Source organism: Grampus griseus (assembly GCF_964374135.1).
Source record: "Grampus griseus genome assembly, chromosome: 8".
Lineage (NCBI taxonomy): Eukaryota > Metazoa > Chordata > Mammalia > Artiodactyla > Delphinidae > Grampus > Grampus griseus.
The window spans coordinates 62,313,717-62,591,129 of record NC_139002.1 but is presented as its reverse complement, the minus strand read 5'-3'; the positions used below and the strand labels follow the sequence as shown (position 1 = coordinate 62,591,129).

General features: G+C 49.2%; 13 protein-coding genes and 1 long non-coding RNA gene across 24 annotated transcripts; 9 read left to right on the top strand and 5 right to left on the bottom strand.

The window, feature by feature from the left end:
- Positions 1–15,039: 15,039 nt before the first annotated feature.
- On the top strand, positions 15,040–16,449 carry MRPL17 (mitochondrial ribosomal protein L17). The gene is made up of 3 exons (XM_082660480.1): positions 15,040–15,248; positions 15,564–15,632; positions 15,990–16,449. Exons 1-3 carry the CDS (start codon positions 15,075–15,077, stop codon positions 16,263–16,265), a joined length of 519 nt encoding a protein of 172 aa, XP_082516606.1. The 5' UTR covers positions 15,040–15,074; the 3' UTR covers positions 16,266–16,449.
- A 34,969-nt stretch (positions 16,450–51,418) lies between these two features.
- On the top strand, positions 51,419–72,146 carry DCHS1 (dachsous cadherin-related 1). Its single transcript, XM_082661199.1, has 20 exons — positions 51,419–53,218; positions 59,002–59,190; positions 59,281–59,512; positions 59,642–59,878; positions 60,210–61,235; positions 61,457–61,650; positions 61,861–61,957; positions 62,060–62,217; positions 62,388–63,252; positions 63,348–63,587; positions 63,682–63,807; positions 64,592–64,801; positions 65,821–66,699; positions 66,824–66,937; positions 67,109–67,320; positions 67,410–67,564; positions 67,760–67,890; positions 68,006–68,289; positions 68,619–68,757; positions 69,090–72,146. Exons 1-20 carry the CDS (start codon positions 51,434–51,436, stop codon positions 71,699–71,701), a joined length of 9,885 nt encoding a protein of 3,294 aa, XP_082517325.1. The 5' UTR covers positions 51,419–51,433; the 3' UTR covers positions 71,702–72,146.
- An 821-nt stretch (positions 72,147–72,967) lies between these two features.
- Positions 72,968–79,502, top strand: TPP1 (tripeptidyl peptidase 1). The gene is made up of 13 exons (XM_082660932.1): positions 72,968–73,026; positions 73,142–73,213; positions 73,477–73,616; positions 74,446–74,596; positions 74,803–74,930; positions 75,030–75,241; positions 75,423–75,621; positions 75,751–75,939; positions 76,179–76,248; positions 76,677–76,797; positions 76,882–77,040; positions 77,209–77,334; positions 77,508–79,502. The coding sequence occupies exons 1-13, from the start codon at positions 72,983–72,985 to the stop codon at positions 77,646–77,648; spliced, it is 1,752 nt and encodes a 583-aa protein (XP_082517058.1). The 5' UTR covers positions 72,968–72,982; the 3' UTR covers positions 77,649–79,502.
- Positions 79,503–80,378: 876 nt separating this feature from the next.
- Positions 80,379–81,781, top strand: TAF10 (TATA-box binding protein associated factor 10). Its single transcript, XM_082659480.1, has 5 exons — positions 80,379–80,648; positions 80,788–80,942; positions 81,183–81,247; positions 81,336–81,450; positions 81,634–81,781. The coding sequence occupies exons 1-5, from the start codon at positions 80,417–80,419 to the stop codon at positions 81,721–81,723; spliced, it is 657 nt and encodes a 218-aa protein (XP_082515606.1). The 5' UTR covers positions 80,379–80,416; the 3' UTR covers positions 81,724–81,781.
- Positions 81,775–88,414, bottom strand: ILK (integrin linked kinase). Of its 2 annotated transcripts, none has more exons than XM_082659478.1 (13): positions 88,295–88,414; positions 87,723–87,904; positions 84,441–84,606; positions 84,163–84,258; positions 83,879–83,975; positions 83,697–83,780; positions 83,500–83,585; positions 83,257–83,366; positions 83,019–83,146; positions 82,806–82,927; positions 82,607–82,706; positions 82,368–82,498; positions 81,775–82,184 (listed from the first exon to the last, which is right to left on the bottom strand). In XM_082659478.1, exons 2-13 carry the CDS (start codon positions 87,809–87,811, stop codon positions 82,035–82,037), a joined length of 1,359 nt encoding a protein of 452 aa, XP_082515604.1. In that variant the 5' UTR covers positions 87,812–87,904; positions 88,295–88,414; the 3' UTR covers positions 81,775–82,034. The 2 variants fall into 2 exon arrangements, with proteins under 2 accessions (XP_082515604.1, XP_082515605.1); XM_082659479.1 differs by having other exon boundaries at positions 87,723–87,857; positions 88,295–88,358.
- Positions 88,415–88,528: 114 nt separating this feature from the next.
- Positions 88,529–103,817, top strand: RRP8 (ribosomal RNA processing 8). 4 transcript variants are annotated; one of them, XM_082659469.1, is made up of 8 exons: positions 88,529–88,707; positions 89,910–90,279; positions 90,483–90,936; positions 91,027–91,156; positions 91,309–91,415; positions 91,500–91,596; positions 91,825–91,940; positions 100,969–103,817. In XM_082659469.1, the coding sequence occupies exons 1-8, from the start codon at positions 88,609–88,611 to the stop codon at positions 100,997–100,999; spliced, it is 1,404 nt and encodes a 467-aa protein (XP_082515595.1). In that variant the 5' UTR covers positions 88,529–88,608; the 3' UTR covers positions 101,000–103,817. The 4 variants fall into 4 exon arrangements, 3 of the variants coding, with proteins under 3 accessions (XP_082515595.1, XP_082515596.1, XP_082515594.1); XR_014297062.1 differs by having other exon boundaries at positions 88,541–88,707; positions 91,825–95,856; XM_082659468.1 differs by lacking the exon at positions 100,969–103,817 and having other exon boundaries at positions 88,541–88,707; positions 91,825–98,056.
- A 10,937-nt stretch (positions 103,818–114,754) lies between these two features.
- On the bottom strand, positions 114,755–181,484 carry DNHD1 (dynein heavy chain domain 1; the record flags this gene model as incomplete). Its single annotated transcript, XM_082660087.1, is given in 43 exon segments — positions 114,755–115,105; positions 115,289–116,076; positions 116,300–116,449; positions 116,611–116,702; positions 117,504–117,705; positions 117,791–117,913; positions 118,108–118,294; positions 118,494–119,456; positions 119,589–119,767; positions 119,943–120,095; positions 120,340–120,621; positions 123,947–124,418; positions 124,635–125,066; positions 125,192–125,374; positions 125,624–125,773; positions 129,507–129,609; positions 129,685–129,889; positions 130,089–130,297; positions 130,491–132,090; positions 133,251–133,539; positions 133,770–133,962; positions 134,133–134,310; positions 134,511–137,400; positions 137,505–137,602; positions 137,910–138,035; positions 139,421–139,628; positions 140,165–140,259; positions 140,624–140,822; positions 140,924–141,051; positions 146,326–146,639; positions 146,641–146,810; positions 147,307–147,464; positions 151,892–152,135; positions 152,226–152,491; positions 163,318–163,369; positions 163,503–163,640; positions 163,750–164,004; positions 169,887–170,043; positions 172,042–172,152; positions 172,232–172,435; positions 176,895–177,068; positions 180,337–181,003; positions 181,421–181,484. Coding segments are annotated over 43 exon segments (14,202 nt in total).
- A 998-nt stretch (positions 181,485–182,482) lies between these two features.
- LOC309825779 lies at positions 182,483–184,944 on the bottom strand. Its single transcript, XR_014297063.1, has 3 exons — positions 184,776–184,944; positions 183,821–184,062; positions 182,483–183,564 (listed from the first exon to the last, which is right to left on the bottom strand). It is a non-coding gene; the product is annotated as an uncharacterized lncRNA (long non-coding RNA).
- A 2,758-nt stretch (positions 184,945–187,702) lies between these two features.
- TIMM10B (translocase of inner mitochondrial membrane 10B) lies at positions 187,703–190,316 on the bottom strand. 3 transcript variants are annotated; one of them, XM_082660658.1, is made up of 4 exons: positions 190,247–190,316; positions 189,960–190,055; positions 189,630–189,762; positions 187,703–188,983 (listed from the first exon to the last, which is right to left on the bottom strand). In XM_082660658.1, the coding sequence occupies exons 1-4, from the start codon at positions 190,286–190,288 to the stop codon at positions 188,979–188,981; spliced, it is 276 nt and encodes a 91-aa protein (XP_082516784.1). In that variant the 5' UTR covers positions 190,289–190,316; the 3' UTR covers positions 187,703–188,978. The 3 variants fall into 3 exon arrangements, with proteins under 3 accessions (XP_082516784.1, XP_082516783.1, XP_082516782.1); XM_082660657.1 differs by lacking the exon at positions 187,703–188,983 and adding an exon at positions 188,990–189,356; XM_082660656.1 differs by lacking the exon at positions 187,703–188,983 and having other exon boundaries at positions 188,990–189,762.
- Positions 190,317–190,501: 185 nt separating this feature from the next.
- Positions 190,502–195,289, top strand: ARFIP2 (ARF interacting protein 2). The gene is made up of 8 exons (XM_082660573.1): positions 190,502–190,586; positions 191,390–191,530; positions 191,788–191,884; positions 192,615–192,733; positions 192,910–193,131; positions 193,650–193,807; positions 193,957–194,131; positions 194,576–195,289. Exons 2-8 carry the CDS (start codon positions 191,432–191,434, stop codon positions 194,729–194,731), a joined length of 1,026 nt encoding a protein of 341 aa, XP_082516699.1. The 5' UTR covers positions 190,502–190,586; positions 191,390–191,431; the 3' UTR covers positions 194,732–195,289.
- A 2,265-nt stretch (positions 195,290–197,554) lies between these two features.
- On the top strand, positions 197,555–221,980 carry TRIM3 (tripartite motif containing 3). Its single transcript, XM_082660234.1, has 12 exons — positions 197,555–197,678; positions 205,705–205,870; positions 211,331–211,562; positions 211,787–211,938; positions 212,166–212,346; positions 212,628–213,360; positions 213,466–213,569; positions 219,282–219,449; positions 219,639–219,807; positions 220,062–220,132; positions 221,154–221,294; positions 221,417–221,980. The coding sequence occupies exons 2-12, from the start codon at positions 205,740–205,742 to the stop codon at positions 221,567–221,569; spliced, it is 2,235 nt and encodes a 744-aa protein (XP_082516360.1). The 5' UTR covers positions 197,555–197,678; positions 205,705–205,739; the 3' UTR covers positions 221,570–221,980.
- Positions 221,981–230,380: 8,400 nt separating this feature from the next.
- HPX (hemopexin) lies at positions 230,381–239,481 on the top strand. The gene is made up of 10 exons (XM_082660763.1): positions 230,381–230,540; positions 230,923–230,987; positions 231,086–231,157; positions 231,336–231,457; positions 233,065–233,212; positions 233,906–234,121; positions 234,385–234,492; positions 238,627–238,757; positions 238,838–239,000; positions 239,137–239,481. Exons 1-10 carry the CDS (start codon positions 230,458–230,460, stop codon positions 239,394–239,396), a joined length of 1,368 nt encoding a protein of 455 aa, XP_082516889.1. The 5' UTR covers positions 230,381–230,457; the 3' UTR covers positions 239,397–239,481.
- A 4,671-nt stretch (positions 239,482–244,152) lies between these two features.
- APBB1 (amyloid beta precursor protein binding family B member 1) lies at positions 244,153–267,602 on the top strand. 4 transcript variants are annotated; one of them, XM_082659208.1, is made up of 14 exons: positions 244,153–244,276; positions 251,847–252,575; positions 258,360–258,538; positions 258,633–258,689; positions 258,773–258,858; positions 258,973–259,036; positions 259,474–259,623; positions 259,987–260,114; positions 260,516–260,630; positions 260,779–260,863; positions 261,138–261,221; positions 266,503–266,618; positions 266,762–266,938; positions 267,031–267,602. In XM_082659208.1, the coding sequence occupies exons 2-14, from the start codon at positions 251,861–251,863 to the stop codon at positions 267,196–267,198; spliced, it is 2,124 nt and encodes a 707-aa protein (XP_082515334.1). In that variant the 5' UTR covers positions 244,153–244,276; positions 251,847–251,860; the 3' UTR covers positions 267,199–267,602. The 4 variants fall into 4 exon arrangements, with proteins under 4 accessions (XP_082515334.1, XP_082515333.1, XP_082515335.1 ...); XM_082659207.1 differs by having other exon boundaries at positions 244,187–244,326; XM_082659206.1 differs by lacking the exon at positions 244,153–244,276 and adding an exon at positions 244,613–244,731 and having other exon boundaries at positions 258,363–258,538.
- A 130-nt stretch (positions 267,603–267,732) lies between these two features.
- On the bottom strand, positions 267,733–272,242 carry SMPD1 (sphingomyelin phosphodiesterase 1). Of its 2 annotated transcripts, none has more exons than XM_082661196.1 (6): positions 271,826–272,242; positions 270,129–270,901; positions 269,420–269,591; positions 269,036–269,112; positions 268,687–268,832; positions 267,733–268,498 (listed from the first exon to the last, which is right to left on the bottom strand). In XM_082661196.1, the coding sequence occupies exons 1-6, from the start codon at positions 272,123–272,125 to the stop codon at positions 268,089–268,091; spliced, it is 1,878 nt and encodes a 625-aa protein (XP_082517322.1). In that variant the 5' UTR covers positions 272,126–272,242; the 3' UTR covers positions 267,733–268,088. The 2 variants fall into 2 exon arrangements, with proteins under 2 accessions (XP_082517322.1, XP_082517323.1); XM_082661197.1 differs by having other exon boundaries at positions 268,264–268,514.
- Positions 272,243–277,413: the final 5,171 nt, after the last annotated feature.

The window sequence follows — 277,413 nt, the reverse complement described above, 5'->3', positions numbered from 1 at the left end:
TTGCATGGTTTCTAAGGAGAACTCAGATGCATTTTTTTATCTTTGCTCCTCTATAGGTGAGGTTTTCATTTTTCTGGCAAATTTTTAACTTTTCTGTCTTCAATTTTCAGCAGTATGAATATGATAAGCTTTGGTGAGGTCTGGGGGTGGGGCATTTATCCTTCTCGGTGTTCTGGTTCCTGGATCTATGGTTCAGTGTTTGACAAATTTGGCAAACTTCTTAGTCATTATTGCTTCAAATATTTCTTCTGTTCTTTCTTTTTTCACCTTTATGTATTCTCATTATGCATATATTACACCTTCCATAGTGATCTCACAGTTCTTGGATATTCTGGTGGGGTTTTTTTTGTTTGTTTGTTTGTTTGTTTAATCTTCTTTTCTCTTTGCTTTCAAGTTTTGGAAGTTTCTACTGAAGTACTCCCAAGCCCAGAGAATCTTTCCTTGGCTGTTGCCAGTCTACTAATGAACCTAGCAAGAGCAATCTTCATTTCTCTTGCTGCGTTTCTAACTCTGGCATGTCTACTTTATTCTTTCTTAGAATTTCCAACTCTCTGCTCACAATGTCCATCTTTTCTTGCATGAATTCAACTACATCCATTAGAGGCCTTAGGATAGTAATCATAGTTGTTTTAAGTTCCCAATCTGATAATTCTAACATTCCTGCCATGTCTGAGTCTTGGTCTGATGCTTGCTCTATCTCCTCAAACTGTTTTTTTCTGTTTTGTTTTGTCTTTCTGTATGCCTTATAATTTTTCTTGACAGACATAATGTACTGGGTAAAGGAAACTGCTGTAAATAGGTCATTAATAATGTGGTGATGAGGTATAGGGGAGGGGAAATGTGCTATAATCTGGTGATTGGGTCTCAGTCTTTTAGTGAGCCTGTGTCTCTGTACTGTGAACTTCAGAAATGCTTCTCCTAGCTTTATTATCCCTGTGGGTGGGAGATAATGGCTAGAGTGATCTGGAGTTGGATATTTCCCTTCTCCCTCATGGAAGGCTACAGTAGGCTGTACTTGGGTATTTTGTTTTCCCCATGTGGAATGCTAGAGTAAACAGGAGTTGGGTATTTCACTTTCCCCAGGTCGGTTCAACACTGAAAAAAATTCTAATAGTTTACAGTCTGAAAATATAGTTTCCCTCAGCACAGGCCTTATTAAGAAAAACAAAATGCTCTGAAATATTTCAAAATGGTTACTTTCCCCCTCCCTCTGCACAAGTGGATTTTTTTCCCGTATTCACTGTGAGAACCTGGTCAACCTCCTGGAGATAAAATAAAGGTATGGAGAGCCTCTATTACAGGGTCCTCTTGGAGTTTCTGACACTCAGACTTGTCCACAGAGCCCCCAGCAATTTCTCAATTACAGTTTAGGTTTTCCTACCTCATGGAGGTTTCTCCTCATAAGCTTCACCTCCAGTAAGTCATGATTCTCTACATTTGCCTATCTGTCTCTACAATTTGGGGGGCAGCAGTTTGCCTTGTGACTTCATTTATCTGTCATATCTAAGGAGAGTTGTTGGTTTTTCAGTTTGTACAGCATTTTAGTTGTTGTTAGGATGGAGTGTTGACTTCCAAGCTTCTTACATGCCAGACTGGAAACTGGATGACTTGCTTTTTACTTTGCGGCCATGTTACTAGATGATATTTATGTAAACTGTTACATCTTCTTTGTGAAAAACCTTTATCATTACAACTTAAGAACTTGTGTTACAGGAAGCTTTTCAAGTTAATTTCTACTTCTCTGATATTAATATAACTAGCTTCTCTAGCTTTCTTTTGGTGTCTGAATTTTCCCATCCTTTACTTTCACACATTCTCTATCCTTATGTTTTAGATATGTTAGTTTTGTCAATAGCAACAAAAGTTGGATTTGCTTTATTAATTCATTCCAATAATCTTTGTCTTTTACTGAAACATGCAGTGCACTTATACTTAATATGATTAGTGATATATTTGTGTTTGCAATCTTACTATGTGATTTCTACTTGAACCACAAGGTTTGTGTTCTTTTTTCCTGGCTTGCCAACTTTCATATTAATAAAGTATTTAATAAATAATTAGTAGATTATCTTCTTAGACCTGTTTATATTTACAAAAAATTTAATGGAAAGTACAGAGTTGCATATATTCCCACCCCATACATTTTATTAACATCTTTCTTTAGTGTTGTACATTTGTTACAAATGATGAAATAATACTGATACTCCATCATTAACTAAAGGCTCACTCTTGTTTTGTACAGTCTATGGGTTTTGACAAATGTATAACGATATGATAAAACATTACACATTATTAAAAAAAAGTTTCGCTAACCCTGAAAATGCTGTCTCCATCTATTCTCCCCTGCCTCTCTCCAACCCTTGACAGCCACTGATCTTTTTACAGTCTCCATAATTTTGGCTTGCACAATGTCATATACTTGGTTTATTTATTTTATACATAGTAATTTGTACCTCTTAATTCCTTACCCCTATCTTGCCCCTCCACCTATTGGTAACCACTAGTTTATTCTCTACATCTATGAGTATGTTTCTTTTTCTTATATACATTAGTTTGTTTTATTTTTTGGATTTCAGGTGTAAGTGATAACATACAGCATTTGATTTTCTCTGTCTAACTTATTTCACTAAACACGTTACCCTCCAGGTCCATCTATGTTGTTGCAAATAGCAAATCTGATTATTTTTTACGGCTGAGTAGTATTCCATCGTGTGTGTGAGTGTGTGTGTGTGTGTGTGTATACGTGAAACATCTTTTCCATTCATCTGTTGATGGACACTTAGGTTGCTTCAATATCTTGGCAACTGTAAATAATGCTACTACGAACACCAGGGTGCATGTATTTTTTAAAAAGTGTTTTCATTGTCTTCAGCTATATACTGAGTGGAATTGCTAAATAATGGTAATTCTGTTTTTAGTATTTTGAGAAATCTCCATACTGTTTTCCACAGTGGCTTCACCAAGTTACATTCCCACCAACTGTGTACACGGGATCCCTTTTCTCCACATCCTTGCGAACATTTGTTATTTGTGTTCCTTTCAATGACAGCCAATCTGACAGGTGTGAAGTTTTGATTTGCATTTCCCTGATGATTAACAATGTTGAGCATCTTTTCATGTGCTGGTTGGCCATCTTTATGCCGTCTATGAAAAAATGTCTATTTAGGTCTTCTGCCTATTTTTTCATCCGTTCTTCTGGTTTTTTGATGTTGAGTTTATATGAATTGCTTACATATTTTGAATATGAACCCCTTATTGGTCATATCATTTGCAAATATTTTCTCTCATTCAGTAGGTTGTCTTTCATTTTGTTGATGACTTTCTTTGCTGTGCAAAAGTTTTTGAGTTTAATTAGGTTCCATTGGTTTATTTTTGCTTTGGTTTCCTTAGCCTTAGGAAATATTGCTACAATTTATGTCAAAGACTGTTCCTCCTATGTTTTCCTCTAGGAATTTTATGGTTTCCGGTCTTGCATTTAGGTCTTTAATCCTTTTGAGCTTATTATATATATGGTGTGAGAAAAATCTCTAATTTCATTCTTTTACAAGTAGCTCTCCAGTTTTCCCAGAACCACTTACTGAAGAGACTGTCTTTTCTGCATTGTATATTCTTGCCTCCTTTGTCATAGATTACTTGACCAAAAGTGTGTGGGTTTATTTCTGAGCTCTCTATTCTATTCCACCAATCTATGTGTGTGCTTTAGTGCCCGTATTATACTGTTTTGATTACTGTAGCTTTGTAGTATAGTCTGAAGTCAGGGACTCTGATACCTCCAGCTCTCTTCTTTTTGCCCAAGACTGTTTTAGCTATTCAGGGTCTTTTTTTGTAAATATAAGGTATAAACATGTGTTGATTTGATACATTTACATACCATAACATGATTACCACTGAAGAGTTAACTAAAGCATCTGTCATGTCACATCATCACCGTTTCATTATTGCGGTCAAAACAATTTCGATCTAGAATCTGAGCAACTCTGACGTTTATAATACAGTATTGCTGTTTACAATATGCTAAGCATTAGATATTCAGGGTTTATTTATCTAATGATTGCAGGTTTGAATCCTTAAACAATGTCTCCGCAATTGCCACACTCACCAGCCCCTGGTAACCACCATTCTACTCTAAATTTTTACATGTTTGGCTTTCTTAGAATCTACCTACAAATGATATCCTACAATAGTTGTCTTTCTCTGTCTGATTTATCTCACTTAGGATAATGCCCTCAAGGTCCATCCATGTTGTCACAAATGGAAAGATTTCATTCTTTCTCATGGAAATAGATAGATAGATGGATAGGGATAGATAGATAGATACCTTTATTATCCATTCAGCAGTTGACTGACACTTAGGCTATTTCAACATCTTGGCTACTATGAATAATGCTGTCATAAACATGGAAGTGCATATATCACTTCAAGATCTTGCTTTCACTTGTTAGATATATACCCAGAAGTGGAGTTACTAGATAATATGGTAGTTCTTTTATCCATTTTTGAGGAACCTCCATACTCTTTCCCATAGTGGCTGAACCAATTTACATTCCTATCAACACTGGGATTCCCTTTTCTCCACATCCTCACAAACACATGTTATCTCTGGAGGTTCCTTAAAAAACTACAAATAGAACTATCATATGATCCAGCAATCCCACTACTGGGCATATACCCTGAGAAAACCATAATTCAAAAAGAGTCATGTACCAAAATGTTCATTGCAGCTTTATTTACAATAGCCGGGAGATGGAAACAACCTAAGTGTCCATCATCGGATGAATGGATAAAGAAGATGTGGCACATATACACAATGGAATATTACTCAGCCATAAAAATAAACAAAATTGAGCTATTAGTAATCAGGTGAATAGACCTAGAGTCTGTCATACAGAGTGAAGTAAGTCAGAAAGAGAAAGACAAATACCATATGCTAACACATATATATGGAATTTAAGAAAAAAAATGTCATGAAGAACCTAGGGGTAAGAAAGGAATAAAGACACAGACCTACTAGAGAATGGACTTGAGGATATGGGGAGGAGGAAGGGTAAGCTGTGAAAAAGCAAGAGAGAGGCATGGACATATATACACTACCAAATGTAAGGTAGATAGCTAGTGGGAAGCAGCCGCATAGCACAGGCAGATCAGCTCAGTGCTTTGTGACTGCCTGGAGGGGTGGGATAGGGAGGGTGGGACGGAGGGAGACGCAAGAGGGAAGATATATGGGAACATATGTATATGTATAACTGATTCACTTTATTATAAAGCAGAAACTAACACACCATTGTAAAGCAATTATACTCCAATAAAGATGTAAAAAAAATAAAAATAAAGTAAACCTTAATCATAAAATATATATATATCTTGTCTTCTTGATGAAAGCCATTCTACTGAGAGTGAGGTAATAGCTCATTGTGGTCTTGATTTGCGTTTCTCTGATGACCATTAGTGTTGAGCATCATTTCATATATCTGTTGGCCATGTGACTGTCTTCTTTGGAAAAAAAATGTCTATTTAGCTTCTCTGCTCATTTTTTCAACTGAAATTTTTAGGGGTTTGTTATTCAGTTGTACGAGTTTTTATATATTTTTATTAGCAGGTCCTTATTCAATATTTGAATGGCAAATATTTTCTCCCTTTCTGAAGGTTACCTTGCATTTTTTTAAATTATTTCTTTTACTGTGTAAAACATTTTAGTTTGATATAGTCATACATGTTGATTTCAGCTTTTGTTGCTTAAGTTTTGATGTCATATCCAAAAAAATCATTGCAAAGAACAATGTGAAGGAGATTCTTTACTATGTTTACTTTTTTTAGTTTTACGTTATCAGGTCTTCTCTTTAAGTCTTTAATCCATTTTGAGTTAATTTTTGTGAGTGGTGTAAGATAAGGGCCTAATCTCTATCCAGTTTTTCCAGCATCATTTGTTGGAGAGACAATCCATTCCCCACTGAGTATTCATGGCTCCCTTGTCAAATATAAATTGACCACAAATACAGAGTATTCTTCCTGGGCTCTCTGCTCTGTTTCATTAGTCTATGTGTCTATTTATATGCCAGTACTATACTGTTTTAATTATTATAGATTTATAACATAGTTGGAAGTAAGGAATTGTGATGTCTCTGGCTTTGTTATTCTTTACCAAGATTGCTTTGGGTATTGGGGATCTTTTGTGATTCTGTACATATTTTAGGATTGTTTTTGACTATTTCAGTGAAAAAATGCCATTAGAATTATAATAAGGATTATGTTGAATCTATAGATGGCTTTGTGAGGTATATACATTTTAACAGTGTTAATACTTCCAATTCATGAACATGAGATATCTTTCCATTTATCTGTGTCTTTCAATTTATTTCATCATTGTCTTTCTGAGTTTTCTGTAGCTTACTGAGTTTTCTTAAAACAGCTACTTTGCAGGGCGCGAGCCACTGCTATCAGCGTGGACACCAGAGACGGGCATGAAATGCTAAGGCTGCTGCTGCAGCTACCAAGAACCCTGTGTGCAAGCACGGGTCACTACCCACACCTCCCCTCCCAGGAGCCTGAGCGGCCCGCCAGTGCCAGGATCCGGAGATCAAGGGACAACTTCCCCGGGAAAACACACACACAGCGCACCTCAGGCTGTTGCAATGTCACTCCAGCCTCTGCTGCTGCAGGACCGCCCTGCATTCCATACCCCTCCCTCTCTCAGGCCTGAGTGAGCCAGAGCCCCACAATCAGCTGCTACTTTAACCCGGTCCTGTCTGAGCAAAGAACAGATGCCCTCAGGTGACCTACACGCAGAGGCAGGACCAGATCCAAAGCTGAACCCCAGGAGCTGGGTGAACAACAAAGAGAAAGGTAAATCTCCCCCAGCAGCCTCAGAAGCAGTGGATCAAATTTCCACAATCAACATCTGTGGAATACCTGAATACACAACGAATCATCCCAAATTGAGGCGGTGGACTTCGGGAGCAATGATATATTTTTTTTTTCCTTTTTCGCTTTTTGTGTGTATGTGTATGATTCTTTGTGTGATTTTGTCTGTATAGCTTTGCTTTTACCATTTGTCCTAGGGTTCTGCCTTTCTATTCTTGGGTTTTTGTTTGTTTGTTTGTTTTTTAGTATAGTTTTTAGCGCTTGTTATCATTGGTGGATTTGTTTTTTGGTTCGGTTGCTCTCTTTCTTTCCTATTTTTTCTTTATTACTTTAAATTTTTTTTTAATAATTCTTTCAGTTTTTATTTTAATAACTTTCTTTTCTTTTCCTTCTTTCTCTCTTTTATTCTTTTTTTCTCCCCTTTCTTCTGTGCCGTGTGGCTCACAGGGTCTTGGTGCTCCAGCCATGTGTCAGGCCAGTGCCTCTGAAGTGGGAGAGCCGAGTTCAGGACATTGGTCCACCAGAGACCTCCCAGCTCCACATAATATCAAACGGCAAAAGCTCTCCCAGGGATCTCCATCTCAATACTAAGACCCAGCTCCACTCAACGACCAGCAAGCTAGAGCGCTGCACACACTATGCCAAACAACTAGCAAGACATGAACACAACCCCACCCATTAGCAGAGAGGCTGCCTAAAATCATAATAAGGTCACACACAGCCCAAAACACACCACCAGACATGGACCTGCCCACCAGAAAGACAAGATCCAGCCTCATCCACCAGAACACAGGCACTAGTGCCCTCCACCAGGAACCCTACACAACCCACTGGACCAACCTTAGCCACTGGGGGCAGACACCAAAAACAACAGGAAATATGAACCTGCAGCCTGTGAAAAGGAGACTCCAAACACAGTAAGATAAGCAAAATAAGACAGAGAAACACACAGCAGGTGAAGGAGCAAGGTAAAAACCCACCAGACCAAACAAATGAAGAGGAAATAGGCAGTCTACCTGAAAAAGAATTCAGAGTAAGTACAGTAAAGATGATCCAAAATCTTGGAAATAGAATGGAGAAAATACAATAAACGTTTAACAAGGATCTAGAAGAACTAATGAGCAAACAAACAATGATGAACAACACAATAAATGAAATTAAAAATTCTCTAGAAGGCATCAATAGCAGAATAACTGAGGCAGAAGAATGGATAAGTGACCTGGAAGACAAAACAGTGGAAATAACTCCACAGAACAGAATAAAGAAAAAAGAATGAAAAGAACTGAGGACAGTCTCAGAGACCTCTGGGACAACATTAAACACACCAACATTCGAATTATAGGGGTCCTAGTAGAAGAAGAGAAAAAGAAAGGGACTGAGAAAATATTTGAAGAGATTATAGTTGAAAACTTCACTAATATGGGAAAGGAAATAGTTAATCAAGTCCAGGAAGCACGGAGAGTACCATACAGGATAAAACCAAGGAGAAACATGCCAAGACACATATTAAACAAACTATCAAAAATTAAATACAAAGAAAAAATATTAAAAGCAGCAGGGAAAAACAACAAATAATATACAAGGGAATCCCCATAAGGTTCTGCAAGCCAGAAGGGACTGGCAGGACATATTTAAAGTGATGAAAGGGAAAAACATACAACCAAGATTACTCTACCCATCAAGGATCTCACTCAGATTCGACAGAGAAATTAAAACCTTTACAGACAAGCAAAAAGCAAAGAGAATTCAGCACCACAATACCAGCTTTACAACAACTACAGGCCAATATTACTGATGAACATAGATGCAAAAATCCTCAACAAAATACTAGCAAACAGAATCCAACAGCACATTAAAAGAGTCATAGACCATGATCAAGTGGGGTTTGTCCCAGGAATGCAAGGATTCTTCAATATACACAAACCAATATATGTGATACACCATATTAACAAACTGAAGGATAAAAACCATATGATCATCTCAATAGATGCAGAAGAAGCTTTCAACAAAATTCAACACCCATTTATGATAAAAACCCTCCAGAAAGTAGGCATAGTGGGAACTTGCCTCAACATAATAAAGGCCATATATGACAAGCCCACAGCCAACATCGTTCTCAATGGTGAAAAATTGAAATCATTTCCACTAACATCAGGAATAAGACAAGGATGCCCACTCTCACCACTATCATTCAACATACTTTTGGAAGTTTTAGCCACAACAATCAGAGAAGAAAAAGAAATAAAAGGAATCCAAATAGGAAAAGAAGTAAAACTGTCACTGTTTGCAGATGATATGATATTATACATAGAGAATCCTAAAGACGCTACCAGAAAACTACTAGAGCTAATCAATGAATTTGGTAAAGTAGCAGTATACACAATTAATACACAGAAATCTCTTGCATTCTTATACACTAATGATAAAAAATCTGAAAGAGAAATTAAGGAAACACTCCCATTTACCATTGCAACAAAAAGAATAAAATACCGAGGAATAAACCTACCTGAGGAGACAAAAGACCCTTATGCAGAAAACTATAAGACACTGTTGAAAGAAATTAAATATGATACAAACAGATGGAGAGATATACCATGTTCTTACATTGGAAGAATCAACATTGTGAAAATGATTATACTACCCAAAGCAATCTACAGATTCAATGCAATCCCTATCAAACTACCAATGGCATTTTTCACAGAACTAGAACAAAAAATTGCACAATTTGTGTGGAAACACAAAAGACCCCAAATAGCCAAAGCAATCTTGAGAAAGAAAAATGGACCTGGAAGAATCAGGCTCCCAGACTTCAGACTGTAATACAAAGCCACAGTTATCAAGACAGTATGGTACTGGCACAAAAACAGAAATATGGATCAATGGAACAGGATAGAAAGCCCAGAGATAAACCCATGCACATATGGTCACCTTAGTTTTGATAAAGGAGGCAAGAATATACAATAGAGAAAAGACAGCCTCTTCAATAAGTTGTGCTGGGAAAACTGACGGCTACATATAAAAGAATGAAATTAGAACATTCCCTAACACCATACACAAAAATAAATGCAAAATGGATTAAAGACCTAAATGTAAGGCCAGACACTATAAAACTCTTACAGGAAAACAGGCAGAACACTCTATGACATAAATCACAGCAAGATCCTTTTTGACCCACCTCCTAGAGAAATGGAAATAAAAACTAAAATAAACAAATGGCACCTAATGAAACTTCAAAGCTTTTGCACAGCAAAGGAAACCATAAACAAGATGAAAAGACAACCCTCAGAATGGGAGAAAATATTTACAAATGAAGCAACTTACAAAGGATTAATCTCCAAAATATACAAGCAGCTCATACAGCTCAATATCAAAAAAACAAACAACCCAATCCAAAAATGCGCAGAAGACCTATATAGACATTTCTCCAAAGAAGATATACAGGTTGCCAACAAACACATGATAAGATGCTCAACATCACTAATCATTAGAGAAATGCAAATCAAAACTACAATGAGGTATCACCTCACACCGGTCAGAGTAGCCATCATCAAAAAATCTACAAACAATAAATGCTGGAGAGGGTGTGGGGAAAAGGGAACCTTCTTGAACCGTTGGTAGGAATGTAAAGTGATACAGCCAATATGGAGAACAGTAGGGAGGTTACTTAAAAACTAAAAATAGAACTACCACATGACCCAGCAATCCCACTACTGGGCGTATACCCTGAGAAAACCATAATTCAAAAAGTATTATGTACCAAAATGTTCACTGCAGCACTATTTACAATAGCCAGGACATGGAAGCAACCTAAATGTTCATCGACAGATGAATGGATAAAGAAGATGTGGGACATATATACAATGGAATATTACTCAGCCATAAAAAGAAACAAAATTGAGTTATTTGTAGTGAGGTGGATGGACCTAGAGTCTGTCATACAGAGTGAAGTCAGAAAGAGAAAAACAAATACCGTATGCTAACACATATATACGGAATCTAAAAAACAAAAATGGTTCTCATGAACATAGTTGCAGGGCAGGAATAAACAGGTAGACATAGAAAATGGACTTGAGGAAATGGGGTGGGAGGGTGAAGCTGGGGCGAAGTGAGAGTAGCATGGACATATATACACTACCGAATGTAAAACAGTCCATTGGTGGGAAGCAGCAGCATAGCACAGGGGGATCGGTTCGGTGCTTTGCGATGACCTAGAGGGGTGGGATAGGGAGGATGGGAGGGAGGAGATATAGGGACATGTGTATGCATGTGGCTGATTCGCTCTGTTGTGCAAGAGAAACTAACATAGTATTGTGAAGCAACTATACTCCAATAAAGATCTTTTAAAAATATATAAATAAATAAATTAATTAATTAAATAAACCTAATTTTTAAAAAAAGTTGGCTTGGGGTCCAATCGACAATTGCTTTTCACTATCATCATTAAATCCCTGATTGAACACTTGCTGAGCTCCCTGTACAGGCTCCCAGGACATTGCTTCATGAAGGCATCAGTAGAAAAGGATGCAGTTATTTCAGAGTAAAGGAGAAAGCTTGTTTTTCTATTTACAATAGTTCTGACACCAAAGCAATTATCCTAGTCCCAAAATCTCTCAAAGCCAGTGGGCACCAAGGGTTGGGAGGTAGATGCAGCCTGGCCCAATGCAAGCATAAGGAGGTGAATTTTCCGTAAAGAATTTTTAAATCGTAATAAAACTAACTAAAAGTCAATCTGATTTTTATCACATTGCATGACTATGCTAAACAGTGTTAGTGATATAATAACCCTTAAAGAAAAATCTTTTGTTGGTCTAAGTTCTAAACAATTGATATGGTTACTGTTGCGTTAAAATAAAATACATGTAAGCTTCAAACTATCACTTTTTAAAACTAATCCACTAAAACATTTTATTCCACACGCAAGTTAATTTGGAAAACTATCAGTTACATAGTCAGATTCGGCCACATGTATTATTTTTCATAGTATTGATAAATTCATAACAATTTGTGATCTTTCAAGCTCACTTGAGGCACATTTTGTACCTCCAAACCTTGTGGTAGAACATAGCCCTGCTTCTAAAACTATAAGTTTAAAATAAACAATCCTCATTGTATGAGATTTTTCTTTCCTGAGTTGTTTTTGTTTTAAGGTGAATTTTCAGATGAGATCAACCAGACACAAAAGTATCTACAAACAGCCAGAATATGCCTTGAACAACATACAGTAAGACACCAAGGTTTGAGATGGTTTCTTGAACATCAATCCTCAAAAATTGTAGAGAAAGCCATTAACTATGCACCAACAAAATGTAAAGAAATTGACATAGACAAAAAGTTTGAATACTGCCCGGAGAACAAACAAGAGATGATGATCTTGAAGCAGGAGACAGATGGGACCCCAGGGGCAAACGGTCAAAGTTCATTCCCTGTGGACCAATACTCCCAGACGGAAATAACAAGACAATTGAGAGAGGAGGCTGGGCCCTGCCCAGATAGAAGGTAAGAGACCACATATTTCTCATTCTCGGAGTCAGGAGACCTCCCCGACTATACATGCGCAGAAAGGCTCCTTGGAGGCCAAAAGGGGAGTGATGCTAGCTGATGCCAACTGATGCTCACTACCCATAGGCCTCTTCGGTAGAATCCATCTTGGCTAAGAGATGCGTGTGCATACATGGGAAGATCCCGAGATACACCCAATATGGACTCTGAACCAGACAAACCAAAATGATTGGCCAAAGGAAACAAAGAAGAAATGCCCCATATAAGTGATTTAAACTGCCACAAGGGCGCGACCCTCTCTCTGAGCCCACCCGTGTGTCTATCCACACGTACTGTACTTCTTTTTTTCCTAATAAATACTTTACTTGTTTCACTACTTTCCATCTTTGTGGGAATTCTTTTTCTGCAAAGCCATAGGGCCAGAGCCTTGTCACTGACCACTGGTCTAGTGGCTAGGATTCGGCGCTCTCACCACCGCGACCCGACCTCAATCACTGGCCAGTAACTGAAACCCTGTTTCAAGCTGCTGCAGGCCGAGGCCCCCCTAGATCAGCCTCACATAACCAAAAAAATAAATATGGACAATGTTCGATGCTGTACATTTTGACCAAGTGGACATTCCTTTTTTAAAGCAATAGGTCAAATAACACCAGTGTCAATGTTCATTTTCTCTGACTTTTGCAAAGAAGAAAATCTTCCCAAGTTTTTACCAGTAGAAATTTATGATGAATTTTCTGATGACGATGTTACAGTGAAATGTGGAGATAACTGAAAGCTGCAAGAATCGATCCCAAAGAAACAAGACACAGACAGTATTGTAATTTCTGGAATTTATTGTGAAGTGTGGTTTGTATAAATTTCTGCCAACATATCCATATGTTTAAGACTTTTCCTATTTGCATGTATGTTGCTTCAGACAAAAGAAACTTTTCAAAATTAAAATTAGCAAGAGGTGTTCTCTGGTCACCTAAGAGGAAGACAGAATGACAAATCTAAATATGCTTTCTAACAAACATGAATATGTGTCTAGGGTTTCTGTAACAAAGTGTCACAAACAGAGCAGAAATTTACTGTCTTGTAGTTCTGAAGGCTAGAAGTCCAAAATCAACCTGTCAGTTAGGCCATGCATTCTCTGAAGGACCTAGGGAAGAATCTGTTCCATATCTTGCTCTTAGCTTCTGATGTTTGCCAGAAATCCTTGGCTTGCAACTAGGCAACTCTGATCTCTGCCTTCCGGGTCACATGGCATTCTGTGTGTCTCTGTCTCTCCACAGGTGTTCTTTTTATAAGGCCATCAGTAACTTTGGATTAGGCGCCCACCCTAATCCAGTATGACCTCATCTTAACTAATTACATCTGCAAGGATCCTATTTCCAAATAAAGTCACATCATGAGGTACGGGGTGAGGGAGATGCAGGCTATATGGGGGTGGGGTAGGTCTTAGCATATCTTTTTTGTTGGGGGGACATATCTGAATCCATAACTAAGAGCAATTTTGACCAGGTCATTGCAAATCGGCAGACACGAAAACTCAAAACCAGAAACGATAATGTTACTGTTCATTACTTTAACACATAAATGCATAGGCATGGTTTTCCCGTTTTAAAATAAAAAACACACTGATGTAATTTAAAAGTATTAGCCCATTATTTTTCCTTGGAGTGCAGTAATTCTTCTTGAACCGGGATGATTATATGTACTTTGTGAACTAAAAATGCCACCTGCCATATCAGTAAACAAAGGATGTTGCAGCCATCAGCCACTACAGCCACCCCGGACAGCACACCCTGAGGAGACTCAGGATGAGAAAACACAGGATACTGGTCCCAAATAGCTGAGGTGCAGATCAAAAGAATGATTTCAGTGAGCCCAGATTCTTGCATCGTCTCGTACATAGAAAAGCGCTAAATTCCTTAACTTGAGATATCTGGTTTTCTTTTATGAACAGTAGTCTTTTGATGCTCCAACTACCTGGTCTTTGCTGCAAAAACTCCTATGTATCCTGGTCCCCACCCCACCCCGACCCCACCCCTTGCCTCTTCAGAGCAGCCTCTCAGAGTTATCTGAGCTGCTGTGTCCCCCGGCTTAAGTCCTCAGTTTTGTCTGACAAATAAAACATAACTCTCAACTTTTATGTTGTGCTTTTTTTCAGTCAACAACTTAACCCAAAGAAAATTTTCAGCATCTGCGTTTCTTTCATATCATTGTTATCCCACTCATTTTCACCATTACTACTGAAAACAATTTTCTTTTAAAAATGACACGCTCAGGGTGTGGGACGCGCCGCGCCTCAGGGAGGGCAGGGCAGCCAGCCTGAGGGACCAGGACCCCGCCAGGCACTATCCCCTCAGGTACTCACTTTTCTAGCCGACACCAGGCGGACCTTGCCAGCGCCCTACCGGCCACAAGACGAATGACGCAGCACCAGTGAAACCCGACAGCCGGGTCACTCCACACCAGGGGGCGCCTGGTTCCCCGGCCGACAGGGAGCGTTCCCAGGGTCCAAACCCCACCAGGCTCGCTTCCTCTGGAAGAAGTCAACGCCCCTTCCCCGCCCTCCCCCAGTCTGCCAACGAGGCAGGCTCTGATACACATGCGCAAACACGTCCACCACGCACCAATGTATGGCGCATGCGTCCTCTAAGCTCCGCCTCTCCGCCGCGTCTCCCCTGGAGTTTCCAGTTCCGGCCTCACAGAGGCTGGAAGAAGTTGGGAGCATGCGGCTGTCGGTCGCCGCTGCCATTTCTCACGGCCGCGTATTCCGCCGCCTGGGCCTTGGTCCCGAATCCCGCATCCACCTGCTGCAGAACTTGCTCACGGGACTGGTGCGACACGAACGCATCGAGGCGTCATGGGCACGCGTGGACGAGCTGAGGGGCTACGCGGAGAAGGTGAGGGGCGGGACCCTCTTGTTCCTCTCGCGGGTCTGGCCTGGGGAGGCGGGATCCGGCTGGAGTTGGGGAAGAATTGGGACCGCCCTGGTAAGCTGTGCCCGAAGGCTGATTCCCCTGATACAGTGAGCGGAACCTACTCCTCCGGCCCCTCTCATTGAAGACTGGTTAGGGCTGCGGAGTTAGAGGTTGCCTGAATTGGCGAGATGCTTTGCTAGTGTATGAAATGAGTAGATTGCAGTCCGGCATTTAAGGAGTAAGATTGATGGCCTCCTTTCTTGCTCGGGTTGGGTCAGTGATGTTATGTCCTCACAGCTCATCGACTATGGGAAGCTGGGAGACACCAACGAACGAGCCATGCGCATGGCTGACTTCTGGCTCACGGTGAGTGCATCCTGTCTGCCTCCCAAATCTCATCCTTTGCTCCCTAAGTGGGAGGGGGTTGTTAGAGGAAAGGGAACTGGGCAGAATGAAGATAAGGCACACGCTTATGGACAAATGTGAACTAAATTAGAGATCTGTGTCCTAAGTTGAATTCAGTGTGAATCTCAATCTGCACAACTGCGTGAAACTGATCCACTCTGTGTAATTTTGACTCTACCACATCAGAGGGTGAGGGAAGGGGTGTGTGTGTGTGTGTGTGTGTGTGTGTTTGGACCCTACCTTTGGGAGTGCTGAAAGTTAAATATCTCTGCGGTGGTGCCTGACTCTGCTGTCTCCTGGATAACTCTCCCCTTCCAGGAGAAAGACTTGATCCCAAAGCTGTTTCACGTACTGGCCCCTCGGTACCAAGGTCAGAATGGGGGCTACACGAGAATGCTGCAGATCCCAAACCGGAATAAGCAGGATCGGGCCAAGATGGCAGTGATCGAGTATAAAGGGAACTGCCTTCCACCCCTGCCCCTTCCTCACAGAGACAGCAACCTCACACTCCTAAACCAGCTGCTTCAGGGGCTGCGGAAGGATCAGGAAGCAAGCACCCACAGCTCCCACACAGTTCAAACACCAGAGATTTAACTGGAGCCAAAGGGTATGTGGCCCTCATCAGTGCCCATGATCCACAGGCCTTGGGAGCGCTTTTAATTTCTTAAGAAGAACTGGATCTTGAGTTGTAAAATGAACTGTCTGATTGGAGCCCAAAACCTTCTGGGAGCCAGATAACCTTCTCTTTGCACAACAGATAAAATTCAGTGTATGACTATATGTAAACTGATTTTCTTTTCCCCTCCCCTTGGGATTTCTGGAGAATGAGAACTACCCACATGCTCAGTCTGTGTGGGATAGTAAATTCATGGTGTATGTCTCTGGTTCTTAAATCTGGGTTGGGTTGGGTTAGCACAGTTTTGTTTTTTTTAATGCTAGATTATATGGGGTATGTATCCTGTAATTGCAAACTTAGCCCCCAGAGGTGATTGAGTTTTGATATCTAGCATAGAGACTGAGCCCCAGGGATTTCTTAGAGAAGGATTACCTCCTGACGGGTGGGAGGGTGAACATCTAGAAGTGAACTTTCTGTAATAATCTGGTACTCTAGGAACCTTCAAGGTTCCATTCCTCTGTTTCTGGACAAGATCACATATCACCCTTAAGTGTTCACCTCAAGCCCCAAATAGGCCTCAGAGGAGAGGACCTGAGAACTCAGATGTACCACCACCCTGGCCAAGGGAGCGGAAGTGTTCAGCAGAGGATGTTGACTCCAGGATAAGCTCCTTCCTCTTGGGGTGGGAGTGGAAGGGTGAAGGAGAGGGTTGAAGTGGGAGGAAGATTAGGAAGTTAAACCTGTGGGAATTTCCTGGAAGTTTTCAATCTGGGCCTCTCTGGGAACTCAGAAAAAGGACATCCGGCTTCAGAATGGTCAGGGCATATGAAAAGTAGGAAGTTCCTTTATGTGCACTAGTTACTGTGAAGCCAGATTTGGCCCAGGCAGGCTGCCCATCCCTCACACTCAGGCTTGACAGGGGTGATAGTCGTGGGAAGACTTGGAGCTGTCATCCCTGCATGAACACGTGATAGCAAGGCCTAGCAAATCCCATCTTTCTAGTAAAGTGGAAAAAACAGATTTTTATCTTAGGCCAGACCTACAGAGGGGGTTTGGCCCACCAAACGCATCCATTGTCTGAGATAAAAAGGCTGTGGGTGGAGGGGTCACTGGTCTAGCAGACAGATATTAGCTTCAGTGACAGAGCTATTCTGGTACTATTTCAGTACAGCTGCCCTAGTCTGAGACTCATCTGCTCCCAACAGGGGTCTCATCTCTTTTACTCTATTCTAGTTGGTCTTTCACACTATTGCCAGAAAGCTCTTTCTGACATTATATTTTGAGTGACGTATAGTAGACACTCAAAACATTTATTTATTTATTTATTTATTTATTTATTATTTTTATTTTTTATTTATTTATTTTTTTGCGGTACGCGGGCCTCTCACTGTTGTGGCCTCTCCCGTTGCGGAGCACAGGCTCCGGACGCGCAGGCTCAGCGGCCATGGCTCACGGGCCCAGCCGCTCCACGGCATGTGGGATCTTCCCAGACCAGGGCACGAACCTGTGTCCCCTGCATCGGCAGGCGGACTCTCAACCACTGCGCCACCAGGCAAGCCCTCAAAACATTTATTGAATAAACCTACAACTCTGAATGCTTCTCTAAAAAAATTTGCCCTCTTTTTATCTTTTTGGTACGAACATTCACCTCAGCCAGATGTCTTAGAGTCATCCTTGACTCCTAGAGAAAGCTCTTTCCTTAAAATTAAAACCACATCTTTAAGTAACGGTAACAGGTGAGTTATGTCTGGACTCTCACAGCTTTTCCTCCTGGCCCCCAGAAATATAACTTCCTAACTTGCCTTCCTCCCCACTGCAGCCATGGTGATAGGAATTTGCTATCTTAATTCTCTGCTTGATCTCCAGTGGCTCTTCTCTTCCTGTAGGGAGAGTCCAGATTCCTTACCATGACTCGCCTCGGTGAGTAGGCACCTGCTTGTTGCTCCAACTTCTTCCCTTGCCTCTAATTTTATGCTCCAGAGGCTTGGAAGGCCTTATTTTGACTGTTTCCCTATGCAGGTCTTTTCCTAACACCTTCTGTTCATCTACCACCCAGAAAACCCTCCCCCTTTTACCTACCTGCCTTGTGCACAAACTTTTGGCATCTCCTGGATGACTGCTCTGACCATCTCCACACCTAAGTTCATTACTTTGTGACCCTAGGTGCCACTATGGTATTCCCATAATGCACTGGATTTACCACATTGCATTACAATTCCCTGCAGTGGGTTAATTCCCAAAGATCCACCCCAGGTTAGTTTAAGGCAGTCCTGCTACTTCCATCCCCTAGCTATTGATGGATTCAGGGATGGACAGGCCTTAAATAATTTGAGGCAATGAGAATCCAGGCTCAACTCTGCTAGATAAGACTAAGATTGCTTGTTATTCTGATAAACACAGGGAACTGGCTCTAGGCTGAAGATGACACTTAGAGTGGCAGGTCAGAACAACTAAAAGATACTATATAGTAAGAATCTTTAGTGACTACTCCCATTTGTGCCTGAGTTTTCTGTTAATTTCTACTGAAAGTAATCTGGTAAATTATTTTGTACTGTTGAATCGTTATTGTTTCCCCAAATTTTTTTTACTATGACCCACAGATCAAAAAACACATCAGAACACGAAATGACATGTATATATATAATTGAAACAAAAGCATCACAAAACATTATTTATTTGTACAAATATCATGTGCATCGATATTGTCTACTCTTCTAGTTTACTTTTTTAAAATGATGGCCCCAATTCACTAAATTGATTTTACAACTCACTAATGTTTTACAACCTTCTCTGAGAAACACTGATCTAAACCAGCATTACAGTGATTCACCATTACCTTTGCTGGATAAAATCCAGACTTCTATCATGGCACAAAGGCCATCTATGGCCTGGTCTCAGTCACCTCTCAGGCTCGTCTCCTACCATTACCTGCTACCACCCTTCATAGGAAATTAACTTGTTATTCTCTGAATATAGCATACCTTTTTGCATGATGGTGCCTTTACTATCGTGCTTGCCCTGTTTCAAGTTACCTCCTACACGTCGTTCAAATCTCAAAGTCACTGCTTTGAGGCCTTCTCCAAATTCCACATCATCCTCCAGATGGGGCTAGGTCCATTCCTGGGTGCAGTAATAGCCCTTGGGTCATATGTCTGTCAAAGCATTCATTACACTCTACTACAGTAGCCTGTCTGCTTGACTGACGCCTTCACTCAACTGAGCTCCCAAAGCCAGGAACTGGGACTCATTCTTCTGGGTAACTCTATACCTACCACTGGACCTGATTCAATATATGTTTATTAAATGAGGAGGAGTAAGCTACATGTTGTCTATGACATAGTCAACTCCCTGGCTTAGCTGTATAAAACCATAAACATGGTACTGTGTGCAGGGACAGTGCTAAGCTACCCTGCTGAGTATACCAAGACTGAAGAAATGGGCTCCTTCCTCTCCAGGGATTTAAGTGTTCATAATGACAGTCATGAATGTAAGCATGTGTCTAATTCATTTCCCACACATTTCATATTTCAATTTCCTGAAATATTTCTAACCTACCTACAGACAGAAAATACCTATACATTTTCCAAGACATAGCCAAAAGCTGATCTGATGCCTCTTCTGAGAAGTATTCACTGAATTCTGCAAGCTAAGTTAGGGACTTTTCCAGTGGTCCAGTTTCACACGTACATCATTGTAGCAATGGCACAATTACATTGTTCAGCACCCATAACTAGCTGATTTATTCCTAGAGGGTAGGGGACATACCTAATCAACTCTTGGGCTACCCAGTAGAGAACATGGAACAAAATAGGCGTCTATAAATGTCTGTTGTACTGAGTTCTTCAGCCTAGCTCTGCATTTTAGGTTTACTAACTCCTCCCTTCCCCAGTTTCCTCTTACTTCATCTGAAAATGAACTTCCTGCAACACTGATTCCCCATTGTTCACTACTGGGTAACGTCTGTACCCTTAAGGTTTTCCTCTCCGTGCCCTTAAATGTGGGGCCATATTGTAGCTCTCTGACTCAGGGACATGAATTTGGTAGTTAAATTTGAGATACCCTAATAATAAAAATGGTCTGTGTGCTTATATTTTGAGGAAAGAAGTTTCACCTTTTCTGATATTTTGCATTCTGTTCCACAGTATATCTGTTTAATATAAAAGTAATGTTTTTAGTTCTTGCAAGTTAAATATTGTACATTGCACACATACATACACACACAATTCTATCAAAATTGATGCTCTAAGCTCTAAGAAGATGAGCCTTGTTTACGCTGTGGCTTCACATATGCCTTGGCACACCACCGTGTAGCCCAGCATGGGAAGCACAGCATTAAAGTTTTACTGCTATTCACTTCAAGGAGATGAAAATGCAAACGCTGTACCTAGAGATGTCACTGAAAACTCAATGCCATTGTTCTGACTTAATTTCTAACTTCTCCTTAAAATGGTCTCAGAAGCTTTCCTACAGTTATCTTTTCCTTTTATCCCAAAAGTAACAAAAGAAAGGAAAAATAGTTCAGTTTTGTATGTGCTGAGTTTGAGATCCCTGGGAGCATGTGGAGATTAGGAAAGAGTTCTTCGCCGGGAAAAGAGATTTGGGAGTTCTTGGCAATTAAAGCTAAGGAAATGGATGGGATGACTCAGAGTGTATATGTAGAGGGAAAGGAGACTGAGGTCAGACATTAGAGGACAGACAGGATGCAGAATCTATGAAGGAGACTGAGAAAGTGCCTTACAGAGAGGAAAGAGAACCTGCAAAATTCATCACAGTACCCAGTACAGTGTCTTCCTTGTACATAAGAGACACTCAAAAAATAATTATCAAATGAATTTAGCAAGCATAGTCCTTTTTCATTCAAAGCACTGTGCTAGTATAGAGAATACAGGGATGACTCCTGGGGCCATCAGGCCAGTTGGAGAGACAGATCATGAATAAGTGTAAGATAGTAAGATAGGTAGCTAAGAAAGTGGTGTGCACAAGGCATACTGGAGTACCAAGAAAGGAGGAGGTCATAAGGAACTTTTCAAAGGAAACAATGCTAGGGCTGCATCTTGAAGAATGAATAAGCATTCATCAAGCTTTGGGTAGAGAGGTCCTCTGGGAGGGCATTCCAGGCAGCAAGCTCTGCAGGTAGAAGTGCACTGAATTATGAAACAGAATGGAGTGGTTGAGAAATTCCAAGTAAGTAATTTGGTACAGCTGGGATTTAGTTTTGAGGAAGAAGTGGAGGAAATGAAGCAGGAAAGCCAGGCAAGATCAGGTTACAAAGGACCCTGTAAGACATGATAAAGTGCTTGGATTTTATCCTGAAGACCAGGGGAAGCCACTGAAGGATTTTTAAATGGAGAGAAAAGGGATCAGATTTACAATTCAGAAATATCATTCTTCCATCAGACCGGAAGATGGGTTAGGGGCCAAGACTAGAAGCAAGGAAACCGAATAGGAGGCTAGTTAAGGAATCCAAGGGGAGTTGAGAGAAGGCTAGACTAGGCCAGAAGCAGGGGGGAAGGAGAGAAGCCAACAGATCAAACAGATATACAGGAGATAGAATAGACTAGACATCGTGTGTGACTACACGAGGTAGAGGAAGAAGTTAAGAGTCAAGCACGATACCAAGTTTCTACTTGGGCAGTTGGGTGAAGTAATTCCATTCACAGAGAATGAGGATAGCAGAGGAGAAGCAGGTCTGAGATTCTGTGATGAGCTTTGTTGTAAACGTATTCATGTTACAGAGTTGTCTTGTGAACAGTTGTTCTGGAGCTCAAAGGATATAGGTAAGCCAGCAATACAGATGTGCTATTCACACATAGGAGGAAATTGAAGCAATTGGACTAGATGAGATTTCCCAGACAAAAAATATAGAGTAAAAGTAAAAGAAAAAGGATAGAGCCAATATTCAAAGGCCAGACAGAAAAAAAGAGAAGCCCTCGGAGGAGGGTGAAAAGAAGGACTACAGCTAGAACACTGGTGTCTCAAAATCCAAGGGAGGTGGGGTCAAAAACATCTCCCTCAGATTCTGAGGTCCTAAGGACAGACACTAGATGATTTTTGTATTCTTAGAACCTAATGTTGGCCAGGCTCCAGAATAGTGGTTTAATGAGTATCTTTGGCCATTGGACTTAAAAGTTAGGATGTTCACTGTTGGCCTCTAATGGAGCAGTCTCTTGAGAGGGGCAAAAGCAGAAACCATAAAGACAACTGGAAAAGTTTGGTGACAATGAAAAGAGAAGATACGGCAGCAACTTGAGAGGAAAGGAGATTTAAAAAGTGAATTTGGGGGCTTCCCTGGTGGCGCAGTGGTTGAGAGTCCGCCTGCCGACGCAGGGGACACGGGTTCGTGCCCCGGTCCGGGAAGATCCCACATGCCGTGGAGCGGCTGGGCCCGTGAGCCATGGCCACTGAGCCTGTGCATCCAGAGCCTGTGCTCCGCAACGGGAGAGGCCACAACAGTGAGAGCCCCGCGTACCGCCAAAAAAAAAGTGAATTTTGAAGATTAATGTATTTATTTTTTGCTATGGTCTGAATGTTTGTGTCACACCCCTACCCAGATTCATATGCTGAAATCCTAATGCCCAATTTGATGGTATTGGGAGGTGGGGCCTTTGGAAGGTGCTTAGGTCATGAGGGTGGAAGCCTCACAAATGGGAATATTGTTCTTATAAAGGAGACCCCACAGAGATCTCTTGCTCCCTGCACCATGAGAGGGCACAGTGAGAAGGTGCTGGCTGTGAACCTGCACGAGGGTCCTCACCAGAACGCAGCCATGCTAGTACCTCGATCTTGGACTTTCCATCCTCCAGAACTATGAGAAATAGATTTCTATTGTTTATAAATTACCCAGTCTGCAGTATTTTGTAATAACAGCCCAAACAGACTAAGACAATTTTATAATGAGTACTTATTATGGCCTTAGTTATGGAGATAAGACAGGCCTTAGTTATGGAGATAAGACACTTAAGGGTTTATATAGGTTTGAGGGAAAAGTCCAAAATCTTGTGTTGAGGGCAAAGGGGATGGAAGAGAGCTTTGTCGTTTGCCACTGTGGCTTCCATGGCTCCTCCACCTTTATGTAAAGCCTCTTTTCTCTGGGGACTCGAGACCTTGGTTGACCACCTCCTCCTGATGTTCTTGGCCTTAGCTGCTACAGGATGCCTAAAGCACCTGCTGGCCCAACGTACAGGAAGTCGGTTGGCAAGCTTGCAGTTTGAACGTGTCTGCCTTTGAGGAGAAAACATACACGTATAGCCCAGAGCTAGTCACAAAATGAATCGTTAAATTCCGTCAGTCTCAGACCTAACAGGATGGGCTACAGCAGACAGACAAAATATCAGGAATTCCGAACATGACTGAGAAGTCAACATGGAGCTAGCAGAGATAAAAGCAAGTACAGGAAAAGTCAAAATTCTGGAGGGGTTTTGTAACACTAAGAACCCTACCCCACATCTGTCTTTTTTATAACAAACTGGGCCATTCATGCCAGGCTGACGGGGGGTGAAGGTGGGGGAAGACAGCTTCTGATCACTCACACATTCATTCAAGTCTTAGGCCCAGAGTCTTACTCACCATCCCAACCTTGGATGCCCCATTCAACACTCTGCCCCTTGGACTTCCCTGCCGGCACAGTGGTTAAGAATCAGCCTGCCAATGCAGGGGACACAGGTTCGATCCCTGGTCTGGGAAGATCCCACATGCCGCAGAGCAACTAAGCCTGTGTGCCACAACCACTGGGCCCACACGCCACAACTACTGAAGCCGGCGCGTTCTAGGGCCTGCATGCTGCAACTACTGAGCCCGTGTGCTGCAACTACTGAAGCCTGTGTGCCTAGAGCCCGTGCTCCACAACAAGAGAAGCCACCACAATAAGAAGCCCATGCACTACAACGAAGACTAGCCCCCACTCGCTGCAACTAGAGAAAACCCGTGCTCAGCAACAAAGACCCAATGCAGCCAATAAATAAATAAATAAATAAAATTTTATTAAAAAAAAAAGACTCTGGCCCCATAGTTCTTTATTGTTCTCTCCTACTGAAGCCCATCAATCCAGCGTGCTCTGTTTACCAGGACTTTGACCCTTTCATGACCAGATCTACTTTAGCCCTGAAGCTTTATCCTCCAGAATCTCACTCTCTAAACCCAGCTTCTTGCCTCTGGATCTCCCTTTGCACACATATCAAATTTTCAAACTCTAGAAACTCTAGTCCTCTGAACTCATTGCTCCCTGTATATACCGGGCCTTTCTTCCTTTTCAACCCAGCCTGGATATCATGATCCAACTTCATCTGTTCTCATGGCAGCCCCTACTCAACCCCATGTCTTTCTCTCCCACCCACTTATTAATTACCAGATTTCTCTACTCCTGTGCCCTCATCACTAAGAGCGCCCAGGAACAAACAATAGCACACAACCACTGGCACTGGGATCAACAGAATCAGGCCCTGAACACAACAAGCCTGGATTGCTCAATCCTACCATCTCTTTGACCCCTGCAAACTTTCTCCACTTTTCTTAAACTCTTTGTATCATCTTCATCTTTTAGTATAAGCACTTAACTTCACCTCCTACTTCCCAGAAAAAAAAAAGGAGTCTGTAGGCATGGTCTTCTCAATTCCCTACCCTCCTGATCTTTATCTATATCTAAGAACTAGGCAATAAGTTGAAAATCTATTCATTGAAGACAGTTCATCCAATGACCATGCTCCCAAAAGCTCAATTCATCAAATTTTCCAAAGTTATCAAGTTTAAAAATTGTTGGTTTTAGGGTTTCCCTGGTGGCGCAGTGGTTGAGAGTCCACCTGCCAATGCAGGGGACACGGGTTCGTGCCCTGGTCTGGGAAGATCCCACATGCCACGGAGCGACTAGGCCCGTGAGCCATGGCCACTGAGCCAGCGCGTCTGGAGCCTGTGCTCCGCAACGGGAGAGGCCACAACAGTGAGAGGCCCGCGTACCGCAAAAAAAAAAAAAAAAAATTGTTAGTTTTGAGCACCAAAACCTATTTGGTAGAGTTATCAACTCACCAAAAATTTGTTTCTATCAATAATGTATAAAATTTATAGAAATTGTGTTGTGTGGAAAGATTTAATAACCTTATGGATTCACTCTTTTTTCTTTTGGTTGTTTTTTTTTTAGTTTTAGTTTTCAATTAATTTCAGCTTGATTTAGTTTAGTTTTAGTTTAACCAGAGTCTTCTCATTCGGTCTGTTGTATAACCAGATTTCAATCAAACTCTGTTGAATGTCACTTTTGTGTGTGATACTCATATCAGAAACTTAGGATTCAGATGCCTAAAATGAATATATAATACTCATTTGATCAAGCTGATAAAAAAAATCTAGGAAGTAAACAAAGTTAAAAACAGCACTAACTCATTCTGTGAAGCCATTATTACCATGATACTAAAACCAGAAAAAGACATTGCAAGAGAAGATCAATATCCCTTATGAATAATTGTTGCAAAATTTGCCAACAGAATACTAGCAAACTGTATCCAACAACATAAAAAAAGAATTATACACTAGGACCAAGTGAGCTTTACACCAGAAATACAAGGTTGGTTACCATTCTGAAATCAATCAGTATACAAAAATCAATTATATTTCTACACACTAGCAAAGAATGATCCAAAAAATAAATTAAGAAAACAATTCCATTTATAATAGCATCAAAAAGAATAAAATGTTTAGGAATAAATTTAACAAAAGAAGTACAAGACTCACACACTGAAAACTACAAAAGATTATTGAGAGAAAATGTAAAATGCCTAAATAATGTAAAGATAACACATGTTCATGGACTTGAAGACTTAATATTTGTTAAGGTGCAGATACTCCCCAAATTGATTTAGAGATTCAACACCATCCCTATCAAAGTCATGCGGCTTTTTTTTTTTTGCAGAAATAATAAAATTCATATGGAAATTCAAGAGACTCAGAATAGCCACACAAAATAATCTTGAAAAAGAACAAAGTGGGAGGACTCATACTTCCTCATTTTAAAACTTCTACAAAGTAATCAAGACTGTGTGGTACTGGCATAAGGACAGACATGTAGATCAAGGAAACAGAATTGAGAGGTCAGAAATAAACCCTTAGATTTATAGTGATTTTTTTCTTAACAAGGATGACAAGAAAATCAAATAAGGAAAGACAAGTCTTTTTAACAAATAATGATAGAACCAGCTATCCACATGTAAAAAATTAAGGTTGGACCGCTACCTCACACCACATACAAAAATTAATTCAAATGGATCATAGACCTAAAAAAGAGCTAAAACTATAAAACTGTTAAAAAAAATAGCAGTAAATCTTGTCCTTGGATTAGATGATGATTTCTTAGATAGAATGCCAAAAACACAAGCAACAAAAGGAAAATGAGAGGGAGAAGGGGCAACGTAGGGGTGGGGAAAAAAGGGTTATTTAATGTGATTATATGAAATCGTGTGTGAAACTTGAAAATTTAAAGCGCTACAGAATTTAAAGAATCATTCAATTTAAAAAAGTTTTTAAAAGAAAATAAGATAATTATTTAAGGAACAGAATATCCAAGAACTGTGGGACAATAACAAGAACTGTGGAACAATAACAAAATGTATGTAATGGGAATACCAGAGGAGAAGAAAGAGAGAGAGAAACAGAAGAAACATTTGAAGTAATAATCACTGAGAATTTTCTGAAATTAATGACAGACACCAAACCACAGATCCAGAAAGCTCAGAAGACATCAAAATAGACACTGAAAAAATCTACACCTAGGTGTACAAAACTGAAGAATATTTAAACTACAGAAAATATTCAAACCACAGAAAATAAAAGACATAGAAAATCTTGAAAGAAGCCAGAGAAGAAGTTACACAATAGCCAATAAGCATACAAAGAGAGGCTGAACATCATTAGTCATTAGAGAAATGCAAATCAAAACCACAATGAGATACCACTTCATACCCGCTAAGATGATTATAATAAAAAAGATAAACAATAACAAGTGTTGGCAAGGATGTAGAGAAATTGGAACCCTCATACACTCCTGGTAGAAAGGTAAAATGGTGAAGTTGCTGTAGGAAAGTTTGGCCACATTTCCTCAAATATTTCCTCAAAATGGTGAACATAGTTTATAATACATAGTTACAATGTGTATCATACCAGCAATTCCACTCCTAGGTATATACCCAAGGATATTGAAAAAGTACGTCTACACAAAAACTTGTATGCAAATATTCACAGCAGCATTATTCATAATAGCCAAAAAGGGCAAAAAATCTAAATGTCCATCAACTGAAGAATGAATAAACAGAATGTGATATATCCATAGAATGGAATATTATTCTGTCATAAAAAAGAATGAAATACTGATGTATTCTACAACATAGATGAACTTCAAAAATAGGATAAGTGAAAGAAGCCAGACACAAAAGGCTACCTATTGTATGATTCCATTTATATGAAATACCCAAAATAAGCAAATCCACAGAAACAGAAAACAGATTATTAGTTGCCAGGGGCTGAAGGGAGAAGGAAATGGGGAGTAACTGCTAATGAGTATGGGGTTTCTTTTGGAACAGTGAAAACATTCTGGAATTTGATTGTGGTTGATGGATATACAACTGTGAATATACTAAAAACCACTGTGAACTATACAGTTTAAAAGGATGAACTTTATGGTATATAAATTGTATCTCAATAAAACTGTTACTTAAACAAATAAATAAAATCAAAGTAAAAACTTTATTTAGAAGTAGTAGCAACTACATAATCAAGGATAAGAATAAGCAGAGATATTCCTACAGTCATCCTATTGTGACATGAATGGGACTGGCAGAAATTCTACAAATGTTTCTTCGATGTCACTATGGCAGGAGGCCCATTCATCAATGGTCATCATGAGATCTTAGAACAATTATTTTGAACTAATGAACTTATATAATTAATTTTATCACTTACTGTAGTAACTATTAATTCCATTTACCAACCAGTATGGAAATACAGTATGGCCATATTTCAGCCCATATCTATATTCCTATTAAAATTATAAGTGCACAAAAAAGTGTTTTTAAAAAGGAAAATTATTAGATTGAAAATGTTTTGAAAGAGAGAACCCCGCCCCCCGCAAGATTGTTTATATTTGACTTTTTTTTTTTTTAACATCTTTATTGGGGTATAATTGCTTTACAATGGTGTGTTAGTTTCTGCTTTATAACAAAGTGAATCAGTTATACATATACATATGTTCCCATATCTCTTCCCTCTTGCGTCTCCCTCCCTCCCACCCTCCCTATCCCACCCCTCCAGGCTGTCACAAAGCACCAAGCCAATATCCCTGTGCCATGCGGCTGCTTCCAACTATCTATATACCTTACTACATTTGTTAGTGTGTATATGTCCATGACTCTCTCTCGCCCTGTCACAGCTCACCCTTCCCCCTCCACATAACCTCAAGTCCGTTCTCTAGGAGGTCTGCGTCTTTATTCCTGCCTTACCCCTAGGTTCTTCATGACATTTTTTTTCCCTTAAATTCCATATATATGTGTTAGCATACGGTATTTGTCTTTTTCTTTCTGACTTACTTCACTCTGTATGACAGACTCTAGGTCTATCCACCTCATTACAAATAGCTCAATTTCGTTTCTTTTTATGGCTGAGTAATATTCCATTGTATATATGTGCCACATCTTCTTTATCCATTCATCCGATGATGGGCACTTAGGTTGTTTCCATGTCCGGGCTATTGTAAATAGAGCTGCAATGAACATTTTGGTACATGACTCTTTTTGAATTTCGGTTTTCTCAGGGTATATGCCCAGTAGTGGGATTGTATATTTGACATTTGAGTCATTGCACAACACTTGTAAAACAAAATACGCAAGAACTTCTCATTCTCAAAAGTTTAGATTCAAAGTAAGGAAAATTTTAGATTACACTGAACTTTGGCCAGCCATGGCAAAATGACTTCAGTGAAACAGCAAATAAATTAAAACTAAAACTGAGCTAAACTACACTTCAAATGAGTCAACTGCTAATTTGTAGAAATGTTCAAAAGTAGTTAAAATCCATACAACCATGCAATTGTTGTAAACTTTACACATAATTAAAAGAAACAAAATTTTGGTAAATTGAGAAAATTGGTGAATTTCAGCAAATTGATCATTCTGTGAACTGAAATTCAGAGAACTGGCTCTCCTTACTTCCTATCCCAGAGGATAGGAGTCCTTCCTCTTCTCCACATTTAATCCCTCCACCTGTGTTCTAGATTCCATCTGGTTCTGCCTTCTCTGGCTCCTGCCCTGTGGGAGAGAATTGAGAGTCTCCTTTTTTCTTTCCTAGAGTCTCTGCAGGGAATTGAAATCCTTCAGAGCCTGGAAAACATACTTGGTCTTGGAAGATCCCAGCTCAAACAGTGCTGGACTCTGGCCATTTTTTTAATACTCCTTCTCACTTTCTCCAGGGCTGGGCTCTACTGAAGAGTGCTAATGACTGTGGTCTCTCATGAGCATTTGTACGGGGGCTCAGTCTCAGAGCAGTCTGCAACCAAGCAATGATGCTGCCCGGTGCCTCCTCACGCACTAAGAAGGAACAATTGGATAACAGAGCCAGTGAGAATTGTTAGCCTCCCATCCTTGTCATTCAGGAGCATCATTTACAAGGCAGGCCTTTTGGGTCATCTTTCCTTTTCCATTCGATCTTCCCCACATTCATCTGTCCTTCCTTGCCCCTGGTTAATTTGTCCTTCCACTGCTTCCCAGAGTTTAGCCCTTTCCATCGTGGACTCTCCTCCCAATCTTTCCTGTTCTGAAACCCCTAAATTCTCAGCCCCATTATACACCCCCGAGTCTCCACTTCCTCTAACAGAGTTGGCTTTGTTTAAGTACATCATTTCTTCACATTCTGCCACAAGTCTAGGGAGGAGAGAGAAGTTGTCTCCACTCTTGGGGCTCCCTAGGGCCCAAACACACATAAGTACTTTTCCACACCTCCCCCTAGTCTTTGAGAATCATACCATCTTGTTATTCAAGCCTCTACCCTCCTCAGTGTTGTCATGAAATGACCTTTCTTTTTCATCAAAGACTTTAGTATAGCTGTGCCTGTACCCTTTGTTCTCTCACCAGCATCCTCAACTCCATGGTCCTTTAAGCCTGTAAGGCCACCAGCCATCATTCCTCTTAACAGTGTCTCCATTCCTTTAACACTTCCCTCAAAATCACTAACATACTGCCTCCCTCAAGCCCCATTTTTCACAAACTCCAACTCCTCTCCAGAGAGAATGGGATCACCAGGTATGATGGCCTCAAATTCCCACCCTGTCCATCCTCCTTCTGCACTGCCATCATACCCTCATGCATGGACTTATCTGCATCCTCACCCACCTTCCCTTTCAGTCTTGAAGGAGGAGGTACCTCTCTAGGTTAAAAACCAATTCCTTCCTGTAGCCATGGTTAATTCCTCAGACCCTCCTCTCTCCTCTGGGACCTTGCTCCATTAGCCATTGCCTGTCCATCAGCTCTTTACCTGCGGTGTTAAACGAGGTCCCACTGCTTACTTCTCAGCAACTGTTCCTCAATCCTTCCCTTCCCCACTCCTCCTCTCAGCCTCCTGTTACCCATCCTTTCTCTCTTTCCTTGCTGCACTCACTGAGTAGTAGTTCTTCATCCTCCTGTCTCACTAGCATCCTTTCTTTATTCTGGAAAGAATATTTATATTCTTTCTTATATTCAGCATAAATGAATATTATTTATTCATCTGTCCATCAACGGACACTTAGGTTGTTTCCATGTCTTGGCTTTTGCGTTAATGCTGCAATGGACATGAGGTGCAGATATCTCTTTGAGATAGTGATTTCATTTCCTTTGGATATACCCAGAAGCAGAATTGCTGGATCATATGGTAGTTCTATTTTAAAATTTCTTGAGGAACCTCCATGATGTTTGCCATAGTGGCTGTACCAGTTTACATCGCCACCAGCGGTGTCCAAGGGTTCACTGTTTCTCCACATCCTTGCCAGCATTTTTTATGTCTTTTTTTTTGATAACAGCGATCCTAACAGGTATAAGGTGATATCTCATTGTGGTTTTGATTTGCGTTTTCGTGATGATTAGTGATGTTGAACAACTTTTCATGTGCCTATTGGACATTTGTATATTTTCTTTGGAAAAAGATCTATTAAGATCCCTTGCCTATTTTTAAATTGGGTTATTTGGTTTTTTGCTCTTGAGTTGTATGAGTTCCTTGTATATTTTGGATATTAACCCCTTAGCTGATACGTAGTTTGCAAATATTTTCTCCCCTTCCATAGGTTGCCTTTTCATTTTGTTGACAGTCTCCTTTGATATGCAGAAGATTCTCAGTTTGATGTGGCTTACTTGTTAATTTTTGCTTTTGTTCCCTTTGCTTTTAGTGTCAAATCCAAAAAAGTAATTGCCAAGACCAATGTCAAGCAGCTTACCCCCTATGTTGAAGTTCTCCTAGGAGTTTTATCGTTCCAGGTCCTAATGTTCAAATCTAATCCACTTTGAGTTGATTTTTGAGTATGGTGTCAGATAAGGGTCTGGTTTCATTCTTTCGCCCATGGATATCCAGTTTTCCCAGCACCATTTATTAAAGACACTATCCTCTCCCCATTGTGTATTCTTGGCACCTTTGTTAAAAATTAATTGACCACAGGGACTTGGTGGTCCAGTGGCTAAGGCTCTGCGCTCCCAATGCAGGGGGCCCGGGTTCTATCCCTGGTCAGGGAACTAGATCCCACATGCCGCAACTAAGAGTTCACATGCCGCAACTAAAAAAAATTTAAAAAAAAAGATCCCACATGCTGCAATGAAGATCCCACAAGATCCCGCACGTGGCAACGAAGATGCCGTGTGCCACAACTAAGACCTGATGCAGCCAAATAAATAAATAAATATATTTTTTTAAATATTAAAAAAACATTGACCACATATGCATGGGTTTATTTCTGGGTTCTCTATTCTGTTCCATTGATCTATGTGTCTGCTTTTATGCAGATATCATACTGTTTTGATTACTATAGCTGTGTAATACAGTTTGAAATCAGGAAGTGTGATGCCTCCAGCTTTTTTCTTCTTCCTCTCCTGTCTTTGAATCATTAAGATCATCAGCCACATCCTAATTTCAAAGTCTAATGGAGACCTATCAGACTTCATATTACTGTGGTATTTTTACTCTGCTGGCGACTCTCATTCTAGTAGCTGTTTCCTTCCTTGGCTTCTATGATAACACATTGGGCACTACTCTCTTGTTCAATTCTTACCTCATTGGCTGCTCTTCCCAATCCCCTTCACGGCTCTTCTTTTGTTATCTACCCTTAATGCTGCCCAGGCCCTCTTTTCACTACATATTCTCTGGAGGTGACAACATCCAGTCTCATGGTTCCACTTAACCACTATAGACTGACAGACTGATGTCTCCAAAATATCTATCCTCAGCTCACCTGAGTTCCAAATTTTATACTCAACCACATCCTAGACATCTTCATTTGGATATCTCACATACATCTTAAAGTCATCATGTACAAAACCAAATTCATTATGGTACAAAACCAAATTCATTGAGAACTCTTAGTTCTCAATCATCATTGAGAGGAGAGGTATGTCTCTCCTCTCAAACCTGCTCATCCTTTTCTTCCCAAACATCATGAGTAACATCACTAATGTACGTCCCAGGAAGATGGAAGTCATCTTGCACTACACTCCTCCTGCACCACCACTCCTCACATCTAGTCAGCCACCAAGAATTGTAGTCTCTGTAACTTCTCTCATATCTTACTCCTCTTTTCTAATCCCACGACCACTAGCTTAGTTTAGATCCTCATTACAAGCTGGGCAATTGAAACTGACTCTTGTCTATTTTCCTTTGATCCTTAGTATTGAAGCCAAAATGATGCTGATGTCACATAATCTGACCATTTCCCTTATTAAATAAACCTTACAATGGCTCCTCAGAGCCTGGACTATATGCATGATAGGTAATATCCTCCATGATTTGGCCCCATTTACCCTTCTTGTTTTCTCCTTTCGCACCAGCCCGTATGCCTTACACTCCAGCCAAGTCAATGTACTCAGGAACCACCAACACTTACCACCTGTACACCAGCCTCCACGGCCAAAGGCTATTTTCTTTCATGCTCTTGTGGTTTTGAACATGGTGCTGTTTACTCTGCCTGAAAGTCCTTTCTCCAACTTCTCCCTCTGCTACGATTCTACTCATCTTTGAAGATCCAGTTCCAGCATCATCTTTGTGACACCATTTGCTGACATCCCACCCCTGGGCTAGATTAAGAATCCTCTCTATGCCCACAAACCCATGCTTTCCTCTATCATTATACTACCCAGTGCCAGTGTGCAGATCTGTCTTCACAGCTTACTGTGAGCTCCTTAGTCATATCCTAGCTATGTATCTTAAGTATAAAGCTGGCCACTTATATGTGTCTTCAGTAAATAGAAGGAAGTAAGAAAATTTAGGTTCTCCTATTTGAAAAACTCTCTGGCCCCCTAAAACACCTGTCCCCTCCCCCTGCTATAGATCTCTCTCCTTTCCTGTAGTCAAGCCTCTTTAAAGAACAGGCTCTACTCCATGTCTCCAGTCCCCCCCTCCACCCTACCCCACTCCTTTACTGAGTGCTGACTAGTTTCCACCCTGACCTCTCCACCCACCCCGTTGTCCCCAAGGTCACCAGTGGTCTCCCTCTGGCCAAATCCAATGGATACATATCAGTCCTTGCCTCCCTGGCCTCCTCTGTGTCAGTCAACCCTGATGAACACTCTCTGTCCCATGGCTTCCCTTGGCTTTCCCTTGGCTTCATTGGCACTGCCTCCTCCCCTTCTTCTCCCTCTCTGGCTACTCCTTCTCACTCTCCTTTGAAGGCTGTGCCTCCTCTCCTCAACCTTTAAGTGCTGGAGCTTCTTAGGGTCTGTCCTAGCCCCCTTCTCTTCCCAGTGTACATGCTCTTCCTGAGAAATCTTATTCACTCCCTTAGCTTCATTTACCATTTATCACATTTCCCATATAAGCCAACCCAAACCCAAGGTGATTCCTCATTTTCCTACTGAGAAAATCCAAAAAGCTTTTTGATCACCCTGAAACTGTATACCTTCAGGGATGAAGATGAAACAACCAAAAGTTTACTTCTATCGGTTAATTCACTTTATTATACATATATTTAAATTCACATATCATCATGAAGTATAAATATTTATAAATAATATATTGATTTATAAATATGGCTTTCTTTCCATTCTCATAATTCCATAAACAATTTAATGCATACTTTTAACATGAGTTCTCCAGAGCAGCATCTTTCTCATTATGAGGGTCACTTTTTCAGCCATCTTACCTATTTTCCAGAACAGATGATCTTCTCTTCAGTCTACGTGGAGAATTTCGGAGAGGACACAGCACAATTTCAATCCATTTGTGATGCAGTCATTGGAAACTGTATCCCAAGTCACAGGTCCCCATTTGCATCACTCTAGGGCAGCTGGTGTTTGGCATGCATCCTGCAATATATTCATGACCTCTAAAAGTCACTTAATGTTTTGCCTTTTAAAAAAAACTTTTTAATTGTTAATTTTTTTTACTGAAGTGTAATATTCATACAGAAAATGGCCCAAGTCATAAGTGTTTGGCTCAATGAATTGTCACAAAGTAAAACATCCATATAACATCACTCAGGTCAAGAAAGAGAATATTTCCAGCAGCCTAGAAGCCCCTCCCAAGTACTACAGTATTACTTTTAAAGGCACTTTTTATAAAGCATATTGAGAAACATTCAACACATGCAGTTGTGAGACTGTTACCAGGAATAGCTATCAAAGCTGTGACTATTGATTCTGTGGGAAATGACCTATACAGGCATCCAAAATAGCATTGTTGAGCACATTTCAGGTTAATGGGTCTTGCCCAAACAGTAAAACTAGTTAGCATTTATGGAGCACTTACTATGTGCCAGGTACGAAGCACTTTATATATATTAAATAATTTAACCCTTAGCCCCACTTTATAGATGAGAAAACTGAGGCAGAGACAGGCTAAGTAACTTTTTAAAAGCCACACAGCTTGTAAATGGCAGGGTCTGGACCCCAAGCCAGGCAGTCTGGCCCCAGAGTCCACAAGCTTAGTCACCATACCATACTGCTTTATCCAGTGGTTTGTTGTTCAAAATAAAGTAAATGAGAGCAAACCCTGTAATATGAGAGACTTTGTAAGGACTCAAATATAAGGTTACTCCCTCTTTCCTTGGGATGATTTTAGAAAAACAAAACAGCAAAAACCTCACCCTATATTCAAGCTTATACGGTATTTGCAGATGACTCCCAAATATTTATGTCCATCCCAGACCACTCTTCTAAGCTGCAGACCTACCTACCCGACAGACACTTCAAAGTTAGCAGCCCAAATTGAAAGTCATCATCTTTCTAAGTCAGCCTCCTGCAAGCAACTCCTGCTCCTTTTGTCCAACACAGTGAATGTCACCACCATCCACCCAGCTGCCCAAGCCAGAAACCTGGATGTTATCAAGGATTCCAGCCTCTTCTTCACTCGTCTTTTTCCAAATCACACTCCCTTCTGCTTTAACTGAAAGTGTGTTCTCTCACCCCAGAAGTTCCTGATTTCTTTGTACCATTTGCACATGTCTCAAGTCAGAATACCTTTGGACTCACAGCCTATATATTCAGTCACAGGAAGGACAGAAGAGGAGGGATCAAAACTCTTCCAGTTCTTTAATACTGTCTGCCTCTGATTTACTTCTTTCCATTTTCTCTGCCAGTTGGCCCCTCAAGCCCCTTCCCACCTCCTTGCCTAGTTTCCATCTCGCTTTCCTTTTCTGAGGAGTATACCCTGCGTGAGACCACCATCCCTAAATCTCCTCGTTCCAAAACCCTCCATCTGGAGCCTCAACTTTGGGATGAAAGAGGAAGTGAGGGAAGGAGAACTAATAAAGAGCATGGGTTAAACAGAAGTGACCAGGAGGAGAGAACGGAAAGATTAATATGGAAGAAGAGGATGAGGAAAGAGGGATGACAGAAGGAAACTGGGAGGGAAAGCCATGTGGGGAAGAGACAGGGAGAAAGGGACAGGGAGAAGGGGTTGGGGGAAAAGAGGTGAAGAGAAGAGGTGGGGAGACAGGGAAAGGAGAAGGGCAGGCAAAGGACATGGGGAGAACCGGTGTGGAGAAGAGGCTGAGGAGAAAGGATCGAGAAGGGATGGGAACAAGGGGCTGGAGAGGAAAGGATGGGAGATGGGGCGAGAAGAAGAGGGTAGGTAGAAGGGAGAGGGGAATGGAGAGAAAAGGGTTGGGAGGGAGATTAGGGCAGTGAGGGAGAAGAGGGGACGGTGGAGGAATGAGGGGTAGGAAAGAAGATGGAAGAGCAGGACGAGAAGGAGAAGGGGACGAGGAGAGAGGATGTAGAGAACGGGATGGAAGAAGGGGACAGGGCGCTTGGACCAGGAGAAGGGAAGAGAACGGGGACGCGGGAACCGCGCAGCGCTGGGGCCGGATCCGGCCGGGGACTGGGGCCGGGAAGTCTAGGGGCGGAGGGAGGACTGGCGGGCGCTGGGGGGGCAGCGGCGCGGAGCGCGGGTGGGGGCGGGGGCGGGGGCTCGCGGGCGGAGGGGCGGGGGCTCGGGTTACCGCGCGGAGGGCGGGGGAGGGGAGGGGGCGCGGGGCCGCGGCGGCGAATCTCGCTTCCTCCTCGGGGCGGCTGTGTAGGAGGCGGCGCCCCGGCGGCGGCGACGGCGGCGGCGGACGGACCGACCGACGGGCGGGTGCTCGCGAACCGACGGCCGGCCGGCCGCCCGAAGCTGCTCGCTGGCCGGGAGACAGCGGTGGCGGACGATGCGCGGCCCCAGGCCCCGCGCGGGCGGGCGCTGCCCAGGGGGCTGACCGCGCCGGACGGCGCCCCAGGACCGGGCAAGGGAGCCCGCGCCGCGCGGAGGTCAGTGCCCGCGGCCGCCTGGCCCGTCCGGCCGCACCCGCCGGGCCGCCGGCCTCTCCTGGGCGGCGGTGGCGGCGACGGAGCCGGGGGCTTTGTTCTGAGCCGGAGACAATGGGGGAGGGGGGGCCTGGGCCTGCGGGACGAGGACGAGCGTGAACGTGAGCGTGGGGGCAGGGCCTGGGGGTCTTTGTGTGCGTGTGTCATCGAGTCGGATGTGTGGCGGCGTGAGTGTGCCGGGGGTGTAGGCAGGGTGTGTGTGTGTGCTCCTCCGAATGTGAATGTGAGCGCGAGTGCATCGCCTAGTGTGAGTCAGTGCGTGTCACTGGGGAGTTGTGTGTGTGTGTGTGTTTGGCCGTGTGTACGTGCGTGTCACTCCGAGGGTGTGTGGGTCAGAGTGAGTATGTGTCTGGTGAGCCAGTCCCTGTGAGGGAGTGTGTGTGTGTGTGTGTGTGCGCGCGCGCGTGCGTGCGTGTGTGTGTGTGTGTGTGTGTTGCCTGCCTCTGTGGGAGCCATGTGTCAGAATGTGGAGGATGGGTGTGTGACAGAGACAAACTGAGACAGAAACAAAGAAACTGAGGGGGGAGAAGTAAAGAGAAACAGAGGAGAGACAGGCGAAGCCCGAACTGGAGGTCTGTCACCCAGACTGGTGTTGAGTTTGTGTCCAGGATGCCTAGATGGGAATCCTGTGCAGGGGACGGAGGGAGGTCACTGCGGGCCTGGTCCCACGTGGAGGGGGTGGGGAAATGGAGGTCTAGAAGTACAATGAGCTCAGTGTGGCGTGGGCCGGGCTCACAGCCATGGGGTCATAGGCCAGAAAAATATTGTTGCTTATGTCAACTCCTCAAATACCCACAGGGGACACAGTTGCAGGCAGCACACATCCACAAGAGATGCCTTCACAGCCATCACACACCCCCCGGAAGCACTGTCAGAGCCAATACACATTTACAGAGGGTGCTCTCAGAACAGCATACACCCACGATAGAAATGGTGCAGCCAACACATTCCCCCGGGATCATTGTCAAGGCCACCACAAACCATGGGAGACACCATTGCTGCCAGCACCTTTCCGGAGACACTGCCACAGCAATATACATCCACTGGTAACCCTGTCACAGCCAACCCATCCTCTAGGTTATACTTCATCAGGACTGCCTGTACATAGCAGGTGTCTCAGAGACCTGACACTAACAGGAGGCTGTGTTGCAGTCACCCTTACCAACACCCGTTTGTATATCCCATAGGAAACACAGTTTTAGGTGTCTTGCACACACCACAGACTGAGCTGTCCCAACTGCTGAATAAACTCCCATTAACTTACGATACTCACACCATGGCTTCTCACTCATAGACTTCCTAGGCTTACCCTCTAGTTCCCTGAAAACTTGGGGACCTAGATCAGTCTTCCCCTCACCCTATACACTGCCATGGTTCCAAGTGTTCCTCCAAGTGTAGCCTCACAGTTTCTTGAGCTCTTTAGCTCCTGTTACCTTCTCCCCTCCCATGACCACTCTGTACAATTGGTCCATCTCTAAAATTCTGAACTCCTACATTCCACTCTGCCCAGAGCTTCCAGTGTCCTTCCAGCTCCCGGATGCCCTTGCTCCCATTCCACTTACTTTTCAACCTCATAATGACTCCTTGCCCTTGACCTCTTTGCTTTGTCCTAATCTGCCCCTTTCTGGCTTTGTGCTCTCCTTCCAGTTTATATGCCCAGGACCATTACTTCATCCACTCCTTGGCCACTCTTTGTTCCGTTTTATTATTGCCCTTGAGACCACCCATCCCACAAAGTCTCAGCCCTAGCTGGAATGATTTCTCAACCACACCAAGTTATGCTTCTATAAATTCACGCTTCTATAAATTGCACCCTCAACTGGGCCCTCCATAAATAAATAGATGAAATTTTTTCTATTTTTTCACATCCCTTTACCTTACATCCCTCATTGTTTTCAGCAGATTAATTAGTCAACTCGCTGGACCATTTATTCTGCAAACACCTATTAAGCACCTACTCTGTGCCAGGCGGTGTGGTAGGTGGTGGCATTACAAGGGTGAACCAAATAGCCATGGTCCTTGCCTGTATGGAGCTTACAGGCTATGGGGTGAGCGCTGTACCATGGCAGCACATAGCAGGGAAACCTGAGCCCTTGTAGGGAGACCAGAAGAGGCTTTTGGAAGGAAGTGACATTTAAGCTTAAGCTTGATAGATACATAGGGAGTCTACCGAGCAAAGGAGAGGTGGAGGTGAGGTGAAGCGGGTGGAAAATATGCCAAGCCTAGGGAGCAGCAATGGAAAGCCCACATGTGAGAAAGTATTGTATGTCTGAGGGAAAAAGCAATCCAGTGAGCCTGGCACTAGTAGCATGATGTGAGGGCAGGTCACAGAGTCTGAGAGAGGTAATGAAGGGTTAGTTAGGTCATGCAGTTCTTGCAGGTCCATATGAAAGCTTATGGAAGCCGAGAATAATTGAAAATCACCGAATCATTTGAAGCTGTGGTGTGATAGGATCAGATCTGTCTTATAAATACCACTCTGACAGCAGTGTGGTGACTGGAGGGAGGAGTCTGGGAAGAAAGGGATGGTTGGCTGTTGCAGGAACCCAGGAGGGGATAATGCTGGTCTGAACTGGAGGAGTGGCAGTAGAGGACGAGGAAGTAGATAGTTTCAAGAATTCTTTAGGCAGTGGGGTCAGAAGGGCTCAGTGACAGAATGGATGTGGAGGCTGAAGGAAAGGGAGGAAGAGTAGACATGACAGACACACCTGGTCTGTCGGCCACTCGGAGAACTGAGGCCATCCCGTTTGAATTCCCTCGGCTGTTGCGGATCCCACCCGCTTCGGCCTCACTTGACAAATTACTCTGAGTCTTATCCATGTGTCCAGTTTCTCCCTCTGTACCCATTCCTCCTGTGAGCACATGAAGAGCCTCCAGGCTCTCCTACCTTCTAGGTTATAATACCTCTCCAGGTATTAACCCTGTAATACCTGACTAAGACGCTCTCTCACTTTGCCTCCCTGCCACATTTTGTGCAAGGGTCTTCCGCACAGAGCTCCTCACTTCCCATTTACTCCTGCCCCATACAATGTAACTGCTCTCCCTAAGAGAACACGACCTCTCACCTGCCAAATTTAGGGGCTCTTTTCAGAAGTCCTCAACTGCTTGACCTCTTGGCAGGGTCCAACATTGTTGACTGTTTTTTTCTCTTTGCCACTATTTTATTCTGTCAGTATTTAATGAGCTCACTGCTAGGTGGTGGGGATACTGTAATAGGAGACACTATTCTATTCCTACCCTTGGCAAGGGATACAGGCAAAAAAGCAGATGATACAGTAGGGTGGGATCTGTGCATCTCTCTTTCAGAGCACCTCCTGGCTGTTCCTTCTCAGTCTGCTTTGGGGGCTCCTTTGGGTGGCCCCTAAATGTTACTGTTTATTAGGGTTCTGGCTTGGACCTTCTTATTGTCTCACTGTATACACCCCTCTTGGTCATCTGTCTCATTCATTTCCAGGGCTTTAATTATCATCTGTTTAAGCTGATGACGCCCAAATATCTATCTCTTCCACACCTCTCTTCTGACCCCCAGACCTGCAGGTCTGCTTCCTACCTGATCTTTACTATAGAGTCCATAAGCCCCTTAACATGTCCAGACCTGATCTCCTCATTCCTTCCTCCCCCAAACCACCATCCCCACTCAGTTATCAAGCTACAAACCCAGAAATTAACCGTAGCCACTCCCTTCTCCACATGTCCCATAACCCAGAAAGTCATTGGGACCTGTTGGTTCTACTTCCTTTCCAGCTGTCTCTGATATCCCATCCCCTTTTATCCATGGCCTCAGCTACTGCCTTCACCATCTTTTCACATGAATTACTTCAAGAGCCTCCTAACTTGTCTCCCTAGACGTCTACTCTTCCCTCTTCCAATCCAGTCTTCTCATTGCGGCAAGAGGGATCTCCCTAAAGTGCAAATCCAGCCACGGCATTCCCTGCTCAGCATTCTTTAGTGTCCTACCACTGTCTTGGGTGAGATCTCTACTTTAAGGAGGCTTAGGAGGTCTGTCATGACCTGACTCCCCCAGCCTCCCCACCCTCTCCCATTTCCATAGCTCCCTCACATTGCAAGTTCCAGCCATACTGAATTCCTTGTAGTTCCCCAAAGACACTGCATTCTTCCATGCTTCTGGCCCTTTGCACGTACTGCCTGAAAAGCCTTTTACTCCCTTTGTCTCCTGGATAACCCCTTCCCATCCTCAGCTCTAGTCTCAAACCCTGTCTCTCCTGACCACCAGGCAAGCTTGGGACCCTCTTGTCTCACTGTTGTCATTACCTCTTCCCTTTCTGTCTCTCTGCCTGGGCTGGGATATCCTTAATGACAAGGCTGTATATTATTCATCTTCATGTCCCCGGACCCCTCTACAGATGCTTGGCAATGAACAATGAATGAGGCATCTCACAGCACCTCCCTCACCCTCATTCACTCTTCAGAAGACTGACCCCTGGTCTCAGCTGCCCACACAGTAGAGACATTTTCACACACGCCCACTTACCCACTAGAGACAGAAAGTCTCTAGTTCATGAACTTAACTTAGTTCATTTTCCACTCCCCTCACGCACAAGTTGTCCTTCCTCACCCTGCTGTCTCTCCTCTTCTCTCTCTTTCACCTGGACTTCTCTTTTCCTGGATCCTCTTCCGCTCCCCTATTGTACTTTATTTCCCTTTCATTCAGCTAGCAAATATTTAACAAACACCAGAAATTTGCAGATCCAAATCTACTGGGCCACATGCCTGTTGGGGTTCTTGGAGGGAGTGGAAGACGAGGAAGCTGTGACATGCCATCAGGCCACAGGACTACAGTGCCTCTCCACCTGCTCTGCTCCACCAGGCCCCCTTCCCTGGAGGTGCCGCGGGCTGCTCCTTCCTCGAACACCCACTCACATACACCACTCTGAGCCCTCCTACTCCTGGCACCCAGGCCCCTGCTCCTCCCTGTATCAGCTTCCCAGATACTTGTGCCCTCTCCTTCCTTTTCCTTTTGCCCACCACTGTAGCTCCCTCACCCTGCCCTGCCCATCCCTGCCCAGGCCTCCCTACCTGTGAACACCATGAAGGCAGGGACGCGATCTGTCCAGGTCACTGGACAAAGCCCCTCCCATGGGTTCATGGTATTGGATCCCATCTTTTTCCTGGTTTCCTGCTGCCTGCCCCTTCCTTCAGCTCCGGTGTCAGTGTTTCCAGGTAATCCTCTGACTTCCGGGCATTTCAACCTCTGCCACTTAGGAGGGGCTTCTCAGTTCCTGTGTCCCCTGGTGAGAGGGCACCTCCTTCCAGCAGTCCACCTAGAACCCCCAGGCCTGAGTCAGGATGCCCCTCTGTGTTCGCTTAGCACAGTGGAGTGCCCCGTTGTTTATGTTTTTCTGTCTAAGCTGCTCCATGGAAGGAGCTGTTTCCTCTCAGAGCCTAGAACACACTGTCATACGCTTGGTGAGGAAGGAGGAAAGGGAGGAAAGGAAGGGGGGCTACACCTCACACCTCCCAGCCTCACCATTTACCACCTGGATGACCTTAGCTTCTCTGAGCTTCCCTTTCCTCAGTTGAATATGGAGGTAACAGTAAGAGAGTTGTTCTGAGGATTGAGAAAGAAAACAACTATTAAGTGCTCAACTCTTAACTTAGTTCATTTCACTTCCAAGATCTCAGTCCCTCTACTACTCTCTCCTTCTCCTCCACCTCTTGCTTCCCCAGACTCGTTCTTCCCTCTACGTCTCCAGCTTCTCTGCTAGCTCCAGCCTCACTGGCCTCCTCTGCAGCCCGGACTGTACTTGTGAGAGTCAGATCTTAAGACCAGGTCCTTGCTGCTCATCCCACCACTGTAGCTCCCTCACCCTGCCCTGCCCATCCCTGCCCAGGCCTCCCGACCCGTGAACACCATGAAGGCAGGGACGCGATCTGTCCAGGTCACTGCTATGTCTCTAGTGCCTAGTATGGTGTTTGGCACATGGTAGGTCTTCAATAGGTACTTATTGAATAAATCTATTAGTGAATCATTTCACACACATGCCCTGGGCCCACCTCCCCTATTTTTCCCTTTGTCTCCTGGAGACCTCCAAGCATCCTCTGGTCACTTCCCCTCTAACCACCTGACCATGCCCACCTGACCCTCAACCTGGATTCATAACTGCCTCGTCACTGATCACCTCCTACTCCGACCCACCTTGCATGTACTGCTGGAGTTACTCTCCTACGCAGCACAGCTCTGCGCAGGCTCCTTCCCTGTTCGGTTGCCTGGCCACTTAATGAACGTTTATCAGACTGTTCCAAGCCCTCCAGCAGAGAAGCAATATTGTGGAAGAGAAAGCACTAGCTTTGGAGTCCATCAGAGCTATGTTCCAGACGTTTCTCTGCTACCTAGTCTGAGCTTCAGTTTCCTCAGCTGTGGAATAACACTTATCCCAGGGTTATTGTGAGTGTCTGGCACGCAATAGCAGCCAACATTTATTGAGCCTTCACTGTGTACCAGCCACTGTGCTAAGTTTTTTTGTCATTCTTTCATTTAACTTTCATATCAACCATATAAAGTAGGCACTTTAATCCCCATTTTACAAAAGAAGAAACTTAGGTCTAGAAAGGTTAAACAGTTTTCCCAGGATTTCTCTATAAGTGGCGGAGTCAGAATTTGAACTCGAGTCTGTCAGACAGCAGAGCCCATCTTCTTAACCACTGTAATAAGAGTTCATGCTTGTGTACTTATACAAGCATCTTTGTGTTCATGCTTATGTGTGCTGACTGTGTGCAACACACTATTCTAACTGCATGTACACTGTAGTATTATTATTGTCCCTAATTTTTTTTATGTGGACCATTTTTTTAAAGTCTTTATTGAATTTGTTACAATACTGCTTCTGTCTTATGTTTTTCTGTTTTTTGGCCATGAGGCGTGTGGGATCCTAGCTCCCTGACCAGGGGTCGAACCCGCCCCCCCTGCACTGGAAGGCGAAGTCCTAACCACTGGACCACCAGGGAAGTCTCTGTCCCTATTTTATAAATGAGGAAATGGAAGCACTGAGCATTTCAGAGGCACACCCAAGATTACACAGCTAGCAAGTGAGAAGCTGGGGAGAAATCCCAGAGTTGGTTTGCCCCCAGAGTCCATGTCTTCAGCACTGTCTGGTCCTACCTCACCATGACACATTGCCTCCATTTTCTAGGAGTGCAGTAAGCATGTGTTGATGAATGAATCTATACTGACATCTGGTCTATGGCTAGTTGTTAGTTGATTCTCTATCAGTTCCCATTGCAGGAGGCTTGCTCCCTTAGGACTCTCCTGAAACGATTCTCCCCAAGATCACTATGACCTCCTGACTGCTAAAACCAGTGGCCACTTCTCAGTCTTCATCTTTCTGGACCTTTCATCAGCATTGGACACTATCGATCTCTCCATCCTTGTTGAAATGCTCCCTCCTTTAACTTCTGAGCTATGGCCTCCTTCTCTTTCTCCTCCAAGAAGAATAATGCTCTCCTCAGTCTGCCCCTTGAATGTGACTGCTCCCCAGGGCTCTGTCCTAAACTCTCTTTTCGCTCTACATGTCCTACCTGATGGATCTCCATATCCATGGCTATGAGTTACTCCTTGGTTGGTCCAAATCCATCTCCAACCCAGACCTCTCTCCTGAGCTCCAGACCTGCAGATCCAGCTGTGTTTGGGACACCTCCATGGGGGGGCCTCAACAGGAAGCCCCCAGATGGCTTCTCTTCTGTGCTGTCCTCATGGCACCACAGTAGTAATCAGGCCAGAACCCTGGAGTCAGTCTAGAGCCCTTCCATTCCCTCACCCTTCCTGAAGGGCCGGCGACCAAATCTGGTCAACTTCACCTCCTCACATCTTTCTTCTCTGTGTCCTCTCTGTCCCGCTACTGCTGACCTGGGTTACAAACACCTTGTCCTTGGTGTCCCTCCTCCCAGAGGTTCTCTTCTCCAGGCCTCCATTGTCTTCCTAGGTCTCTCCCCTGAAATTTCTTCCTCGCTTCATCTTTCCCTTCTCCATGAATCTCAGGCAGTATGGAGTGCACAGTCCTGGGATCAAATCAAGGCTGTGTTAACTCAGGACAGTTGTTTCACTCCGAGCCTCAGTTTCCTCAGTGGAAGGTGGGATGCCTTCTTCACACGGTTGCTAAGATGATTAAATAAGGCACCGTCTATGAGTTGCCAGCACACTAGCAGTCCAGAAAAGAAACCTTCCCTCTGCCTTCTCTGCTCACATCCATCCCCGGCCTCTCCCTGAGGTCCCTAATGAGACCAGTCCTCAGGAGGGACAGAGCCAGGCCCGGGCACTGCCCTGGGCCACCCATCCATGAGGTTGTCCCGGGGACATCCAAGGAAGCCAGCTTGTCGGCCTTCTCCTCCCTCCTCCCTTACTAATGCCTCCTCTCCTCTTTACCCCCTTCCGCCGACTCCCCAGCCCTAGCTCCCACCTTTATTTACTGCCCTCCACCTCTCCAGCCCAGCTGTTCCTGTCTCTGACTTGCCTCCCCTTTCTGTATGAACTCCACTCACTCTTTGCTTTGCCGATACACACTCCCTCTCCCTCAGTCTTGCTCCCCGTGGTCCCCCATGAGAACTCTCGCCTCTCTTCCTCTCCCCTTTACGCCTGGCCCTGTATCTCTACCTCCCTTTGCTCACCAAAGCTACCCTCTTCTTCCTCCACTTCTGAGCCAATCTGCCTTTTGCAGCCCCCTCCTCACCCTGTTGTCTTTCTGGTCTAAGTCCCTCCCTGGCTCTGGGACAGGAAGTTGAGGGAGGAGACCTGTGAGGTGCCAGCTCCCCCAGCCTGCTTCCCCTCTGCACCTTGGGCCATTCCTCTGCTTCCTTCTGGAGCACCCTTTCCCTTATGGTCCCCCTACTGCTCCCCCACAGCCCACCTCTTTCCTCTCCCATGTTCTCCCTGCTCCCAGGTCCTATAGACGCACAGCCTGCTGGGGGGGGGGGGATTGACATCACATTGCAGGCCCCAATGAACAGTCTCGCCCCTCCCCCTCCTAATGAGAACCAGCTGTGGTTCCAGAGGCCCAGATGTGGGGCTAGAGGGGGAGAGCAGGATGGAGCCAGAGGACAGAGTAACAGGACCGGGACAGGGTGAGGGCATGTAGCAAGGCAGAACTGGGTGGGGGAAGAGATGTGACCAATCTGGGGGGAGAAAGAAGATAGATCTGGGTAGGGGGCAGGACAGATTGAGGAAAGAGACAAGATGGATGGCTTAGGCCAGGTCTGGGGGAAGGGATGGGACAAACCTGGAGAGGGAAAGAGACAGGAACAGAGAGGAGGAGCAAGTCTTGGGGAAGAAGCAGTGAGAAACAGTGGACAGATGGGGAGATGGTGCTGAGAAGAGAGTTGGAGAGGGGATGAGACAGTCTCGGGAGAGAGTCTGGAGTTCGAGTTTGGAACTAGAAGCCCTGGAGCAGGAAGTGATGAAGCATAGTCCAGACAGGCCCCAGGGACCTCGAGGTCACAGCTGCAGCCACAGAGCTGACCACGAGTGCCCCAACAGTGTGTGTGAGAGCATGCCGGCATGTGGGTGCGTCTGCAAGTGTGTGCGCGGGCCTGCCAGCGTGAGTCTGTGCAGGGGTGAAAGTGGTTTGTCTGTGTCCGTGAGAGGGAGGGGGTGTGAGTGAGTGTGCCTGTGTGTATGTGTGCGTGTGTGTGTGCGCACGTGCCTGTGTGTGTGAGGCCCACGAGAAAGTGTCTTTCTGTGTGTATGTGTCTGTGTGGGCAAAAGCATGCCTGTGTGTGTTTCCATGTGTGCCTGCACGTGTGTGTGGGGTGGGGGAAGGTTCCAGGCGAATGAACATGCCCATCTGTGTGAGTGATAACATGCTCCTCTGTGAGGTTGGGCGTCTCTGTGTATGTTAGAGTAGCTCCTGTCCATGTGAGTGTGTGTGTTGAGTGTGCCTGTCTGCATGTGAGTCTGTGCATCTGTGTGCCTGGCTGTGTGTGGGTCTGTGACTTCGTGAGTAGGCACCTTTGTGCATCCACTGTGAGGGTGTATGGGGGAGTTTGCATTGAACAGGGACCCGGGAGGGCACCAGGGTCTACACGGGTTGGGAGAAGGGACATCTGCCTGGGCCTGAATCCCTCCTCCTCAAGGCTGATCATTCACCTGAGTTTTACCTCGTACCATTCATACATCCTTTCATTCAGAAAATGCATTGATCATGTGCTACGTGCCGTGCTCTGTGCTACACACAAAGGTGAATAAGGTACAGTCCTGGCCCTCAAACAGCTGACATTCTGGGTTGGGGACAAAGAATCCTAACACAGAATGTAAGAAGTACATTGATCTCACTATCCATTATCCCCACTCTGCTTTCTCTCCACTGACTGATTAAATGAACAGGACCAATTCTTAACCCTTGACTCCTAACCCAGTCTCTAGGCCTAGATCCCTGCCCTGGCCACTGCACCATCTCTCTGCACACAGCCTCTCCCCTCTCTGAGTCAGGCCTGTGTTTACTCTGACCTTCTTGTTCTGAATTCCTCTGACCTGTTATTCCATGGGGAAGCTCCACAGACTTCACAGCCTTGAGCCTTGGGGAGAGGGGTCTTAGTAAATCCTAGAGCTCTGAAGCCAAGGATGGTGTTGGGAACCGAGGAGAGAGCATCTACCAAATGCCCAACTCTGAGCTCCTTGTTTCCATTGCCTGTGATTCTCCTAAAACCCCACAAAGTAGGCATTAACATGGCCATTACATAGATTAGGAAAATAACACTCAGATTGGACTCAAAGCCAGCTCAAACTCCAGAGTCCCAGCTCTTTTCATTGCCTCACACAGATGGGAGACATTGGGGTTGGAAGTGTAAGTAGAGGGTCAGAAACTCTCATCCCGTGGGAGGACAGGAAGTCCTAGAGCAGAGCAAATCTAGAAAGACCAAAGGACACACTTCTGCAGCCATTTCTACGGCCACACTCCTGACCATGGTGCCTCAGGGGCGCGGGCGCACACGTGTCTGTGTGTGCTGTCTGAGTTGGCGTGTCCAGGGGCGCTTCTCCCCGTGGCAGCAGGTGAGGGTGGTGGTGTGCACTTACGAGGTTCTGCACATTTGTTCAGCACTGATCGCCTGCTCTCGTGACACCTCTAGGAACTGCTGGAGAACCAGAAACTAAGACCCTCAAGCTGCTCTCCTCAAGGAGCTTTCAGTTCGGTGTAGGGGGAGGGGTGTGATGGGCAGACGCATGAACAAATCAGGGCTGCTGTGCAATTTATTGTCAGTGTGCATCTAAGGCAGTGAGAGCCCAGTAGGGGATACCGTAGGCACTGCAGGGAGGTCAGAGAGATATCATAGAAGAGTCCACAGAAGACAGGATGTTTGAATGGGATCTTGAAGTTTGAGTAGGGGATGGCCAATTGGACAGGACTTTTAAAGGATATCTCAGGACAAAAGCATGGTACATACAAGGCAAGGAGTTGGGACGGATCAGGTGATGGGTTTAGTGTTGGAATGCAGGGTGCAGTGGGGGAAGGTGAATGTGGGGCACAGTGGAGAGGTTGGCAGGGCTCAGGTCAGTAAGATATATTAAGGAGGTTGGGCTTTGTCTTGCGAAGAGAAGTTCTATACCTAGTATCCATGAACCCGTGAAACTGCAGACAGTTTGGGTAGATGTACATCTGCATTGTTTTGTCCATAATGGGCAGCAGTTTTCTGCCGTCAGTGATGGCAAACCAGTGGAAGCCTTTTGTCGCGACTGGTTTGGTGAGAGTTGTGAGGATAGCTCTGGTCAGGCGGACATGGATCAGAGGGGCCAATCCAGGAGGCATGGGGACCAGTAAAGGGCTGTGGCAGGAATCGAAAAGAGGGATGACAGTGCTTGGACTGGGACAGCAACAGTGTGAAAACATAGGAAAGGGCAGACTTGAAACATGTCTAGTTAAGATGGTCAGGTTTTGAAGACTAATTGGAAATCAGGACTGAAGAAAAGCAGGGAAAGCAAGGAGAGTTTCTGAGCGGTGGTGCTGTTCACAGGAAAGGGAATGGAGGAAGAAAATCAGGTTGAGGTGAAGGTTGGGAATACATTGTAAGGAAGTCCATTGTATGGCTGGACATGTGTCTCCAGTGCTCTCCAGAGCTGGAGATTGCAAAGTCATCAGCAAATAGACGGTACAGAAGATGATTGATACATTTGAATTGAAGGCATGGGAGTGGCTAAGATCACCCAGGCAGTGTGGTAAGTGGGAAAACATGCGGCCCTGGACTGAGTCCTGAGGAGCACCAGTTTTTAAGGGCAGAGGAAGAACTTGCCCAGGGCACTGAAGAGTGGACACAGAAGTACAATGGAAGCGAGAGGTGGGGGGCCACCATGGGAGGCCAGGAGGGCTAGGTTTCAAGAAGCCAGTGATCAGTGTTTCAGTGTTCCAGAATGATCCAGCAAGGAGATAAAAATGTGTCCATCGGATGTAGAGTACAGCGATGACTGGAAGCTTAGTGAAAGCAGTGTCACAGGAGAGGAAGACTCTCTGTGTAGATGGAGGAGGGGGTGAGAGGTGAGAAATTGGAGGAAGTGAACAAACCTTTCCGAGAGGGCAACGTCTCCACGGATTCGGCTCTCACTCAGTCCTTAAAGGCCTTCATGGGGCTTTAGGCCTCCTCCTTCTTGAACGTCAGCAGCATTTGAAGCCCTGGCTCCCTTAGCCACAGAGGCACCGCCCTTCCCTGGATTTCTTTCTGTCTCTCTCTCTGGCCAGTTAAGGCTGCCTTGGTCCAGCTGATGGTTCAGGCCCGAAATCTGCCCATCATCCGTGACTCCTCCCACTCCCTCATCCCCTGCCTCAAGCCATCATCAAGTCCTGCCTGTTCTACCTGCGAAACGTCCCGCAGAGCTATCCGCTTCTCCCCATTTTCCTTGCTAACACTCATCCAATTCACCGTCAATTCACCCTCACCTGGACTCCCCCAAGTGTGTTACAAGGGCTGTCCTAAGATAACCTTCCCATCTGTGTGATCCTTGTTTACAAAGGGGCAGCAGTAGAGATCTTCACAAGACGTGAGCCATATTGCAGCACCCACTCTTAAGATGCTTTCATGGCTTCCATTTGTCCCCGGCATAAAGTCAGAATCATCAGTATGGCCTTCGAGCCCCTGCCCCATTTCATACCTTCTGCCTCAGCACTCTACACCTCACACACGTTGTGCCCTACCTGCCCCGACACCCTCAGCCCCTTCTTGACTGCAGACTCTAAACCTCCCATTCAGTTCCCTCTTCTGAATGTTTCTGTATCCCTCTTCTCCGCCCACCATTGTCTAGCAAATACCTACATTAAGTAGATCCTGACTTGAATGTGGCTTCCTCAGAGAAGCACTCCCTGACTCCCTGACTGTGGTAAGCCCCTCCTCTATCCATGCCTTCACAGCTCCCGGCACTCCTCCCTCACAGCCCTTATCACACTTCTAATTACTTGTCCAATTCCTGGACTGTTTCCTTTATTCTCTGAGGTGTCTCCAGTGCCTCCACATAACAGGTGCTCAATCTCTTGTTAAATAGAGAGGGAAGTAGGGCTAAAGGTATATATATATATATATACATATATATATATATATATATATAGAGAGAGAGAGAGAGAGAGAGAGAGGGAGATTATATATATATTATAGAGAGAGAGAGAGAGAGACTTCAGCATAGTTAAATGTTGGTAGAAGGCTCTGGCAGAGACGACATTGTTGAGATTCGGGTGAGGTTGCCAAGCACATGATTATTGAGGTATTAATCCTGGATGAGAAGAAAAATGAGAAAGAATTGGCCACACGTTTAAGTCTACAGATGGAAGGAAGGGAGTCTGAAGGCATTTAGGTCTGAACAATAGGAAAAAACAATCTGCTGGGGGGTGGAGGGGGGACGGGAATCAGAGTGGGATGGGACCTGCCAGGTAAAGACTGGAGTGGGTCCTGAGGAGCTTCCTGGGCCCCAGACGGTGTGAGGCAGCACAAGGGCCCTGCGGGGGCACTGAGCATGCTTGAGTCCTGGTGTGGCCTAGACCCCAGCCTGGACGGTTGATTCCTCCCCCATCATGACCTTTTTGCTTCCGATTTTCTCCCAGGCCAGGAATCGTGAGCTGGAGCCAGGGTCCAAGTTGGATCTGATCCAAAGCCTGAGATCAAGCTGGGCCCGGAGCCTGGCCTGGAGCTGGAGCCCGAGCCACAACTGGACTGCCCCTGCCATGCAGAAGGAGCGGGGCATTGCACCTTCTTGCCCAGGCATGCAGAGCCCCAGGCCCCTACCCCTGCTATCACTGCTGCTGCTCCTGGGCGCGGGGGTGCCGGGCGCCTGGGGCCAGGCTGGGAGCTTGGACCTGCAGATTGATGAGGAGCAGCCAGCGGGCACACTGATCGGGGACATCAGTGCAGGGCTTCCAGCGGGCACGGCAGCACCTCCCATGTACTTCATCTCTGCCCAGGAGGGCAGCGGTGTGGGCACAGACCTGGCCATTGACGAACACAGCGGGGTGGTCCGTACAGCCCGGGTCTTGGACCGCGAGCGGCGGGATCGCTACCGCTTCACCGCAGTCACTCCTGATGGCGCCACCGTGGAAGTTACCGTGCGAGTGGCTGACATCAATGACCACGCTCCAGCCTTCCCACAGGCTCGAGCTGTCCTGCAGATACCTGAGCATACCGCTCTTGGCACCCGCTACCCACTGGAGCCTGCTCGTGACGCAGATGCTGGCCGCCTAGGAACCCAGGGCTATGCGCTGTCTGGTGATGGGGCTGGAGAGACCTTCCGGCTGGAGACACGTCCCGGTCCAGATGGGGCCCCAGTGCCTGAGCTGGTAGTTACCGGGGAGCTGGACCGAGAGAACCGCTCACACTACATGCTGCAACTGGAGGCCTACGACGGTGGTTCACCACCCCGGAGGGCCCAGGCCCTACTGGACGTGACGTTGCTGGACATCAATGACCATGCCCCAGCTTTCAATCAGAGCCGCTACCACGCTGTGGTGTCCGAGAGCCTGGCCCCCGGCAGTCCTGTCTTGCAGGTGTATGCCTCTGATGCCGATGCCGGTGCCAACGGGGCTGTAACTTATGAGATCAACCGGAGGCAGAGCGAGGGTGACGGACCCTTCTCCATCGACGCACACACGGGGCTGCTGCGGCTGGAGCGGCCACTGGACTTCGAGCAACGGCGGGTCCATGAACTGGTGGTACAGGCACGGGATGGAGGGGCTCACCCTGAGCTGGGCTCGGCCTTTGTGACGGTGCACGTGCGAGATGCCAATGACAATCAGCCCTCAATGACTGTCATCTTCCTGAGTGCGGACGGCTCCCCCCGAGTGTCTGAGGCTGCCCCCCCTGGCCAGCTGGTTGCTCGAATCTCTGTGTCAGACCCAGACGATGGTGACTTTGCCCATGTCAATGTGTCCCTGGAGGGTGGAGAGGGCCACTTTGCACTCAGCACCCAGGACAGCGTCATCTACCTGGTGTGCGTGGCTCGGCAGCTGGATCGAGAGGAAAGGGATGCCTATAACTTGCGAGTTACTGCCACAGACTCAGGCTCACCCCCGCTGCGAGCCGAGGCTGCCTTTGTGCTGCATGTCACTGATGTCAACGACAACGCCCCTGCCTTTGACCGCCAGCTCTACCGACCCGAGCCCCTGCCTGAGGTTGCGCTGCCTGGCAGCTTCGTGGTGCGAGTGATGGCCCGGGACCCTGACCAGGGCACCAACGGTCAGGTCACCTATAGCCTGGCCCCAGGTGCCCACACCCGCTGGTTCTCCATCGACCCCACTTCAGGCATCATCACCACAGCTGCTTCACTGGACTATGAGTTGGAACCACAGCCGCAGCTAATTGTGGTGGCCACGGATGGGGGCTTGCCCCCTCTCATCTCCTCTGCCACAGTGAGTGTGGCCTTGCAGGATGTGAATGATAATGAGCCACAGTTCCAGAGGACTTTCTACAATGCCTCCTTGCCTGAGGGCACCCAGCCCGGAACCTGCTTCCTGCAGGTGGGTAAGCCCCCCCCCCACCCCCGCACACAGCAGGATGATTCTGTGGGCAGCAGTGGATCGATCAGAGGGTCACAGGGGACCTCAGAGCAGGCACCAAGCCTTGCAGGTGCCATCTGTTGATGGTGACATATGCCAGAGGGTTCGGTCCTACTCGATGAGCTCCACAGTCTGTGCGGAGGGTGAGGATTAATGAGAAGACGAGAAAGCAGGGTACAAGAGCTGGGCCAGGTAATCTTGGCAGTTGAGAGAATTAAGATTGGATATAGAGAAAATGTGTCTTGCGGTGGCAGGAAATGAGAGAGGACTCTTTAAAGTTTCAAAGTTGTTCTGCAGGGCAGAGACGGAGATCCTGCACACCCATGTGGCTCCTGTTCCCCAAGGGAGATGCCAGCATTTACAGAGCTCTCCAACCCTAGTCTAGTGCTGAGGTGTCCTGGAATACACCCCCATCCCTGTCCTTGGAACTGAGCCTTGATGGGACACTTGGGCTCAGGCACGAGGACGAGAGACAACAAGAAGTATCCAGTGAGATCCCAATGTCCAGAGCAGGAAGACCTCAGAGGAAAAGGCAGGAGCCCTGGAGAGGCTGTGGGGGCCACAGGCTTCCTGCAAGTCAGGCTTGGAGGAGATGGGTGGAGCATGAAACTGGAGAGGCAGGCTGAGGCCAAACTGCAGAAGTCCTTGGACACCAAGCCATGAAGGGCTAGGGCTTTACTTGGAAGGCAAAAGAGGTCACTGAACTTCTTTGAGGCAGAAAAGGCATAATCAAATTTGGTTTTGTTTTTTTTTTCAAGACTTTATGTTTTGGGGGCAGTTTTAGATTCATAGCAATATTGAGTGGAGGGTACAGATTTCTCATATACCCCATGCCCCCACTCATAGCCTCACGCATTATCAACATCCCACGCCAGGGTGGTACATTTGTTACAACAGATGAACCTACGTTGACACATCACTGCCACCCAAGTCCATAGTTTACATTAGGGTTCACTCTTGGTGGTGTATATTCTATGGGTTTGGACAAAAGTATAAAGTATATGTATAATTGACATATATAATGACATACACTATAGTATTATAGAGAGTAGTTTCACTGCCCTAAAAATCCTCTGTTCTCTACCTATTCATCCCTCCCTCCTCACTACAGATTGTTTTTTTGTTTGTTTGTTTTTTGGCCGTGCCACACAGCATATGGGATCTTAGTTCCCGACCAGGGATCAAACCCGTGCTCCCTGCATGGAAGTGCACAGTCTTAACTACTGGGACCACCAGGGAAGTCCCATTTTTGTATTTTTTTTTTTTGGAAGCTAACTTGCTTTAAGGGTGAAAGAGAGATTAGATCAATGGTAAGTGATACATTCAAAAATTAACTTACCCACTGTAAGCCTGGCACTCTGCTGGGCCCTGAGAACAAAGAAAGGAAACAGTCTTATTCCCAGGCCGGTCCCAGTCTAGGCAAGGAGACACACCAGTAACTAGTAATGCATCAGGCTGCATATGAGGGGCTATGGAAGCCTAGAGGCAGACCTTTGCAGAAGCAGTGAGACTTTGCCAAGTGGATAACATGGGGTATGAGGACAGGGACTCCAAGGCCACAGAAAGAGCTACAGAACACCATGATGTGTTCATGGAACTGCATTGTTCAAGTTGGCCTCGACTGTGCTGATGAGAAAGAGTTATGGGGAGGTGAGACAAGCGAGTAGACAGGGACCAGCTGCCAAGCTTTGACTTTACATTAGAAATCACAGGGAGCCATTGAGAGGCTCTAGGCAAATCTGATACGTCTTCTGGAAAGATTGCTTTGGCTGCCCCATGGAATATGGATGCAGGAGAGGAGACTGGGGGCAGGGTGGTCTCTTAGGAGATTCGTGCTTGAAGTCTTTATGTCTCAGAAGTCCAGCAGATCCCCGAGCATTTTCTAGGAGCTGCCTGTTGGCCTAGACTTTCAAGCCAGTGCCTAGGCCTGGCTGACCTCCTGTCTGGCCAGACTCTGGGTACTTGCCTGCCTACTGCTGTCCAGCTCCCACCCACTCTCCCATGTGTTTACTCTCCCTCTTGGCCCAGGACCAATGGGCTGTGGCTTCCAAACGTCTTCCCTCCTCACTAGTGCCTGAAGCAAGAGGGCATCTCTCCAGGTGGTTTCCTGGAGTTTTTACTAGTAGTAATCATAGGAAAGCAGGGGTAAAAATGACCGTTGGGTGTTCATAACTGTTACAAGAAGTCTTAATATTTGATTCATTCAGTATTCGTTTATCAAGTATCTGCCATGTGCCTGTCATTGTATTAGGGACACAGAACACAGTAATGACTGAGTAACCACTACCTAATTCATGGAGTTTATAGTCTAGAGGTGAGATTCATATGCAGAGAAACAGTTTTATTCCAATAATAAAAACTTCTATATGGGGATATTCATGAGGTACAGATAGGCAGTTCGAACGTTTTCTCAAAAGAAAGGACCTTTGAGCTGAGACTTAAAAGATGAGCAGGAGCTGATGAGGGGACGAGATAAGGGAAGGGTTGAAGCAGAGGTGACACGCAGAGAGAAGTGGAAGAGCTTGACTTGTCTGACTCGTTCAAGGGCCTACAAGTGGCTCGGTATCTCTGGAATTTAAGGTGTGAGATGAAAGAGTGGGAGATGAGACTGCAGGAGGCCAGATGGTGAGGAGTCAAGCCAAGCCGAGGAGTTGGAGCATTTTTCTTTCGGGGACACTGAAGACATCTGAGTAGAGGAATAATATGACATTTGTCTTCTCAAAAGATGCTTTTATTAGTTAGTGTAGAGCAGTGGTTCACAACGGCTGGTGATTTTGCCCTCTGGAGGGGACATCTGGCAATGTTTAGAGATATTTTTGGTTGTCACAACTGGTGGGATCTATTGGTATCTAGTGGGTAGAGATGCTGTCAACATCCTATAATGCACATGACAGCACCACAACAAAGAGTTTATCTGATCCAAAATGTCAGTCATGCCAAGGTTGAGAAGTCCTGGTATGGAGGACAGATCGGAGGGTCAGACGCCTATGAGAAGGGAGCTACAGTAATCCAGGGGAGAGACGACTCAGGCCCAAGTCAGGACAGTGATAATGGTGATGGAGAGCAACAGACAAGTAGGAGGGATAATGAGGATTTACTTAGTCCCTGCTTGATTGATATGCCAAGAGAGGAAAAGGGAAGAACACATTGCTGGCTCGAGCAACTGCGTGGATGGAGGAATCATTAGAGAGGGGTTGGGATTATCATGAGTTTAGTTTAGGACAGGTTGGATTTAAGGGGCCTGTGGGACGTCCAAGTGGAGATGTTGAGCAGGCATCTGGATGTACAAGTTTGGAGCACAGAGGAGTGGTCTGGGTCAAAGTACAGATGAGGGTCAAAGCCACAGCAGTGGAAGAGAAGGCCCTGAGCGTGTGCAGAATGAGAAGAGGCCAAGGAAAGATTCCAGAGAACAACAGTGTATAACAGACAGAGTAAGGAGAGGTGGAGGGAGGCTGGGAGTGGGGAAGCAGTGGGTGGAGAAGCAGGAGAGCACAGTGTTAAAGTGTCAAAGCAGGAGGGACACCTGGGAAGGAGGTCAGCATGGGGCAGATGAAGTAAGTTTGTGGTCTGCTAGGAATTTTAGAGAGTTCACAGATGAAGGTCTTTATTTTCTCCTTGCACTAGTGCATGTGATGAGAGCTAGGGGTGGGGTGGGGTGGGGACAAGAGGAGAGAGATGAGGTTAGTTACAGCTTTCAGGCAGAGCTGGAAGTGGGAGCTGACCAAGGTTGGACTATGTAGCAAGGCTGAGAGCCTGCTGAAACTGGAGACTGCAATTGCACTAGGACCTCTGAGCAGGGGCTGCACAGGCCAGAAAATTCACTTCTGCCTTGGTCATTTCCAGTCAACGGCCCCTGCGCCTTTTGGGGTCACTTCCTGACAACTTCTCTTGACCACTATTTATTGCTTTCTTCCTGCAGCGGGTCAGAGGGCAGAGGTCTTTAACAGCTTCTGGAGACGGTGCGGCAGCTGTGCTGCAGCCCGCCAGACTGATCCAGGGGGAAGTTTGTCTCCTGGGATATCCAGGCCCACAGCCATAGTAAAGAGTTGGGGCAGGAGCTGTTTCCAGGGTTCAGCATGGCAAGGTCTTAGTGTCTCTCAGGAGGGTAAACAATGGCACAAATCACTTCTGTCAAAGGCCCGGGCAACGATCAGCAGTCCTCGGCTAGGCTTCTCTCTGAGCAACATTTTCTGGCCAAGAAAGGGGAACTCTCCAGCTTCCTTTTGCAGCATATCATGACCCTGAGGCCCGTGTAGCCACAAAGAGTACTTTGTCACAAGCTACAGCAGCCTGCACCAGCTAACTCACTACTGAGGGCCTAATGTGCACCCAATTTATAAAACTTAGTTTGAAAGAAGCTTTTGTTGTAAGGCAGGGCAATCTGAATGTCTGTTTACTCAATGAACAAATATACATAGAGTACCTACTGTGTGCCTGGCCCTGTTTACTAAATGAACAAATATACATAGAGTACCTACTGTGTGCCTGGCCCTGTCCTAGGCTCAGAAGCTTTTGGAATGGTGTCTCCTGCTGATCTGGCTCTGAAATGTTCAGAGGCTCCTGACATTGGTGTCCAGTCATAAACTCTTCCTGAGCCAGTCTGGGAGATGCCTGAGAAGTCACCAGGAAAACCTTCCCCTATTTCTTAGTTTTGGGGAGCCCCTGGAACTTAATGACCTCGGTATTTTCCTATAGACCTGCAGTTCTCCCTTTCTCATTTCCAATGAGGTTGGCTTGAGAGATGAAGGGACGCTAAAGGTGCCTGAGCCACATCCCATAAATTCATAGTGCAGATCCTGATCACTCCAGTTACCAGATCCGAGTACCAATCGGATCCCACTTTATAACCAAACGCAATAAAGAGCAGGCCTATAACATCAGTCTCAATAACTCTGTCGGTCAGCCAGTTCTCTGATTGGAGTGATTATGAGACTTGGCGATGGTTATTAACTCCCTGTGACCCACCTGGAATTTGCTATCACAGCCCTTAGCACTCTCCTTTTAAGTACAGTTGGTCCTCATCATTTGCAGATTCTGTATTTGTGAATTCGCCAACTCTCTAAAATCTATTTGTAACCCTTGAATCAATACTCATGGAGCTTTCACAGTCATTCCCGGACATGTGCAGAAGGATGGAAAATTCAAGTCTCTCAACAAGCACATTCCCGGCTGAGGTCGAACAAGGCAAAGCTCTGCCTTCATGTTACAGCTCTTATATGGTAAACAAGGGTCCTTTTCGTGGTCTGTTTAATGCCACGTTTTTTGCATTTTTGTGCTTTTTGTTTGGTGATTTTGCTGTATAAAATTGTCCCCAACTGTAGTGCTGAAGTGATGTCTGTTTTCCTAAACACAAGAAGGCTGTGCTGTGCCTTATGGAGAAAATACATGTGTTAGATAAGTTTCATTTAGTTATGAGTTGTGCCATTGGCCATGAATTCAGTGTTAATGAACCAACAATATATATTAAATAAGGTGCCTTTAAACAGAAACACACATAAAACAAAGTTCTATATTGACCAGTCGACAAAAATGTTGTGATCAGAGTCTCACAGGAACCTAACGCAAGTGGTGAGGTCTGAGCTGGGTTTGGATTTTGGCCCGTGTCCTACTAGTCCCTTCTGTGTGTCCACCATCCCAAGACTCTGGGCACCAACTGGCCCAGGGCCTGCTCCTTCCAGTTGCCCCTTAGTTATGGCTTTTCTGGCCAAAAAGATGGGGCATTACTCACCCCAGCCTCTCCCCAGGTGACAGCCACAGATGCAGACAGTGGCCCATTTGGCCTCCTCTCCTATTCCTTGGGTGCCGGACTTGGGGCCTCGGGGTCTCCCCCATTCCGCATCGATGCCCACAGTGGCGACGTGTGCACGACCCGGACCCTGGACCGCGATCAGGGGCCCTCAAGCTTCGACTTCACAGTGACAGCTGTGGATGGGGTGAGTGGACAGTCTGTGGGCAGACTGGGGTAGGGCATTCACCAGGGCCAATCAAGGGCCACCTGACTTAACGGCTGCATGTCTCACCAGGGAGGCCTCAAGTCTATGGTGTACGTGAAGGTGTTTGTGTCAGACGAGAATGACAACCCACCTCAGTTTTATCCACGGGAGTATGCTGCCAGTCTGAGCGCCCACAGTACACCAGGCACAGCTGTGCTGAGGGTGCGTGCCCATGACCCTGACCAGGGACCCCACGGGCGACTCTCCTACCACATCCTGGCTGGCAATAGCCCCCCACTGTTTGCCTTGGATGAGCACTCAGGTGAGGATCTTCACATTCCCAGGGCTTGCCTCCCCATCTGCCTAAATGAAGCACTGCCTGCCCCCCACCCCCCAACCTTTCCAGCTCTATTCTGTTTCCTTATACATCTCCACTTCTCCGTCCTCCCAGGGCTGTTGACGGTAGCCTGGCCCTTGGCCAGACGGGCCAATTCCGTGGTGCAGCTGGAGATCGGGGCTCAGGATGGAGGTGGCCTGCAGGCAGAGCCCAGTGCCCGAGTCAACGTCAGCATTGTGCCTGGAACTCCCATACCACCAGTATTTGAGCAACTACAGTATGTCTTTTCTGTGCCAGAGGATGTGGCACCAGGCACCAGTGTGGGTGTAGTCCAAGCACACAATCCATCAGGTATCACTTATCATTATATCCATTCGGTGCCGTACCCAGACACCCCAACATAACCCTCGAGTATCACACCACTGATAGCCCCAATACAAAACACTCTGGTTCCAATCCCCGCCACCTCCGTGGGCATGGTACAGGCACTCTGCTTCATCCCCAGGTACACGAATGTCACCCTGGTGCCACCCAGCTTCTCTGCCAACACCTGCCCCTCCCCCTAATACTTCGAAAGGCCCAGGTGTGGGCACTGCCTAGCCCTTTTGGGGATCGGAGTCTGGGCTCCAACTCAATAGGTGTCCCCCCATCTCTTTTCTGACCCTTCTTTCCTCTTCCCTAGGTCGCCTGGGGCCTGTGACCCTCACCCTATCAGGTGGGGATCCCCGAGGACTCTTCTCCCTAGATGGGGCCACAGGGCTGTTACAAACGCTTCGAGCTCTGGACCGGGAGCTGCTGGGACCAGTGCTAGAGCTGGAGGTACGGGCAGGCAGTGGAGTGCCCCCGGCTTTCGCCGTAGCTCGGGTGCGTGTGCTGCTGGATGATGTGAATGACAACTCCCCTGCCTTCCCTGCACCTGAAGACACGGTGTTGCTGCCGCCAAGCACTGCCCCAGGGACTCCCATCTATACACTGCGGGCTCTGGACCCCGACTCAGGCGTTAACAGTCGAGTCACCTTTACCCTGCTTGCTGGGGGTGGCGGGGCCTTCACTGTGGACCCCACCACAGGCCACATACTGCTTATGGGTCCTCTGGGGCCTCCAGGGGGGCCAGCCCATGAACTGGAGCTGGAAGCCCGGGATGGCGGCTCCCCACCCCGCACCAGCCACTTTCGACTGCGGGTGGTGGTACAGGACTTGGGGACCCGTGGGCTGGCTCCCCACTTCGACAGCCCTACCTACCGTGTGGACCTGCCCTCAGGCACCACCCCTGGAACTCAAGTCCTGCAAGTGCAGGCTCGAGCACCAGATGGGGGCCCTGTCACCTACCGCCTTGCAGCAGATGGGCCAAGTAGCCCCTTTGGCCTGGAGCCACAGACTGGGTGGCTCTGGGTGCGAGCAGCACTGGACCGTGAGGCCCAGGAGTTATACACGCTGAAAGTAACGGCAGTGTCTGGGTCCAAAGCTGAGTTGGGGCAGCAGACAGCCACAGCCACCGTGAGGGTCAGCATCCTCAACCAGAATGACCACAGTCCCCGCTTGTTTGAGGAGCCCACCTTCCTGGCTGTGGCTGAGAACCAGCCCCCAGGGACCAGTGTGGGCCGGGTCTTTGCCACTGACCGAGACTCAGGACCCAATGGACGTCTGACCTACAGCCTGCGACAGCTGTCAGAAGACAGCAAGGCCTTCCGCATCCACCCCCAGACTGGTGAGCACTGGGACCCAAAATCTGAGAGCCCATAGCCTCATCCTCTGACTGGGTGAGCACCCAGACACGCTCCCCAGAGCCTGGCCACGAGGACCAGGACTGAGCTAGAGTTTTACCCGGGCATTCCCTTCCACACTCCCCAAACCCCGGCCTCTCATGGACCTCAGGCTCTGCATCCCTAGCTACCCCATACATGATCTCTGTCTGTCCTGCACTCCCAGGAGAGGTTACCACACTCCAAACTCTGGACCGTGAGCGGCAGAGCAGCTACCAGCTCCTGGTGCAGGTGCAGGATGGGGGGAGCCCACCCCGCAGTGTCACAGGCACCATACACATTGCAGTGCTCGACCTCAATGACAACAGCCCCACCTTCCTGCAGGCTTCAGGGGCTGCTGGTGGGGGCCTCCCCGTACAGGTATGTGAAGCTGCAGTACTCTGCCCTGAAGAAGTAAGAGGGTATATGGGTCTCTGCTTAGAACTGTAGGTGTAAGTAAGAGAGTCTGCGTCTTGGAACAGGTTTGAGAGCAAAAACGGGGCTCTGCCTGAACATAGGTGATGGGAACTCCATCCTGAGTTGTCTCAAGAACAGGAAGGAGACAACTGTAGATGAGTTGTGTTCCCACAGGTACCAGATGGTGTGCCTCCAGGAACGCTGGTGACAACTCTGCAGGCCAGGGATCCGGACGAGGGGGAGAATGGAACAATCCTATACATGCTAACTGGTACGGGGGCTGGAGAGAAGGGAGTTGGTGGGTGATGGCAGGCCCTCATGACATGCCCAGCTCTGGAACCCAAGGCCTCGCCCTTCCTCTGCCTGTCCCCAGGTCCTGGCTCAGAGCTCTTCTCTCTGCACCCTCACTCAGGGGAGCTGCTCACTGCAGCACCCCTGACCCGAGCAGAGCGGCCTCACTATGTGCTGACGCTAAGTGCTCACGACCAAGGCAGCCCCCCTCGGAGCTCCAGCCTCCAGCTGCTGGTGCAGGTATGGCTGCCCTTCCTCCAATCTGTCCACGTCTCCTTGGTCACCAGTGTGGGCACCCTCTCCTCTAGTCAGGCCACTCTGACCGCCCTTCCTGCTACTCAGCAGGCCAGCCCAGATTCCCTTTTACATGGGTCCGCCTGATTCCGTACTCCCTCCTGGGTCCACAACAGGTGCTTCCCTCAGCTCGCTCGGCTGAGCCTCTGCCGGAACCCTCAGACCCAGACCCGGCCGCACCTGTGCCTGTCGTGCTGACCGTGACAGCAGCCGAGGGCCTCCAGCCCGGCTCTCTGTTGGGCTCGGTGGCGCCGCCAGAGTCGGCGGGAGTGGGCGCACTCACCTACACACTGGTGGGCGGCGCGGACCCGGAGGGCACTTTCGCGCTGGACGCGGCCTCCGGGCGCTTGTACCTGGCGCGGCCCCTGGACTTCGAGGCGGGCCCGGCGTGGCGCGCGCTCACAGTGCGCGCCGAGGGGCCGGGAGGCGCGGGCGCGCGGCTGCTGCGAGTGCAGGTGCGCGTGCAGGACGAGAACGAGCATGCGCCGGCCTTCGCGCGTGACCCGCTGGCTCTGGCGCTTCCGGAGAACCCAGAGCCGGGGGCGACGCTGTACACTTTCCGCGCGTCGGACGCCGACGGCCCGGGCCCCAACAGCGACGTGCGCTACCGTCTGCTGCGCCAGGAGCCGCCCGTGCCCGCGCTTCGCCTGGACTCACGCACCGGGGCGCTCAGCGCCCCGAGAGGCCTGGACCGGGAGACCACTCCCGCTCTGCTGCTGCTCGTGGAAGCCACCGACCGGCCTGCCAATGCCAGCCGCCGCCGCGCAGCACGCGTTTCCGCGCGCGTCTTTGTCACGGATGAGAATGACAACGCTCCGGTCTTTGCGTCGCCCTCACGTGTGCGCCTCTCTGAGGATCAGCCGCCGGGGCCCGCAGCGCTGCATGTGGTAGCCCGGGACCCGGACCTGGGCGAGGCTGCACGCGTGTCCTATCGCCTGGCAGCTGGCGGGGACGGCTACTTCCGGCTACACCCCAGTACCGGTGAGTTGGGCCGGGGGTGGGGGTGGGGACGAGGAGGGTGCTGATGTGGGGCGAGTGTTGAGGTTTCCTTCCAACCCGCCCTACCGCTCAACTAGGAGCGCTGTCCGTGGTGCGGTCCCTGGACCGTGAACAGCGAGCTGAATTCTTGCTGACTGTGGTGGCCTCCGACCACGGCTCCCCGCCGCGCTCAGCCACACAGCTCCTGACTGTCAGTGTCGCCGACGTCAACGACGAGGCACCCACTTTCCAACAGCAGGAGTACAGCGTCCTCTTGCGTGAGAACAGCCCGCCTGGCACATCTCTGCTCACTCTGCGGGCAACCGACCCAGACCTGGGTAAGGCCTGGGGGGATGGGTTGAAAGAGGGATGGACTGGGTCAAGAAAGGATATATTCACCCTCTGATCTTCCCCCACGCTGCCTCTCCTCAGGGGCCAATGGGCAAGTGACTTATGGAGGCATCTCTGGCGAAAGCTTCTCCCTGGACCCAAACACTGGAGTTCTTACAACTCTTCGGGCCCTGGATCGGGAGGAGCAGGAGGAGATCAATCTGACAGGTGCGCGTTTGCAGGATCCCCAAAGCCTGAGGCGCTGTAAACAGCAGTGTTACGTGGGCAGGACCCGCAAAGTACATTTTATAAGCTTACAGCACAGTTTCTATTATATATATATATTTTTTTATTTTATTTTATTTTATTTATTTATTTTTGCGGTACGCGGGCCTCTCACTGTTGTGGCCTCTCCCGTTGTGGAGCACAGGCTCCGGACGGGCAGGCTCAGCAGCCATGGCTCACGGGCCCAGCCGCTTCGCGGCATGTGGGATCTTCCCGGACCGGGGCACGAACCCGTGTCCCCTGCAAAAGCAGGCGGACTCTCAACCACTGCGCCACCAGGGAAGCCCTCTATTATATTTTTAATCCTTTTGGGGAGTCAAGAGTTTGGCAGAGTGCAAGTTGAACTGACGTCTAGGCTGTCACCAGTGTGATCACGCTCTCAAATGCATAATGTCGCAGCTATGCCCTCTAGGGTTCCCTCAGGTTACACTGCAGCCGTTTAACAGAGGAGCAAGTGGATATTGAGTACCAAAGAGATTAAGTAACTTGCTTAGGCTAACACAACTTGGAAGTGGCAGAGCTGGGACTTGAACTCAGATCTTTTGTTACCTCACTTAGTGCCTTTTCTGTCACACCACCACATATATGTATGTGTGCCTGTGTGCTTGTGGGGTGTGGAGAGAGGGACATGTTCTGATTTTTGTGTGCACCTGGGGAACACTATGTGGTGTGGATTCCTCCATGGGATGGGAGCAGGCTGGATCTCACTGATTTTGCTTCCCAATAGTGTATGCCCGGGATGGGGGCTCGCCTCCGCTGTTGACCCATGTCACAGTGCGAGTGGCTGTGGAGGATGAGAATGACCACGCCCCAACCTTTGGGAGTGCCCATCTCTCCCTGGAGGTGCCTGAGGGCCAGGACCCACAGACCCTTACCACGCTGCGGGCCTCTGACCCGGATGTGGGAGCCAACGGGCAGCTGCAGTACCGCATCCTGGGTGAGAACCTTCCCGCACCCACTTGCCCAGGTGTACTCCTTGTTGGCCTGTGTCAGACCCAGCGTGCCCGGGTCTCCTTTTCCTTCTCTTTATGTTTCTGTGTCTCCAAGCATCTATTTCTGTGCCCCTCCAGTTCTTGATCTCCTCTTTGTCTCTTTTTATCTTTTTGTTTCTTTTCTTTCTTGATTGTCTCTCCCTGTAGAGCAGTTGTTCTCAAACTTTTTCGTCTCAGGAACCCTTAACATTCTTAATTTTTGAGAACTGTAAAGAACTTTGGCTTATATGATATCAGCATTTATTGATATAATAAAATGTGAAATAATAATTTAATATATAAAATATATAGTAAACAAATTATATCAGTATTTACAATATTTGATATTAAAGATGAGAAAATTTTAAAATATCATTGCAAAACAAGCCAATGAAGTATACCACTTGCCGTATTTCTGCGTAGGCCCAAGGAAATGTTAGGGTTTCAACTAACAATTTGTTGGACAGTAATGAGGTTACAAAGATTACAGCATGTATAACCGAACGCAAGCCAGCAAAAACGAGTGAATCTCTGAAAACAACACATATTTATGCTCTAAACTTTCTACCTAGAATATTCTGGGAAACACAAGACTACACAAGCACACACATTCCATTAACCATCCAAGTCATGATGTCATCACATGTCATGTAGCATCTGGATCCCACTCTGCATTTGTGAGTTGATGAGAATGAAAAAGTCATACAATGTCTTAGTATTACTATGAAAATAGTTTTGATCTTATGTACTCCCCAAAAGGGTCTCAGGGGAATCCCTGGGGTCTGCAGACCACACTCTTAGAAAAGCTACTTTGCAGTGTCTTTCTTTACCTTCTGTGTTTCTCTTTGTTTCTCTGCCTTTATCCCACTTTCCCTCTTTTCTCTCTCCCTCTCTCTTTCTCTTTCTTTGCCAGGTTGCCTGTAAATCACCCCCACTCCCACGGGCTGACACATGTATGTTTATGTGTGCATGCCCTTCTCTGCAGATGGGGACCCATCAGAAGCCTTTGTTCTGGACCTAGCTTCAGGGGAGTTTGGCACCATGAGGCCACTAGACCGGGAGGTGGAGCCAGCATTCCAGCTGCAGATAGAAGCCCGGGATGGAGGCCAGCCAGCTCTCAGCGCTACTCTGTTTGTGACAGTGACAGTGCTGGATGCTAATGACCATGCCCCCGCCTTCCCTGTGCCTGCCTACTCTGTGGAGGTGCCTGAGGATGCACCTGCAGGGACCCTGCTGCTGCAGCTACAGGCTCATGATCCTGATGCTGGGCCCAATGGCCGCGTGACCTACTACCTGGGTGCAGGTGCAGCAGGAGCCTTCCTACTGGAGCCCAGCTCTGGGGAATTGCGCACAGCCACAGCCCTGGACAGAGAGCAGTGTCCCAGTTATGCCTTTACCGTGAATGCAGTGGATGGTGCAGCTGCTGGACCCCTAAGCACCACGGTGCCTATCACCATCATGGTGCGCGATGTCAATGACCACGCGCCCACCTTCCCCACCAGTCCCCTGAGGCTGCGCCTGCCCCGCCCAGGCCCTAGCCTCAGTACCCCAACCCTGGCTCTGGCCACTCTGCGAGCTGAAGACCGTGACGCTGGTGCCAATGCCTCTATCCTATACCGGCTGGCAGGCACACCACCTCCTGGCACCACTGTGGACTCTTACACTGGTGAAATCCGTGTGGCCCGCTCCCCTGTATCCCTGGGTCCCCAGGATCGTGTCCTCTTCATCGTGGCAACCGACCTTGGCCGTCCAGCTCGCTCTGCCACTGGTGTGGTCATTGTTGGGCTGCAGGGAGAGTCTGAGCGTGGACCCCGCTTTCCCCGGACTAGTAGCGAAGCCATGCTCCGTGAGAATGCACCCCCAGGTGGGTGCCCAACCGTGTCGCCCAGCTTTGTATCCCTGGATGGGTTGGGGTTACTAACTAAAAATAGTCCCCAGACTCCCTCCGTCTAGTGCTCACATTTCAACCAATATCATCCCCTCTGCAGGGACTCCCATTGTCTCCCCCAAGGCTATCCATACAGGGGGCTCAAGTGGACCCATCACATACAGCATTCTCAGTGGGAATGAGAAAGGGACATTCTCCATCCAGCCTAGTACAGGTAAGGGGCGGGAGCAGGGGGCTCTGTGAGGGGACAGGCTCCTGGCGGGGGTCCTCTTTGGGCCCGAGGAGTCTCTGGTTGGGGAGAGGCTGCCCTTGAGTAGCGGGCCTCAGACAGGAGGCTCTAGGGCAAGCAAGAGGTCTGTCAGTGATACATTCCACCTCCCTCCAGGAGCCGTCACGGTTCGCTCAGCGGAGGGGCTGGACTTTGAGGCAAACCCACGGCTGCGACTGGTGCTGCAGGCGGAGAGTGGAGGAGCCTTTGCCTTCTCCGTGCTGACCCTAACCCTGCAAGATGCCAACGACAATGCTCCCCGCTTCCTGCGGCCCCACTACGTGGCCTTCTTGCCCGAGTCCAGGCCCTTGGAGGGACCCCTGCTGCAGGTGTGGGGTGTGACGGGAAGATGGGGGGCAGGGCTGGGCGGACTTTGTCTGTGGCCAGCCCAGTGCCAGCAGCCTCCTGCTTTCCCCAGGTCGAAGCAGATGACCTGGATCAAGGCCCCAGTGGACAGATCTCCTACAGTCTGGCCGCATCCCAGCCAGCCCGGGGATTGTTCCGTGTGGACTCAGCCACAGGCACTATCACTACCACAGCTATCCTGGACCGTGAGATCTGGGCCGAAACACGGTGAGGCTTGGGTGGGTCTGTAGACCCTGAGACTCCATCCCAGGTCCATCCAGTTTTGAGCCCCGCACGGAATCCCCTTCAATCCCTAGGCCACGTCTTGAGTTCCCCACCCCCCAGCCTGTCCTGAGCCCTCCTATCCCTGCCCAAGGTTCTCCCTTATCCCCAGGCCCCACCCCGATTGTGCTCTGTGTTCAGGCTGGTGCTGATGGCCACAGACAGAGGAAGCCCAGCCCTGGTGGGCTCAGCTACCCTGACGGTGATGGTCATCGACACCAATGACAATCGCCCCACCATCCCCCAGCCCTGGGAGCTCCGAGTGTCGGAAGGTGAGGACTGGGTAAAGTGAGAGGTACAAAGGGCGGTAGAGAAGCACTTTTCCCCACTCTGGGGCTCCAGGGGCCTCTGGGACCATGCCAAACACACTTGTCCCATGTATTGCAGATGCACTATTGGGCTCAGAGATTGCACAGGTAACAGGGAATGATGTGGACTCAGGACCAGTACTGTGGTATGTGCTGAGCCCTTCTGGGCCCCAGGATCCCTTCAGTGTAGGCCGCTATGGTGGCCGCCTCTCCCTCACGGGCCCCTTGGATTTCGAGCAGCGTGACCGCTACCACCTGCAGCTCCTGGCACATGACGGGCCTCACGAGGGCCGTGCCAACCTCACGGTGCTTGTGGAGGATGTCAATGACAATGCACCCGCCTTCTCACAGACCCTCTACCAGGTACTGATGCCCCCACCTCTGGGCCCAGGGTTGTTCACAACGGAGGGGAGTGACAAGGCTGGAAGGATCTGAGGTGGGCTGGATGTCAGAACTGACTTGGGGACGGATCTTTGGGGATATAAGACCAGCCTTATAAGTCCTGGGAACTGTGTCCAGGTTCTTCATCCGGTGCCCACAAATGGGGGAAGGGGCACAGTCCAAATTCTAAGGGGTAGATGGGCTCCAAGCTGGGACGGATGCCAAGCAGAGCTCATGAGACCAGGCTCCAGAACATAGGCTGAGTGGGCAGCTGGGACGCTTGGCCTTAAACCCTTGTCCTCACACCCCAGGTGATGCTGCTTGAGCACACACCCCCAGGCAGTGCCATTCTCTCCGTCTCTGCCACTGACCGGGATTCAGGTGCCAATGGTCATGTCTCCTACCACCTGGCTTCCCCTGCTGAGGGCTTCAGTGTTGACCCCAACAACGGTGCGTCCTTCCTGGGATCTACCCCTTATCCTTGACTGTGCTGGGCCATGTTTTGACCTCATTCCTGGAATTTCTTGCCTGAACTCTTAACTCCCTAGATCTCTGACCCAGGGAGGACATTTTCTGCCCTTTGTCTCTATTTTAAGCACTGTCCTGACTGCATGCCTAGAAGCCATTCTCTGAATCCTGGAGGCCCCTCTGTAATCTCCTCGCACACAGGCCACTCCCTGGAGTCTGACTTCCGAGGCCATTTCCCAGTCCTCGAAGGGTCACTCTGCTCACCCACAGCCTCTGCTGATGGCATATTTCTCTTCATTCCCTTCTCATCTCAGGGACCTTGTTCACAACAGTGGGGACAACGGCCTTGGGCCATGAAGGGCCAGGAGTGGTGGACGTGGTGCTGGAAGCACGAGATCATGGGACGCCGGCTCGGGCAGCACGCACCACAGTGCACGTGCAGCTGCAGGACCAGAACGACCACACCCCGAGCTTCACATTGTCACACTACCGTGTGGCGGTAACTGAGGATCTGCCCCCCGGTTCCACCCTGCTCACCCTGGAGGCCACAGATGCCGACGGAAGCCGCACCCACGCTGCCGTGGACTACAGCATTGTCAGTGGCAACCGGGGCCGAGTCTTCCAGCTGGAACCCCGGCTGGCTGAGACTGGGGAGGGTGATGGACTAGGCCCCCGGGCCCTGGGCTGCCTGGTGTTGCTTGAGCCTCTAGACTTCGAAAGCCTAGCCCAGTACAATCTAACTGTGGCTGCAGCTGACCGGGGGCAGCCACCTCGAAGCTCGGCTGTGCCGGTCACCGTCAGTGTGCTGGATGTCAATGATAACCCACCTGTCTTCACCCGAGCATCCTACCGTGTGGCAGTACCTGAGGACACACCTGTTGGAGCCGAGCTGCTGCACGTGGAGGCCTCCGACGCTGACCCAGGCCCGCATGGCCTTGTGCGTTTCACCCTCAGCTCAGGCGACCCTTTTGGGCTCTTTCAGCTGGATGAGAGCTCGGGTGACTTGCGACTGGCCCACCCCTTGGACTGTGAGACCCAGGCTCGACATCAGCTTGTCGTGCGGGCTGCCGACCCTGCCGGGGCACACTTTGCCCTGGCACCAGTGACCATCGAGGTGCAGGATGTGAATGACCACAGGCCAGCCTTCCCTCTGGGCTTGCTCAGCACCAGCCTGGCAGAGAACCAGCCTCCAGGCACTCTCGTGACTACTCTGCATGCGACGGATGGCGATGCTGGGGCTTTCGGAAGGCTCCGCTACGACCTGCTGGACGCTGGGCCGGGGCCTGAGGGCCGCGAGGCATTTGCGCTGAACAGCTCAACAGGGGAGTTGCGGGCACGAGTGGCCTTTGACTATGAGCACACAGGAAGCTTCCAGTTGCTGGTGGGTGCTACCGATGCTGGGAATTTGTCAGCCTCAGTCACTGTGTCAGTGCTGGTGACTGGTGAGGATGAATATGACCCAGTGTTCTTGGCTCCAGCTTTCCACTTCCAAGTGCCGGAAGGTGCCCGGCGTGGCCACAGCCTGGGTCACGTGCAGGCCACAGACGAGGATGGAGGTGCTGATGGCCTGGTGCTCTATTCCCTTGCCACCTCTTCCCCCTATTTTGGTATCAACCAGACTACAGGTGCCCTGTACCTGCGGGTGGACAGCCGGGCACCAGGCAGCGGAACAGGCACCTCTGGGGGTGGGGGCCGGACCCGACGTGAGGCACCACGGGAGCTGAGGCTGGAGGTGGTAGCACGGGGGCCTCTGCCTGGTTCCCGGAGTGCCACAGTGCCCGTAACTGTGGACATCACCCACACTGCGCTGGGCCTGGCACCTGACCTTAACCTGCTATTGGTGGGGGCTGTGGCGGCCTCCCTGGGAGTCGTGGTGGTGCTCGCATTGGCAGCCCTGGTCCTAGGGCTGGTGCGGGCCCGGAGCCGCAAGGCTGAGGCGGCACCTGGCCCGATGTCACAGGCAGCACCCCTGGCCAGTGGCTCTCTACAGAAGCTGGGCCGAGAGCCACCCAGCCCACCGCCTTCAGAGCACCTGTATCACCAGACTCTCCCCAGCTATGGTGGGCCAGGAGCTGGAGGACCCTACCCCCGTGGTGGCTCCCTGGACCCTTCACACTCAAGCGGCCGAGGCTCAGCGGAGGCTGCAGAGGATGACGAGATCCGCATGATCAACGAGTTCCCCCGTGTGGCCAGTGTGGCTTCCTCTCTGGCTGCCCGTGGCCCTGACTCCGGCATCCAGCAGGATGCAGATGGACTGAGTGACACATCCTGCGAGCCACCTGCCCCCGACACCTGGTATAAGGGCCGCAAGGCAGGGCTGCTGCTGCCGGGTGCAGGGGCCACTCTGTACCGAGAGGAGGGCCCCCCAGCCGCTGCCACAGCCTTCTTGGGGGGCTGTGGCCTAAGCCCTGCACCCACTGGGGACTATGGCTTTCCAGCAGATGGCAAGCCATGTGTGGCAGGAGCACTGACGGCCATTGTGGCTGGGGAGGAGGAGCTCCGTGGCAGCTATAACTGGGACTACCTGCTGAGCTGGTGCCCTCAGTTCCAGCCGCTGGCCAGCGTCTTCACAGAGATCGCCCGGCTCAAGGATGAGGCTCGGCCGTGTCCCCCGGCTCCCCGTATTGACCCACCACCCCTCATCACTGCCGTGGCCCACCCAGGAGCCAAGTCTGTGCCCCCCAAGCCAGCCAGCACGGCTACGACCCGGGCCATCTTCCCACCAGCCTCTCACCGCTCCCCCATCAGCCATGAAGGTTCCCTGTCCTCAGCTGCCATGTCCCCCAGCTTCTCGCCCTCACTGTCTCCTCTGGCTGCTCGCTCACCTGTCGTCTCGCCATTTGGGGTGGCCCAGGGCCCCTCAGCCTCAGCACTGAGTGCAGAGTCCGGCCTGGAGCCACCCGATGACACGGAGCTGCATATCTAGCTGTGGCCCAGGCTGGGCCCCGACCTGGGATGCGCACAGTGTCCCCAATGCAGGCCCCATCTGAGCCTGCCCTGGGCAGCCTCGGACCATGATTGGCCACGGGGGAGGCCAGATCCCCACCCCAGAGTCCTCCAGTGGGGACAGGTCTCACGTCTCACCCTGGCCCTGTCAGAGCACCAGCACCACGAGGCCCTGTTGGGCACTGACCTGTGGCCGGGTCCGGTGTGGAGAGAAAGATGATGAAGTAGGCAGCAGCCCTGGGTCCTCCTCAGTGAGGGCTTCTTGCCCTGTGCCAGCACCCTGAGATGGAGCTGAGACTTTATTTATTGGGGGGTAGGGGGAATGGGGGCAGTCCCTCTAACTTGTTTGGGCCCAGCTCCTTTGGGTTCCACTGACACCCCTGCCCCTGCCCAGAATCAAGTGCCAATTCTCACTCTGGAGCCTTAATAAACTGCAGTTTGTACCCAGTGTCCGGCTCTGTTCTGTGGGGGCCGTAGGGGTGGGGGGATGATGGGAAGCCACCTGGCACACTGTGGACACCTCAGGAGTCACAGAAGCTGGTGGACACAGGGGCATCTAGGGTGGGAGCGAGTGGGGATGGCACTGGGAGCCCGAGCCCAACCTGAGGCTATCACATCTCTCTGCAGTTGACCTTTCCCTCTAACGGGGGCAGGAGGCCAGAAGACGGCAGACAGCAGGGGCTTGCTTGTGGCAGTGACCTAGAGAGGGGTTGGCTGGCTGGGGAGAGATCTTGGAGATGACCAGCTCTAGGCCTGAGGGTCTTCAGGGAGGTGGGGGTGGGTACAAGAGCAGCCTCGTGGTGTATTTGTTTTCCGTGGGGCCCCTATATACTCGCGTGTGATAAGAGCACACATTTGTTGAGCCTTTGCCATGTGAGGCTCTCTGCTGAGGGGTCCACCTGCTTTATCTCTGTAAATTTTCACTGCAACCCTCTGAGGCAGAGCACTTTTAACATAATAGTCTCCATATTCTACATGAAGAAACCTAGGCTCCGTACAGCTCGTAGGAACCTGGGTCTGTGGGCCTCCAAAGCCCCTTCTGAAGCACCCCCTACACTGTGGTGAGTCCTGGATTCTGGCAGCAGGTGGGGAGCCCTGAGCGTACCCAGTGTTTGACCGTCCACAGAGGGAGCACGCGAGGAGCAGCCCCGCCCCTTCTTCAGCATTCAGGACCACCCATTCAAGGGAGGAGCCAGCATCGTCACTAGTTTCTAGGCAGAGACGGGAGGTGGTGCACTATAGGGCTCATGTGATCTGTCACATGACAGCGGATCTGCAGGAAGGCAGAATGGGCCCCCGAGCGTGGTAAGAAACTAGGGGGCCCTGGGAGAAGGGAATCATGTTGGAGGGAGTATATGTTGGAGGGTGGGAACATAATGACAGTCCAGCTCCTGCTGAAACCCATGTGCTGCCCCTGCAGCCTCCTAGGGCTCCTTGCCCTCTTTGTCGCCGGCAAATGCAGTTACAGCCCGGAGCCTGACCAGCAGTGGACGTGAGTTGACTTAGCACTGACAACCCCTACCCCATGGCCTCTCCTGTACCCGTTTTCCTGGTTCTAGCCTCCCTCACCCCCCTTACCAGCTCCTGGTACCCACTCCATAGCCTTATTCCCAGGTTCCCAGATTCAGTCCCCGGTAATCCACCTCCTGTGATCCATATCTGCTTCTGGAATCCTCCCCAAGTTCTAGGTTCTAATGGTGAACCTTCCCATCCCTACTCTAATGAAGGCCATGTGCCTGACCCCTGACCCTACAGGCTGCCACCAGGCTGGGTGTCTCTGGGCCGTGCGGACCCTGAGGAAGAGCTGAGTCTCACGTTTGCCCTGAGACAGCAGAACCTGGAGAGACTGTCCGAGCTGGTGCAGGCTGTGTCGGATCCCGGCTCTTCTCGCTATGGTGCCTGATGGGACTGGGGGCGGGATGTGGGATGCAGTAAAGGGACACAGGACTGGGCTGAGTGTGGGACGGTGCAGGTCATGTCAGGGATGTGCTCTTGGGGCCTGTCGAGGGGGTGGTATAGGACAGATGAATGGCAGTGACCCTCATTAAAGAGTTTCTGAATAAAAAGGTGAATTGGAACTAGAGTGTCCAAAACTAATTCACATTCTTTCCTCCAAAACTTTCCACCTATGTTCATCAGGCTCAAAAACTGAAAGTGGGTATGGTTAAGAGCACAGGCTTGGTGATCAGATCTGGATTCAAATTCTGACTCTACTATTTACCAACTACCAGACAAATGGGGAAGTAGCATCCAGTACATATAAGTGCTCATTACCTCAAATTTCACCTCCCCCCACTAAATTCACTCTCATTTACTCCTCCATTCGACCCTAAGGCTGCCAGTTCCAGCTCTGAAATACTCCACTGTCTCACCATTCCTTGTGGCCACCAACTCAGCTGATTACTCTTTCACCTGGACTGCTGCCAGCCCCCTCACCGGTCTGCAGTCTCTTCCCCTCCACTCTTCTCCCCACTTTACCCGCCACTATGCTCCAGAAGGTCCATGGTTTGCTCCAATGGTCAAGCTGGACGGTGGGCTTCCCCTGCTGGAAGCCCTGCGTGGTGAGGGGGGCAGTCTAAGGTTCACCTGGGAGGTGTATTGATCCACACAGGAGAGCAGTGACTCGCCATCATGTTAAGCTCCAGTGTCTCCTGGTTAAAGTTCAAAAAGGGCAACTTAGAAAAGCAAGGAATGAAGGCAAGAGCCTCTACTGAATCCCTGCAGGAAAGTACCTGACCCTAGAGGATGTGGCTGAACTGGTCCGGCCATCACCACTGACCCTCCACACAGTCCAAAAATGGCTTTTGGCTGCTGGAGCCCGGAACTGCCACTCAGTGACCACACAGGACTTTCTGACTTGCTGGCTGAGTGTCCGGTAAGAGGGAATAATTGCCTCATGGAGGGCACCAATCATCCCATCAGGGAGATTCGTCACTGCAGTGGAAGGGAGCTGACAGCTTGCCAGGGCCTGTGGGTGAAAACACTTGGGGAGATAACGACTAACTGCCCCGTGATGCTCAGGCAGCCTCCTCAGCTCTGTTCCATGCTTTCTGACCTCTGTTCTCTGATCTCTGACTTCAGACAAGCAGAGCTGCTGCTCTCTGGGGCTGAGTTTCATCACTATATGGGGGGACCTGCAGAGACCCATGTTGTAAGGTCCCCACGTCCCTACCGGCTCCCGAAGGCCTTGGCCTCCCACGTGGACTTTGGTAACACCCAGTGGGGTTGGTGGCGGGGGGGGGGTCAGTGATAAAATGGGGGGTTGGAGGCTAAAGGATCTCTTCCTCAAGGCTGACTCCTCCCCACAGTGGGGGGGCTGCACCGCTTTCCCCCCACATCAACCCTGAGGCAACGCCCCAAGCCACAGGTGCCAGGGACTGTTGGCCTACACCTGGGGGTGACCCCAGGGACTGTTGGCCTACACCTGGGGGTGACCCCATCTGTGATCCGTGAGCGGTACAACTTGACGGCACAAGACGTGGGCTCTGGCACGACCAACAACAGTCAAGCCTGTGCCCAGGTGAGCCACGCGGAGAGCCTCAGGGTCCTTACCACCTCCCCAAGGTGCCTGACCAGCTGACTCTCTGACTCTAACCCCTGGGCTCTCACCCCCAATCCTATGATCTGGGACAGTATCCCCTGACCTGACCCTTGGGGCTGTGTCCTCTGACCCATGATATCTGCTCTGATTCCCTCCACAGTTCCTGGAGCAGTATTTCCATGAGTCAGACCTGGCTGAGTTCATGCGCCTCTTCGGTGGGAACTTTGCACACCAGGCATCAGTAGCCCGTGTGGTCGGACAGCAGGGCCGGGGCCAGGCCGGAATCGAGGCCAGCCTAGATGTAGAGTACCTGATGAGTGCTGGCGCCAACATCTCCACCTGGGTCTACAGTAGCCCTGGTACTGCCAAGGGGACTGGCTGGTGGGGATAGAGGTGGGGGTGAGTGGTGGTCTTTGCTTCCCCAAGGGAATCCCGTGAGCTCCAGGGAGATCCTGACAACCTCCCAAATGACTGCCTTTGTGCCCCAGGCCGGCATGAGTCACAGGAGCCCTTCCTGCAGTGGCTCCTGCTGCTCAGTAATGAGTCAGCCCTGCCACATGTGCACACCGTGAGCTACGGAGATGATGAGGACTCCCTCAGCAGCGCCTACATCCAGCGGGTCAACACCGAGCTCATGAAGGCTGCTGCTCGGGGTCTTACTGTGCTCTTTGCCTCAGGTGACCTCCTACTCTAAACTGAGACTCCCACACCCACCCAGCCTCAGAACTTTGACCCCGCAGTGACTCCTGGACCTGATCTCTATCTCATAATCTGAACTCAACAGGGACCACTGACCTGACCTCAACTCTGACCTCTTGCAGTAATGACTAACACTTGAATTTCCTCTCCGACATCTGAACCCACATTCCAAACTCTGACCAATTAAACTGAGTGGCAAACTTGGTCTCTCTCCCAGGTGACAGTGGGGCTGGGTGTTGGTCTGTCTCGGGAAGACACCGGTTCCGTCCCAGCTTCCCTGCCTCCAGGTAAGCACCCCAGCCCACCACTTGCCTGTGGCCACCAATTCATCTATGTCCTCATGATCTGGAACCTTTGTCTTGATCACACCAGGTGCTCCTGTGGCCCAACCCTCAACTTTACCTGCACCCCCCTCTTCTTCCTGTAGGTAGCAGGCCCCGAGTCTCCTGAGTAGGACATAGCTCCCAGTGTTCCACTTCCTCAGTCTCCAGGCATTTTAGGGGGAGATTTGGTGGGTGTTCCATAGGAAAAAGTGTGCAGCCACCTCAGGCCATGCTTTGAGGACCCAAGATCTCTCAGTCATCCCCATGTACATACTTCACCAGAGTGCTTCCCCAGTCCCTCCAGCAAGACCCAGACCCATACTCACCCATCCCCATGCATTTTGGAGGTGCCCTTTGGACCCTGCAATCTGAATGCTGTCTTCTGTCCTCAGCCCCTATGTCACCACGGTGGGAGGCACATCCTTCAAGAATCCTTTCCGAGTCACAGATGAGGTTGTTGACTATATCAGTGGTGGCGGCTTCAGCAATGTGTTCCCACGGCCTTCATACCAGGTATGTGTGTGTTTGTGTGGATGGAGGGGGGACGGGTGGGATCCTCAGTTCAGCAGATGATACTCACTCAAGAATGCCTTTTAGGAGGAAGCTGTAGCCCAGTACCTGAGCTCCAGTCCCCACTTGCCACCATCCAGTTACTTCAATGCCAGCGGCCGTGCCTACCCAGACGTGGCTGCACTCTCTGATGGCTACTGGGTGGTCAGCAACCATGTGCCCATTCCATGGGTGTCTGGCACCTCGGTGAGAATTAGCCTGGCTCCAAACCCCCACCCAGGGACTACCCTCACCCTCCACCCCCAAGACCTTACACCCAGAACCCCTGATTCCTCAGAGACCTCTGATCCATCCCTCCCAAAAAGTCCAATCACTCTGAACCCCTAACCTCTACTTGTACCCTCACCCTTGCAGGCCTCTACTCCAGTGTTTGGGGGACTCCTATCCCTGATAAATGAACACAGAATCCTCAGAGGCCTCCCCCCTCTTGGTTTTCTCAACCCACGGCTCTACCAGAAGCATGGGGAAGGACTCTTTGATGTGAGTTTGGAAGAGAGGGGTGTGGCCACTTACGTAAGAGTATGTCGAGTGCTAAGATGAACTTGAGGACAATTCTGATGGGGTGGGATAGCCTCTGGAATGTGAATACAAGGTGAGGTGCTGCAGTCTCCTAGTATCAGCAAGCCGGGATCTGATGCCCACCTTCTCCCTAGGTAACACGTGGCTGCCATGAGTCCTGTCTGAATGAAGAGGTGGAGGGTCAAGGTTTCTGCTCTGGCCCTGGCTGGGATCCTGTGACAGGCTGGGGAACACCCAACTTCCCAGCTCTGCTGAAGACACTAATTAACCCTTGATCCTTTCTTGCTAGAAGAGTGGGCCTGTCCACTGCCCCACAGCCGGTGGCTTGGTCCCTGGTTCTGCACTGTTGGGAGCCCTGCTAAACCCTCAACTGTTGACTGCCGCAGCTTATCTCCCTAACCCAGAAATGCTGTGAGCTTGACTTGACTCCCAACTCTACCTGCTCCCTTATACTCAGGTACCCCTGCCCCTGGCCCAGGTTCCTCTACAGATGCTATAACCTGCACTGTTTGGGAGCGTCCTCCGCACACCGCCCCCTCTTCCATTTCTTCTTTTATTTTTTTTTCAACTTTTTTTTTTCAGTTGTTTACACTGTCTGTGTAGTACACTATTTCACTTCATCTTCACTCCTCAATTCATTGCCATGAGACCTCTGCTCTTATTTTTCACTCTTTCCTCCCCTGAGAAACACTGAGAAATGAATGCCTCCCTGCTGCTTCATCCAGTGGACACTTCCCAATCTTTGCTTTGTGGGCTGTCACAGTAGTCTACCTCCTCTCCTTCCTTAGCGCCCAGGGCTTAACTTCTCCTCTGACCACTCCCTATTCCTCCTTCATTCCCTCTTCCCTCTTTCTCTTTCTCTGCTTCCTCATCGAATGTTGTTGTATTTCATTGCTCCATCCTTAGTCTTTTACTCTTCTCACTCTACTCATTGACCCTGGAACAAATCAATCACTGGCATCCACAGCCATCACCATCTCCCTATATCAGAGTTTTTATCCAACAGTGATCGATACCTCAAAAGTAATATGTGTGATACTCAATATTTCATCTCCCTTCTTCCCAATCCCAAACTGTTCTCTTCTGTTTCTTCTTTGTAAATGACACTATGCTTCTTCCAACCAAGCCAGAAACCTAAAGTGTCATCCTAGACTCCCTTTTCCTCACCTCCTCCCATCATCAACTTCAATCAACAAGTCCTGCTGACTTTAAAACTCTTAAATATATCTTTACCAATCCACAAGTCCTGCCATTTGTATTTCCTAAGTATATCTAGAACTCATCGAATTCTCTCCATCTCTACTGCTACGACATTAGCCCTGAACCATATTCCCTCTCCTCTGAATTGAGGAGGCCCTTGCAAGAAGTGTCCTTACTTTCCGCCCTTCCCTAAACCATCTACCAGAGTAAGATGCAAATCCCATAAGGTCATTTACTTGATTAAGACCCTTAAAAGATTACTGGATATAGTTCAGGCTTTTTATCATGACTTAAAAACCTAATCCCTTACTTGCCATTTGTTCCTGAGTAACAAATTGTTTATCCTTTCCTGCCCTCCCCACAGACACTTTCACTTTTGCTCAAGATGTTCTGGGCCCTAACATTACACCTGGCTCCCTTTGCCTGGTTGACTTACAGAATTCTTTCGAGAGTCAGCTCAGAAGTCACCTTCTTGTGTGAACCTTTTGGCTCCCTGAAGCTAGTTGATTTTGGTATGACAGAAAAATCCTAGATTCTTGAAAACAAACCTGTTTGATTCTTGGTTCTGATATAGACTAGGCGAGAGCCTTGGACAAGTAAGTTCAACTCTCTGAAGCTTTTTCCTCATCTGTTATGTGAGGATATTGATACCTGCCTCTAATATTCAGGGAATCATTAAATGGGATAAAGTTAATAGAATGCCTAACACACAGATACAGGCAGCAGCTGTTAGTTCCCTTCCTCCCTTGCACTGTACGCTCTGTGTCTACCTCCAGTATTTAAACCCCCATATATTGTTGAAATGGCCAGTTAACTCTTTGCCTCCCTTTCCAAGACTATTGGTGCCTAGAGGACTAGAAGCTTGTCCTACTTAACTTTGTATTTGCAGGCCCTAGCTCAGGACTGGCAAATAGGAATTAAATAAATGTTTGCTGCATTGAAAAACCCACTCTTTCACTAGCTGTGATTTTTCAGATCTTGTTTATTCAGGCTGAAAGACAGCCATCCCTCTGTATCCTCACATACCACAGCCAGAGATTCAACCAACCATGAATTGAAGATATTAAAAAAAAAAAAAAATCCAGGAAATTATAAAAAGCAAAACTTGAATTTACCAGCAACCATTTACATAGCATTTACATGGTATTAGATATTATAAGTAATCTAGAGATGATTTAAAGTATACAGTGCAAATACTATGCCATTTCATATAAGGGACTTGAGCATCCATGGGTTTTGGTATCCATGGCGGGGGAGGGGGGGAAGGGGGAAAGGGGGTTTGGGGGAGGGTCCTGGAACCAATACTGCCCACCCCTCACCACCTATACGGAGGGTGGACTGTACCTCCCTCCCCATCTGCAGCAGCACTTTCTCCTGTTGCCCTCACTTCTTTGGGCAGCTGCCAGGGAGAGAGGCTATCCAACTCCACTACAAACCCTTAAAAGGCTGAATAAAGGGACTAGGAAGGATGCAGACTGGCAGGCGACCAACGGTCAAGAGGTGTCGGGGCGATGGGCCCCAAAGCAAGGTTTTCGGGCGTCAGGCTGGGTGAGGGGGTCCCAGACCTACGGAAGAGACTCCTCGACATTCAAGCGTTCCCATCCCAGCGGATCGGCCTAGGAGAAATGTTCGCGCTATCGCGGTTCTCCAACACTTTGTCTCCTCCCATCGGCCTTCGTCATCTAGCCGCCGGAAGGGCCGCGGAAAGACAAGAGCAGCCTAAGGGAGGAGCGAACGTGACGTGGGAGGGGCGAGTCGCGAGGCGTGTGACGCCAACCCTGGTGCGTGCGTAACGTGAACGGAAGCGGAAGCGGTTCTGTTCGCCGCCTCTCCCACCGGCCCGATGAGCTGCAGCGGCTCCGGCGCGGACCCCGAGGCGGCGCCGGCTTCTGCCGCCTCGGCCTCGGGCCCGGCACCCGCGGTCTCGGCCCCCGCCGCGCTGCCCGCCGGCGTCGCTGCGGAGAACAAGGCCAGCCCCGCGGGGACAGCTGGGGGGCCTGGGGCTGGAGCCGCGGCAGGGGGCACGGGAGCCGTGGCGGCGCGGGCCGGGGAGCCGGCCGAGCGGCGCGGAGCGGGTGAGGGCCGGGACGGGTGAGGGCGAGGGCCGCGCCTTGGGCTGGCCCCAGCGGCGGGTGAGGGCAGAGGGTTAAGGCAGACCTAGCTGGGCCCCCGCGCCTCCCACCTCCATGTCTCAATTTGCTGGTTCTCCTCCAGCTCCGGTGACGGCGGGCGGCGCGGCGCCCCCGGAGGGGGCCATGTCTAACGGGGTTTACGTGCTGCCAAGCGCGGCCAACGGAGACGTGAAGCCGGTGGTGTCCAGCACGCCTCTGGTGGACTTCCTGATGCAGCTGGAGGATTACACGCCTACGGTGGGCTTCCCGCCTGAACAGGCTGCTGGCCCGCTGTCACGTCAGCTTCTGCCACGCCGCCTGTGTTTGCAGCGTCCTCTTGCGTTTACTCCCCTACTAGCTCTTGTGATTTATCCCTTCTGCCCACCCAAATGAGGAGCTTCCTGGTAGCCAGGCTTGCCCTCCATTTCCCGTACCCTCCCACTCTCAGCCCCACAGTACACAGGGCTAACACTGACAGTCGTCTAATTGACTTCTCAGATCCCCGATGCAGTGACTGGTTACTACTTGAACCGTGCTGGCTTTGAGGCCTCGGACCCACGCATGTGAGTAAACTCCGGGCAGGTTAGAGCCTTGGGTGCTTGTGTGGAGTTTGTTGCCCACCTCCTTCTCATACCATCTTTTTCTCTCTAGAATTCGGCTCATCTCCCTAGCTGCCCAGAAATTCATCTCAGATATTGCCAACGATGCCCTACAGCACTGCAAAATGAAGGGCACAGCCTCTGGCAGTTCCCGAAGCAAGAGCAAGGTGTGAGGCGAGGCTCGTTGAGTCAGTTATTACCTCCTACAGCAGCAGAGGCTTAAATTATACTGAAACCCCTTTGAGGGAAACTAAGCCCTAGGGGAGGTGAAAGACCTACTCAGGGTCACCCACCTGGGATTGAAATCTGGAATTCCTGTGTTCAGTTGGTGCTCTTCCCTTTTCCCTCAGGACCGCAAGTACACTCTAACCATGGAGGACTTGACCCCTGCCCTCAGCGAGTATGGCATCAATGTGAAGAAGCCGCACTACTTCACCTGAGCCACCCAGTCTAAATGTACTTGTCCATCCCCTTGTCCCCACACCAGCCTGTTTTCATAATAAACTTTATTGTGACAGGCAGGGCTGATCCCTCCCATGCTGGGAGACACCGTGTGGCAAGTGACAAAGCTTTAAGCCCATTCCCTTTTTGGGCCACAGTGGTAGGGATGGGGGCAGGGGATGGGCCCCATGGCTGGGGTAGTACCATGACTAGAGGCAGGGGAGGCAACCAGAGGCCTGCTGCTTTGGGGAGGTGCACTCCCCTAACCGTGTCCTGACACCTCTGGAGTTTAGACAAGGACTTTCCAGCCCTACTTGTCCTGCATCTTCTCCAGGATAGGCACAATCATGTCAAACTTGGGCCGCTTAGCAGGGTCTTCATTCATGCAGATCTTCATGAGTTTACATACATGGGGGGAAATGCCTGGTGGGATGGTAGGCCGAAGGCCTTCCAGTGCCACCTGCAAGCACAAGGAAAAGCAACGTGGGTCTCAGAACTTGAGTCTCATGTGGGGAGCGGCCTCTAGCCCTCAGGACAGGATTCTGTATATTTGAACAAATGCAGGAAGAGCCCAGCCCCACTACAATTATTGTCACTACCACCACCATTCCCCCAACACAAGTATATCCAGTTATGCTCTCACCTTCATTCCAATTTCCATGTTGGAGAGGTCAGCAAAGGGTACCTCCCGTGTCACCAGTTCCCACAGAAGCACTGCAAAACTCCACATGTCTGCTGAGCGTCTGTTTGTGTCTTCAGGCTTCTTTTGCAGAGCTGGAGGGACAGGACTTAACTGTTCCAGCTGCCTATCCTGTCTCTGCTTCCCTTCCATTACTACTGAGCTGCCCCTTCTCTGCCTCCCAATATAATGCACGCACTCACCTTCAGGGGCCACCCAGGCAGGTGCATACATGCGTCCGGGGCACTGGAAGGAGAACTTGACGTCGGCCATACTGATTCGAGCAGTCATGTCCTCATCAATCTGAGGAGGAGAAGATAGTTGTGTGGAAGGAGGTAAGTCCTATTCTAGATAGGGAAAGGGCTTCTGTGGCCTGGGCCGGGAGTGAAGTTGTGACCTCACCATTACACTACGACTGTTGAGTGCATGTCGTGGGATGAGGGGCTCTAGTGTGTGTAGGAAGGCCATGCCCCTTGCCATGTCCAGCGCAAACTTCACAGCCTGGCTCTGGTCCACAACGAAATCTAAAAGAGGAGGCAAGAGTTAAGTAGTTTGGAGAGGCTTACACTTCTCTCCCCTCCCCCGCCACGACGAGATTTGGCATCCCCTACTCACTGGTGCCTTCGTGTAGCACATTGTACAGGGATCCATATGGCATCCAGTGTGTGATGAGGGTGGGGTGAGGAGCAGGTGGGGACTGACAGGCACCGAGCACTGGGAGCACATTCGGGTGGGAGAAAATCCTGGAAGAGGGAGAGAGTGTCCCTGGCTGAGACCCAGCATAAAAGATCTCCCTCTGGGTGCTGGGCAGGGTTCCTTGGAACCCAGGCTTCCAGTTTAGGCCTTGCCGCACCTGAGCCGGGGACACTCCTCGTTGAAGTCCCTACTCTTCCTTGTACTCCAGTCTCGAACCTTCAGCATCTTCACGACGATGTCATTCCCCTGCCAGCGGCCCTTCCATAGCTGAGGGACAGATATGGGTTAGAAGGCTTTAACTAAGGCCACTGCTTTCCTGCCCACTAACTGGAGGAAAAACTTAAAATGAGTGCAGAGCAGGTAATGTGTCGGGGGGTGGGAGGGCAAGGGCAGGGGTCACCTCTCCAGAGTGATTCTCATTGAGCTTCGCCAGGAAGTTGAGCTGTTTGAAGTCAATGCCGGAGTGTTTGTTCAGAGTCCCATTTCCTGAGAGTACGGGCAGGTCAGGTACTTCCCTCTAACCAGGCTCCCTCTCACCCAGCCCCAGGAGCCCAGGATTATTCTCTATCACCACCCCTCCCCTCACAACTGACTCACGGGGCCGAGTGCGGGTAGTCCCCTTCCAGAATGTGTCCTTGTATGGAATACGGTTCAGATTCTGGCCCATCTTCTCCGCCCGCTCTAAGGAAGAAAGACAAACAGTCTTGACCTCAGCTGTTGTGTGGTGGGAGGAGATAGGCTGAAACATGATAAGACATGAGCGGTGGGTGGGGACAGACCTCGGAGAAGCTCTCTCAAGGGTGCCTTGGCTTTGTCCACAGGCATCTCTCCATACTTGTTACAGATGCTGACAAGGGCCCCATTAGCCACGAGGTCCTGGAATTAAAAGGTGGCTGTGATGAGGGCAGTCACAACCAACCATCAATGTAGATGCAGTACAAACCCTGTGAATGTCGTGAGTACTGGGCAGTACTCATAGGATGGGTTGAGGGTTCTACAATCTCCCACTCAAGCTTAGACTTTGCTTCCCACCCATCCCAGAACTCTGGGCCTGAGTACTCACCTCTGCCACCTGATCTTGGCCCCAAAAACAGGCATAGTGCAGGGGCACATTCCCATGCTCATTCACTGCATTGATGTCAGCTTTGTACTGCAGCAGCTGGTCCCCATGGCCAAACAGAAAGAGGCAGAAGGTACAGTCAGTCCCAAATGAGAGATGTGTGTTGAGGCATGCAAGGAGGGAGAAGAGTATACATACTTTCTATGGTATGTTATAGTGCCTATGGCTGACTTCCAGGCAGGTACATCAAGTAGATGACAGAGGCAGGGGTTCATACATACCTTCTGTACAATATCACGGTGCCCATGACTGGCTGCCAGGTGCAGAGGGGTGTCATCCCCACGGTTCATCACATTGATTCGTGCCCCGCGCATGATCAGCATCTCGACCACAGCAGATCGGCCTTCTCGGCAGGCCCAGTGCAAGGGGGAGAAGCCATGATCGTCCCTTTGAGGAAGGGGCAATGGTCATTGATCTGGAGGTGGGATGGGGGCAAAGGCTTTGATACAAAAAAAACTGATAGTCACTCTGCATACTCTCCCTGAGAAACTTTACCTCTAGGACTTTGATTCTCATTCATGCCAGCAACTCCCAAAGCTGTCCAATTCAGACCTTCCCCTGAGCTTCAAACCCAACCAACCACTACCTGAAATCCCAACAAATCCACATGATTCATTGTCTCCATCACCACCTCCCACTAGCCTTTCTTCCCTGGCATGCCCTCATTACGTGGTAACATTCTTCATCTGGTTTCCTTTGCACCCCTTTTGCAACATCTGTTCGTCCTTTCTGTTTTCCACTGCATCTGGCACATCCCCCTACTACAGTACTTGTCACACTGGATTGTAAAAATCTGTTAGTGGCCTGTCTTGTCTATTAGACTGTAAGCTTCTTGAGAGAAAGCAGTGACGGCACCCGTTCAGTGCACGTTAATGGGAAGGAGGAGTAGGTTTGAAAAGGAAAGCCGCAGCTCATGGGAGAGGAAGCAAGCTTACTGATTGGTTCTGATACTGAAATTAAGATCTAAAAAGGAAATGGAATTAAAATGATGGTTTGGAAGGGTTTATAATGAAAAGGAGAAATGCTTTTGATAAGTCATTCATGATGAAGTAGATACCACCACATAAGACAGGATTCCTCTACTCAAGCAATCCTGGGCACAGAAAACAAGAAAATGAGAATGGCTTCTTTAGAAAGAAAGCTACACCTGACTTTTTTCTTTTCTCAAGAACTTGTATTTTATAAAGTAAAAGAAATGTACAAAAAACAAAAACAAAAAAAAACCCAACTGTGTGGAAGCTAGGCCGGCCTGACAGCCTGGGGCCATAAAAGGAAATTCCCTCCAGTCCTGGGCTGCAGATCCAAGGGGCGGAGCAGGGGGGCAGTCCGTGGTCTGGGCCGGCAGCCTCAGGATGCCTTAGTGCTGCGGTCACTTCCCGTGTGCGGGCTCTGGGCAGGGCCTGGAGCCGCCACCGCGGGCCACCCAGATGTCCCCACAGCCAATGTGGGTGGTGGGTGTGGCCTTTAACTTAGATTTCCCTCCACAGCTGCCTTCATCTGCTCCCAAAGATAGCCAAAACCTTTCCTGGGAGGTGGGTATTCCCCTTCCTCTTCCTAAAGCAATCACCACCCCCTGCTTATCAGTCAGTTTTGCATCCCAGCTCTTTAATTTGTGCCCCAGCTTATCAGCCTCTGGCAGTCTGTAGCCCCAGGGCAGGCCAGAGCCTGAGAGCAAAAGTATAGGCACAAGGGTTCTGCCCACTGTCAGGCTGCTGGTCACCTCAGAACCTGAACTTTAGTCCCGAAGAGGCCAGCAGGAAGTTCACCCTCACTTCATATCCAGCATATAGCCAGTTGGGCCCCCAAAGCCTATCTACTCAAACCAGCACCGGTTACGCTAATGCCACCCCTTCACCTTTTGGCAGCTGAGTCTTCCTAGATGCCAGGCTCACTGGACAACCTCACCTGACCCGTTATAACCCCACCAACAAAATACTAACTGCACTCGCTGTCTTTATCAGAGCACCCTTTGAAGAATTATATGAAAAACGGAAGGAGTGACTGCGAATTATGGAGAAATAGCATAGAAGCCTAATGGAAAACTGTAAAGCCTGGATGAAGATGACAGGTGATCCTTACCTCTCAAACCTAAAAAATAAAATCTCCCAACCTCAAAAACTAAAATTTTAAAATAAAATTAAAATCCACCATGCTGAATCAACATCACTACAGCTTTTCTTGTCCTCCTGTCTCAGCCAGCCTTAAAGAACTTGTCTACATTCACTTTCTCTACCTCCCATTCAACCTGTCACAGGGCTGCTGCCTTGAAGGCGAGCATTATGTCTGATTCTGGACCTCTAGCACCCAGCACAGAAGTTCAGTATAGTTCTTTAAATGAAGGAACCTAGTCTAGTTTCTTCACTTGTTTTCCTCTGAAGCAGCCCTCACAGAGATCATCAAACATATAATTAATTGCAAATTCAGTGGTTACTTTAAAGTGCTCAAGTTCTTTGACCTCTCAGCAGTCTATAGTACCGTTGACCACTCCCCTTTTGTTGAAACATTCACTTCTCCAAGCCTTACTAGCATATTTTCCTGTTTCTCCTTCAACCTCCAGTTGCTCCTTTTTGGTCTTGTAGGTTTCTCATCCCCTCTGTTTCACACCCTCCTCTTCAGGTGCCACCTACATGCTAATATCTCCCAAATCTGTCTCCAAGTCATATCTCTCTCTTGAAATCCAACAGCCTACTCAACATTTCCACTTCACTGTACTGTCACTTTAACATGTCCAGAGTGGAACTCATCACCCTTCAGTCTTGTCCATGTCAGTAAAAGGAACCACCATCTACCCAAGTGCCCAAGCCAGAACCCTGGTCGTCATCTTTGACCTTCCTCACTTCCCACACCAAGTCTCACCAATTCTTTATCCTAAAGATTTCAGGAATTTGATCATTTTTTTCTTTTTTACCTGCCCCAATTCCAGTCCAAGCTATCACCACTTCTGGTGCCACTCTTCACATCACCACCTGCTCTTCACAAAGCATCCAAGATGACACTTAACAAATGGACAGTCTCATCATATCATTACATGGCTTTAAACCCTTGTTCTTGGAATAAATGCATTATTATAGTCTAAATATTCTTGCATGATCTGGCTGACCCTTGCAGACCTTTCCAATCTTATCTCCTGTCGTTCTCCGCTTGTACCCAGTGCTTCAGCTCACAGAAGCCCACAGAGGTCTTCTATCCTCTAGCCATATGGAACTCCGGACAATTTCTGGGCACCCTCTTCTGGGTGTCTTGCCCCCTAGCTTTTGCCCATGCAGTTTACTGAGGCTAGAAAAGTTCTCTGCAGCCTCTGCCTGTGAAATTCTTATTCAGTCCAGATTCAGCTCAAACAACAGCTTCCTGTGTGGAGACCCTCTGCCCCGCTGACTGGCTGTGCTTAGCCCTCATCACACTAGATAGGAAAGTCAGCAGCCCGCACCAGACGTGAGCACCCCACATCAAGGAGAGAAGCATGTCTTTACCCTTCCTCTCCCCCACCAGCCACTTCAGCTCACCCCTGGTTGAGGTCGTTCTCCGTGTTGTCCAGCCACAGGCGGACGGCAACCGCATTGCCCTCCCGGCACTGAGTGAAAATGTCGTCCATAGCAGCGTCCCGGCGCTGAGTCCCCTCGATTGGGAAAGCGTGGGGACTGTAGAAGGATCCAGGGAAGGGGGGGGTGAGCCCCAAGCCTTGTCCCTTAAAGGAGAGAAGTGTTTGTGTTGGGGTGGGGGTCTGGGCACTGCGTACCCGGCTACTGGAGGTCTGTGAAGGGGTTAGGGGGGCAGCGGGATGATCCCGTACTGTGTCCCCTGGGCGCGAGGGAAAGGCGGGTCGGGCGAAGTAGGGGGTGATTAAGAGGCAGTACCTCCCGAAGGGATGTCAGAGAGCAAGCACAGAGACCCTACCCGCGGACAGAGCTGGGGGGGAGGGGGGAGTTTAGGCGCCCTATACCCTGGGGGAGGGGATCGGAGGTCCTTCTCGGGGATGGCCTTCGTTCCCCACTCAGAATGGAGTAGGCGGAGTGAGGGGTGACCGCCTGGTAGAGCTTGAGACTTGGGGAGGGGGCACGGGTGCTCCCACACTCACCGGGACTCGGGCTGGAGGAGCCTTCTCCGGGGAACTCCCGTCCGGCCGCGCCCGCCGCCCGGCCCCGCCCCTGGCCCTCTCTGGCTAGCGCGGGCCTCCTTCCCCCAACCCTCCAGCCCGCCTTCCTTGACCTTCTAGCCCACCAGTGTCTAAACTCGATGGTTTTCGGCGCTGAGCCGGCTGCTCTAGCCGCCTTAGCTTTCACTCTTTGGTTTCCGGCCCTGTGTTGGAGGCTCTGAGCGCTTTGACTCCTGGAGACTAGCTGGGCACGTGGAGAGGCTGGTGGACCGCGCGACCTCGCTCTCCCCAACCCCATGTTCGAGGAGCCGGAGTGGGCCGAGGAGGCCCCAGTAGTCGCGGACCTCGGGTCTGTAGCCTTACGGCCTCGGACCACGGCCGACTCGCAAATCAAGGTGAGTGGACCCGCAGGGGCACTCGGAACGGACCCCGCTGGATCCCAGAGCTGGGGCGCGCCGCATGTGTATTAGGGGGAGGGGGACGCCTGCGACCGCCCGAAAATCCCGGAACTTCCAAAAGAAAGTGATGTTGGAACTGAGAGAGACTTGGTGAGTAGAAGTTAGTGAAGCAAAGAGGGTTTCTTGGAAGGAAAAGCACGTGCAGAGACCCTGGTGTGAGAGAGCATGTTCTGCTAGGGTCACACACCTACACAGAAATAATCTGTGTAGTTGTAACGGAGAGAGTGAGAGGGGGTGCCGTAGAAATTGGAGAGCTAGATTAGAGGCTTTGCATACGGTAAAGAGAGAGAGAAGCCAGTGGAGTGTTTTAGCAGAGGAATGATTTCTTCAGGTTTGCATTTTGAAAAGGTCATTGGGTGCTGTGTGGACACTGGAGAGAGCAAGAGTAAGCGACGTTGAAGGGTTGTCAGCACTACCTTTCAAAGGGAGGTGGTGCTGAGGGGAGCTCCAAGATAAGTGCCTGGCTTAGGACCACCCAGTAGGACTTCAACCTAGAATGGCCTCCCAGACAGCAGACCTTTCTCCTTTAAGCTTTTGCCGATGTGAGGGCTGCTGCACTTGCTCAGGCTCTTTCTACCCTTCGGTCAGCCTCCAACATGGAATCTGTCTGCTTTATTCCCTCCTCTTCAGCCCCTCAACCCATTGCTGTAGTCCGTGCCACTGGCCTCTGTCTACAGCTTGTCCTTTTCAGTTTGTTCTCTACACTACAACTATTAAAGGAGGCACCTTTAATACACACACGTGTGATCCCGTTACTCTTGTTTTCAGAAACCTTCCTAACTTTTATAAAAAGATATTAGTTAGAGGTAGAAGCCTGAGATTGAGGGTTGGAACTCCTGGTCCCTGGCCTTGATCTTGTAGCTTGGAAGGAAAAGCACGTGCAGAGAACATTTCTCTGGGGAACCCCATTACCTCATCTGCACAATGAAGAAAGTGGGGTGGCTGATTTCTCTGCCCTCCTTGGGATGGCGACTTGAAAGTTCTTCAGGGTCTGGCAGTCTTCATGACAAGTTAAGTTGACTGGGAATAATCCATATGCCACTAACCAGTGTCTGAATGAGGTCCCCATCTCTCCTTTCTTATTCTCCAGGCCCCATCCATACTCCTCGCCCCTGCTCTCATCCCTTGTTTTCCCCCAGGGCTCCAAGCACCGCCAGCTCTTGGCCACATTACGGGCCCTGGAGGCAGCATCTCTTCCCCAGCAGCCCCCCAGTCTGCCTGGCAGTGACGAGGAGGACGAGGAGGAGGTGGTGCAAAGAAAGAAGAAACGCCCAAAAAAGGTCTTGTTTGCCAGCACTTCTCCTGAAGTAAAGAAGAAAAGGAAGAAGAAACGTCAAAAACAGGGCCCACCTAGCAGTGGCTCCAAGGAAGGGGAAGTGGAAAGGAAGAAGTGCCACAAAGGGGCTCTTCTTGGCAATGACTTTGCTGCAGAAGAGAAAAGAAAGAGGAAATGCCAGAAACAGGACCCTTCAAATCCTGCCCAGCCCCTGGACAATGTTGACCAAACTGGTATTAGTGCATGTGGGACAGGGAGGGGGGATCAGCTGATCCTACATATGACAGAGGTTATCTGCCACCACTAGATTTGGGGTTAGGGAATAAGAAGTACTTTCATCTAGGCCACAATCTCTGTCTCAGGTTTCGTCTCTTGCTAAGCCTCTGAATTCAGGGGATATCGCCCCAAATATGCCTTCCCATCTCACTCCCTGCAGGTTCCAAAGCTTGGAATTCTAGTGCTGCAAATGACTGCACCAAGCCAAGCCCTGAGACTCCTTGCTCTAATCCTCCGCACACCTTGAGTCGCAAGCAGTGGCGGAACCGGCAGAAGAACAAGCGTAGACAGAAGAACAAGTTTCGGCTTCCTCGGGCGCCAGAGCAGGCCCCAGCCACAGCCGCCACAGAGGAGACAGAGGTGCCTCCTCCCCCCAGTCCAGACAGCCATGGAGCCCGGGCGGAGGCTCTGCGAGCCCGCATGGCCCAGCGGCTGGATGGTGCCCGGTTCCGCTACCTCAATGAACAGCTGTACTCAGGGCCCAGCAGTGCTGCGCAGCGCCTCTTCCAGGAAGACCCTGAGGCCTTTCTCCTCTACCACCGTGGCTTCCAGAGCCAAGTCAAGAAGTGGCCACTGCAGCCAGTGGACCGCATTGCCAGGGATCTTCACCAGCGGTGAGTGGGAGTTGGGCATTGTGAGAAGCGAGGTGTGTCAGTCACGGGCTCAGGCCAGACCAGCGAGCTGTTCCTCCCTTCCACTTCCAGGCCTGCGTCCCTGGTGGTGGCTGACTTTGGCTGTGGGGACTGCCGCCTGGCTTCAAGTATCCGGAACCCTGTGCACTGCTTCGACTTGGCCTCTCTGGACCCCCGGGTCACTGTGTGTGACATGGCCCAGGTAAACCCCACTCCTTCCACGTATCTGGCCTGTGCCCTAGGCCCAAACTTCATGGGCTAATCTCTAACATGCCCTCTCTGCCCGGCACCCCTAGCACTCGGTGCTGGCTTTCTCCTCCCCATAATGTGTGCTTCATACGATACTCTTCATAGGTGCCTCTGGAGGATGAATCTGTAGACGTGGCTGTGTTCTGCCTTTCACTGATGGGAACCAACATCAGAGACTTCCTAGAGGAGGCAAATCGAGTGCTGAAGCCAGGGTAGGAGTCCCCAGGAAACAGATGCATGTATATGTGCACGTGCGTGTGTCTGTGCATTTACCCAGAACTTCCCATCCTTTTCAGGGGTCTCTTGAAAGTGGCTGAGGTCAGCAGCCGCTTTGAAGATATTCGGACCTTTCTGGGGGCTGTCACCAAACTGGGCTTCAAGGTCATCTCCAAGGTGAGGGCCCCAAGAAGTCTGTCCGTATCTTTGTCACATGTGTGGCCCTTCAGGGTAGTAGTGGTGTTCAGGATGGAGGTCATAATCAGACACAGACGTTTGCTCCTTGAAGGCATGACTTGTGGGAGAGCCCTGGGAAGCTTTCTGAGCAGGGACGGGATGTGGACGGAGGTGGTTTGAGGAGCTGGGGTGAGGATTTAGAGCTCACTGGGTCTTTTCTGTCCCTAGGACCTGACCAACAGCCACTTCTTCTTGTTTGACTTTCAAAAGACTGGGCCTCCTCGGGTCGGGCCCAAGGCTCAGCTCTCAGGCCTGAAGCTCCAGCCTTGTCTCTACAAGCGCAGGTGACCTCTGGACCCCCCTTGAAAGGGGAGGCAAGTCTTAAACTCCAGGCTCAGTACTCTGAAGTACTCAGGCTGTGACCCGGGGCCTGGTACCACCCTTACTCCATCCCAAGAACAAAATGTAATGAAACCCCTGGCTCAGCCCTGCTCTAATGAAGGCTTCTTGGTTCCAGGAAGCATAAAGTCATTTGGGCTAGCTAAAGAATAAGGAGTTACTGTGAGAACGCAGGAGTATCTGGGAATTGTGGATGCCCTTAGTGTCATGGAAACGACATGGTTTGGAATTCAATGCATCTCTGGGTGTGGCTCCTCTTTCCATCTCTCAGGAGCCACGTGGGCTTTCTGTCCTAGCATCTCCACTCTCCTCTATTGTCCTTTTCCTGTTTGCACATCAGCTCCTTCTGCTTACCCATAGCTTCTACAGCTTTGGTTTGCCCAGGCCTTGAAGGCCTGGGGCAGGCATTGCTTCTTGGCTCTGGGGCAGCTGGTAGCCCACCAGCATCCTGGCTGAGCACGTCAGTCTGGGCTTCTAGGTCAGGATGGTTTGATTGTCCCTGTACTGAGTGCTTCTTTCCCCTGATCCTTATCTCCATCTTTGGAGCTGTATGGCCCAAACTACTCCTAGTATCTGTTGTCCCATAGGGCCCTGGTGTGTGTCTGGCTGAGGGCACAAATTTGGAATCAGGTAGCCTGCCACTGATTGCTGAGTCTTTTAATCTTTGAATGTCATATTACTCATTTGGAAAATGGTAGGATTCTTGTCTCATGGGATTGTTGTGTGGTGTGGGTTAATGAGGAAATCTGTGGCTAGGGCTGGGTGCACAGGACGTGCACAATAAACTGCAGCTGTGGCTGATGTGTGTTGTAAGCATTACTGTTTTCTAAAGACCTTCTGCAGGCAGGGTTAGGGGTTGAAGAGTAAAGAATGGACTTGTTGACTGAGGAAGACTCTGGGAGAGCTCAAGATAGGCCTTTCAACAGGCTTATTTTATAGGATTTTTAGAGATTCTTGACAGATTGTGAGCTGTTCTTGGGGGGGGGTGGTGGTGCAGGAGCTGGGCCTCTTCAGAAATCACACCTGATTGATGCTATTTGGGGTGGAGATTGGGCTGTTCATTGGCAGAAGGGTCTGTCTGTTGTTTCTGCCTTGTAGTGGGCCCAAATCAGCATGTCTTAGGAAAGCTATGGGCAGGGAAGGCTAGTGCCGGGAGAAGATGAACTGGGATGATAGGTCCTTGGCCCCTTCCAGAAGGCATCTGCCATGAGCCCAGGTATAAAAATATAGCCTGTTCTACCTATTTCAAAGAACAAGAACTGAGAGTGACCACTGGGACACAGGTTCCAGGGCTCTGAGCCAGTTGGGTGCCTCCAGTAAGGTGGGTGTCTTGAGGCAGGCTGTGTAGGCCAGAGGGCATGTTTGGAGACTGGGCTATGAACCATCCAGCAGCTACTGCTCAGTACCTTTGCATGTGCTTCTCTCTGCTGAATACTCATCTGACCAGCAGAGTCTTACTCATCCTTCCAAACAGCCTAGTTGTTTCCTACTCCGTTACTCCCAAAGCAGAACTAACTTCTTCATCCGCACTCTCAAAGCGCTACGTGAAGAGTGCAATTTCAGCATCTAAATACTGTGTGGCGATTGCTTTGTGCATTAGGCTGCAGTCTTCTCAACTCATATTTATCTTTGTATTCCTGAGCTGGTCACTTGAGATCCATCTAAGGAGGTGATAAGGATGACAGGGTCCAGTTGAGTGGGACCGATGAGAAGCAGGGGTGTTGCAGGAGCCCAGGTTCGGGCACATGATGAGGGCACTGTGAACTAGTGACGGTGGAATAGGCGGAGGCGGTTGGGAGAACTTCAGTGAGTAGAACTGGTGGGACATTGCGGCTTGGTGAGAGAAAGGAATCTGAAGCAAGTCTTGGGTTTCTGGCTTGAGCAACTGGTTGGGCTGGTGACGCCATTCAAAAGGTTGGGTTTTTGGTACCTTGATGTTCACTTGGAAGTGGGACAGAAACTCAGCAGCCAGAGGAGGTAACTCAAGTCATAGGAATAGGTAAGATATCCGAAGTAAGATAACGAGAAGAGAAAGTGGCTTGGAATAGAACTCACAGGAGCATTTAATGGATGAGTAAAGGAAAATGAACCAATAAAGGGGACAAGAAGAGAAGGTGGGGCCAGAGATGGAGGAGTAAAACCAGGAGAATGAATTTCTTAATGTGGAAGGAGTGGGGAGGTTTTAGGCCGACAGATGCTGTTGAAAGGTCTATTAAGATGAGAGAGAGGTCAGGTCGCAGCAGGGAGAGGATTGCTGCATAATGTTGAGGGCCTGGGGTTTGAATTTATAGTGGTATTATTCATGAATTTATAGTGAGCCCAATGCTGTGGTTCTCTCTACGTACTCAGGAATCTAGGTGTAGCTGTGGAAAAAATGAGTACTGAGGGATCATCCAGGATTGGAAACTTGCCATGCAATTGAAATAAATGAGCAAAGGAATTTCAGACCGTTCGTAAGTAAGCGATTGCTATGCTGGACCATGGAATTTGGTAGAACAGGTGAGTGGAGTAAAGACAGGAGTAGGTTGTTGCATTGGGGGTAACTGAACAAGTAACCTAGAAGGATGGGAGACTGTGGTCAGAAACTGGAATGCCTGAATAATTCATATTGGAAGCAGAGCAGCTCCAGGCAATGGCTAAGTTTAGAGTGTAGTTATAGGGGTGAGTGCCTGAGAGGTGTGCAAGGGAGGTTGCCCGGAGATTGGTTAATGCACGGAGGCCTCAGGTATTGAGAGAGGTTCTGCGTGACTTTGAAGGTCTCCAGGATGATGGTAGACATAAGCGTGGAACAGGTGCCAACCTCTTGAAGAAGGGGGCAGATCCAGGAGATCTGCAAAGAGTAGGAGAGGCAGGATAGCGTGAATTTCAAAGGGACAGAGGGTTCACACAGCCTACTAGAGAGACTTCCATCTTGGGGGTGATGTGAGGCTGGTGAGTGGAGCTGGCTACCAGGCAGCCAAGGCAAAATACCCTGACAGTCCTCTCCAGCTTGGCGGGATTCACTGGGGATTGTTGGGGAGACAACTGTTGTGGCAGCTCCATGGGACAGGAATCTCCTGGGATAACAGGGAGGGAGGCAAGCCATAAAGTCTAAGGGATGTTTTGGAGTAGCAGGGCATCTGTCTCACTGCAGTGCACACGTCACCTTTTTATAGCTCCATATCTCTGTTTCCCAAGTGTTATTTATATTCCTAGATCTTGATTAATTTTCCCTGCTTTATTATCATGCTCAGCAGGACAGCTGGGGTCTGCCTTCTTCCCTCTTTTGCTTTCCTCCCTTACTTAAAATTTGGGTTCTTTCTTTGCCTGTTCTGGCTCCAGCCACCTACATAAACATCTTTCTGGGTCTCACTCAGGATCCCGGCTCCCCCTAACTCAGCCAAGCCTCCATCTGCGTTTCTATCAATTCTGAAAGCAGGACTTTCCTGAGTCTGGGTCCCCCCCTGCTCCATCGTCAGCTTCAGGACAAGCTGTTCTTCAAGTCCATGCCTGGGCTTCAGTGTCTAATGTTGAGAGCCTAGACTGAAGAGAGAACAATATATATTTCTTTAAGAAATAACAGCATGCCAGCTGTTTAAGGAACAGTGAGATCAGTTTAAGGAACAATTGGAGAACAGAATGAAGGAGTGCAGTCATAGTAAGAAGTAAACAAGAGTGGGAAAGAGTGTAATTGGAGATTCCACTGGGAGCATTTGGGAAGCCTGAGGTATTTATTCCTAAAGCCAAGAAATGGTGAACCTGGAATCTGACTCCTGCCCTGGAAATGCGGAGGGCAAACAGAGATTCATTAACTGTTTCAGGGGTGGAGCCAGGGGAGTGCTGCTGCTTTTGCATTGGCCTGTGTTCGCAGAATTTGCCGTGGTAAGCCATGCATGAGTGTATCCTTTGCACCTTACAGGAGAGGGAAGTGTCAGCTGGTCTTGAGTCCTGTCCGGTAGGACCATTTGAAGAGGCAAGGAGACCTTAGCACAAAGAAGCTAGGAGTGTGCCATGTGGGCTGAGGAGGGAGTCTCAGGAAACCACCCAGAATAAAGCTGCATCCACCAAGGTAAACGGGACTGCAGAAAAGGGACAGCATGATGCTCCCTTTAAATATCTAGCAGGCCCGTGGGGCACAGAAACACCCAGTCAAGCAAGCACTGTTTTATCCTCTTCCTGTCTGCAGCTGGGCCCAGAGCAGTCAGCAGCTCTTAGGTGGAGAGGAGGTGAGAAGAGCAGAGAGCATCCAGACCATTCCTCCCTTCCCCAGTGCAGGCTCCTTGACTTAAGTGGGACAGAGCTGGGAGACGAAAATAGGTAAAGCTACAATAGGTGCAGATTAATTATTGTAACGTAGGATTAGACATTGCAATTATCTGAGACTGGTTTTGTATCTTAAACTGATTCTAAGACATCTATGAACTAAGAATGAGCTGAAAAGTCACAGGCTTGCTGCAGCTTTTCTGTAAATGAAAAAGGGTTGGAGGCGTGGTGAGAGACGAGAATAAAGTTGGGTTTGGCTAGCAGTCTGTGCTTATGCTTCCTCAGCATCCCTTTTAGAGGCTTATTGCCCCTGCAGTCATTGGGGTGCTCCAGCTTTTGTTCCTGTAACACTGTTCTAAGGGAGCACAGTTCCCAAAGAAGCAACGTGGTCTTGGCAGAGACACAGCTCGGCTCCAGTCACTCAACCACTTACGTAATTTCACGAAGCCCTTTACAGATTCTCACAGAGACCTCTAATTACGTTGTCCTCCATCCCTGGTGACCTCCCAGGCTGTCCACCTGGTTCTAGGACATTCGACTACTGCAGTAACCACCTTACGGGTCCAGTTGCTTGCACTCCTGTCCCCAGAGCAGTTCATTTTCCACTCAGCCAGGTGAGCTTTTTAAAATGTAAGTCAGATATGTCACTTCTCTGCTGGAAATCCTTCAGTGGATTCACAGTGCTCTGAGAACAAAAGGCAAACTCCTTCCCAGGCCCTGTGTGATCTTGCCCAGGCCTCCCTCTCCAGCTGCACCTTAACCCACTGTTCCTACACGAAACTGCAGCCACACAGGCTTTCTTTCCATTCCTCAAGTGTTCCAAGCCATTTCTACTTCTGGGTCGTTACATTTGCCACTCCATCTTCTCAGGATACTTTTCCCTGGTGAGTTCATTTTCATCTTCCAGATCTTCACACCAGCATCACCTTTTCTTCTGTGGAAAAACCGGGCTAGATGCTCACCAAAATGTCCTTTTCCTGGACACACAGTTAAATTACATTTCCCAGCGCCTTGCATCAAGGTGGGGCTGTGTCCATCGTCCTCCCCAGTGGAAAGGGAGCAGAAGTGACGTTTCACTACCAGACCAAGACAGTTCAAGAGTGGACGAGCCTCCTCCGTGTTCTCCACCCCCTCCTCTGCCTTCCAGGGTGACCTTGAAGCACGTGTTTTGAAGATGGAGTCAGAGCATAGAAGGAGTCTGGATATTTAAGTCCCTGCTTAGAGGAGAACTGCTTGATCGAGAATATCCACACTTCTTTGAACAAGGAATAACCTCTGTTGCATTAGTGTTTAGCATGATATGCCCTGGCTAATATAGCTTCTCTGGCCACCCTGTCCACCTTGTCTTGATCACAGAACCCTTTCTGTTTCCTTCAGGGTGCTTCAGACATTTAATTAGCTTACCAGATGCCGGTCAACACTTCCCCAGTCCTATGAATTAGGCTCCTAACTGGGGAAAAATATGCTCACATGAGGAAGTTGAGATACTGATTTTATCAGTTTATCAGTTACATTTTGATTGTGACAAAAGCAACAACAAAAAAAGGAAATCCCCCTAAAGAATATCTTAAACAAATTAGATTTTTCTTCTTGTAAAACTAGAAACCTGATGGTTGGTGGTTGTTGGCATTGGTTCAGGAATTCAAGGATGTTAGCAGTTAGGTCTGTGTGACTCTCTTGATCCTCATGGTCACAAGATGATGTGTTTTGATTAAGCAGAGACACCCTACTTACTATTACCCTTCTCAGGAGTCTCACAGGTAGCCACAGCCCCTATCATTTTGGCCTTACTTCAAGGGTCCTTCCACATTGTTAGTACTCTGGTGTAAATATGTTCCATTTATTCCCTATAACATGGCTGAGACCAATCTGAAATATTACTATTTTAAATATATTTGTCCCCCCCGCCCCTTCCCACATCTCAGTGGCCTGTCAGCAACTCATCCAATTCAAAGCTGTTCTCCCTCCAGCTCAGTGGGGTGGGGAAACCTTCATGGTCTGTTTATTTCACTCATTCTCTACCTCCTCTATCACTTTTAGGACTGGGATGGGGGAAGGCATGTTAGAGGCACAAAGGCTAAACTTTGATTTAGTTTAGCTTCATCAGTGTGTTCTACTAAGACAGGCATTTAAATGTTGGCTCAGTGTGTGAGGCTCTCTGGAGTCCCGCCATGGCACTTGCGCACTAACTGGTTTTGGTTCCCTCCTTACAATACTCAGCCCACACTCCCCCTCGGCTCTTCAGCTCCCGACACTGACAGCGTATGCACAGCGTCCTAGTGCTGAAGTCCCTCACCCTGGCGGGCAGCCCTCCTGGGAGAGGTTCCAACAAATACCTTAGGAGTGGTTACCTTTTTGGGAGCTCCCGGGAAACTCATGCATGTTTGTCCTGCCAAACAGCAGCAGTGCAGCCCCGCCAGCCCCTGACTCCCCTTGCCCTGTCCCAGCTAGCCTGACTCTGACCTCTCCATCTCTCTCTCTCTGGCTCCAAACCCTCACAAGTGACTCAGGTTACTTTCTCCCAAGAAGCCTCTGCCCCAGGCTCCACCCCAGTGGCCATATGGAGCCGGGTCTATAAGTTTCTGAGTGTAGCAAGCCTCTTGCTAGAGAATGTAATGCTGAATGAATATAAGGTCTCTCCCTCTCCTGGGAACATGAAATGACTATAAGTGGTTGTGCTGGAGCCCTCCTCGCTTGATTTAGGATGGAGGGGACAGCGCTGCTTCTTTACCTTTCAGGGAGAAGTTCTCTCTATTCCTAAAAATTCCCGTCAGTGAAGCTTGCATTTCTAACTTCACGTACAATAGGAAGGTTGGTGGGCCTGGATCAGCTTTATTACCTTAGAGTAAATTCTGTGTCGGTGTATCTAGCACCCTTATTTAACATCTTCTTACTTGTGCAAGTGTTCTTGTAAAATGTGAATTGTTCTCATGCATGTGCTTTATTTATAGAGTATTGTCAACAAATCTTGTCTTCTTTTTTTCCATCACTCAACTGCGTTTTTAATATCCATCTATGTTATCAATCAGGGCCCACTCAGGGAAATAGAAACCGTACTAAGTGTTTCAAATAGAGGGCATTTAATGCAGAGAATTGATTACAAGTGATAGAGGCTGAGACAAAAGAAGATGCTTGATGTAATTAAAAATTAAGAACTGGAGAAATCAGATAATGTCCTAAGGCCTGGGAAAACAAAAGGGAAGAAGGGAAATAATTACCAGGAACTAGGAGCTCAGAAAAGGGGCCACTTTTAAGTGGTCAGTACTCAGATCTTTATGGGGAGGCTCCCTCCACATACCTGGTGCTTGGACTTCTGAGGAAGGAAATGGCTTTGAGGGTGAGGGAGCAAGGTCTGACTGTTCTCTGACTGCCAAGGGGGGAGCTGATCTGCTGCTGGTGTCTCAGAAGTGTAGCAAAGCTGCTGCTGAGTGCAAAAGAAGCTAGTAGCCAGAGACAACTGTCTGCAGCTGAAATACTGTGACAGCAACCGGAAAACAGGAATGAAGACTCTCCCCCCATGTTTCATTTTCAGTTTCCCTCTATGGCATCCTTTGGCAGAACCTAATGGAACCACCTGCCAGTGGATTCTGGGAAATACACTCTGCAGAGTCACAGCTGGAACAACACAACTCCAGAGTGTGTGTACGTGGGGGCTGAGAGGGAGGTGTGCTGCAGAGGGAGATATGGAGAGTGTAGGAGCCAAAAGAAAATAGGTAAATAGCCAGTATATTCCACGTAGCTGCTCATACATCTAGATTGTTGCTTCTGTCAGCTGTGAAGTACTTCATAATATGCATCCACCGTAGTAAACTTATATATTGGCCTGGTTGCCTCAAATTCTTTGCCATCTGGAGAAATTAAAATCCTTGCAGCTAGGGTTCTGAGTACAAAATACGTGCCCCTGACTGGATGCACTCATTTGAGATTTGGGAGGTAAGGGTCATCTTCCTGCCGCTTGGCTGTTACTGCTGGAGGAAGGTGTAAGCGCTGGGCTTTCTGCAGCAGCGTCCCGCCGAAGCCAGGGACAGAATAGGGTGCCTGCTGTAAGGGCGAAAGTTCAGCATATTCTGGAAGTTTAGTAGGTAAAATAAATCTGCTCTGTACAAATTTGGCTTTAATAAGATGGTTAAGAAGAAAAATTATTGGAAGGGTGTCAATAAGTTACTCAGAGAACTAATGGAAATTCCAGGGAGTGAGGCTTAGAGAACAGACAGGAGCCAAGGGAGGATGAACAGGTGCAAAACCTAAGGTCAACTTTAGTCAGTCTGGTTAGGATGGCACTGCTGTCACCATTGCTACTTGACTTTACTCTCACTGTTTTGGGTGCATAGATTGATGCTGAGAATTGAGATAATCCTCCTCTATGTTCATGGCGCTATATTAGGACCGGCTCAGAAAGGCCCCTCTCCTGTTCTTTATTTTGTTTGTTTACTTTATTCCTGATTCATACTTCTGCTCCTCTTGTACCCCACAATGTGTTTGTTGTGTGCCCCTGGACACTTGTGTATCTTTGGCAAAGTAGATGGTGGTTTTGGTATATGCATGCTGTGGCAGAGACTTGCCAGCTGTTCCTCGCACCCATTTTCTTCTTCCTGGGAAATTAGCTGTATTCTTTCCCAGCTTCCCTTATTCTTAAGTCGGGCCATGTGATTGAATCTAGCCAATTGGATGGTAGTGGAACTAAGGTGTGCTACTTCTGTGACTTGGGCCCTTAAATTTTCCTATGCACAGTCCCCCATGTTATTTCCACTTTGGCCTTTGAGCATATGACCTTGAAAGCTACACGTTGAAGATGACGGAGCCAAAAGGTGGAAGGAGCCTGAACATCACTTAGAGGAGAGCCACCCACCAATTAAGAACATCTGTTTTGGATTTCACGTGAGTGAAAAAGAAATCTCTATCTTTTTGAGCCATTATACCCTTGGTTTGTTGTTACAGCGACTAGTAATCTTTTTTTTAAATCCCTTTTAATTGAACACATCAGAAAAGTAAACAAAACACACACCCGTACAGAAAAGTAAACAAAAATGTTAAGCCTAATGGTTTATCACAAGGCCGGTACCTGTGTACGCGCCACCTAGACTAAGAAACAGAAGGCTGTCAACACGCAGAAGCCTCTTTTATGTCACCTCCCAACTTTCTTCTCTTGACTTTGCAAAGTTACCACCATCCTAACTTTCATGACATTGATTTCCTTGCTTCTCTTGATAGTCTTACCAGTTGAGCATCCATACCTAAATTGTATATATTTCCATGTGTCTGGCTTCTTCCCATCCCATGGATGGGATTCATCCATGTGTTGAGTGCAGCTGAATTTCATTCATTTTTATTTCTGTAGAAATATATCCCATTCTGTGAAGAAACCACAGTTTATTGATTGATTCAACTGTTGATGTACATTTGAGTTATATATCAATCAGAATGGGCTGGATCATGCTACAGGAAACAAAAACCCAAAATATTAATGGCTTAACCCCACAAAAGATAATTTTTTACTATTGCTGTAGGTTGGCAGGGACTCTGTTCGTAGTCACTAAGGTACTCAAGCTAATGAAACTCCATTGCAGTATATGCTTCCGTAATCACTAGGCGAGAAAAGGGAACGAGACAGATCACACCCTGGCACCAAAAGCTTCACTCTGGAAGCGACACATGTCCTCTTTGCCCCGTTTAATTAGCCAAAACAAGTCTCATTGCCATATATACCTCCCGTACGAGCCTACCGTGTACCCGGAAGGAAGAGAAACAGAATGTGAACTGCCTAATGATTAGTTTGTGGTTCCTACAAACAATGCTGCTGTGAACAATCTTGCAAGTGCCTCTTGTGCATGTGCACATGCTTCCTTTGGGAATATAACTAGGAGAAAACTGGTCATAAAGTATGTATATCCTCAACTTTAATAGTTAATGCCAGACTGTTTACAGATTTTTCAATTTATACTCCCTTCACCAGGGAAATGAGTGTTCACTTAATCCACGTGAGAATTCACTTTATTCCATATCTTTGCTATCTTGTGGCATTGTCCCCCAGTTCCAGTATATGTGTTATGTTATGTCCTTTGGTTTAACTTTTCATTTCCCTAATTACTAATGGGATTGACCTTTTCATATACTGACTGCTTGAAAATTCTTTTCATATACTGACTGCTTGAAAATCCTCTTTGATCAAGTGCCTGTTGAAGTCTCTTGCCCATTTTTTCTAATGGATTGTCTTTGTTGATTTTGTATTTTACACACACACACACACACACACACACACACACACACACACACACACACACACACACACACACACACACACACACACCATAATCCCTTCTGGTTATATGTACTGCATGTATCTTCTCCCATTCTGTGGTTTCCTTTTTCACTCTCTTAATGGGTGTTTATTGATGAACAGAAGTTTAATGTAGCCTGGTTTATCGATTGTTCATGGTTAATGCTATGTGTGCCTATTTAAAGAATCATTCCTACCCCAAAATGATGAAGATATCTTACTAACTTATCTTCTGGATGTGTTAGTATTTTGCTTTTCATAGTTCTACAACCCATGTGCAACTGATTTTTCTGTGTGGTTAGAATAGGAGCCAAGTTGAATTTTATTTCCATCTAGATATCCAATTAATACAAAACTGTTCATTGAAAAAAAATTTTTCCTGTTACTCTCTACCTTTCCATATTTTTCTGTTAAGTGCGAGTTTGTTTCTGGGCACCCTAATCCATTCCTTGGTCTGTACGTCTGTCTTCACAGCAGTACCTCACTGTTTTAAGTACAGTAGCTTTCTAATAAGTCTTAGTATGTGGTACAGCAAGTCCCACACGTTTTTCATCTCCAGAAGGACTATTGTTGGACCTTTGCATTTCCATGATTGTCAAGTTCCCTGAACACCCTGATGGGATTTTCTTACGCAGGCTCAGTTTGGTGCGAACTGATCCATTTGTAATACTGAGGCTTCCAAATCTGTGGTCTGTGTGCGCCATTTCATTAATTGCTGTCAATAATGGTTTATAGATTTATGTGCAAAGTTCTTCTTGCACATCTTTTGTTATATTTATTCCTAGGCATTTACTGTTGCTTTTTTAAACGTCTTGCAAATGGGATCTTTAGAAATTTCATTTTCTCCTTGCTTTTATACAGAAATATAACCAATTTTTGTGTGTTGACCATGGAGCAGCACCCTTGCTAAATAACCTCACTTACTAACTAATAATTTATCTGTATTCTTTTATGTTCTACATATATGATACTCATATCGTCTCTGAACATCATATCAGTTTATTTCACCCTTTCTAATTCTATGGCATTTATTCTTATCCATGCTATACTCCACTGGCCAGGAGATCCATCACTATGTTCAAGAAGAGTGATGTTGGTGGAAGTCTGAATCACTATCAGACTTGAAGGAAAAGCTTTCAGTATTTTGTCATTGAGTGTGGTATTTGAAGTGAGATTCTGATTAATGGTTGTCAGATCAGTAATGTGCTCTACTTGCTATTACTTGTATCATGAATTGGATTTTGAATTTTGTCAAATGCTGCTTCTGAATTGAGATGATCATATATTTTTAAAAATTCTGTCAGTGTAGCAAGTAAAAGATTTATTTCCATATGTGAAATCAACCTTGAGTTTTTGGAATAAAATTAGCTTAGTTGATTATATCTTTTTTATATATTGATGAAATCAGTTTAATAATACTTTGTATAGGACTTTTTAATCTGTGCTCATGAGTGAACATAAGTGATATCTTCCTATAAATCTTCCTTTTCCCACTCAACACAGTGCTTTTAAGTTCTCTTCGTGTTGCTGTATGTACCTATAACTCACTTTAACCTCTTCTTCACATGCTCTAATGGCTTCCCATCTCATTCATAATATAGCCCAGAGTTCTTACTATAACCGAAAAGCCCCTTGTATTATCTGGATTCCAATTATCTCTCTAACACTCGCCCCCTTCATACACACCTTTTCAGCCATACTGTCTACTTTGCTAATTATTGAATATTCTAGGCATGCCCCTGCCTCAGGGCCATTGTACTATTTCATCTACCTGGAATATACTTTCACAGTTATCTTTATGGCCTACTTCCACACTATATTTGGATCTCTGTCCAAATGTCAATCTATCAGGTAATCCCTCTCTCTAGCCAATACTTTTTTTTTAACTTTTTTTTTTTAAGCCAATACTTTCTACTGCCTTACCATGCTTAGTGTTTCTTCAAGGGACTAATCACCACCTTTTAAATTACATATTTATTTGTTTATATAGTTATTATGTATTTCCCCACACTAGAATGTAAATTCCAAGAGAGTAGGGACTTATCTGTTTTATTTAATACTGTATCCCTGGGATCTAGTACATACTTGCATCTGACATCTGTTTAGTGTTCCAACATGTATTTGTTTAGAACATTTAACATAACCATTCCTCTAAAGACATTTAGATTATCCAAATCCTTGTGACTACAAAAAAATGGGGGAAGGATTTTCTTATAAATGTTCTCTTAAATGTATACAGTGTATATATGAGTCTTGGTTCCAGATTTCGAGTTACTTTGTCAGGCCAGTTATGCCACAATTAACAACTATAAAATCTGAGCAAAATACAAACAAAAAACAATATTTGAAGGCCCTGGAAAGTGAACAAAAGCAGGCAGAAAGCAGAGGAGAATTTACCCATGAAAGACTTTAGCTGCAGTGGGTAAGAATTGTGATTTTTGTGGTCTTTCTGTCTGAAGGTTTTCCTTCCCCACCCCATTTTCCAGCCCCACCCTATCCCCCAGTTCCAAACGCAGAAAACCACAGCCTTACTCACTGAAAACAGCAGAGGACAGAGTTCAAGGCTGGTAAAAATGCTGGAAATTTAAGAGCAGAAATCCTGGAAGAGAGAGTGGTATAAGGGGTGAAACCAAAATTTGGACAAACTCAACCCAAATCTTTGGATGACTACTAAATTACACATGCAAAGGGGAGACTCAGTCGGACCTAGCAAAAATAGCTGGCAGAACCCAGTGTGGAGTCTATCTTCGAATGACAGAAATGCACTGGAGTGAGATATGCAAATTTGCTGCTTTTTTTGCCTGAATACATTTCCTCAATTCATGTCCAGCTTGGGTGGCAGCTGAAGTGTCAGAAGACAGGGTTTGGCAGTGGAGAGCAGCTGGAAATTTAAACGGAAAATCCCAGAAGCAAAAGCACTATAGAGGAGATGAACCCCCAAAATCTGTCCAAGTCTTTGGCCAGTGACTAACCTATATAAATGCAAGTGAGATGCTCTGAGGCTAGGCTAAAAAAGCAGCTGCTAGAAGCCAAAAGAACTAAGTAGATATGTCAACTGTTGTATGCACAACATAGGAAATATAAAATTTGCATTTTGAGGCCCCCCATCCCAAAATTCCTTCATAACAACACCAACAACAAATCTTCAGAACATAACAGAATGAAAATTTCCATTTGGTTCTTTCTTGTAGTTTCTGTTTCTACACCATATTATTCACAATATCCAGTTTTCAACCAAAATTATGAGACATGCAAATAAATAGGAAATTATAGCCCTATTATAATTATAAAAATATGAAATTATAAACAGTAATTTATACTCAAGGGAAAAGACACTTAATAGAAACTGACTCTAGTGGGCTCAGATATTGGATTTAGTTGTCACAGAGTTCAAAGTAGCTGTTATTAATGTGTCCAAATAATGAAATGAAAATATGGATAAGAAATTCAAGGAAAATATGGCCTCAACGAATATACAGATGGAAAACCTTGCCAGAACATAGAAACTACAAGAAAGAATGAAATGGAAATTCTAGAACAGAAAAATATAAATAACTAAAGGGAAAAAAAAAGGATAATACGAAGTACTTGATTTATACAACAGAGAAAATAGGCTGAAAAAATTGCCGGGGGCTGTGGGATTATAACAAAAGGTCTGACATTGTGTCATTGAAGTCCCAGAAGAAGATGAGAAGGAGGATTTAGCTGAGAAAGCACTTGATGAAAAATATCCAGAAACTTCCCGAGTTTGGTAAGAAATCCATATGGATTCAAGAAGCAAGTGAACCCCAAACAGAATAAACATGAAGAAATCCATTTAAAACATATATAATTAAACTTACGAAAACTAAATAAAAAGAAAAAATTTGAAAGAACTAAAGAAAAATGACACCTTACCTAAAGGGGAAAAACAATTTGAATGACAGCAGAGTTCTTATCAGGAACCATGGAAGCTATAGGGGAGTGGCACAATTTTTCTCAGATTTTGAAATAAAAGAACTGTTAACACAGAAACTTATACCCAGTGAAAATAAAATATCCTTTAGGGGTGAAGGGGAAATTTGGATATTCTCAGATGAAGGGAAACTGGGGGAATTTGTCACCAGCAGACCTACCCTAAAAGAATGGCTAAAAGAAGTTCTCCAAATAGAAAGGGAATGATAAAAGAAGTCTTAGAACATCAGGAAGGATGAAAGAGCACAAATATATGTGTAAACAAACATGTGTGCATGTACAGCTAGCTTTCCTTCTCTTGAGTTCTCTGAATTGTGTTTGATGGTTGAAGCAAAGTTTATAACATTGATGTGGTTCTAAATGTATTAAGACAATTACATTACAAACAGGGAAGGATAAAGGGAAGTAAGGTTTCAGTACTTCACTTGAACAAGATGACAAACACCAGTAAACCATGTTAAGTAATGTATATATAATGTAATACATAAAACAACTACTAAAAAGCTATATAAAGATATAAACTCAAAAACACTATAGATAACTCAAAATGGAGTTCTAAAAAATATGCAGTTAACTCACAGAAAGCAGAAAAAAGAAAACAGACAAAAATCAGAGCGAGTAAACAGAAAAACAAAAAGCAGATTTACTCCCTAGCATATCAATAATTATATGTTAATGAACTGAATACACCAATTAAACAACAAAGATGGGCAGAGTGATTTGAAAAAAAAAGACCAAAATATATGTTGTCTACAAGAAGCTCACTTTAAATATAACAATATAGGCAAATTGAAAGTAAGAGGAAGAAAAAGATATATCATGCAAACATTATTTAAAAGGAACCTGGAGTGGCTATATTGATATCAGATAAAGTAGACCTCAGAGGAAAAGATTTTGACAGAGAGTGAAAGGGACATTATATAATAATAAATGGGTCAATGCAGCAAGAAAGCATAGCAATCCTAAATGTGTACACACCAAACAACAGTGTGCAAAGTACATGAAGTAGATCTGATATAACTGAAAGGAGAAATATACAAATCCAAACTTGCAGTTGGAGACTCTCAACAATTGGTAAAACAACTAGACAGAAAAACAACAAGTACATAGAAGAACTCAACAACACCTTCAACCAGTAGGCTCTAACTGACATTTATAGAATACTCCACCAACAAATCATTTTCAAGTACCCATGTAACATATCATTAAGATAGGCCACATCTTGGGCTATAAAATAAATTTCAACAAATTTTAAGATTTGAAATCATATAGAGTATGTTCTCTGACCACAAAAAAATCAAGCTAGAAATTAGTAACAGGAAAATTTCCAAACATTCAGAAACTAAACAATACACTTCTAAATAATCTATAGGTCAAAGCGGAAGTCACAAGGGAAATATAAAAATACATTGAATGTAATGAAAATAGAACATATCAAAATTTGTGAGGCATAGCTAAAGCAATGCTGAGAGGAAAATGTATAGCACTAAATGTATACATTGGGAAAGAGATAGCCTTAAATGAATGTAATGAAAGTTCCCACCTCAATCTAGGGGAAAAATGGGGGGAAATAAATCCAAAGCAAACAGAAGGAAGGAAATAATAAAGGTAAGAGCAGAATTTCATGAAATTGAAAACAACCAACCAACCTGAATAGAACAAATCAATGAAACAAAGGGCTGTTTCTTTGAAAAGATCAATAAAATTACAAACTTCTAGCAAGACTAACAGAAAAGACACAAATTATCAGTATCAGGAATGAAACAACAAATAACACTACAGACTGTGCAGACAAATATAAAGGAATACTGCAACTCTGGACCTATATTTGACAACTTAGTTGATATGGAACAATTTCCCCCCAAAAAAAGACACCAAAATATTACAATTCATGCAATATGAAATAAATAACCCTGTAACTATTAAGGAAATTAAACTTGTAACTTTAAAACTCCCAAGAAAAAAGTCTCCAGGACTTCTGTGCTAAAAACTACAACACTGATGAAAGAAATCAAAGATGTAAATAAACGGAGAGACATGCCATGTTCTTGGATTGCAAAACTTAGTAAAGACATCAGTTGTGTACCCACATGGGTACGGAGGTTTAAACACAATTCCTGTCAAAATCCCAGCATGACTTTTTGTAGACACAGGTAAGATTACAGTAGTTCCCCTACACACGAACCTTCAAGTTTTGAACTTTCAAAGATGCAAACATGCGTTCAGATGTCCAGTCACGTAAGTTAGTTCACATGTCTGGCGTACATAGTCACATGCAGCTTGCCCTCCGTTTTCTATTGCTGACGGTCCTTCAGCTCTACCATCTCCCACCTCCTCTCCCTCCTCCAGTCAGTAACTCTTCTTGCCTGTTCACTCGATGCCAGCCCCTGTATGCCACCTGTTGTACAGTACTACTGTATTTTCAAGGTACTGTACTGTAAGATGAAAAATGTTTTCTTTATTTTTTGTGTTTGTTTTTTATATATTATTTGTGTGAAAAGTATTAGAAGCCTATTACAGTGCAGTACTGTATAGCTGATTGTGTTAGTTGGTACCTAGGCTAACTTCGTTGGACTTACGAACAAGTTGGACTTATGACCGTGATCTCAGAACGGAACTCATTCGTATGTAGGAGACTTACGGTATTCTAAAATTTGTATGGAAAGGCGAAGGAACTAGAATAAATAGACAGTTTTGAAAAAGAAGAATAAAGTAGGAGGAATCAGTTTACCGAATTTCAAGGCTTAACTACATAGCTGCAGTAATCAAGACTGTGTGGTATTGATGGAGGGGAGGGTAGATACATAAATCAATAGAACAGAGAACCCAGAAACAGACCCATACAACCATGCCCAGCTGATTTTTGACAAAGGTGCAGGCACAATTCAATGGGGGAAAAGTAGCCTTTTCATCAAGTAGAGCTGGAGAACTTGGACATCCATAGGCAAAAATAAATGCATACAGAAATACGTAAGTTTTAATCTATCTGTCTTGACCTAGTCGCACACCTTGTACAAAAACTACCTCAAAATGGATCGTGGACTTAAGTGTAGAATATAAAACGATAAAACCCTTAGAAAAGAGACACAGGAGAAAATCTTTGATATCTAAGGTGAGGCAGAGTTTTAAACTTGACATCAAAAACATGATTCCTAAAAGAAAAAATTGATAAATGGTGACTTCATCAAAATTTAAAACCTTTGCTCTATGAAAAATCCTATTAAGATAGGAAGGTACAGACTGGGAGAAAATATTTGCAAACCACCTATTTGACAAAGGATTAGTATCTAGAATATATAAATAACTCTGAAAACTCAGGGGTAAAAAAACCTGATAGCCTTATATCAGGCTACCTTATAGCCTACTAAAGAAATTGAATTTGTTATTAAAAACTTCCTCAGAAAAACAAAACAAAAAAGGTGGCTTTACTGGAAAATTATATCAACCATTTTAATAATATCATTCTGACACAAGCTCTTTTAGAAAGCAGAGTTGGACAGAACACTTCCCAACTCATTTTGTGTGTGACTCTCTAAGACCTAAACCTGGGAGTGAAATTGCTAGGACATATTGTATTTAATCAATTTCACTACGTGCTGCCAGATTGCTCCCCAGAATACACTAGTATACCCATCTACCAACAGTGCGTGAGGATTCATGTTTTCCACTGTCTACCCAACGTTTGTTACATTACAGGCAATAGAATGCCATAGCGAGAATGGATTCTGGAGACAAATGCCCGGATTCAAAACCTGGCTCTGAATACTTTATAATAAGCATAAATGGAGTATGACCTTTACAAATTGTGAACCACTATATTATGTACCTGTAATGTACGTAATATTGTACATCAGCTATATTTCAATTTTAAAAAGTGCAAAAAGGTGGGGGGGGGGGTTGACAACACTCGCAGGATTGTTAAAAGGATTAAAGGAGAAAACCGATTTGAAAGTGACTCCTCCAGTACCTGGCATATGGCCTGTAGGATCTGCTTCCCAAAATGGGTTAATCTGTTCAATCTAAAAAGACTAAACACTCAAAAGGCCCATGTCTCTACCTTCAGTGCTGGCACCAACCAGTCTTCCAGCAGACCCATACTCTCCGGGGTTGGGCTAATCGTTCATCCAAGATCAAAGAGGGGCCTCCTTCCCCCAACTCACATACACCTAGAGAAAGCCATATTCAGTGGGGCGAACTTGAATCCCCATTCTAACCAGTGGCTCAGATCCTCAGGGCCAGTGACGACTGTGCTGGATGTTTACTATCATGCAGAAAAAAGTTCAATATAAAGTAATGCTGTCTTAGGTCCCATCCAAGAGGATTTGTCATCCTGAAGTGTTTAAAAATACTCTTATTCAAAATGCCATTCCTTGCATGGCTCTCAAGCACAGGCTCATAGTCATATGGTCTAAAATGGTCCAATTTTCTCTCACAAAGTGAGAAAAGTATGTCAAGCAGAGTAAGAACTTGAAACCTGAGTAAGAGTATACTTAGCCTAAAATAAGACCCAGCTATGATTTTGTTGTAATAACTATTAAATTTTTTTTTTTTTTTTTTTTTTTTTTTTTTGCGGTACGCGGGCCTCTCACTGCTGTGGCCTCTCCCGTTGCGGAGCACAGGCTCCAGACGAGCAGGCTCAGTGGCCACGGCTCACGGGCCCAGCCTCTCCGCGGCATGTGGAATCTTCCCGGACCGGGGCACGAACCTGTGTTCCCTGCATCGGCAGGCGGACTCTCAACCACTGTGCCACCAGGGAAGCCCTGACTAAATTTTTTTTAAAGAAAGTATAGACAATAAAGTAAAAAACAAACTGGCTCCGACTTTATGACCTTGAATAACTGACTGAATTTGTATCTCAGTTTCCTAATCTGTAGTACGGAATAATAATAGTACCTATTATAGCTACTATTACAGCTACCAGGGCATCTTAGGCATTAGTGGGTGAACTGGCACTTTTTTTTTTCTATTTCAGACATTTCTCCTATATATCCTATTTCTGAATGAGGATTTCAAATTAGACTGAAAAGCTGAAAAAATACGAGTTTCAGATGAGCTGCAGAGCACTAATGAATGAAATTTTTGGCCTTTGGATTCTTAGTGCATATAGTGTACAGAGCAGGGTCACAAATTTCCTCACAAATTTGGATACGCAAATAAAATTTAGCTCCTTTCTCAATTACTGATCTGATTTTCCTCGCAAGTCTCACTCCCATTCTCTACTCTGCTGGATAGTAGAAGAGGCTAGAAATCAATTTGTTTCACTCTCTTTAGGTTTCATTTTTTCTCTTTGAAATACAGGCTCAGAATTTCAAATTCTGAGCATTCTAAAATTCTGAGCATTCTACCTTTGCTCTTCTCCAGAGTGGCATCTGGGTGTAGACAGGAGGGCTTGTGTGGCATTTTGATGTCAGAAGGAAGGGGTCCCTGGCCCAATACTGGTTCTTGGGTGTGCACAAGCTGGAATTCTCTGGGTATGGTTGGCCCAGTTCCACCCGTGGGCATCCTGCCAGAATTTGCTTCTAAAGTTGATGAATTCGTGGTCTTGTCTTTTTCAGCTGTCAGGGCCTTTTGCCCCTCCCTGCCAATTTGGCCTCCTCTCAGCAACTCTGTTTGGTGCTGCAGACCCCAGTGATTCTCTGCCTCGTATTCCCTCGAGCCTAACAGGTCTCTGTTCAGTTTCCACACCATGTAGGGATCAAGGGACACTTCTTCCTTGCCATGTCCCTCTGCCTTCTTTATCCTCTTGGGGCCACAGTAGGTCCATGCTGCAGAGCAGTTCCCTTCTAAAGTCCCAGGTAGGGAAGAGGGCAAAAGCCTCTGCCCTCAGTACCTCAGTTTACTGCTAAAGTCCCAGATCAGGTTGATTTTGTCATAGTCCTCCCTCCCTTGATTCCACTCGTTCATCCATCCCCCCCACCCCTGCCACCCCATCTGTCCAGACAGGATGGGACATGTTTCTCCCCTTTGTCATGTGTCTTACTTCCGCCTTCCTTTCATTGAGACTTTACTTCCCTAATGAAATTTTTTTTTTTTTTTTTTTGGCCACACCTAGCAGCATGCAGAATCTTAGTTCACCGACCAGGGATCAAACCCAGGTCCTGGCAGTGAAAGCACTGAGTCCTATCCACTGGACTGCCAGGGAATTCTCTCTAATGAGATTCTAATTTATCTGCTAGACAATTTCAACAGTGAAATTGTCAAATCTGGAACATTTTTACATGCATTCATTGTATTTGAGCGGTGCTGTCACTTGGTACTTATTTTATAATCTCTGATTGACTAAGTTTAATAATTTGCTGGGCCTAATTCAAGAATGAATTGCAGTCAATTATGCATCAATAAAGCTGAAATTTAAAAAAAGAAAAGAAATGCTAGGTTACAAAAAAGTATAAATTTTGGCCTAGAGAAGGATGTGGATTTGTAGAAACTATTCTGTGCTAACCAATTTCAGATGGTTTTACTCGTATATCACTATTGTTCCCTGTTCCCACTGGGGAAAATAGTACTGATGGTAAATATGGACAGAGGGTTCATTTATCCAGAAGCACTTCTTTAATACTCTTCTAATCTCCTCTCCTGAAGGAGTAGGCATGCCCCTGGTTGAGTGTGGAAAGGAAAAGGGAAGAGTTTCTGAGGAAAGAGAAAGCTTTTGCCTCTTTGCTTAGCCTTTCGTTAAAGGAAATCAGTTGCACCGCAGTCACCAGCAAGTGGGATGACTGTGAAGAGGTTGTGCACTGATGCTCAGTATACACCTCTGTCTGCATTTCCTTCCACCATGTAGCTTGTACCGAATCATACAGCAAGGGGAGTAAGTTGTACCTAGTAAGATTTGGTGCTTGGGGGCAAGGAGAGGAGCTGTTGTTGGCTTTTAGCTGGTGTTGTCTGCTATACTCTAACCCAGCTTTTGTCAGAGAGGTTTGCCTTGGGGTAGCAAGCAATCATGCAACTGATAATAACTGAACGTATCAAAGCAGAACGCCTGATTCCCTACCTCCAACCTGTCTCTCATATTTCTCTCAGTTAGTGACACCACGATCCACCCAGTTGCTCAGTCATCCTACGGTAGATTTGCCCATTTCCCTCACTCTTCGCATTCAATCCATCAGCAAGTTCTGCTGGCTTTGCCTCCAGAATATTTCCTAAATCCATTAATTCTCCATCTCCACTGTTAATGACCTTAGTCCAAACTCCATCATCTCTCACTTGAATTACTTCAATAGCCTCCAAACAAATCTTCCTCCTTGTTACTCTGAATTTCCTTCCATCCATCCACCCACCATAGAACAGCCAGAGTGATCTTTGATAAAGCTCATTTCCCAACTAGTACTAATAGATTCCTTCTTTTAAAAAATACAAGCTCATTCTCATGAAAAGGCTCTAGTGATCTGCGCCTTTCTATACCTTTCCATCCTTTTGGCTTACTCTGACCCTCACTCGCAGTGCCAGCTATATGTTCTGTTCCTTGAACACCCCAAGGTTGTTCCTGCCTCAGCACCTTTGCATCTGCTGAGGGCTCTACCTGAAACCCTCCTTGATCTTCAAATAGCTCTTTCAAATATTCATCAAGCCTTCCCTGAACACCCAAACTAGATTAACTGCTCCCCTCTAGTCACTCTCTGACACATCAGCCTGCTTTTTTTTTTTATAGCACTTAAAAGTCATCAAATTTAACTCATTTATATGTTGGCCTTTTATTATCTGTCTCCCGGCATTAGAACAACCTCATCAGTGCCTGGAAGAGCACCTCGTTCAGAGGAGTGCTCATAACTAATCGTTGAATGAACATATGACCTTGTGTCTTATTTCGCTTGTGTGTGTGTGTGTGTACGACTCACTCAGGATCCATTCTGGGGGAGGGGATGACCAGTAGGGCAGGATTGGGGCATTCCCAATAGTACTGCTAAGTGCCTGAAGAAATTTTCTTGAGTTCTAATGTTCTCCCTTTAAAAATATCGCTTGTGGGTTTAGCACAAGAGCTGAGAGCACAGTCGAGAGCTGGGTAGGGATTCCAAGTCCTGTGTGTTAGCCATCCTGAGATCTGCCTAGCCCCTTGGATACAGGACTAACCCCAGGCCCATCTCCCCCACAGTGTACCCACACTCCCCTCTCCCCATCGCCAGGCACACACCCTCTTCTGCCTTCACTGTGAACAGACCACCTCTCTCGGTCGTGTACACTGTGCTTTCCCCTCAGTGTGTCGCATTTTCAGTGGGCACACACCTGCATTCCTTATTAAGTCTCAGAAATCTTTCATCAAAGCACTCCAACTTTATTTTGGCAGAGGGCTCAGGGCAGCGGTGGGCTGCACACGTGGACTCTCCGTTGGGCACAGGTGGCGGGGCTGAGCTTCGTGGGCAGGGGCAGGTGCATCAGGATCTTCCTGCTGTGCAGCCTAGTGGTGCCGAGGGGCCCTTCCAAGTACACAGGACAGGAATACACGGCCAGGCCGGCTCGGGGTGGCACGTCATTGGCCCCCGGGGCCTGGGCGCTGACTCTGACCAGAGGCAGAGGGCTGGGCTGACTGGAAGAACTGTCCTGCAAGGCCCCTGCGAGCGGGTCCCACTCGGCGTTCCGGAGCTGTAGCCCAGTCAGCAGCAGCCCCACCTCTGGAACCCTGGGGTTTGGGCCGTTCACCACCTGGGGGCGCCAGAAACTGGTCAGGCAAGGCTAAGAAGCTGGGGGGTCGTGGTGGAGCGGGATTAGAGAAGCAGATGGGGCTAGCGGGAGTAAAACCAAGAAGAGGCAAGGTGGGGTAACTAAGACGTGTAATCAGGGACTTCAAGGGGCGGAATTGGAAACGAATGGGCAGCACGAGGATACCTGGAGGTGCAGAGGGCTGTTTAGCTCCTGACGTTTATGGGGGAGCTGACTGGAGCTAGAGCCTTGGCAACCAGGGAAATTCGTCAGGTCAACCCCAGCAAAGGCAGCCTCCCAACGCAGTGACAGCAGCAGGCGGCGCGGGCGGCAAAAGGCTGACAGGTGAAAGATGCGCTCTGGTACTTGGGTCCCCACACCCAGGTAGCGAACCAACAGCTGCCCACGGCGCGATAGCTGTCGCAGCCAGTGCCAGGGCGGCTGAGGCCCGGCAGGCGCGTGGGGTCGCCAAGGCGAGGGTAGGCGGCCAGTCCAGAGAGCGTGAGCCACCGCGGCACAGCGCCGGGAGGCACACGGGGGCGCGCCCTTCAGCTGCTGCAACAGGCAATCAAGGTCCCGTTGCAGCGTGCCCACCAGCTGGCTCAGTTCCAGCACCTCCATCTTGAGGAAGCCCTCCAGAGGCCGCCGCGCGCTCAGCCCCAGCTCCCCCCACCCCGCGCCAGACTCAGCTTGGCGAGTGGTCTCGGTCAGCAGAGCCTGCAGTGACTCCAGCCTCCGCTTGGCTTGCACCAGGCGCTGCCGCAGCCGCCTTTCGGCGCGCCGGGAGCCTCCGCTGGCCTCCGGAACCCAAGTGGGCGAACACCGCTGCAGCGCGCTCAGGACAGCGCGACTCTGGCGTCGCAGCAGCCAGGTCTGGGGGCCAGCACTCAGTCCGCAGGTCCGGGGTTCAGGTGGTGTGGGCAGTAGGTGCATCTGGGCCTTGCACTCTTCCATAGCATCCGGCTCCCCTAGTTCTTGGGGGTGGAGGTGAGTGAGGGGTGAGAGATAAGACTGTCTCTTCCCACCCCAGACCCAAGGGAGTAGGCCTTTCTCTGACACTTTAAACCATCATCATCCCGTAACTGTGAATATTGCCCCCTTCTACACCTTTTTTGGTACCTCTGTTACATTCCCTTGATCAAGGTGGTATTACTGGGCTGTTCCCCACCTCAACGCAGATACCTGACTGGAGCTTACCCGGGCTGGGCATCAGAGTGGCCAGCAGATACTGGGGTGTGTGTGGTTGGGCCCGGTTCCTGCTGCTGGAGCTCAGGCAGGCTTGCGTGAGGCTATTCAGGACCTCCCTGTCCTTCTCGTCTCCCACAGGACCCCCATAGAAAACTGAAGCTGAGGATGAGGTCAGAGCCCCTCAGTTACAGCCCCTCCAGTTTCCACCACCTCCCAAACCAAGGTTGTAGGTTATGTCCCCATCTCAGTGCTCCCCTCCCTACCCCTTTCTGGGCTCTCCTGGGGGCTGGTGACTGCATGGGGGACAGGAGGAGTCTCACCAGCCAGCTCCTGCATGGCAGCACTGGGATTGCTCAGGCTGGCCCACAGGTGGTCTTGGATCTGCAGGATCCGGGTCAGCGTCCCTTGACTCCTGGGGGTGGAGAGCAGGAAGTAGGCTTTCAAAACCATCTATATGCTGAGGACTTTCACATCTTTCTCTCCAGCCCGAACCTCCCTCCTGAGCTCCAGACCCATGAGGGCTCACTAGTCATCGCCACTTGGCACCACAAATACGACTTCCTTTCAACTGAAATCATCATTTCCTCCCACACCACCCACCCAGTTGTCCAAGGCAGAAATCTGAGAGCCTTCCTTGACTCTTCCCTCTTCCTAACCCCATATTTACTCTCTCCCCACTGTGACTACCCTAGTCCCTACCACCCATACCATGACCTCGTTCCTCAAGCCTGCCCGAGCCTCCCAAAACTATTGTGCTTGCCTCCAGCCCTGCCCCATCTGGTCCATTCTCCACGCTGCAGCCAGCGTGATCTTTCCAACACACAGATGGGATCATGTGTCTTCTACTTAAAACCCTTCAGTGGCTTCCCACTGTCCTCAGGATCCAATCAGGTCCCTTGTGATGGTCTTAAAGGCCCTTTACCACAAGCCTCACCTCTCCCCACTCAAGCCCCAGCATGTCCACCTCAGCCACACTGAAGTCCTCTCTCCTGCTAAGCTTAGTTCCTTCTGCTCAGAAAGGCCTCATCTCCACCTGATCTGCCTCTGCTGTCAGGACTCAGTTCAAAGTGAGACCCCTAAGTCCTTGGAGAAGCCTTCCTTGACTTCCCCCTGCCCTCACATTTTGGAGCTCCCCAGAGATGAATCCCAGCATGTGAAAAATATTCAGTGTTTGCTGAGTGACTGACAGAGTAGGATGGGCGGGGTCCCTCACCAGCACCCCCTGTGAGCCTGCAGCTTCATTCCATAGAGCTGCCGGTGTAGCAGGAGGCCATGTAGGAGGAGCAGAGGCAGCACCCTGGTTGGGGGTTGCACACAGAGTCCTTGCTGGACTAGCTCCACACTGTCGACCAAGACATGGGACAGCTCCAGGGACTGGTCCCAGAAAATAGGCATGGAGTGCAGAGTCAGCACGGCTGGGGAGGAAGGAAAGTGCTGAGTCAGCACAATACAGTTACCTCCCCGCTCCAATCTGAGAGCCTGTGGGGGGAAGCTCCTCACCTGGTAAGGAAGCAATAGCCTCTGCAGACACAATAAGCCAAAGACGGAAATCTCTGTGGACAGTGGCCACGTCCTCTCTTGCTTGTTGAGCAGAAAGCAGTTCTAACTCCAGGTCGGAGACCACTAGGGGTCAGACATGGGGCTGAGATCAATCGCTGGGTAAAGGGTCAGACATAAGCCTAGAGATCAGACTTGAGGCTAGGGGGTTAGGAGTCAGATACAAAGGTGATTAGGGGATCAGCCATGAGATCTGAGTTCAAGCTCAGCCCCAAGTGTAGGCTAGGGTCCTAGAAGCCATCTCTAGGCAGCAAACCCACCCTTGGCTCTGGCCAACGGCCCCAGCAAGGGCTGTAGCAGCTCTTTTGGCCAGTGAGGCATCAGATGACAGTTCTCCAGCACCAGCCAGTGCCCGTTGTGCATAGCCTTACGGAGAATGCCGACCACATCCGAGACCGGGTCCCAGGCTTCAGAGCCCAGAGCTATCACCTTCAGATGCTTCTGCCCCTGAGGACCAACAGCAAAATGGCAGGGTAACTCAAAGGGATCCTAGGGTGACCCAAGGGACCCAGAGTAATGCCACAGATGACCTGAAAAGTCCCTGAGTAATCCAGAAAGATCCATGAGAATGCTGGGAGGGGAGACCCACACCCCATCCCAGCCCTAAGAGCCCGGTGGCTCTGTGGCCGAGAGGCTAGGCTCGAACCTGCTCGTGTTTGGCAGCCAGTTTCTGGATGACGGTCAGGGGGTGCACGGTGGCGGTGGGGTGACCAGGTGGTGGCAACAAAATCAGCGTGGGCTGAGTAGCCTGACTGTGTTCAAAGGGTATGGTGGGAGCACGCAGGTTTTCATCCAGGGGCCGGCCCAGGAGGCTGGTGGTGAAGGTTGCCAGGGCACTGGCCAGGCACTCAGGGCGCAGCACACGCCACAGGATCAGCTTCTGGAGGAGGCTGAATGGGTCAGTCCCAGGCCCCGGTGCAGGACCCAGCACTGTGGATGACAGTGACAAGTAAGCCTGCCAAGCACTGGAGTGGCCTGCCAGGGATGCACACAGCCCAGCATACGGGGGCAGTACCTCCAACATCTCACATTCGTGCCAGGCTCTCAGCCCTAGCCAGGCCGGTCGAGCCACACCTGGGTCTGGTTTTCTGTAGCCTGTGCTGGGAGAGGCTGCCAGTCCAGGCCAGAGGGCCAGCCTCTCGAGCTCCGATTCCTTCCTTGCCACTTGCAGCAGAGCCAGAGCACCCAAGGCACCCACCAAGGGTACTTGGGTTAGGCCCAGTGTAGCGGCAGTGCTGCCCAGTAGCTGGCGGGTCAGCTGTCTTTTTAACTGCAGCAGATGGCAGGGTAGTTCTTCCTGCTGATGAATCTCACCTTTCATGCTGTTCAGAGCCCGCTTGGTGGCTGCCAGCCAATTCTCTGGACTCATACGGAAAAGCGGTAGCAGGTTCTGCAGTGAGCTAAGAGCCTTTATAATGGCCATTCCATGCCAGACCACATGCCGATACGGTGCCCACGATGCCACCTCCTGCCTCCTCAGCTCTTCTAACTCCTCGAAACGGGCACGCAGCCGACACAGCTCTGCCTGGGCCCTCACCATGTCTCGCAGGAACTTGGCTGGTTTCTGACGCCTTGGGTTCTGGAGCAGCAGCATCGTCAGCAGCCGCTCCTGCAAACAGTCCCTTGTTGCGCGGATCCGGCCCTTTCCCACGTAGCTCCCGATCAGCAGCGCTCATCTCCACCCCCGCACCTGGGCCGCTGCAAAGCTCATCCCAGCCCACAGACCGGACCCCCCAAGTACCTCAGCAGCCTTCACAGCTTCCCAGGCGTCCAGGAATCTGATCCTCAGGTCCTGCCAGTGGCTCTCAAGCTCAGGACACTCTGTGCACAAGATTTCACGCAGCATCTGTTCTTCTAGGATTTCCATGTTCATGCCCAGGTCCAGCACATTCAGCCCTTTCAGCAATTCACAGCCTAGCACTTGGAATCACATGGGAGACGCTTAACCTCTTCCCTGGAGCAGAGCCAGGGGTGAGAGGCACAGGGAGTGTGGCTCCCTGCTACGGTCCTGAGCCCGCTCTGGGCCAGACTGAGTGAAGCTCAGGCCCTGGTGTTCCCACAAAGCTGTGCTGGCGACTTACCCACTGGGCCTCACCTTTTTCCAAAGAACTGAGGGGAAGGGTAGTGCTCAGATAGAGACAGAAGCCAGGCTGCAACTGGGGTGGGCACAGCTGTTCCCGCTGCAGTAGCCATTGCAGTTCTGGGCACTCTAGGCCCAGCTCCATGTTGGTCAGTAGCACTGGCAGGCCTGCGAGGGGGAGGCAAGGACACCCTACCCACCATGCCAGCACCTGGGCACCCCCATGCACAAAATCGGGCTCCGATTTTGCTCCCCTCTGGCTGACGGGAAGGCTCCCTCAGGGCTCTTCCACTGAGTTAGTGCCCAGGGTAGAGGTGGGAGCTGAGGTCAGACTGGGGTGTTGGAGTCCTGTGGGGCCACAGAGTAGGGGGAGGACACAGGAGACACGTGGGTGTAGGGGACGAGTTCTCACCACCGGCAGCTGCCTCCCGGAGCTGAGGCCCCAGCTCTGGGTCAGCGCCTGAGAGGACTCGGGGTTCGGGAGGGGGCGGGGACTGAGTCACAGTCCCCGCCCCCTCCTCCTGTTCTTTCTCCTCTTCCTCCTGCGAAGCTTCCTCTTCCTTGTTCTTCTCCGTGATTCCCCTTTCTCCTGCCTTCTGTTCTTTTGTCTTGTAACACTCGTCGCTCTCATCATCTTCGTCTTCCGTGTCCTCCTCTTTAGACTCTTTTCCCTGATTTCTCTTGAAGCCCTTCCCTGTGGCAGAAAGATGAAGAGGGGCTCTTCTCAGGGAGGGACTCAGGCTCCTGGGGAGCCCCGTTCACCCAAGGGCTCCAGCTCATGAAGGAAGTTCTGCGAGAAGACACCTTAGGAAAGTCACTTAAGCTCTCTGTGACACAACTTCGTCATCTGCAAAATGGGGTTGATAGTAGTGAGTACCTCATAGGGTTACTGTGAAGATGACATGGAACAGTGCATACAAAGCACTCTGCTGGTACCTACCAAGCACTCAGTAAAGGGTAGCTCTCATTATTGCTACTCTAAAATTCCAGGGAGGGGTTCTAGTCACCCCTGACATCAGCTCCATTTCTGCTTTTCTGTAGGTTGGTTAGAAGAGTCAGTGCATTTCCCTTTTTGCCTGAGCAAATTCTGTCACTAACAACTACAAGAGTCATCACTAGCATAGAGGTCATTGCCTGGAACAGCTGGTAGGAGAAAGGCCATAGACTGTGGCATTAGCCATGCCATGGACAGTGCTGTGCACCGGGTGGCTAGCTGACCAGCAGCTGTCTGCAGCCCCCTTCTCCTTTGCCTCCTCTATTGCAGGATCTGGAAAAGATAAATACTTATTTTTTTAATTGTCAAGAAATTTTTTAAGGATTTTTAAAAATATTAAGTGTTCAAGAAGTGGGCAAGTGGAGGTTGCCAGGTCCACAGTTTGGTGTGTTCATTTCCTATTCCTTAACAAGTTACCACAAACTTAGCTAAAAACAACACCCCATTTATTATCTCTCACTTCAGTAGCTTAGATGCCTGATCAGGCACTCTGCTCAGAGTTACACTGGGCTAAAATCATGGCTAAAATCGGGCTATCCTGGTGGTGCAGTGGTTAAGAATCCACCTGCCAGTGCAGGGGACACAGGTTTGAGCCCTGGTCTGGGAGGATCCCACATGCCGCGGAGCAACTAAGGCCGTGTGCCGCAACTACTGAGCCTGCGCTCTAGAGCCCGCGAGCCTAGAGCCCATGCTCTGCAACAAGAGAAGCCACCGCAACGAGAAGCCCGCGCACTACAACAAAGAGTAACCCCCGCTCGCTGCAGCTAGAGAAAGCCCACGTGCAGCAACAAAGACTCAACTCAGCCAAAAATAAATAATTAATATTTTTAAAAAAAGGCTAAAATCACTGGGGCTGCAGTGCTCATCTGGGACTTGTGTGCTCTTCCAGGCTTACTATTTTGGAGTTTTTTGTTTGTTTTTGTTGTTTTATTGAAGTATAGCTTATTTACAATGTTGTGATAGTTTCAGGTGTACAGCAAAGTGATTCAGATATATATATATACACACACATATATACGTATATATATATTTATTCTTTTTCAGATTGTTTTCTATTATAGGTTATTATAAGATATTGAATATAGTTCCCTGTGCTATACTGTAGGTCCTTGTTGTTTATCTATTTTATATATAGTGGTGTGTATCTGTTAATCCCAAACTCCTAATTTATCCTCCCCGTTCCTTCCCCTTTGGTAACCATAACTTTGTTTTCTATGTCTGTATGTCTATTTCTGTTTTGTAAATAAGTTTGTACGTTTTTTTATTGATTCCACATATAAGTGATGTCATATATTTTTCTTTGTCTGACTTGCTTCATTTAGTATGATAATCTCTAGGTCCATCCATGTTGCTGCAAATGGCATTATTTGTGCATGTATATGTGTGTATATATATATATATATATATATACACACACACACACACACACACACCCCACATCATCTTTATCTGTCGATGGACATTTAGGTTGCTTCCATGTCTTGTCTATTGTAAATAGTGCTGCTATGCATACTGGGGTGCATATATCTTTTCAACAAGGGATTAATGTCCAAAACATACAAACAGCTCATATAGCTCAATATCAAAAAACAAACAAACAAACAAGCAAAAAGCAGGGACTTCCCTGGTGGCGCAGTGGTTAAGAATCTGCCTGCCAATGCAGGGGACACGGGTTCAAGCCCCGGTCCGGGAAGATCCCACATGCCGTGGAGCAACTAAGCCCATGTGCCACAACTACTGAGCCTGTACTCTAGAGCCCGTGAGCCACAACTAGTATAGTTGTGCAGAGTTCTTGAGGAGAGGCATTATATATATATATATATATATATATATATATATATATATATATATATATATATATATATATATATATATATTTTTTTTTTTTTTTTTGCCGTACTCAGGCCTCTCACTGTTGCGGCCTCTCCCGTTGCGGAGCACAGGCTCTGGATGCACAGGCTCAGCGGCCATGGCTCACGGGCCCAACCGCTCTGCGGCATGTGGGATCCTCCCGGACCAGGGCACGAACCCGTGTCCCCTGCACCGGCAGGCGGACTCTCAACCACTGCGCCACCAGGGAAGCCCATGACTAATGTTTTTGAGAACTTATTATGTATTAGGCACTGTGTGAACTCTTTTTTCATGAATTATCTTACTTAATACTCACAACAATTTATGAGATGGGTATAATTAAGACCCTCATTTTATTGGCAAATAAACTTGGGCTTAGAGAGGTTAAATACCTTGCCTGGGTCACACAACTAGCAAAGGACAGATAATTGACCCAGATAGTCTGCTTATAGAGCCCCTGTTACAGACAAATTTATTATACACCTTCTATTCTAGATGTCTATTGTTCTTACCAGTACAACCCTCAACCCCTTCTTCTGGGAAATAAACACTCTCCCTTCCCCTAGGAAATGCTCCCTCCGATGCTCTACCCAGATGGGTCCCTGATCCAAGCAGGACCAATAGAAATATTTCGCCAGAATTCCTGAACATTGGATACATTTGGGTAGTAAAGCTCCGAGTTGTAGTTCAAGTTTCTAATAGTGCTGAGCAGATCAGGATGCGGAAGATCACGGTCAGCCACGTAGATTCAGAATCATTGCAATATGGGCCCCAAAATGTAAATGTGACCTAATTTATTAATATCATGTTGGCTGGGGACTTCCCTGGTGGTCCAGTGGGTAAGACTCCGTGCTCCCAATGCAGGGGGCCCGGGTTCGATCCCTGGTCAGGGGACTAGACCCCGCATGCATGCCGCAGCTAAGAGTCTGCGTGCTGCAACTAAAAGATCCCGCGTGCCGCAACTAAAGATCCCGCGTGCCGCAACCGAGACCCGGCAGAGCCAAAATAAATAAATAAATATTTTTTAAAAATATCATGTTGGCTGATGAAATCTGGGATACCCTGGCCATAAAAATGTAGTGTCTTCATTAGGAAAGGGAAGAGCACATGTGGCTGAGAGTGTTGGGCAGCTCAGACACCCAAGATGCACTGTGTTTACTCTCCCTGGCTTTACCTCTGTCTTTGGTGGGACCTGTGGCCGAGCATCCAGCCTCTTCTAGAGGCAGTGGATTCAGCCAGGTGAGGGCCTGGTTGCTGGGGTCAAGCAGCAGGGGCCAACGGCAACTGAAGTAGTGAGTGTAACTTCGCAGAAGCAGGCCTGCCAGGCGGGCTGACTTGGCCTGGGGCTTCAGGTCTCGGTCCCACTGTAACTGTTCCGATTCAGAGCTCAGCAAGGCCAGAAGGCTGAAGGGAGAGCGTGTGGAGAGCAGGGCTTGCTTTGGTGGCGTGATGACCGATTTCTGCATCTGCTTCAGTGCCTGTGCCACGTCATCTGGGCCCAGCGGCTCCTCACAGCCCCTGCAGAGAGCCAGCCACTTGTCGAGTAGCTCCTGGCGCCGCATTGGTGGGAAGGGACCCAGGTAGCTGATGGCGGCTGAACACAAGACAGCATCTCCGAACACAGTCGTGCAGTGTCCCTTCAACTTCTGGTGCGGAAGGGAAGACCAGAGGGTGTGTAGGCCAGCGGGGAGGGTAGAGGCAGAGGGTCTGGCAGAGAGGGAGTAAGGCAGGGTGTGGAGGAAAGCGTGGCAAGGAGGGCAGAGTGGGACAGAGGAAGGCAGTGAGGGCACGGCGAGGAGCAGAGGAGTGGGACTGTGGTGCAGAAATGAACTTTAGGGGGCAGCCTAGGAGGGGCTGGCTACCTGGAGCTCTGTAGTCCAGGAGTGCATGGGCGTGAGCAGTGCAGCCTTGATGGGCCACTTGTGATGATGGCCACGCCGAGCCTGACCGAGTTTCTCTGCCACATGCTTGTGGGAAGCCTGGGCATCTTCCAGCTTCTTGGACAGGGCCAAACTGTACGCTAGGATCTCCTGGGCCTGGAACTGGTACTGGCCCAGGCGGGCCTGCTCCCGAGCCAGTGTCGCCTCCGCCTGCTGCAACAGCAGGCCCGTGGGCAGTCCTCGGCGCCGTGCCAGCCCGTAGTCCAGAACGGCCCAGAGCCAGGCTGCCAGCCGTGCTGCAGGTGTGCTCACTGCTCGCAAGGCTGCATCGCTCATGCCTGGAGCTTTCAGAGCTAGGTTTAACTTTATAATCTCTGAGTCTGTCATCTTCTCCTTAGGGAAGAACACCAGCTCCTGGGAGAGTGTGTGTTAAGAAGGGTGGGGGAAGACATAGGTGCTCTGAACCTTGCCCCACAGCCTTGCCAAGTCTCCCCTCCATGCCTCCACTATCCTCCTCCATTGCGCCCCACATTCCCTACCTGATAAAAGTCCTCAGTGCATAACAGCTGCTTGGCACTGGCCCAGCCTGTTTCACGGTGGAAGAGGTCACACAGAGCATCGGTCACCTGGACCACAGATTCTGGTGGCACTCGATAGCTCCGTATCTCCTCAAAGTCAGCCACCTGTAGCTGGCTCAGGGGCCCCAGGAATGCCTTGCCCATCTGAATGAGGAGAGATGGGCTCTTGAAGTGAGCTCCCAGAAAGTCCTCTTTCTTCAATGTATTTCCAGGAGGGATCATCTTCTCCTAGGGTCCCCAAAGGGACCACACCCCAAGCCATCTTATTACCTTTACCCCCTCCCCCAGGAGACTTCATGACAAGTCAACCCATCCTCTCCTCTGGGCATCCTGTGAGGGGTTGTCCTCTTCCAAGAGAGGAGCAGTGCAGGGCAGGCAGCAGGAAGAGCCCACCTGCTCCAGGAAAGCCTCATGCTGAGCCTGCAGGGCATCCCGCTGCTTGGTCAGTTTCTCAATGAGGTTCTCCTGCTGCTGACACCCTGCCAGCTGCCGCTTGTGCAGAAGCTTGTTTTGGTCTAGCTGCTGATGCAGTCTGCTGAGGCTCTGTGAACAGAGTTCAGGCTCTGTAGCTCTAGATCCCGGGCCAGGTGGGAAGACCCCATGGGCCTGGACTCAGGCATACTCCTCATTCGATAGTCAGGGTGACCAAGTTGAACTCCACATAGGCCACAGATACATGCTGAGCTCTGAAAGTGTCATTTTCTTATCTGTGAGTTATACATCTAGTAATGCAGCCCCGAGTGGGTGGGTGCTTCTCCTGACCTACCATACAGGCCCAGGAAATCTGAATACAAAGCCTACACACTTAACCACTGGGCTACACTCTTCATCTTACTTGACCCATCAGTGGCACTTGCCGCAGAAGGCAGCTCCTCCCTCTTGAACATTCTCCTCTCTTGACCTTCATGAGCCCATGTTCTTCTTTGTCTTTCTCCAACTTCTGTGGCTGCTCGTTCTCAGTCTCTTCCGGTGCCATCCCTTAAATATTTCTCAGAAATGTTTTCAGGGCCCCCGTCTCTTCTCAGCCTACACTTCTGGGCATCCTCCTTAATCTCATGTCTCTGATTACCACTTATACCTTAACAACTTCCAAATCTGTATATCTAGCCAGATTCTTTCCCAAGACCCACACCCCCGTATCCATCTGCTTAGTGGGAATCTCCTCTTTGGTGTCTCACAGGCCCCTCAGACTCCACGTGTCCAGAAGTGAACGTATTAGCTGTGCCTCGTCAGATCTCTTGCAATCTTACTCATCTGTTCGTGTGTTCTTTTCTCAGAGAACTGCGGCAAAGTACATGGAAGTTTCCCAAGGAAGAAACCTAATTGTTACCCTGACTCCATCTCTTCTAGTCCCCCAAACCCAACCCATCTTCAAGGCCTTTTGGTTCCACCTCCTAAACGTCTCTCGTATCTACTCCCATCCCCAACGCCATCATTCACGCCCATGCTCTCTCACTCCTGACCTTCTGCACTGGCTTCCTAACTCCTACTCCCATCCTCTAACTGGCTTTTCATGCTGCAGCCTAATTGGTTTTCTCAAAGCCAAATATCATATCATCAGGTCCCTTAACACTTGCCACTTTTTTCATTTGGTTTACAATGCCTCCATGACCAGGAGGCCTCTACTCATCTTTCCAACCTCATTTCCTTTTCCTCTCCCAGCACTCTGCTCTCCAGCCATTCCTGACTTTCAGCTCCTCCAACGTGACACACATCCTCTTGCCTGTGGGCCTTTGCACCTGCTGTTACTTCAGCCTGTGACACTCTTCCCAAACCCTTTTATACGTAATCTTACCTAACCTTCAGGTATGGACCTTGATACTTCATTCATTCGTTTACATATTTAAGGAATGCTTTTGAACACCTGCCGTGTTCTACACGTGCCTCTGTGTTACATACTGTGTGGCACTGTGCTTTCTCTAGAAAGTCTTTCTTGATACTTCAGAGTATCTTGGACTTGCTGGACTTGCTGGACTTGCAGAGTATCCTGGACTTGCTCTGTCATAACACACTGTTTTGTAATCGCCTGCATGAGCCTATATCTTCCAGTAAACTAGGCACCACGAAGGCAAGGGCAGTGTCTTATCTTTCTTATTAGGAGGCAATCTAATACATGATAACATTTATCGGGCTCTTGCTATGTGCCGGCACTTTGAAGTGCTTTACATGTAAGATCTCATTTAATTCTCATCCTGACCTCTCTGGATCTGAGTTTTCTCATCTGTAAAACGGAAGAAAGGATGGCCTCCATAGAAAAGTTGAGGCGAAAATTCTGTCTACCTATCTAGATGTAAGCATAGATGTAGACATGGACAAAAATATTAATGAGTGCTCGGACAAAAAGTATGGAGTTCAATTAAGTTTTCTGAGTACAGTAATAAATAAATGAACCAACTGAATATGAGAGGGAAAAGAGATGGAGGGGCCCAGAATGGCTCCTGGGATTTAGCTTAATTCACTAAGTGGATGGTGGCCATTTCCTGAGGTAGACAACGTTGAAAGAAGTACACACCATTATGGCTGTTGAGTGAATGCCCCTGAGCCTACGAAAATCTCATATCCAGATTTGGGGGTTCTTATGTTGTGCTCTGATGCAACTGACCCAGGGATCAAAGAATAATAAGGTCCCTAAGCCATATCAACAATTCCTGGTATTATCCATTTTGGGAAAACGTAAGGTCCAAGACAAGAAACTGGAATTTGGAAAACATGGGAAAGAGGACTCCTGTCCATCTATGAACGTCTCAATTTTTTTGCATCTCAACTGAGTCTTCATGTTTCATCTAAGCTAGTGATCCTCTGTGGCTGATGGTAGGCGGGCACCAGTACTATGAGGACTGCACAGAACACATGTGGAGTAGATACGTGCACTTAGACACAATGTAAGCCATGCCCCCGGAGTTGCGTAACACTGGATGACAGCCCTGAGGGCACCCATCAGAAGAGGCGGGTTAGGCATTGGGAGCTGGAAGCCCTGAAAGTCCAGTAGAAAGTAACTCAGATTATCTGCTCATAAGTTGATCACTAGTTTACTTCACTGTAGTTATCCCTGAAACTTCATCAAAAAGTCTTGCGTAGGGCTTCCCTGGTGGCGCAGTGGTTGAGAGTCCGCCTGCCGATGCAGGGGACACGGGTTCGTGCCCTGGTCCGGGAAGATCCCACATGCCGTGGAGCGGCTGGGCCCATGAGCCATGGCCGCTGGACCTGTGCGTCCGGAGCCTGTGCTCCGCAACGGGAGAGGCCACAACAGTGAGAGGCCCGCGTACCGAAAAAAAAAAAAAAAAAAATCTTGTGTAGCAGGAAGGAAAAAGAAAATGCAATTTCAGAATTCCTCTTATTAAAAACAAAAGAAAAAAGTCTCTTTATTTTAGGAAAACACTATTAACTAAGAGTGTTTGACTACAGAAGGTGTGATGACCCCATTGCTACCAGTTTTAGCCAGATATGAGCGGTTTGTTTATTCAAAGAAGAAAATTGCTCTGTATAAGAAAGCAACAGGATTTAGGGTTTGGACTAGAAAGAAAAATCTCTTATTACATGAGCACTGTATTTGGGGAGCTCTAAAGGGAAAGTGGGGTGGCTGAATAGCATTGCGGAACAGTATTGTGGAGATGGGAGGAGGATAGAAAAGTCCGTCACTAGCAAATGCCCTGTAGAGGAAGGTGACAGAGAGAAATTCAGGACACTGAGGTCTAGTATGCCGTTTAATCTATTTCTGGCTCTGTTCTAGAATGTAAATGGCCCCCACAGCCATCTCCCATCCGCTGTACATAACAGTGTATATTTTTATATATACAGTGTATATATTTGTGTATTTGGTGCTTTTGTGGAAGGAAGCCGTGCAGGGACAAAGCAGCATGGGAAGAGAGGACAGCTACAGGAGGTGTGCCAACTAGCAGTGACAGAGAATCCAGGAGAAGAGGATTACAATGAGAGGAGACCATGAGGATGTAATCCTGCCCCATCCCCAACGGGGATCTCTGGAGAGCTTGGGGAGCATACTAAAATTCACACAGTCAAGGTACCAGGGACAACAAGAAGCGGACACTTGGGTTTCACGTGTTTAGAGGAACCAGCCCGATCTCAGCTGTGCCATGGGGAACTTTGAGCCTGAGCTCTAAAGGAGGAGGTGGCAGGAATTAGAGAGATCCCCTGGGGAAAGGGGGACTCTCAGGAGACAAGAACTAAGGTTCAGTCTGTATGGTTCCTCCAAAGTCCCCGTTTGGGCTCCCGCTTTGACCCTACTGTGCATGCCTCAAAATCCTCTCCCCTTTACCTTGCGGGAGTCTTTCAGCTGCTGCTCCAAGCTGACGACCAGGTTGGCGTGGGCACTGTGCTGCTCAATCAGCATCCTCAGAATTCCCAGGGCATCCTGGATCCTGAAGACACAGTGTGCCAGTGAGTGGACCTGAGGGAGCAGAAGGAGGTACAGGGGAGGGAATGGGGCCACTCACCGCTGGGCCTTGTTCTTAATCTGCAGGGTCATCTGTTGCTGCAGCAGCACGAAGTTGTCCAGGAAGTCCAGGAAGGTCTTGGGGGTGACGAGAGGCAATTCCGGGCACAGGTGCCGGTGGTAGCTGGCAGCCGAAAGGTGGATGAGAGCCATGGATCTGGCCACACTGGGAATTGAGGCCTGAAGGTCTGGGCACTTCAAGAAGTCTGCAACAGGCATGGCTTTAGCCTGGACTTGTGAGTTCGTAGGGGAAGAAATGACAGAGACCCTCTCTCCTGGCTCAGGAAGGAGGGCAGAAAAGGTGAAGGGGGCTCAGCAGGTTCTGGAGAGAGAGACTGACCTAAGTAATAATCCTTTTTAGAACCTGGTCAAGATGAGTGGCAAGGACGGGTAAAAAGGGCTCACCGTCATCAAGGGGTGGGCTCTGAGCCCCCTCCAGATGGTGCTGGGCCACACTGACCAGGGAATCTTGGTCCCAGGGTTCGTAGCAGTCGGTGCTGGCGATGGCCAGTTGAAGGAGCCTCAGGAAAAGGGTGGAAGGCAGCTGTTTGTGGGCCTGGTCATCTCCGATCAGGATGAACATGTGCAGGTGGCTGCACACCTGCTGGTAGAACCTGTGGGGCAGGAGCTCAGATACCGTCCTCCCCTTTATCCCTGTTTGCCCATCGAGGCCCCCATCCCAACCTGACGCCTCAGCCCTGCTCTCTGTGCCCTCACATCAGCCCTTAGGTTGTGTGGGGGATTTGGGCCTTTGGCCAGGGTGGGGCAAGGGCAGAGCAGCCCCTAGCTTGGGGTTCTGGGCCTCACCTCTGCAACAGCATTTCCTTCTTGACGTTCTGCCTGACACTAAGGTTGTCCCTGGGGAGATGTTCTTCAATGTTGTCCAGATCTGCCTCTGTGTACTGGTCAGGGAACCTGCCTGAGGTTGCCAGGGCCAGCAGGCGATGAAGGGTAGTGAGATCCACACACTTGGGCACCAGCAGGGCCACTGGCTGGCCTAACACGCCAGCATGCCAGCTGGCATCCCGCAGACACTGGAGAACGGCCTCCTCTGATCCACGTGGCAGATGGAAGAGGCGGGCCTGACAAATGCTAGCAGCCAGAGTGACGGCAGTACGGCGCCCAGTCCCCTGAGCCCCCGAGAGCAACAGGCCATGCTGCCTGGGCCTGGCTAGCACCCGGACCAGGCGGGCCACATGCCGGGCCATCGAGCGGCACCGGGCCAGGTGGGGGCTCAGCTTCAGCTGCGCAGCTGATGTGGCCAGCTGCTCCTCCAGGCTCACCCACTGCCGTTCCACGTACAGGTTGGAGCTCTCCGAGTTGGACTGCAGTGTCAGTTCCTGACTGAAGACCAGGTCTGAGGGCTTTTCCTGGGGGCAGAGCAGTAGCACCTGGAGCAACAGCGGGGAGGTCACGTCTACCTGGCTTGTCTTCTGCCACCAGTTCTTGGCTCTATTATTCAGCTGGAGTTTGCAGTTGGAGGTCCTTGTGCCTTCCTCCTGGCTTATCTTCTGACTTAGGCTCCCTGTGGCCACCCTCTTTACTGGTGCTCTGGACGGCGCTGAATCATTGGACACGGAGCCTGTGCAGACCTGCAGGCCGTACGGGTCCTCGTCCTCCTCGGTCTCACTGCCGCTGTCGCTCAGGTCCCCCCACTGGTCCAGCTCCCCTTCGGACTCCACTCCAGGCACCTGCTCTTCCCCCTCCTCCTCCTCGTAGCCCTTGCCCAGGCTCGGGGGCGCTGGCCCACAGCAGAAAACATTCTGAGCTACCTCTAGGAGCAGGTTGGCACAGAAGGAGCGTTCCCCGGGGCTGCTCAACTGGTCACAAAAGGTTCTCTGTGCCTCATGCAACCAAAGACGCACTATGTTGCACGTGGCCATCGTGACTGCCAGGCGGGTGCCGCATAGGCCGGACACCTGGTGCAGGTGCTCCTGGTGGCTGGGACAATCCACAAAAGCCCGGGAGCCCACCCTGATGGGCAGCAGCTGCAGGCTGCCCAGCAGCTGGCTCACAGAGTGCAGGGAGAAGCGGTAGTGTGGGCGGAGGGGTGAGGGCAGAAAGCGCTTGCGCACCGCCTCCCAGGCCTCCACCGACGCCTGGACCAGGGCTCTTGCTAGAACACTCTCCCGCTCCACAGAGGGGAAGCTTTCAAGCCAGGCCTGGATGCTGGGCACGTGCCTGCTCAGCAGCGTGGCCAGGGTCACGCTGCCCAGGGCCAGCACGGTGAAGAGCCGAGAGAGGCGTGGGCACAGCGGGAGCTCGCAGAAGCCTGGCACTGTGGCGGTGGCAAGGAAGTTGACTATAGGCTGCAGCGTCTGCACTTCCAAGGTGCTGTGGGCGTACACGGTGCCGTCTATGGCCTGGCGCAGAGTCTCCAACACCGGCTGACAGCTCTTCTCTGGGTCTGTGGGCCGTGAAGAATAACAGAGAGAACAGGCGTAAGTCCACATGACAGTGTCACCCCACTCTTCCTCTCCCTGCCTCACTGGGTCTGCTCCTGGCACACACGGGGTTCTAAGGAATTTTATGCATCTGGTGTGTTGGGACTTGGTAAGTTCTTCTCTCTCCCTTGCACTCTCCTTAGGAGTGAGTGACTTTTTTCCCCCTCTTCTGCCCCAAATCCTACCTCTAAGACCAATTACATATTCCTTAACTGAAGGTTAATGAGTAGGAAGGTTTGGAAACCGAGACTGGTGGAAACATGCTCAGAGTGGGATGGAAGAGGCAGGCTAGTAAACGTACAGTCATAAAACCATATTTGTCATAGATTTTTGTACAGAGCACAGGATGAGTATCGAACCTAGCCTGGAGGCCCAGACCTCCTGGAGGAGATACTGCCTGAGATTATTTGTAAAGAATAAGTAGGATTTAGCTAGATAAATGCAGGAGAGAAGGCCGAGAGGATGGCGATCCCAGAGGCTAGAGGAAGCCTAACTTATTGGATGCCTGCGTTACAAAGTTGAATCCAGTTAGAGGACAGAGCATAAAAATCTACAGAAGAAAGACTCATCACAAGAAACCTTGAAGAGCATTTGCCAGAGCTCCCGGTCATGACTGCCTGAACCAGGGAAGATGGAATGGAAATAGGTGGAGAGCTTTGAGAGATACTTGGGAGGCAAAATGAAGACACATGGTGACTGGATATTGGTGAGGGAGGGGAAGATGTCAACAAGATTTCTGGCTACAGTGACTGGATGGATGGTGGTACCAGGTACTGAGAGGGCACGTGAGAGCAGGGTTTTGGGGGAGGATGATGAGTTCAGAGTTGGATCCGTGGTGTCAATGGGACAACCAGGTAGAGACATATAGCAGACTGTTAGATAGACAGATCTGGTGCTTAGAAGGGGATCTTGGAGACGGAGATTTAGCAGTCAGAGCATAGAGATGGTGGATGAGGCCACGCAAAGGACAGGATTATTCAGGGAGCATACGTAGACTGAGAAGATATTAAGAATGGAACACTGAAGTTTGGTCTGTAGGTATATGTTTGAGAGTCGAATATTGCTAGGGCTTTTCCAGTCTCAAGAGACGACAATGACACCTTCCCTCCTCCCAGCTCCTCACCGGAAGCAGCCAGGTGCAGATCTTCCAGCAGGAAGAGGAGAAAGCCTTTGCAGTCCACGTGCTGCCCAGGCCACGGGCTGGCTTGTGATTGGCCCTGGACGCCCCGGCTCAGCAGGAGGCGAAGGTGGGCGGGACTGACGGCAGGGTGGATGGGGCTGGACACGTAAGGGTGCTGTGGCTCCACTAGCACGTGCACAAAGGCTGACTTCCCCGTGGCTGCCTCTCCAGCCAGCAGCACCGGGTGTCCCTCTGACAGAAGCAGGTCCACCACATACAAGAGCCGTTCGGTCTATAGGACAGGAGCAGGGCTTACTGTGGCAGCTCCAGGTTAGCACAGCGATCTAGCCGAAAGTAAAGGTCTAGGAATCTTGTGTTAAAGCTGTATTTGCAGAACACTGCATGCATTCTGGAGACTGTGAAAACATTTCAAGGAACGGGAGCAGGTAGGCCTAGGACATGGACCGCCCCAGGATATCTCTTTGAGCCCCAGCCCCAGCTACTGCCCCACTGTCCTCACACCTGAGGAGAAGGGTTGAAGGTGCCCTGAGTTCCCTTGATGCGGCTGCGCAGGTATTGGCCAGTGAAGGGGGCCAGCGTCCCATCTTCAGGGCATACATGTAGATCAAACACCAAGGCTGAGGCTGGTAGCTCAGGGTAGTTGGAGAGGCAGCTAATAGAATCCCTCAGGAAGGTATCAAAGAGGGGCCAGAGCCTGCTCAGATGGACATACAGGCAAAAGTGTCAGACAGTTACAACAGTTCCATTTGCGATACACTCACACACTCCACCCTCCCCCAACAATGTCACCTGGGTTTTGACTCCCATGGGCCACTCACTCCATCTCAGCCCTCTGCATGCCCCATCCCCCATCCCTGTAGATACCTGGAGGGAAGGTGGGCTCCAAAGCCCCAGATCAAAGCAAAAAGAAAGCTGCTGACAGCCAGCAAGTGCTCCCTGCGCTTACGAGGCACAGCGTCACTGTCAACCTGGTACAGGCGCAGAGAGCTGCTTTTCGAGGACTTGAAGCTTCGGGCCACAGGGTCACTATAGCTGAGGTCCTCTGCAAAGGTCACCACGGCCAGAATCGGAGCCCCAGGAGGAAAAAGGGGAGGGAGTTGGGGGAAGAGAGTAGGGGTTGGCTATTACTTTTCACTTTAAGTCCCCAGGCCCAAGTCCACCTAAGAACCTGGGCCACAGGCTCGAGCTATATCCCAGCTATCCTCAAGGCCACATAGCTCTCACATCAGCCCTTCCCTTCACCTGGGATATGGGCCTTCTCCTTCTCATCTGTGCGCAGGTGTGGGTCAAGCAGACAACGCAAGATGCGGGCCAAGCTGGTGACTTCAGCCACACCTGGGCAAACGGCCTGCTGCCCATGTACCTGCAGCAGGGAGCTGGCACCCTGGCAGGTGAGGAATTGGAACGTTGCAGGCACCAGCACTTCTGCCAGGTGGTTGAGCTCAGTGACAGTCTGGAGCTGCAGGTGGTACTCCTGGGGCAGGGCTGCCATCAGGGCGCTCAGCATAGCCTGCCAAGTCTGCTCCCCACGGCACCAGACTAGGGCACAGCGGCCCACCGCTGTGGGAGACATGCCTGTCGCATCTCCCACCTCCATCAGAAGAAAAGTACCTGGGGGTCGTGCTATTTGCTGACCATTGGGGAGGCTAAGCTGGGGGGGGTCACCCAGGAGGCAAGTGATGGAGTCCAGCCAAGCACCACCGGAAGCCCCATCGCATATTATCCAGTGATGAATCCCCACTGATTCCTGCACCTGCCCCCTTGCGCCCACAGTCTTACACCGACTGGCTTCACGAAGCAGCCTGGGGAAGACACCGTGGTTCCAGCAGGGGCCCTCCAGCCACCCCAGGAACTCCTGGGGGCTGAGGACACTGGGATACAGGTGGGTAATTTCCACAGGCTGGCAGCAGCTCTGGGTCGAGGGGTCCTCCATGGCTGCCAACCAATTCTGGATCTTAAATAAGCTGCGCCAACATGTGGTCTTGCCACTGCCTGCGGGGCCCAGGAGCAAGACACCTGAGGCCTGGCCCAGGGCCTGACTCAGCTGCTCCAGGGACCCCAGAATATCAGGGCTGGGATGCAGGCCTCCTTGCTGCAACTCCTCCACCAGCAGTGAATTCCTCAGCCCGGGGGCTATAGGCTCTGCCAGCACCTCGCTGGCGGCAGGGAAGAGCCCACAGAGCAGCTCTTGGAGGTTGCGCAGGTGGACCCCATCCGGGATGCTGAACAGCGGGGAGCGCAGCAGGGCGCGCAGTAGGGCGGCCTCCTCGATGGCGGCTAGGCTGCAGGGCTGCTTGGACTTGGGATCCCCCTTGGTCACGTTTAGAGCCTGTATCATGTCTTCCAGCACCTTCTTGAGCAGGGGCAAGCGGCAGGGCGGGGGCCCAGACACCAGCTCACGCTCAAGGGAGAAGAATTTGGATAGCCGGGTAGCCATGCGGGAGGCGTCCCGTATCCCCGCACCCAGCAGGGTCAGCTCTGCCACTTGCCGCAGGTCAGGCAGTGTCAGTGCCACAGGCCTCAGTAGTTGGCGCAGGTTGGCAGGCACGGCAGGGCTCAGGGCACGCAGTGTCAGGAGACAGCCGTAGCCGAGGCGCACGTCCACGTGATGTTTCTCAAAGAAGCCGCTGCCGAGGAGCTGGGGGTGGGCGGGGTCAACGGTGCTGGTACTTCGGGAAGCTTCCTGGTACAGTGGGGCATAGAGGTGGCGCAGTTTGGCCAAGCGCTGGCCCAGGGCAGAGAGTAAGCCAAGGGGCAAGTGCTGAGCTGCTTCTAACAGGAGCCAGGCACCACCCTGCAGGGCACCGTTCAGGTAATTGCTCAGGCTTTGGGCCTCTATCTGAGGCAAGCAGGGCACCACCACCAGCTGGCGCCCCAGGGCCTGCGCTAGCGTCTTCACCATAGCTGCCTTGCCCACACCATCAGGGCCCAGTAGGGTCCCACAGGCCACCTCTTCCAGGGCCAATAACAGCACTAGGGCCGGCCGCTCAGGAAGCAGGCTGGGTAGAGACCCCAGTCTGGGACCCAGGTACTCGTAATTGTACAGGAAAGACCGACCCAGCACATCTATCCAGCATGCAGCTGGTGACAGAGAAGTCTCAGTAGGTGCGAGAGACTTGGGACTCTGCAGGGGGCTTTGGGGAGCGGTGTGGGGTGAAGCCAGGCGGTACTTGAGTTGGCGGGCCCAGTGGAAGTCCGTCAGATCACTGACCTGGCGTTCCTGCAGCAGCTGTGCTATATCCCGGTGAGTCACTGTCATGACCAACAGGGCACTGAGCAGGCTGGTCTGGCGGACAGAGGGCAGGGGCTGCTCACCCCGAGAGGCCCTCCGGGCCCGCAAAAAATTCACCAGTACGTCAAGCTTGCGCACGTGCATGGGGACCGCGGCCGGGGCCTTCCCTTCAAGCAGAGCCTCCTCCATGTTGGCCCTCCATACCACCTCCTCTGCCACCAGCACACACTGCCACGGGAAGGCCTGGACTAGGTCCAGCCAGTGCTGGACATACATCTGCGGGGGCGACTGGCTCTGCTGGGGCAGCTGCCTGAAGGCCTTGTCTAGGGACGGGCCCAGAGCAAGACGGGCAGCCACACAGTCCTGCAGCAAGTGCACCAGGGCCAGACGCAGACCCTGCTCCAGGGAGGCCAGCCACCTGGGGAGATCTGAATGCAGAGGAAGGGACCCCGGCAGCTTCACCTCCTCCCCACCTGCCCCGAGCACTGCAAGCGCCTCCACCTGAGTCTGTGGGCTTGGGCTTGACTCCCGGTCATCCGTGCTTCTATCAGTTCGGCTGGACTGGAAGCTCACGGCATGCACGTGAGGAAAACAGCGTCGTGCCCATAGCTGGGCCTCACAGGACTCCAGCGGGGCAGCTAGCAGGGCCACCAGCTCACTGCCACTGAGGAAGAAGAGGCGGGGGAAGTGAGCACATATGGCATAGAGCACACTCTCCAGAGCCACGATGATGCCCTCCAGCTCCACGGAGCCCGCTTGCAGCAGCTGTTGCAGCTGCTGGCCTTGGAAAGAAGGGCTCCGCTTGGCACTGGGCACTATAAGTGACAGAACCAGGGGGTCAGCTACAGAGATCCTCATCAGGGTCCGATACTGTTCGTCCACGGCCTCGAAACGGGAGCACTGTGGTGAGAGAGAAGGTGAGAGTGAGGGCGGCATCCCCCTCCCGCCCTGAGCCCCACTGTCCAGTAGCACTTGTCCACTCTGCCACACACCCCCTTCCCTACCAGGTCAGAACTAGGAAACTGGATCTTCATCTCATGCAGAACTTTATTCAAAAAGATCCACTTCTGCTGGAAAGTCACCCACACCTGCAGCAGGGCACCTGTGAGAAGCAGCCAGGGGAACACTGGAGGGAGACTAGGGTTCCAGCTTCTGCAAGGGGGTCCAGCCTGCTCCTGCCCTCTTGGGATGCCCCACTCCCAAAAAACTCTGCTCAGCAGGACCCAGGGACCTTGCTCGAAGGAGAGAAAACCTGCAGCGTGAATAAAGACCTGGTCACTTCAGCCCAAGAAGTGGCCCTGAAGGAGGTCCTCACTCTGTCCTCACCCACCCCCGACCTCTCTCCCCATCCTTCTGGGCCATCTCACCTCAGGACCCACCCATCAGCCCAGCTAGAGGCCTGCACTCACTCAGGCCATGCATGATAGTCACCCACTCCAACGCCATTTTGTTTAAGTCTCCTGACTTCTGGGTGGCCAGGAACTTGAACAACACCTGAAGACTTTCCTGGATAGAATCCTGCAGGTTGCTGTAATCTAAGGAAGAGTGGGCTCGAGCTGAGCTGAGCTGGCAGTCAGATGGGGCAAGGGCAGGGTTGACTGATACCCAAAATACACTGAAACTCACAGATCTCAAACTACTCTCTAGAAGACACAAACTTTTTTGCTTCTACTAGTTGAACCTAGTATGCTCACCAAGAGTCAGAGTGTGTTTGCAAACTTGTTTACGTGAGTTCCGTTTGTGTGAGTTATAATTTTAATTACAGAATTTAATCTTATATCATGTTAACCACTGAAATATGGGTGGCAAAATAGTTGCTGGTTCTATGGAAACTATGGAAGGGTTTCAGTAAGCCAATAAAAACATGATATTAAATTAGATATAGGCAAGGCGATTTTTTAAGATTGTGAAATTATAATAAAAATCTAGAAAAGTTCTGGATTCAGATAGCTTTACAAATGTCCTCACGTCACTTCTCAACTTTACAGAAACTGAAAGTGGAAATAGCAGATGATGTATTAACGCAAGAAAGGCAGTGAGGAGCTTCTATCACTTGACTGCAAATCAAAGAAAACCTCGTCTTTAGATTAAAAGGTTAGTAAATAAATGTACATTATATGATTTAAGCTAAAATAAAAATCTTAAGCCATGTATGCATATTTTATGATTTCCCTGTTTAACTAACTTTCTGAATTTGCCAGTTGGGTTTCAATTAGGCTGGATAAGAGAATTTCTCCTTTACTTCCCTAATTGTACCATCTTGAGTGCCCGTACATATGCTGCTCCCTCTGACTGGCATGCCCTTCTCCCCTTGCAAACTTGGCAAACTCCTACTCCTTCAGAAGTCAGAATGAGGCCTTTGCCTAAGGGAAGGGAAGATTTCTCTAACTCTCCCGGTCCTTTGATGTTGGTCCTCTTTCTGAGATGCTACTGCCCTCAGTTAGGTGCTCTGTCATGCACCTGTCTCTGTTCTCTTGTCCCTCTCTCACTGGACTGGGAGTCCGCAAGGGACGGGACTTCGGTCTGTAAATCTCAGAGTCCCCTGCATTTGGTTCAGAAGAGGCAGGTGAGTTTGATGAGGGAATGACAAAGGAATTAATGAGTGGGTGCAGTCTAGAGGACAGAGCATTGAAAGCTGGAGACACGTGACCACGAGGAATTTCTTAGCACACCCAGAAAGGGGAGGACCTTTGCTGAAGAGGCCAGGCATTGGGTGGGAGGGAGTGGATGGGGGGCTCCCAAGAAGATTAAGACTGTACGAGGGCTACATGGAAGATATTGTCTCAGAACAGACTGATGGCTCAGGCTGTCCAGGGGGGAGGGGGCCCCGGCTAGAGAAGCCAGATCTGGCAGGGCTTGGGGGATGAATACGTTCCCCAGCAGCAGGGGCTTTCACTGGGCCACGAGGGCTGGGTCTCACCTGAAAGGATGAAGGTGCCACTATCCTTGCCCACCACCTGCCACTGGGGGCTGCGGGGCGCTTGTCTCTTGGAGCGCTCTGAAGCTGGGGGCTCATACGGCACGTGCAGGATGAAGTTGAGCAGTCGCAGCTGTCGTGCTTCCCAGGCCCGCTGCAGCTGCAGTAGGGCCTCCTGGGCACGAGTCCGTATGTTTTCACACCGCCAGATCTGGAACAGTTGGGTCTCAGGAACCAGGACTGGCTAATGGCTCAGGGGATAGCCTTGGAGCTGGGACTCAAGGGCCAGGGCCCAGGAGAGTGGAGGTCTCAGAGATGGAGAGTGGGACCATCAGGCTTCAAAGACAGGCCACCAGCATCACACTGTGACCTAGGGCTGCTGCCCTGAAACCCACTTTTTTGCAAGGCTCCAGCTGAGCAGACAATGCCTCAGTCAGCTCATGCTCTTTTGGGCCAGGGGACATCTGCCATCCTGTGTGCCCACAACTTCAGGGCTGCCACCCATTTCCTTCCCCTGGGAGGGAAGGGACATACTTTCCGTCACAGAGCCTCTGGAACTAGCCATCAGGTCCCCATACCCTCCAGGCAGGCTAGCAATCGCAACCCCACGCCACTACAAGCCAACACCCACTGTCCCCCTTGTCTCAAGGGGCTGCTAAGCCTTAACTGGCTCTATTAGAGCTTAGCAAACAGGCCCTGGGCTTGGACCACCTTTCCTCTGTGGGCGCAGAGCGGGGGTGAGCCCACCTGGTTGATTCGATCTGTAAACTCCAGCAGGGGACAAGAGAGCAGCTGGCCCACTGTTAGGAGCTCTATGTTGTGGAGATCGCCTAACCCTAAGTCTGGAGGGGGAGGGACAACAAGTCAGAGCAGCTCTCGGTCTTTGGCAGAGTCCAGCCCAGCCCAGCCCAGCTCCCAGACAGCACGACACAGAGGCAAGGGCCCAGAACCTAAGGTCCAGAGCACAATTCAGTCCAGAGGTAAGACTCCAGCCCAGCCCAGCCCAAGTCAGCAGAGAGGACCCACATGGTAGTGTGAGAGGTTAAGAACGTTTGTCCCTGTGGGGGAAAGGAGGCTGTGAGGGAAGGCCAGGGCAACCTGGGGAGGAAAGGTGTTTCCAAAAAGAGCAATAGGGAACTTAGTTGTCCCATTGTTCAAACCCTACGTCCTTCCCTTCCCCTCCCTTCTGACTCTACCCAAACCCACCTCGCAGGAGGGCTTGGAAGTTGACGTTCTGCAGCTGGAGGCTGCCCAGCCTGGTGAGCAATGGCAGGAGGCTGCAGAACTCCTCCAGCACGTGCATGCAGCGCTGCAGAACTGGGCTGTGCAGCCCCGGGGTTGCACTCATCTGGGCCGCCTCTGTCAGCCAGCCATCTGTCTTCTCCTGGGCCATAGCCAGATTGAACTGTAGGGAGAAAGGCACATTGGCAGCTGGAGACCCTTCCCCACCCCGACCCACGCAGACTCTCCACTCCCAGGCAGGGGGTCCAAGGAGGGTGTCAGCACCTTGGCAAAAGCCATGCACTTCCATTCGCTGATATTTTCAGAGACGACTCGGTACAGGTGCCAGATGCGCTGCTGCTGCACAATAGGACGGGTCCCACAGGCTGGCAAGGGCACAGGACTCTCGTCCCCTGTGGGATAGGGCTTGATGAGGCCTAGGCTATGTGCAGGGCTGGGGGTGGGGGCATGATGGGGGATGGTCAGTCAAGAGCCCATAGTGACAGAAGGGAGGGTCCTAAAAGTGCCAGGGACGGGGCGGGTGTGGTTGTCCAAAATTGTTCAGTACAATAATCCAAGGGAGAGTTAGTCCAAGGAAAGAATATCTAGGAAAATGTGATAGTGATGAAAGGGAAGGATTCCTCTTCTATTAGTCTCTGTCTCACTTATGCCACTCTGGCCACACCACACTCTTTACTGTTGCTCAGATACACCAGGCATGCTCCCTCCTGCTGAGGGCCTTTGACGGGCAGTTCATTCTTCCTGGAACACACTTCCCCTAGAAAACCACATGGCTCACTCCCTCACCACATTCAAGTCCTTGCTCAGATATCACCTTCCAAATGAGGCCTACGCAGCCCACCTCATTAAGAACTGCTAGCCACCCTCCCTGGCATTCCCAGCCCCTCCTAACCTGCTCTACTTTTTTTCTATACCATTTATCACTTTCTAACATATTCCATCATTTGGTTATATTTTATGTTTATTATTTGTTGTCTTTCTCTCCCAGCTAGAACGTTCAGTTCATGAGGGAAAGGGTTTTGTCATTTGTTCACTGATATACTTCACGCATGGTGCACAGTAGGCACTCAACAAATATGTGTTGGACAAATGAATGAGTTCAGTGAGATGCATATGAGAAAGGATCTGGCCCACAGGGAGGACCGTAGGGGCAAATGGTGACGCTCCCTATCGTGTCTGTCTCTGACCATTATTCCCTCCCTTCATCTCACAAGCTTCTGCGTTAGTTCTTAACCAAAATTTATATTCCTTTTTGAGATATGTGTCAAAAATAATTTGTTATTAATAATAATTATAGTACTGAGTTTTGCAATTTACTTAAAAAACATCAGACCAGGTTCAAGAATATTGCAATAAAACTGTCATCCTCATTCACTTGAATTCCACTGTACCTTCTTGAGTGAGAGAAGAAGTGAAAAAGCTACACCCAAATGCTGAGAACCATGCATCTTACATGATGTGTCATCCATCATGGAGGTCTGAGAATCACGAGGCTATCAGAGCTCCGATCTAACCAAAAAACAAAACAAAACCCAAAAACCACACATACAAAGTAAATTAAACTCTTTAATAAAATCTTCCTTTGTCTGAACTCAAAAGATCCAGCTAGAAACCCATATAAACTTTTTTTTTTTTGGCTGTGCCACGAGGCTTGAGGATCTCAGTTCCCAGACCAGGGACTGAACCCGGGCCAGAGCAGTGAGAGAGTTCCGAAGCCTAACCACAAGACCCCCAGGGAACTCCCCCCGTATAATGTTTGATAGCAGTTGTCTTAACATTAAATATTGAACAAGTAAAGAACTCTCTTTGTAAGAAGGAGCAGACATAGTATCTCCAGACACACGAGAAGATAAAGACAAGCTTGAGGATTATCTATTTCGTAAATTCCATTGCATTTTAAAACTTTTTATTTGGAAATGCTATCCAACTTTTTACAGTTGCAAAAAAAATAGTAAAAAGAATTCCTGTATACCTTTTATCAAGATCACCTTTTGTTAACATTTTACCCATTCTCTTTACCATTTGTGTTTACATGCCCTGTGGGTGTCTGGGCAGGTGTGTATACACACACAAACGCATAATTCTTCTCTGAACTATTTAAACTAAGTTACATATATCATGTCCTTTTACCCCTGAATACTCAAGTGTGTATTTCCTAAGAAAAGGGATATTCTCTTCTACAACGTTGGTACAATTATCAACTTCATATATTACATGGATATAATACTTTTATCTGATCTACTGTCTATATTTCAGTTTTGTCAGTTGGCCTAGTAATGTCCCCTATAGCATTTTTTTCCCCTCAAGTACAGCAGCCAGTCTAGGGTCAAGTACCATATTTACTTGTCATGTCTCCTCAACTTCTTTTAATCTGGAACATTCCCCACAGTCTTTTGTAACATAGACATTTTTGAAGTAGACAGTCCCCTTTCTCCCTTTTTTGTTAACAGAAAGTTTCTTGTGTTGTGTTTGTATGCTTCCTTTCATGGCTGAGTTTGTAAAATCACTCCCAGCTGGACTGTTGAATCGGTCATGTTGTGTCCTCTGGGTATCACGTCTGGAGGTACGTGATGTCCATTTGTGTCTCATCTGTCCCTCATTGGAGATATTAATTTTGATCACCTTCAAAATGTTGCCTAATTTCTCCACTGAATTATTACCTTTGCAACTAATAAGTAGTCTCTGAGGGAGACTCTCTAAGACAGTGCAAATATTCTGTTCCTCGTCAAATTTGCCCCCAAATTTGGCATTCATTGATGATCCCCTCACCCAATCCAGTATTTACCATGATGGTTGGCAAAATGTGGTGTTCCCTCTCCAGCCCTCCCTTCACACTGCCCAGCTGGCTCTGGCATTCTACTATAAGCACAAGTCCTCATTTCTCCCTCACTGATTTATCATCTACTTAGTACTAGTATGGATAATACATTCCTGTTTTTTTCAGTAGTTTACTTTGTACTTACCCTGGTGGTCAAATTGTCCCAGGTTTGTCCAGTTAGCGTCCCTTCTGTGTCCTTGTGCCATGTCCCATCACTTTTATCAGGATTTTTTTTTTTTTTTTTTTTTTTTTTTTTGCAGTACGCGGGCCTCTCACTGTTGTGGCCTCTCCCGTTGTGGAGCACAGGCTCCGGACACGTAGGCTCAGTGGCCATGGCTCACATGGGTCTAGCCGCTCCACGGCATGTGGGATCTTCCCAGACCGGATCCGGACACGTAGGCTCAGTGGCCATGGCTCACGGGTCTAGCCGCTCCGCGGCATGTGGGATCTTCCCAGACCGGGGCACGAACCTGTGTCCCCTGCATCGGCAGGCGGACTCTCAACCACTGCGCCACCAGGGAAGCCCATGTCCCATCACTTTTAAAAAGAACTTAACACTTCCTTACTTTCTGGCTTAAAAAGATATTCCACTCTCATCTTGTACCTACCCTGCCATGGCCCTGGAATCATTCATTCTCTGAGGAGCCCTGATTTCTTTTAGTGGGGAATGGTATTAGAAACTACGATCTGGGCACAATGTGGTTCCTTGCTATTGGAGTGTATTTCCTTCTTGGACTCTTCAGTAGACAGAGCTAGGAAATATGTTCATGTATATATACTCATATACATACACTTATATACATATACATGTGCACTTAATCATACAAATACAACATGTGTATGTGTGTTTTAAAATGCAGTGGAAATTGCAGGGACTGCCCTGGTGGCGCAGCGGTTAAGAATCCGCCTGCCAATGCAGGCGACACGGGTTCGAGCCCTGGTCCGGGAAGATCTCACATGCCACGGAGCAACTAAGCCCATGCGCCACAACTACTGAGGCTGCACTCTAGAGCCCATGAGCCACAACTACTGAGCCCATGTGCCACAACTACTGGACCCCGTGCGCCTAGAACCCGTGCTCCGCAACAAGAGAAGCCACCGCAATGAGAAGCCCGCGCACCGCAATAAAGCGTAGCCCCCACTCGCCACAACTAGAGAAAGCCCACGTGCAGCAACGAAGACCCAACGCAGCCAAAAATAAATAAATAAATATTTTTTTAAAAAGAAAGAAATTACAGAGTAGACACCACAGAAAATGGAAGCTTATAAGACAAATTCACATTTCCCCAGAACTCAAAAAAAAAAAAAAAAGAATAAAAGAAGTAATGATGAAGCAGATGAAAGAAATGGAGGAGAGATCCAGAAAATCCAACATACAGATAAAAATTCTGAAACGGGAGCAGAGCAACTGTAAGAGCCATTATCAAATAATCGAAAAAAAGATTACCTACAAAGGAAGAAAATCAGATTGATATCAGATTTGTCCAAAATGATAAATGTCAGAAGACAGTGATGTAGTATCTACGTCTGGACAAAAAAGTGTTGTGACTTCAGAATTCAATATCTAGCCAAGCTGTGATATAGGGACATTGTACAGTCATTCTTAGCCATAAGAAGTTTAGAGATTTTAACACCTCCAACTCCCTTCTTAGAAAAAAGAAATTCTCAAAGAATTATTGCAGCCATCCAAGCAAGGAGTGAAAATAATGAAAAGATGTGGTACTTTAAAAATTGGCACTGGGTAAACAAAACCATTAAACCTTAGATATCAAAGTAGTTGTTAACACAGTTACAGAACAAAACAAATGTCAAAGGTAGTAAGTAAAATAAAAGATATGTAGTGGAAAATATAGAGTAGTATTAATGGTCTGGATCTAAGATCCTAGATTATTTTTAAAAACCGGAAGTTTGGTGAGGAGACAGGGATGGAAGAAAGAAGTAAAAGCAATGCTGTGGGGTTTCCTGGGCCTAACCCCACAAGGCCTGAGTCCCCTACTCTGCTTTTCCACAAACACCCCAACCACTAGCAGGAAAGGTCAAGGTCTGGTCTACATCAGTTAGAATATAGGATGAGGGTCTCCCAATACTTGACCAAAGAAAAAGCCCCTTGTTTGAGGATGGTCCCAGAGTGTCTTCCAGCTCACATCTGGTCAAATGGCCCTCCCTGGGATTGAGGATCCCATAGGCAGGGATAGTAACGGTTGGCGGTTGGCCAAGAGGCCAGTCAGAAGCAGTGTGCCCTTCCAAGGGATACGAGTGACCGACAGAAGTGACGGCACCTGAGAAAAGAAACTGGAGCCTGCAAAGTTCTTTACGTGCAGAGGGGAGCCAGCCTAGCTGCACCACCGCACAGAAGGGCTAAGGCCAATAGTTCTGTCCCGGTCTCCTCCTAGGGGCCGGTGAGGCCTTTAGCAGCCACCTCTCTCCACCACACTGGCTGGAAGCAGTGGCCGTGGAGCATCATGACCCGTTTTTATCTGGGACCTGGTGCCTGGTGTAGGACTGGGTTGAACAGGGCTACACAACTACGATGAGGACACCTTTACATTTCTCCTGCACAGGCTTTTAGCCCTCTGGCCCCATCACATTCTGATGGAACGCTCACCTATTTGCCTTCTCTACCAGACCGTGTGCCCCCCTATCCCCACCCTAAGCACAACACTTGACATACCCAATGTATTTAGATTTTGTCCTGCAATTTTCACATATAAAATAGACTAAAATGAAGGTATGTGATTCCCAAGACTTGCTTCGGGTCACCCAACATGCAGGTCCCTAAGTCCCAACCCTGATCTCAGTGGGAGGGGGCATCCCAGGGTGGCGATGGAGGGGGCGGGACCCTCGGTACCAGTGAAGGTGGTGTAGGCATGGTGCAGTTCACTGAGGCCGCTGGCTGTGTTCTGGAACTGACGCTCCAGGGAGATGAGCTGGCATTCAGTGCTCCTCTGCTCCTGCTCAGGGTCCATGAAGGGACCGGACAGGGCCTTCGCAATCAGGCCCTCCAGCTCCGCCAGCGCCGCCGCCATCAGCTGCTGCAGCTTAGGCACAATGGCGTGTCGCTTACTGAGCAGGAACCCCGAGGCCTGGCTTTTCTCAAACTGGAATGACTCCCACGTGTCCAGAAGCTGCGGGGCAGGCAGAGGGTAGTCAAGCAGAGGTGGTTATGGGGGAGGGGCACTGGGAGAGACGGGAGAGATGCCTTCTCACCGAGATGTCCAGTGCCTCATTCTCAGCACTGAAGACGCCAAAGTGGTTGCGGACGAGCTCACAGAGTGACCGCGTATATTCCATTCGCTCCTCCAGCTCTGTGTACCGCTCGTTGGCCTCGTTCAGCTGCAGGGACAACAGTACTCCCACATGAGTACTGAGACCAGCACTCCCACAGCCCTTTACATCCTGAGGGACACTCCCACCTGCTAGAGGCTCCAGGCCCCAGCAGCCGCCTTTTAACCAACTAGGATCAGGGCAATCTGGGATCAGATCCCCCATCTGACCTAGGTCTCCCTGAAGACAGCACAGTTCCTCCCCCATCAGATTGTTGCCCTGATGGCAGGGTTTGGATCCCTACTCGACTGTACAGAGAGCAGAACTCGGTCTCTGAAAGCCAGATTTTCTCCCTCTCAAAACACCAGGACCTCCCCCTCTCATGAGGATGTTGAGGGCCACGTTTGAACAGGATGAGAGCTGGCAAGGGCAGACCACACATGTGAGCACAGTTTAAGAGCGTCACGCCCCACCGAGAGCTCAGCTGAGACTTGAAGGGAGTGTGCTGGGCATGCGAGCGGGACAGCCCTGGATGAGCTGGGAAAGGAGGATGGGGAGAGCCCACCTTCTGGGAGCACCACGTGAGGGCGTGGATGTCGGTGTTGAAGGTTCGGAAGGCCTTCGTGAAATCTGTGAGCTCTGTTATTAGCTGCTGACCGCGGCTCCGGCATTCGTTCTGTATCTGTTCAAGAATGTCCTTCCTGATGCCCACCAGCTTGGATTCTGAAGACAGGAGAGAGTTAGGCATGAGGGGGTGAAGTACAAGGGGAGCGTGGCGGGGCCGGAGTGGGAGCAGGTTGAAGGGGCAGCCAGAACGTGAATTCGTTCCCCCAGTCGCTGAACACTTACTGGACCCCTGCTTGGTGTCCAGTCAGCTGCAGTGCACTTGGGCCTGTGCTGGGCAGCGGTAGACAAGAGTGATGAGTGAGACAGAAAGTGTTCCCACCCTCAGAAGCTCACAATATGGCAGCAGAGACAGACATAGAAGGGGATAATCACATACCAGTGTGGTAGATGCTCTTCAAAGAGCCCTCAACCTGGCTCAGTGACGGGGCAGGAGGCCTGAGGATGCTGGGGAAGGCCTCCTCAGGGAAGGGGACATTGGAGCTGACTGTACTGAGTGGTTAAGGCTTCCAGGGGCACGCCAAGTGGATGAAACCATGTGCAAAGGCACAGGGATGCCGTGTCCATGAAGAGCAGACTGCCCACCACAGATAAACATTTTCTATCTGAGGAGTCTTACTGCCTCTGCTCTAGTAGAAGAGGTACCAAGAAGAGTGTGTAATCTGCCTTTTGTTTTTAAGGATTAAAGGAAAGAGGCTGTCAGGTGGACTTGGGGCGAGAAGATAATCTTGGAAGCTGGCTTTGGCAATATGAACACCTCCACTGTCGCCGAGGACAGGAATAATACCAACACGAAACCTCGTCAGATCTGAGATACCACTGATTGTAAGAAGCACCATTATTTTACACACACCATGAAAAAAGAAAAAATGATGCCATCAATTATAATACACCTCTTAAGTTCAGAGATGTTAAAATATGCACAGAGCAGCAAAATACAATATAGAAATAGGGCATGGAGTATGCCACAAAATATAGTATAGAGTACTTACTACATGCCAGACACAGTGTCAGCTACTTTACCTGTATTAACCCATTTAATCCTCACAAAAGCCTTTGAGGCAGATACTATTATTGCCCCTGTTTTAAAGATAAGCAAAGTGAGACTCAGAGAGTTTAAATATCAACATCACACAATGCTAGAGCAAGGATTCAAACTCTGGCAGTCTGGCTCCACTGTGTTACATTTTATGCTTTGAAGGGTGAAAAGTAAATTAACTCATCCTCCATGAGCATCTCTGCAACTGGAAAGTAGGACAGTGAGTTCCAGGCACAGATAATTGAGACATACAGGGAATGGACCTGTGGGAGCTTTGGAGGAGGTAACGAATAGGACATGGCACCAACAGCTGAGACTGAGAAAACCAAGACAAGGGAACTTCTGAGGGGTACCCAAGGTTGAACAGAACACAAAGATGTACACTTATGCTTTTTCAAACTATCCCATTGACCTATGACAGTAGCTAGGCTATTGCAATGGTGCCGCCTTCTGACCAGCAGCACGGGGCCAGTGAAGACAGAGAAGAGCTCAACAGTGACACCGTGTGGTATAAGGGAGCAATGGACTGATAAAATACCAGGGCTCCTCGGGGTTGGAAGTTGGAGATGGATGGGAAAACACATTTGAGAGATATGTAGGAGGCAGAAGAATGGAAAGGATCTGATGACAGGCTGGACGTGGTGGAGTTAGGGAGAGGGAAAGAGTAAAGTATGAAGTCAAGTTTCTGGTGAGGCCAACTCGTAACAGTAGGTAATTCAAGTATTCAAGGGAGCCCAAGTAGAAGAGGAACAAAGTTGCAGGATAAGAAGATAGAATTAGATCAGCAAGAAGGATGAGAGTGGACAGAAGGGAATAGGTGAAATGAAAACAAGTAAGCATCTACTGCATGCCATACTCAATGCTAGGAACATTGCAAATAATATCTCATTTAATCCTCCTTCCCATAACCCTGTGAGCGACTACATTGTTATGCCTATGTTACAAATAAAGAAACTGAAGCTCAGTGATCTGAAGTCATGCAAGCCAGTAAAAAACAGAGCCAGGATTCTGAGCCCTGTGCTTTTACCTCTCCGTCTGCTCCTCTTGAAGAGGCCAGTTGAGCCTGGACTAAGGACCAAGAAGCCAACAGACTAGAAAGCACACTGACTTCCTGAGCAAGAGTGGAGCGAAGCCTGCCCAAAACAGGGTCAGAAAGAAAGCAGGCCAATCACAGGTCCTCCTTCTTCTGCCTGGCCAGCCTGAATCCCCTGTGCATTTAGGAGCGAGGCTTGGGGAAAGAGCGGGGAGTTCTGTGGTCTAGACGATACCTAAGGAGGTATGTGCTTTCATCTGCGGAAGAGCAAAGGCAGGGAGGGCTAGGCAGGCAAGCACTTTCAGGCAAACTCTTTCAGGCCCAGCTCCAAGGCCTCCCACCTTATAAAGAAAGCAGGCCTGGAGACTTCCCTGGCTGTGCAGTGGGTAAGACTCTGCGCTCCCAATGCAGGGGGCCCGGGTTCGATACCTGGTCAAGGAACTAGATCCCACATGCATGCTGCAACGGAGAGTTCACATGCCACAACTAAAGAGCCTGCCTTCCGCAACTAAGGAGCAGGCGAGCCGCAACTAAGGAGCTGGTGAGCTGCAACTAAGGAGCCCGCCTGCTGCAACTAAGACCTGGTGCAACCAAAGAAAGAAAGAAAGAAAGCAGGCCTGGAGGCCATGGATCTGAGAGTATCTAGTCTCTGCAGGAAGCAGACACGATTGGTTACTGCCGTTCATGGGTGTTAGGTGACAAAACCTCTCTGTTTCCCAGAAGAACAAATCACCAGCTTCCCAGTCTACCCCTCTGTGTGTTTCTCCACAGCCATCTCTGGGGGGAGGCACTTAGCTAGTAACCAGTAGTACGAGACATCCTTCCCATGGAAAGGGAGGAAGAGAAAAGACGAACAAGGTTAGGTCTTAAACCAGGTTTCTCAGAGACCCAGGGAGACCAACTAGGCCTTGGCCTCGTGGGGGTAGGTAGACACATGAGGTGGGAAACTGAGATGGGCTGAGCAGGGAACAGACAGCAGAGTGGGCTCGAGCTCCACTTTCCGTGTATCACTTTGGGAAGATACCTCCTTGCAGGACGCCCTCATGCTCATGTGGCATGAGATAGTCACAGCAGAGCAGAAATCATGGTGTGATGTGTTGTGGCAGAAAGAGGGCCAAATATAACGTTCCCAAGTCCGCCACAGCTCCCGAATGGCAGGGGATACAGGAGATAGTGGAGAGTTGATAGCCAGTGGGCCCAGATAGGGTTCCTGTGTTGAGGGGCGAGGGACCCTTAAGCAGAAGCTATGGGGTGGCCAGCCTAAGACAAAGACTGGATGAAGGGTTCACTAAAACCCTAAGGATATGTAATGTCAGCAGAGCCAATGCAGAGCTGAGTCAGCAGAGGTAGACAGTCTGGGCTCCTATTAGCCAGGAGAACACACGCCAGCTACACCAGCTCAGGACACAGCTTCACCAGGGGCAGCAAGGTCAGAAGGAGGGCAGGGACCTCAGGCAAGTCAGCAGAAGCCAGCAAAGAAGAGCACACAGCCCAGAAGCCCTCTCTAATGCCGGGGGCCACCTTGGGGAGGAGAAGGAGTAGAGGACACTCGAAAATCAAAACAATCAAGAACTGTAGTATGAATTTTGAATTGACCAAATACCCAAAATAGACTGAATTAGACCAAAAGTGCTGCTTTAAATAAAAAGAAAAAAATGTGCACTTTCAATTGGAATACAGCTGTCCCTTTGGGGGATTGGTTCTAGGATCCCTGAGGATACCAAAATCCACACATTTTATAAATGGCATAGTGTTTGCATATAACCTATATATGTCCTCCTGTATACTTTAACTCATCTCTAGTTTGCTTATAGTACCTAAAATAACATAAATGCTATGTAAATAGTTGTAAATACAAGGTAAATGCTATATAAACAGTTATCGGTTCAAGTTTTGCTTCTTGGAACTCTCTGGAATTTTATCCACAGACACAGAACACGCAGATTGGGAGGGCCAACGGTCTCTTTTTTCACCATCAGCAGAATTTAGGGCTACAGACTAAGCCAAGATCAGTTAAAGAGAGTAACTTTTTATACGTGCAAATTGTAGTGTCGATTCTGACTGCCACATGTGGGGAGAGGACACCCTTGATTCCTGGGAATCTCTATAAAGAAACTGGGTTCTCCTAGCCTAAGGAGCGGGCTAGGATTTTTCTCAGTCACATTTGGTTTGAACTACTTCCGTGCCATGAGAATAGAAAGTGCTAGGAGACAAGGACACACAATTCCTAGGGAGTGTGGTGAATGAGTAGAGTCAGGACAGGCGGAGAGGCTGTCCTCTGCAGTGATTGCACCTTCAGTTGCAAAGGGAAGGGCCTGGGACCTGGGGCTTTGGGAGGCTCTACAGGTCCAATGAGGGGCCTGCACCAAAGGTCCCTGGAGGACACTGAAGGCCCAAGAAGGGCTGTGCGGATAAGGTACAGAAGGCAAAGGGAGGGGGGTAAGCAGCGCTCACCCATCTCCACCTGTATGTCACGGCAGCTCAGCCGCAGCAGCCTGCCTTTTGTGATCAGCTCCACGGGGATGCTGGAGACGCAGGCCCGCCAACCATCCAGGCAGCTCACCAGCATCGCGTAGTTCTTGACAGGACAACCTCTCATAGACTCCAGCTTCTGAGGCCCCCAGGCTTGCAGGAACTCATAAATGCCTTTCATCCAGTGATGGTCCCTGCAGAACTCCTGCACCTCCCGCAGCATGCCCTAGGGGCAGACAAGGTGTTTAGGGCAGAGGTGGGTGGCTATGATGGGAAGTGGTGGCCACCGTCCCATTCTTTAGACCTCCGTCCTCACCTCCAGCAGGGCCTGTTGTACAGCCAGTGCCTGCTGGATTCGAGGGCTGTTGTCCAGATCCTCTTGCAGCTGCTTATAATTGGGGGGCAAGTACTGGCCTCGCAGCCGGTGCCCACAGACCTCCAGGGCTTCAGTAACTGTGTGAGACTTCCAGGGCCACACCAATCCTATGCTCGGGCCGCAGAAGATGTCCACAGCATCTCTGGGTTGGTCCTGCAACTTGGGCATCATGAAGTCCATGTCCGAGTCCTCCTTTTCATGGTCTTCTAGTGGGGTACATGCCATAATTGTCCCTGAGTGTCCTCCAGGGACCACATACAACCTCTCCCTCTACCCTGAGTGTGTACATACACATTACACACACACACACACATTCTCTGTTCATGAGTGAGTTTACACGTACATCTACATAATAAACACAGTACCAGACCCACCGAGGGAATTTATTAGTTAGGGTTCAGGTGCAGAGAACAGAATTCAGTCTAGCTAGTAAAAGCAGGGAGGAAATTATTAGAGATTATTACATGGGTTATGAATAACTGCAAGAGCTGAAAAACAAAAACACTCTAGGCCAAGTGTCTATGGCTCTGTGCTGCCTGGCAAACTGGGATGTCACTGCCATACCACCAGCTACATAAGCACATGGGCATAAGCGATTATGAGCCCCACCATCAGAATGGACGGCATATGCCCTGCCTCTCTCCCCTACTTACCTCAATTCTGAGCTGAAGTCACATATAGATCTAAATCACATGTGACTCCCAGCCGCAAGGGGGTCTGAGAAGCACAGTTTATAGCACTCTAGCCTCTGCAGAACAGAGGAGGAGGTGAGAAAGGAAGGTGAGCAAGCCGGTCCTCAGTATCCGTCTTAAGGAATATCCTTGAACTTGGCCTCCCCCTTGATTCTTAGAAACTGTTTAATTGCCAATTTTAGTATCTGTGTTAAAACTTTGCACAAAAAGGGAGAAGAAGCATCAAAATGTTCAGAAATTAGATCCATACTGCCAACACCTAAGCACCACAGTGCCCGCAAGGGCCCATCCTCAGATCCCTTCTCTTCCCCGTCAGTACTCACTTTCTAGGAGAGCACATCCAGTTTCATGGTTTTAAGTACCACCTATTTGCTCTGAAATATATGTCTAGCTCAGATCTCTCCCTGAATCCCAATCCCACTTAAACAACTGCCTAGTCTACATCTCTACTTAGATGCCTAATATGCACCTCAAACTTTCAACAGCCCAAAATGAGCTCTGATCTCTATCCGCCCCCAGATTGCTCCTCATGCAGTCCTCCAACGTCAGTAAACAGGAGCTCCATTCTTCCGGGTGCTCCAGTCAAAAACTTTAAAGCTACCTTTGACTCTTCTCTCACATACAACACAGCCAGCCATCAGAAAATCCAATTGGCTCTATGTTCAAAATATATCCAAAATCCAACCGATTCTCACCACCTGTACCACTGCCTTCTTCTCTTTCCCCAGCCCAAGTCACCATCAAATCTCACGGCATTATTGAAATACCCTTCTAACTCGTCTCCCTGCTTTGGTCGTTGCCTCTATCCCTTTGCAGTCTGCCCTGCATAACCAGAATGATCCTTTAAAAATAGTGCCAGAAGGGGTTCAAGGAAGATGGTGGAAGTGGCAGCATAATTTTGAAATCTATTCCAAATTCCCACATGAATTTGGTATATAAAATTGACAGAGCAATTAGACAGTAAAACGAAAAACCCATCTGGATAACATTTTTTAACAAAATGAAGACAAAGGATCCTTACAAACACTAAAATATAAGTGGGTGGGAACAAACCACCTACAGCCTCAAGTCCCAAGTGGCATCGCCATTTATGGGGAAGGAAGCAGAGGAGAACAATGGTATACCAGACTGACCTGAGACTAGGAAAACTCCGCAACAGCCAACAGACATTTTGTGGAAAGAAGAGGGCTAATTCGAGAACAGCAGGTAAAAATGGAAGGGGATTTGCCTGCTCCAGTAGCAGGTAGGTAAGGTCCGTAGAAGCTTTAGCAGTCTATGCCCAATGAGCTCCTAAAACCAACCGGCGAGGGCTCCCTTCTGGGACAGTACTCAGCACTAAGGTGAAACTGCTGGGGGTGAAGTAAAAAGGGAGCAGAATGGAAGCAATAGAGAAAAAGGAAAGGTCCAAATAAAACTGGGAGAGAGAAACAGAAACCAGGAAACCTCAGAAAGTTAGCCCCCATTTTTTGAACACTACAGAAAATCAACAGAAAAGGAAATTGAAAGGTTAGAGAACCAAGCTGTCTCCTACAAGTTAGTAAAAGAGAACTTTTCAGAAATGAGTAACAGAAAAGTACCAACATCAAACCCCATACAAAGCTAGTATAAGGAAAAAGAGAACGGGGAGTAGAATAACATCTTTATAGACAATGAAAGCATGTCAGGAAACAGATCAAGCCCATTTCAAAACAAGTCAAAAGACACCAGGAAAATGGCATAACCCATGAAAGAGAACCACATATCAGAGTTAGAAAAACTCAGAAATTATGCAACAGAACTCAGGAAAGAATTAGAAATAAAAGAAAGCATAATTTTGGAATGGAAACTGAACTAAAAGGAAGATAAGAGCAAATAAACTTAACAGGTAAATAATGTCTTAAGAAAAATAGAAGGTAAAAATAAGGATAATTACAAAATAAAAAAGAAATAAGGATTAAAAGAATATATTTCAAGAGAAAGGAACACACATTGGGGGAAAAGTGATAAGGATCTAAAACACATGTAATAGGAGTCCCTGAAGAAAAATCCAAAGCCAGGGAAGAGAACAATACTAAAAACCTTAATTCAAGCATACTTTCCTGAAATAAAAAAGGCTTAAGGCTGCATTATAAAGGAGCATACCTGAGAATACTATCTTAGAATGTTCAATACCGAGACATATTCTACTAAAATTACTGAATTTCAAGGAAAAAATATTTTAGGTATCTAGGCAAAAAAAAAAAAAAAAAAAAGCAAGTGATTTATAAAGGAAATAAAATTAGATTATTATCAGATTTTTTTGACAACAACTTTTAATGCCAGAAGAATATGGAGTAATATCTTTAAGATATGGAAAGGAAGAACATATGAGGCAATGATTTTACAACTGGTAATACTAACTTTCAAAGGGTACAAACTATTATCAACATAGAAGAACTTGAGACTTCTGCTCCCACAAGCCCATCCTGAGGAATCTAAATAGAGAATGAACATTGGACAAACAAAATGACTAAAAGAGACATCAACATAAGGACTGCTGGTGAGCATATTGTTACTTGTAGAACTCAACTTAAATGAGGTTTTATTCAATAATAAAATTATTAAAAGGGTAAGAATATAGCAGAAATGACAATGTAGAGAATGCTGGCGATTCTCTTCCTTGCCAGGAGGAGAGAGCCTATCTGAAGAATGAAACCTTGGAAGGCATATTGCTTGACCAACTAATAGCCATTCGCTTCTCCCTTCTTCCATGGTGGTAGAGCCTATCTTCCACGAGAAACTAAAAATATCAGCCCTTTGATTTCCCACACCTGGATTTTTACAATGAGATGTAAGAGTGCATCTGCTGGGGAGTTTCTGGAGAAGATTTATTTTTCTGATAATAAGTGAGAGTCAGGCAAGGAGAGCTTTCTCTCTAACCTTGCCTCCCCTTTTTAAAACATGGCTTTGCTTGAGAATGGGATGCATGGAGCTGCAACTTGTCTTGCAACTACAATGTAATAGCCTGAGGATGAAAAAGGACTTTTGACTGCAGCTTCCCCTAGCACACATACCCTTCCAAGAGGATCTGTCATTACCTAGAGCTAAACCCAGAATGGAATTGGGGAAGGATATAAAGAGCCTGGTACTTGATGACATTTCTGAGCCACTGAACCAACCCTGGAAGCTACCTGGAGACTTCTTGTTAGGTGAGATGATTGTATTGTTTAGGCTACTCTTAGGTCTTCTGTTACTTCCAGCTGACAGCATTCTCAGTGATTTAGGATTCAAACTCACAAGTAAAATCAAAGGACTAAGAGAGAGAGATAAAGCCTTGATGACATTGCCTGAGCCCTGAATCCAGCTGAGCCTGAATCCAGCTGTATTCATTAATTTCTTAGTTATAGGAGCCAGTAAAAAATCTCCCCTTTTCCTTAGCTAGTTTTGAGTTAGGATATGTAATCCAAAACCAACTTGCACATTTAGGCCCATATAATAGATGTTTAGAGCCAGGACAAGCATAGCTGAAGATTGGAGCCTCCTCCACCATATACACCCTTCTAAGAGGATATGCTCTGACCTATAGCGAAAACCAATTAATTCGTACCATGGCCCATTGCTCTTGCCAGATCTTACGGATACATGACTCTCTGTAGGGTAGGCTGAATCAATCCTATTTCTTGTCTGGAAAATTTGAACTAAGTCACACAATCAGGAAAACTTAACTGAAAGATCATATATAGAGTCAAGAATGGAGCTGGTGGCATAGAAAGTCTAAGTCCTTTGGAAGCAATGGTTATAAGGGAGCAGAAAGTTCAAAGGAAGCAGAGACAGCTAGTGTTAGGAGAGAATCAGGGGAATTGGGAAGAAGCACAGGCAGAAGTAGAGATGAAAGGCTAATCAGCAATTTGAGAGACAGGGACTCTCTTCCTGACTTTCTAGTTTCAATTTCTCTGAAGTTTGGTGCTGCTACATCTTTTCTGCCTTTGAATTTGGTAACTCTCTGTTTTGTGAGCTCCAAAACAAAGATGGGGTTGGAGAACTGTGATTCAAGGTGCCAAGACCCATGAGAGCACTCAGGCAATATGGTGCTATACAGTCAATTCATGTGTGCTTCTGAGCAATGGAAAGAAAAGCTAGTGCATTTTTAATATAATTTGGCGAATGCAATATCCCAACAGCACAGAACACTAATGACTTCTTAGCCAGAGTAAGAGTGAAATAAAGAGAACTGATATCAAGTAAATCAAAGAAACATAAGTTACCTGTCACTGCTGGGTGATTTGGGCTTCCATTTAAAATATATATGTTTTAGTATAATACATATGAGTCAACATGGAGCTGCATTTTAAAATATCCATCCAACTTGAAAGACCTAAATAATGATAGGTCTTTACAGTAGGTTTCCTTGAAGGAGTAACTCAGACATTTCACACAGAGCAAAGCAACTTGTCAAACATATTTATAGGACTTTTCATCGTTTCAAAATTTCTTACAGAGTGGCAAGAAAAAAAACTCCTTCCCCTCTCATCTATGAATCCGCTCACTGTTACACTGCTTCCATCTATACTTCCTCTTGCTGGTCATACTGTTCACACCTCACATTCCCAAGAGACCCTCCCTGCCATATGCAGCCCCCTGGAAAAATATACACTAAGGACAGTTTCGTTCTTTGCATTATATCTCTAAGCTAACTTCAACACCATTCCAACAAAAATCTACTTCAAGAAATTTTTATAATAAAAATGAAGTAATCCTTTGTCCCTTTTCAGGGTTACAGATTTATCTTACCACAAATATCAAAAATATATTCTTTTATTTTTAAACTTCTTTATTGGAGTATAATTGCTTTACAGTGTTGTGTTATTTTCTGCTGTATAACAAAGTGAATCACCTATATGCATATGTATATCCCCATATCCCCTCCTTCTTATGTCTCCCTCCCACCCTCCTTACCCCACCCGTCTAGGTGGTCACAAAACACCGAGCTGATCTCCCTGTGCTATGCAGCTGCTTCCACTAGCTATCTATTTTACATTTGGTAGTGTGTATATGTCCATGCTACTCTCTCACTTCGTCCCAGCTTACCCTTGCCCCTCCCCATGTCCTCAAGTCCATTCTCTACGTCTGTGTCTTTATTCCTGTCCTGCCCTTAGGTTCATCAGAATCATTTTGTTGTTGTTGTTTAGATTCCATATATATGTGTTAGCATATGGTATTTGTTTTTCTGACTTACTTCACTCTGTATGACAGACTCTAGGTCCATCCACCTCACTACAAATAACTCAATTTCATTTCCTTTAATGGCTGAGTAATATTCCATTGTATATATGTGCCACATCTTCTTTATCCATTAATCTGTCGATGGACACTTAGGTTGCTTCCATGTCCTGGCTATTGTAAATAGTGCTGCAATTTGAACATTGTGGTACATGACTCTTTTTATAGTTTTCTCAGGGTATATGCCCAGTGGTGGGATTTCTGGGTAGTATGGTAGTTCTATATTTAGCTTTTTAAGGAACCTCCATACTGTTCTCCATAGTGGCTGTATCATTTACATTACCACCAACAGTGCAAGAGGGTTCCCTTTTCTCCACACCTTCTCCAGCACTTATTGCTTGTAGATTTTTTTTTCTTTTCTTCTTTTTTTTTTTTTGCGGTACGTGGGCCTCTCACTGTTGTGGCTCCTCCCGTTGCAGAGCATAGGCTCTGGACGCCCAGGATCAGCGGCCATATCTCACAGGCCCAGCCACTCTGCGGCATGTGGGACCTTCCTGGACCGGGGCACGAACCCGTGTCCCCTGCATCGGCAGGCGGACTCTCAACCACTGCGCCACCAGGGAAGCCCAGCCCTGTAGATTTTTTGATCGTGGCTATTCTGACCGGTGTGAGGTGATACCTCATTGTAGTTTTGATTTGTATTTCTCTAACGATTAGTGATGTTGAGCATCATTTCATGTGTTTGTTAGCAATCTGTATATCTTCTTTGGAGAAATGTCTATTTAGATCTTCTGCCCATTTTTGGATTGGGTTGTTTGTTTTTTTCATATTGAGCTGCATGAGCTGCTTGTAAATTTTGGAGATTAATCCTTTGTCAGTTGCTTCATTTGCAAATATTTTCTCCCATTCTGAGGGTTGTCTTTTTGTCTTTTTTATGGTTTCCTTTGCTGTGCAAAAGCTTTTAAGTTTCACTAGGTGTCATTTGTTTATTTTAGTTTTTATTTCCATTTCTCTAGGAGGTGGGTCAAAAAGGATCTTGCTGTGATTTATGTCATAGAGTGTTCTGCCTATGTTTTCCTCTAAGAGTTTTATAGTGTCTGGCCTTACATTTAGGTCTTTAATCCATTTTGAGTTTATTTTTGTGTATGGTGTTAGGAAGTGTTCTAATTTCATTCTTTTACATGTAGCCGTCCAGTTTTCCCAGCACCACTTATTGAAGAGGCTGTCTTTTCTCCACTGTATATTCTTGCCTCCTTTATCAAAGATAAGGTGTGTGGGTTTATCTCTGGGCTTTCTATCCTGTTCCATTGATCTATATTTCTGTTTTTGTGCCAGTACCACACTGTCTTGATTACTGTAGCTTTCTAGTATAGTCTGAAGTCCGGGAGCCTGATTCCTCCAGCTCCGTTTTTCTTTCTCAAGCTTGCTTTGGCTACTCGAGGTCTTTTCTGTTTCCATACAAATTGTGAAACTTTTTGTTCCAGTTCTGTGAAAAATGCCATTGGTAGTTTAATAGGGATTGCATTGAATCTGTAGATTGCTTTGGGCAGTGTAGACATTTCCACAATGTTGATTCTTCCAATCCAAGAACATGGTATATCTCTCCGTCTGTTGGTATCATCTTTAATTTCTTTCATCAGTGTCTTACAGTTTTCTGCATACAGGTCTTTTGTCTCCTTAGGTAGGTTTATTCCTAGGTATTTTATTCTTTTTGTTGCAATGGTAAATGGGAGTGTTTCCTTAATTTCTCTTTCAGATTTTTTATCATTAGTATATAGGAATGCAAGAGATTTCTGTGCATTAATTTTGTATCCTGCAACTTTACCAAATTCATTGATTAGCTGTAGTTGTTTTCTGGTAGCATCTTTAGGATTCTCTATGTATAGTATCATGTCATCTGCAAACAGTGACAATTTTAATTATTCTTTTCTGATTTGGATTCCTTTTATTTATTTTTCTTCTCTGATTGCTGTGGCTAAAACTTCCAAAACTATGTTGAATAACAGTGTGAGAATGGGCACCCTTGTCTTGTTCCTGATCTTAGAGGAAATGGTTTCAGTTTTTCACCATTGAGAACGATGTTGGCTGTGGGTTTGTCATATATGGCCTTTATTATGTTGAGGTAGTTTCCCTCTATGACTACTTTCTAGAGAGTTTTTATCATAAATTGGTGTTGAATTTTGTTGAAAGCTTTTTCTGCATCTATTGAGATGATCATATGGTTTTTCTCCTTCAATTTGTTAATATGGTTTATCACGTTGATTGATTTACATATATTGGAGAAACCTTGCATTCGTGGGATAAACCCACTTGATCATGGTGTATGTTCCTTTTAATGTGCTGTTGGATTCTGTTTGCTAGTATTTTGTTGGGGATTTTTGCATCTATGTTCATCAGTGATATTGGCCTGTAGTTTTCTTTTTTGTGACATCTTTGTCTGGTTTTGGTATCAGGGTGATGGTGGCCTCATAGAATGAGTTTGGGAGTGTTCCTCCCTCTGCTATATTTTGGAATAGTTTGAGAAGGATGGGTGTTAGCTCTTCTCTAAATGTTTGATAGAATTCACCTGTGAAGCCATCTGGTCCTGGACTTTTGTTTGTTGGAAGATTTTTAATTACAGTTTCAATTTCATTACTTGTGATTGGTCTGTTCGTGTTTTCTATTTCTTCCTGGTTCAGTCTTGGAAGGTTGTGCTTTTCTAAAAATTTGTCCATTTCTCCCAGGTTGTCCATTTTATTGGCATAGAGTTACTTGTAGTAATCTCTCATGATCCTTTGTATTTCTGCAGTGTCAGTTGTTACTTCTCCTTTTTCATTTCTAATTCTGTTGATTTGAGTCTTCTCCCTTTCTTTTCTTGATGAGTCTGGCTAATGGTTTATCAATTTTGTTTATCTTCTCAAAGAACCAGCTTTTAGTTTTGTTGATCTTTGCTATTGTTTCCTTCATTTCTCAAAAAGATATTGCGATCTTGGTAGGATATTGCCATAGTAAAGTTAAAGTAAGAACTTTAAGGTAATAGTTCCTGAACTTGACACCTGCCAGATGAGGAAAATGATTATCTGATTGTATTTCTCAGTTTTAAACTGCAGAATATTCCTGATAAGACTGTAAGAGCATCCGATAGTAACATTAATAACCTCTTTTTGGTCTCAAAATGTTCCAGTTCTAAGACTGTCCTCTGGAAAATGTCATAGAACGTAGCTTATGAACAGAGAATATGTTACAAGCACTTTATTAGTAAAGCACTGGGTATTCTTCTAGGGACTAGAATCTAGTAAATATATAATTTTCTGTTATAAGGGGCTTATTTTTCATATTTTTGGGTATAAATGGAGGTACTGAAATCATTTTGTAATTTGGTTAAAATGCCATACAAATTTTGCCTCATTTAAGTAAAAGATTTCTCAGATGAATGTATTTCTTAAAGACTACTTGTAGTGTTTTACCTGCTACATGTTTATTGTATATTACTCTAATTTTCATAAAGAACTTAGAGAAAAATCCCAAATCAGAACTTTGATTCTGGTTCCTCCACGATATTAACTTGATTTTCCATGCTGGCCTTGTTTTTTTCCTTCAAATTCTGATTTTGAAAAATCTCAAACATGTAGAAAAGTTTAAAGGATCTACACACTCCTTTCTTTATCTGTCCACTTAGACTCAACAATTATTAACACTTTGCCACATTGCTTTTTTTGTTTTTCCTTCTATTTTTCTTTTCCCTAAACTATTGGTTTGGCCAAAAAGTTCATTCAGGATTTGCCGTAGTTATGGAAAACACCAAATGAACTTTTTGGCCAACCCAATACTTGCAAGATATGAGTATCGTGACACTTCACCCCTAAATACATCAGTCCCTGATGCTTTTCTAAAAGTAGAAGGGATAATCCAAGACATTGCAAGTGAATATTCTCCCTTTCGCTGGATTTAGAATAGAAGTTGAAGGGTTTTTGTTTGTTTGTTTTGCCATTCAAAGGAAAATACTGGAGCATGTGCACAGTATGGATAATGAGAAAGCACTGTGAAATGTATGATTTACCTAAATCTTTAATACTACTACTAATAAGATACTATCTGTAACATGTACTACTATGTGCTGAACACTATTCTAAACATATTACTCTTTTATTCTTCAAAACAATGCTGCAAGTGAGGTATTTTTGTTTTCCCATTTTACAGATTAGTGAACTAGCCTGTCTGATTTCAGAGCCCTTCCTTTTTCCACTGTACCATGTAAAACAAACATCAATAATCTCTATTGATTAATCTAGATTCACTTGAGAAAAAAATGTGCCGCAACTGGTGTGATTTGTCAAAGACACAGGCTCGGGAATTCCCTGGAGGTCTAGTGGTTACGACTCCGAATTTCCACTGCAGGGGGCACTGGTTCGATCCCTGGTCGGGGAACTAAGATCCTGCATGCTGCGAGGCGCGGCCAAAAAAACAAACAAAGGAAAGAAAAACACAGGCTCCTTTCAATGACCCTTTTTCTTCCTTGTCACCTAATTCCTAAAATTAACCTGGTGTCTTTACATTATCTTAATGAAAACGTACTAGTTGAATGGGAAAATGAAAAAGTACCTACATGTCAGAGGTGACTGAATGCATTTAATGGTTTTATCTGTGACAGCGTGAGTATTCCAAATAAAGGGAATGTGAAGGTGTATTTCCTCCCTGACGATTTACTAGTTTTGAGGATTGATAATCAATGATAACTGGTAACTATAAAATAGCTCAATAATACTAATGAATTATTCTATATGAAATGAAAAAGAGCTGCATGAAATAAAGCAAATATTGAACAGGCAGAGTTCTTCAAACAAGTACAAATTAACTTAGCAATCAAATCCAACTGTAAATGAAACGCCATTATGACATTAGAGAAAAACCTCATGGAGTTAGGACAAATCAGAGGACAATGTATTCACACTCTTTCATACACCTCTCACTGCACTCAGGTACGTGCACGTACATACACATAGGCACATGCACGAGTGAGCAAAAACATGCCTCCACTCTCCTACCCCCCAACACATGTGCAGACCCAGGTTAGAGCTGCTCCATGCATGCCCAGTGCCCGACTCTCTGGCCATTAGGACACTGCACGTGCCCTTCTCCCTCCTTCCACCCTTCCTCCCCGCTGCCTAGGGCTCCTTAAATACCTTCAAAATACAGGGAATCCCAGAAGGTCTTCGGGTCTGTACACTGCATTACCTTCATGCCAAGGTACAGAGAAGGGGCAGAGATAGCAAACAATGAGGGTTCAGACCAGGCTGAGAGCTTCTGATTATACAGAGGATAGGAAGTGGGAATTCCTACAGCCAGCCCCCTGTCCAATCCAGAATACCTTCAGGGCAGAGACCTTCGTAGACCTTAGGCCCCCAATTATAATCTGGATCATATTTTCAATACAGGGCTCATGAGACAGCTGGCCACAACTGTCAAAGACCAGCTGCGCTGAGAGAAAGGGTTCCTGCCTTGGAGCCTGTAAAAGAGGGTTAGGAGAGGTGGTGGGGCTAGATGTCAGTATCCGCTCCCTACCAGCTGGCCCCTGACTGCCCGCCAACCTCCACACGTGCCACCCACCACCTCACTTGCAAGATGTTGGCCACAAAAGAGGTTATCTCGTCCTCTATGATAGACACGAGGTTCTGGCAAATCATGTAGTCTACCAGGCGGGCCAGTTGTCCCATCTGCAGCAACCAGGCTTCTGCCTGCTTCAGCTTCTGCTCCAGCTGCTGGCACTGCACCCTCTGAAGGTATAGGGAACCCTGTCCTGTCCTGATCCCCTTGCAGTTTTTCACTTGCTCCTGCAGGCCCTGTTGCATGTGGTAGGTATCCTCGTGAATCTGTCAGAATAGAGAGTGGAAAATTCACTGGAGAAAGGGGGATGGAGACCAAACTGGCCACCCACTGGCCCGTTGCAAAGCCCTCAGGTCATGGAGCCTAAAACCTAGATATACACATGAATGGCTGCTTTTTAGTACAGATTGGCCCTGGAAATCTTTAGGCGACCAGGGAAGACGTGAAATGGAGAAGATACATGGAGAAGCTACAGTGAGTTATTTTGATAGGCCAGGCCTGTCTGCCAAGAGCCCCCAGGATGGAACTCAAATAGAAAATGTGTGCATGTGTAAATAGAGAGATTCACAATGCATAGATTAGACAAAGAAAAAGAGAGACTGGCTAAGTAAGGCTCAGCAATTATTCCAGGATATGGAGTCCGATCACCAGGCCTGGGTGATGTGGCCTGCTGACCAGCACAACACTGCCTTCTGTGAGAGTAGAAGCTGTCTCTGGCTACTGACATAGACTTTCTAGTGGGGGACAGGGAATAGGGTTGAAAGCCTGGGGACCTCTTTGTGGGTTCTTCTCGCAACTGGGGAGTTCCTCAGCCTACACAGGCGGCTGATAGTTGCCACCTCTGGGCCTGTCCTGTTGAGGAACAGAGGGGAGACACCAGAAAGACACATTTGGCCAGATGGACCTTTTGTCCTTGCTGCTCTCCTATTCTTTCTGATGCTCAACAGAGCTTGTGATTAGAACTACGAGTGGTCTGCGGATTGTATTCTGCTAACTCTGAGCTCAGATCCCAGTCTTCTGAGATCCAGACCCAAGGCAGTTGAGACTGCTAGGCGTGTCATATACGGACATGCCTCGGACTTGGCGAGGTGTCCTCTCCTGTGCTCTAGCAATACCCTCAATACCCAGTGCTTCCCACGTCATAGTCCTTAGTCCAGTGTACCATTATCTACTCGTGTGACTCATCCACTACACTGTAAATTCTCCAAGGAGGCCTCCGTCACACCTTATTTCATGTCTCTACTGCTTAACACAGTGCCTGGCATGGCCCGTTCCACAGTAAATGTTCATAAAAAGAATGTACCACCTCACACTGAAAGGGCTTACTGAGTGATAACTAGGATAAAACCATAAAAACAACAACAACAATAGTTATTGAGTTGGCCGAAAAGTTTGTTTTGGTTTTTCCATAACATCTTATCAGTATATGTTTTTAAAACCTCATCATTAGGGGCAATATCTTTAGAGTTCTAAGGAAATTTTTAAAACCTAGGATACTGTATCTAGCCACAGTATCACTTTTTGTTTGAGGATGAATAAAGTTTGAGGATGAATAAAGACATTCTTAGATATACAAAGACTAAAAATTCACCATCCACAGATTCTCTCTGGAAAAAAAAATAAACAACAGTATATTTCTGACAGAGGAAAATGAATATAAGAGGATAAAGTGGTCTACAAGAAGCTCTGATGAGCAAAAGACAATTTGTGATACACATCGTTAATTCTAAATGAGTAGCTGTAAAACAAGAATGTTCATAACAATCTAGAACTAAAATTCCAGGAGATATCAATAAAAGCATAATGAGAAGGGTAGAGAGTGGGGAGAGGAAGAGAGGAGAGAAAGGAAATTAGAAGAGTGCTAAGGTTTTATTCTGCTTAGAAGAAAGATATAGACACAAACTCAACTTGGCATTCATTCAGTCAACAAATATTCACAGAGCACCTACTCCATGGCATACACTATAGTAAGCAATAGAGACATGTTAGTGAATGAAACAGATAAAAATCCCTACCCTCTTGTTGGGGGGGGGAATACAAGAAACATAATAAATAAATAATATACAGTAAACATATAAATAATAAATTTATATTGTATGTGAAAATTATAAGTGCTGTGAAAAAAACAACAGAGCAGAAGAAGAGGAATCAGGAGTTCTCGTAATAATGGAGCTTTCACAATCTCAAATAGGGTGACTAGAGAAGGCCTCTCTGAGTGGGTGTTTTTAGGAAAAGACATGAAAGAAACATTGTTATAAAAATATAAATTGAACAGCTACCTCTGTTAGGCAGGTGTATAAATGTCTTACATAGGCATTCAGCTGCAAGGAAGAGAAAACCAGAAAAAGTATGGCTTAAGCAAGTAAAGGTTTATTTAATGCAGTAAGAAATCCATGGATGGCATATTGCCCCAATAATATCAGTCAGAACAAAGCTCCCTCTATCTTCCTCTTCTTCCATCCTCAATATGCCTTTCGCCCTCATTGTGGTGAGATGGCTTCCCCAGCACCAGAAATTTCATCCAAGGGTTAGGCAATAAGACAGGAGTAAAGGTCCCCAAAGACATTCCAGTTGGATCTGCCTCTTTCTAAAAGTTTTCCCAGTGACTTCCACTTAAGTTTCATTGCCCAGAACTGAGTTACAAGCCTTTCTCCAGGTAGGAGTCTAAGAAAAGAAATAAAATCAAGATTCTGAAACTAAGAAAGATGAGTAGACACTGAGTAGTTCCTGGGCAATCACGAGAAGAATAAAATGTATAACATCCAAATCAGAAGAGGATAGCAATAGCAACAAAAATGTAAAACAACCCAATGAAGGACAAAAAACACAAGGAAGACTCAAATAGAAAGCATAGGAAATAGAAAACTCCAAAATGAGATGGGAAAAACAAAGCCAAGCCTGTAACAGACCCTCAGACAAAACGTTTCCCAGCTCTTTCTAAGAGATATATATAAAACAAAGTAACAAAGGGAGGTTGAAAACAAAGGGATAGAAGAAGATAGTTCAAGCAAATGCTTGATGCTGTTAATATCAGACAAAAGAGAACTCTAGTAGAAAAGTAGTAATAAGAGTGAAGACATTTTCATATCAATAAAGTTATGAACCTTTATGCACATAACAACATGATTTTGAAGTACATGTTGCAAACCTAAAGAACATCAAGGAGACATTAATAAATCTATAGTCATAGGAGGGGTTTTTTTTTTTTTTTTCTTTGCCGTACGTGGGCCTCTCACTGTTGTGGCCTCTCCCGTTGCAGAGCATAGGCTCTGGACACGCAGGCTCAGCAGCCATGGCTCACGGGCCCAGCCGCTCCACGGCATGTGGGATCTTCCCGGACCGGGGCACGAACCCGTGTCCCCTGCATCGGCAGGCGGACTCTCAACCACTGCGCCACCAGGGGAGCCCATAGGAGGGGATTTTTAATGTATATCTCTCAGTGACCATTAAATGTGATGTATGATTCTGGATTGGATCATAAAGCAGGGAAGAAAACATAGTTAAAAAGGACATTATTGAAATAATTGGCAAATTTTTAATAAGCGTTGTGGGTTAGATAGTAGAACATATCAAAGTGAAATTCCTAATTTTTTATAATTGTACTATAGTTATGGAAGAAAATGTTCTTGTTCTTACAATAAACACACTGGCATATTTAGGGGTACATGGACTTGATGTCTGCAACTCACTCTCAGATGGTTCAATAATGTATATACACATAGAGAAAGAAAAAGAGCATAAAGGATAACATAAAAGGGACAAAAATAACCATCTGGGTGAAAGGTATATGAGAATTTATTACACTATACTTGCAACTCTCCTAATAAGTTTGAAATTATATCAAAATTAAAAGTTACACAAGGAAGGAAAGAAGGGAGGAAGGAAGGAAATGGGTTTATCCCAGTAATGCAAAGGTGGTCTAACACTGAGAATTCACAATATTAACAGACTAAAGGAGAAAAATCCCATGATCATCTAAATAAAAGTAGAAAAAAAATCATCGGACAAAATTCAACACCCGTTCATGAAAAAAACCCTCTTAACAAACTAGGAATTGAAGGAAACTTCCTTAAAAATTGGTAAGAGTGTCTACCAAACATTCTCATTTAATATCATTATTTATTTGTTTCTAATCTATTTGAGTTGTTCAGTAATGCTACATTTTGACGGGCAGCAGCATGTTTTTATTTAGCACAGATTACAAGCTTGGTTCTGTAACAATCCAGTTGCCAGCTGTGTTGATTACTCATCTTCCCTCACTGCCCCCCCCCGCCTTTGGGGTGACTGCCAACAGGGACAGGTTCCATTCACTCCACATAGCGGCACAGAAAGAGGTAACTGTTGCATTTGCTTGTCCTTTCACTCTTTTTATGGTGATTTTTTTAAAAATTAATTTTAATATAGACAATGTATTATTTTATGGTTTATAATTTTTATATTTTAAGAAACCCTGAGATGATAAAAATATTATCCCATAATATCTTCTGAAAGCTTTTTGGATTTTCTTTTCATACTTAATGTCTTTTATCCACCATGAATTAATTTTTTTCTTTTTTTTTGGTTGCATTCGGTCTTTGTTGCTACACACGGGCTTTCTCTAGTTGCAGTGAGCGGGGGCTACTCTTCCTTGTGGTGCACAGGCTTCTCTTGTTGTGGAGCTCGGGCTCTACACGCGCGGCCTTCAGTAGTTGTGGCTTGCGGGCTCTAGAGCGCAGGCTCGGTAGTTGTGGCACACGGGCTTACTTGCTCTGTGGCATGTGGGATCTTCCTGGATCAGGGATCAAACCCGTGTCCCCTGCATTGGCAGGCGTATCCTTAACCACTGCGCCACCAGGGAAGCCCCACCATGAATTAATTTTTGTGTATGGTATAGCAACTATTAGAAAACAGTAATGCTTTAAAACACCTTTTATAATAGCAACAAAAAATATCAAATATCTAGTAATAAATCTAATGAAATATTTTCGGGACCTCTAAAGGAAACCTACAAAACCTTGTTAAGAGTAATTAAAGAGGGACATGCAGGAGACATGGGTTCGAGCCCTGGTCTGGGAGGATCCCACATGCTGCGGAGCAACTAGGCCCGTGAGCCACAACTACTGAGCCTGCGCGTCTGGAGCCTGTGCTCCGCAACAAGAGAGGCCGCCATAGTGAGAGGCCCGCGCACCGCAATGAAGAGGGGCCCCCGCTTGCCACAACTAGAGAAAGCCCTCGCACAGAAACGAAAGACGCAACACAGCAAAAATAAATAAATTAATTGATAAACTCCTACCCCCAACATCTTAAAAAAAAAAAAAGACATACAAAAATGTTCATAACAGTTATTCACAATAGTAAAAAACTGGAACCAACATAAGTGTCCATCAACAGGAGAGTTAACAAGTAAACTGTGGTACATTTTTATAGTAAAACACTACATAGCAATACAAAAGAGTGAGCCACTACTACCTGCAATGTTATGGATAAATCTCACTAACATAATGTGGAGTGGAAAAAAGCCAGACGAAAAAGAGAACATGCTGTCTGATTCCATTTACATGAAATTCCAAATCGGACAAAATTAATCTATGGTGACAGAGGTCAGAGTAGTGGTTACCTTTGTGGAGGCACTGATGAGAGAGGTACCGGGGAGCTTGCTGAGGTGCTATAAATGCTCTATATCTTGACCTGCTGGTAGTTACATGGGTGTATACATATGCAAAAATTTCAATAAACTGTATTTAGGTGGCATGTATCACAGGTACAAAGTAGGCACACGAAGGAAGGACTCCATGACTGGATGCTTCTACCAGCCACAGTGTCCTGTCAAAGGTTCAAGATATGCTCAGACATGAGCCTAGCAGCATGAAAGATGAGGATTCCAACTCTCAAATTCTCTAACACTCCTGGCACAAACAACTGAAAAAAAGACGTTGTTATGTTCCTTTTCCTCTCTGCTCAAGGCTTTAGGAAAAGGTTGAGTCCAAGTCTCTGCCTACCTGTTATTAATCCATCCACCTAGAGCAGAGACTGCTGTTGCTGGACAGGACAATGGCTCTGAGCCAACTGCAGAGTCCAGAACACACAGGCAAGCTTAAGCCAAGAGAAGGCTGAAACACTGGCGAGTTCAGCTTGGAGAAAAAGCTCCCAATAAATCGGAGCCTCTTACCAGATGAAGGATGGATGTGCAGAGATGCATGCAGCGATGGAGCAGCCGCAGAGCTTTGTGGTTTTCCTTGGCTAGAGCCCGCCGTAGGTCCAGCAACTCGTAGCACTGATCTGCTTCACGGGGGAGCCAGGACACAGAGCGCAGCTCCTGCAGAAGCCTGGAATCAAGGACTAAACTGCTCAGAGCCAGCGACTCTGCCCTCTTACCTTGGACACCTTTGACTTCTTCCTAGCCCAGCTCACATCAGAATGAGCAAAGGTTTAGAGAGGTTATAATATTCCCAGGGACCAACAGTGATAGCCTCCTCTTGAGGGTTCTTTGGAAGAGTTTAAGCCCAGGAAGTTGCTGGCTGGGGAACTCTTTGGGAAAGGCTTGGGGTATGTGCAAATGTTTTTTGTTTTTCGTTTTATGTATTTAATTTTTTTTTAATTTTTGGATTTTATTTATTTTTTTATGCAGCAGGTTCTTATTAGTTATCTATTGTAAATGTTTACACTGAGTTACCTTTCTGCCAGGAAAGAGGGTCAAAGAGATCCCAAGGTGTGACTTAGAAGGAGAGACTGCAGAGGCTTCTTCCATGGAATAGGGGAAGCCAAGGGCCCTAACAGTCTAGATGGACAGGTAGGTTTTATTTTATTTTTTCTTTCTTTCTTTATTTTTTTACTATTTTTTAACATCTTTATTGGAGTATAATTGCTTTACAATGTTGTGTTAGTTTCTGCTGTACAACAAAGTGAATCAGCTATATGTATACATATATCCCCATATCTCCTCCCTCTTGCATCTCCCTCCCACCCTCCCTATCCCACCCCTCTAGGTGGTCACAAAGCACCGAGCTGATCTCCCTGTGCTATGTGGCTGCTTCCTACTATCTATCTATTTTACATTTGGTAGTGTATATAGGACAGGTAGGTTTTAGAATCAAAGGTGAGGAACCTTCAACTTCCCTATGGGGAAGTTTCATCCCTGACGAAACCCCACTTCTCTTATTCATTCCCCAAACAACCACCCTGAAAAATCTACATCTCTAAATATCCTTGAAAAAATGAAGGACCCCCCCAATAAGCAGAGGATGATCACAATGGGTGTAATTTATTCAGTACCTCTTGGGGCACTGAACATGGTACTTTATATTCACAATCTCATTTAATTCTCACTACAGCTGTGAGTAGCAGAAATCTTCCTCTCTTGTTTTCAGATCAGGAAACTGGGGCTCAAAGAGTAAAGTCCCTTGCTAGTGTTCAGGACTTAAATTCAGATCTGTGCCACCCAATTATGCCATGATGATTAAGCTAGACTGGAGGATACCTAGAGCAGAGGTTGCAAACTGGTAGCCCATGGGCCGAGTTCAGACTGAAAAGGTTTGTATATGTACCACTAAGAGTTGGCCAGCACAGTGTTTTAATAAAAATTTTCACTAACCAGGTAAAATTAAGAGATTTGACAACAAAATGTGGATTCCCAGGTCATCCTGAAAAAATAATGTGGCTGACACACTGGACCCATGTTCCCCATGGCAACAGTCAGTTGGAACTGAGTAGTGACTGTTCTCTTTAGGTGCAATCTCCAGACTGACTGCAGTCCCACACTCCCTAAAGTCTTGAATCGAACCCACTGCATTTCTTCCATAGCTCCTCCTTGGGACCTGTAGGCATCTGAGCTTGCAACTCCTATCACAGAACATAACTGGAGTGGTTGAAGAGTTGTGCAGAGAAAGCAAGAAAGTACTGAAAATAGGAGTAACTAAGCTTTTCTTTAAAAAAAAAGAATCCAATTAATACCATAGTAAGAGCAGAGTTTCAAACACCTGCATTATCATCCTCAAATTTGATATTTAATAATTGTATGATCTGGGGCAAGTTGATGTAGAAATTAATTAATACATAGAGCTATGTTTAGAATATATTATTCAGAGAAAAAAACTGGTTACTTAACAATATGTAAAGTATGATCACATTGGTATATGTGATGGAAAAAAGACTACAAGGATATGCAACAAAATGTTTGTCATGGTTATTTGTAGATGGTGAGACTGAAGATTTTCTTCCTTTGTGCTTTTTTTTTGTATTTTCCAAATCTTCTACGATGAACGTGTTGTTACTTCTTGTAAAATAATTTTTTAAAGTTCATTGAAGTTGTGTTTTGAAGACCTCACCTGCTAATATGGAGTAGCCCAACTCCAAAGTGGGGCACGGCAAAGAGCAGATGCTTCTCTAGGAAAGTCCGGTGCCGGTGCAGCCTCTGAAACTTCACACCCTTCTTCCAGCTACAGATCAGAGGGCAGTGACAGTGGCTGTTGCTCTTTATGACACTTCTTCCCAAATCCCATACCCGTCATCACCTACCAGGCCAAGGCCTTGCGTAAGAGGAAATACTTGAAGAACGGAATGAACTGGAGCTGTTGCCAGAGGACAGAGTGGTGGTGCCAGGTACCCAGCGTCATTGCCTCACTGCCCTCCACAGGATGTACATGCAGGACCCCAAAGGGAGAGAAGATGTAGTGCTCAGAATTCACCTTGTTGGGTGGTACCACCATCAGGCTGTAAGGTCTTTAAGAAAGGGCACAGATCAGAGCCTTGCAAACTTGTGCAGACTCCAGGGAGGGACAAAAGAAGGACAGGAAGGGGGAAATAAGGAGGCAGGAAAGAAGGCGGAAGAAAGTGGGAAGAGGGGAAAGAGAGCAGAATGATCTTCAAACCAGAAAGATGGAATATTCAGAAGAAACAGAAGCCAAAAATAGGTGGGAAGAAAGAAAAAGACCCCTAGCCAGTCCCAAGAAGTTCCTATCTCCAGACCCAGAGAGCTAACATCCCATCAAATCTAAGATGCCATCAATTGTAAGCTTGCAGCATTTTTAAAATTATTTATTTGTTTGTTTATTTATTTAGGCCATGCCAGGTCCTAGTTGCAGCATGCATGCGGGATCTAGTTCCCCAACCAGGGACTGAACCCGCGCCCCCTGCATTGGGAGCGAGGAGTCCCACCCACTGGCCCACCAGGGAAGTCCCTAGTTGCAGCATTTTCTTATGAAATGCTAAAATTAAAAAAATGCCACCAATATGATATGCCACCAATTTGTAAGCTGCATCACAATTTCAGAGATGTTGAAATGTGAAAAAAAATGTGCATCTTAGAAATGATAAAATATGTATATCCCTAGATGCTGAAATAGCATGCAGAGATAATCAGGGAATGCTGTTTGGAGTAACTGAGAATGGGGAAAAGCAAGAGTAACTAGAAGACTAGACACAGGCCAATAAAGAGGAAAACTGCCACCTAGTGAACCAGACAAGTACCTCCAGAGCCATCTTAACATCCTACTAAGTTGTCTTATTTCAAGAAAATGCACCTACATCCCACATTAAATACAATTTATATGTAACTATATAGTAGTTGCAGAAAACTAGTTGCCATAATGCTATGTTTGGGCACATTTAATAAAGCATTTATTCATTTTTAAAAATATTTATTTTTGGGGCTTCCCTGGTGGCGCAGTGGTGGAGAGTCCGCCTGCCGATGCAGGGGACACGGGTTCGTGCCCCGGTCCGGGAAGATCCCACATGCCGTGGAGCGGCTGGGCCCGTGAGCCATTGCCGCTGAGCCTGTGCGTCCGGAGCCTGTGCTCCGCAACGGGAGAGGCCACAACAGTGAGAGGCCCGCGTATCACAAAAAAACAAACAAACAAACAAAAAAAACAAATCTACATGACTCAAGCCCCCTCTCTTAACCACTGGGTCAGTTGGCATCTCACAGGGTAGCTACCTACCCTAACTGAAGCCTGACTTCCCAAGGGAACACTCCTTCCCCTGTGGCCTTCTTAATGGAGGCTACTCTTCCTGCACAGGGCCAAGAGTCAGGGATAGCTGAGCAAAGACTCTAAGGAAGTGAGGGAATATGTTCTCCCCTAAGTATAAATCAAAATCTAGGACAGGGAGTTCCCTGGTGGCCTAGTGGTTAGGATTCCGGGCTTTCACTGCTGTGGCCCAGGTTCAATCCCTGGTCAGGGAACTGAGATCCCACAAGCCATGTGGTATGACAAAAAAAAAAAAAAACAAAAAAACTAGGACAAATAAAAGAAAAAAACATTTTTTATAAATTTATTTATTTTATTTATTTATGTTTGGCTGTGTTGGGTCTTTGTTGCTGCACACGGGCTTTCTCTACTTGCAGTGAGTGTAGGCTACTCTTCGTTGTGGTGCATGGGCTTCTCATTGCAGTGGCTTCTCTTGCTGTGGAGCATGGGCTCTAGGTGCGCAGGCTTCAGTAGTTGTGGCATGAGGGCTCAGTAGTTGTGGCTTGCGGGCTCTAGAGCACAGGCTCAGTAGTTGTGGCACACAGGCTTAGTCGCTCCGCGGCATGTGGGATATTCCCGGACCACGTATCGAACACATGTCCCCTGCATTGGCAGGAGGATTCTTAACCACTGCGCCACCAGGGAAGTACCAAGAAAATTTCGATAAATGCAAATACTTTGAAAGAAAACCTGTTACATGGCAAATAAATAAAGTGAAACAAAAAATGCCAGTTTCCACTTTTACTGATGGTGCACTTGAAATTTGGACCAACACTCCCACTTGAGAACAACTAGAAAAACTGGGCAAAGTATCTGGATAAAATATGAAAATCATCAGATAACCCACAAATCAATCCCCTGGGCTTCCAGTTGGGACCCTGGTTACAACACAGGTTGAACCAGAAAACACCTCCCTCCTTGGTGTGGGCCCCCAGCTGCAACTTCTGCTGTTTAGCTTTCCGAGTCTGTTGAAAGCTCAGCTCCTCTTCTCCATCTTTCAGGAGCATATAGTAAAACTGACACACCATTGCCTCTACTGGAATCTCTGGCGAAAAGCAGAACCAAGTGCGAAACTCACTTCATTGGGTCCCTTCTTTGACAGATGTTGGCGCTGTGATTATCCACTGCCTTTTTAGTTCGCTTGCTCATGGTTTCTTGTCTCTCTCTGTGCCTAATTGTCTTTGATTGTGCTGCTTCTCTGACTATGACTGAGCTGATAGTTGAAAGCCCTAAGCTTGTAATTTTCTTTCTGTAGGCTCTCCACCATGGTCAATAGGCATCTCATCCAACATTGCTACCATTACTATCACTACTGCCGAACAGTCAAGTGTAGCAGCCGCTAGGTGTCAGTAGGTAGGTTATCACTTCCAACCACAGTGACTAATTAATTGTGATGCCACTATAGGTCATGGATTACTAGTATACTATTTCCCATTAAGAAGGAGGCCGGTACTGTCCAAGGCCAAGGACATTACCAAAATAATATCAAAATCCCACATTTGAGGATTGTTTCCTGGGACCACTCGTAATATCAGAGTCTGGTCAGGAAAACAGAAATTGCATTAGGAATTTCAACAAAGTGAATTTAACAGAGAAAATGTGTTTTAGAAAAAGTGTCATAGGACACCTAAAAAGCAAAAAGGGAATATTAAGCGCAGAGACAATAACTGCAGGAAATGGATGCCAGCCCTAGAACTAGAGGAGCAAAAGGAAGAGGTTTCTCTAAGAAGGAGATGCTGCCTGGCTGTTACTAGTATATAAGGAGTTTGCAGGGGTGTGTGTGTGGGGGGATGCCTTGCAGAGCGGTGACTCAGAACTCTGATGGGAAGATGCTACCCAGCTGGCGTTGGTCCCTCTCAGGATCAGAGGAGGCTGATTCAGAAACTGGCAGCTGCTGCCAGAGTGAAAGACATGAAGAACAAGCAAAGGAAGGACAGAGTCCCTTCTCCTCTCATCCTGCTGTCCAGTCTCCTTCTAGCACCCCCTATTAATCGAACCTAACAGGAAACTGGCTGAAAAAGGAGAAATGAAGTTTGCAGTCCCAGCCCCAGTATTACAAAGCAGGGAGAGGAGAGCAGAACTAGAGCCAAGAGACCATTGCTTAATAACTGGCACAATGCTCCCAGTGAACTTTCGTTAAATGAACTGATCAGTAAATCAATGGATGGTACAGCTCACTAGCGCTACCTACGTTCAGGAGGAAGAGGTCAGTGTATGCAGGAAATAAGGCTTCCTGGGAGTGGGTATCAGATACTGCTTACCAGTGAGACAGTCCTAGGTTTAAGTCCTTTTTCCATCACTTACTATGTGGTCTTGGACCAGTTACTGAACCTCTCTATGCATCAGTCTATTCATCTCATATATGGAAATAATAATGGCACCTATCTGGTAGGTGGGGATTAAATGACACATGGATATAGAAAAGCTTGATTAATGGTAATTGTTATTGTTATTTCTGGGAAGAGAAGAGACTTGAATAAAGCATTTAAAAATACTAAGATTTGGATCTAATGGAAGAAAGTGAATGAATGCCTCTCAAGTCATGTGGATTGAGACTTGTTTTTATCGCACAGAGATAAAATTAGGACGAAAATGTAGAAGTAAAAAGAAAGTAGTCTAAGGAACAGGATGCCTTGCAAAACACAAAGCTTCCCTGAGAGTGTAAAGATTTAAACAAACACCAAGATTCTTGCATTGGAGTTAGAAGAGATCACCATTAAATTCCCTTCTGAGGCAATGACCAAATGTTTCTATCACTCTAGGACAGAACAAAGAAGACAGAGAAAAAAGTAGAAAAGAATGACTAAGACAAAAAGCTATGAGAGGGCTTCCCTGGTGGCGCAGTGGTTGAGAGTCCGCCTGCGGATGCAGGCGACACGGGTTCGTGCCCCGGTCCGGGAGGATCCCACGGGCCGCGGAGCGGCTGGGCCCGTGAGCCATGGCCGCTGAGCCTGTGCGTCCGGAGCCTGTGCTCCGCAACGGGAGAGACCACAACAGTGAGAGGCCCGCGTACCGGGAAAAAAAAAAAAGAGTGGAGAGGAAGCTGAGGAGAAGGGAAGACAGAGGGAAACCAGGAGACAGAGGAGAAATGAGAGGGAAGAGGAGAAAGATAGGAGAGGAGCGGGTCTAGAGAGGAGGAGGGGGGTGGGGAGGCAGCACGGGAGGAAGTCCGGGGGCGGGAGGAGTAGGACAGGGGTCTAGGCGGGCGCTCTCACCGAAAGTCGCTGCTGGGAGCCACGTTGAGATAGAGGAAGTGGATCTTCTTCAGGTATCTCTCTGTCTTCATTACGGTCATTATCTGGGTACCCAGGAGGGAAGTCTGCGGTAAGAAGCCAGTGCTTCTTTCTTGGAAGATCTCCTCCCCAGGAACTTCCGAGTCAAGCTGAGACCTGTATGATAAAAAATCAGGACAGAAGAGGCAGAGCAAAGCGGTCAGGTGGCCACTGTCAGCCAGTGAATGAAGGAGCTAGATCAGGTGCCTGAGAGGACCTGATGTGACCTTGTCAGAGCCTGTCGACCATCTACACCCGAAGGTTCACATACTGAGCAAATACAGCCCATGAGGAGATACAGTCAGGCAACTATATTCGTACACCTGTGTGTGAATAACCTCTCCCTTTCTGATAAGTGAATAATCATTCTGGATTGATTGTGATTACTATGACGTCAGTATTACATAATACTGAGTAAAAGTAATGGGAATACTTGGCTGTCCCAACTCATCACCTTGCAAGCGCACGGTCCTGGATTTCTTCCCTCTGGCAGCCTTCCTAACATTCTTGATCTCCTATCTTTGCCCCCGTTATACCTGCTTTCCAACCCTGCGTGATCTCCATGCTTGTGATTCTTTCTTACTCTTCCTCTATCATCACCCAACTTCCAGCTTCACATCCATCTCTTCCCAGCCGGGATCCGATGATGCATCCTTCAGCCCACTCAAGCCTGCACCAGTACCAACAATCTTCCTACACTTCTACCATACCAGTCGATAAAATTGGTATTAAAATTAATTATTCAAGAAGCCAAAAGTCAATTACCTGGACTAATAATTTTGGTTAGAGCACAAAAATAAAACTCTGAAAAATTAATCAAAGTATTTTTGTGTCATTAATTGACCCAAATCTAGATCAACAGAACAAGTTACCCCAGGGATAACTGGGGGTATTCTAAAGTTCACATCAACGGTAGGGTTTATGATTTTGACGTCAGATCAGGACATCTTAATGGTGTACTGCTATTAAAGATTCATTTCCTCAATAATTAAAGTGCTACATGATCTAAGTAGGTTCAAAAGATCTCAGAACAAAGGAATGTCATCAGCTCCTCTATAGATTCCTGGTGTCCAGTCTCATCTGTGGGCTCACTCTGCTCGATGTCTTAGTACAAGTCCTCAGGGAGCTACCCCTTGCAGTCTCCTCAGCTGCTATTCCAGGCCTCAACCTACCCACCCCCTCAACCTATGCCCAGCCCTGCTGAGCTCCCAGTCACCTTCTCTGCCTCCATCTCTGCCCAGGGGAAACTGAGGCTCTCAGCCATGAAATAACTCCCTCAAGTTCAGCTGCCTTTCCACACATTTATCTGTACATATTTCCATCCTAATCTTGTCTCCTAATTTGCGAGGAAGGAGTGACTTTCTTCTCTGCAAGGCTAACTCGTCCATTTGTGCTCAGGATCACTTATCCCGCCTTCATGATGTATTTTTTCTTTTTTTAAGATTTTTTTTTTGATGTGGACCATTTTTTTTAAAGTCTTTATTGAATTTGTTACAATATTGCTTCTGTTTTATGCTTTGGTTTTTTGGCCCTGAGGCATGTGGGATCTTAACTCCCCAACCAGGGATTGAATCCGCAGCCCCTGCATTGGAAGGTGAAGGCTTAACCACTGGACCGCCAGGGAAGTTCCCTTCATGATGTATTTTCAATCTCTTCTTCTTTGACTGTTAGCCTATATTTATTCATTCACTCTACAAATATTTATTGAGCACTTACTTCTCAAGCACCGTCTTAAAGACTATAAACATCTCTCCATTTTTTGGAGTCCTACTCAGACACCACTATTCTTTCAATCTGCTGTCCTAATCTCTCTCTTTCCCTTTCAAGCCAAGCTTCATGAAAGAATAACAAAACGTGATTTCCACTTCTTCACCTTCCATTCACTCCTGTATGCACTACAATCTGCCTTCCTTCTCACAAAATGCCACTGAAACCACTCTCACCAACCTCTTCCTTATTGCTAAATTCAATGAGTATTTCTCAGGTTTTTCTTACTTGCCTCAGTAGCATTTAACACTACTGACTGCTCCCTCCTCCTTGAAACTTTCCTCTTTATTTCACCTCCTAATCTTCAAGATATTTTGTTAACCCTAATCTAAACCCAAACTCCTCTGACGTGCTTTCCCCTAACTCTGATGTGTATACACACACACACACACTCCAGAGGAGCAGCCAGGGGAAAGGCCGTGTTCTTTGATTTTTATAGCACTTAACAGAAATCGTCACGATATTTTACTTAAATCAACGTACTTAACATCTATCTCCCTTAACTAAGCTGTAAAACCCCAGGGAAGAGCTTGAGTCTATCTTACCACTTCTGTATCCTCACCATCTAGCAGTTCCTGATATATATTAGATAACCAATAATACTTCTTGAATGTATCAATGCCTGGGAGGCCAGGCCTGGGGAACATGGTACAAATTAAGTCACATTAGCTAGGCCTCAGAGGTTTACCGCCAGCTCCAAAGAGAGGACAAAGAACTTGGCTTCTTGCCAACATCTCAGCCCATTCTCACTCCAGTTAGATTCCCCCGGGAAAGGAGACTTATACTTAGGGTCCAGGGAAGATCTTTGACAAGAAGAGTCTGCTGGGGTTACTGAAGGCATACACTGTTGGCACTGGCCACCTGTCATCAGGCCCCCAGGAGCCTGCCTATCTGCCCACCAGTAAGACTTCAGGAAAAACTTGACCCCGCCATTAACTTAGAGCAAAAATTGAGAAAGCCAAGCTAGATTGAAGGTAAAACTACCCTTCTTCCCAGACAGTGAATATGTCACAGACAAGCTGGCCAGAGGACAAGGAGAAATTCCAAGATTAGAGTTAGAGAACTCTCAGAAGAGGGGGTCTCTGGAGGCATTCTGAAACCCTGAAGAGAGCAGTGAGAGCCAGATTGGGGAGAAAATCACCTCTCCAGGGGCCAGGATCCCCTCACTCGCAGGGCAGGAAGAAGGCTCTGGAAGGTCAGAATGAAAGTCCTACCTGTCAGTGCTGCCAACTGTAATGTGCCTTGGAGCTGGCTTAGTTCACACAGACATGAGTGGGAAGGGTCCTCAGACAAGCACTCACCTAGGAGCATCCCGAGGGAAGGACCTGGATCAAACATCCGGCACCCAGCACTAGGGAGGCCCAGAGGCCAGACTCAGGGATTACGAACAAGTGAGAAAAACAACTAAGCGCTATATGAAAAAGAAGTCTAGAAACTCTGGAAACTCAAGCTATTGTCTGAAGCTTTGGCTTCCTCATCGTTGACTTTTGATTTTCATTCATGTCTGCATTTCCCTATGGGGATTAACACTGAGACCGCTGGGTTTATTTTGCAGACAGAAAGGAAGAGGGTTCTTCCTCTCTTTTGCTCAAAGCCCCAGACTAGGTCCCTCACTTACTTAGTCTCTCTTCTTCCGACAGGCTCCTCTTCTGCGTTGTCACCGTCACTGCTTTCATACTGTACAGGGATGTCCGTCGCTAGTGCCAAGGGCAGGAGGCTAAGGCCATCTAGCCAGTGGGCCTCTTCCAGGGCCACCTCAGTACCAACAATACCCAGGCTGTGCTGTAGCTCAGGCAGTGTCAATGGTCGAAGCCATGTGGCCAGCCCCTCCTCTACTTGCTGCCCTCCCCACCGGGCCTGCACAAAAGGGCAGGCTGGGCGTGGGGGCCCGTGATGGAACCTCTGCTTCTGGGGATAGCAGTCAACATGGGAGGTGCCCTCTAACAAAGAGGTGTCTCGGGGAAAGGCCTGGTCCATGGCACCTAGCAGGTCCAGCTGGAGCTGGGCCTGGACCCAGGGTGCCCAGCGGTATAGCCGCTCCAGGAAAGGCAGCAAATCAAGGCGACCAACAAGCAGCGCACGATATGGAGGCAGCAGACCCAGCACTGCGTACATGTAGTACCAAGCTGCAGGGCCGCCATCCTGCAGCACTGCTGAGAACAGAGTTTGGAGCTCAGCTACCAGGAGCTCCAGCACTGCAGGCCGCCCTGGCTGAGTCACTGCCTTCAGAAACTGCCTCTGTTTTCCCTGACAGGCCCAGCGCTGCTCTGCTGTGTCTAGGACACCTACAGAGTGCCGAGATTCAAGGGCTTTAGCTGACGCCTCTTCATCCGAGACCAAGAGGAGCCAGGCATTCAACTGCCGTCGGACTGACCCTGCCCACTGCTCGGGATCCGACTGCCAGTTCCAGGTTCCTGGTTGCTGGATCTCACCTGCTTAGTTCAGCCCAAGAGAGGGCAAGAGAAGGGGGCTTAGGCTCTGGGCAGGGTCAAAGGGATTGGGAGAAAGGGGAAGGGAGGGACTTAGGACAGGAAAATGGATGGAGCTGCAGGACAGAGCTAGACCAGCAGAGGGCCTTTCCTGAGACCCTCAACCGACCCCACAGATTCCCCCCAAGACTGCTAAAAAGCAGGCCCAGGACAGAGGTAGGGCCCTCCCCGCACAAAAGTCCCTTCCCACTGCCCAGAACACTGTCCCCTCACCTGGCCTAAGGGGCACAGGAGGCAAGGGAAGGGAAGAGAACGGCATCTGCTGGTGAGGTTTCATGGGGAAGTGCCTGCTGGAAAAATGGATGAACTTAGACTCGGGTCCCAGGCACAGGCTCGCTCTACTCACAGCCACCTCCACCCAGAGACTCGCACACACACGTGTGATCACTTGTAGACACACACACACCGAAAGGGCTCACTCAGAGGACCTTAGAACAGCAGGGAACTGTCACTGGGATTGGAGCCTGGCGATCGCCTGAAGGGAGGAACAGGTCGTCACTCAGAGGCAGCAAAGCCCCAGTCCCATTTGCCCATGGGCTGAGGGATGTGTTGAGGACAGAAAGCAGAGGGGTGGGTACAGAGAACTACTTGGTTGGATGGAGTGGGGCCCGGGGTAGACCGGAGAGGGCCAGGCTGGAAGGAGGAGGAAAGAAGGAAGAGGAGGGGAGGAAAGGGAGGGGAGGAGGGTCCGTAGGAGCGCAGGAGAAGGGGACACGCCTGGGGGCAGTGGCGAGAGTGGGTGTCCAGGGGGCGGTGCGAAAGGAAGCTGATGCCCAGCAGCAGACTCACCCGCAGCCCCACCCCCTCCCAGCGGTTAGAACCGTTACTGGATCGCTTGAGGCCCGAGCCTCCTTTGAGAGCCCGGGCGAAACCAGAAAGGGGCGGGGCCTAGGGGGGAGGGGCCGAGCCCAGGCCCAACCTACAGGCTGCCTGCCGGCCTTGGGAACAGGCCGTCTGACCGGTTGGGTCTGGAAAAGAGCTACTGGTTGATTTGGGGAAGTCGCAATCCTGAGGGCGTCGTGGGCAGGTGTAATGCACGTGCCTGTTTATCTATTACTGAGCCTGTAAGCTGCCACGGGCACCAGCAAGCAGTCTTCGGGACACTCCCCAACCCGACACACACTCGCAAGTATCTGCCTAGCCCACCTCACCCCCTGCAAAAAACCCAAACAAGACACACTCCTTGATCACAGGGAGCTCAAAATTGGGGTTGGAGGTGGGGGGAACGCCTGAATGATTACAATGAATAGAAACTCAGCACGTGATAGAGTCCCACCTCTGCTTTATAAATCTGATAAGAATCCCAAACTTAAAAACTTAAAATGTCCAAAACCAGACTCCTAACTGCCTCCTTCCAAATAAACCTGTTCCTTTCACTGTCTTCCCCATCTCAGTAAATACCAAGTCCATTTTTCCAGTTGCTTGGGTCAAAATTTAGCGTCACCTTTGACTCCCCTCTCCCCCCACACACATCCCATGTCTAATGCTTTAGCAAATTTTGTTAAGCTATAGCTTCAAAATATATCCAAAATCCAACTATTTCTCACCACCCTAAGAGCTAAACCTTGGTCTAGGCCACTATCACCTCTCACCTAGATTATTCCATAGACTTCTAACTGGTCTCTGTTTCCTCCCTTGCCCCTACAATCTGCTCTTTTCAGAGCAGCCAGTGACCTTTTTCAAATACAGGCAGATCCTATGACTCCTCTGCTCAAAACTCACTAATGCCTTATCATCTCATTCCCTCAGGAAAGCCAAAGTCCTACACAGCCTACAATTTGCTATCTCATCAGCTGGCTGCTACCTCTGTGGCCTTTTGACCATCTATCCCTATTCACACCACTCCTCTGTGCCTGGATCACACTGAGCATGCTCCCCCCCCCCCGCCCCCCGCCAGAGCCTTCATACAGTACATCTCTGCTTACGGTTCATTTAGAAGACAGAGAAGTTTTCTGTGGCTGTGTAACCAATTGCCACAAACTAAGCAGCTTTAAAACAACATCCATTTAGTATCTCACAGTTCTGTACATCGATGCCCAGCATGGCCTGACTGGGTTCTCTGCTCAGGATATCATAAGCCTGAAAGGTCATCTGGGCTGAGTTCTTGTCTGGAGGCTCTGGGGGAAAATCCTCCTCCAAGCTCATTCTTGCTGTTGACAGGATTCAGTTTCTTGCGGTTGTGGGACTGAGGTCCCTGTTTCCTCCTGGGCCTCAGGGGCCACTCTCAGGTCCTAGAGGCCACCTGTCTTCCTTGCCATATGGCACCTTCATCTTCAAACCAGCAGCAGTGCCTCAAATCCTTCTTATGTTTCAAATCTTTCTGACATTCTCTTCTGCATCCAGCCAGAGAAAACTCCCTGCGTTTAAAAAGTTCATGTGGTTAGGCCAGGCCCACCCGGATAATCTCCCTTTCTTACAGTCAAGTATGTCATATAATACAACCTAATCACAGAAGTAAAATCTGTCATATTCACAGTCCTAGGGATTATACAGGGTGTGTACACAGGGGGTGGGAAATCTTGCGCACCATGTTAACATTCTGTCTACTACACATATGCTGTAATAACAAAAAGACCCCCAAAATACGATGGCTTAAACATAATAGAAGCTTACTTTTTCTCTCACACAACTGTCCAGGAATAAGTACTCCAGGGCTAATATGGCAGCCTTTTAGTTGTTCTGCCTTCTTCAAGGAAGTGGTCCTTATCTTCAAGGTCCAAGACAGTTCACCACCATGTGTGTTGGGCCTCATCCCAAGTAGTGAGATGGGGGAAAGAGTAGGAGAAGGCCCACCCTTACCCTTAAGGGCACAACCTGGCAATGCATGCATCACTCGATCACATGGACACACCTAGCTGCAAGGAAAGTTGCAAAATCTGATCTTTATTTTCAGCCATCATCTGCCCAGGTTAAAGTCAGGGGTTCTATTAGTAAAGGAAGAAGGGGACGATGGATGCTATGGGCAAGTAGAGGCTGATGCCACAGTGAACACTCTTTTTCCAGATGTCCACGAGGCTTCCTCCCTCATTTCAAGTTTCTGCTTAAGGAGACCTCATTAGTGAGTTCTTCTCTGACAACCTAGCCTAAAATAGCAACACTGTCCCCAGCTTCCTTATCCTTCTTACCCTGCATTGATTTTCCCCATAGCACTTATTACCATCTCATATCAATACTTACTTAACTGCTTATTGTCTGTTTCCCCTGACTAGAAGCATAAGCTCCACGGTGGCGGTTTCTGACTGCTCTCTGCTGTACCCCCAGCCCCTAGTACTAGGCACCATGAGTAGGTGATCACAAAATATTTGTGGAACAAAGGCATAAATGTATAGCAATCAATCGTCATTAGTGAGAAACAGGACAGACTCTGGAAGTCACACTGACTGGATTGAAAACCTGACTCCACCACTTGCTAGTCATGGGATATTTTACTGCAATTTTATTTTTTTGTGTAAAATGAAGATAACAGTAGTACCTACTTTATAGGGTTGTTGTGAGAATTAACTGAGTTAATGTATATAAAATGCTTAGACTAGAGCCTGGTAGATAGTACACACATGATATAACTGACCTGTGTGAGCTGCGTGCTTTTGTTGTTGTTTATGGCACTCTACCAAGTGCTGTGGACGTAATGGTGAACGAGACATAAAAGGGTTCAATGAGGGCACAAATAAGAATCCTTCCTGGAAAAGGCAAGGAAGAGTTACAGGTAGGCCTTAAAGTTTTAGGCCTTAAAATAATAGTTTTTTCCAGTTATAAAATAAATTATGGGGATGTAATACACAGAGGAGGGAATACAGTCAATAATATTGTAATAACTTTAAATGGTGACAGATGGTGACTAGACTTACTGTGGCGGTCATCTCATAAGGTATATAAATGTCAAATCACTATGTTGCACACCTGAAACTAATATAACTATGTATATCAATTATACTTCAATTAAAAAAAGTTTTCCAGACAGACAAAGCCAAAAGGGAATTCTGTTCAGTAACCTCTACTGAGCCTTCAACACTACCTAATAATCTAATTATGTTCCTTTTGTCAGTTCACTCTCTCATTCTGTGCAATGACTATTTCAAACCTTCTGCTGTACTTTCTCATCTTCCATTTTCTTTGGCTTTACTCTCTGATGATAACTTCACTTCTGAATTATCAGTGACTAACGCTCAAAATGGGGATGAAACAATCCCAGAAAAATTACACTGAGAAATAACAGGACCTTGAGAAACTTTTAGATTTAATGGCTGGAGGTGGGTAAGCCCGCAAAGGAGGCTAAGAAGCTGTGGCCAGAGGTAGTAGTGAAAACACAAGTGGAATCACAGACACCAGTGAGAGTGTCCATGAGGAACAAGTCGATAGTACCAGATGCCACTAAGAAGTGAAGTAAGCTGAGGAAATAACCACTGGATTCAGGGATATGAAGGCCACTTGGTGAGCTAGGGTGACCTCAGCAAGAACTATTTCAATAGAATAAAGGTTACAGAAGTCAAAATAGGGTGGGGGGAGAAATGGGAATGGAGAAGACCAAAGTATCCACTGTTTTGAGTTTAGCCGTAAAATGGAAAAAAACTGGACGGTACCTGTGAGGTAGAGTGGTTTGTTTGCTGTAACGGGAGTCTTCGGCATGCTTAAACACTGATGAGAATTTAGTAAAGTGGGAAAAAGTCAGAGATCTCCAAAGGAAGGACTAGGATTCAGTGCACAGGAACAGGCACTGGCCATGAGCGATATTTGTCCTGTTTAGACAGGAGGGAAAGAGGAGAGAATGATGCAGATGTACATGGGTGACCAAGTTTTGAGTTGCAAGATGTTGCGGAAGTTCCTAACTGATAGCTTTTACTTTTGCCTATGAAGTTAAAATAAGGTTACCTGCGGAAAGTGAAGAGAATCATGGGGATAATAAGAGGCTTAAGAATGTTGGTTTGGGGCTTCCCTAGTGGCACAGTGGTTAAGAATCTGCCTGCCAATGCAGGGGACATGGGTTCGAGCCCTGGTCCGGGAAGATCCGTGGAGCAACTAAGCCCGTGAACCACAACTACTGAGCCCACGTGCCTAGAGCCTGTGCTCCGCAACAAGAGAAGCCACTGCAATGAGAAGCCCGCGCACCGCACCGCAATGATCAGTAGCTCCCACTCACCGCAACTAAAGAAAGCCCATGCGCAGCAAAGACCCAATGCAGCCAAAAAATAAATAAATAAAAATAAATAAATTTATATAAAAAAAGGAATATTGATTTGAAATAGTCATTGCAGGGAACAGGAAAGACGACTAGAAAAATCTAGTGGGATTACAGGGCCTCAGACTCCATTTGAAGTTGATAACCATGGATTCACAGCGATATAAATCTGCTCTATAGTCATTACCTTGGGCAGTTTTTAGATGTCCAAATGTAGGCACAAATGTTTCATTTTACCCAGGCCCAACAAAGAAATGAGAGGGAAGGAAATTTAGCCTATTCCAAAAGAATTACTAGAATTTCATAAGGACTTTGTTTTTGGCCACGCCCCATAGTGTTCGGGAGCTGAGTTCCTAGACCAGGGATCGAACCCAGGCCCCCTGCAGTGGAAGTGCGGAGCCTCAACCACTGGACGACCAGCGAAGTCCCAAGAATGACTAGAATTTAAGCTCGACAGGAATCTAAAGACAGGAAGGTGTTAATGGAGAGAATGTAGAAGCAATGGTCTGAACGCTGCATTGAAATTTAAAAAAAAAAAAATGGTAGAGGAATAGTCCAATAAACAAAGAGGAAGGAATACAGTCAGTGAATAAGATGCAAGTAATAGTGTTTTGAAGATGGAACAGTTTGGGGTGGTGGACAATGGAAAGGATGTAAGTAAGAGTAGCCGAGACAGAGTAGAAATCATTAGAGATTGGGTCAAGGAACTAAGAGACAAAAAACACTGAACGGACTGTCTTGTGTAACATTAAAGTATCAAGAGGAAGACCAACGGCTAGCTCTGCAGAGGAAAGCAGGAGAGTGGCAGTTACTACAGATAAGTAATAAGAGAGGTGATACAGTTGAATAGGCTCAAAGGAATTACACTTTGCAAAGGAGTAGGCAGTTAAGTTCTGAAGCCACAATAGCAAGAACAACCCTGTCTCAAATATGTGTTTGTGATAAAGGGATAAAGCTTTGTCAACATTTATCCTCGTGTTGTGCTTGAAACATCACATTGCTCATTATACCAATGGCTAAGACGTCATGGTAAGACCTCAAGGAGATTTCAGTGACAAAGGAAGACGGATAGTAGGAAGAAGGTACTTTTCGTTAAGTATTGAACCTATTTATAAACAGAAAGGAAAGAAGAGATTAAAAAGTCTTGGTGGATCAGACTGAGGGACACTTGTCTTTCCATGCCTAGGGAGAAGTTGACTGCAGATGAGCAGGCAAATATAAGCTCTGGAAGTTCAAAGGACATAGGCTTTAGAGTCAGACAGATCTGTGTTCCTAGCCCTTCTCCAGCAATTACTAATTACGTGACATGGAAACATAGATAATTCACAGTGGAAGTTTATTGCAGGGATATACATAAATATCGATGGAGAAGAATCCTCCCACGATCAGAATATCCCAGGTCCCCAATCCTGTCTCTGGGAATTGCAAAGTTCACAAGCTGCTTTACCTGCATTTACACTTTTCAAGGAGAGAACTTTATTGGGCAGACATGAAGCCACTCAGTAGGAAAGTTCCTGATCAACAACTTTTTTTATTAAGGAAGGGTCTTAGCAAACCTTTCTGTTCAAGATTTGTTCAGCTAATGAGGCAAAAAGCTGATTAGAGCCACTTTTCTCAATAGGTAACTGCGTATAAGGTGGGCTTCTGGTACATACTGAATTCTTGCCTCCTCATCTGTTAAGTGGGGATAATACCAAGACCAGAACCTATACAAAGCGGGTGCTCAACAGATATTTTGAAAGGCAGCCTGGTGTAGTAAAAGATTTTAAAGACAGGTCTGCATTTTCAGACAGGGTCTGCTACCAGAGAATTTCAATGCCCTGATCTGTACAGGAGAGGAAACATCTGCTTTGTGGATGGTTGTAAGTTTTCTTTTATTTCGTTTTTTTTTTTTTTTTAATGATTGTAGGAGCCAATGTCTAAGAAGTTCTACTTCCATTTTAAAAATCAAACATGGTCACCTGATGGGGAATAGTCAAGGATGAGGCAGGGGATTAAGGAGAGCAATGAAGGTGTAAAATAACTGCTGTAGTGATTAGGAGAGCAAACAGACCAGGAACTCACAAAGGGTTGCTTGTTTGTAACGAGGGCTTGGTTGAGGTTGGAGATCTTGAATATTTAGTGGCATTCACTACACAGCTTTGTTTTTCTCTAGCAGTGTGAATGGAGGAACAGAAATGTTAAAACAGCTGATACAAAAAGGACACAAAAATGGCAAGAAAATTCAGTGATGTATAGGCCACTCAGATTGCTGAATACAGAAGTAAATTCCACACGGAGGGAAATAATGAGGAAAGAACAGACAGGCTGGAATTAGAAATCACAGAACAGGCACAGTGGGAACAGTCTGGGGTAGAGGAAGAGATGGAATCAGGAGATTACAGACAAGCAGTGAGACATTAAGGTAACATTCAAGAAGTCCTGAAGATTTGGCTTTCTTCCTTTTTTTCCCATAACCATCACCATCTACTTCTCCCTTAGGTTTTTATCCCTCGAGTCTGACTGTATTGCAGAATATGGTTCCACAAGTTTTCCCCTTTCTGACTGCTCCTGAAGACAAGCACACAGATCTTCTTTGTTTAAAGATTTTACTGCTCATCCTAAGAAGACAGAAAATATTAAGTAAGTAACAACTTGAGGAAGTGGTTGACGTTCCAGAACACCCCAGAATTCTTACAGGTTTCATCTCTGTCTGAGGCTACTGACTTCCCAGGAGGTAGCGCCTAAAAGCCCTGTGGATTCTTAATCTGCTGTCCTTAGATATCTCTAAGTGAGCCATTTAAGTCAGACAGATTTAAGGACAGCTAGACAGAGTTCCCATTTTCTGTCATCTGGGCAGAAACCAACTTCTTGTCGCTATTACCAGTCTTAAAATTGTACCCACAGATGTCGCTTTAACCAGGTGCCTGGGAATGCTGACGTTTTCCTTCTACACATTGAAGGCAATTTCTCTGCTGCCAGGGCTGAAGCATCCTGACAGAATAATAAAGATGGTGTCAATCAAGTGGGCAAAGCTTCCTTGCCCAGAATATAAACCAAACAAAGTAAAAGTGGGTTTATTAGCTCCAGGAAAAGGAGCAACAGTACCCAGCTCTCAGGCAACTCCTCACTTTCTATATACAGGTCGCACCCAGCCCAAGGTCCACTGGCTCCTTAAATATGAGGGTCCATCCAGTGCCTCCCTTCCCGGGATTGGGGACGGCTAGCTCCCTGATGGCGAGGTTTCGGGCTGTTCGGCAGCAACACCTGGCACAGATGAGGCAGCCTCGTAGTCTGCGATGCGGCGCTGTACCAGGGCAGGCATGAGCTGCACGTAAGCGGCCATGAGGCGGTGGTTGGAATGGATCAGCTTCCCAGCACAGCTGTGCAGACAGGCCTCCTGGAAGGAAGACAGGGTGGAAGTAGAAGCCAAAGGTGTCTCGTCAGGTCCGTCTTCTTCCTTCCCATCCCCAGCCTAGGGGCGAGGGTCGCAGAAAGGCCAGTGCCAGAGGTAGGGGAAGTGGCGGAACAGGGAAGCAGTCTACGGTTAACTCTGAGGATCGAGGGTAATCTCCCTACTCGGTTCCCCCACCTAACCTCCTCAGCATCCAGAGCTCGGTGGTGCAGGCTGGGCACGCAGCGCTGGAAGCAGAGTTCCGTCATCCGATTGTAGACCAACAGGAAGTCCCGCAGCTGGGAAGAAGGGGGACAAGGAACTCAGCGAAGAGGGGCCACATCTCAATTCAAGGCCGCGCCGCCCGAGCTTTCCCAGGACCGCACCCCATGGCCCGACGTTCCCAGCCCTCTGATGCCTGGTTCCTTGGGGTTCCCGCCATGCAGACAGGGATGCTAGCTGAACGCGTGGCCCCAAAGCTCCCACTCACGTTTCTGAGCTGCTGCTGCTGTTGCTGCTGCTGCTGCTCCATCACGCCACCGGCGCGTGCCCTACGTAACTTCCTTCACAGCTTCTCGGTAACGCCCCGGAAGTGACCTCTCGTGACTCCCCAGGGACAGAGAGGTTGGCTCCAGGATAGCCCTGCCCCCAGATGCCAACGTCACTTCCGCCCTCATAATCTGCGACGTGGCCGGCTTCTTCTGCCCGTGAGAGGACGTCACTTCCGCCAAGTCCCTGACCTGCTGCTAGGATCGCGACAGGAACTGGAGCCCGAGGTCCCCGCGCGGCCCGGGCCTGGCGCCCTGAGGGGAAGAGCCGCCCGGCCCGAGGTGAGAGGGACGTGCATGGGCGAGGGCAAGTTGAATGCACGAACCTGACGTGAGGGCAAGATGCCTCTGAACCCTGGGGAAGGATGAGGACACACCTGATGCCCAGGTGTATGGGGGGAGGGCGGAGACTCACACACCTGGGGAGACATAACTGACTTTGGAAGGGATCACCTACCTATGTACTGGGAAAAAGAGGCTTTTCCCAGAGGTTGTGAACTTATACCAAGTGATTCAACAAAGGCCTGAAGGGGGAGGGCCCGAGGAAGAGGAGGTGCATGGGATGGAGGAAGGGGAGACCCCCTGCAGGAAAGAGGAAGAAACACTAAAGGAGTGTGAGAGGCCGAGCAGTGGAGAACATACCTGAATGGGGGTACACACCTGAGCCCTGGGAAAGGGGTTCATCTCCTGATGGGGAGAAACACCTGCATGGGCATATGCTTCTTGAGAGCACAGACTTTATCTCTCTCGTTCACTGCTGTTTCTCTATTGCCTAAAATAGTGCATGACACGTAGTAGGCACTCATTAAATGTCTGTTGAGTGAGTGAATGCATGAATGATCACCGGAGTCCTGGTAGGATAGGGGGGTTCATGAGAACATGACCTCAGGTCAGGCACACCTGAGGCCTGGGTGTGCGTGTTACCAATATGCACCTTGGAGGGGAGAAATACATATACTTCAGGGAAGAGTAGTGGCCAAACCCCAGAACACTGAGGCCCTGGGACAACCTCCGAAATGGCAGGGGAGATCTTCCTCTTTGGAGTCCTGGCCAGTTTCCAGAACTGTCTGTGTTGGGCTTTGCAGGGCGCTGGGGTAGAGACTTTGACTCCAGTCCCTTCGCTAGCCATGACGGACGGGATCCTAGGGAAGGCAGCCACAATGGAGATCCCCATCCACGGGAATGGTGAAGCTGGGCAGCTTCCTGAGGATGATGGGCTGGAGCAGGTGCTTCTGTTTGATTCTTCATATTGTTTCACTTGAGGAATCCCAACTCATAAACCCTGAACCCTCGTCCCTATTCCAGTAGCCTTCCCCTAACTTACCTAATCTCCCTTCAATCTTTTTACAAATCTTTGTTCTGATTCTGTGCAGACTTCCCTTGTGTGCTCTCTCTATGATGCTTCAATCCAAGCTTGTTTTCACCCCCAAAATGCTTCAGCTGCCCCTATGTTCCTGAAGCCCCCCTCTTCTCTGGCCTATAGGACCTCCAGCAGGTGATGGTGTCAGGACCCAACCTCAATGAAACCAGCATTGTGTCTGGTGGCTATGGGGGCTCTGGTGATGGACTCATCCCCACAGGTATGAATGATCAGAACAGGACAGGAAGCCTGAGTGGAGAGGGGGAGAGTGGTGGTTCTAGGGAGCATAGAGTATGTCTAGGAAGGCTTGAATTATGTCTGGAGATCCTGGGAACCTCTGCTAGTATGAACCCTATGGAATCTCAGCCCAAGGCCAGTTCCCAGAGTTGTCCATCTGCTCCCACTTGTCATTTAGCCCCACTTGTCCTTTCTCTGCTGTCACCACCTAAGTCAAGCAAAGAACTCTTTCACAGGCCTCCCCTGCCTGCTCTGGAGCCTGAATCTGATTTGGAACTTTGTGAGGCTTCTCAGGGTTTTACTTTAGACTCTAACATTTAGAGGAACAAACAGCTCTGAATCTCACACTCACTAGTATCCACGTGGGAATGTCAGCCGGGTTTTCTGTTTGATGGACCCACTATCCTTGATCAGTCACCCCATACTCAGCCTATTTCCTGCTGTTTTCTCCACCCCTGTACACTAGCAACTCCCTCTTCCCTCCTTCTTCAGTCCCCACCGCCACTTCAGAAGGAGGCCGGATGTATATTGGGTTTTGGGTCTCAGGGCACAATGTATGAGTTCCTCCTAGTGAGTAGGAGAATCTAATTGTCTCTAGGTTCTGCTCCTTCAGGGAAGTCATTTTCATGTGCTGGGAGGGAAGTATGGGCGGAACCACAGAGGTGTCTGATTGTATCTGAGAGAGGCTGGTGTCAGAGAACTTGGTCCTTTAGGGTCTGGCCGCCATCCATCTCACAATACCAACTCTGCTGGCCCTGGAGATGAGGTGGCTCGGGGCATCGCTGGAGAGAAGTTTGACATCGTCAAGAAATGGGGCATCAACACATATAAGGTGGGATTCAGGCACCTCTCCCTTCCCCCAAACTCCCCTGGGTACCTTTTCCCCATCTTCCAGATCCTAATGTCCCATCTGTGGCTGAGACTAGGAGCCTGGGGATGCTGGGGTAGGTACGTTTTGGGAGGACAGGGTGCTAGGGTCTCTGACCTATTCCCTCACTTCCCAATCAGTGTACAAAGCAGCTGTTATCAGAGCGATTTGGCCGAGGCTCCCGGACTGTGGACCTGGAGCTAGAGCTGCAGATTGAGCTGCTGCGTGAGACGAAGCGCAAGTATGAAAGTGTCCTGCAGCTGGGCCGGGCACTGACAGCCCACCTCTACAGCCTGCTGCAGACCCAGCATGCACTAGGGGACGCCTTTGCTGACCTCAGCCAGAAGTCCCCAGAGCTTCAGGTGCCTCATCCAGGCCTGAGAGGGTGGGGGGCTGGGCCCGGGCCCGCCAGGCAGTCACCCCTCAGCCTCCCTCCCTCCTGCAGCCCAGAGGGAGAACCCCTCCAGGGCGGGCCCAGCTCTGCCCCCAGCAGCACCCACCTGTGGAGGCAGGGGCTTGTACGGAGGTCCAGAAGTTGGAGGGGGTGGGGCAGGCGGCACACCAGGTGCCTCACAAGTACCCCTCTCTGCATTGACAGGAATGCCTTCAGTGCTCAGCCTAATCGGAGCCCCTCCTTTGCCTGCTGCACTAGCTTTCCCTACTCCAGTTCTGTGAACTTCATCTGAGGCCCTCACTCCCACATTCCTGTCCCAGGCATCCCCAGGGCAGCCCCACTAACTTTCTGGCTAAGAGAGCCTTGCTGGAGGCAGTGCTGGGTTGTTCCACTTTCAATGGCTGGTTCCTCCCGGGAGAGGAGGGGAAAGAAGGGCCCTACAGCCCCGACTGTTACTCAAGGCCTGTCCCTCCCTTCTGCCCTCAGGAGGAATTTGGCTACAATGCAGAGACGCAGAAGCTGCTGTGCAAGAATGGAGAGACGCTGCTAGGGGCTGTGAACTTCTTTGTCTCTAGCATCAACACGTTGGTAACCAAGACCATGGAAGACACACTCATGACTGTCAAACAGTATGAGGCTGCCAGGTGTGGGCACTGGCAGGGCCTAGGGTTTGGGGCATTTGGCTGGCATGGGTGGAAGTTTGAGCTTTAGGGGCACAAGAATTGAGAAAAGAAAGGAGAGTATGTGTGGAGGGCAAAGGGGTGGAGACCAGCCCATATCACCCCCTCCCCAGGCTGGAATACGATGCCTACCGGACAGACTTAGAGGAGCTGAGCCTAGGCCCCCGTGATGCAGGGATGCGCGGTCGACTTGAGAGTGCCCAGGCCACTTTCCAGGCCCATCGGGACAAATATGAGAAGCTGCGGGGAGATGTGGCCATCAAGCTCAAGTTCCTGGAAGAAAACAAGGTGCTAACCCCACCCCTTTGACCCAGCCCACCTTCCCATCTGTAACACTGACCTCACCCCCCCCCCCAAAAAAAACCCTTCCCATTATTGGATGGGGAAATGCGGCCTGGCTAAGGAGTGGGATCTTCCCCAGCCCAGTCAAGCCCTGGGCCTTTCCCGTCACCCTCCCTCTGATCCCCTGAGGATTTGACTGCTGATCCCAAGAACATAACTGGGAAAAATCCACCCCTTAGGCTTGGGTACCAGAACCTCTGGCCCTGCCAATCAGGTCAGGTTTCTCCTATCACACTGGCTTTTATCCTTTGGCTCCCTTGATGGAGGTCAGCCCCCACTCCAAAAGCACGATCAGAGCAGAGTCCATGTGCCCCTGGTCTGGGCTCAGGCTCACAGCCCCTCAGGAAGGGCGTCTGAGTCCAGTCTCAGCTGACCTTGCTGGCCCCCCAGATTAAGGTGATGCACAAGCAGCTGCTGCTCTTCCACAATGCCGTGTCAGCCTACTTCGCTGGGAACCAGAAACAGCTGGAGCAGACCCTGCAGCAGTTCAACATCAAGCTGCGGCCTCCAGGAGCTGAGAAGCCCTCCTGGCTGGAGGAGCAGTGAGCCACTCCAGCCCAACCTGGCTGTCAAGGACATTGGGAGGGGCAGTCCCAGGGTGGGGGAGATTTGGACATGGGACATCCCTTGCCACCTGCGCTCTGGCTTGGGTTCCCTTTCCCTGGCTGGGGCCTGACAGGAGGTCTGCAGGCCCAGCAGCTGCTGCCCTGTCCTTTATCTTCCTGGCCACTGGGCTTCATTCCCAGATCTTTTCCTTCCACTCCACAGCCAAAGGCTATGACAAAAACCACTCCCTGGCCAATGGCATCACTCCTCAGGCCTATCCCAGTTCCTGGGGTGCGCCCCCTGACCAATGGCAGAGCCTCAAAAGGCCCTGTCAGCCAATGGCAGCTCTTCTTGGGCTCCCCTGGGCCAATGATGTTGCCTCCAATATCCTTTGTCCCTCCTCAATGCGTGCCCATTGCAGAGAAGGGGACTGGGACCAAAGGGGTGGGGATATGGGGAGCCCCATTTCTGGCCCTGCATCTGAATGGGTCTCCCCTCACCTACCCACCCAGTTTAATTGTGCTTAGAGCCCTGGAAGATTGGGACCTAGCACTAGGAATAAACCTTTCATAAAAGCAGGCCCAGTGAGGTCAATTTGTGGGGGACTCTAGGAGGGTGGTCTGGGTAGAGAAACACTCAGTCTAATTACACACCAAAATCCTATCATTTCAGGAGAGCTGGGGCCAGATAGCTGAAGTCACAGGTTTCAGGAACAATCTGAGGGCCTACTCTCCTCCCCCAGCCCCAGTAGGAGCCAAAGCTTTATTTGCCCTTTAGGCTAGCACCAAGATAGCAATGGATCTTAAAACACAGGGCCCAGAGCGGGTTGGGCCCACTGACCTCCATCATCCAATCATTCATACAGCAAATATTTACTGAGTGTTTTTATTTGCCAGGCACTGTGCTAGACCCTGGCGAAACATCAGGGAATAAAACACGGTCCCTGCCCACAGTGCTTACAGCCTAGTGGGGGATAGAGGCAAGTAACTAGGCAACTACAATACAGTGATAAGTACTAGGATACAGAAATACAGAAGTACAGGGGGCTATGGGAGCACAGAGGAGGGGCATCTAGCCTAGATAGGTGGAGATGGGGATGTCAACTTGAAAGCTGAGACCTGAGGGTAACTAGAGGATAGCCAGGTAAAGAGTAGGGGGAAGATCATCTTAGGCAAAGAGGCCAACATACGTGAAGGCCCTGAGTAGGAACAGGAAGGAATTCAGCTTGGGAAGAATGAAGGGGGAGTGGCTAGAGGATGACTCTAGAGGTAAGGTGGTAGACCATGCTGAGCCTCTTCAGGCTGCTTACGGACTTTTGCCCTTTGTTCAAAGGAGCTGTGAAGCCTTATCAGCAGACGTTTGACGACAGGGGAGTTTAGGACTGAGGAAAGAAGTCTTTGTGAGGCTTAAAATAGTGTTATACAGACCGGAGTTGCCTCATATTGAGTAGTCTCTTAGCCCTGGCCCCATATTCCAAAGCAAGGGTGAACCCTGTCTGAGCAAGCACCAGAGCACCTGTGCTGGGTGCCAGAACTGAGGCAGATGAGAAGTCAAGGCACTTCCCAGGGTCCCTGCTGCATCCCGGTGTTGAGCCAAAATCTGAACCTTGTGTGGTGCAAGAAAGCTCCCCAATAGCACTTTGATTTACTCAGGGACCAGGTACCATCACCCTATGCTCCTTGACCAAGGAATGCTCCAGATTTTTTCAGCATTCTCCCCTACCTCTGGAAGGGTGCAGTTATCTGACTGGAGCTTCATTATAGAGTGGGGTGGCCCCTCACTTTATGGGCCACTGGGGCTTTTTCAACATGAAAGGTACTGAGGTTCCATGTGACTGGAGGCAGGACCTATAAGCAGAGCTCAAACCCTGGTTCCAGCACTTTCTGCCTGAGTGATCAGGGTTAATGTCTGGGGAGCCAAGGGCCCTCAGTTATTTCCGTTGCAAAACACGGCTAATAAAAGAAGCTACCTATTAAGATTATGTGTACTAAAGAAGATAATATATGTAAAGTGATTCGTTATGTGTCTGGCACATAATAAGCACTCAGTCCTTGTTAACTGTTATACTTTTTATTATTTTCCACCGGGGCTGCTTTTCCACAAGGTGATGATTCTGAGAATTGCTCTGGTCTTTGGAGGGTGGAAGGGAGTCGCTGGATGGTCTGAACCATAATTTCCTCGCGAGGGGGCTCCTGAGAGAGAGCCAGGCACCTTGAGCCAAGTTAAGTCCCCCGTCTTTCTACCCCGTCAGCCCCTTCTCCCCAGAGCTCTGCGTACTGCCCTTCTACCCTGGGGCTCGTCCGCCGCCCAGAGATCCGTGCCGAGGCACAGGCGATCCCTGTCTCCCCCTGCTCAGCAGAGACCACAGTAGCATAGTCCGTAGGAGCCCCCCCAGGAAAGCCTGGAAGGGCACCTCCAGGAGACAGCCCTTACCGGCTCCCAGAGTCCGAACACCCTGCTGTCCAGCTGCCTTTTCGTGACGGAGCGTCCGCCCAGTCCCTGAGACCCACTGCGCTGCCCTTTCCTGGAGCCGTCGGGAGCCAGAGGCGGCTGGCGGGGATCGAGGATCCGGGATCCGGGATCCTGCTCAAGGGTTCCCCAGCCCGACAGGGTAGGCAGCTCCTGCAGGAGCTTCGGGAGAGTTGGAGGAGCGGTGCGGGTGGGGTTGGGGCGGGCGGGGCCTCCGTGGCGGCGGGCGGGGCGTGGGTGGGTCTTCGGTCTCCGAGCCGCCCCCTCCCCCGGCTGGTCCGCAGCCCCGCCCCGGCCCCTCCCTCCGGCCTGTGCGGCGGGTCCGGCGGCGGCGCCGGCGCGGGGACAGGCGGAGGCGCGGGACGTGGGGCGGCGCCGCGGGCAGAGCCGGGCGGACGGGCGCTGGCAGCAGCAGCGCCGCGGGCCCTTCGGAGTGGCCGCAGTCCGGGTCTTGGCCCTCCCATCCTGCCTCGCCGCGGTGAGTGCGACGGGCGGCCCCCAGGGGTGCGTTTGTATCCCTGTCTGCCCAGGTCCCGGTCCGGGTGCGAGCGGCGGTGTGTCTGTCCGAGTGTCTGTGGGTGAGGGCATAGATGCTTTTCAAAAGCTGTGCCTGTCTCTGTCCACGTGAGGCGTGTCCCTGTCCGTGAGAGCAGTGGGGGGATTCTTCGGGCTGTGGCTGCTCACGTGAGGTCCATGTTTGAGGGGGGAGGCGCGGGTGGATGGGTGATGCTTCCTTGGAGGAGCGCGGGGTTTGGGAGCTTGTGTATGTTGGCGGAGGGTGTCGAACGCTGCGGCCGAGGATGGTGGGGGGTGGGGGAGCGGGTGGGGCTGCTGAGTGGGACTCTGGAATCTTGTGGCCCAGCTTGTCCGAGGGTTCCTTTCTCCCTGGTGCAGACACTTCCACCCTTTGCTACCCGCTCCCTCCTCAGGCACCTAGAGGCCCACCAGCGGGCATAGAGGACACCCTTTCCTCCTCTAGCACTGGCCTCTGGACAGGAAGCCGCATCCGGAGGCTGTTTCTTGTAGGAAAGGACCCTTCTGTTTCCCCTGCAGCCTGGGCCCCGCCTGGAGGACCCCAGGCTCCTCCCTGGTTCTGGCCTCCTCCCTTCTGGACTTGGCTTCAGATCATGGGCTGCAAACCTGCAGGGACAGATGGTTGCAGGTTGGAGGGGCAGGCTGCACCCCAGGGAGGTCAGTCCACTAAAGACCAGCCCTGGGCTTGTTCCTGGTGTGTGGGTCTCCGATGTGGAAAGCAAAAACCCAGGACTGGCCCCTGTAGGAAGATGAGATCTGGTAGGTTGGAGCAGGTGCAGAGGTCTTTTTCACAGGTCTCTCCCTGCCTGTCTGTCCACCTCATCAGTGCCCATTCATCCCCTAAGCAGGGTTCTGACTTGCTGCAGAATTGGAACCAGAGCTGCAGGCCTGACAGGTGCCCTGCTTCTCTTGGCTTGCATGCCTCCAGTGACAGAGCACTTACTACTTCTGCTATGGGAAAGCTTCTTTATGATAAGTGGAGGTCGTTTTCCTTGGAACTTCGTTCACTTGTCTTGTTATTGCCTTTGATTTTGCCTCTCTGTCTGGTGAGAGGATACTGCAGTGATTTAAACATGGCTCTCTTATCACCAACATATACTGAGCACCCTCTGTGTGCCAGGTGCTGCCTCAGCCACTTAGGGGACAATGGCATTCTTGCTGAGAGAAGAGCTTGAGCAAAGGCCCATAGTTGATATAGTACAGCCTGTGTTCAGAAAAATGGAGCAAAACCATTTTGCTAGGCTAGGGTAGGGGCTGCCCAGGGGGAGTGTCATGGGTGCCCTAAACTCAGCAAACATTTATTTTGGAAGGGAGGTGGGGACAACTACAGCCACTCTCTAACACACCTAGCCTTCCTGTGGAAACCAGCAATCATACTCAAGGTAGTACAAGATTGGATTTAATCATGGGCGCATATTACAGTCTGTAGGGACCTTTGGCTGGACAGAAAACCTTGGGAATCTCAGATTTGGGGAAGAAAAAGATACCCTCCCCCAATCTGCAAGTAACGGGATGGAGTAGTCCAGAGTCTTACCTTGCATTGGTGAAATTAGTGAGAGTCAGGACTAACTCCTGGATCTCCTGACTTTTAACCTAGACACATTTTAGGAGCAGAAGCAAGGATAATAGTCATACCTTATATCTGAAAGTTGAAAGAAGAGGAGGAATTGAAAAGACTCCCAGGATTCTGGCTGATGTGGCTAGGTGGATGGTGGTGGCTTTTACTGAGATGAGAGACGCAGCAAGATGAGTAGGTTAGGGGAAAGGGAATTCAGTTTTAGACTAGTCTCTAGCATCATCCCTGTACAGATGTCCGAGGTACAGCTGGATATACAGGTGTGGGTTCAAGAAGTTTTCTGCACAGGAGATAAGGCTTTGGGAGTCATTAGCAAGTGGATGGTAACTGAAACCATGGGAGATGGTGAGATTTTCCAGACAGAGTATGAAAGTGAGGGGAGAAGAGGCCCTAGAACAAAGCCCTGAGGAGCTAGACATATAAGGAATGGACAGTGAAGGAGCAGCCAGAGAGGCAAGTGGAGAACTCGCATTGAGTGGGTTATGATAGCATCAAGTACAGCCTCTGCCCTTTTGAGTCTTGCTCTCTTGCCCAACTGGTCCGTGTTTCTTAATTTTTCATGCTTCTGTTCCATTACTCACTGTTTTCCCAGTGTACCTATCAAACTCCTATTTGTCCCCCAAGAGCCGGCTCATATATGCCTTCCTCTGCAAGTCTTCTTTATTCTCCACCACCTTCAGAGTTGGGTACTTCCTCCTCTTTGCTGCCATAGCAGTTTGAATATGTCAATATCATGACACTTATCACATGGTAGTTGTATATTTCCATGTCTGTTTCCCACACTAGTCTGAGAACTTGTGAAGGACAGGGAGTGTGTCTGTTTCAGCATGGTGTCTCCAGTAACCACTTTAAGGGCCTTGTGCAGAGGGCCCAGGAAGTTTGATTGTTTGATAGGTTGATCAGCTCATTGAATGGTTCATTCACCTACTTACTCAGTCTGGCAGTAGTGAGTGGGAGAGTTGGTACTGCAGATTTCATCATTTTCCTTCCCTGCCAATCTTATTTCAAGGATTCCTTGGCTTTGAGGACTTCACCTCCTCCAAGGCTTCATCTGTTTCAAAGAAAACCCAAAGACTGTAGCCTGCAGTCATTTGTCATTTTACTGAAGCCTAAAATGATCAAATACACTTGGAGGCTAGTGACCAGGAGTGAGTCATTTTCAGAAGCAAGTGAGCCTAACTGGCCTCTTGCATCCACTTTTTAACAATGCCTCGGTCACCTACCTTCACTCACAGCTGTGTCAGTCATGTATACTGGGACTCTCCTGAGGTTGTACGAGGAAGTCATGGAGGAAATTAGATGCTGTTTGAGAATTTGGAGAAACTGAAAAGCCTTGAAACACATCCTTTGCAGATGTCAAAGATCAGGTGGAATCAGCACTGGCTGTCCTCATTTGCTCACAATCAACTTCCTCTTCAGCCCCCTGGATCTGGCTTCCTTTCCTCCAGCCCTTAGAAACCACACTCCCTGAGGTTAATACCAGCTTCCTTTGGGCTTTAGATCATGGGAACTGTTTGCAGCATTTCACAATGAAGATTGCTCTCTTACTCGTGAAACTCTCTTCTCCCTTGGCTTTCATATCTCTTTCCTGATTCTCCTGCCTCTCTGGCCACACCTTTTCAATTTCTTTTCAGGCTTTTTTTTTTTTTTAAATGTTGAGCCTTCTTTTAATTTATTTATTTTTATTTTTGGCTGTGTTGGGTCTTCGTTTCTGTGCGAGGGCTTTCTCTAGTTGTGGCAAGCGGGGGCCACTCTTCATCACGGTGCGTGGGCCTCTCACTATCGCGGCCTCTCTTGTTGCGGAGCACAGGCTCCAGACATGCAGGCTCAGTAGTTGTGGCTCACGGGCCTAGTTGCTCTGCAGCGTGTGGGATCTTCCCAAACCAGGGCTCGAACCCGAGTCCCCTGCATTAGCAGGCAGATTCTCAAGCACTGCACCACCAGGGAAGCCCTCTTTTCAGGCTTTGCTTTCTGGGCCTGTCCCTTAAATGTTGAGGTTCGTTGGGGCACAGTCACAGGCTCTTCTTTCTCATCTTGTGCCCTCTCTGGGTGATGTCATCCACTTCCATGCCTTCAGGTACCATCTCTACACCAACTCCCAAATCCATATCTCCAGGCCAGACCTCTTTCCTAGGCTCCAGCTTGTCTTTCCACCTGCCAGCTGGACCTCTCAAATGTCCCATAGGCACCTCAGATTCCTCTTACTAAACACTGAGCCTGTCACCCTCCCATCCAAACTGCTTGTCTTTCAGAGTTTTCAAGCCAGAAAACTAGGAATCATCTCTAATTCTTTCTTCTCCCTCTACTCTTCATATCTAACCAACTGGTCACCAAGTTCTATTGATTCCTCCCTATAAAATCCACTTCTGTCAACCTCCCCTTAGCCACTCCCCTAATCAAGGCCACCGTCATCTCTCCTCTACGATATCATGGCAGTCTCTTAACTTTCTGCTCATGATACCCCTCAACTGTTTCCCACTGTGCAGTCAAAAATTTACTCTTTTTGCTCTCTCACTCTATACTTAAACCCTCTTCAGCTCCCCACCCTGCTCCTTTGCTCTTTGGATAAAGCCTTAATCCCCTAGCAGGGAAGGGTAAAGTCTCAACTCCTCGATAAGGCCAACAAAGATTTGTATGATCTAGCTCCTGCCTACCACTGCATCTCATTCCTTAGTCCTCCCCTGTCACAGTGTTTGATTCAGTCTCCTGATGCAGAAGGCACCGTGCTCTCTTTAACTCTTACCCATCCTGGAGCTCTTGAATGGCCCTTTCTTCAGGAGGACTCTCTGGACCCCCAGCCTTCTGTACATCCTTCCCTCGCCCAGATCTGGGTTAGGTGACTCTCAGCAATCTGTGCTTCCCTGGCATAGCCCTCACCGTATTGCACTACATGAATTGATTTATTAGATTGTGGAATCCATGAAGGCTGAGCTGCGAGTATTTATCTCTGTATCCCCAGGCCTAGCAGAGGTGTTGAATGAATGCTGAAAAAGGAAATGAAGTGCCTTTAGAACCTCAGTTAAAAGATGGGAAGGATAAGGGATGCAGAGATGGCAGTAGGCAGCCCGAGGAAGGAGGGTGAAATCTCAGCTCTGAGTTCAAGATCTTCCAAGTACCTGCTGTGATAAACAGTCTATTTAAGCCATGGCCTATAGGACCTCGGGGGCAGATCTCTGAGGAGCAGCGAGATGGGAGAGGTGGGAGTAAAAGCCCAGGAGGGGAAGGGAGTCTTGGTGATTTAGGCAGGGGTGTGACCTCAGCGGCTGCATGCCCAGCACGTCTGGGTGGGGAACTGAAGCAGGAAGGGGAAGGGAGGGAGGAGCTGTCCGTGCTTGGATGTTGCCCAATCACCGCCCCTGTGTGACAGGCTGGGAGAGCCCCTTGGGCTTGGAGAGAGGCGGAGCCTGACTTCCAGCTGCCCCAGAAGGGCCCAGTAGACCACTCCTACTCTTCCTCTCAGCCCTCCCCTTCGCCAAACAGAAGCTTCAGCTTGGCTCCGGCCTCCTGCTCCCTCTGCCAACCCTCGGGCTGTCCTCCTCCTGCTATGTTGTTGTCTTTGTATTAAGTCTCCAGGTTCAGAACCCTGCACATCTGGAGAAAGAACCTCAGAATCCCATTGTCCACATTCAGGGATGCCCTTCCTATCCTATCCATGCCCACCCTCACATAAACATAAGGCACATGCAGCTGAGCCCCTCTCCTGCCCCTCCGCAAACCTGGAGAGAGCTCTGGACTCTGGACTGGCCCCACTGCATTCATTCTTCATTCACGCATTGTTTTTAGAGAGGGCCATGGTGCATCGAGTTGGGCACAGATAGTGGTGACCTGCTCCCAGTCACTGCCTGTTTTGAAGTAGTCTGGCTCTCTTTCTGCTTCCCTTCATGGCCAGATTTCTCTCCTGAATTGTCTACAACTGCTGTGTTAATTTCTTCATTTCCATTCATCTTTCCATCACTCTGACCTGACTTCTGCCCCTCCCATTCCACCACAGCCAACTCTGGTGGACGCTCTCCAGTCTTCATCTTACTTCACCGCTCCTTCTTTCTTGAATGCCCCTCCTCCCCTGACTTCCTTGACCCCACACATTCTTGGTCTTCCTCCCATCTCTCTGAGTTCTCCTTCACTCTTCACTCTCTATCCCTAGATGGTCCCATCCATTATCATTGCCTTGTGTCATTAATATGCCAATGCTTCCAAGTCAAAAACCAGCCCAGACCTCTCCCTGGAGCTCCTATATTCTATTTCTTACTTGACATCTCTACCTGGGTGTCACACAGGCACCTCTCAGACGTCTCATGGTTAAAATGGAATGGCCCAAATCAGCTCCTTAGCTTTCACTGTCTCTAGGCATAGCCCATCATCCTCAGGGGAGAAACCTGGGAGGCCTTATTGTCATTCCTTTCCCCTCCCACATCCATTCGTCGTGGTGTCCTTTTGACTCAACCTCATGGTTATTTCTCAAATCAGTCCACTTTTTTGCCTATAGCTCTGCTAATACCCAACATCAGCCTACCCGAAGAACTGGGATAGCCTCCCAAGCGGTCTCCCTGCTTCCACCCTGGCTCCTCTTCAATCCTCATAGCTGCCAGTGTAGCTTTTTAATTTATTTTTATTTTTTGTAAATTGCATCATTTCCCTCCCAATTTGGGATAGAACCCAGATTCTTAACATCAAGGTCCTTTGTGATCTCATTCCAGCCTACCTTCCCAAACTCCCCTGTGGCCTTTTATTCCCTTTGCTCTGACCACATGAACCCTTTCGGGTTCTCAGTGAGTTTCTGCCTAAGGACTTTCCTTCACGCTGTTCCTTCAGCCTAGAATGATTTCCCTCCCTCACTCTCTGATGCCCACACCCTCATCCCTACTATTTTCCTTCTAGCCCTCAAAGCTCTACTTAAAAGTTACCTGCTTGGAAAGGCCTTCCCCAATCACCCAATCAAAAAAGCATTCTTTCTCATAGCATCCTTTTCTTCTGTATAGCACTCCCCTCTCCCAATCTGTAATTATATATTTATTCATTTATTTACTTTTCACTACCTCCCCACCACAAGGACAGTGACCATATCTGTTCTGTTTATCACTCTATCCCCAGCGCCTGTACAAAGTAGGCACTTAATAAATATTTGTTGAATTACTGAATTAATTCAATAAATATAGACCAATCCTTATGTCAGGCTCTGTGCTAAGTGCTAGGAATAAAAAAGAAATAAAATATAATGCCTCTCCTCAAGAACTCTGGAAAAAGCAGAGAAATAACAAGAAAATTACAGTATAGTGTATAAGGGCCAGGATGGAGGAAAGACAAGGTGCAGAGTGACATAAAGGTGGAGCACCTCACCAGACTTCAGGAAATCAGGGAGGGCCTTCTGGAGGAGGTGACATTTACGTGCAGACCTGAAAGATAAGCAAGAGTTAGCCAGACGAAGTGGGGGTGAGCAGAGGATCTCAGGCAGAGGGAACAGAATGTGTGACTGCCCAGAAGCAAAAGAGAACAAAGAGTTTTCCAGGAACTGAAAAGAAAGAAACCAGTGTGACTACTCATAGAATCCTGAGACGTGAGGTGGTAGAGGGAGGTATGGGCCAAAGCTAAGCTTTGTTGGCCAATTTAAGGAGTTTGGACTTTGTCCTCTGGACAATGGAGAACCATTGGAAGAATTTAAACAGGGAGTTAGTGATAAGGTGGAATGTGTGTTTCGAAGCCTCCTTCTGGCTGTGAGGGAGAGGGATGAGAAGGCATAGGCGAGGAGAAGGACACCAGTTAGGAGGCTGTTGCTGTATCGCTGGAGAGAATTGGTGGCACCTGAATTGGGGTGGTATCTGTGCAATTGGAGAAAAGGGGATAAGGTATTTGGGAGGCAGAATCCACGAGACCTGGATACTGATTGGATGTGGAAAAGAATGTGATCCCGGGCAGTTGTGCTGGGAGGTGGGTCAGAGCATAGATAGAAGGGCTGCAGGTGGTCAGAGGAGAGACACTCCATCAGGAAAGTCTCCCGGGGGAGGGTTTGGGGGAGGCAGAGGAGATGAAGGCTGGGTGTGTCAGTGAAGGACATCCCCGTACCACACACTTGACATACACTATCGCAAATTCTCAAAACAACCATTTGAGGTAGGGATTATTATTTCCATAACTGCAAATTAGGAAACTGAGGCTCAGAGAGGGTATATGAATTGTGCAAGGTCACATAGCTGGTAAGAGGCTGAGCTGGGTTTAAATCAATCTAACCTGACGCCTGTGCTTTTAACCAGAGCAGCAGGCCCGGAGGGTACTCAGTCCATGTTCTTCACCCTGCTCGGTCCCTGGCAGAGAAGAGATGGGGCTAGTGCTCTGCAGGGGATCAGGTGGGGAGAGGGTTTGCTGGCTTCCCTGGTGCTGACCGTCTTTCTGTACACAGGCTGGTGTGAGTGGCAGCTGCCATCCGCGGGCACCATGGCGAAGAGGGAGGACAGCCCTGGCCCAGAGGTCCAGCCAATGGACAAGCAGTTCCTGGTGTGCAGCATCTGCCTGGATCGGTACCGGTGCCCCAAGGTTCTGCCCTGCCTGCACACCTTCTGTGAGAGGTGAGGGTGTGTGTACCGGGGAGGGATGAGGACCTCGCAGGCCCCCCAGAGAAGGGAGTGGCATGTGTAAACCTGTAAGAGGTGAGGGAGATGTGTGCACTCATGGAGGGGAGGAGATGAACCCCAGCCTACAGGAGGTAAGGGTTCGGTGCAAGAACCTGTGAGAGGACCAGAGGTTCCTAACACTGGGCTGTGGCCGCTGCCCAGGACAGGGCCTCCTCTGCCCCAGCCCAAACCCCAAGGCAGCCTTCGACACCACCAGAGAAATCAGGCAGAGCTGAGACTCTCAACCAGCTCTGGCACCAGAACTTTCTGACCAGTGGGAGGATGTTCAAAACTAGGTCTGTCCTCCCTGCCTGTCCTCACTGTTGTCCTGAGGCACTGAATGAAAGGCAACCCCTCCCAGCCTCTGGGCTTCTATCTATTATTCATTCACTTAACAAATATTTATTTATCGAGCAACTACTATGTGCCAGACCTGTCCCAGGCACTGGGCAAGCAGTGATAAGCAAAAACAGGTATGATCCTTGCTCTTAAGGAGCTTACAGTATAGTGAAGGAGAAAGATAGTAATCAAATCATCTTACAGTCAGACTACAGATAAATGTAGTCCGTGCCACCTCCGTCAGACACCCTCCCAACGACGCCCTGCATCTTGCCATCACCCAGAATAACACCACTTCTTCTGTGGTTACAGACTCTAGTATCCCACTCTTGGCTTCCATTACCCCACTCTCACTACACCAGCTTTGACTGGATGTAGATGTCCAATGCCCTTGACTGCTCCGTCTTCTCCCAGCCACCATCTCCTTCCTGGTCTCCCTTCCTTTCCTACCCATCCTGAATCCCATGGTGGACCATAGGCCTCTACGATTCCCACACGCCTTTGTCCTTTTCTAAACCCACGTGGCAGAAGCTCAATCCTGGATCTGAGCTGTAATTGGAAAGCTCCATACCTTCTCCTATACCCAGGTCACTGAGCACTCTTGGAGAAAATCAGTGCCGGAGAAATTATAACAACAGCTACCGTGTATTGACTGCTTACTGTTTGCCAGGGACTGGCTAAGTGATTTACACGTATTGATTTACTTGATCCTCACAACAGATACTTTATTATCCCCATTTTAGAGAGGAGGAAACTAGGGTTCAGAGTCATTAAGTAATTAAGAGATATTTCTGAGGCTCCGCAGCAAGTAAATAGTCAAGGTCTGAATCCAGGTTTAACTGCAGAGCCTTCTCTCTTAATACTACTCATTCATTTATCCCTTGGTCCCTGCTCTCAAAGACTTATGCTCTAGTGGGAGGTGACAGACAGGCAAGCAAATAATCAAACAGGAGAGTCACAGCTTGGGCTAAGTGTTTTCCAGGAAATAAACAGGGAGTAAGTGCGGGCGGTTGGGCCAGGGGATAGTCTACGTAGAGTCATCAGGGAAGGCTTCCCCGAGGAGGTGACATTTGACCTGAGACCTGAGGATGAGAAGGAAACAGACATGTACAGATTGTTCCAGGCAACAGGATTATCTTCGCGCTGTTCCATGCAAAGCCCTTAAGAAAGGAGTGAGTGGGGCATGTTCAGAGACCAGGGGAGAAGCCAGCGTGACTGAGTGAGGAGGAAAGTGGGATGAAGTGAGGTCCGAAAGAGTCAGAACAGTTCACGGGGGAGCTTGGCGGTTTTAGGAAAGTTTTGGATTTTGTTCTATATGCAGTGGGAAACCACCGGAGGATTTTTTTTTTTTTAGCAGAGAAGTAATGTGACATAAATTAGACTTTTGTTTTTTGGCCGCGCCGCATGGCTTATGGGATTTTAGCTCCCCATCCAGGGATCAAACCCGAGCCCTCGGCAGTGAGAGCACGGAGTCCTAACAACTGGACTGCCAGGGAATTCCATAAATTAGATTTTTTTTAAAGCTCATTCTGGTTGTCGTTTGGAGAGTGGACTCTAGAGAAGCAACAGTGGAAACAGGAAGCCAGTTAGGAAGCAGTCGTAAGCCAGGTATGTGCGACACGCAGGACGGAGATCTTGATGAGTTCAAAGGTATTCAGGGTAAACTCCAGATTCAGCAAAGCTGGGGAGAGAATTACAGGGGAGCTGAGTAGAATGATTGAAATGCAGATTTCATAGTTGATGCCGTGATGGGTGATGAGACATAGGTAGTGCTGGGAGCATGGGACTGGATAGCTGAGGTGAACTGGAGGAAAAGATCACGGGGGGAGGGGCTGAGAGGAAGCTTAGGAACTAAGAAATCTTGATGGTGGGTGGGTCGCCCTGTGGATGTCAGAGCCACCGAGAATGATGGCAGGAGTGTGTGTGTGTTGGGGTGGGAGGGAGGGTAACAGAAGAGAGTGAGCCAGAAGAAAGACTTCGGCCAATGGGGAAGCAACCATTGAGTCAGTGGAGACAACGTCAGGGAGGGGTGTTGTAGACAGGCCTGAGCTTCCAAGGAGCTGGAGGAGAAGAATTTAGAAATGTTCCAGTTGGGGGCGGGGAGGACTCAACCCCACCTTCTGGTCCTGAGGAATGTGGAGTATGAGACAAAAAACACTCTCAACTCGAGAAGACTGAAGGAGAATCTAGGTCACAAATAAGTTAATATTTGTGAAGCACTTAGCATTGTGCCTGGCACATAGTGTTTGTTAAATAAAGAAAAATTAATTAATTCAGATCAAGAAGTGTAGAGAACATTAAGAGAAGAGATTGAGGATGTGGGAAACTTTGCAACAGGTAAATCTTCCCTCCACAAATTTGTGGTCTCCAAACACAGCCGCCGTCAGTCTGTTTCTAGTAAGATTCCTCTCCCGCTCTGTTCAGTGACTGATCCCAGCCTCCCTGTCCCCCTGGATTCCCACCACCACCCCACTCCTTCGCTTTCAGCAGCTGACCTTGCCGGAGGCAAGTTGGGCATCCTCTCTCTAATTTTGCCCCCTGTGCTCAAGTGCATCCACCTCATTTTCCCCTCCCTCCATCCAGAGGATGGGGTCCACTCCTTCTCTTCAAGCCAGCCTGAGCCACTCTCCCATCCCCAGACCTCGTCCCATGTCTTCTAGTGTCTTCCCTCCCTCCTCCTCTCCTGGCTCCTCAACTTAGAAACGTGCTCAGCCTCCCGTTACAAACAGATAAGAACACTCCTTTGTCCCTCTGTCCCTCCCAGCTGCCATCTAACCCATCAACCTACTTCTTACTCAAACTTCCAACCTCCCATTCACTCTTCAACTGGCAAGAGTCAAGCCTTCCTTCCCCTACCCCTCCCTCCACTCACTGTTTTCCTTACAGACAAAAGTACTCTTACAGTTGCCAGTTTCCGTGGGCATTTTCCAGTCCTTAGCTTCCCTGACTCCTCAGCTGCTTTTGACACTGATGACCACTCATTCCCTGCTTCTGAAATTGCACCACTCACTTTGCTGCCCTGACACTCTCTCTCCTCCTACCTCTCTGCCCGTTCCTCTTTGCTCTCCTCTTTCAGTATTTGCTGGGTGCTCTGTCCTGCTCTTGGCACTGTAATCCCCTTCTTGGTGATCATATCGTCTCCCATGGCTACATCTAAATGTTGATGGCCTCCCTGTCTTTATCTCTAACCTGCCTTCTCCCCAGCTGTCTACCGATCCCCTCTGCCTGGATGTCCCACCGTTACAGTAAACTCAACCGGGGCAAGGCTGAACTTCCCTGTAAACCGGTCCTCTTTCTGTGTTTCTCATCGTGGTGAATGTTACTCAGTCATCTAAGCTAGGAATCTGGGAGTCAACTGAGACTCATCTCTCCCTCCCCATATCTAATCAGACAACACTGCCCACTGGCTGCACTTCTTAAACACTTCTCAAATTTGGTCCACCTCCGTCTGCATTGCTGTTGCCCAAATGCAGGGCTTCCTCACCTCTCGCCTGGACTATTACAAGAGCACCTTGGTTAAGCACGTGCTTCGCCTCGGATCTGGCTCTCGTGCTCACTAGCTTTGTGACTTTGGGCCACTTACCCTTTCTGAGTCCATTAACAAACACCAAGTGCAAAGCACAGCCTGCCGCATCGTGCTTAATAAATGGTAGCTGGGTGCTGAGGAGGACGGTGCTCCTGCCCCTTGTCTGCTGTCTCATCATGTTCACGTTCACCCTCCACACAGAGGCAGATCAAATGGAAAGCTGGCTGTACCATGCTCCTGCAGCTCGCTCGTGCTGTTGAGATAACGTCTAAGCTCCTTGACGAGACCCAGGAGCCCTCCATGAACTGGCCCACGCCTCTCTCTCCACACTTCCCTTACCATTCCTTGCCTTGGGCGTCCTCTCCAGCCACCTTGAACTGCTTATAATTCCCTACTCATACATGTTGTTTCTGGCCACCTTCTGTATCTGGAACACCCTTCCTCCTCTCCCTGCACCTTTCTTGGTCAGACTAACAATTATTTATTGGGCTTCCCTGGTGGCGCAGTGGTTGAGAGTCCGCCTGCCGATGCAGGGGACACGGGTTCGTGCCCCAGTCCGGGAGGGTCCCACATGCCGCGGAGCGGCTGGGCCCGTGAGTCATGGCCGCTGAGCCTGCGCGTCCGGAACCTGTGCTCCGCAACAGGAGAGGCCACAACAGTGAGAGGCCCGCGTACCACAAAACAAACAAACAAACAAAAAAATTATTTGTCCAGGAAGATTTTGCTTACGTCACCTCCTCTTCAGCCTTTTCTGGCTACCCTCTCTACTACCAGAGGCCCCTTCTGTGTTCCTTATATTAATGACAGGTAATACTAATAGCTATAATTAGTATTATAATAGTATTGTAATACTACAATATATCGTACTTTCTGAGTCAGGCATGTCAGCACTTTACATTTAATTCTCCACACCTTGTGAAGCCTGTACTGTCTCCGTCTTACCAAGGAGAGATCCTTGGCTTATAAAAGTTAAGTAACTTGTCAGGGGTCATACAGTATAATAGTTGACTGACCTGGGAATTGAACCCAGGCAGCCTAGCTCCAGGACCCATGCCTTTAATCATCACACTGTTTACTTCTACAAACTCTAATTTTGTTACTTTTTTTCTCTACAAACGGGGAGTATTTTAGAGGTAGGCACTGTGCTTTATCTTTGTATCCCCAGAGCTTGGCATAAATTTGGCAAGAGCAGGTAGTCAGTAAATGTTTAATGAGTTAATGGTGCGGGGGTAGGTAGTCACACATTTTCTGTGAGAAGGGTTTGTAAACACCTGTGAAAGGTGAACTTGTGTCTGTGCACACTGTGAGGAATGCGTGTATGTCTGATCCTCTGAGAGACGTCAGGGATGTGTTGCCACTCAGTTGTGAGAGGTGAGGCCTTTTACCCCTGCTGTTAGGACAAGATGCGTGTGCTGGCCAGAGAGGTTTCTAAACGAATGTGACAGCACAGCTGTGAGCACAAGGACTGGCGCCCATGGCAGGTGACAGGAGGGGTGCACTGACACCGCCCTGCCGCTTCATCCCTTTGACTCCCCCTCCTCCCCGGCCAGATGCCTCCAGAACTACATCCCTGCCCAGAGCCTGACGCTGTCCTGTCCAGTGTGTCGGCAGACGTCCATCCTCCCTGAGCAGGGCGTCTCTGCGCTGCAGAACAACTTCTTCATCAGCAGCCTCATGGAGGCCATGCAGCAGGCACCTGATGGGGCCCACGACCCCGAGGACCCCCACCCCCTCAGCGCAGTGGCTGGCCGCCCCCTCTCCTGCCCCAACCATGAAGGCAAGGTGGGCCCAAGCAGGCCCAGTGAGGCCAGGACTTGGGGTGGAGGGGGAGGAGAGGTCGGGGGAGGGGCCGAGTGGCTGCGGGTCAGAGGGTATTCTAAGTGGTCCAGGTAGCGTGGGTGCACCTGGAAGGTGAGAGGCAAGGAAGGCAGGTGGGGTGGGGGAGGGTAGGGGACAGAGAAGCGTGGTGTCAAGTCGTTGCCTGATGGGAGTCCTTGCGCCGCCAGACGATGGAGTTTTACTGTGAGGCCTGTGAGACGGCCATGTGCGGCGAGTGCCGCGCCGGCGAGCATCGGGAGCACGGCACCGTGCTGCTGCGCGACGTGGTGGAGCAGCACAAGGCGGCCCTGCAGCGCCAGCTCGAGGCGGTGCGCGGCCGGTAGGCGCCCGGCGGGAGCCCGGGCTGGTGGGGCCGTCTGGGATGGTGTCTCAGCGGGGGCAGAGGAGGGACCTTCGGGAGGGTGGAGATAAAATTCTCAGGGAGGGTAGGGGGGGGTCTCAGGGAGCGGAAATCCTGGAGGGCGGCAGTAGGGTCTCCAGGGAGAAGGGACAGTTTCGTGAGGGCATCCTCAAGCAGCCCTGGTATGAGCTGTTTCCCCTCCCCAGACTACCACAGCTGTCCGCTGCCATCGCCTTAGTGGGGGGCATCAACCAGCAGCTGCAGGAGCGCAAGGCAGAGGCCCTGGCCCAGATCAGCGCGGCCTTCGAGGACCTGGAGCAAGCGCTGCAGCAGCGCAAGCAGGCCCTGGTCAGCGACCTGGAGGCCATTTGTGGAGCCAAGCAGAAGGTGTGTCCGCTCACCCTTTCCCACCACCGCCCATCATGAGATGGCCTGTCGCCTCCACGCGTCCCCTGCTCCCCACACGCGCGCACCCCTTCCCCTAGTCTATACTTGCCCCCTTCTGGCGTGGCCAGTAGGTACTGCGGGCATCTGTGTCCCTCGTCCACACTCACCCTCTTGTATTCCCTTCATGCCATAGTACAAGTTCATCAGGGATCACAGAGATACCCCCCTCACCTTCCCCTCCACAAGCCTGCTTACCCAACCCTCCCCTGACCCCTCCTCAGGTTTTGCAGACCCAGTTAGACACACTGCGCCAGGGGCAGGAACACATCGGCAGTAGCTGCAGCTTCGCTGAGCAGGCACTGCGCCTGGGCTCGGCCCCGGAGGTGTTGCTCGTGCGCAAGCACATGCGAGAGCGGCTGGCGGCGTTGGCAGCACAGGCCTTCCCGGAGCGGCCCCACGAGAACGCGCAGCTGGAACTGGTCCTCGAGGTCGATGGGCTGCGGCGATCGGTGCTCAATCTGGGTGCGCTGCTCACTACGAGCGCCACTGCACACGAGACGGTGGCCACTGGCGAGGGCCTGCGCCAGGCGCTGGTGGGCCAGCCCGCCTCTCTCACTGTCACTACCAAAGACAAGGATGGGCGGCTGGTGCGCACAGGCAGCGCCGAGCTGCGCGCGGAGATCACAGGCCCCGACGGCACACGCCTGCCGGTGCCTGTGGTGGACCACAAGAACGGCACGTACGAGCTGGTGTACACGGCGCGCTCCGAAGGCGAGCTGCTCCTCTCGGTGCTGCTCTATGGACAGCCGGTGCGCGGCAGCCCCTTCCGCGTGAGGGCCCTGCGTCCTGGGGACCTGCCACCTTCCCCGGACGACGTCAAGCGCCGCGTCAAGTCCCCTGGAGGCCCGGGCAGCCACGTGCGCCAGAAGGCGGTGCGTAGGCCCAGCTCCATGTACAGCACCGGCGGCAAACGGAAGGACAACCCCATTGAGGACGAGCTCGTCTTCCGCGTTGGTACAGAGAGCCTTGGGCGGAGGCAGAGGGGGGATGAGGCGGGGCCAGAGACTCAAAATGACCTCAGTGTGAATTTTTTGCTTCCATCCCGTTTCTTCCCCACAGGCAGTCGTGGAAGGGAGAAGGGTGAATTCACCAATTTACAGGGTGTGTCCGCAGCCAGCAGCGGCCGCATAGTGGTAGCAGACAGCAACAACCAATGTATCCAGGTAAGCTCTCCCCTAACACCAAAATAGAAGTTCTCAAGCTACAGCCTAGTAAAACAACAACAAAACAAAAATAAAACAAAGAAACAAAAACCCAACAAAGTATACAGGTCGCCTCCTGAAGGGTGAAACCCTACAGATAGTACCTTTACTTGAAGGGCCATGAATCACAGCACCACCCCTCCCCCACTCACTCGCCATCCGTTCCACAAGGGCCACAGCAGTAACCAGCACCTTCACAGTTAGGCACTGGGGTTGACTGTGCTGGCGGCCTCTACCTCCCAGGCTGTGGCTCAGGCCAGACCAGCTCCTGGACCCCAAAGATCCGGCTCATTGTTCCCTCCCCTCTGCCTCCACCTGAGTCCCTGGCTGGCTCACTTTCTGCCCACCACAGTGGTCAGGATGCAGTCTGACTTCTTATGCCGCCTTCTTATGTCCGCCGGACTGACTTCTTATGCCGGACTTCTTAAGTCCGCCTTCTTATGCCAAGGATGCTTTTTGGCACAAAAGTGCAGCTCTGCACTATCTTCCAACATGCCTGTGTGGACCCAGAATGCGTGTCGTCTGTGCCCGTCTCTGCAAACGTCCAGTTGACTAGACAGTCAAACGGGGATAACTTGTGAAAAGGGGTGCCTTCCAGTGGCTAGACTATAGTGCATCCTCATAGGTGGTCCTGCCTCTGGCCCTCCCAGCGCCTCACACACCTGAGTAAAGCATCTGCCACTTGAATGGACGTAGCCTCTGCTGCACTCTGAGCTCCATAAAGCCAGAAAATGCGGTTTTCTCTTTTCCTTGTAGTGAGCCTACGAACAGGCAGAGCCAGTGACGGCCATCAGTATGGTAGGCGCAGCAGAGCAGTTCACAGCTCAGGCTCTGAAACCAGACACCTGGGCTTGAATCCTAGCGCTGCCACTTACTGACAAGTCATGTGACCTCCCTGAGCTTAGGTTAACTCATGTGTAAAATTAGGAAAAGAATACCTCAGAGGGTTGCTGGGAGCATTGAATGACATCATGTACTGAGCCTGGCACCAAGTGAACCTTCTGACTCTTAGCTGTTGTTGAAAATACCATTGTCCAGGTGGGGACAAAAGCCAGGAGGTGGGAAGGTGCTATAGGGCGTTGTTCAGGGAACTGGAAGGGTCCCAGAGTGGCTGGAGGGAGATTGCTATCAGAAGTGGAGTAGCTGAGGTCACGCTGTAAATGGTTTTGGAGAGGAAGCTGTGGAATTTTGATTTTATTCTGTACAGGATTGTTTCTAACTACTGTAAGCTTTCAGTTCTTGGAAACGTTTTGTCAGGTAGTAAAACTTTTCCCTGAAGATCCTTACTTCCCATCTGTACATTTAAACTTCTTCCTGACCCTCTGCCTGGGTACCCCCGTCACAGATGCAGCTCTGTCAAAGGCCTGTCACCTCAGCATCAGCTCCTCCTGGCCCTTGCTTTCCACCTAGCCGACTGAAAGAGCCAGGAACTCTTCCATGGCTATATTCCCAAGCCTGTCTAGCCCGCCTTTATTCCCACCTTGTTCCTAAGAGCAGAGGAAAGGAGAAGCTCAGGTCCACGCGGGGAGGCGTTTGGGTCCAGGCTGGATGGTGAGAAGTGGAGGGGTTTGGATGGGTAGGGGTGGCGCTGAGGCCCTGCTCCGTCGCAGCCTCCACCCTCCAGCTCCGTTCTGCCTTCTTATGCCAAGGATGCTTTTTGGCACAAAAGTTGAGGTTTGGGAAACTTCCCCTGGGGTGCACACACACGGGTACTCATATCCCCGGAAAGACGTGCCACTTGGTCTCCCTGACGAGGGCCTGTGTCTGTTGTTTCAGGGTGGGGACTTAAGAGGGAGGGCCTAGTGCAGCCCCTCCCCCTCCAAACACTTCCTTCTACTACCTCAGTCCTCCTTGCCCCTGCTGCCACCCATGCAGCAACCTCATAGCTGCTAGGAGCCTGGCTCTCGATTCCAAAGCTGAGGTTCTCTCACTCTGGGGTCCTCAGGTCTGCTATGGGTCTCCCAGATGCACTGTGACTCCCCCTCAGTTCATGAGGATTGGGGCTCTCGTGAACTTCTCCTTTGGACCCGGCTGTGGTGGCAGCTGAGGCAAATCCTCTCCTTGTGCTGAATCAGCATCAGCTGACAGAAAAGAAGAAACATTTTGTGATTCTGAATGAAGAATTTGATTTGGATATATTACATCCTTGTGTAATGGTCTGAGTCCAGAAATTTTATCAGCTCTTCTGTGAAAACAGCCTCATTTCCTTCAGGCAGAATGCTAATCACACTCTCCTCCAAGCTCCCTCAGCCTTTTGCCATATAGCACTTTTCATTCTCTGCCACAATCACTGGTTTGTTCGTTTTATTTTGTTTTGGCCTCTCCCCCAAGTAGACTCAGATCCTGAAGTTGCTTACTGCTACCACGGCAAAAGAGAGAGATGTTAAGCATCACATTAGGGCACTGGCAGATTCTAGAGATAAGGAAGCGAATATGGCAGGTTTTGACGAGCCATCAGATATCCAGGGAGAGGGAGGGATCAAGAATCGCTGGCCTTGGTGACCTGAGTAGGCGGTGTTGCCATTTGGGAGCGGGCCTGGGAATAAGTTGATGAATTCACTTTTGCCTGCGGTGGGTTTGAGATAGCTGTGCGGCATCCAAGGGGAGGTGTGCGATTCTGGTCTGGGAGTGAGCTGACGGATTTATTCATTTGTTGAACGTCTGCTGTGTGCCAGTTGCTATTCCAGTGCTGCAAATGCAGCAGCGAACAAAACAGACACAGTCCCTGCCCCACCTGGGGCTTACATCCTTAGATGGGGGACAAGGATACTTAGCGGTTATTTAGTGACAGGAGTGACAGTCGTTATGAAAAGAGCTAAAAAGCATATATCACGGAGACTTAACTTTATGTGTGTATATTGATTTAGGAGATGGAGTTAATCATTAAAACCTTCTCTGGGGCTTCCCCGGTGGCGCAGTGGTTGAGGGTCCACCTGCCGATGCAGGGGACATGGGTTCGTGCCCCGGTCCGGGAAGATCCCACGTGCCGCGGAGCGGCTAGGCCCGCGAGCCATGGCCGCTGAGCCTGCGCGTCCGGAGTCTGTGCTCCACAACGGGAGAGGCCACAGCAGTGAGAGGCCCGCATACCACAAAAAAAAAAAACACAAAACCTTCCCTGAAGAAGTGACCTGGAAATTCTGAGAACTGGAGGATGAGTAGGAGTTGGCCAGGTGTACTGGGTGGGATAGGTTAGGATAGGTTGGGAAGAGGAAGACCCCCTAAAGCCTCAGTGTTGAGCTAGAAACTAAGCTGCTCGGAGTGGAGGAGGCAGACACATTGCCTCACTACCCAGCTGGTGGTACCTTTTCGTCCCTCTCACAGCACCTCTTCAGCCCGTGGCGCCTACCTTCTCCAAGTGCTGTCCAACCACAGGGGACCAGGGCAGAAGCCAGGGGCACTTCTGATCAGCCAGGGAAGGGCATGATGGGAGGTCCACATCAGGAGGAAGTGATGTCCATTGGTGAGACCAGTTCAAACAGCCCTGCGGGCCTAAGAAACAGAGATGATGCAGGGGCGGGGGGCTCAGTCCACGCAGGAGGGAGAACATCTGGATCAAAGAACAAGGCCAAGGCCCATAACTTGAGTCCTCCAGGGCTGCTCCTGGCTCTGATTTATCTTGTGTCCCTGGAGTTATAACAAAGCAATGTGTGAGCCTTATTGCAGTGAGTGATGTTGTGGCTGTGAAGGAGAAGCAAGAAGGCTTAGCTATAGAGGAGAGGAGCATTAAAATCGTAGGTGCTTTTAGGATGGTGAGACCTGAGCATGTTGCTAAGGTGGAAGAAGTACAAGAGGGTGAGAGGTTGAAAGGTCTCCTCTGTCCAGATTACCTTATCAGCCTCATAGCCTGGACGGGCTAATCCATGTCCATTCCCCCACCCTCACCTACCCCTTTCTTGTCTGCTGCTAAGTCCTGTGGAGTCTTCCTCCTGTATGTCTCTCGATCCATCTACTTCCCTCCAGGAAGTGCCCTGGTCCAAGCCATCATCAGTTGTCACCTGGACCACTGCAGCACCTCTGCCTGGCCGGCCAGCTTCCAGTCTCGACTCCTCCCTGCAGCCAGAGTGCTCTTTCTGAAAAAGCTCCCATGTGCTTTTTCCAACACCACCAAGCAGTTCTCCAGTTCTCAGTGGACACTGACCAGGGATCCTTTAAATTCAACTCAATTCCGACATGATCTACCTGGAGATGGCATCACATCCCACAGGTTGAAGGCTCAGTCCCATGAGACTGCCCCTACTTCAGATGCTAATCGAAAGTTCAGTTTGTCGCCTGTAGTCTGACCAACCAGCTATAAAGTGGAAGTTCCCACAACCCACTCCTGTGTTCAATTAATTAGCTAGAGCAGCTCACAGAACTCAGACAAACATTTAATTACGTTTATCAGTTTACTGTAACAGATATTATAAAAGATACAGATGAACAGCCAGGTAAGAGATACATAGGGTGAGGTCTGGAAGAGTCCCTAGTATAAGGAGTTTTGGTTCCTGTGGAACTGGGGTACACACCCTCCTGGCACCAACCCGGAAGCTCATCATATCTTCTTGTTCAAGAATTTTTATAAAGCTTAATCTGTGCTCCCCACCCCTTCTCCTTCCCAGAGGTTGGTGGGTAGAGCTGAAAGTTCCGACCCTTTAATCAGATGGTCTTTCTGGTGACCAGCCCCATCCTGAAGCAATCTAGCCCCCCCACCCCCACCCAAGTCGCCTCATTAGCATAAACTCAAAAGAGACTCCTTATGAATGACAAAAGACACTTACTGATCAGGAAATTTTTAGGGTTTGAGGAGCTCTGTGCCAGGCACTGGGGACAAAGGCCGAATATATTTCTTTTTTTTTTTCCCCCAAATTTATTTACTTGTTTATTTTTGGCTGCCTTGGGTTCGTTGCTGCGCGTGGGCTTTCTCTATTTGCGGCAGTGGGGGTTACTCTTTGTTGTGGTGCACGGGCTTCTCATTGTGGTGGCTTCTCTTGTGGAGCAGGGGCTCTAGGTGCGCGGGCTTCAGTAGTTGTGACACACGGGCTTAGTTGCTCCGCGGCAGGTAGGATCTCACCGGACCAGGGCTCGAACCTGTGTCCCCTGTGTTGGCGGGCAGATTCTCAACCACTGTGCCACCAGGGAAGTCCCTCAAATATATTTCTTATTATATTACAAAGTCAGATCTCCTCTTGTCACTTTCCTGCTCAGAAATTTTCAGTGAATTCTCATCATACCCAGAATAAAACCTTACTCCTTCTGTTCTTCACGGGAGTGCCCACTGCCCTCCATCCACACTAGGCAAGTAGGGCCCATACTGAGTTCAAGCAGCGCCCCTATTGGACTCTGTGCCTTCTGCGTACTGCTGACTCTGCTTAAACACCTTTCTTCCTCCTTCTTTACTCGCCAACTTTGGTTCAGCTCTTGGCGTCCTTATTAGGCTTTTAGCTCAGATTGCCCCTGCTCCTGGACCACCTCTCACCCCTTTCACATTCTCACAGTCCCATTCATGCCTCTGCTGCCTGTCCCCTAAGGTCTGCGCTGGCAACCTCTGATTCTACCCACGGCAGGGTGTCAGAAGTGCTTGTTGAGCGCTGAATGAATGGGGGCGGGTCTCCTCCCTCAGGGTCCTGCTCCCTCCCCTCTGTGACCACAGTCTCTCCCCTCCTGCCCCCTCCCTCCCTTGCTCCTCTGCTCCAGGTTTTCTCCAATGAAGGCCAGTTCAAGTTCCGCTTTGGGGTCCGAGGACGCTCGCCTGGGCAGCTGCAGCGTCCCACAGGTGTGGCCGTGGACACCAATGGAGACATTATCGTGGCAGACTATGACAACCGTTGGGTCAGCATCTTCTCCCCTGAGGGCAAGTTCAAGGTGAGAGGCCTGCTGTCTCTACTCTGCACCCTTGGTGGCCAGCTGAGATGACCATTCTAGTGCCTTCTGGTGGTCAGGGCCTGGACTGCTCGATCCATCCTCAGCCTGAGGTTCTGCTTTGGTGCCAGGCTGGGTCTACTCTCCCCACGGGGCGGGATAAAGCCCCTAACGGATATCCCCTTCCTCCAGACCAAGCTTGGAGCTGGCCGCCTCATGGGCCCCAAGGGAGTGGCTGTAGACCGGAACGGGCATATCATCGTGGTCGACAACAAGTCCTGCTGCGTCTTTACCTTCCAGCCCAATGGCAAGCTGGTTGGCCGTTTTGGGGGCCGCGGGGCCACCGACCGCCACTTTGCAGGTATTGGGAAAGAACTTAGAGACCTAGTCTCTGATACCCCAGTCCCAGAGAACTCCCCTGGATGTCCCAGCTCTACAGACCCCCTCCTCCTATATTTTGACCCTAGGGGACCCCATCCCTTCACTATACCCTAGCACCATCATCCCAGACACCCCACCCCTCTCCTCACACCACAGCTTTGTCATCCCAGATGTTCTCCCCCATCCCACTCAGTATCCTGGCTTACTGCCAGAGAGCCCACTTTGTATTTTCAGGGCCCCATTTTGTGGCTGTGAACAACAAGAATGAGATTGTAGTGACGGATTTCCATAACCATTCAGTGAAGGTCAGTGTTCTCCCTCCCTCTATGACCACAGTTCCATCATCCTTTCCTCTTGCACAAGACTCCTCTCTCCCTCACCTACCTCCCTTTTCTCCCCCTTGAGATCATTCATTTGAACAATTAACATTTATGGCGTGGCCGCGTTGTCCCAGGCACTATGCTAGAAGCTGGGAATACAGTGATGAATAAAGCAAATACATTCCCTATCTTATTGGTTATGGTCTAGTGGGGAAGAGAAGAAAGTACCAGGATATTACAGTGTGATGTGATGCATTCTGTGCTAGGAGAGTGCAGGGAAACTGAGTGAGGTGGGGGTGTGGGTAGCAGGAGCATTTGATTCAGGTGGAACTAAGCACAGGTGGGAACTCACCAGAAGGTAGGGGGACAGGAGAAGCCAAGGAGGTGGGAACTCATACCATGTAGTCAAGAAACTACAAGTAGTTCAGATGAGGTTTGAAGAGGGGAGTGGCGCCAGGTGAGAATGAGCCTTGCTCATTCCCTCAAGGGGCTTGCTCTCTTCCTAAGAGCTATGGGGAGTCACTGAATGATTGCAGGCAGGAGGGTGATGCAGTCCTGTGTGTCTTAGAAAGATCGCTCTGGCTGAGGCGAGACTAGAGGCAGGAAGATCAGGCTTCTACAGTAATCTAGCTGAGGACCATTGCAGTGGCGATGTATGCATAGGGTACAGATTTGCGATACAATCAGCGGGTTGTGGTAATTCTTTGGCCGTCGAACAGAGGAGAAGGTGGAGTCGAGAATGACTCATGGCTACCTGGGTGTTGCCAGTCACTGGGAAGGAGAAAGATGGGAAGGACTTTTCCAGGGAAGATAAGCTGCCCAAGGGACATCAGCTGGAGATGTCCAGTAGGCAGTGGCATGCATGGATGTGAAGCCTGGGAAGAAGAACTGGTTTATAGCTGCAGATCTGGGGGTCCTCAGCCCTGGGGCTTCACCCCATCCTCCTCCAAGGCCCCGCCTTCTGCCTGAGGCCGGGTCCCCAGTCCCCAGCCCTTTCCCCTGCCAGGTGTACAGTGCCGACGGAGAGTTCCTCTTCAAGTTCGGCTCCCACGGCGAGGGCAATGGGCAGTTCAATGCCCCCACGGGAGTAGCCGTGGACTCCAATGGAAACATCATCGTGGCTGACTGGGGCAACAGCCGCATCCAGGTGAGGAAGGCCCGGGGATGGCACCAGGGTGAGGTTTCCCGCTGGGCCCCAGGCACCCTCTCCCCAAATGCCACTCATCTGCCTGATCTCACGGCTCCCTCCAATCTCTGCTCGTCCCTCAGGTATTCGACAGCTCTGGCTCCTTCCTGTCCTATATCAACACATCTGCAGAGCCACTGTATGGCCCGCAGGGCCTGGCACTGACCTCGGATGGCCACGTGGTGGTGGCCGACGCGGGCAACCACTGCTTTAAGGCCTATCGCTACCTCCAGTAGCTGCACGGGACCTGCCTGGCTCTTGGAGGGACGGACATAGGGGTGATTGGACAAGATGGTCTGGCCAGGAGGTGGGCCAGACCTGGCAGCACTGAATGTGGGCTGCGGGCGCGGGTGCGCCCGGTGCCCTCCCTCTCCCCCCTCCCAACCCCACGGTTGCACTTTATTTATTCGGTTCTTGCTTTGGTGACTGGGTGGGCCTGGACCATGGTCCCAAGGATGTGTGCAGAGCTTCACCCTCCCCTCCCCTCCTTACACATCACCCCATCCCTCGGTCTGCTCCCCACCCCCCCAGCCTGGGGCCAGAGCAGCCTCGTACTCCAGGGCAGAAGTCCCTCTGGTTGTCTCCCTACCAGCCCATACACACTGACAGAGACAGCAGTACCCACCCCTCACATTAAATAGATGTGTTCACCACGATGGTTTTGTTGCTTTCTTGTGGGCCGGGGCTGGGAGGGGAGGGGAGGGTGCAACTACCTCTTGACGAAAAGGTGGGCAGGCAGCTGGGAAGGGGACCCCGATTCCCAAATGTGCCCTGATGTTTTGAAGCTTCAGGAGAGGAGAGCAGAGAGGGGGAACGCCTGGGGCTCAGCCACCTCTGAATGCCTGTCCCCAGACCCACGTCTCCTGCAGAAATAGTAAGTCCTTTGGCTATCTGCTCTGGGGCTGAGAAATGACCCTGGCCTAGAACACAGCCAGCAGCTGTAGGGAGAACAGTTGGAGGGATGACAGCAATCCTTGAAACGCAGGCCTGGGTTAGGGACCTGGGACGAGCCCAGGTGGAAGCTGCAGTGGGAGGCTCCGTGGCCGATTTTAGAACTCAGTCCTGGAGGCTCGGAGCTCTGCTTCCCCCTCCTGCTGTTCGTGCCAAGACTGCTGCCCTTTCCCCACAGTGGAACAAGGGTCCTAGCATCCCCTCCTGAGCTCTGTTCTGCCAGGGTTTGGCTGCAGTTCCAGAGATGATTACCACTAGCTCTCTGTGATTTGGGAGGTAGGGACTGTGATTCTCCCTGTCTACAAAAGGCTGAAGCTGCTCTTCATTGCTGAGTAAGAGCAGAGCCCAGTCTTGAATCTGTAGGTGTCATACTCCTAACTGGTAAGTTATAGCACCTTACTCATTCTTACGCCCCTTGCACCTAGCATGGTAACTGGCAGAGAAGGCACTCAACAATATCTGGGGAGTGATGGATCTGGGAAGGTTGGTTATAAGAGGTCATGGGGAAGCTCAAGACTTCGTCCTGGTGTAGCATGATTCCCAGGGCTAGGGTGGGAGGGTCTGTCCATGGACCTGTGGAAGACCATAGGGGCTTTGCAGAGATTGAAGGGACACCGTGTGGACCACATGGTGTGTTCACCTTCCTGGTGCTTTTTGGCCCCACTGGTTGGGACCTGGTAAGCAGGTGGAGGGACAGATGAACTCCCTGAAGGCTCTAAGGCAAGTGTTACAGGGCCTGGCGCCAATTAGGAGTAGGATTGCCTGAGCCCATGCCCTGGCCAGCAGAGATGGTGTGCTCAATCGTCAGTCACCCAGCACCAGCCTAAGCCATGCAGAAGTCATCTCAAGCCAGGGCGGGGGGTGGTGTGGGGCGGGGGGGCGGTCACTCACTTTTTCCTAGATCTGATCACAGTGGGCATTTTATTTCCAATTCAGACCTTGGGCCCAGAAGTAGATGGAAGGGGTGACAGGGAGTGGAAGATATGCCTTGACTTACTTGGCCTAAGTCTTTGTTTGCTGTACGTGGGCCTCTCACTGTTGTGGCCTCTCCCGTTGCAGAGCACAGGCTCCGGACGCGCGTGCTCAGCGGCCGTGGCTCACGGACGGGCCCAGCCGCTCCGCGGCATGTGGGATCTTCCCGGACCGGGGCACGAAGCCGCGTCCCCTGCATCGGGAGGCGGACTCTCAACCACTGCGCCACCAGGGAAGCCCTGGCCTAAGTCTTAAACGATCTTTACAGACCTGGGGGTTGCAGCAGAGCCTCCTGTTGGGACAGGTCAGAAAGTTATTTTGTGGTCCTGCAAGAGCTCATACCTTGCTTATATAGGGCTGTCTGGAGATCAGAACAGCCCTATGACCATATGTGGCCTACAGGTTCATTTATTGACTCAAAAAGTACTTCTGAAGACTTCCTCTTGGTTGGACAGAGTTTTGAGCCCTGGGAATACAGACAGAAATGGTCTTTTGCCCTCATGGAGCTTGTAGTTTAGTGGGGAAGGCAGGCAAACCAGTAGACACAAGCAACTAAAGGTGTAATGAAAGTTTGTGTTAAATTGTGAAGGAAATGAATGGAATGCATTAAATAAAATAGAGAGTGAAACGGTGTTAAATAGGGTGGGCGAAGAAGACCTCTTTGAGCAGTGACCTGCGGGTTGTTGCGGGGTGGGTAGGGAGTCAGCTGGGTTAAGAGAGGAGATAGAGATTTCCAGACAAAGGCGGAGCAGGTACAATGGTCCTGAGGGGTCAAGATCTTGGTGTGTTGGAGGATCTGAAAGGAGGCCGGGGTGATTGGAGAGTCAGGCCTGAGTTGGATCATTTAACTCAGGTAAAGTGTTTGGATTTGATTTGGAGTATAACAGTAAACCATGGAAAAGTTTAAGTGACAGGGATGAAAGGGATGCCTTACGGGATGAACTGGCAGCTGGACAGTGCTTCTGTGGGGTGGGAAGAGAAGTGAATCTGAAAAACAAAAGAAATTTAAACATCTCTAACTTGCTCCTCTTTAAGACTTTGGATGCCTTAAAATCATCTATAGTCTTGCAATTTTCTAGGTATGTCTGCTAAGAAAATAATTGGGCAAATGCCCAAAGAGGGTGTGTGTAGCAATGTGTATCAGAGCTTTATTTATAATAGAAAATAAAAATCCCAGGGAAACCTAGATGACCATCAGCAGGGAATGGTTATATAAAGTTCTGCTTACACGTATAATGGAATTATATGCATCCTTTCAAAATGCCAAAGTCTGAGACACACTGTTAACAGAAAAAAAGTTAGTGTTTTTTTTTTTTTTGGTTTATTTTTGACTGCGCTGGGTCTTCGTTGCTGCTTGAGGGCTTCTCGTTGCAGTGGCTTCTCTTGTTGTGGACCACGGGCTCTAGGCGCACGGGCTTCAGTAGTTGCAGCATGTGGGCTCAGTAGTTGCGGCGCATGGGCTTAGTTGCTCCGCGGCATGTGGGATCTTCCCGGACCAGGGCTCAAACCCGCGTGCCCTTGCATTGGCAGGCAGACTTTTAACCCCTGTGCCACCAGGGAAGTCCCAGAAAAAAAGGTTTATAAAATCATACCTTTGTTTTAAAAAGGAAATTGCAAGAATAGAAAAAGACTGAAATAGACAAAATGTCAATATATAGTGGTGTTCTCTGGCTAGTAGAATTAAGACTGATTTTTATCTTCAAGAAAAAAGACTTTTAAGCCGGAGCATAATGTGGTCTCAGATATGTTTTTGAAGAGTACCATGGTTGCTACAAAGAACGTGTTATAGAGGGGCAGGAGAAGCAGAGAGGGAGAGGCTGTTTCAGTAATCAGATAAGAAATAATGGTGTTTGCACTCTTAGGTCTAATTAGGAAGTAGGAACAATAGAATTCAATATTTATTAAACACATACAGTGTTTCAGACCCTGCTCTAGGCACTGAAGATACAGCATTGAATAAAGCAGATAAAATCCTGGTCCTGTTCATTAAGGCAGGATGGTGAACAGTGCAGTGCTGGAGCTGGTTCATACTGGCCCACGAGGGCTCACTGTCAAATTTTCAGGAATTTTTTTTTTTTTTTGGCCGTGCCACACAGCTTGTGGGATTTTAGTTCCCCGACCAGGGATTGAACCCAGGCCCTCTGCAGTGAGAGCTCGGAGTTCTAATCACTGGACCACCAGGGGATTCCCAAAATTTGCAGGAATTTTGACAACTGATTGTTGAAAACTCAGCCATTATTTAAAAATTAAATTATGTAAATTTAAAATTAAATTCATTTTATTAAAATCAAATATAATAAATACTCAAAACTCATCACTTCCTAATTATTTTACTGCATTTTACTATTACCTGTGCTCGTGGGCTTATTTATATGTGTCCTATCTGCAAGGTGGAAATACCACATAGTAAGTAGTATGTTACTGTGCCTTTCTTCTCAACTCCATGAGACGATGCAGCTTGAAGATGCTTGTTGGTAGCTTGAAGATGGCCGTGATAGGAGTATTTACACCACAGAAACTAATAAATGCTACAAATCAGGGCTTTTTCCCTTCTGGAAAGCTGGCTGTTAAACATGCACAAGACACCCCTTGAGAGGGTAAAGAGCACACCCCAGGGAGTCAGGCAGTCAGATCTTAATCATGGCTCTACCACTTGCTAATAATGGGCTTTGGCTAAGACACCAAAAGTCGGTTTCCCCATGTGTAACATGGGACTAATAATACAGTATATATTTTATTAAATCATACCAATAATATGATTTAATAAAATAATCCATGTTAAGTGTTTAGCACAATGCCAGGCACGTACATGTGCCCAACAGATATGAGCAAATTATTATTATAATTAGTTATTCATAGGGAAGCAAGAATAGACTATGCAGGAAGGTCCATTAGAAACAGAGCAAGAGAAAATCCTGGAGGAGTTGGTTGGGAGCAGCAAGCACTTTTTGGTACCTGGAGCTGTATCCCAATTCTTCTAAGCCCAGGGCAAGGGAGAATCCAGTCTCTGCTCCCTGGAGTACACAGCCACAGGCAGCAGGCCCAGCACAGGCAGCACTCAGTGGACCCAGAAGAAGTAAGTGAGGTCAGAGAACTCAGATGACAGCAGGGCAGGCTGTACACATCCATTCCAAGGGACAGTGGGTCAGTGTCCGGCTTAAATGTGGTCCCTGGCAATGCAGGGGAAAGCTCTGTCCATGAAGATGTTTGCAGGCCCATATTCAGACTGCCTTAGGGGCAAGCCAGAAAGCTGCTTGTTATGAGGATTGGGAAGGCTACATGGAAAAGGGGACGGTTGTATATTTCTGGGCTTGAATTCCCCAAGAAATCAAGCAAGAGACTGAGATCCCCACACCCGCTCTGGGCAGCAGAGATTTGCAGAGGGAGAGGACGTGGCACTAAGGCCCCACAGCCAGGCTGAGAGGAGCGAAGGAGGAAGGCTGTAGGGAGCCAGTTTCTGGGAGGAAAAACTCCGGGGCTGTGGCCTCTGGTCGAAGGGTGGGAGCGCACTGATCCCTTCGGCCTCCAGGGGGCGCTCAGGCCCAAGTATGGGCAAGCGCTTTGTCCTGAGCCGAAGCCAGAGCGCTGGGAAGGACTCAGGACAAGCAGAAACAGCCGTCTCAAGTGAGGAGAAGAGAAGCAAGGCCAGCCCTATCTTGGGCCCCCTGAGAACAGTTGCCTTGTGCCCTGTTACCAGCACCAGGATGGCCAACATATCCACAGCCGGGGTTCTCAAATGGCCTCTCAGCCCCTGCTCAGAATATGAGCTTCGACCTGAGCTGCCTGCCATGCAGAAGACTCTGTGCTAGTCTAGTCCCTGAGAGGCTGGGGGGATGGGAGTGGGCGGGAGGAAGGAGGAAGGCTTCCAATTATGCCATCTAAGCCACCTTAGGGTAGACAAGCAAATTAGGAAACAACACTGGAAAAGTGCCACAAATCACTCTTCTGCGACAGGTAGGTAGGGGTGCCATGAAGGGGACCAGAGCTGTGTGGGAAAGAAGAGGCTGAGCTGAAAAACCGCCATCCAGTATATGTGCTGTCTCCCCTCAAAGAGCCCGGCTAGGGCACAGGGAGGCTGCTGCCTGGACCAGCAGGCCCGTGCGGGGCCCTGCCAGCACAACTATCGAAGACCCTCACTGTGGGTTTTCTGAGGGGTGTCCGGGACTCGGTGTGAACGCTTCCATCTCCCCAGGCAGGCTCAGTGAAATCTGCAGGACACGCAGACACAGTTCTGGAGCTAGAGACAGCTGTTGAGGGGTTTGCTGATGAAAGGTTCACAGGGTGCTCAAGCAGGGAGAATCCCAGGAAGGTTATATAAGGTTTGAGAGGCTAAAGAACAGGAGAGGGGGAGTCTGGGAGTAGCGGCCCCCAGTGCCCAGCAGCTGGGGGGAAGCAGGTGCAGTCAGAGACGCCCTGCAGTGGGAGAAGGTGGGTGTCAGGTATGTGTTGAGGGAGCCGAGGCACTTTCCATACTGCCAAGGGCCTGGGGAGTCCAGCTTTGTTCACTAACCTAAGGGGAGGAATGCTGTTAACATGGCTGTCTCCACTGCAAGTCAGGAGAGGATGCTGAGGCTTTTGGCAGAGGCGTGATGACACGCTGTTCCAGAGGTCCCAGAAATCTCTGTCTTCCTGTTAGGAGGAATCTTCGCAGAGTAGATAAGGCAAGTGAGACCTTTGCTAAGGTTATATATGTCAAGGGCATCTGGGAGGGATCAGGGCTCCTTCAGGCTGGACTGGGGAACAGGGATCCTGGAACCTCAGCCTGGCCCAGAGCTGACTCTGCCCATATTTGTCTCCTGTAACTACATCTCAGATAGAAATGGGGCAGACTTTGGGAGTAGCCCCAGTGAGTGCCGAAGATAGCAGGTACCAGAGATAGCAGGGCTAAGAGGAGGAGAGGGATGTAGGGCAAGGACACTGGAGAGAGAAACAAGACCATAAGATGGTCAGTGCCAAGGAGACCTGGGACCCTTAGATCACAACATGCCTCCAAAGTAACACACCCCCAATCCTGATATTCTCCTTACCCCAGAAGCAGGAAAATTGTTAGCAATTTGGCTGCAACGTTAGTAACACTATGCAGTACTTGAAATTAACTTTTTTCATTCAACAAATATTTATTGAGCATCTATTACAGGCATACTTGTTTATTGCACTTTATTGCACTTCACAGATGTGGCATTGTTTTTACAGATTGAATGTTTGTGGCAACCCTGTGTTGAGCAAGTCTGTTGGCACCTTTTTTCCAACAGCAGCATTTGCTCCGTTCATGTCACTGTGTCACATTCTGGTAATTCTTGAAATATTTCAAACTTTTTCATTATTATTATATTTGTTATGGTGATCTGTGATGTTACTGTTGTAAAAAGATTACAATTCCCTGAAGGCTCGGACAATGGTTAGCATTTTTAGCAATAAAGTATTTTTAAATTAAGGTATGTACATGTTTTTTAGACCTAATGCTATTACATACTTAATAAATTACAGTATAGTGTAAACATAACTTTTAAAAATTTTTTATTTTTTTTTAATTTATTTTATTTTTGGCTGAGTTGGGTCTTTTTTGCTGCACGCGGCCTTCCTCTAGTTGTGGCAAGCGGGGGCTACTCTTTGTTGCGGTGGGCATGCTTCTCACTGCGGTGGCTTCTCTTGTTGCAGAGCACGGGCTCTAGGCATGTGGGCTTCAGTAGTTGTGGCACGAGGGCTCAGTAGTTGTAGCTCGCAGGCTCTGGAGCGCAGGCTCAGTAGTTGTGGCTTGCAGGCTCTAGAGCGCAGGCTCAGTAGTTGTGGCGCACGGGCTTAGTTGCTCCACGGCATGTGGGATCTTCCCAGAGCAGAGATTGAACCCGTGTCTCCTGCATTGGCAGGCAGATTCTTAACCACTGCACCACCAGGGAAGTCCCATGTAAACATAACTTTTATATGCACTGGGAAACCAAAAAATTTGTTTGACTCACTTTATTGCAATATTCACTTTATTGCAAGGGTCTGGAACAAACCTGAGATATCTCTGAGGTATGCCTGTACATGCCAGGTACTAGATGGAGAAAATGTAATGGTACAGGGACTGCCCTGGTGGTCCAGTGGTTAAGACTCTGCCCTTCCGATGCAAGTGGCACAGGTTCGATCCCTGGTTGGAGAACTAAGATCCCACATGCTGCGTGGTGTGGCAAAAATTTTTTTAAAAAATGTAATGGTACATAAAACAGGCAAATCAAAACAAGCAAAGAAACAAAGTACAAGCATGCAGAAGCGTAAGCGGACAGACAATAATTTCAAGTTTTATTAAGTAACAAAGGAAACAAGTGAGAGTCTGAAATAGCTAGAAGGGGTGGTCAAGAAAGGCTTCATTGAGAGGATAACATTTAAGCAAGAATCAACTGTAAATATTGTGAAACCCCAGTACAGTTCTATTTATTCTGTGATAGGTAAACAAAACACTTTCCCCTTAAGGTGGAAACTACGGAGAAAGTCTAATTACTAGTAGGTCTCTCTGGAAGAGAGACACCTCTTCCTGCACCATTACTGTCAGCCCTTCCCTCCCAGGTGAGTTTTGCAAAGTTCTTTGTCAATGGGGGTGGGGGCTAGGGTGGAACTTGGACTTTTGGCAACAGTGAAATATTATTGACCCATCAAGTGTAAAGCTAAAGAGGCTGGGGAATGCCCCCAAAAGGCCCCTGATGGAGCTTGGAAGAAGCTGTTCTCTGAGCAGTTCTAAGTGTGTTAGTGTATGTGTGTGGTTACTCAGTATATGTAAGTGTCAGTGTCCTTAGGGGTCTCAGAGCTGGGCATGGCACCGTACACAAAAATGTTCCTTTCCTCTTCTCTCCTCCTGCATTGTTGAGGTAAATCCAACCACAGAAAGGTGGCCCTCAATCAATCTACCCCCTTTCCCGACCTTATGGGCACTCAGACCCATCACCAAGGTGAAGAGAGTCACAGTCGAACACCAGTGGGCTGGGCTAGTCACTGCTCAAAAGTCACTGAAGGGGGATGGCCCTCCTGCCGGGAAGAGTTAGTCTTGGACTCAGATTTCTGTCCAGACCCTGACCTTATTTGCACTGATGTAATCAGCCAATATTGGCATAGCCCTGAGAGATCTCATTCCCAACAGGCTTGGAGGTGGGGTGGTGCTGCAGCCATGCCTATATAGGGGCTCATCCAGGGGCCCAGAACTGTCCTGTGGCCTCTCCAGCTCATCATGGCTCGGGCACTGGGAACACCAGTTGTACCGTGGTTGTTGGGCTTGTGCTGGTCTCTGGCTAACGCCCATCCTCTTTCTCTGTGAGTGAAGCCGGGGCTGGAGGAGGACCGGGCTCCAGATTAAGAGTGGGCTAGGGGGCTTCCCTGGTGGCGCAGTGGTGGAGCGTCCGCCTGCCAATGCGGGGCACACGGGTTCGTGCCCCGGTCCGGGAAGATCCCACATGCCGCGGAGCGGCTGGGCCCATGAGCCACGGCCGCTGAGCCTGCGCGTCCGGAGCCCATGCTCCGCAACGGGAGAGGCCACAACAGTGAGAGGCCCGCGTACCGCAAAAAAAAAAAAAAAGAAAAAAAAAAAAAGAGTGGGCTAGGGTCAGTTTTTAGGTCTGGGGCAAGTCTGGGGTCAGGAGCTAAAGGAGAGGGATTGGACCCTGTGGAGCCAGACATCTCCGTGTCTTCTCTCTAGGGCTAATGCCCCTAGGCATGGAGCTGAACGTGGGAATGCAACCAAGTTGGACCCCGATGTGATCGGTGAGACCCTGACTTCCTGAGTCTATCTGTCTAGCTGTGTCTCTGCGCTGTATCATCTGACTGGCCTTTTATTTGCTATCGCCCCACCTCCTTCCCAGAACGCTGCTCGGATGGCTGGGGCTTTGATGCTACTACCCTGGATGAGCATGGGACTATGCTGTTTTTTAAAGGTAGGAGGGGCTGGGATTGGGGCATTTGGGACCTCAGACTTGGTCCCCTTCATCGAGGGTGTATCCGTCTGCGGGAGATCGTAGGAATTATCTGAGAGTATCACCCATAGCTTCTTTGTAACTAGCTCAGTAGGCCAAAAGTTTGTTCCGTGTCCCTCAGTGAGTGTGCGTTTTGCAGGGGAGTTCGTGTGGAAGGGTCAAGACTGGACTCGGGAGTTAATCTCAGAGAGGTGGAAGGATGTCCCCGGCCCCGTGGATGCTGCCTTCCGCCATGGTCATGACAGAATCTTTCTGATCAAGGTACGGCTGGGCCAAGGTCACGGCCAGGCCAGGAAGTGCTGGAATCAACACTAGAGACCCTCCGCCAAGTGGCCCTGGCATGGAGCCCTTACCAACAGGTTCCAGGTTTCCTCCCCCTGCGCCTGCCTTTTCTGAGAAAGCTCAGGCTAGGGGAGTCGGTGTGCACGCGGGCCTGGGAAGCACAACAGCCAGTGGCTCTTCCTCAGTCCTAATCTGCATCCACACCTCTCTGCTACTCCTCAATCTGTCCACCATCCTTTCCTTCCGGGAAATTTCTTCCCTTGCTTCCACGACCCTGCGTCAAGTCTTCTTCCTGTGGTTGCCAGGTTGTTCACAACACAGTGGTACCTGGCCGAGGGGCAAGTGGAGGATGAGATCCAGCCCACTGTGCTTGTCAAGTCCCAGGCCTTGGCCCAGCCTGTGTCTGCTCCTAGCACCTTCCCCTGACTTGCACAAGGATGCTGTGTGGTCGGGGCGGCCCTCGCTACCAGCTTTGTTTTCCCTCCTGCCTCTTTTCCTGCTCTTCTCAGGCTTCTCATCCTGGGCCACGCCTTGAATGTTTCTTGGGGATCCTCCCCAGCCCTTCCATACACCCTGCCTGGGTGATCTCAACCACTGCCACGGCTCTGAGTTCTCTCCACGTTGTGGACCCCAGATCTGGATCTCTCCCCGGAGCTCCAGACATCTCTTTCTGATTTCCAGGCTGACATCTTCAACTTAGACGTTCCGTAGGCACCTCAGATTCAGCATCCCCCAAACGGAGCTCAGTATCTTCTGTACAAATTCACCCCTCCTCCTGAGTTCCCTGTTTCAGCAAATGGTACCACCACGTGCTGATTCCTGCAAGCCAGGTGCACATGGGTCTTGAGACCTGGACCCTGGTTATCTCTACAGGTTTATCTCCTCCTCCACCACATTCACTGTGTGCCAGCCACATGAGCATGCTGTGTACATGCTACTCCCTCTGCTGATAACGCCCAGTCCACACTTGTCTACCTGGAATATTCCTGCTCAGTTTTTAACTCTTGGCCCAAATGCCTCCTCCTCTGTGCAGCCTTCCAGGAATTCTCTAGGTTGACTTAGGTATTCCCCCTTTATTCCCAGTGCACTTCACATGCCTCCACCTTGGGGCTCACATGGCTAGGATTGTAGGATCCTTTCTGCTTTTGTACAGTGAACTCCTTGAAGGCAGAGACAGAGTCTTGCCACCCCTTTATCCCCAGTGCCTCTCACAATGCCTGGCATATGGTAAGTCATTCAGCAACTGTTTCTTGAGTGAATAAATGAACAAATGAATGTATGAATGGATGGATGATTGCAGGATGACTATTTGTGGATGTGTTTGCCAAAACCAGTGGTATTGCAGATAATTGTGCCATGGGAGTATCTGGTTGTACATAGACAGTTGTGTGTGGTACAGTAACAGTGATGGGATTTGCACAAACTGAAGTTGTGCAAGGGGACAGCACACTGTTGTCCACAGATGGACTGAGAGTGTGTGGGACTGCAGAAGGATATTATGTAAGTGCAATAGATCAAAGATGTATGGGACGGCAGAGTGGCAGTATCTGGCGTGCATACTAAAAATAGCATGTTTTTGCATGCAGGGGGACAGAGTCTGGGTATACCCTCATGATAAGAAGGAATATCCAAAGTTGCTCCAAGAGGAGTTTCCTGGAATCCCATCCCCAGTGGATGCAGCTGTGGAATGTCACACTGAAGAATGCATAAATGAGGGTGTCTTGTTCTTCCAAGGTCAGTCCAGGCTGGAATAAGAGAGCCTGGGGTAGTGGTAGGTTGGTGGTTATAGAGGTAGTGGTAGGGATGGTGGTGGTGGTGGAACCACTATATGGTTTCCTGATGAAGGGAAGGAGTAGAGAAGCCAATTATGGTCTAGTGGTCAAGTAGGGGAAGGAGGGGAAGTCATCCTGGAGAAGGTAACTGGGTGTAATTCTGCTAAAAGTCCCTCATTGCCCCCCATGACCCTTAGGACAAATCTAGGTTCCTTAGTTTTACATACAAGGTTCTCCATGACCAAGTCCCTATTGATCCTCCAGCCTTGAGTCTCATCAAACGCTTACCTTGAACATGAAGCCCCAGAAACGCTATGCTGTTCCCTGTACACCCAATTTGCTTCATGCTTTAGACTTTTGTTTCTGGAGTTACATCTCCCCATCTTGTCTGCCTTGTAACTCCTCCTTCAGATTTTAGTTTAAGTATCACCTTCTCTGGAAAGCTTTCCCTGACTCGTCCCACCGCCCTTGCTGAGCTGATCACGTGTACTTTGCTGCTCCATTTTATTGTATGATTACTTTCCTCAACTGTTTCCCTGCTGGGCTGTGAGCTCCACGTGATGGGGACCATATCTGGTCCATCCTGGGGCCAGTACAAACACAAGGGAAGGCACAGCCCGGCCTCACTGAATGCTTGTTGGTTGATTGGACAAAGGCAACCGCACGTGGTTCTGGGACTCCACTACAAAAACCAAAAAGGAACGACGTTCCTGGCAGGCTGTTGGCAACTGCTCTTCTGCCATGCGATGGCTCAGCCGCTACTACTGCTTCCGGGGTAACCAATTCCTGCGCTTCAACCCTGTCACGGGAATGGTGTTTCCTAAATACCCTCTGGATGTCCGAGACTACTTTATGCCCTGCCCTGGCAGAGGTGAGAAAGCCCAAGCCCTGGGACCGCCTGGAATTTGTCCACCTTCCCTGAGTTCGCGGACCCCATATAAGCCAGCTCCTACCTTCACCCTGTGGAATGACACCTTGGCCCTTGCCCTAGCTCCACTTCCATTCTGGCTCTCCCCAGCTGTCCTCATATGGGGACAACCTGCACCCCCAATAACCCCAGCCATCTCTTCCACCTCGGAACGCATTCTGACCTCTTGCCTTCCTGTGTTCCCCCTCACCCATTTCTCCCCCAAGGCCATGCACACGGGAATGCGACTCGCCATGGGGATAAACGCTGTAGCCCAGATCTAGTCTTGTCTGCACTGCTGTCTGACAAACACGGTGCCACCTATGCCTTCAGTGGTAAGAGATGCCCTCCAACTCCCCCATCTCTGCCCTCCATACCTCCCGTCTCTTTCACGTGTGTCTCCCATCTCTGGCACATTTCCTCCATTTTCATCACTGTGCCCCATATTTTGTCCCGTCGGCCCCCATCCTTACACGCTATCATGCCCCTTTTCGCCCCTCACTTCATCCGATGCATATGGTTCAACCTGTCTCTCATCGCTGAGGCCTCTAGCTTCACCTGTCTGCCTCCCAGTACCATCTGTTGGTACATAGGGACCTCCTGGCCCCATGACTCCTCGTATTCTCTTTGCTCTTGCACGTCTCGCAGGGTCCTCTGGCCCTCCCCACCTTGAGCTTCTCAACAGGAGCTCCATCTTGTTCCAGGTGCCTGGTTCCTATGTGCAGGCCTCTGGGCACAGCATTACCTGGGGATGAGATGTTCCCATTGCTGAGAACCAGCCAACAACTGTTCAGTCCCTTAGACCTTTAGGCAATAGTTTCACCAGCCTGAAGAGATTTCTCCTCTGAGTGACCAGGAGAAACCCCTCTCCCCAGACATGTGCCATTAAAAACCATCTGATGATACCTAAGGATGTTCTGGGGCTAGTCAGACAGGTAGTGATAAGTCTTGATCTATACTTGAGGACAGCTCCAAGAGAAGGAGTGACCTACCACATTACACGCAGCCTAAGATATATGTATGATCAGACACAAATGTAAAATAGTGGTGAGAATACAGAAGAGTGAAAATCCTTTCTTGCTCCTAATCCCTGAATAAATCTGATCAGATATGACTACGAAGCTATAATGAAAAACACACAGCTGCAAGGAGAGCATATGCCCACAGCAGGAATGCATGCTGTAATGAGAACGTGCCTCCGTGATGAAACACACACCTGTAGTGAAAAGGTAGACCTATGCTGAGAATATATGCCAGAGTAAGAACACAAAAGTGTCACAAGAACATGCAGCTATGGTGAGAGCGAGGCACCATGGGGAGGACACATACACAAAGCGAAATAGCAATGCTTACAGAGATAGAGAGATAAACAGACAGAGAGAGATATGGAGATAGAGACGCTAAGAAAATAGGGCCACAGGGACCACACAGAGATGTAGAGAGAACACCCAGCCATGGAGAGATCACGGAACCTCAAGACCATGTGTCCATAAGTAGAATGGAGCTGAATTCCTAAATCAGGAGTATTAGAGATGTTCTATAGCTGTTGAGAGAACATTGTTATGTTAAAAATACCCAGCTGAGGTGGGAACGCACTATCTTGGTGAAAACACCAGTGTGACCCAGCCACTCAGCACAGGGCTGGTCCTCTCCTCTCCCTTATTGATAAATCTCTTGTCTGTACCTCATAGCTGCTAATCCATTCTTTCTGTTTTGTCACTACTTCCGCTCGCACAGGGACCGTCACGCCCTCTCTACTTTCTCTCTAGTCAGGATCTTTCAGCCTCAGATCCGACTGATAACTGCCTCGGCTCTTTTTCCTACTTGGATTTCCAGAGAGAGAATGGGACTGGCTCAGCCCATATTTTTATTCCAGACCACATTCGAGTGGCCGCTGGTCGGCCTCTGCATCGACTTCTAATGGACTGGGGGCTCAGCACTTACTTCCTCTGCACAAAATGCAGCGCAGCTCTGATTCTCCAAATAGGGGCCACGAGCAGGGTAGTTTCAGCAGGAGGGGAAGGTGGATATGTAGTTACTGTGACTTGCCCAGTTAATACCCATAAGGAGAACTTGTGGCTGCATTGGGAATACCAGCTATTTTTCGAGCACCGAAAAATAATCGAGCACCTGATAGGCACTGGGCATTTTTTCTAGGCACTGAGATACAGTCGTGAACATGGCAGATGAGACACCTGCCTTCAGAGAGCCTGCTAGACGGAGAGAGGACAGTAAAAAAGAGAAAGTGAAAGAGAATACTTTCAGGCAGTGTTAACAGCTGTGATGTGTTCTGGGAACATCAGAATGCTTCTTATTCTCAAATACCATTTGAAGCTAGAATAAATGAATGTATGAGTCGTTGATGTTTTAAAATATAAAATAAAAGAATGTTAAGTGTCCCCAAAAAGCTGTGAAGAAAATAAGACAGGATAATGGGATAGAGGTGAAGAGAATTAGGGGCCCCTTCACTGAAGAGACAATTTTTGAGCTGAGATTTCAGTGATCAAAAGGAATTAGCCACATAAAGCACTGGAGGAGAAGCATTTTAGGGAGGGTAGACAGCAAATACTTCGGGGAGGCAAGAAAGGAGGCCAGTGTGGCTGACACGCTGAGAAGGAGCCAGGTAAGTGGCTTGAAAAGAGGGAGGCAGGGGTCAGATGACATGGGCCTGGTAAGGATTTTCAACTGTAAAAGGAAGCCGGGAAGGGCTCTTGATCAGAGCTGTGATATGTTCTGGCTTATTTTTTTAAGCATCTGTCTTTTTATCTTACTTATTTATTTATTTAATTTATTTATGGCTGCGTTGGGTCTTCATTGCTGTGTGCTGGCTTTCTCTAGCTGGTGGCAAGCGGGGGCTACTCTTCGTTGTGGTGCGCAGGCTTCTCATTGCGGTGGCTTCTCTTGTGGCGAAGCACGGGTCCTAGGGTGCGCAGGCTTCAGCAGTTGTGGCACGCTGGCTTCAGAAGTTGTGGCTCGCGGGCTCTAGAGCGCAGGCTCAGTAGTTGTGGCGCACAGGCTTAGTTGCTCCGTGGCATGTGGGATCTTCCCGGACCAGGGCTCAAATCCGTGTCCCCTGCATTGGCAGGCGGATTCTTAACCACTGCGCCACCAGGGAAGCCCATGACTTATTTTTTTTAAAAGATCATCCTGGCTTCTTGTGGAATATAAGTCACAGAGGTACAATTGTGTAAGCAGGGAATCCAGCAAGGAGTTCTTGCAGCTGTTTGGATTAGAGGTGATGACAGCTTGCACTGGGATAACAGCAGCAGAGGTGGTGAGGGGTCATCGCGACGTATTTTGGAAGTCGGGCCCATAGCATTTAACCAATGCCTTGGATATTGATCGGAGTGGGGAAGGGGAAAGAGAGGTTTCAAGAATGACTTGGCTTTTAGGGACTGGGAAACTAGGTGACTGGTGGTTTCTTTTTCTAAAATTGGGAAAGACTAGGGAAGGAGATGTGTGTGTGTGTGTTTGGTGGGGGCAGAAGTAAGTTTGGACACGTTAGGGTTTTGGTGTCTAATGGTTCCAAATGGACAGGTCAGGTAGGCAGCTGAGTTTGCGCCTGACACTCAAAGAAGCAGTCCATCAGATCCAAAGGGAACAGATCAAAAGTCATCAGTATATAGGTGGTGTTTAAAGCCCTGGACTAGGTGAAATCACCAAGAGAGTGAGTATAGATAGAGCAGAGGTCCAAACTGGGGGATTCCAATAATAGATATCAGGCTGAAGAGGAGTCAGATAGTTAAGAAGAACCCTGGAAGAGTCTGGAATCACAGAGCCAAGATCCAAAAAAGATATTTAAAGAAGGGACCTGTGAGCAGTCAAATGCCACTGAGAGGTAGAGTAAGATGTAGACATTAGATTTGGCAAGTTGGAGGATACCAGTGACCTTGAAAAGAGAAATCTCAATGGCAAAGGGAAACAGGAATGTAAGTGAAGTGGGCTGAGGAAGCAAAGGTAAATGAGAGTTTAGACAATTCCTCTAATAAGTTGTTATGAAAAGGGGAGAGGAAAATTAGGGTGCTGGTCTGGCTACTCCCTCCGTATCCTACCATCTCAAGGGATTAGAGAACACAGCCAGCGTGAGAACGCCCAGGGGAAGCTTGCTGCGCTGCTTCCCTTTGAACTCCTGGCCACTGTCTCACTGTAGCATCTCTGCACACAGACATCTGAGATGCATAAGGAGACCCCACTGAACCCCATGATGGACGTTGGCCTTACCTGGCAACTTGGCCACTGTTCTCCAAGCTCGCCCTTCCATCAGGCCCCTACTGACTCCGATTCCAATTAGGTCACAATGCCCAACTTTGCCAACCAAGTCTTCCTCAGCTCCTCACATGGCCTCTTCCCTCTTGGCCTCTGGATGCATTCTTTCCTCCCTCTCGAGACTCACCCCTGCCTCTGTCACTTGCCTCTTCACTGCCTGGCCTTTTACCACCAGTACTAGAGGTACCTCTGCTACCCCACAGGATCCCACTACTGGCGTCTGGACACCAGCCAGGATGGGTGGCATAGCTGGCCCATTGAGCATCTGTGGCCCCATGGTCCTTCAACAGTGGATACTGCCTTTTCCTGGGATGATAAGCTCTATCTGATCCAGGTGTGTGTTGGGAGTGACGCATGAGGTGGAGACTGGGAAAATACCCAGCTCTGTGCTGATTAATGTCCTTTGTCCTCCAGGGCACCCAGGTATATATCTTCCTGACAAAGGGAGGCTATATCCTAGTAGATGGTTATCCAAAGCGGCTGGAGAAGGAATTCGGGAGCCCTCATGGGATCAACCTTGATACTGTGGATGCAGCCTTTACCTGTCCTGGGTCTTCTCGCCTCCACATCATGGCAGGTGAGGGGTGTCGGGCGCTGAGGGGGGGCCTGTTCTGCTACTTCTCCGTGGCACAGATCCCCGTCATGGCGTGAGAAGAGCCAGGTCAGGATCCCCATGACGTGGAAGCCATGTTATGTCCGGTGTTTCTTCCCAGGACGGCGGCTGTGGTGGCTGGACCTGAAGTTAGGAGCTCAAGCCACGTGGACAGAGCTTCCTTGGCCCCATGAAAAGGTTGACACGGCCCTGTGTACGGAAAAGTCTCTGGGCCCCAGCTCGTGTTCCGCCAATGGTCTCGGCTTGTACCTCGTCCAAGGCCCCAATTTGTACTGCTACGGAGACGTGGAGAAATTGAATGTGGCCAAGGCCCTTCCCCAGCCCCAGAAAGTAAACAGCCTCCTGGATTGCCCTCACTGACAGCACTGCTGATGTGAGGCTGGCCCAGCTCCTTCTCCTGGTTTTCCTTACAATAAAGCCAGAGTGCTCCCTCGCTTGGATCAAAGGGCCCTGGTTGTGGAACAATCTCCCTTCTTTCTTTGAGTTGAGCAGCTCGTAACCTCTCTTTGGAGGCTCTTAAATAGGCTGTGGGAGACCAGGGAGGGGAGGGCTCAGGGACAGACCTCATTTCTGCACAGGTGATTCCTGAACCCCGGTCATAAACTGACTTCTTCCAGACTACTGAGACAGAGAGGGAAACAGAGGAACAAAAGTAGAGAAAGGAAGCCCTGTGTCTACCCAGCACGTAAGAGGCAGAGCAGGGACTCTGCCCCCACCTGCTAATAACTGACCACAGCTTGGCCCCAGGACATTGGGAAAATAGGGCTGGAGGCGGCTACGTTTGTGCAAAGTGGGTTGGCTCGGTGCTGCCACGGAGGGCCGCGGGGGCCCTCAAATTGTAGGTCCAGGGGGTTCAGGGAGCATCACTCCAGAAGACAAGTCTTTGGTTGCTATGAGTTAGGCATAACAAGTGGAATGAAAACACAGTGTTTTCACTCACCTGAGGCAAGCTGGGGAAAGGGGAGGAAGCCTGATTCGGGGGGGTGGCACCATGAAACACATTTGCAAAACGTCACACAGCCCTTGGGGGGTCCTGCTGGCTAAGTCCCCTGGGTATCTGCACCATCTAGGCCAGCAAATGTCGTCTGGGTGGAGGTTGCAGTGGTTTGTTCTTTTCAGGTCATAAGCTGACCAAGGCTTTAGGCTCCAAACTTACTGACAACCATTTGACTGGGGATTGGCCTGGACTATAGACAACTGGGTCTCAGGTGAGACCCTTTTCCTCCTCTACGTTTCCAACCCACCTGAGCTTGAAAGTTTGTTTGTTTTGGGCTCAAAAAAATAGCCTCAGACTCTAGCAGAGGGCCCTCATTCTGAGCTTCCATATCTTAGCCTCAGTGACTTCTTCCATAAAATGGGTATAATACTAGACACCTCCCAGTGACAATGAGTATGGATGGACTCAACCCATCTCTTGGATTCACTCCGGAAGGGGCCTGAAAGGATACCCACACTCTGGCCCATGGCCTCTCCTGGTTTAGGGTCAGCCCCTCCTGACCTGGTGGCCTCCTGCTCTTTCATGGGTAGAAGAGTAGATGGACAAGCTTTGCACTGGGAGGCCAGGCCATAGAGTGGCTCCCAATAGGCACCAGGCCCCTGCGGTTCAGTTGAATTGCCTGAGGTTCCTTGCCCAGCCTCAACAGCTAGGAAGGGAAGCAGGGGATGAACCTGGGCCCCTTAGATCAGGGTCCACCCAGCACTTGCGGTTGGCTGGGGCTGGGAACTAAGGTAGGGGCCAGGCACCAGGGCTGTGGGGTCCACTTCCAAGGAGTGTCTTGAGCTTTCTTTTCCAACCCGGAAGATGTCTGGATGGTTCTCCTCATGGGATGGCTGCTCCTCCTTCAGTCTGAGGGGTGGGAACAAGGCCAGAGTCTCAGTTCTGGGCCTTATTCAGTCCATGTGTCACCTATGGGGCCATCCCTGCATCATGTCAGGGAGGCTAGAGGTGTCTAAACAGTTATCCAGCAACTCTGCTGGATACTCAAGGTTAACTTCCTCCTCTCTATTGAGAAAGGAGAACTTAAGTCTCCTCTTTCTTCTCTTCTCCCATCTGCTCTGTTGCAGGGAAGCCTCTAGCTTGTGTCCAAGGACTCCAAGAAAAGGTCCAACTCATGCTTCTTCCGTCCATGCATTTAGTACCTCCTATGTTCAGGGCAGTGCATTTGATGCTGTGGACCATGTCTTCCTCCTTGAGTCTTTCCTCCCTTGGATTTCCTCCATGACATTACTCTCTCCTGATCGTCTCTTACTCTCTGTTTCTTCTCAGCTTTCCTCTTGGCCTTCTTTTCCTCTGCTGGCTTGCCAAATGCTGGCATTCCCAGAGTTCAATCCTCCATCCTTTTCTCTTCTCATCCTATATGCTCTTCCTGGGAATGTATTAGAACAATCCTGTTGAAGAAGGGTGTTGAGGAAGTCCTTGCCAGGACTAGCAACTGACTGATGAATTCCACTGGGATATAATATGTAGGAAGATTCTACTCCTTTGGACTTCCCAAATGATAACCACCACCCTGAAGAAAGAGGGTTTATTGGATCAACTACAAGAAAAATTACAATATCAAAGCAACATTTACATGTAGTGGTAGAAAAGGCTGCCTTTGCTCCAAAAGTGTCTTTGCCGCTAATTGAGTTGTAAGCTCTATTCTTCCCTACAGGTGATTTGGGTGCCAACTGCCTGGTAGTGCAGTTGTCCACCAGGCTGATCTAGCAAACCAAATAGCATAAAGCCAGTACTCTTGGTTAATGACTCTGGATGGATTTGCTTCTAATTCAAGTTTTTCCTGATAGGTCCAAGGTAATCATTTTAAAAGTTTGCTGCCTCAGAGGAACCCACATTGGTCAAAACCACACATAGCATCCGAGGTGGCTCATAGGCTATTGGTTGCTCTAGAAAGCATCAGAAGGGGGATGTGATACAATAGAGAAGGGATGGATGAAGGGCACAGGTTGACTCCCCACTGATCAGGAGGCTTTGCAGACCTAGGAGATCAGGGATTCAGGAAGATGGTGTGTGGGTCACACTGCACTGTATGTGAACTGCACACTTTACTTTTTTCATCTTAGCTAAGCAGACTCCTCTCCCCATCCTGACCATCCTATCTGCGAACCTCTGATTACCTGAAGAGACTTCCCTGGATACTGAAGCCATTCTGTTCAATGGGACTGGCAAGACAAGTATTCTGATGGGCTGCTTGTAAATGAGCAATATTTCTGGATTCTTTTCATTTGCTCAAGCAGAAATCCGGAAGTCATCCTTCCCTTTATACTACCATAGCCAATCAATCAACTGATCACCAGTTTTTGTGAATTCTACCTCCTGAACATTTATTAAACCTATGCAATTTTTTCCATCCCTACTCCCACCACTATAGTCATCTCCTTCCTAGACTATATCAATTGCTTTCTAACTGGTCCCCACCCTGCCAGTTTTGCTCTCCTCCTATCTATCCTCCACTTAGCAGCCAGAAGTGATCTAAAATGCAAGGGTGAACATGCCCCTCTCCTGCCTCAAACTCTATGTTGATTTTCCATTGCCCTTAAAATAAAGTCCAAAACCCTAAGCCTAACATACAAGGCCCTCCTTGATTTGGTACCTGTCCACCTTTCCACCTCACCTTATGCCATTCTTCTCCACACCCATACCAGCCACCCATTATTGGACTTCCCCTTTGACTTGGAATCATTTTCTCTTCTTTTGGATAACCTCTATCTCCTTCACCCCTTCCCTTCACATAAGTGCCCTTCCATATGAAAGCCTTCTCAAACCTCCCCAGACCAAATTTAGTCCATTCACATAGCATCATGTACATCTTCAAAATACTCATCACATTTCTAATATGTTTAATATCTCTTTCCCTTGTTATTCAAGCTCCCTGAGGGCAAGGACTCAATATTGTTTCTTTACAAGTTCCTAGCACCAAGGACAGTGCCTCCCACATGATGATGATTTGTTGAGAGAGAATGATCAAATGAATGAGGACACCTTTCTTCTTCTGGGTAACTTTTACCTTTCAAGGACAAAGGTCACATGTTATACCCTCCAGGTTGGGTGACAGTCAAATCTGATTCATCTTTGGGTCCCTAGGACTTAGCTTGGGACTTGGTACATGATTCATATATCATAGAAGCTTGTCAATTCATAATAAATTCTTGTCCAGGAGGTGATAATGCTTGAAGCTGAATGATGGGTATATGAGGGTTCATTATACTGTTCTGTCTCCTTATGTTATATGTATTTGAAATTTTCCATAACAAAAAGTTAAAACATTTATATTCACCTCAAATCAAGTTGAAGTGTAGTCAAAGATGACCTTGAGGCTCCTGGCTTAGGCAAGCAGTAGATGGTGGTGCCACTCACTGGGATGGATAAAGTGGAGCTGCATCCAGTCGTGTGTGTGTGTGTGTTTGTGTGTGTGTGAGTGTGTGTGTGTTCGTGTTCGTGCACACATGCACTGGGGAGGGTTTTTTCACCCCAGCGAAACTTCTTAGAAGGCCAATAAAGGGGATGAGACAATGAATTTAGATTTGGACATTTTTAGTTTTAGGTACCTTGAGGGCATCTTGAGTCAGTTGCTCAGTACTTAGTAGTTACAATAAATTAAATCGTCTGCCTTAGAGGAATGAGCCAGGAGAGGGCTTCTGGATGGTAATATTCCCCCTCACTATCTTTGAAAGCCTCTGTGCCGCTGACCTGACCACTGGGAACTATCTCACTATCCAGCGAGTCTGTGCAATATTGGGCCCCATCATTCCTTCCTTCACACTTTTCATGCACATTCCCCCTTCTTCCTTCCCTCCTGTGAATTTCCACCAGGGAGCGATTCATTCTTCACATCTGCAAGGCCTTGGTGTCACAGTTTCATGTTCAGCAGCAGTGGTAGGGTGTTAAGAAACATCTGGGTTCCAGTTTGTCTCCCCCACTTACCTGTGACTGCAGGCAAGTCGTTTTACCTTTCTGAACCTCAGCATCTGCCTCTGAAAACTGAGGATGATCATAGTGGCGACTTCACAGGGCTGATGTGAGGACGAATGCATATAACGGGTTTAACACAGAGCCTGGCACCGTGTAAGCGGCCACTAAATAAGAGCTATTATTATCACCAACGCTGTGCCCTCATCGCTTCTCCACCAGGACGTCACGGAGTGTTGCCGCAAGAGCAGAGCAGGCTGCCTCCTCGGAGCCCCTCCCCGCGCGGCCGCGGCCCTGGCACTGCCACAGCCGCTCCCGCTCCAACCCCTCGGTGAGTCGCCCCGCCGGGGTGCGGGGCCGGGGCCCTGTGGGCCGCACAGGGTGAGTCCAAGGCCTCGTGGTGGAGGGCGGTGCCGGGCTGGGCGGGGGTCGGCGGAGGCTGGGGCAGCGCTCTGGAACCCTGGGACCCGGGCGCAGGGATGGCGGCCGGCGAGGGGCTTTGGGCCGCTGGACTCATCGAGGCCCGAGGGTCCCGCAGGGAGGGGCCCTCCGCTCGGCTGCCACCAGTGACGCCGCCGAGGGGCTCTAGCTCCCCGGCCCGCGTCCGGCCCAAGATGGCGCCCCTCCCCCACCCGCTGCCCCGCGCGCGCCTCCGCTGCTCCGGGCGCGGCCCCGCGGCCCGCGCGCTCCTGGGAGGGGGATGTTGTGATGGAGAAGCCGCCGCGGAGCCCGAGCCCTGCAGCCTGAGCCACCTCCGCCACCTGGGCCTGGGGCCTCCCCGCGCAGGTAGGAGCTGCCCCTGCCGGGACCCAGCCCGGGCGGTCGGATCCCGGCCTCCAGTGGCCGGCGGACCCCGCAGCCCGAGCTCCGCGGCGGCCCGCGTACCCCCGCCAGGCCCCATCCCCGCGCGCGGCCCTCCCACCGCGTATTCCGACTACCCTCCTGTTCTCCCCCTTACAAGGTCGGACTCTACTTCGGTCCTCACACCGTCCCCTCCCCGACCTTTACCTCCTGCCTCTCCGGGATGAATAGGGAGCGAGAACAGGGGAAGGGAAGCGAGGGGCGGTGGGGGGATGGGGGATGGGGACTAGGGGATGGGGGAGGGGAGGTCAAGGACTGGGAAGAGGACGTGTGGTGAGGTAAGCTCAGAGGCTGCACGGATTCCTGCAGGGTCCCAGGCCTGGCATCTGTCAAGCCGCATTCTGTTGCCCTCGGCGACCGAGGGGTGTGCCCTGGGGCCGCTGTGGCCCCCCCTCGGCCAGGAGGCCTAGCACTGGCAGGAGCACCCATTAGGAGCAGTTTTCCCGCTGCCAATTCAGAGGATATTTCGAACCTATTGAATCTGCCTGTGCGTTTCTTGCTTTCCCAGTACCTCAGAGGCCCAGCTCTCTCCACTCCTTAAAGCCAGAACCTCGTCTACACTTGATGTCTTTATTTCCTCACGTCCCATTAATTCACTTCACTCCGTCTTCTGTCTCTGGCACCCGCGGAAACTGCTCAAGCCAAGGTCACTGGAGATGTCCATGTGGCCAACTCCAATGGACACTTTCCTATTATCCGCCTTCCATTTTCTAGTATTAGTGGTGTGTGTCAGCTCTCCTTGAAACGTTTTCCTGGTTTCTGTCCTGCAGCATTGTCTGCTCCTCAATCTCATCTGCTACCTCCTTCCCCTCTCTTTAGATGCTGGTGAGGCTCTTGGTTCTTTCCTGGGCCATCTTCGCTCATTCTGCACTTTCTCCTCGGGTCCTTTATTCACTCTCAAAGCTTCAAATTTCATATATATGCACACACATATATATATATATGCACACACACACACACACATATGATTCTCGGATTTATACATCTTGCCCAGATCTCTTTCCTGAACTCCAGACGCAATATCCAACAGGCCTCATGACATCCCCTTGGAAATCCAACAGGAGTTTCCAGACTTACTGATCCCAAGCTGTATTATCTTTCCTATGTTCCCTCTCTACCCCTTCTTTCAAATCTGCTCCTCCTTCAACTCTCAGAAATGGATACTTTCCAATCAGCTACCCAAGCTGGAATCCTAGGCCACATTCTAGATTACTGTCTCTCTCTCTCTCACTCTGTACATCTTATGTCACCAAGTTCTGTTACGTCCACTACCTAAGTATTTTACAAATCCATTCATTTCACTGCATCTTACCCACTGCTGCCAAACTTAATCTAGGCCACACACCCCCTTTTTTCCTTGATTGCTCTGATAACATACCCTCTTGCCTACCTCCTCTTAATACTCTAACGTAGTGTTTTCCTTAAAAAAAAAACAAAACTATCTGATCATTTATTCATTCAACAAGTATGCTTTGAGCGCCTAATATATACCAGGTACTGTCAGGCACTGAATATATAATTACGAGCAAAATAGGCTGTGTCCTTGTCCCCATGGAGCTGACAGTCTAAGGGGAAAATCAGATAAGAATAAAATTACGAATGTAATAAATACCATGAAGGGAAAGGTGAATGGTGCCTTGAGAACACACAAGAGCACCACCTAAACTGGACTAGGAGGTAGGGAGAGAGGGTCAAGGAAGGCGTCTCTGAGAACATGACATTTGACCTAAGAGGCAAAGGAATTAGACTGAGAGGGTAGGGGAAGGAGGGTCCAGGCAGAAGGGGAATCACGTGCAGACACCTGATGGAAAGAGAGAGCATGATGTCTTCGAGGAATCAAAAGCAGGCCAGTGATGCTGGACAGCAGAGTGCCAAAGCTGGAGAGGAAGGCTGAGCCGGACAATCGAGGGCATGTTAAGAATTTTGATCTTAAAGTCTTTGTCCTTGGTGTGGACTCTTGACGGTAGTGGATGCAGAGAGTCGATCAAGTCCAAAAATTTTTCTTGGATAGAAAATCGTCAGTACCTGGGGATGGATTGAATGTGGGGAGTGAGGGAGAAGGTGGTGTCAAGAATGATATTGCTGGGCTTCCCTGGTGGCGCAGTGGTGGAGAGTCCGCCTGCCGATGCAGGGGACACGGGTTCGTGCCCCGGTCCAGGAAGATCCCACGTGCCGCGGAGCGGCTGGGCCCGTGAGCCATGGCCGCTGGGCCTGCGCGTCCGGAGCCTGTGCTCCGCAATGGGAGAGGCCACAGCAGTGAGAGGCCCGCGTACTGCAAAAAAAAAAAAAAAAAAAAGAATGGTATTGCTACTTCTGGTTTATAGAACAGAGCTGGTGGTCATGTCATTCCATGAGCCAGGATCCTGAAAGGACCAGTTAAGATGTGGGAGAGAGAAACATGAGTGGATATGTTGGTTTGAGAGGCCTTTGAGACATCCGAGTGGAGATGTTGAGTAGCAAGTTGAATGTGTGTGTCTAGAGCTCAGATGAGAGGTCTGAAATGAAGGTGTACTTTTGGAAAGCATCAATTTGTAGGGGGCACCTGAAGCTACGGGCATGAATGAATACCTGTGTCGAATATCGGGTGAGAAAGAGAAAAGGGCATAAGAACAAGCTGTGAGAAACTCCAGTGTGTAACGGCTGGCAGAGGATGAAGAGCCAGCAAAGGAGTGTAAGAAACCACCAGGCAGTAACTAGAGAGTAGGAAGAAAACCAGGAGATGTAGTGTGTGGAAGCCATGGATGAAAGCTGCATGAGAGGCCCATGGTGTCAGATGCTGCTGAGAGTACAACCAGGATGAGGACTCCAAGGGTCTGTTGGATTAAATGACACAGGGGTCATGTTGACCTTGGTAGGAGCTGTTACTGAAGCATGTTGAGAGTGGAAGCAGGACTGGGAATAGTTGAAGAGTGAGACCCAGGTGAGGACACGGCAGCCATGAGTGAAGACAGCTCTTTCAAGAAGTTTGCGGATGTGGGGGAGAAAAGAGAGTAGCAAGTGGCGCTGGAAGAATGTCAGGTCAAGAAAGACTCTGTGTTTACGTCGGGAGATGGTGGATCCCGCTGAGGAGTGGTTGATTAGGTAGAAGAAAAACATGGATTAACAGTGGCATACAATTCCTGGAAAGGCATGAAAGGAAGGATTTAAGTGACAGGTGAAGCAACTGGTTTTAGGAAAAAGGAGGTAAAAGGATAGGTGCTGAGTTTGTAGGTTGGAGGATGTTCTCTGGCTGATAGCTGCCATTTCCTCCGTGAACTGGGAGTGCGTTGGGGGTCATCCTCTGAGAGGGAGGGATGGTGAAGGGGGTGGTCCAAGGAGAGTCGTGTTCTTGTCTCAGGCAGGTCTTCGCCAATGTCTCGGTCAAAGTAAGCCTCGGGCTCCTATAGTGCCCTGTTCTTTCCCCATCAAAATAGTCAATCACTTATTCAACAAATAGGGAGTGCTTCGAGTGCCAGGTACTGCCGTTACACTGCATTGTAACGAGGTGTTCAGTGACTGTTTCCCTGCTAGACTGTGAGCTCCTTCGGGGAACAGTCATTTCTTTATTATTCATCACTCTCCCCCCATGCCCAGCACAGTGCTTGGCATATAGTAAGTGGTCAGGTTAGAAGACCATTGACCTTGAGCAGGCCTCGCCTGGCTACCCGTGTGGTCTCCTATCAGCCCCTTCAGGCTTAGTGGCCACTCTTTTAGCTCCTCCCCTGAGGGCTCCGCCCAGCTCCCTGCCTTGAGCCAGAATCCATTTGTCTCGTTCCATCCTTTGAGAGGCTCCAGGTATGGGTAGCACCAGTGAGAGGGGAGAGGTTAGGTGGTGCCCCTTCTTGAAGGTATTGGGCAGCTGGTCATCCTTTGACCTTAAAGAGTGAGGTGAAGGAGACCGCACTGCTTTGGGCTAGGCGCTCAGGCTTTAGCACTCTTCACACAGCAGAGCTTCCCCCTTCCCTCCCCCAGTGCTTTCTGCCCCCATGACTGCCCTGCAGTCACCCTGGTTCTTCACTGTCCCAGCCTCACGGGGCACGTGCCCTTCCCAGACCACACTTCCAGATGCTAAGGAGGTTGGTCCTGGCCTGAACACTGAGAAACCTGGCTCCGTACACTGCTGCTTCAGAGAAGGGCCTGGCACCCCTGTGATGCCCTGAGTGTGGCAGAGTCATGGGGTCTTCCATCTCCTGAAACTCATGGAGATGCCACTCAAAGGAACAGCCTTTGAGCTAGGGTATCGGCTTAAGCTAGCTCCCTCCCTCCCTTTTTTCCTAGATCTCAGGCCTCACCTGTCCAGGACCCCATCCTACTTCCTGCTCAGGGACCCTTCATCATTCTCCAGCACCCTCCCTGACACTCCCATCCCCAGCCCATGAGGCCACACAAGCCTGTCTCAGTGTCTATCCCCAATTAGTTCTGAGCTTCCTAGTTCCTGTTCCTCTCACCCCTCCATCCTGACCAGGGGCCCACTCTGTGCAGACGCACAGCACACTCTCTTTGCTAATGGGTGCGAAGTTGAATGAGACAGGGTCTCAGATGTTCGGACAGAATGCAGTACTGGGTATGGTGAGCCAGGGAGGGAATGGGCACGTGAGGATGGGGATAGGGGACTGGACAGAAAAGACTTACTGCTTAGGAGCTTTGACTGCTGAGCCAAGTAGTGAAACATAAGCAGAGGTCCTCACACGGGGAGACGGGATTCCAAGCCGAGGGATCAGTGTAGACAAAGAGCCAGGGCCGTGTGAGTGTGACATGTTCTAGAATCCACCATACTTCCTGTGGCTGGAGTGTCAGGTGGGAAGGAGGCAGGACGGGGAGGAGGCCCGAGAGGTCATAGGCATTGGCTCAAGGAGGCTCTTGGTGATCTGCTAACGAGTACAGACATTATCCTAAAGGCAGTCCTGAGCCATCTGACTTTTTGAGCTGGAGAGTGACACAATCTGGTTTCCATTTCTGGAAGATTACTGTGGTTCTGGGCAGAGACAGGGCCGTCTGTCTTTCTCATTTATGCTGGTGGCCACGAGCTTTCTCATTGCTGAGGTGGAGCCATACTGAGCAGACCAGCAGGTGGTTACACGTGAGGCAGACATGTGGACAGGGACCTTCTCACATTTATTTCACACATGTGTGCATAGCATTGTGCTAGGGTCTGAGGGGCTAGGAGTGATGGAAAGGCGAGCTACGGCCCCTGCCCCAGGACCCGGCACTGCACCCGAGAGACGGCAGAGCCTTGCGGGGCAGCCTAAACACCTCCGGGCTGTCAGTGCTCGGGGTTGAGAGCTGTGCTGTGGAGACAGAGAACACTGGGGCCATGGGTTCAAGGAGAGAAAGAACTCAGGGCACACAGGCAGGTGGAGAGCGCTCAGGTAAGAAACTGAGGAGAAAGGACTGTGCAGCGGGAGTCTGAGGGGAAGGTGTGCCTGGGAGGCGGTCCGTAGGGGAGAGTTGCATGTTGCGGGGAGGTCAGGTAGGAAGAGACCTCTGAGTGAGGGTATCAGGGAGGGGAGGATAGTGTCTAAGAGGGTCAGGCGGAGACACAGTCGGATAACGGTTGGTCAGGGAGAATAAACTGTGAGGGGGTGGCCAGGGAGGGTCCAGGGAGTGAGCACATTATAGCGGGGTCAGGGAAGGAGAGAAGCCTAGCAGTGGAAGGTCAGGGAGATGGGGAGGGTGGAATGGGGCTTTGAGGGTGAGATCAGTCGTTAGGGTGATGGGCTTGGCTGATCGGAGGAGAAGGTGATCCACGAAGCGCTTCTGAGGATGCAGGAGGGGGTCCGAGGGGATAGGACTGGTGGACTTTCACTGTGGGACAGGAGACCTCACCTGAAGGGCAGGTGGAGTTTGGTTGGGGCATCGTGAGCAATGGTTGAGACACAGTAACACGACTGGAGTATGTTTTCTGAAACTGGCAGAGGAGATGCAAAATGGGGCCTGGGGCAGATGGGAGGGCAGATTCCTACACTGATTCAACAAATATTTATTGAGTTCTTGCTCTGTGTCAGCACTGTGCTAAGCCCTAGGCATACTACATTGAAAAAAAAAAAACAAGAAAGACAAAATCCTCACCACCGTGGAACTGAAATTAGAGTCATGAGCAGACAATCATTGAACGAAGTAAATAATAAATTAGCTTGTCAGATGGTGTTGGGTGCTGGGGGGAGTTTGGGGATTGCTGGGAGGGGCCCCGGTGGCCTGCAGATTTACAAAGGGTATCCGGGGAAGGCCTCACTGAAAAGGTGACATTTGGGCAAAGACCTGAAGGGCTGGAGGGTCCAGATCAAAGACTCCTGCAGTGACCCAGGCATGGGGCATCATAGGGGCTGGCAGAGGAATTGGTACCCGAGGTGCGATACTTTATCGAAACAGTCACCAAAATGTTGCTTCAACTGGTCAAAGGAACCACGAGTTGGAGCTGAAGGCCCTTCCTTTATGACCTGCCTTCCTAGGACCTTGCCCTTGAGGGCTTGGTCTATGCTCATTCTCTCTTATCCTCATGGTCTCTAGGATGGGGTGGGCTCGGGGGCTGATTGGACCCAGCGATTTATGACGATAGGAACAGAGCGTGGGGAGCTCATAGTGGTGGGGCTGTGCATAGCGGTGTGGCAGGAGGAAGGGGGCAGGCAGTGTCCAGTGTCCAGAACACACGAGCCAGTCCCTCACCATCTGTGCCCCTGGCACAGCAAGCCCCAGTTGGATGAGCTGGGGGTGGGGACGCACAGAGAGCCATTGTGTGGAGTCTCTGCAGTTGGGAGTGAGGGCAAAGCAGGGGCTGGCTGTGCTATCCCAGCAAGCTCAGCGCTGGGGATTTGGGGATGGGGTGGACTGTGGGCCTGGGCCTGGTCAGTGGGGGTGGGGTTTGAGCCGGTGGTGGTGGTGATGGCGGACAGAAGTTGAGCCCAGTTATTCTCCTGGGAAAATAGCTCAGCGGACACAGCGGTGTGTGCTGGTCTGCTGAGAGCAGGGAGATGAGGAGGTGCAGGGCACAGGCCTGGGACAGAAGCAGGGGTGCTGCTATCCTGACCTGGAGGCTCAACGTGGTCTCCCCTCCCCGCCTGCAGGATCTGCCAAGGCCATGTCTGTTCCATCATCCCTGAGCCAGTCGGCCATTAATGCCAACAGCCACGGAGGCCCCGCGCTGAGCCTGCCCCTGCCCCTGCACGCTGCCCACAACCAGCTGCTCAACGCCAAGCTGCAGGCCACGGCCGTGGGACCCAAGGACCTGCGCAGCGCCATGGGGGAGGGGGGGGGACCCGAGCCGGGCCCCGCCAATGCCAAGTGGCTAAAGGAGGGCCAGAACCAGCTCCGGCGGGCCGCCACAGCCCACCGTGACCAGAATCGCAACGTGACCTTGACCCTGGCTGAGGAAGCCAGCCAGGAGCCCGAGATGGCACCCTTGGGCCCCAAAGGCCTGATGCACCTGTACTCTGAGCTGGAGCTCTCCGCCCATAATGCGGCCAACAGAGGGCTCCGAGGACCCGGCCTGATCATCGGCACCCGAGAGCAGGGCCCAGAGGAGGGAGAGGAGAAGGCAGCAGGGGAGGCCGAGGAGGATGACGAGGACGAGGAGGAAGACGAGGACGACTTGTCTTCTCCCCCAGGGCTGCCGGCGCCCCTGGGGAGTGCGGAGGTGCCCCCCGGGCCCCAGGCCCTCGCAGACGGCCCCCGAGAGCATAGCAAGAGTGCCAGCCTTCTGTTTGGCATGCGGAACAGCGCAGCCAGTGACGAGGACTCGAGCTGGGCCACCTTATCCCAGGGCAGCCCCTCCTATGGCTCCCCGGAGGACACAGGTACCTTGTGGAGCTTGCTGTGGGGAATGTGGGAGGGCGAGAGGGCGGGGGGGGGGTCCCTCCATACAGAGGGCCAGCCTGGGCGTGAGTCACAGAGCCTGTATCCTCAGTCCTCAGCAGGCCACGCCCAGGTTTTCCTGAAGGACATGGCCCCTACGTTCAGAGAGTGCTTGAACAAGCACTAGACCCATCCATCCCACACTCCCGGTGGATGGTGGCCTAGGTCTGTGTATGAGGCACTTACCAGGTACTGGCACTGTGCTCAGCATTGTCGTGTGGAATCCTATTTTTTTATGCCCATACTACAGGTGACAAAATAGAGGCCTGGAGAGGTTTAGTCCTTTCCCAGGGTCACAGACAGTCTGAGATCACAGTAGAACTGAGATCTAAACCAAGTCCAAGTGCAGACCCGAGCTCTTGGCCCTACGCTGTCACCGATGCCTACAGCACGATGAGCCCAGGTGCACTCCGGGCTGTTATTTAGAGGCAGCTCCTCCCCACCGAGGTCTATTTGGAAAAGAATGGGGTATTGTGTGCAGAGCACCACACTGGACGTTGCAAGAGTACCGTTTAGTCAGGAATAAGATATTGACTAAAAGTTAGGAAGCAAAGGAAGAATAAACATATGCTTTGTTGGGGTGGGGGGGATAGATATTAGGACTCCCAGGATTGACCATTAAATGTGTCCCATTTAAATAAGTTGAGTCTCTGCATTTGCTAGTGTCACATAGAGATGCAGACAGCTGAGGAGCAAGGGGCAGAGATAATGGGCTGCGGCCACAAGCCTGGGCTGGATGTTAGTGTCAGGAAAGACTCCTCCCACACCAGGCAGCAGGCACCTTACCCAGACCCCAAACTGGGGGACCTTTGCAGGGAGCATGCAGTTCAGATGAGCCAAGGGCAGCGTGTCATCCCCTTTCAAAGAACTTACTATGGACATTTTCAGACATATACAAAAATAATAGAATAACGAGCCTGATTTACCCATGACCCAGTTTCAACAATTAGCAACACGTGGCTAACCTTGCTGCATCTATACCCGCACCTACTCCTGGGCCCCAGCCTAAGTTATTTTGAAGCAAATACGTCCGTAAATGTTTACTCATGCTTTTTTTTTTGTCTGCACCGTGCGGCATGCGAGATCTTAGTTCCCCAACCAGGGATCGAACCCATGCCCCCTGCAGTGGAAGCTCGGAGTCTTAACCACAGGACCACCAGGGAAGTCCCCACTCATTCATGCCTTTCTGAAAGATAAAACTCTTGAAAAAAAATCCACAATATCAATATCATGCCTACGGAAATTTAGCAATAATTCCTTAATATCATCAAATATCCAGTCAATGTTTACATTTCCCAGTTGTCTGATAAACGTTCTCCCCACTCTTTAAAAAGTTTTGATTCATTGCATCAATATCCAAATAGGAACAGACCTTTTTTCTTTTTTTTTTTTTTGGCGGTATGCGGTCCCCTCACTTTTGTGGCCCCTCCCGTTGCGGAGCACAGGCTCCGGATGCGCAGGCTCAGCGGCCATGGCTCACGGGCCCAGCCGCTCCACGGCATGTGGGATCTTCCCGGACCGGGGCACAAACCCGCGCCCCCTGCATCGGCAGGCGGACTCTCAACCACTGCGCCACCAGGGAAGCCCAGGAAGAGACCTTTTGTTAGTCAATATGTCAAGATTTCTTTTGATCTATACATTATTCCTCCATCTCTCTATTTTTGCTCGGTGTTTTGTTGTTGTTGTTTTAATTGAAGCCACTGTGTTGTTTGCCCTGGGCTTTCCGTGGTCTGGATTTGCAGACCCTCCCTGTGTGGTGTTGAACATGTTCCTCTTTCCCTGGATTTCCTGTAAATTGACAGTGAATTCTAGAGCCTTGATCAGATTCAGATTTGAGGGGTTCTTTGTTTTTGTAAGAACACTTCACAGGTGGTATTGAGTAATTCTACCAAAGACAAAGTCTGATTGCCTGTCTTTAGGGGGATGTTAGCGGCAGTCAGTGGTCCTCGCCTGGGTCCCTTTTGCAGGGAACAGCTACTACTCCACTCCAGCTGGTTTTTATAGGGTTAGGTGGGGGGAAATGTAGTCTCAATGGAGCCAGTTCATGTAACTTTTCAAGGGAAACTGAAAACTAGATATTGATGTGAAACATCCCAATTTCTAAATGTTAGCAACCAAGTCTGTTTTTTAAAAAAGCACCATGCAGGCCAAACAAAATCTATCTGAGGTTTACATCAGACTGCAGGTTGCTTATTTGCAACCTCTGCCTTAGGGGATGTGAATCTGGGGCCAGATAATGGAGAGCCTGGCTGCTCTGGGGCCCCTGAATGGTCACTGTAGTGGCCGCTCCTATGAGCTTTCTGCGAGTGGGAGGACAGAACTGCTGAAGAGCTGGGAAGGGTATGCTGGGTGTGGGCAGTGACCTCAGCAAGCGAGCTGGTGTGGCGAGAGGATGGGCAAGGATCGAGCTCTGCTGGAGAAGGGGCTGCTAGCAGAAGGGGCTGCGCCACTGCCTCTTTTGTAACTGTGTTGCTATGACCAGGAAGGCCACAGAGGAGGTCTGGGCTCCTGTAGGAATGTGGTAGAATTGAGCAAACATTATTTTCTCCTTCCCACCCTAGGATCTCCACCAAGTTGTTGATTGCATGCATACGTATATGAATGAACGAATGATGACCAAATGATGAATGTTGAATCAATGAACTTTCCTACCTGTGTTGGGTTCATACTGGGAACCCACTGTGTTGGGTTCATACTCATTGCTAGGCCTTGTCCTAAATGCTAAGAATATATACTGCAGGGGTCAGATGTTCCTGCCCTCAATGGCACTCACAGTCTAGGGTGGAGACAGAAGTAAACAGGTTGTTTGGGCCCTGGGGTGGGGGAGGTGCAGGAGGGACATCCCGCACCCTGCCTGTGTGCGTGGTTGGGGAGAGGGGGTGGGTCAGTTTTGAGAAGCGACCTTTACATTGATGCTGGAAGGAGGAGTGGCTGGTGCCAGGTCAAGATTGAGGGGAGAGAGGCTGGGCTCAGGGAGGATAAGGGGCGTGTCCCAGGCAGGGAGAGAGAGACCAGAGGTATGGAGGGTGGTCAGAGGTAAGGCTGAGAGGCAGGCGATTAGGGGCTCATAACAGCAAACAAACCTTGTAGAGGAATTTGGGTTCTATCCTGAGGGCAAGGAGAAAACAATTAGAGGATTCAACTGGAGAGAAGGTTAGCATTTTGGAACAATCATTTGGGATGTAGCCTGCAGCTCAGACTGGAGGAGACTAAACAAGGAGAGGGAGACCCTTCGTGAGGCTGCTGCATTGACCCAGGTAGAAGATACTAGTCTGGACTACGGGCGTGCGTGGGGGTGGGGAAAGGAGAGCGTTCCTGACTCCTGAGCAAATGACTACATCTGGCTTAGCCTGGGAGGCATGCGTGGGTGAATGAATGATACACGAACCTCTGAGTGCGTGAAGGAGCGCCGGAATGAATTGGTGCAGGAGTGAAAGTGTACATTCCTGAATAAATGCGTGCTTGTGGAAGCAAAGACCGGGGTGGGGCTGTGCTTGGAGGGAGACGTGCCAGGCTCCAGAAGGGCCTCCCAGATGGTCAGGGGGGAGAGCGGCCCCTCCAGGACAGATCGGAAGGATGAAGCTCTTTGAAGCAGGAAGGTGCAGGCTGACAGGGATGGCAGATGGATTGGTGTGTGTGACTCAGTCAGAAGATGGTGAACTGGTCCGCAGATTCAAGGGGCCTGTGGCCCTTCAGGAAGAAAGGTGTGGGTCTGCGGAGCGCGGCTGCCCTGCGCGTGGGGCTCCTGGAAGGTTTGGCGGGAGAGCCCTGAAGGCGATGGAGGGTCTCTGGGGAAAAGCGGGCATTCTAATTCCCTAGGGCCTGAGGGGAGGGGAGGGTGGGGGGGGAAAGAGACAGTAATGGGTACCTAGAGGCTGGATGGGCAAGAAGAGCCCCTCCTCCGTGGGCCCACCTCATTTGGAAGCTGAGGGCAGTGAGGCACCTCGCTCCAATGACTCTCACATCAGGTATGCAGCCCCCTTGGTGTAACCACGCCCACTCCCAGCCCTCCGTGCCTGTTTGCCCAGCAGCCTGGGTCTGGGGACTGCCTGTCCCTCAGTGCTGCCTCTTGGACCAGTCAGGATTCCTGGTTTCCCTGGTAACGGGAAGCACGTCAGCAGTCTGGGCGCTCCCAGCCGGTCCTGGTGCTGCGGTTGCCGAGGAGACGCTGCAGCCTAGCTGGGCCCTGGCAGGTGAGGGGGGTTGGTGCTGGGAAGCCCCAAGCCCAGCCTCAAGCTTGCCGGGGCCCAGCCCCTGAAGCCCACTCTCCGCTCGAACTGCTGGGCAGGTTCTGGGCAGGGGAGGGATCCCCGGGAGCCTTGAAGCCACACCCTGTTTGTACTGAGAGCTCTAGGCTTTGCAGGGCCCCAGGTAGCTGGGGGATTCCTGAAGGCCTGAGCCTCCTGGTGTCCCTAAGACTGGGCTTGACTGTGGCACCGAGGTGACCGCTTTGGGGTGGGATGGAGATTCAGGACTGGGGGGAGGGGACGCAGGATTAGAAAGAAGAGATGTGAGCAGGGAAGGCTGGGGTCTCATGAGCCCTACCCCACATCCCCACCCCAGTGGGGTCCCCTTACCTGGTGGTCCTGGCCCCTCCCTAGTGAGCTCCAGGCGGGGGAGGATCTTGCCTGGCAGGCGCTCTGCCCTGGTGAGAAGGGGGCGGGATGAGCTTTTCTCTGCAGCCCAGCACCAGGCTGTGAGCCCAGCTGGCTGGGCTGGAGGGGCTGTGAGGAGGGAGGGTGGAGGCAGGAGGGGCTGGGAACAAGCGCCATGTTCTCCCAGGACTTCTTCCTGGCCATCGTCCTGCAGGACAGTAGCCCAGGTGAGGGGCAGCACGGGCCCCGGGCGTGATGTGGGGCGGGGCTGGCAGGGAGCACAGAAGTGGTGGAGGCCTGAGCTGGGCTGCAGGGCCGGAGTGGCGTGGCTCTGCCGGGGGAGGAGGGGCTATGTCACAGGTGCGTGGTGTGTGTGCATGTGCATGGAATGTTCGCCTGCACTCGTGTGTGGCAAGGGTTAGGTTGTGGGTGTCTACGGAATCTGCACACATGTGGCAGAGGCTGACATATGTTGTGTGTCTGAATGTGTATTCAGTGTCTGTGTGGTACCCACACATGTTTTGGGGGTCATTGTGGGTGTGGTCTCTGCACACACATGTGGCAGGGGCTGGACTGTATTGCTGTGTGTGCGCGCTCCTCTGTGTATGGTGGCCGCATCAGTGGATGGCTGGAGTTGGTGTGTGTGTGTCTGCCCCTGCACGTGCGCGTGCACCCGTATGCGATACCTGCTGTCTGCGGGTATCTCCTGTGTGTGTACACCCTTGGGTTTGTGGTGGCTGCACAGGTATGTGGTAGGGCTTGTATATGTTGTATGTCTGTGTGCACCCGTGTGTGCAGGAGCCGCTAAGTGTGTGCACCTGGGATCCGGATATGTCTGACAGGAGGTCATTTGGGGTCACTCAACCTCCTTCCCTTCTCTCTGCCTCCCTCCTTCCCTCTGTTTGGCCATGTTAGCCAGGAGCAGAGCCCAGGAGGAGACCTGAGTCACGTCTCACGCTGGGGGCCCCCCATGCTGTGACTCCAGACTTCAAGCTCTAGGAGGATGAGGAACCTTGTGCTGGAGCCCTTCCCCTGCCCTTCCTCCACCATGGGGTCTTGGGAGGGGACTGGGCATAGCACCCATGATTTGCTGGTTGGGTGGGCAGACCCTCACCAAGACCCCCCACCTAGCAGATTCCTTTTGGAACCCGAACGCCTTCGAGACGGATTCCGACCTGCCAGCTGGATGGATGAGGGTCCAGGACACCTCAGGGACCTACTACTGGCACATCCCAACAGGGACCACGCAGTGGGAGCCCCCGGGCCAGGCCTCCCCATCACAGGGGAGCAGCCCCCGCGAGGAGTCCCAGGTGAGGCTCGCGGGCCTGATGGTTTTGACCGGGGGGGAGGGTGGCGCTGCTGTTGCTAGATGAGCCACCCACCCCTGGCTCCCACCCCTCCTAGCTCACCTGGACCGGCTTCACGCATGGAGAAGGCTTCGAGGATGGAGAATTTTGGAAGGTGAGTGAGGGGACCTCCTTCACAATGGAGGAGCTGGAGAAGGGGCATCATTTTGGTCCTGATTCCTCTCTCCCCTTCCCAAGGATGAGCCCAGTGAGGAGGCCCCGATGGATTTGGGACTGAAGGACCCTGAGGAGGGGACGTTGCCTTTCCCAGCTCAGAGCCTCAGGTAAGTGGGAAGGCATGACACAGTGGGCTGACAGTGGGATGGGTCTGTCTGGAAGGGACCATGGGACAGCTCCCCGTTTGGGGGCCTGTACCAAGTGTTACCACCTGCCTCCAGCCCAGAGCCGTTGCCCCAAGAGGAGGAGAAGCTGCCCCCACGGAATGCCAACCCAGGGATCAAGGTTTGTTCAAGACCAATGCCCGTTCCCACGTTGGGCCCCCCTGTGTACAGGAATGCCCCTTGGGTCACGTTCTGCGGGCCTCTGTGGTCTCAGTACAGCTTGCCAGGTCCTGAGCTCTTGAAGTCTCAGCAGAGACCCCTGTGTCTGAGTGGGAGGCATTTCAGTTTTTAACTCAACCAGTCCTGTGGCCTGGCAGGGGGCCGTTCCAGGCTTGGCTCAGACGCTTCCTCGACTGGCAGGGGTCTCCTCTGAGACCAGCACCCCTCCTGCAACTATATCCTGTTTGTAGAGCCTCTTAGTCTTATACCCTCCCACCCACTGTGTTCTGAGTCAGGAACTCCTCTGGTCTCAGCAAACCTCCTTGCATCCTGGGCTGGGGGCTCTTCCGATTTTAGCTCAGAGCCTCTATCTCCCGCCCCCTGTTTTGTGTCTGGCAGTGTTTCGCCGTGCGCTCCCTTGGCTGGGTGGAGATGACGGAGGAGGAGCTGGCCCCTGGCCGCAGCAGTGTGGCAGTCAACAATTGCATCCGTCAGCTCTCCTACCACAAAAACAATCTGCACGACCCCATGTCTGGGGGCTGGGGGGAGGTGAGGGCCTGAGCTGGCAGGGTGGCTGGGCAACGGAGAAGTGAAGGGAACTGTGAGGGCTGGGAGAGCCCAGCTGCCGCCCCAAGGGCTGGGGAGGGAGGTGCACACCCGCCAGGTGACAGCCTGTGAGGTGGACGTGTGACTCCACGTTGGGACCTTGGGAGACGCGATGGGGATGATAAAAGGAGTCTCGTTAGAGGTGACAGGTGGGACCTTTACTAGAGGGAGGCTGCAGGGTGGCTGGTCCGACACCAAAGCAAGGGCCCTCGAGCTGGGGCTCACCCTCCCTCAAGCTGGAAGTGGCAAAGCTCAGCCACCTTCCCAGCTGGGGCACCGCTGAGCGTCCGCTTCCTGGGCCTGCAGGGAAAGGATCTGCTGCTACAGCTGGAGGATGAGACACTAAAGCTGGTGGAGCCGCACAGTCAGGCCCTGCTGCACGCCCAGCCCATCGTCAGCATTCGCGTGTGGGGCGTCGGGCGGGACAGCGGAAGGTGGGAGCAGGGCCAGGGGTCCTGGGGGGGCGGGCAGTCAGAGTGGGGCCCTCCTCCCTAACTCTGCTCTTTGCCTCTCTTGTGCTGCCGGACCCAGAGAGAGGTACTATGCCTACTTTGCCTTGACCGTTCCTCTTCCCACACCTGGACCAGATGCCATGAAGCACCCAAGTTCCCCTATTCTGCCCTGCCCCTTCCTGCCCGCTGTGCTCGCCTGTCCTCCTTGACCTCGGCATGCTTGCCTGTCTATCCTCCGGCCAGGAGGCAGCGCCCGCAGCACCCCATCCCGAGGGCAGAAGCCCTGGAGGAGCTGCGATGGATGGGGAGGGCGTGGGTGGGGCGGAATGAGGCCCGGCACTGGAGGGCACTGGGAGACGCTGAGGTGCCCCTCCCCCCAACAGGGACTTTGCCTACGTGGCTCGCGATAAGCTGACCCAGATGCTCAAGTGCCACGTGTTTCGCTGTGAGGCACCTGCCAAGAACATCGCCACCAGCCTGCATGAGATCTGCTCTAAGGCACGGCCCCCTCCGCACCCTGGGCTAGCTGCCACCTTTGCTCTACAAGGATGTGGGTGGGGTCACTGAGGCGGGGTGGGGGGCTCCAGGGCCGTGAAGCCTAACACACCCTCCCTCGCTCTTCCCCTCCCTCTTTCCCCTTCTGCAGATCATGGCCGAACGGCGCAACGCCCGCTGCTTGGTAAATGGACTCTCTCTGGACCACTCTAAACTTGTGGATGTCCCTTTCCAAGGTCAGTGTCACAACCCTACCAGGTCTGCCTCAGCTTTGTGGGCAAGGGTGGGGTGACCCAAGAAGAGGCACGAGCTACTGGACAGAGTGATAGAAAAATGGAGGCTCAATTCTTTGGGTCAAATAAGTGGAGGGACTTTGGTTAAAGGGAGGCAGGGGGAGGGGGTGGAGGTAGGGCCTTGGCCGGGTGAATGTCCAGCTTATACCCTGGTGGTGGGGACTGGCAGTGAGCAAGGTCTGCCGCTATGATTGATCCTCTCCTTTCTTCCCCGCAGTGGAATTCCCAGCGCCTAAGAATGAGTTGGTACAAAAGTTCCAAGTCTATTACCTGGGGAACGTGCCTGTTGCTAAGCCTGTTGGTATGTGTGTCCCTTTTCACGCAGGGACCACCTCCTTGATCCCCAAACTCTGCTCCCACCCTCTGCCTCCCAGTGCCCCTTCTACCAGACCTTCCTCATGCTGATGTCTCCCTGCCCTTCAAAATGCATCCCACCTCCTGTACTTCTGTCCCAGCTGCACTCCATACCCTGCCTTCACTCACTGTGAACCAGTGAACTGGGCATATAGGGAGACCCACTCCTGAATCCCACAGAAAAGCTTTGGTTAGGCTGGGAGGCGGGTCTTCGATGACTGGAAACGCTGGAGCAGCCGGGGGCTGGGTTGGGTATGGGCTGTGAGCATCTAGAGAGGAAGCAGTGAGCATATCTGTCAACGTGCTTTATTGCTTGTAAAGTACTCCCTTATGTGTCACTTAATCCTTGAGGATCCTGTGAGGTTGGGATTATGATGATACCCATCTTATAGATAAACCGAGGCTAGAGACTGTTAGGTCCACTCACGTTTCTAGTGCTTTTACGGTACCTGTTATTCACTTGTTCATTCACTTAGCAAATACCTATGAAGCCTACCATGTACCAGGTCCTGGGAGAACAATGGCCACAGCCCTGCTTTCATGGAGGTTACAGGAGATTACAGTAGAAAAAAAGAGGAATAAATCAAATAATCACATAAATAAATGTCAAATTACAAGTTGAGTCATTTGCTGAAAGAAAGTAGCAAGATGCTATGAAACTGTGTAACAGAGGAGCCTCATTTAGGCTAGGGAGTCCTAAAAGACTTGAGAAAGTGACATTTGAACTGAGATTTAAAAAATGAGTAGGATCTAATGTGGCCAGGTGGCATGGAGACAGGAGTAAAGTGGGAAGGATCGCTCCAGGCAGAGTGGACGGTGTGAGGACCCATCACGGGAGGCACCTTGGTACTTCAAAGGCATTGAGAGAAGGCCAGCCGTGCCAGATGAGGCTGGGATCTCGGCGGCAGTCAGGCCCTGCGGGACCTTGTAGGCCACGTTAGTGATTTGTTCTTCGTCCTAGGAGCGGCAGGGAGTTATAAGAGGATTTCTCTGGAGCGCACTAGGCATAATCATTTGAGTTTTGTACCGCTCACCTTGGCTATACCAGTGGAGAAGGCTGCTCAGCAGGGGGAGGGGGACGTGGGGAACCCAGGAGGACCTTGCAGTAGTTGTGGCCAGTAATGAGAACATCTTGGACTGTGCTGGGGCTGAAGAGGAGTGTGTGGATTCAAGAGACGATTAGACAGTTAAAGTCAGCAGAGGCCTTGGTGATTGTTTGGATGCGGCGTGAGGGGCAGAGGCACTAAGACTGACCCCTGGCTTTCGGAGCTAACCGGATAGTGGTGCAATTCTCTAAAGGTAGAAAGCACTGGAAGAGGCCAGTTTGGGTTTGGAGGTTTGAGTTCAGTTTTCAGGCATCCTGAGTGGCAAACTCACATTGGCATCTGGATTCACGGAGGAGGGGTCTGGGCTGGAGATACAAGTGTGGGCACCACTGGGTTAGAGAGGTAATCAAAGCCACGAGTGTGAAGAAGATCGAGCCCGGAAAGTGGGCAGCCACTGCGAGAAGGCAAACGAGCCTGGGCCTGGCGGTGAGACCCTCCAACATTTAATGGACAGTGGAGGAGCGAGGTCAGAGGGGAAAAAAAGAGACGGCTTGAAGAAATGCTTGGGTGTCGTGTCAAAAGACACTTAGGAAGAACTCGACAGTGTTGGGTGAATGGATAAACAAACACACAGATGAAAGAATGCCTCAGATGACGTAGCCCAGGAGATGGCAGACCAAGGACTCTAACCCTGGTCATCTTCATTTCTCTGCTCTTCCTCTCAAACCATCCTGACTAGTGACCAGCACCTTCCATTCAGTGAGGGAACCTTCTTAGAGAGGGTGGGGATTTAGCTGGGGCTTGAAGGAAGGCCTGGATTAGCAGAGAGGAGTGGATTGGATTCCGTGGCACTGCCACCGCAGGTGAGAAAGTCCTGCTGGGGGAGCAGGAAGGAGGTGTGGCTGAGCCCTTCACCTTTGTGCTAGTTTCCTCCTCTCCCTCACCCCCAACTTCATGCCTCTTGCAGTTACTACCCTACTCCCCTGTCCCCCTGCCACTCACATAAGTTCTCACCACGTTAAAGCAACTGTCTGTAGCCCTCGCCGGCCCCTCTGCCGTCCGTCAGCTCAGTGGGTCTGCTCTGCGGAAGCCACAGCTTTCACACAGTAGTCCCTAAACTCACTTCATGCTTTATTTTTGTTTTTTTTATAAATTTATTTATTTTTAAAAATTTATTTTTGGCTGCATTGGGTCTTCGTTGCTGCGCGCGGGGTTTCTCTAGCTGCGGAGAGCGGGGTCTCCTCTTCGTTGTGGAGCACGGGCTCTAGGCACGCGGGCTTCAGTAGTTGGGGTGTGTGGGCTCAGTGGTTGTGGCTCGCAGGCTGTAGAGCGCAGGCTCAGTAGCTGTGGCGCACGGGCTTAGTTGCTCCACAGCATGTGGGATCTTCCCGGACCAGGGATCGAACTGTGTCCCCTGCATGGGTGGGCAGATTCTCAACCACTGTGCCACCAGGGAAGCCCCACTTCATGCTTTATTTGTGCTCCCTTTTTAACCTCCATGAGTTTAACATTGGTCCCTCCTGAAGCTGCAGTATTCACTCATTAATCATTCGTTCATCAACAAATGACTATTGAGTGCCTGATTTGTGCCAGGCACTACTCTAGGTTCTTGGTGTTAATGAGCAAAACTGACCAAGATTCCTGCCTTCAAGTAGCTGCCATTCTATTCAGGATAGATAAAATAAGTAAATTATATAGTATGTTAGAAGGCTACAACTGAGATGGAAAAAAAGTAAGGACATTGGGCTTCCCTGGTGGCACGGTGGTTGAGAGTCCGCCTGCCGATGCAGGGGACACAGGTTCGTGCCCCGGTCCGCGAAGATCCCACATGCCGCGTAGCGGCTGGGCCCGTGAGCCATGGCCGCTGAGCCTGTGCGTCCGGAGCCTGTGCTCCGCAACGGGAGAGGCCACAGCAGTGAGAGGCCCGCGTACCGCAAAAAAAAACCAAAACCAAAACAACAAAAAAGTAAGGATATAAGGGGGATTGGGAGCTTGGGGCTGGGTCAGGGTGTAGGTTTCAGTCCTGAGCTGTTACCAAATAGACTTTTTCCGGGCCACCTAGTTCCACTGCTTTCCCCGCCTGCATGCTTCTCCCCATCCTGGGGCCAGGTGCCACCTCCGCAGCTCCATCTGCTTATTAAGCAGTTTGATGTATGGTCTACACGCATGATCTTTGAGCTTTTCCATTGACTGGCATCAATGTCATTCACATCTGAGCCCTCTGCAGGCTGCCCTGGCCCTCCCACTCCTTCCTGTGTTGTCACCCTCCTGTGGCTTCTGGGTTGCTTGGTTATACCGGTTTGGGTGCATTTGCCCATGTTGCCTCGCGGGTGACTTGCTCAAGCATCTGGAATTCCTTCAGTAGATAATCCCTGTGCTAGGACTGGGGGACTGGGGACACAGACATGAATGAAACTTGGTTTCTGTCCTTGAGGTGGCCACAGCCCAGTGTGGAGAAAGGGTTCCCAGCAGTTACCAGATATGCTGAGAGTTGTCCCAGCAACACCCTCTCTGCCCTACAGCAGGGAAGGCCTCCCAGGTGGGCCCTGGGGGAACTCTGAGGCGTGAGAATTGGGAGTTTCGCAGACAGTCAAGAGGGGAAGGGCCCTCTAGACAGGCTTTCCCCTCAGTTACAGTGTGTCCTTCAAGGGCATCCTCTTCTCTTACTTTGTGTTCCCCGTCTGCCTCGCTGGGCATTCGCCAAGATTAGATGTTAATAATGCTACATAAATCGTTTGAAGCCCACGGAGCAGTAAAATACGAAGCTTGACAGATCGGATGAGGCCAGTTTTTGGAGTCCCTCATGCTTAGGAGAGGAGCTTGGCTTTGATGCAGCCAGAGGTAAGGCTAGCAAGGCCAAGAGGGAGGACTTTTGAGGAAGATCTGTTTTCTGCCCTCAAAGGGTCCATGTGTTCTGCTCCTGGTGGGAGCCCAGAGGCACTGAAAGGGGCACGAGGGCCCAAGAGCAGACCACAGAGGTGTGTGCTTTTGCGTTGGCATCGTTCACCCTAAGTTCTTCACTGCGATGGTACCCAGATGCCACAGCCAGCTCACGAGCAGTGCAGGGAACAGAACCCCTGCCCCACCATGCCAGTGTGCTCCTGCCTTGGTTCTCTGCTGAGTACAAGCAAAAGTGGGGCGCACGGGTGGAAATGTTTAGCAGCAGTTATAAGTAGAGGAGGTATTGTTACAAGGGAAAGTTGATTGATCTAAAGGCCAGGAACCTTGCGTTCCTTGGCTTTTGAGCAAGTCATAGAAATTACTGAGTACAAGTAAGATTTTTTTTTTTTTTTTTGCGGTACGCGGGTCTCTCACTGCTGGGGGCCTCTCCCGTTGCGGAGCACAGGCTCCGGACGCGCAGGCTCAGTGGCCATGGCTCACGGGCCCAGCCGCTCCGCGGCATGTGGGATCTTCCCGGACTGGGGCACGAACCCGTGTCCCCTGCATCGGCAGGCGGACTCTCAACCACTGCGCCACCAGGGAAGCCCACAACTAAGATTTTGACAGCACTCTCGTTCCGAAGCTAGGACTATAGGCAAGGGGCAGGGGAGAGGCCTGGTTAAGAACCCAGGCCCTGGAATCAGACTGCTTACCTTCAGATCCCCATTTCTTAGTGTGACCTAAGGTTTATTACCTGATTTCTATCAGCTTCAGTTTCCTTATCTATAAAATGGAGATAAAGGGATCTTTTGTGAGATTGTAGATGACATAGTGCACTGTAATGACTTAGCACTGGTATGACACAAGAGTAAACATTCCTCAAATGGAAATCTTTAAAACAAAAATGAAGGTTGGGTCTTGAGGACTGGATAGGACTGGCCTATAGGGGCTGATTTGGAAGGGATTGTGGTGTGAAGCGCTGGAATGTCTGAATGTGGAGAGCAGGGTATGGAGAGGACAGCTTTGGGGGGTCAGTCTGCCTAGGAGGCTGGAGAAGGAGAGTCAGTGAAGCAAACCAAGCTTAGGATTCAAGGTGGAAGAGGCTAGAAAAGTGCCAGTCACTGAAGCCAAGCAGGAGAGTACCAAGGAAGGGATACAGCAGCAGCTGGGGCTGTAGGCTAGTGAAGTGGGGATGGAGCAAAGGCCCTGGGCTGGACTGGGCAGAGCTGGAAAGTCTAGCGTACAGCGGGGGTATCCTCTCTCTACCTCCGGCAGTGCCATGTTCATATCCTTACCTTTCAGGGGTAGATGTGATAAATGGGGCCCTGGAATCGGTCCTGTCCTCCAGTAGCCGTGAGCAGTGGACCCCAAGTCACGTCAGCGTGGCCCCTGCCACCCTCACCATCTTGCACCAGCAGGTAAAGACCTGGGTGGAGAAGGTATGGAGGGGCCTTGCCAGGGAGGGGAGACCGGGAATGAGGGGAAGGGCCGTCAGTAAGATGGACGCACCCAGTATAAGAGGGCCGGGCTATTCCTTTCCAACTGGCTCCCCTCCCCGCAGACGGAGGCAGTGCTGGGGGAGTGCCGAGTGCGCTTCCTGTCCTTCCTGGCCGTGGGCAGAGATGTCCACACGTTTGCATTCATCATGGCTGCCGGCCCAGCCTCCTTCTGCTGCCACATGTTCTGGTGCGAGCCCAATGCTGCCAGCCTCTCAGAGGCCGTGCAGGCTGCGTGCATGGTAAGCGGGTAGGGTGGTGGAGCGGTGGCCCCCAGCCCACACGGGGCAGGCTGGAGCGTGACCGCCCCCCCCCCGCCCCCGCCTCTCTGCAGCTCCGCTACCAGAAGTGTCTGGATGCCCGCTCCCAGGCCTCCACCTCCTGCCTCCCGGCACCCCCAGCTGAGTCTGTTGCGCGGCGTGTAGGGTGGACCGTCCGCAGGGGCGTTCAGTCGCTGTGGGGCTCCCTTAAGCCCAAACGGCTGGGGGCGCACACGCCCTGAAGCCCTCTGCTCCCTCCACCTGCTTGCATTGGGCCCCAGGGAACTCAAGGGCACGGGGCAGGGAGGGGCCCTACAGGTTATTCTTAGACTTCAGGGCCCCCCCCCCAGAGCTGCCCCTCCCCAGTAGCTGGGGTTCCCTGCCTAGGGGCTGGGAGGGAGATCTAATCCTGCAAGGAAGTGACAATACTGGGTGGATGAGAAGAGGAGCAAGAAGCGAGGCCAGCCCCAGGCTCTCCACCGCCACGTTTCCACTGGAGCGGGAGGAACTGGTCTAGGCCAGGCCCCATCTTCGCAGGGTCCTGCAGGGGCAGAAGGAGGGGACCGGTCCTGGCATGGGTCCCCTCCCTTTTGCTCCATGGGCACCTCTGCTGTACTGATATCACTAATAAAGTCTGCCCTGCTGAGCTGTGTGCCTTCCTGTGCCTGTACCACACCATCACTCCTGGTACCCTGATCCCTCAGTTAGGCTCGTTTCCAGGGCCCCCTTGACCTTCCTGCCTCAAAACAAGAAACTGGGACAGTCACAGCAGGGTCTGGAGTCCAAGTCTCTTGTTTTTATTTTAACAGCCTGGCAACCAGGCAGCAGCAGCAGTACAGGGTTCCTGGCTGGCCAGCACAGGCCTGGGGTGACAGCTTCTGTCTGGTCTTCCCAGGGCAGTGCAAACTTAGACCTCTGCTCCACGGCCATGAAAGGATAGCAGCCTCAGAGCAGCCAGCCCCGCTCCCATATCTTGCTAAACCAGATCCAGGAAAGGAGGTCTTGTTTCCGAGGTGTGCTTGGGCCCAGGGATAAGCTCTTCCACCAGACATTCTTCTCACCACAGTGGCCTTCTGGGGTTTTCGCTCCTTTTCTAAGACAAGCACTTTCCCACCTCTGGGCCCTAGGGGTATTAGCATAATGGTGGCCTTGGCCACAGGCTCTGGCCAGGAGGGAGGTTTGCGTCCGGCATCAGGTGGCGACACAGGGCAGGGCTGTCTGACCGGGCGGAGAGCTGGGCGCACAGAGTGGCGAGGCGGCAGGGTGTGCCACAGGGCTCTGAGGGCGGGTGGCCCTTATGGTAGAGAAACCAGAAGGTCTGGAAAAGCTGCGTGTCACTCCGCATGCGGTACACCAGGTCGTGCCAGGCGGCGGGCAGCACATTGGGCAGCCCATAGGTTTCCCGAGCCCTGTAGAGGAGCTGCCAGTGTGGTGTCGCTCCGGGCTCATTCGCCTGCGTCAGGTTCAGGATGTAGGTCTCGTGGTCCAGGACCAGGTGAGAGCTTCCGGAGTAGTTGCCATCTATTTGGTAGACACGGTACCCTGCAAGGAGGGAGGGCTGACCAGAGAGGGAAAGGACAAAGGCAACTCCAGTGGGGAGGCAGAGCTTGCCCCTGGGCGGCCTTGGGTCCAACCCTCCTTCCTCTACCCCAACAACTTCCTCCCTCTCATCAGCTTCCTCTATCCCAGAGACCTCCTTTATCCCAACAACTTGCTTTCACCTCACTCACCAGGATTGAGGCTGATGTAGGTGGTGGCACTGGGCGCCAGGAAGGCAACCGACAGCGGCCGGCTTAGGGTCTCCTCATCATAGAAGATCTCAAACTCATCCACGTGGGTGTGGCCAAAGAACTGACCAGCCAAGGTGTTCTCATACCTGGCCAGAAGACACTAATCATATTCAGAAGTTTCAAGCAAGGGGGAAGAGGAGACCTGGGGAGGACTGGATGCTTTCTTTCTCCATCCTTTTCAAGGAAGTAGCGTCCCCACCCCAGTGGGGCAGCAGGGATGGTGAGACGCTTGAGGGAGTTTCTGACCTTTAGACTTCACCCACTCGCCCCCAACACACCTCCCTCCTACCTCTCCACAATTCGGTAATAATTCCAGCTCCAGCTCTTCAGGCAGTGCCCTGGGGGAATGTGGCCAATTATATGCACCTGTGGGGAGAGTTAAGGAAGGTTATGAGGGCAAGAGGGGTCCAGGAAGCCCTGGCCAGGCTAGTTGGTACTCATCTTTCCTACAGTGGCTGGCACTCCTGGCCAGAGAGAGGGGGAGCAAAAGAAAGGACTTTCTAAGGGTGACCGTGAGCTGAAACCCCAAGGAACACTGTTGGGAGTGCCCGAAAATCAAGCTTCTCTGCTCACAGGTGCTCCGGATCCAGAGAGAAGTCTACTTGTGAAGGGCCTGCTGTTCCTCCCACCCTACTGGCACCTGCCCCACTGGGTTCCCACCACGCTTGCTCACTTTGTCTCCTCGGTCCTCAGCGGCCTGAAGCTCCCCCACCAGCCACTGGAGCTGTCCAGCAGGATCTGTGGAGTTGATCAAGAGCCAGAAGTTCTCACGGGAACAAAAATTCATATTGAGAGAGATGAGGCGGAGGCCGGGGCGTGGGGAAAGTGCATAGAACCCCCCAATTCTGAAACAAAGTGAACACGGGTCAGCATGCATTCATAACCCTAGACCTGCATGCCCAGTCCTGTGTAGGGAATCTGGGTGAGGGCAGAGGCACCTAGGACGTCATCCCTACTCTCAAGCCCACGTTCTAGCTGAAGATCAGACAGCACTGATTATAGGGCCCGTGTGATTGAAGCAAGCGGCTCCGAGGACTAAAGGCTCTAGGAGACAGAAAAGTGAGCGAGAAGAGGCAAAGGCCATCCAGAGGGAAGAGGACCTAGGCCTGGGGAAGCTGGGAAAAGCTGGGAGGTTAGAGAGGGGAAGGCATTTTAGAGAAGACCGGACTACCACGGAGGAGGTGCGCTGCTAGCCCTTCACCCTGTGAAGGAGGGTGGCTGGAGCTAAGGGTGGAAATGGAAAGTGGGGTCCGATTTGGAGGGCCAGTGAAGAGAGCTGAGGACTCAGCCTAGAGTAGTCACACATAATGCTAGGTTCCCTGCTCCCTTCACTTTCATCCATCTTTCTCCTCCCTTCCTGGGTTTCCGTGGGCCTCAAATACCTGAGGGTGCGAAGGGCTTCAGCAGGCAGCCAGGGCTCCCAGGCCTTGGCCATCGCCTCGTAGAGCCAGTGCGAAGACTGGTTGCCCTCTATGAAGGGGGGAGGGAAGCCATTGACGGGTGTGGTCTCGTGGTTGCCCACAGCAGGGTACACGGGCACCGGCCCCAAGAACTTCTTCACGAGGTCTGTGACGGTGGTCAGGGCCCGCAGCTGGTCCTGACGAGACTGCTGCCAGATATTGTGGGCAGGGATATCGCCCGTCCAGTACACCATATCAAAAGGGCCGGCGGGGCCCAGGCCACTCAACAGGCTCTCCAGGGTCCGCAGGGGCAGGTCACACTTGCTGTACTCGCCCCAGTATCCAGCACCTGGCCGGGAGGCAGGCGGCGGGCCAGAATCCTGGCGGCAGCACAGGGGGTTCTCACAGTTGGGGTCTGTGCCCTCCAGGTAGCTTTGATCCCAGTGCAGGTCAGTGAGGAAGAGGACGCGGCTGACAGGGGAGCCTGGGGCCGGGGGCTCGGGCGGCTGGGGCGATGGCTTTGGCACGGCCGGCAAAGAGACGTTCCAAGATGAGAAGATGTCCCAGTGTCCGCAGGAGGAGCCCAGGAGCAGACCACAGGCCTCAGACGGGCGCAGCACCGAGCGCGTCCACACGTCCACCATGTCGTCCTGAAAGAGCTGGACGGCTGACTGGCACACCGCCGGAGGTGCTATTTTCAGCAGCGTGCATATCTTGATGGCCATGGAGCCCACGTGGGCCACGCTGGCCTCGTTCTGTGGCGGGAAGAACCAGTGGCGAGAAGTCAGAAACAGAGCACAGGGACCAGGCCAACACCTGGATACGACCCGTGGGCCTCCACATCCACACCGGGGCTAGAATGGACTCAGTACCACGTGGTGAAGAGATGTCGGTTCACCCCTGCCTCTCACAGACACTGCCCTGACTCGGGCGTCACCAGGCCGGCACTTCCTTTTCAGCTCAGTGGCATTTCAAGCCTTTGCTTGCACAGCTCGCTTTCTCGGGCACTGTCTGCTGAGTGCTCTGGAATTTGGGCTGGGTGGAATGACAGACTGACCAGGGTTTGGGGACACACACGAGGAGAGGGCCCTAATGCCCCAAGGAGCCCCACGAAGCACGGCCACCAACCAGCGCTCCTCACACCCCCATCAGGGTCAGTCAAGGCAGCCCAGCCCCAACGAGTCCCACACCTCTGGATACTCCTTGACTCAGGTCCCCTTTGAGTGAGCAGCTGGTCCCAGGCACCGGAGGTGCCAGGTGTAAGGCGGAGGGGATTCAGTCAGGCACGCCAGGGTGGGAGTCCAGCCCACCCCCCAGCAGCCGGCCCCTCCTACAAGTGACTTCAGCTCCGGGGCTTCTATTCATTTGTAAAGCGGAGATAACCACAGTCATGAAACCACCTTTCAGGCTAGATTCAGCCTGTGTAAAAGGGTTGGCACGGTGCCCAGCATGTAACTCGCGCTCTTTCCTTACTTCAGAAGGTCACAGTGGAGGTAGTGATGGTGGTGGTGTGCAGCCGCGGGGGGCCCCAAAGGGGGGCAAATTCAGTAAAGGCTTGTGGAGGACAGCCTCTCCATCAGCGATGCTCTTGGGGACCCCGGAGCGCCGGCCTCAGCCCCAGCCGCCACCGCCAGCCCTCCCTTCTGGCCTGCACCTCCCGCAGCCCCTTGAGCGCTCACCTGCAGCCTGATGTCGATGGCGGTGAACAGTCCTTTGCAGGCGGAGCAGGTAAGGTTCCACCAGCTAAAGCCTTCCCGGAGCTGGAGCGCTAGGCGAATGAACTTGGCGGGATGGCCTTGGGCGGGAAGAGGGTGGGCCCCGGCAGGGGCCCAGAGAACCTGGGAGTCGGACAGGGCCAACGCCAGCGCCAAGCCCATCCACAGGAGCCTCAGGCTGGAGGCCCCCGAGGACCTGTCCAGTGCCTGCTCCCGGCCCGACCTGGGGCGGCCCTGGCCGGAAGACACTCCTTGGCGGGGCATCGCCCGGCTTCCTAGACCAGGCAGGTTCGCGCACCCGGCCCCGGATGGCGTAGGCCCTGGTCGGCTCTCAGGATCCCTGGCGGTGCCAGGGACACCGATCAGTCCCCGCGGCAGTCGGCTGACTGCTCGGCGACAAGCCACAAAGCAGCTCCGCCCCTTCCTCTGCCTCGGTTCCGCCGCAGCTGATCGCGGTGGCTGGCAGCCTGGGCAAGCCTAGCGAGGCGGAGGTGCAGGCGGAGTGGGCCGGGCGCCCCTGGGACCCGCCCAGGATCCCGCCTGCGATTCCGCCCAGGCTCTGCCAGCTGTGCGAGGCCGCTGTAGCCGCCCAGCTCTTGCGGAAGCCGATCCTGTGTGGCTGGTGAGAGGCCCCTCCTCTCTCCAAACCTGCACTCAAATTCCTGGAATAGCTAAGTGCCTGGCCCACCGGGCTTTAAACTGGGGAAGTGGAGAGGGCGTGGGGGGTGTTGGTGGCCGGGAGCACCGCGGGGCGGGGATTCTCACACTGTTACCTCTCCGGCCCAGAGGGCTCCGACCCTCAATTTCTTATGTACTGCCACTGCTATCCACACCCTTGAGTCGCCCTGACTGATCATCTTTTCGACTCAGACTTCTCCAGATGGAAGGGGCCCTGGGCTCATGCGGGGACACCCATACCTTCATTATATGGATGAGGAAACAGACTCAAAAATGGTGAAGTGGCCAAGAAGGGGTAATGACTATACAGACAGGAACAGGGATTAGAACTTGGGTCTCCCACCTTCCTGTAACGATGATGGTGAAAGCTATCATTTACTGAGCTCTATAGGATGCCCCAGGCACTGAAACAGGTACTTTATAATGACTAATCCTCAGTTCTAACGACAACCCTAAGAAGTAAGTATAATACTATTAATACCTCCATTTCACAGATGGGGAAACTGAAGCATAGGAAAGTTAAGTGGCAGAATAGCAATTAAAACCTAAACTGTGTAACTCAGTGCTTCTCCAGGATCCACAGGTCTACCAAGTCCTGTCAGTGCTTGCCTTTGAGAATTTTTTTCAAGTGACTCCCCGCCCCTCCCACCCCAATCATATCAGATAGAGTAATTATGGTATAATAGAAAATATATTTGGTCTTATCTCCAGATTCTGGCACTAAGCTCCTAAAACCTTTTGAATTTCCTGAGTGATAAGAGTGTCTTTTGTTATTTATACAAGCCCCTTTCAATCACACCTGAATTTATGCTAATAAGGTGAGTTAAGGTGGGACCCCTGAATAGCCTCAGGATGGGGCTGGTCACCAGAAAGAACTGATCAGAGAGTGAGATGTTTCAGTCTCACCCCCAGTCTTCTGGTTGGGGAAGGGGGTTGGAGACTGAGCTCTATAAAAACTCTCGCAGAGCTTCTGGGTTGGTGAACATTATCAAGGTGTTGGGAGGGGGATATACCTGCAGAGGGCGTGGAAGTTCTGTGACATTCCGCCACGCGTGCCTTGCCCTATGCATGTCTTTCAGGCTATTCCTGAATTATACCCTTTGTATTAATCAGGACATGTAAGTAAGGTGTTTTCCCGAGTTCTGTGAGCTGTTCTAAGCAAATTTTCAAACCTGAGTAGAGGGTCATAGAACCCTAGAACTTACAGCTGGTTGGTCAGAAGTATAGGTGGCAACCTGGGACATTTTGTAAGCAGATAGGTTAGGGTGTCCCCAGAGGAAAAGAATCAGATATAGCTTTTTGACATGAGAGAAGCCGTTTTTGGCCTAAGCCATTTTGTGATCTAAGCCTGGCACAATGCCTGCCCTTCAAGAGGTCTCAGTAATAAAGATCTTAAGGGAAAAAACAAGACTGTTAGCAGGCAAGAGAAGTAACCATAGCAAAGAGACAACAAATCCGTTGCAAAGACTCCCAGTTCTGTTTCAAGATCAGCCTGAAGCACTTGCTTGAGCTGTTTTTCAGAATTTAAACCCCTCCTCTGAGTGAGCACCCAATTACCAGAGCCACTGGAACCTAAGGGATGATAATGTTGACCTTTTCTGACTTCAGTCCACTAAAGCTGGGACTCTCTCGACCTTTGCCTCAATTCTATGCAGAATTCCCTTGCTCAGGCCCCTTCGTGAATACGTATGAGCCCTTTGCTTAAAACTTCCCCAATCATGCTGTTCAGGGAGATGCTGCTTTGGGAAAGATTCCTGGTGTTCACCTTACTTGCTACAAGTAATAAACCCTTCCTTCTCCTAATCTCTGGCTCCTTTGTGTCTTTTGGCTTGACATCCACTGAGAGGTTAACCCAGTTTTCTGGTAACATTGTGACTGGCCGCCGGAGTGGGGACAATCTTGTGTTACTGAACTCTTTAATTTGTGGAATCTGATGCTAACTCCAGGTAGATAGTATCAGAATTTAATTGAATTGTTGTAAAATTAGTTGGTGTTGGAGAATTGGTTGGTGTCAAAGAAAGCACCCGCAGAACTGGTGTCAGAAGTAGGATTTGCTAGCTTGGCCCTAGCTCATGGAAACAAGTGGTTTGGGAAGAGGTAGGATGAAAGGGCAGAGGACGAGGAACCTTGGATTCCTGGGTGGCCACATAGGCACGCATGGTATGAAGCAGCAGATGTGCTGTAATCAATTGCAAGAGGTAAATTTTAGCAGTGGAATTTAGAGATAGATCCAATTCCTGGGGCATTGGTTCACTAGGTACTTGAGGAAATGGAAACTGATAAGAAAAAAGCAAACTATGTAATCTCTTGGTTATTGATATCTGTAGTAGCCAAAATGAAAGTAAGAGAGAGTGCTGGCTTGGACTTTGATTGGTCTGAGCTTCGGTTTCTAGCCTCAGAGCCACCTGCACAGGGAAAAAATTATGTGGGGATGACAGCAGGTACCTCTAAGACTCTGGTCACCAAGACGGTAGTACATGTTGGGAGAAGGCAAAACCAAGAAACTACTAAAACCGGGAGATATAATGTGAAGGAGTTGTTATATTTGATAGATTAGTGTCATCAACTTCCTAAATAATCTTCGCTGAAATGGATTGTGAGAATGATTAATTTGGTGACAGTATCTTTGCTTTTAAATGCTACAGAATGGAAGAGCATGTTTGGGTTGATACAGGACCCATAGCTTACTAGGGAACAATTACAGATGGTTATATGATCCAGACACACAGCAGGTTGTTCCTGAGGCAATGGCCAGGCTGTTGGATTGGATAAAGGCCACTGTAAGGTCTGTTTACCCTGATAAGGGTAATTATTCAGCAACCCTCATAAATGTCAAGTGGAACACCTCAGCTAAAGCAGCTGATCTGCTTCATATGCAGGCCACAGTGGAACTGGCTTTATGATGACCTGAGTATTCACCCACTGACTATACCCATTACCCAGGACATGGGAAATGCTATGGTTAAGCAGGCTCCTTTTGCATGGGCATCACTTTTGCATTGACACCTCGTGTAACTTTACTGCTACATAATGGAGCACCAGTCCAAGAAGTCATATTGAATTTGTTATCTTCCCTTCATGGGTCTTACAGATGCTAATAAAAACATTATATTAATTAACAAGAGAATGGGGAGACATGGATGGGAGAATCCAGGGACTCATCCCAACAGGGTGGATATCTTTAGATGGTTATTAAGAAAGGGATTTCAAGTAGCCCCATTTCTCCTCAACTGCTACTGCTCTGCGTCTCTGTCCTTCCTCATGTAGGACGCTGATGACCCTCAGGGCCCACATTCTATCTGTTCTCCAAGACCTTATCTTCCAAAGTCTCATAAACAAAAAATGTTGCGTATCACTCCAGTTCTACAAGGCTCAAGCACTGCAGTTGCCTAGATAGTTAAGATGCATGTTTAAAGTATAACTTCAGGGACTTCTGTGGTGGTCCATTTTGTTGACTCAGCACTCCCAGTGCAGGGGGCACGGCCCTGATCCCTGGTCAGGGAACTAAGATCCCATGTGCCGCATGGCATGGCCAAAAAAAAACAAAAACAAAGAATAACTTCAATGAACCAAGATCCTTGCATCTTCCCATACATGGAAAAGAACTAAAATAATTAACTTGAGATGCCTGTTCTTGTGATTAGCAGCAATCTTTTGATGTTCAACTATATGTTTGTTTTTTCCCAGCAAAAACCTCATCTATACCCTGGCTCCTCCCTTACTTCTTTGGAGCAATTCCTCAGAGCTATCCTAGAGACTGTCTCCTGGGCTGTAGTTCCGAAGTAAGGTCTTAACTCACAAATTTACATTGCGCGTTTTTCTTTCAGTCGACAGTCTTATCCTTCACTCATATCCCATCTCCTTAATAACACCATTCCTTTTTAAAAAATTAATTAGTTAATTAATTTATTTTTTGTCTGCATTGGATCTTTGTTGCTGTGCTCGGGCTTTCTCTAGTTGCGGCGAGTGGGGGCTACTCTTCGTTGCGGTGCGCGGGTTTCTCACTGCAGTGGCTTCTCTTGTTGCAGAGCACAGGCTCTAGGCACACGGGTTTCAGTAACTGCGATGCAGGGGCTTAGTTGCTCTGCGGCATGTGGGGTCTTCCTGGACCAGGGCTTGAACCTGTGTCCCCTGCATTGGCAGGCGGATTCTTAACCACTGCGCCATCAGGGAAGCTCCAATAACACCATCCTTGATCACTCCCTCCTTTTTCATTTGCCCAGTCCTCTTTTCACAGTGTTTTCACATATATTGTTGCCTTTGATGGAACCATCACTTGCTGCGTATCAAGCATCCTTATCCTTATGGATAAGTGATCAAAGGCCCCTCTTCCTCTGACATGGACGACATTTTTCTCCAGAAATCAGATTCTGAGAAAGAGATTAACATTCAAGAGGTTTGGGAATTCCCTAGTGGTCCAGTGGTTAAGAGTCTGCACTTTCACTGCTGTGGGCCCGGGTTTGATACCTGGTCGGGGAACTAAGAGGAACGGCCAAAACAACAAAAAGAAAAAGCAAGAGATTTATTAGGAGGTGCTCTTGGAATCTACAGCTGTGGAACGAAAGGGAAGGTGGCAGGATTGAGCAGAGGGACAAGTGGAGCTGTGATGCTGTCTCCGTAGAAGACCCAGTGGATTTTATGGGAGTGTTGAAGCTGAGATGACCCTTCAGAGTTGTCCTGAAATAGGGTGAGGGGCAGCTTCATTTGGGGAAATCCCAGTAGCTGACCTCAGGACGGCAACTGTTACCTATCGTTTTCCTCTTCTAGACCTTTTAGATTGCCTTAGCTAGCACTCCTGCTGATTTCAGTGGCTCACCTGATGATGCGACCCAGACTTTTCCCTTCAGGGGTCTGAGCCGTGGCATCCATGCTCT

What these genes read in the sequence shown, in the direction of transcription:
- TAF10 (XM_082659480.1), top strand. Translation starts at nt 80,417, where the DNA reads ATGAGCTGCAGCGGCTCCGGCGCGGACCCCGAGGCGGCGCCGGCTTCT. An exon ending in GGCCGAGCGGCGCGGAGCGG is followed by an intron (nt 80,649 to 80,787) that starts GTGAGGGCCGGG and finishes GTTCTCCTCCAG; the next exon opens with CTCCGGTGACGGCGGGCGGC. An exon ending in GTTCCCGAAGCAAGAGCAAG is followed by an intron (nt 81,451 to 81,633) that starts GTGTGAGGCGAG and finishes CTTTTCCCTCAG; the next exon opens with GACCGCAAGTACACTCTAAC.
- TRIM3 (XM_082660234.1), top strand. Translation starts at nt 205,740, where the DNA reads ATGGCGAAGAGGGAGGACAGCCCTGGCCCAGAGGTCCAGCCAATGGAC. An exon ending in GCAACAACCAATGTATCCAG is followed by an intron (nt 213,570 to 219,281) that starts GTAAGCTCTCCC and finishes CCTCTGCTCCAG; the next exon opens with GTTTTCTCCAATGAAGGCCA. An exon ending in CCCCTGAGGGCAAGTTCAAG is followed by an intron (nt 219,450 to 219,638) that starts GTGAGAGGCCTG and finishes CCCTTCCTCCAG; the next exon opens with ACCAAGCTTGGAGCTGGCCG.
- SMPD1 (XM_082661196.1), bottom strand. Translation starts at nt 272,125, where the DNA reads ATGCCCCGCCAAGGAGTGTCTTCCGGCCAGGGCCGCCCCAGGTCGGGC. An exon ending in CCATCGACATCAGGCTGCAG is followed by an intron (nt 270,902 to 271,825) that starts GTGAGCGCTCAA and finishes TTCCCGCCACAG; the next exon opens with AACGAGGCCAGCGTGGCCCA. An exon ending in CTGAGGACCGAGGAGACAAA is followed by an intron (nt 269,113 to 269,419) that starts GTGAGCAAGCGT and finishes CTCTCCCCACAG; the next exon opens with GTGCATATAATTGGCCACAT.
- ILK (XM_082659478.1), bottom strand. Translation starts at nt 87,811, where the DNA reads ATGGACGACATTTTCACTCAGTGCCGGGAGGGCAATGCGGTTGCCGTC. An exon ending in ACCGTGATATTGTACAGAAG is followed by an intron (nt 84,259 to 84,440) that starts GTATGTATGAAC and finishes CATGGGGACCAG; the next exon opens with CTGCTGCAGTACAAAGCTGA. An exon ending in CTTGAGAGAGCTTCTCCGAG is followed by an intron (nt 83,781 to 83,878) that starts GTCTGTCCCCAC and finishes TTTCTTCCTTAG; the next exon opens with AGCGGGCGGAGAAGATGGGC.
- ARFIP2 (XM_082660573.1), top strand. Translation starts at nt 191,432, where the DNA reads ATGACGGACGGGATCCTAGGGAAGGCAGCCACAATGGAGATCCCCATC. An exon ending in GGGGCATCAACACATATAAG is followed by an intron (nt 192,734 to 192,909) that starts GTGGGATTCAGG and finishes CTTCCCAATCAG; the next exon opens with TGTACAAAGCAGCTGTTATC. An exon ending in AAACAGTATGAGGCTGCCAG is followed by an intron (nt 193,808 to 193,956) that starts GTGTGGGCACTG and finishes CCCCCTCCCCAG; the next exon opens with GCTGGAATACGATGCCTACC.
- DCHS1 (XM_082661199.1), top strand. Translation starts at nt 51,434, where the DNA reads ATGCAGAAGGAGCGGGGCATTGCACCTTCTTGCCCAGGCATGCAGAGC. An exon ending in AATCCTATACATGCTAACTG is followed by an intron (nt 61,958 to 62,059) that starts GTACGGGGGCTG and finishes GCCTGTCCCCAG; the next exon opens with GTCCTGGCTCAGAGCTCTTC. An exon ending in GGCAACCGACCCAGACCTGG is followed by an intron (nt 63,588 to 63,681) that starts GTAAGGCCTGGG and finishes GCCTCTCCTCAG; the next exon opens with GGGCCAATGGGCAAGTGACT.
- TIMM10B (XM_082660656.1), bottom strand. Translation starts at nt 190,288, where the DNA reads ATGGAGCAGCAGCAGCAGCAACAGCAGCAGCAGCTCAGAAAC. An exon ending in AGCAGCAGCAGCTCAGAAAC is followed by an intron (nt 190,056 to 190,246) that starts GTGAGTGGGAGC and finishes CCTTCTTCCCAG; the next exon opens with CTGCGGGACTTCCTGTTGGT. An exon ending in GAGCTCTGGATGCTGAGGAG is followed by an intron (nt 189,763 to 189,959) that starts GTTAGGTGGGGG and finishes TCTTCCTTCCAG; the next exon opens with GAGGCCTGTCTGCACAGCTG.
- TPP1 (XM_082660932.1), top strand. Translation starts at nt 72,983, where the DNA reads ATGACAGCGGATCTGCAGGAAGGCAGAATGGGCCCCCGAGCGTG. An exon ending in CCCAGCTTCCCTGCCTCCAG is followed by an intron (nt 76,249 to 76,676) that starts GTAAGCACCCCA and finishes TTCTGTCCTCAG; the next exon opens with CCCCTATGTCACCACGGTGG. An exon ending in TCCCACGGCCTTCATACCAG is followed by an intron (nt 76,798 to 76,881) that starts GTATGTGTGTGT and finishes AATGCCTTTTAG; the next exon opens with GAGGAAGCTGTAGCCCAGTA.
- APBB1 (XM_082659208.1), top strand. Translation starts at nt 251,861, where the DNA reads ATGTCTGTTCCATCATCCCTGAGCCAGTCGGCCATTAATGCCAACAGC. An exon ending in TGCATGAGATCTGCTCTAAG is followed by an intron (nt 260,631 to 260,778) that starts GCACGGCCCCCT and finishes CCCCTTCTGCAG; the next exon opens with ATCATGGCCGAACGGCGCAA. An exon ending in GCCTGTTGCTAAGCCTGTTG is followed by an intron (nt 261,222 to 266,502) that starts GTATGTGTGTCC and finishes CTTACCTTTCAG; the next exon opens with GGGTAGATGTGATAAATGGG.
- HPX (XM_082660763.1), top strand. Translation starts at nt 230,458, where the DNA reads ATGGCTCGGGCACTGGGAACACCAGTTGTACCGTGGTTGTTGGGCTTG. An exon ending in ACAGAATCTTTCTGATCAAG is followed by an intron (nt 231,458 to 233,064) that starts GTACGGCTGGGC and finishes TTTTGCATGCAG; the next exon opens with GGGGACAGAGTCTGGGTATA. An exon ending in TCGCCTCCACATCATGGCAG is followed by an intron (nt 239,001 to 239,136) that starts GTGAGGGGTGTC and finishes GTTTCTTCCCAG; the next exon opens with GACGGCGGCTGTGGTGGCTG.
- MRPL17 (XM_082660480.1), top strand. Translation starts at nt 15,075, where the DNA reads ATGCGGCTGTCGGTCGCCGCTGCCATTTCTCACGGCCGCGTATTCCGC. An exon ending in TGAGGGGCTACGCGGAGAAG is followed by an intron (nt 15,249 to 15,563) that starts GTGAGGGGCGGG and finishes ATGTCCTCACAG; the next exon opens with CTCATCGACTATGGGAAGCT. An exon ending in TGGCTGACTTCTGGCTCACG is followed by an intron (nt 15,633 to 15,989) that starts GTGAGTGCATCC and finishes CTCCCCTTCCAG; the next exon opens with GAGAAAGACTTGATCCCAAA.
- RRP8 (XM_082659469.1), top strand. Translation starts at nt 88,609, where the DNA reads ATGTTCGAGGAGCCGGAGTGGGCCGAGGAGGCCCCAGTAGTCGCGGAC. An exon ending in GCTTCAAGGTCATCTCCAAG is followed by an intron (nt 91,597 to 91,824) that starts GTGAGGGCCCCA and finishes TTCTGTCCCTAG; the next exon opens with GACCTGACCAACAGCCACTT. An exon ending in CCTTGTCTCTACAAGCGCAG is followed by an intron (nt 91,941 to 100,968) that starts GTGACCTCTGGA and finishes TCCTATGCACAG; the next exon opens with TCCCCCATGTTATTTCCACT.